This window comes from Manis javanica, chromosome 7 (genome assembly GCF_040802235.1).
Source record: "Manis javanica isolate MJ-LG chromosome 7, MJ_LKY, whole genome shotgun sequence".
Classification (NCBI taxonomy): Eukaryota; Metazoa; Chordata; class Mammalia; order Pholidota; family Manidae; genus Manis; species Manis javanica.
In genome coordinates this window covers 130,796,322-131,084,679 of record NC_133162.1, presented here as the reverse complement: position 1 = coordinate 131,084,679, position 288,358 = coordinate 130,796,322, and the positions used below count along the sequence as shown (strand labels likewise).

At 36.9% G+C, this 288,358-nt stretch overlaps 2 protein-coding genes and 1 long non-coding RNA gene across 11 annotated transcripts; 2 read left to right on the top strand and 1 right to left on the bottom strand.

Annotated features, from left to right (window-relative positions):
- The first annotated feature begins 27,316 nt into the window (after nt 1-27,316).
- On the top strand, nt 27,317-139,584 carry LOC108397612 (sodium channel protein type 3 subunit alpha). 7 transcript variants are annotated; one of them, XM_073241581.1, is made up of 28 exons: nt 27,317-27,547; nt 44,331-44,468; nt 53,566-53,879; nt 59,661-59,779; nt 61,147-61,236; nt 65,131-65,259; nt 65,950-66,041; nt 66,882-67,154; nt 67,362-67,425; nt 69,981-70,122; nt 71,233-71,439; nt 77,481-77,768; nt 83,171-83,371; nt 84,534-84,666; nt 86,002-86,240; nt 92,798-92,971; nt 93,934-94,290; nt 95,533-96,003; nt 106,434-106,554; nt 107,680-107,834; nt 108,556-108,729; nt 122,300-122,422; nt 124,604-124,876; nt 125,757-125,810; nt 133,195-133,332; nt 134,368-134,472; nt 136,012-136,282; nt 136,795-139,584. In XM_073241581.1, the coding sequence occupies exons 3-28, from the start codon at nt 53,616-53,618 to the stop codon at nt 137,988-137,990; spliced, it is 5,853 nt and encodes a 1,950-aa protein (XP_073097682.1). In that variant the 5' UTR covers nt 27,317-27,547; nt 44,331-44,468; nt 53,566-53,615; the 3' UTR covers nt 137,991-139,584. The 7 variants fall into 7 exon arrangements, with proteins under 7 accessions (XP_073097682.1, XP_073097681.1, XP_073097680.1 ...); XM_073241580.1 differs by having other exon boundaries at nt 83,171-83,380; XM_073241579.1 differs by having other exon boundaries at nt 83,171-83,467.
- A 14,657-nt stretch (nt 139,585-154,241) lies between these two features.
- LOC140850630 (uncharacterized) lies at nt 154,242-232,932 on the bottom strand. Of its 2 annotated transcripts, XR_012133579.1 has the most exons (4): nt 232,743-232,932; nt 228,823-228,940; nt 196,293-196,391; nt 154,242-156,795 (listed from the first exon to the last, which is right to left on the bottom strand). It is a non-coding gene; the product is annotated as an uncharacterized lncRNA (long non-coding RNA). The 2 variants fall into 2 exon arrangements; XR_012133580.1 differs by lacking the exon at nt 196,293-196,391.
- A 126-nt stretch (nt 232,933-233,058) lies between these two features.
- SLC38A11 (solute carrier family 38 member 11) lies at nt 233,059-287,895 on the top strand. Of its 2 annotated transcripts, XM_017655322.3 has the most exons (12): nt 233,059-233,276; nt 233,748-233,865; nt 235,611-235,685; nt 244,471-244,605; nt 246,090-246,155; nt 250,140-250,246; nt 252,420-252,499; nt 269,972-270,042; nt 270,708-270,869; nt 273,853-273,965; nt 276,796-276,927; nt 285,431-287,895. In XM_017655322.3, the coding sequence occupies exons 1-12, from the start codon at nt 233,238-233,240 to the stop codon at nt 285,722-285,724; spliced, it is 1,392 nt and encodes a 463-aa protein (XP_017510811.3). In that variant the 5' UTR covers nt 233,059-233,237; the 3' UTR covers nt 285,725-287,895. The 2 variants fall into 2 exon arrangements, with proteins under 2 accessions (XP_017510811.3, XP_017510813.3); XM_017655324.3 differs by lacking the exon at nt 233,748-233,865.
- The last annotated feature ends 463 nt before the right edge of the window (nt 287,896-288,358 follow it).

The window sequence follows — 288,358 nt, the reverse complement described above, 5'->3', positions numbered from 1 at the left end:
GAGAAGCACAGGGCCGCCCAAACGCCCCCAGAGCCCCCTCTCTTCCCCTAGGGGCTCTGAGTGGGGGGCAGCTCTTCACGACCCCCGCTCCAAGCCTCCCAGGACCCTGCTACCGACACCAGCAACACAGGAGTGCCGGCTGACGTGACTGATCAGGAAGTGTGCTTCTGTCCTAAAGCAAAAACAACGGACATAAGGAGGAGCCACCTGAGCACACTGACGCTCTGAACCCTTTGTCAAAGCACGGTCCCTTGGTGCCCCCGAGACGCCCCTGTCGGCAGAAGATTTATCATAAACTCCACATCCTTTTTTATGTTTTCTTTTGGTAGCCATCTCATAGTATTTTGTGTTTCCAAGCTTATTATCATTATTATTACAAATAATGGCAATTTTCAGCTAAATTTTTTTTTATTAAAAACTGTATTTGGTAAACTCCTAATCTTATTTTCTGACAAATTCACCTCCCAGTAGGGTAAATACCACAAGGTAGAGAATTATAACTACACTCTTAATTCAACCCAACAAAGAATTTAAGGAGAATTCTATTGGAGTGGATTATGGGATGGAATGGAGAAATCAAAGACGATTAGAATTCTGGGGATTGTACTGAGCAGAGAGCTCTGCTGCCGATTTTATGAGGTGTGAAGGCTACACTCAGGAGAAGCCTTAATCACTAGAAGCAGCCCTCTCCCTTAATAAATTTATTGCACTGTAACAAGTTCCAGGGACCAAGGTCATATGAGAAACTTCCAGCACGGCAAATGAGAAACGTGAAGTCCAAATAAAACCACAGAGTGGTGGGGCCTGAGAGATCCTGATTGCTTTAAGGATGGAGTGGGCAGAGGAAGATGCAGCCCAGAGGTATTTCTGAGTGTCTCCAGGTTCACTTTTCCACTGGGGAGAAGCACCCTCTGGTAAGTTCGGGAGGTAAGTGGCGGCACTGTACACCTTTTCACTTGACCCATGTTCATCACAATGTGCCAGTTACTTCATGTTCCCTCTGTCACATTGGAGGTCATGGGGAAGGTACCTTCTTGATCTAGGCAGATCACTGCGGATAAGGGATGTCAGAAATGGCAAGAACACCTAGCAATGAAATGTCACTGAATTACCAGCTCCGTCACCTGGGCACCAAATAGTCTTAACGTAGCATCCAGCTTCATTGGATGATGCGTTTAAACCCAGAGGAGAGCCCACCTGCTCTTGGCTTGGCTGGGGTTCCAGCGGGTATCTCCTTGTTCTAAAAATTAACTGGAAACACAGAGTTCTCTAGGTGGACACACATTATTGTAGGCATATAGTCAGTCTGAAATGTGAAAGTAGAAAGGAAGATGGAGATAAGAGTAGCAGTTTAAATGTGTCCTTTGAAGGAGTGAAACACCATCACCAGAATGGTATTATCTGAGATAAATAGTATAGGTCAATGGTGGGGGAAGGGGTACCTTGAACAGGCTAGCAAGGTCCTCGGTAACTGTGTAGGTCTAATGCCATAACTGTGACTGGCCAAGGTCAGTTAGTGAGACAGGCTGAGTTCAAGAGGATGATCCCAAAGGTAAGTGTTCAGGTTGTAAAAGAGATTTCACTGGCTGATTGATCCTCCTATTTGAGCAAGACCAGTTACCTGGGAAAAAAAACACGAATGGGATAGTTTCCCTGCAGGAGGAATATCCTCATGGCATGTTGGCTCATCTGTACTTCCAGGCCAGCTCACAGAGCAGGACTCGATGAGTCCTTGAGTGAAGAGGGCTCCAGTTTCAGTCAGAATATATCAAACTCTCTGCCTTCCTGGGATCAGTAATTTTGACAAACTGGGAATATTAGCAGTGACCCATCATCAGCACCTAGAAAACCCTAGAAATGACAAGGCATATTGATGAAACCAGGTTTGTTTGTTTGTTTGTTTGTTTTAAAGGACCAGGGCTAGGTCCCTTAATAAGTAAATGACAAGAATGCTACCCAGAATAGGGTGACCATGACCTTGGAAATAGCGTAGGAAGATGGCCAGAGTCTGGGCCTGCAGAGCAGATGGCAGCCAGGACAGGGGTGAATACTTCATCTGTCCTTGTCCATATACTTTGTGGTCATGTACACAAGAGTGTCCCATTGTACTGCTAGAGGTGGTTTGAAATCCCCATTTTAATCTTTACCTTTTTACCAGCATGAGGTCTGTGCAAGACCTAGAGGAGAGATCTCTGCATATTTGGAGACATTTAACTCAACTCTTTCTTGGATGAAAGAACAGGGGTTGAGCAAGCAGAAGTTTCCATATGTGGTTATGGAACAAGAAGAGGCAAATTCAGCAGATAAAGCAGAAGAAATCATGTTTAGAACAGGTATTGAATTCACATTATCATGGACAAAGGTTGTACATGAGGATGGTGAGCTAAGAATAAAAGATAGGAATATTGAGATACAAAGCAAACCCATATGTGACGAAAAAGATGAAGCTTTCAGAGGGTATCAGCTACTGAGGTTCCCCAGGACTGGTGGGCAGAGTTGTTGGAGTAGGAAACCAAAACAGGAGCAAACCCTTGCAGATGAGGGAGCCAAATGATGATAATACAGTGTTGGAACAATTAGGAAGACCACAGGCAGCATGATTCAGTGGAAAGGTGAATAATGCAGAGGGCCTGTCAATAGATTCACAAGAAATTCAAGTGAAAAGGAAAGACTCAAGTCTCTATAAGTTTTGCCTGCTTTTACCTTTATACTTTTACTTAATATAAGGAGAAAACTTAATGATAGCTCTAAGCTAATGGACAGAGCTGCTCTGCAGGCAGAAATTTCTCTTAGTTTCAACAGAGTTTGAACCCCTGTCAAAGTGTTGTCAAATGGATTTCTGTACTGGGGATTTTTATACTGATGAGGAAGAGCTGGGCCCTCTGATCAGCTTTGCTTCTTAAATAATAAGATGCTATGAACAGAGCAAATACCTAAACACCTGTTTAATAAATCAGGAACCTGATTTATACCTCAGAAAAGGTAGGTGACGTAACAGAGATATCACTTCAAGAGAGAGAACAAGATGTCCTGCCACCTTACCCTGAAACTAGTTTTCTTTCCAGTACACGGATAGTCCCTCACCATGGTGAAGCTCTCCAGTTCCTCAAGGGAATCATAGTACGAGTAGTCTCATTGCCCTGCCCTGCTCCGCAAGGAAGCACGTTGTGCGTTTCTGAAAGAGAAGGCAATGACAAAGGGCCGACTTGAGGAAGTGAGTTTCTGACATTTTTTAGAGTCCAGGGTAGCAGAGACAATTCTCTGTATCCATCAAACCATTTAATTTTTCTCTTTAACACACAACTAAACTACAATTCTCAGTTCCCTGGCTGTTTGTAGGGTTATGCGACTTACAGGCAAAACAATGTAAGCGAGAGTGATGCTCATCTCTGGCAGGGCTGGCCCCTCAATCTTTTCATGTGATCCTCAAGAATCTCCTTTATTCCTTGTATCCTGGCCAGGTGCCAGCAACCTGGTAGAGGATTGTGAAGAGCCATTAGATAGATGGCACTGGGTCCTGGGTCACCAGAACGAGGAGTGCCAACCAGGAGATAGGGAATGGTGAGGAAAATGATGTACCAAGTCCTGTGTCAAAGCATGTGGTGACTAACAAATCAGAATTAAAGAATCCTTTGGCATGATTCAGTGTTGCCTAAGGTGTGTTTCTTAAAAGTCTAGTTTTTCAAGATGTTAATAGATTTTCTACACAAAGAGGGAAGGTAATTGCAAGAGTCAAAAAATGTCTAAGGAATATTGAGTAAAATAAGATATAAGCTGAGATGTTATAACAAAGTTATACCCTGACTAAAACAGGCAGAAAATGATTTCTCCCATAAGAATTTAGTGTGTGAAGGCAGGCTCTGCTCCACCAGGTCATCAGGAACCCATTCTGCTGCTCTGTTCCCTCCTAGGATATCATCCTCATGTTTATATTTGAGGTTGGCTGACATTCATGTCCACATTCTGGCTCATGGGAAGAAGACAGAAAGTGGAAAACAAGCGGTTTCCTTCTAGGTAAATAATGCAGGTGTCGCACCTGTATACTCTCAGTTACGATCCATCGGTGAGAACTCAGTGCTCCGCCACTCATTTCAAGGGAAGATGTGGGATAACCATGTTCCCATCTTCAACTCCATTACTATGGAAAAAGGTGAGAACATATTTTTGGGGAAAACTAGCAGTCTTTCACATTGGATTAAAAATATTAAGCAATTACTGAAGGATTACTTACTGAAGGAATTCTCAAGATATTTAAAGCGCTCATGTATATTATGATTCCTTAATAGGGAGATTTTTTGTAGAAGAAGCACTTGCCACAGTTTTGGACTAGAGTCCCTGTTTCCTTAGAACACCTCTGGGGCTACTGTTCCGCAGAGCACACCATCAGAGACACTGGTTTATCAAGAGCCTCTGGTCATAAAAGCAGGGACCCATCTACTCCCCTGCCCCTGAAAGGATAAAAGAAACTCAAGAGGAGACCACTCTGCAGCCCCCCAACCTCACTCCTAAAGTGCTAATGGAATAAACTAATGGCGTGAAACCTAATATAGCAGTTCCTAACCATAGGTTTCAAAAGGGAAACAGCACAAATCAAAATAACTGCAGAGACCTTATCTCACTGCTCCCCAATTTGTGTATGCTCTCGGAAATTAGCATAAAAGGCTTTCTTCAATTGAACTTTTTGAAGGAGAAAAATGCTTTACCAGCACATTAAAAGACTGTCCATAAACTACAGTCAGTATTTTTAACACTTGCTAGTTACGAGCCATCCGGTCCTATAAGCTGTAACAGAGCCCCCGCACAGAAGGCTTAAAATGTACGAGTGGGAGTTTTGCTGTTGGGACAAATTTCCTGGCTGTTGTGGTTACAGCAACAAAGCTCAGGTTTTCTGCCAGGTGCCAGTAGGTCCCGATCTCTCCATCTAGGGCTCCGGTTGCTCTTTTGCCTTCCTCCTGTCTGGTCAGATGCACTGTTTTAACTGTAGATGGTATCACATTTAATTTGTTAATAAAGTGCTAATACTTGCAGAGAATTACTTTTTAAAATAATTTAAAGTATATCTCAGATTATCCCTAATAGTATGAGTCTCACTCACTTTCATCCAGAAGGGTTTCCTTAAGTGAGAAAAAAAGTTAGATTTAGATTTACAGTTAACAGGTTGGCTAATAGCACTACATCTTAGATAGAGCCATGGAACCGGATCTCAAGTATGAACAGTATAAATTTTGAAGCAGGACAATATTGCACACCTCTGTTCCAGTCATGAACAGTTGTGCTTTCTGAATAATTTTTACTAAGCACGGAATTCATTATGGCTGTCCCCTGCTATAAAATGTTCCAAACCTCACTGCTGTCCAGGGATGAAGTCCCAGTCCCTTGGGATGGCAGGCAAGATCCTTTACCATGTCATTTCTGCCTGCCTTACCTTTGCAGCTTTACCTCCACACTCTCTATTGTGCACCATTAGCTTCTTTCTTACTGGGCAGTCTCAGTCACAACACACCTTTTCATGTCTCTCTTCCCTCTTTCACATTATTATCTCCACTAAGAACCTTCTTTTTTTCCCATCATCTACCTGGTAATCTACTAGTCTTGTAAGTCTCAAGACCTGGGCAGACCTTGCCAACTATCTAAAGCAGATTCATCACTACCTTCTCCCTTATCTTGGGTACAGTATTGCAGTTCCCTCTATCACCCAAATCACAAGGTCATTATAAGGATCGATCAAACAAAGTTGTGAGGTTATTTCTGAAACAACAAACGGCAACAAAATTATTTTGAAATTATCAGTGAACAGTTCTAGATAACAGTTCCAAGAGAACCTCTGAGCTTGTTTTTCTCCCTCGGCATTGACGTAAGATGCCGTCACACTGTAATATCATATTTATTTAATTTTGTCATTACAGCCCCTCCTTCTTTTAGTCTATCTCTGGGAACACAAAGAGCAGACCGCTAATTCCCAGCTGGAATGAAACTGGCAGTGTGGGTGCTGAACAAAGTGTTATTAACACCGTGGGCAGAAGTAAAGGATCAGAAAAATGCTTTCTTCCTAGAAATAGCTCCTGGACTCTCCTCCACCTCGTTGGCACCTCTAGGTGTTAGTCATGTGGACTTAAACAGGTTGGACAAAGATTCAAACGTGTCCTGTCTCTTTAAATAGCAGTGATCCCAAATGTCTGAGCATATCCAGACCGTGGGGTAGACCCAGTCAATTGGATAAACCTGCTAGCAGGTCCTATGGTAGAGATGCAAAAACGAACAAGGCAAAATCTCAGCTTCAAGTAGTTCACCTTCTAACAGATGAGAAGTAAAATTAAACCATGATGGGCACAGAGTGGGATACATTTCAGAATACAGGCAAGTAGAGCAGATGACAAACAAATAATCAGGGACTGGAAGCAAGGAAGTGGTCGAGAGGTTTCTCAGGTGAAAAAACAACAAAAGTATAAAGTGTATTTGCCAGCGTACTTACACGACTGTTTACCAAACCTATTTTGGTTTTTTTTGCCCAGCCCTTCAGAGCATACATTCTATGAATTTATCACTTGGTCAACCATCTTCTAAATTTGGGAAAATATTATAATCAACATTTTGAATTATCAATTAAAGCCCCTCTTTTGCTTGTCTCCTACCCAGTCTGAATTTTAAGTAAGCTTAAGTATTTATTTACACATAAGTATTTATTTACACATAACCTGATGTTATATTTAAACTATTACTCTGCATATTTCTGTTCTTACCAAGGAATTTTTTATAGTCAAATATTTGTTTTATTTTATGGCACTCAGTATCACAATTTATTTATAAGTTACATTTCATTTTAAGCTGATTTCAATTTTAAGTCACATCCTATAAAGTAACCTATTACTATTACTTATAGGTTACTAATAGTTATAGTAACCTATAATCTATTACTTTCATTTCTGCAATTATGAAACTATTAAATACTTTCTAGTGGAGTCCTTTAAACAGAGTGGAGACCGAGGTATGAACAGAGATGGTCATATTAAGTCCCACTAACATATTCAATATGACTCTTCCAGACAGATGCTGCAAGGTCAAAGCCACAACCAAGCCAGCATCAGACCCTGAGCAAAAGGCTATTTTATGAGCAATTTTGACAGATTCTTAAGCTTCTGATGTATTTCAAGGAATCCTGAAGCATCCTTCTTTAGAACAGTTTCAATATAAACAATTTATCTCCACTGAAACCCCATAGTAAATGCAATGGAAATAAACCTAGTGCTTATAAAATTTTTAGAGGAAAGTTGATTAGATAAAACCCAAGTGGGAACTAAACCCCCTGAAAATCCTCAAAAAGGTGTAAGATGACCCTGTTATTGTTGCTTGCATTTGGGTGGTTATGTGTGGGCATGCATATGAGCTTGTCTGATGACAAGTTTCGTGCTTATTTTAACACTGTTTTTATTTGAGTCTGGTCATTATTGAGACAAGCAAAAGCTCTTCTCTGGGTATGCATGGCCCAGCTTCAACTACTGGGTAACAAGAAAATATAGTAAGGCAACTGCTTTTAAAGAAGAAAGCAGTAAGACTAAAAACAGAATGAAAGCCAACAATCACAGTGTGTTTCCTAGGGTGAAGAGCTAATTTAATGCTGCTCTTTCACAACATGCACAAGTAAATAGTTTTCATTCATGCTTTAATTAATCAGATTAATGTAAGCACTAGTTTGGATGGAATAAATGTTTATCTTTTCCATTCTTGTGTGTTATGATTTGCTTATTGGTATCTCAGCTCCATTTCAGATAGCTTAGAGGAATAATTCTGCTTATTCAAGCATGCTGGCAGAGCTGGTTGCCACAAGAAATATCTCTGCATCTCAGGGTATGGCTCAAAGGTATTTGTAGAGAAAATACTATTTCTACTAAATCAGGCAAGAACATTTGTCCCAAAGAGATGAATCAAAACAATCTTTTATTAGGTCCAGAGTGAGTGTTCTAAGAGACTATTTTCTTATTTCATGCTATTCTTTATGGTACAACACCTCTATCATCTCTCTCTCCTCCTAATGGTTAGCTTGAGCGTCACCTCTTTCTGAACCTGTGGTGTACATTGCCTCTCTTTTCTAAACAATACGTTTTTTTTTCATTGATTCTGACACTTAATAAGAGAATAAGTATATGGCCAATACTTTCACGTGTGCTTAGACTAGGAAAAAATGTGGACTTTGGAGCAATGCAATCCATGGGTGAAACCTGGGTTCAAATAGTTGAACAGTTCAAACAGACCTTGGACACTTTTTTTAACCTTTCTAGTATCGGTTAACTCTTCTGTGACACTCATCTTTACCTTATAAGGTTGTGAGTACTAAGCAAAGAAACAATAACAAAAATACTAGCATGCCCAGAACAGACTAGACATTCCATAAATGTTATTATGGTATTTATACAAATGATATCACAGACCATGATAAAGAAGGTTTATTCATGTTAATTCTATTCTTGGATGGAGAAAAATATATTTATATATAATTGGGATTCAAAAATCCATTCATGTCTATGAGTCTTGCAGCAAGACAATATTATATCCAAACTATTCCCAAACAGGCCCTTCTGAAATACTGAGATTTAATTACTTCCCTCTTGTTTAAAAGACTCTCTAATAATTGAAACCCCAAACAAAACACGGGAGAAGCAAAGTCTGCCATATCCTCTCTCTTCTTTGCTCCATACAGTTTCATTGTTCTGCCCCAGCCTCTCTCTTTCCCTTTAATAGGCCCACTTTCTCCATCTCAGTTACTTGGTCTTCTTATCCTTTACTTGCTTCCTAAAGTATAACTCAAAAAGGTGGTTTCTCTTTGGGACTGAAGAATTGCTCTTTAGATTATTATTATTTTTTATTTTGTTATCAATAATCTACAATTACATGCAGAACATAATGTTTACTAGGCTCCCCCCTTCACCAAGTCCCCCCCACAATCCCCATCACAGTCACTGTCCATCAGCGTAGTAAGATGCTGTAGAATCACTACTTCTCTGTGTTGTACAGCCCTCCCCGTGCCCCCCCACATTATACATGTTAATCATAATGCCCCCTTTCTTTTTCCCCACCCTTATCCCTCCATTCCCACCCATCTTCCCCAGTCCCTTTCATTTAAATCTTTGTGAAATAAAGCAGTCTGCTCATGAATAAGGAATTTAGGCATCACACACACACAAAAAAATGGTGATATATGTAGATGGGATTACACACACACATGAGCTCACACACACACACTACATATTTCTAAAATAATATATATTTGGACCTTCCTAGTTGTCATTGTGCTTTAGCATAACAAAGGCACAGGAACAGAATGGAAAGGAGAGATCAGAGAGAACTTAAAAATATATACTGTAGAGTATTTATATACAAGTTAAGATAAGGGTGCCAAGAAAATTCATTGGTCTTTTCAACAAGTGGTGCTGGGTCTATTGGATAGCCACATACCAAAGAATGAAGTTGGACCCCTTCCTTATACTATACAGAATAATTAACTCAAAATGAGTCATAAACCTAAATTTAAGAGCTAAAATTATAAGACCCTTAGAAGAAAACATACAAGTAAATCTTCATTACCTTGGTGAGGAAATGACTTCTTAGTATGATACTAAAAGCACACGTGACAAAGAAAAAACTAATAAATTAGACTTCATGAAAATTAAAAATATTTGTCCTTCAAAGAACACCATCTAGAAAATGAAAATACAAGCCACAGAATGGGAGACAATATTTGAAAATCGTGTATCTGATAAGGGACTTGTATCCAGAATATGCCAAGAACTTTTACAACTCAACATTTAAAAATTAACCCATTTTAAAAATGGTTAAAGAATTTGAATAGAAATCTGTCCAAATAAAATATACAAATGGCCAGTAAGTACAGGAAAAGACACTCAACATCATTAATTATTAGAGAAATGCAAATTGGAACCACAGGATACCCGTTCACACCCACTAAGATGGCTATAATAATTTAAAAAAAAACAGATTAAAAAGACAGGCGTTGGTGAGGGTAATGAAAAATTGAAACCTTCTACAGACTGATGGGAATGGCAAATGGTGCAGCCATTTTGGAAAACAGCAGTTTCTCAAAAAGTTAAATAGAGATTTAACATATCACCCAGCAATTCCATTTCTAGAAATAGAGCAGAAAGAATAAAAATGAAATACTTCCACGCAAAATCTTGTACAATGAATGCTTACAACAGTATTCATAATATCCAGAAAGTGGCACCAGCGCAAATATCCACCAACAGATGAATAAATAAAATGTGATATATATCTCTACAATGGAATATTATTTGATAACTTAAATGAATGAAACACTATACATGCTACATGATGGATGAATCTTGAAATCATTATGCTAAGTGAAAGAAGCCAATCAAAAAAGACCCCTAATTATGACTTCATTTATATGAAGCATTCAAAATAGGCAAATTTGCCGAGATAGAAAGTAGATTGCTAGTTGACTATGGCTGGGGATGCAGAGGCAGAGAGCTGGGGGAAAGGGAAACGGACTGCTAGTGAATATATGGTTTCTTGTTAGGGTGATAGAAATGTTCTAAAACTGATTATAGTGATGGTTGAACAATTCTGTGACTATACTAAAAACTACTGCATTTTACATTCTAAATGAGTGAACTGTATGATATGCAAATTATTTCTCAAGGCTGCTTAAAAATCATATTAAATGTGCTGAGTAAGGAATATATAAGGGGTAAGTTTAGGTTGACTCTCAGTTTCTGACTTGGATGACTGAAGACTGAAACCAAGGACTACCAAGGCACTAAGAACAATGATATTACCAAAGACATCAAGGAGCAGAATCACATGGAGAGAGAAGTCAGGAGTCCAGAGCGACACAGAAATATCAACTAATAAAATAACAGAACAGGAATATGTCCTTGCATTTGGTAACCTCAGGATATTGGTGACCCAAGGAAAACTGGTTTCTGATGAGTAGGGATAGAGACAAATTGCAGTAGTCAAGGATTGAAAAGGAATTTATCACCCCTTTTACTAACTTTGATAATATACTAAGAGAATACACATGCCAAGCACAACACCTAGATGACCCTTAATCTTTCTTTCTTACCCATGCTTAACATTTTGGTTTCCCTTCCTCTTCCACAGTGTACCCATCTATCAAGAATTTAGAGGCCTTTCTTCCTATGTTCTTTCCCAATTTGCACTCCTCGTCTTCAACTTGTAACCAGATCATAAATCCTGTCTCCAAGAATCCATGAGCGTATGCCACCCATCTGGGGATGGGTAGAAGCCCCAAGTAGAATTGACTGTGGCACAGGATGAGCAAATCACTGAAGCTTTATTCTAACCCCAGGCCATGGAAAATGGGGTGGACAGAGGGATAGAGAGAGAGAGGAGAATATAGAGATTATAAAGAGTTTGTTACATGACAAACTATACCTCAAATATCTCAATATGATGGAAAAGTGAGTTAATTCTTAAAAAAAAAACAGAATGGTCAATACAGTTAAATATAAAGCTCTGGTTTTGGATATAAAAATTGAACTTTAACTTTAGGAAAAGGTGGATCAAATTTAATAAAACTGTATCTAAAAAAGAAAAATGTAGAGTTCTGGTTTCTTAGAATAAATCGCAAGCTAAAACACTGTAGAGATTATTCTCTTTGGCTCCCTATATATCAATTTGGTATTTTCAAAGCAAATTTAATTTGGCTAATGAAACGGAAAACTCCTGGGCAATATTTCAGATGAAATGATAAATGGGGAAACACCCTAAAAAACTGCAGGTTCTACATACAAGTAAATTTTTAATACAGACATAGGAAGATACTGCCTAACAGTGCGAGTGTCTGTCTCACCTGAGGGGGACTGACCTGGGGCAAGTTCACTCTGCATTCAGTGAGACCAAGTAACAACAATGGAATGTTGTGGGTAAAAGGGCTTATACCAAGCTTTATTCTCACAGTAGCAGGTCAAGTGCTGGAATCCCGTCTGCCTCTGGAAAGTCTGCAGTCCATCTCCATCTCTGCCTCCAAGCAGAGTACTGGGCGGAGCTCTTTATATAGTAACACTGACAATAGTGGGACATTGCCAACAGGTGTGTGAGCATTAGCCTAGCAGTAGGCCAATTACATCATCAAGTAGTTTAGGGTCAGGTGAGGATCCCGGCCATAGGAACTTCCATTTTCCCTACAGTGTCTATGACAGACTTGGCCTAAAAATGTATCTGAATTTGGGCCAGGGAGAGGGGCTATCCATTTATTTGTGTGTTTACTTGCCATAAACATTCTCTACAAGACAATCTTTCAAAGAACCAATTCCAGGGAAAACAATTTTAGTGGCCTTTAGATGTCATCACAAGACATCCTACGTTTGCTTCAGCATCCTTGCTGGGATTGGCGTGCAGGAGGAAATCTGTAGTGGATATTCGCTGTGCTTGCAGTTCTGGAAATACCCCTCATCTTCTTATGCCTGTACCCCAATTCTTCTGTAAGATCTTTCCTTGACTGATTGTCCTTCCCTGTAGTCCATGTGATATTGGCACTGCTTTTGGCTTCTGGTATGGCTATGTAACACAGACCTGGTCAAGATCCTGTATTCCTTTGGACACCCAGCCTGGTTTAAGACTGGTCATGGGTCTTAATCAGCCAATGGACTGAAATATCAAAGTTTTAGAACTATTTGAAGAGAGCATACCTCTTGTCCAATTGGATTAGGGTAGTGAGGATATAAATATAGAATTCCTGAAGGCCATCTTGGCATGAGGGAGAAGACTGTATCTCTCAATAAAGCCAACTGTTGGGAAGAAAAGGAAACAGCTGGAAGAGAGAGACTAGGTCCAGAGGATTTCATTTGATCCCCTGGCTGCAGGCTTACCTGAAGCCATACCACCCTCTAGACTTACCAATTCTATAAGCCAATAAACTCTCTTTTTACTTAAGCCAGTGATGTGTGGGTATTGTCATTTGAAGCCAAATAATCCTGACTGATTTTTACATCTGTGGGGAAAATGGAAGTGCCTATGGCCAGGATCCTCACCTGACCCTAAACTACTTCATGATGTAACTGGCCTGCTGCTAGGCTGCTGCTCCCACACCCTAGGCAATAAGCTATTATTGACTGAGTCACTATAAAGATCTCTGCCCAGTGCTCTGGGAGGGGGCAAAGAAAGAGGTGAATTATGGACCTGCAGACTATTGGATGAAGACATGATTATAGTGCTCAACATACCACCGGGAGAATAAAGCCAGGTAGAAACCTTTTTACACCAAGAATGATCCAGTCATTTCTCGGTCTCACTGCATCCACAGCGAATTTGAGCAGGGCTGAAACCCTCAGACAAGACAACATCATTGCTTCTAACATGCCTGCTATTGGTCAAAGAAAACTGGGCAAACTTTTTCATAGCCAGCTAAGGCCCCTGCATAAGAATAAATCATGAATTGAGGCTGGCTTAGCAAACATCTTTTCTTTCCAAATGATGCTGATTATTAATGTGATTGATCTAGCCCTGTGTTAAACGCACAAATGGAATAGCACTGCATTAAAGAGACCTTTTCATTTGCAAGTGCTCAGGGAAAACATTATCAGATATGTGATCACTCTCAAAAAGCAGTTTTAGTTCTAGCCCTCGAAATTCTTGCATTCAATTCCAGATATGGTTTATTAAATGGCAATCTCATTTTGTTTGCTCTTACCAGGCACTGGGTTTTGCTTTTGCTAATGGTTAGGACACACCCTGTAAATTAAACCCTTAGGAAAATGCCTTCATTGCTTCCTGCAAGCAACATCCACATTTAAAATGGCATGGAGACTGTCCAAGAGATATTATTTGTTACCTAAATGCAATGCCTCCAACTTGTGAAAGAGAAATGGCAGACAACCCTTCCTACAAACATCATTAATACACTTCACAGAGACCATTTTGTGTAAGGTGACTGACCTCAGGACATTTACACATTGTAAAGCCTGCTATCTCATTTCTGAAGTTGTTTCTATAACATGTAAAAAAGTAAGACTGATTTTCCTCTAGCGGCCCTGGCAGGTGCCCCGGCACACCTGTGCATGCCCCCACCTGCGGATGGGCACCCTGCTGGGACTGCTGCATCGGCACTCTCCCCACCAGTCTGTGAGCTTCCTGAGGTCAGGCACCAGGGTTTAATTTTACTCATGTCTCACCATCCAGCGGAATAGGTGGCACATCTTAAGCTTTTAATAAATACTTGTTGAGTGAATGATTAATGCCAACTTCATTATTTTTAAAACATCAAAATTACTATCACAAATTATTCCTTGAACTTTGAGGGTGAGGTTCTCTGTCTCAAGGCATCCACTGACAGTGGCATTATATGATTTTTCATGTAAACACACTGAGCATGTCTCCGATCTATCAACAAGATTCTTACCTGGAAACTTCTACCCTTAAAAGAGAGAAAGGTAACCAAGCTGTACACTTTTATTTGTGTTTATGAACCTACCCAGACCAAGTGATCTACAGCCTTGCTTTAAATGGCTGCTACTTCCTCTGTGTTCTTGAAACCAAATAAATAAATAAATAAATAAGGGGCTAGATGGAGAAAATTAGTAGTATCTACCTGAAGGCTGGGAAACTGACACTCTTAAAACAGTGAGAATAAATCAACAACTAATATTTATCCAGGTGCTTACAATTGTCCGGCCTATGCAGAGCACCTGCCTTGGTGTTAACCAGCATTTAACTACTGTGTGAGTGGCTGCCAAGCCCTACTTAGTGCCAGGAATTATTTTAGAATCTAAAGTCTGTGTTTGCATTATCAGTCCTTCTATTTGGCTCCCTCCTGAGCCTCCCATAGCCTGTGCCCGCCTACCCACTCAGTGAGGCTGCCTGGTGCAGGGGAAAAAGCACTGTGCTGAATCCATTTATGTCCCACAGGACGGCCCACCCTCATCCCACCTGCTCCACTTGAGGCTGAACAATTGGGGCCAGGTGTGCAGTGACCCACAGCAATAGGAATCAAAGCCAGGGCCACATGTCCTCTGGGTAGCAGAATTACAGATTTTCCTAGAAGACTACACGTTGCCAGTTTGGGGCAAATAAATGTCTATAGCTGGGGGAACAGTTTGCAGAAATAAGTAAAGGTACTATTATTTCCCAGATAGAGATCTTAAACAACTACTTGTGTTGCTAGAGATAACATATTGCAAGAAAATAAACACGTAGTTGCTCTCCAAAAGATTTTAAAAGATAAAAGGAGATAAAACTTGTTGGGATTTATCCATATAATTGAGTAAGTAGATCTCTAGAAAATTTTCTCCACAGAACAAAACTTTGTATGCTTAAAAGTTACCTCTTTGTCTTTTTCTAGTCTCCAGGTTAGACACAATAAACAACTCCTAGAGGATTCGTGCTTTCTTAACAATTATGCCATTGTTACCCTTTTCATGTGGGATGATTTTGAGAATCATTACCCATAAACTCCGTAGCCTCCATTTTTGTATTGTCTTCACACTTAGCAATTAAAATTTTCTGATATGAGCACTCCTGCTGTCTGTGGTCCTTAATTTTACCAGTTTTTTTCCAAGTTGCTTAATTAGATCCCAGATTAGGAATGCTGCAGTGTTAAAAAATGCATTACCTCTTTTATTATTATTTATTATTAAAAAATCCTTTCTCTCAGAGATATTTGGTTGTAATTCATTTTATGGTTTGTCCTCATTCGTCTTTATACTTACAATGAAGACACCACCAATACTTACTTCATAGAGTGAAGATTAAATGAAAAATATCCATGTGAAACCCTTAATACAATGCCAAGCACTGTGCCCAATGAATACTAGCTATTAAATTTTCATGGCCATGCATATTTTTATCAAAGTATCAGAGAGGTGAAAGGACAGATAGACAAATCAATAGAAGTAATTTGTTTGGACTAATGACATTGGGTAAGACCATGAAGACTTCACTTCTGGTGATGGGGGAAGGAAGCAGTAAGACCTGAAAATAAGTTTGAATTTCCCGCCACTTCACTGGAATGGAGCATTGAAGTCTAAATAAAATACGTTTGCAGAATGTAAGGAAATGTGGAATTTCTTGTATGCTTATGTTGTAGGCTTTCAATTAGACTTGCTATACCTATGGTCAAGGTTGATGTCATGGAAAGCTAACCTCCTGCATTTCTGGGTTGTACCATCTAGTCACTCAGCAGCCACTCAGGGAAGTATGCTCCCCTGCTTTGAGGATTACGGTGTTTGTTTCAAGTCTAAAGGAGGGAAATCTGGTCCAGGTAGACATCAAGTAAGAGGAAGAAAGAGACATGCAATGGACTGAAAGGAAACACACAAGGCTTATAGCAAATGCCCCCCAAACTTTGTTGCAACTACTGAAGCTGGAAAACTGGGTAGAAAATAGTAAGTTATAAAAGTGCAGTGTGAAGAAACAAGAAGGAGACTATTGTTTAAAGGAATGAAGAGAAACTTAGAGAAGCAATTGATGGTGAGTGATTTCTGCAGACACCCCTTAAACTGGTGCATGGACTGAGAGCAGTAGGTGTTTCAGAAATAGAAACCTAGAGCCTCTTCCCTAGGAGCAGCCTACAGGACCAAGACTTTAAAGAGAAATGGCTGAATTTTACATCCCAAAGATGTGAACACAGGCATCAAGGTTTCCAGCCTCATAAAAGATTCTGACAAAATTTGCCAAAGACATGAGTCATTGCTTAAATGTTATCATCTTAATAAATCCTTCTATATGATCACCCAACTTAAAATTACAACCCACCATGCCATCCAGCATTCTAATTCTTTCTACTACATTTTAATTTCTATTTCTTTACTCACACTAATCATCTTCTAACATACTATATCATTTATTTTCAGTATTATTTATTGTCCAAATCTTCACCCTGAAAAATCAGCTCCATGGAAGCCGGAATTTTTTGTTTACTGACATGTTCCAAGCACCAAAAACAGTCCTTGGCAAACAGCAGGGGCTAAATATTTACTGAATAAAAAGATGAATCCTTACAACCTATGCAAATATATGACCAAAGATAGAACTCCTTACCTCTCTCTATCTTTATTACTTCTATCTTGGTCCTATGCAGCTCTGGAACTTTTATATGATGGGTGGAGGTACTCTAGTAATTACTCAGGCTGAAATTACTATTAATATTATTTTTCATATACCTGAATATAAATTGAAATACCTATATACAACATAGACTCTATAATATCTTTCAAACCCATATACTGTTATTCATCCTCACTTCCACCGATTCACGTACACCATGACGAGTCTCAGCTTTGCCACAGTAACATTCTGTGTTTCTGCCTGTCTTTCCTCTCCTCTTGGCCTCCCTCTAGTAGATGGAGTCTCTTAATGATGCAGCGCCTTGCTTCCCTTCCAGCTTTGACTCTGTTAGCTTCTCTCAATTCCTCCGAGCCACCCCCATCTTCATACTTTTCTCAACAACCCCCCTCTGCCCACAGCACACTGGAAAGTTGCATTAGTCTATTTACCTACATAAACTTAGTCATTTTCTGAAATATTAAGACATAATAATTTCAATTTTGACTAATGTGATTAAAAAATAGTTCCTTTAATTTCTTTTCTCCAATAAAGTAAATTTACAAACTGAGGGAATTTTTTGGCTAAATTCATCTTTTAAAGTTGATGATCTAAATAAAAATACATCATACATAGAGTTTCTCAGAAGGTTTCACCCTCCAGTTAAAAGATACATTGTTTAAGCATGGTTTCCTATTTTACTGTGGTAGCATTAAATAATGCTAATAAGAAAACAGAAAAATGTAATGTAGGTGCAAATAAGTATTTTCAAAAATTACAAAAGAGCATATTAAATTAAAAATTTAAGTCTTCTCATATTGACCCATGTACAGATCTGCACAGTTATCTGCATGCACCACGTTTTAAAAGATAAAATGAGATACTGTATAAGTGAATTGTCTAAGCACTTGCTTATAATTAGCACTAGATGCTAAGGACTCATGGAATAAACAACACTGTATTTTTCCCTTAAGCTTAGCTGATCTGACAGTCTGACAGTGTCACACTAACAAAGTTTGTGTAGGAAAAAAAAGACCTGTTGCCTAGTCACAAAGCCCTAGAGTGGAGAGTGTGTGTGCAAATGGGTAAACAGATTATCCATTGATCTTTTCTGAGAGGAACAGAGAAGTATAACCTTCAGTATTTGGCCTTATCTGCTTCACCTCTGCCTTTTCTTAATGAAACTCCATGGTAAATAATGGACATTTACAAGCACCTAAGAATATTTAGTTATTTGAATGAATGACACATTCTCACTTCCAACAATTTATACAGCAGTATGAATGGTAGTACTGAAAAATTATAACTAAGTTAGTGCTTTGCACTTAGGTATAGGTTACTACAAGTTGTCATACTATTGATGAAGCACCTACCTTTTAAAAATAGAGTAGAATCTTGTCCCAACTCTAGTATTAGATTACAAAGCTTTCCTCATTACTAGCTTTCTAAATGGATATATATATATATATAGTGACACCAATATGTATATATAGTGACACAATGCCATCCAACACATAACGGATATTTGTTAAGTACCTACTATATGCTAGGCATAATGTTAAGTAATGAAGAAAAATAAGTAAAAAGGTATAATACTTGCTCTCAAGGAACCCTGAGTCGAGTGTGGGAAAGTGTTGAAGAGGATGGTTGGAAACAAGTAAGCCAACATTTACAGTGTAGTTTGAAAAATGCTGCTATATAATATGATACAATGTAACTATATAATATAATGCTATATTCTGGGGAATACAGAGGAGGATGTGTACATTATTGGGGAGAACAGGACAGGGTAGCAAGTTCATTATCCTGAGTCTTCAAGAATGGCCAGGTGCTGGAAGGAAATGGGGATAAAGGCAATGACAGAAAGGGAACAGCAACTAAAAAGACACAGTGGCCGACAACGCTTTCAGAAAATTGTAATTACACAGCTGTCTGGCAACGACACTGAGGAAGATCTATACTGGAAACCACTTGGAAATGAAGTATTTTTTACTTTGTTATTCTTTCATAATAAAGGTAAAAACACTATTACTGAATTGAAACACATCTAATAAGTAATATTTTGACAGTTATTATATCTTGGATATTTGAGTTCTTGATATAAAATCATATTTTTTACTAAATATACTTTAAACTCACATTTTTCCTGTTTTTTAGACCAGTTCTTACTACCATGTAATTTTGCTTTTTTGTACCAACTTTTCCCACCTGAAAAACATGAAAAATGTCTACTCTTCTTAACTTTTAGAGATATTGTAAAGGAAAAAGATTAGGCAGATGTGAAAGTATTTCATTATCTTCTACTGGAAAAAGACCATTTATTAATTCCTTTTTATAATTTATAGAACCTTATATATTAAGCACTGGGTAAAAGTGAGTTAGTGTCAGTATTTACCAGCAGAAGATTCCATGGACTATAGTGACGTAAAGGTACAGAGAACATAGTGCAATTAATTAAATGTAAATTAATTTGTTTACTTAAATTAACAATAATTAGTAAAAATAAACTCAAGCACAGTGGTAAGTAACATTGCTACCAAGGTGACTAAGGACAGATGCATGGAAGCTGAGGATAAGCATGAATGAGGCCTTCTAGAAGACAGATTCCAGGATATCTTCGAACAGTAGAGGGGAACAAAACTGAACTTCTAGACTCAATTTAAAAAAGGAACAACTGAGGGATAAATAAGCAACACTGTATAAAGGTACACCTTTAAAGTATTTTAATATCTTAAATGTATTTTTTAGTTATAATATACACATACAACTATACAAAGTCCAAACAGAACTAGAAATATACAGAGCAAATGCTGAATTTCCATGTTTTACCCTTCATTCCCTTCCTCCCTGGAGAAGTATCAAGTGTCAAACCCTTGATATGTCACTTAGAAATAACTTCAGTGTAACCCACATACAAAAAAAGCACCCAAAACATAAATGTTTGGCTCAATGAATTGTCATGAAATGAATTCATTTTGCCACCACCCATGTGAAGAAAAAGCATCATACCAGTCCCTAGAACTGCCCCAGTCTCAACCAGTCCTTGCCAAAGACTATTTTCTCTCTAAAGGATTCACTATTCTAACTTTTAATATCAGAATTAATTTTACCTGTTCGTAAATTTAATAAGAATCATAACACTTTGTGCTGTGTTATATTTATGAAATTTATCATGTTTCAGGGAGTAGTTTTAGTCCTTTCATTTTCATCTCTGTATGATATTATGGATTAAGAATATAGCACAATTCTATTCAGGTCCTCTGTGTATTTTTTAATTGGTTTGTTTTTCCTGTGTTGAGTTGTATGAGTTCTTTATATATGTTGGGTATTAACCTCTTATCAGATATGTCATTTGCAAATACCTTCTCCCATTCAGTAGCTTGCTTTTTTGTTTTGTTGACAATTTCCTGGGCTGTGCAGAAGCTCTTTAGTTTGATGTAGTCTCACTTGTTTATTTTTGTTTTTGTTTCTCTTGTCTGGGAAGACATATCCAGAAAAGAATTACTAGTGCTGAGTTCAAGAATTTACTGCCTCTGTTTTCTTCTATGAGTTTTATGGCTTCAGGTCTTACATTTAGTCTTTAATCCATTTGAGTTTGCCTTTGTGTATGGTTTATGATCTAGTTTCATTTTTTCGCGTGTGGCTGTCCAGTTTTCCAGCACCATTTATTAAAGAGAACTTCCTTTTCCCATTGTATATTCTTGCCTCTTACGTCATTTATTAGTTGACCATATAAATGTGAGTTTATTCCTGGGCTCCCTATTCTATCCCATCAATCTATCTGTCAGTTTTTGGGCACCATACTCTTCTGATGATTACAGATCTATAGTATAGTTTGAAATCAGGAGCATGATACCTGCGGCTCTGTTCTTCTTTCTCAGGATAGATTTGAATATTCAATTTTTTTTGTAGTTCCATAGAAATTTTAGGATTAGTTGCTCTAGCTTTATAAAAAATATCATTGGTATTTTTATAGAGATTATATTGAATCTGTAGATTACTTTGGGTAGAATGGCCATTTTACAATATTAATTCTTCTTATCCATGAGCACAGAATAGCTTTCGATTTATTTGTTTTTTCATAATGGCTAATATCAACAAGACAAGAAATAACAAGTGTTGACAAGGATAAGGAGAAAAAGGAAACCCTCATACACTGTTGATGAGAATGTAAATTGTTACAGCCACTGGGAAGCAGTATCAAGGTTTCTCAAAAAAATTAAAAGTATAAATACCATATGACCCAGCAATTCCATTTCTGGGAATTTACCTGAAGAAACAAAATTATTAATTTGAAAAGATGGGCATACACCTATTTTCATTGCAGAACTATTTACAATAGCAAAGATATGGGAGCAACCTAAGTGCCCATCGATAGTCGAATGGATGAAGATGTGATATTTTTAACTGCAGTGGAATATTAGGCATAAAAAAGGAATCTTGCCATTTGTGATGATGTGGGTGGATGTAGAGGGTGTCATGCTAAGTGAATTAAGTCAGGCAGACAAAGACAAATGCCATATGATTTCACTTACATGTGGAATCTGAAAAACAAAGCAAACAAAAAGGAAATAGACCCTTAAATACTGAAAAGAGACTGTTGGTTACCTTAGGGGGTGGGACTGGGGGTGGGGATGGGTGAAACAGGTGAAGAGGATAAAGAAGTATAAACTTCAAACTATAAAATAAATTAGTCACAGGGATGGAAGCACAGCATAGAGAATATAACCAATAATATTAGAATATCTTGGCAAAGTAATGGAGGCAACTCCCCTTACTGTGGTGAGCACTAGGTTATACATCTGCTGTGTATCAACTATATTCCCATTTAAAAAGGTGGGAAAAGAGTATATCATAGTTCTTTTATCCCTTCTTCTGTCAATGGGTATTTGGGTTCTTACTCTTTTCAATAATGTTTCCATGGATATTCTTGTACACAATACTCTCAGGTGTATACCTAAGAATAGAACTCATTGGTTCACAGAGCATATTTATGTCCGGCTGTTGCTGATAATGCTAAACTGTTTTTAAAAGTGGTTAAACTAATATACATTCCTATCAGCAGTATATGACAGTTTCTATAGCTCCAGATTCTCACCAACACTAAGTATTGTCAGCCTTCTAATTTTTATTCATTCTGGTGGTTGTATAGCAGTACCTCACTAGACCAGCAGGACAATACTATTCTTATAAACACTGTTTCGAAAATGGTCTAGGAAATATGAATTTTTTATTTATGTCTGAGAATTTTTATCTTCAAGCTTATAGGTGTTATGCAAAAGCATTATTTAGCTATGAAGCTTCTGAAGTTGAAATAGAGCCAACTAGAGTTATAGGCTCTACCCACAAAATTTCTAAAAATCTCAAGGAATTAGAGGCTGAAGGAATAAAAAGACCAAATCAGCAGTCCTAACTAGAGGCTACTAGCTCGACTCTGAATTTCTATGATTTATGAAGGATATGTTGAAAAGTATGGTCAGATAACACTAAGATTCCAAAAGCCCTACTATATTTGTAGCCAGCGACTGACTATTTCACCTAAACTTCAGGTCCAGTTACTGAAGACCTAAAAATCACCTGTCATACCACCTGCAGAAGGAAAGCACAAAAGCCACAATAAAGCTCAAATCATAGCAATGATGTAGTCCTTCTGGTCACTACTACTTTTTGTTTTTTGTATTTATAATGATAAAATCTGCCTACATAAAATGGATACCTTCAGCAACAAGGAGTAAAGATCTTTTGAGGACATTTATTTATTTTTTTGCTGTTAGGTATGTTGTTGCAATAATTATCTTTGTTTTCTTGTTTTGTTCTGAACCTAGATTGGCTGCTCAGCATTCAAAAAACAATTAATGCAATCCATCACATCAACAGGCTAATAAAAAGGAATTAATCATCCCATTTATGTTTGATACTCACATCATATTTACTTTGTGGATGTCCTTTCCATCTTACAATGTGGACTAATCGCATCTTTAGCCTCCACAAAAACGCTTTCCTGGGATAGGATGTTGCTCCTCAACTAGGCAGATTCATGAATGAATCCGGATGTTTTCTGGATGTCATATCTTTGTCTTCCTTGGTTGCCTTTTCTCCTTTCCCCCCTTCCTCTCCTTTCCCCCTTTCTTTCTTTTTTCCTTTCCTTCCTCTCTCCCTCCCTCCCTCTCTTTCTCTTTTTCTTTTTCACCTTTTATATTCTTTTTGGTTGGAGTATATGTTCAAGTGACTTTTTTAAAAAGGATATAAAGGAGCTAAAATTTTAGAGTTCAGATTATCTGAACACCTTTATTTGTTTCTCATACAAGATTTACTTGATTTCTAGCTTGGCAGGGGAAAAAACTATAAAACAATGTTCCCCATATCTTTATAGCCCTTTTTCCTTTTTTCCTACCATCAGATAACTGATGGTGATGTGATTATTGTTGTTATATTTGATGTTTAAAAATTTTATAATGCATCTCCATGTGTGTTCTTTTTCATCAAGTGAACACTTGGGTGAGCCTTCTCATTTCTGGAGACTTTCCTTGTAAATCATATACTTGGTATTTTACATAGGGGATTGATGCTCTTTTTTAAAATCACATTTCCATATTATTGTGTTCTTGTTCAACTCTCTAAAAAAGTCTTCAATTTTTTTCTTCCAAACTGCTGATTTTTCCCCTGCTTTATCTATGATGTATCTAATTCATAAGCACTCTTTATTGTACTTCAGTCTCCTTCAAGGTATCCACTCTCACCTCATAGATGCAGTATACTCTTATTCCTCTAGTATTCATCTTAGCTCCATACATTGTCTTAATTCTTCATATTAATATTTGTACTATTTTTGTGTTGAACTAGGCCTATGAAACTATTATTCCAAACTGCAAGGGGAGGGAGGGGAGGTGGGAAGCAATGAAATGGAGATATTTAAGAAAATTTAAAAGATAAATCTCAAAATTATAAAATCTCTAAATTAGATATTTAGAATAATAATTGTTACTCATGACAGCTCTATGGAGCAACTAAAAATATTAGCAGTGAATATATGAATCAGATGAGGCAAGTATTTCCATAATAACATGTAAATTCTGTCAAATTTAGGATTATTTGTTTTTAATTTATATTGATAATATAATTATATAATTCTGTTAAATTTGTCATATATTTATTATGGTTATATAATTCTTTTAAATTTGTTCTGTCTATTGAATTTGTTATAAACTGCGTTGTTTTTCTTTTTCTTCCTCAAAATTTCACCCCAGGATAATTCCCCCTCATTGTTCTCAGAATAAACTTTTTATACTTTAAACAGACACACACATACACACCCTAAAATCACCGAAAAAAATCAGTTCCCCAGAAAACACTGGGAGGAAACTCTTTTGAGTATATGGGTATCCAAAAGTGGACATCAGAATGAATACACTTGTAAGTATTGTTAATAGTGGAGAAATTAGAATGGAGTGCTAGGGACTGGCAGAATTAGTAAAGCTGTGGTGAGCAAAGATAATTTGGTTGTGACTGGCGAAAAAAGGTAAAATTTCCTAGGAAAGAGAAGTATCTCATGATGGAGAACTTACACAGTGAAATGAATTCTCACTCACTGTGGGAGCAGTGGTCTAAATCAGTGGAAGCTCACGTCCATTTTGCGCCTCCTGCACTTGTGCATATTTATATCATAGCAGTTATCTTACTGGATGATAATCACTTGTGTGGGAAGATGATACGTGAAGTACTAAGTGATGTGTTGTTATGCCTTCCAGGTTTCATTGTTTCATCTGTAAAAATGTAAAATCCCTCCTATAGCAAGTGTTAAATGAATACATGTGAAGTGCTTAGAACAGTGTCTGGCACATAATAGTGAATAAATGTTAGGTTTTGTTATTGTTATTATTATTTATTCACTATTACCTCAAGTTCTTCTCTCAAACACTCTTCAAAAATTCTGGCCAGATACCAAGGCTATGATTTCATGAATGGAATTGTCATGGGAAACAGATAAAAGAATCATCAGATTCTTGTGTTAAAATGTAAAAGGTTTCAGCCTAAGTGTTATGAGTTGAATTGTCCTCCCACCCCCAAAGAAAAGATACATTAAAGTTCTAATCCTGAGTAGTTCAGAATATGTCCTTATTTGGAAACAAGGTTTTTATAGAGGTAATCAAGTTAAATTTAAATCGTTAGGGTGGCACTAATCCAAAATAACTTTTGTCCTTATAGAAGGGGGAAATTTGGACAGAGACAGGTATGCACAGAGGGAAGACAACATTAAGAGACACAGAACACCATGAATAGAAGGAGACAGAGACTGGAGTTACACCGTCGCAGCCCACAGTTTGGGCCACCAGAAGTTGAGGGGAAAAAAGAAGGACCCTTGCCTGCAGGTTTCAGAATGAGCCCGGCCCTGCGGACACCTCGAGTCAGGACTTCTAGTATCTAAGCTGAGATGATAAATTTCTGTTGGTCTGAGCCACCCAGTGTGGTGATGTGTTACAGCAGCCCTAGCAAACTAACATATTAGGTTAAGACAGAGACATCTGAGAGGAAAATGTGTGGGTCCAGTTTACAACTGGCACATGAGGATGAGTGCCAGGCAAAACTATTTGGGGCTGGAAAGGAAGTCCGTGAGGAAGCAAGGGAGCTCCACCCACCTGGGTTATAAGGGCCCCCGACATAGCCTGCCCACTGAGGAACAGCTAAAAAGCCAGAAAGATGAGAAAGTGGAATATTCTAATGCAGGAGAGATGGTGCCTCACTTGTCTGAAGGCCACAGAGCACCTCCCACTCCATGCAACGAAACAGTAGAACAGAGATGGTGAGGTGGGATGCCTGGGATATGGGACTGACTTCAGCCAGTTATAGCCCAGAAGGCTACTTGTCTTTCTTCCCCCCTTCGCCAAGGACAGGAACAAAGTTACCTGAGAGGAAATGCTGAGAAAACCTGAAACAACTAATGGTCAGGAAGAGATGCTGCCATGCAAAACTGGATGTTTGCTGCTCTGGGGGCCAAATGGGAACGGGGGTAATTCTGTGTGGAGGAATGGTGATGCCCAAGGATTCTACACCTCACCGGATGCCCACGTAAAAAAAGAGGGAGGCTGGGGCCTTACTCCGCTTTCTCCATACATGCAGGCATTCCTCGGCTTAGCCGGGTCCCCGTGAGACAGCGAGATGGACGCGGAATATTGCGCACTGGTTTAGAATGAACCTGAAATCACTGGAAAAAGCCTCAAGTGACCCAGACTACTGGACTGACTAGATATATTTTCTGCCATGAGGCAAAATGGGGGCTAAAATTCAAACTAAGTACATAACACTCCTAGAGCACATGGCTTGAAAATACAGTCTTTGCTCTATTTGTCTCTCTTCATTATACATAAGCTCCTTGATGACAGGTACTGTGAGTTTTGTCTTTTCAAAGCTAACATAGTGCCTGACATACATTAAAGTGCTCCCTCAATATGAACACATTTAATTAATGATAAAGTAATAAAATTATATTTGTTTGCTCTAAATATTAAAGACCAAAGGAAATGAATAGTCTTTGATTAGTTGAGGAATCTCTTTCAATAAACTGATAAGTCATTTTCATTTTGGTTATGTATTGTGTGATGCTTGCAATGTTTTTTTAAGTATTTTAAAGACATAGATATAATAATATATCAACACTGATTTAATTCATGAAGATGAATTTCACCTGTTCCTCTTCCCATTTACAAACCGCAGAACAATCCACAGGTCTAAATTAGTTAGGTCTCGCTTAAGTATGGAACACTTTTTCACATTCAAAGGTTATTCTTTATCAATGTTTTACCAAAAAGCTACACAAAAAGACTCTCAGTGAATGTGCGTTATTTACATTCATCTCCAAGAAGTCAGATTACTCTCTTGGAAAGAATTCATCTGATAAAAAGAAAAAGTTTTTGAAAGGTCACTACAGGCTGCAGGAAAGATTTTGCAAAATTCTACATGAAGGATATGAGCTTATCTAAAAACCTATTTTCAAACAGAATTTGTAGTTTTTTGTTATTATACTAGTTATGGGTGAAAAATTATAAAATTAAAAAAATATATTTGTGAGGTGAAAATATTGGGAATGTAAGAGAATCCCTTTGTACATACACATAGGCCAGTGGATAGGTGATGTTTTATTCCATGATAAACTATACTGGTGATGTTTTTTCTTTTGTTCAATTTTGTGTGTCTGCCAGTAGATGGCGGTACCACGTTGACTGTTGTCAGCTTTTTTTTTTTTTTTTCCTCCCCTCAAAGCTGTTTTCTGATATATGTTGGGTACCATAGAGTGAATCTCAGAACAGGAAGCGGAGGCATAAGCAGAGAGGATTCTCGAAAGGTCTCTTTGTTTTCTTATCCACAGAGAAAGCAGAGGAAAAAAAATACTGTGATTAATATGTAAACCTCTGTGGCCCAAAATCTGAACAACTGCAGAGGAAGGCACGTTACACTAACCATCTTGGATGCGGGGCTTTGTTATGCTGTGATCCATACGGCTCTGTTTTATCAGGTAAGCTGGCAAAACATTTAATTATCTGAACCATAGAATCTAGCCACAAAATCATTTTTCTTTTAAATCATCTTCACTTGCTATTTTTAATCCAATGTTGTTTTAGTGTAAATCGTAGGAACCAGAGACATCATCTGATGTGTAAACTGCTTGCTGTTTCTCTATCTCTCAAAGGAAAAGATCCTCCGTCTAGAAATGGTGACTTATAGTGCAGACTAGGCATTACTGATCTGGTGTTTTTGAAATATGCAGGTGGTTGTGATTCACTGTATTCAGAGAAAATATTTTTTATTACACAAAGATAGTCTAATGGATTTAGTAATGTGCATGATTTACATGTCTACTGTGTCCAGTATTTTTTAACATAAATGTATAGTTAAATTGGAACTATTATTCTTGTGCTTTAGTCTTTTATTTATCAGCTTTGGAGAGGCCATGTATAATAGGGAGTAATAACAATATAGAGGTGTTGGGCTGTTTGAAACACATTATCATTTTTCTCCAAAATAATCTATTCTCATGGAGGGAAAAAGATCACCAAAACTAACCATAACCTTCTAATAATAAAATAATCCCTAAATGCTCCATTATGTGTTATTTCTTTTATATTTTAATATGTTCATTTTTATATTATTTACCTTTTAATTTATTGACTTAAAGGTTATTATATCTTCTGGATGAACTGTCTCATAAGCTTGATATATTTCTGTTTAATTTTTTCTGTGTAGATTTAACAACTGGTTGCTATTACTGTTGTTACTATTATTATTAGTTACCAGGGAGAGCAATTGAACTGAAAAATAATTATTTACTTTAATCAATAATCTATATTTTCTGTAGTTAAAAAATTATAGCATAAACAAATGATTCATTCAATTAACAATCATGTTTAGAATAAGAAATTATTGGCAAAAAATTTACAGGTATTAATTGAAAGGAAGATTTTAAATATCAGAGAGGTTTTCTTTTTTCGAAAATACAACAGGTGGTATAATGTAGCAAATAAGAACAAAGATAAAGGCATAAGTGCTTGTAAGAATTTGCATGGAAATATTTCATCACAATTACTCCAAAGAGTGTGGGCCCTATGTAAAATAAAGACCTCTGACTTCAATCTGGGTGTCTAGTCTGTACTGGTCAAAAGGGTCTAAAAATAGAACTTGAGGCCACTGTTTTAAAAGCAATTGTAATTTCTAATGATATGGTAAAAATACTGATTTTTCACTTAATATTTTATATTGACTAATAATATTCCCCCTGAAAATATTATAAAATACTGGTTGCCTCAGAGAAAAGCCCTGGGTCTTGTGTATTTCAGAACTCCTACCATGAGATGTAAAGAAAACTGTTTCTTTGAAAGGGGCTCCCAGAAATGGCTGTTAATTGCCTTGAGTGTATTGTACACTCCATGTTTCCCTACAGGTGACTGAGTGAGAGTAACTTTGTTCTGAGTAAGCACAAGAGCTGGTCTTGATTGAACTCTTTACATTTATGAATGGATGCTTGTATTTTGGCCTTGAATGTGAGCTTTTTTGGTATAGCTGCAATAGTCTCTTAGTTATCTGTCTATGTATATACATAGTCACAATATGAAGAGCAAATGTACAGAGTTCTTTACAAAATGTGCTCTTTGAAAACTTTTAGAAATCAAACCTGTTTTGATTAAATGATATATCAGATAGATTTATAGTAGCTTATTCTTTAGAAGAATCCAACAGTGACTTCATTTGTAAAGTCAAAAATAATACTGTAATTTGGTGGTGTAGTAGAGACAAATAGGTTGAGCCCTGAGCTAGAAGTCTTGGGTCTCTGGCTCAAGATCTGCTATGAATGAGTTTTGTCACCTCAGTAAAGACACTATCACTGAAGTGCATTTTATTGCCTGTAAAATATGAGAATAAAAGTCAAAGGTATATAAGAACACTTTACAGTTTTAAAATTCTTTGATTCTAACTTATCTGGGTCTTTACCAATTGCCTTTTCCGTTTAACTGTAACCTGATATACTTTTGACTCTTAATGAATTTATACATTACCATTAATGATGCTCTCTAAACCTGGGAATAGAGAAATAGAGGGATACAGAAGTTTTAAAGGTCCTTGGCCAGTTCCTTCCATGTTGGAAACGACCAGGAAGCAATATGGAGAAGTGGTTAGGAGAAAGGGCTGGCAGACTGAATCCTAGCAGCACTATTAAATGAAAAAGTATTTAAACTTTCTAAGCCTCTATTACATCATCTACGCAATAGGAATGATAATGCATATGTTGAGGGATTATGTAAATAAATAATGTCTGTTTAGTGTTTATTATATATATCCTGTGACATGCTTGAGTGCCCACCCTTCCCTCTTCCCCTGTTCCCTATTATTGGTGATGGTGATAAAATATCTTCCACCACAACAGGAAGAATAGAATGAAACTGCCAAGAAATTCTGTAGTCGAAGAGTGAATAATTATTCTGGAAGAGAGCCCTCACTGAAAAACAACAACAACAAAAATGTGTTCCCTGTAATATCACTTAGTGCAAACATCCCGGGCATTTCCCAGAGAGTTTGTGGAATTGTCACATCACCTTCTGGAAGACCATTCTTTTGTCCAGTGATATCTTACCATGGACTATCATACTTCAAAGGCTTTCTTCTTTTTTTAATAAGCACACAGAGCTTTATTTCACTCATGCCTTAATAGATACACCTGTTAGACAAAAGGCCTTTGTGAGGATTCACAAAGAAAACTAGGTTTCACCAAGAACCATATTTAAATATGAAGTAATTTCTACTATGACCAATAAGTTACAGAGCATAAAAACCAGAAATGACTGCATGTTTTCACTATGTGACCAATTCACAAACTCTCTGCTGCTTTAATCAGATTCATGATCACTGAAAGGTGGAAAGTCAAGTTGTGCCTGATGAAATGGTTGACACACTGTAAAACCCCTGCTTCCGTCTAAAGGTTTTATTTACATGCAGCTTCGTGTTCTTGACAGCTGTGTGCTACTGGGATGCTCGGGAGCTAGAGCCGGCACGTCCTTCCAGCACCCCAGGCCTCCCATTCCTTCCCCTTCAGCCACCCTGGGCTTCTTTAAACTGACTCAAGTAACTGCGCTGTCAGTTTCATCTTTGTGGCAGCCAAGAGGACTGCGTGGGCTCATGATCAGACAGGTCAGAGAGGGGAGAGCTTGCGAGGCTTCAACGTATGAGGGGAAGCTTTCTCAATTAGACAAGGCTCTGCTTGGAATTTGTTGTTCGTCCCATCTTGCTTGACTCTAGTTCATTCCAGCTCTTGTGATTCCTTATTTTTAGGGTTCAAGTTAACTGAAAGCACCCATTAAGTATAAGCATTTAAGAGAAATGCTTTTTCCTCCACCAAAGAATGAACATATGACTAGACAGTGGGATTTCTTTGCATGGCTGGCTGTGCAGATTACCTTTTCTCATTATCATTCATATATAGGAACACTGGGAATTCACTGAGGATTGGGAATTAATGTTTCATTTGTCACCTAAAAATATATTATTCATTCCACCTTAATACTGATGGCTGTGTTACTAGTTTTCCAAAACTATAAGGATCAATTACCCACTACTCCTATATGTAAGCACCTTTAGGACCTATTTTTAAATTATGATTAACTTTAATTCTAAATTATCTTTGATTCCACTTGAATTTTACCCCATGAACAATTTTAATGGCAATTCAATATAGAACTTGCTATCTGAACTACGTAGTAGTTCTAACTATTTTGAGGCAGTTATAAAATTTGGGAAGGATAAAAGCCAACTATTGTTGCTTGTGTTGCAAGGTCACATATCTATCTACTATTAGGAAGTTACTTTTTACTTCAGCTTTACTTGATGATATGATATTCTTCACTCTGGGGTAAAGTTAACACATTCATTGGCTACATTTTAATGGGCTATAACAAGTGTAGATACTTATATCAGAGAAAAATAGTGCTAAGTTTTGTTCACTTGGATTATGGCAATAAAGAAAATCTTGCTCTCTTCCTACGCAAAGACATGCTTTCTTCTATGAACTGCCTGACAGGCAGTTTGAGTACCTGAACTATAAATCTACATCCAGACATAATTAGCCACTACAGAAGAATTCAACTGCAAACTAACAGGTTTGCAATATTATATGTATATATTATGTACAAATACAGTGCATATAAATATATATGCTAGCTGGTTGTGTAAGGGAATTCTCAAGGGTTATTTTAGTTCAGAAGAAACTTTTAAAGGTCTTGAGTTATTTCTGTAATAACTGAATTAGGTTTCTATCCTTTTGGAGACTGCATATAGGGAGCCCTTCATGTGATTAAGTTCTGTGCTAGGGCAAAGTGAAAGAAATGAGGCTCCTTAAATTATTAAACAGGAGTTCAATATTGTTTTATTCAATGGGTGAATTCAAAGATGGGAAGTCACTTTAAATAACTTTGGCCATTTTCTGCCAAGAAGCTCACTTTGGGGAATTTTAATCTCTTAATATTCAGAACACACTTTATTCTTAACTTGGGTTATACAGAACATTCTGTCCTTTTCCTTTCCCAAGAGCTCAAACTGGGAAGAATTCACGGAATTCCAGGCCTTACTGTTGAGTGGCATTGTACTTCGGAACTAGAACCCTAAAAATTCTTGCGTGAGATTTAACAGGACTTACCTTAGGTGCCTACGCCTGTCTTTGAGAACTGGTCACCTGTTTTAGTTTTTCTGTCTCCTTAGTGGTTTTGCTGGTGACATTTATTTTTCCCCTTTTAAGTTATTTTGGTTCTACCTAAACAAAGTATTCTGAGCATTTTCTTTTCATGGAACTAATATCATGGTTGGAAATGACCTTAAGGATAAATTTTCAAGAAAACAAACTGAAATTCCTACATGGGAAAATATGTTAAGAAAAATGAGTGAAATCAGTCAGGTTGGGACTAAGGAACTCAATAGCCCAAGCCCTTTATAAAGAGAGGAAACTCCATCGTAAGGCTAGGAGATTGTTGGAGCAAACGAGTCCTCCAAAGAAACAGAAAATCCAGATTTTTATTAAAAACCTCCAGCTTGTTAAACATTGTCATCCTTTTCAAATTATCTACAATTCTGGACAGATCCAATAAGACATACCTACTGGCAAGATGTGGCCAAGGGATGTTGGGCTAGGTTCTTTTTTCCTTTTACAATCCAACCAGTGTATTTACCAGTGAGGGAAAATAAACCTTAGAGAGAGGAAATGGCTTGTCTGTATTTAGAGGCACAGCCACGACTGGACTCAGATTCCTTGTCTATTACTCCAGGCTCAACCAACTGCCCACCATTTTCCATCTCTTTCTTTGCAAAGCTTTGAATATTACCTTCCATATTTTAGCTTTTCCTGTTCACATTTATACATTTATACACACACACACACACACACACACACACATATATATATATATTCGTATATACAGTAATATATATGTTTGTATCACTGATCCTTTTTTTTTCTTTTCTTTTGTTGCTGTTAACGCTACCCTTGCTGTGGATTACTAGTTCCTGATATATTAGTTGATGTGATACATTATATTTCCACTTTTGCCTTGTTCTGGTACAACTGAAATTTGTCTTTAAAGCTTTAAATTTAGGGAAAATATACGTCCTTTAGCTGTGGAATGGTAAAAAAAATATTATTAATAGGATATTTGTCTTTGAGTCCCATATGGTCTCAGTTTTAAAATATATTGGTATATTTTGATGACCATTTGATGATTACCATTCAAGTAAATCCATTCTTAATATTCATTTTCAACAAATGTATTGGGCTCTACTATCAATCTGTACATATTCATACCAAAATTAAAGTACAGCATTATATTACCACAGGAGGAACAGTCAAAAGTATAATTCACAGTCATATACATTCTCTTTCATTCACATAAATACTTGGTAGTATTAGATAAGAATACAAATCAAATGCATGGGCTTGGAATAAGAACTTCTTGGCCAGTACCAGTAAATGGAAAATCAGAAAGAAAAAGCAAAATTAGAAATGAAATAAATCAGATTTTTAAAGCCTCAGTAGTAAAAATGACAGGAGGAAAAAGAAGTTGAAGGGAGACAGACATGCAAATATTCTAAGAGTAAAGAGAAAGAAGTAAAGCCTATGATGAGCATATTCAGAGTGTGGTCCATAGATCTGGCTGCACCCTGGACTCACCCGGGGCGCCTCAAAAGGGCAATGCTGGCTTCACCTTAGACCAGTTCAGTTAGATTCTCTGGGGCTGAGTCTGGGGATCAGGGCTTGTTTAAAGGTTCTGCAGGTATAATTCAAATATGCAACTGGGTTTAAGAACCAATTGACTAAAGGATAGCAGAGAAAAATAAGAGAAGCCAATTAAAGCTTGGCTAGAGAAGTGAAAGAAAACTATAAATGACCTTCGAAATAATTTTGAAATTCTAATAAGTGGATGTGTTAAGAGACTACGCAAATACTTAAGAAAATAACATTCATGTCCAGTTCTAGCTTGATTGAAAAGGCTGGTATTTATTCTATATGTTTAAGCAGTTTCATATTTCAAATTGTGCTTCTGATCCTTACCTTTATTTAAAAGCTAAGCCACCTGCTGGTTATGGTATATTTTGCAAACCAACAATAAAAACAATTGTGCATATTGGGAGATAAGCATCTGTGAACTTCACTTTGTACAGCCAGAGATTCACTCTCTTTTTATTCTGTACCTGATAAATTGCTCCTTTGAATGTTAAGTCTTAAATAATCAAATAAGAGTGTCTATTGAAAGACACTCTGAATGTCCAGGTCATACGGCTGGAAACAAGACATTGATTTCTAATTTTCAAAATTGCAATTATGGCAGGTTTAGAGGAGAGGCAGATCTGTAAACCAACAAATTTTTAAAAGCCAAAATGCATTTAAAAATGTATTTTCAGAGAGTGGTATTTCTGAGAAAGAAATGAATTAACCCAAGAGCTAAGGGGAATTAATAATGAATTGCACTTCTCAAAAGGAATTCTATTAGTAAGGTGAGTCAGCTTTTTCAACTCTTTAAAGGAGACGTTTGCTGGGTTAACACCCCAACTGCTTTTCCATGTTGGTTTCCACAGTCCTTTCCACAGCTAGGAGGAAGACCGTGGCAGCCTTTAATAAAACAATCCGCTATGTCCTTCAGAACAGATAATATCCTAACTTCTTTCCTCTAGCAAAGCATCCTTTAATATTGCTATTTAAGTATGCTTTCTTCACTATCTTTCTGTCAACCGGGTCAGCAAAATTATCATCATGTAGAAAAGATCTGTTATATGTCCGGATGACAATATCCATATTTTGAAGCAGGAAGCTGGGTAAACAAAAGGAATACAATATTGTGTTCGAGGCTAGAAACAGTGCTTGGGTTCTCAAACTGCGATTGGATCATTTCCTTAAAAAAATTCCATCCTACCTTCATACAAAGAGTACTTGGATATCTACAATGAAAATATAATTGACTAACTAGTAAAATATTGAGTGAAAATCTGAACCACAGAAGGAATGTTTTTTGAAGAAGGGTCATCTTATTTAGTCAGTGCATGGAGTAAAAAATTTGTTGGTGATATGACCATTCCCTCCACTAACATAGTTAACAACTGTGAAAAATAACTTGATTATTTGGGGAAAAGCATGCCAGCTTGTCATTCAGAAGCATTTAGTATATTCTGAAAAGAGAAAGGGTAATGCTTAGGTGGAAATAAAAAGTGGCAAGGCACATAAAAATCATGATGCAGATCTCCATGCAAATGGACACAAGAGTTAAGGTACGCCTCCAAAACCACAGTAGTGAGCATTCTCTTACATGTTTGATAGATATGTTGGTTACCTGGAGTCTTAAAATTATTCTGAGTCATTATTGTAAAGCACATTTCCTTTAAATGCCCATTAAATGGACTATAGTGGTGCCAGGTTTCAGATAATACCTATGAGAACAATTTCATTGTATACTAATACATGTTTTTTTTAAAAAAAAATCCATATACCTCAAGAAAGCTAAACTTGGGGAATTTTGTGCATGACAACATGTTTTCTATTTATTCTCTTAATTTCTTCCTGAATAAAAAAAATTGAAGACTGAATATTTAAGACATAAAAAGGAACACTTGATGTGGGGAATTCCTTGTGCTTTCAAATCACTTTTTTTTGTAAACCTAGAACTGCTCTAAAAACAAGTCTTTTAAATTTTTAAGGTGAGGCAGGCACTTGAAGAATGAGTGAATTCAATGTGCAGGTTTGCACAGGTTATTTTATCAGAATCCTGAATTATCTATGTCCTTGAGGAACAAATCCAGGTGGCATGCCTGGAACGCTGTAGGAGCACCCCAGATTTGGGGTCTGTCCTTTCTCGCAACTTTTCCCTTCAGATCTTACTTACATTTTTTCTCATGACTGCTGCCCTAGCTAGCCAGGGTCTTACCTGCGAGACCCTCCATCTCGGGACGGGCCGAAACAGCAAGGCTGCCCCCGTCTCGACTCTCCTCGGGTGTGGCTGCTGTGGTGCCTGTCTGAAGTAAGATTTTGTGTCACATGTAATTTTCTCTTACCTGTGACATTCTGGCTTTTCTTTAGCCACAAAAGAATTGAGGGTGAACATCATCCCTCCCATCTTTTCATGTAGGGACTGCCCACCAGTGTTCCTGCAGCAGTAAGTGCCCTCGGCCACCCTTCACGCAGGGCAGTGACACAGGCCTTGCTCTCCTTTTAGTGCCAATAATGTGCTCAATGGCTCAAGGAAAAACACAGACCCTCTAGGTCTTGAATCCTGATCCTAGGAAAGACATTTTCACCTTTTCTTTACTTCAAAAGGCCCTATTTGGGAGGGATTTAACCAAATGACTTGTTATATTTCACTGAAAACAAGACAAAGTTTTGTCATTTTTATAAAAAACTCCTATTTGTATAGACTTTTTCTCAGATGAGATTTTTGATATTAACATTTCATGAAAAAATCATGCAAACAGAATTAACTATCTAGAGTCAGAAGGGATTTGAGGAGTAGATCTTTTCAGCAACCAACCTTCCAGCTATGCTCTACTGAAGGCATTCATAGTATCAATTCATCAAAAATCATATTTAAATTTGAGCAAGCACCTATGTCACTGAAGTACTCTGAATATGAATAGAGCCTCTAACAGACGCAGCAACAGCCTACTTCAGTTACATGATTGGTCCACTGCTCAGTGGTCCTTGCTCAGAGGGTGAGGCTGTTCATCCTCTCGCAGAAGAGATGAACGCCGGCCTATACCTAATTCAGAGTCCCAGAGTCTGCACACAGAAGCTAGAGTTTAAGAGATAAACGAGGCACTACAAGTGAATTAGTCAATTCCCCTCCGCTCCCCCCGTTACACATGTGGACACTGAACAACTGAGATGCTGAGTGTTCAGTACGTCACAGCAAGCGATGGTAAAGACGAGTCCAGAATTCAGGTCACCTGGATCGCGCTCTCCTCCCTCTCTTATCGTTTCATTACGTCTTGTTTCTAAAAAGATGGGACAGGGAACGCTTCCCCATCGGGGACCCTGTCCTGTGCAGCCCCACCTCTGGGTGATGAGATTCCACGGCATCACGGCCATCCGCTCACGGAGCGAGCTTTGGAGAGGGCGCCTCACGCGGCGAGGTTCGGACTGGGGACGAGCACGTGACGGCTGAGCTTCGGCCCCGCCTACATCAGCCTGGGCGACCAGCACGCATCTGAGGGCAGGGATTGCAGCCTCTCTGCTCCAGGCTAGAGAAACCTCCATCCTCGGTAGTTTGAACCTCAAAGAAGTGCAGGTAACATTGAGGAAGTAAGCACCACCATCTTGAAGCAAGCTGTACCTCAAGATCCCAGTTTTAAAGCTCCCTCAGGTTGCCAAGTGAAAAAGGCAATCGACTCATAACACTCAGTTGTGAAAACAGTGTGCTGTCATTTTGATTACAGTCAGTAAACAGTCTGTGGTTGCCTGGGAAGAACTGCGTAAGGCACACAGCACCAGCAAGCAGGAGGAGAAAGGAGGCCGAGGGCGACTCGGAGGGCTCTCCCCATGGCCACAGCAAAACCGGTGTTAGGGAGGCACTACGGATCAAGGATCGGCTGTTGTTCTCAGAACGCTGTTTGCTTTCTATTTGCCACGATGCCAATTTCCTTCACAATAGAGAGCTTCCCACAATTCTGTTATATTCGGATAGAAATGTGGTTTCTGCTTCGGAAACTGACGTGATCATGCTCACCTGTTTGCTTATGGACAATGTAGCTTTTTCACTATAGAGTTTCTTGTTCCAAAATCTTATAACTTAAAGACAAAAACAATAAGCTGACCAAGTAAAACAGAAAAATTACCAATCCAGAAAGAGCCCCCCTCCCTTTTAGGGCTTCTCAGAATGGGGGATTGCCCCTTTCTTAATTCATGCTTTTTTTTTTTTTTTTACGGGTGTGATCACTTGGAGGAGGATGAAGGAGGGAAGAGGTAAATACTAGATCAGTCCTGTCCAATAGAAACATACTGAGACACACATATGTACTTTGAACTTTTCCAGATGTTAACATAAAAAAGACAAAAGAAACAAGTAAAAGTAATGTTACTAATGCTATGTTTTATTTAACTTAATAGGCCCAAAATAATATCAATTCAAAACTTGGCACTAACCACATTTCAAGTGCTCAATTCCCACATGTGGCCAGTGGCTCCTGCACTGGACAGAGCATTTGATGAATTTGTTTTACATAACTGTATTCAACAGATATCTAACAATGTCCTGGTTACTGTGGTAGGTAGTCAATAATATCCTTTTCTTCAAACAATTTTATAGTAAATGTTGAAGGCATACACTCATCCTGGATCCTTAATAACAAGACAGAATATTATAATTATTATGCAAATTTTAGAACAATATGTGTGTGCTGTGGGAATTCAGAGGCAGGCAAAATCACTTGTGACTTTGGAGTGCAGGTAGGATTTAACAGGCAATGATTGGTGGTGAAAGGTATCTTAGGCAGGGGTAATGTTTTTGAAAGCCAGAGACAGAGGCTGGGGACTTTCAGGGAATGGCAAACAGATCAGTTTGATTGGAGAAGAGCATACATGTGGGAGAGTATGTAAGATGAAGCTGGAGAAGCAGATAGGTAAAATATTCTTGGAGAAACTCTGATTAGTTTTTCTGAAGAAAAAGGGATACTGGGTTTGGTGGCACCATTTGACTCGCCATATGAACACATTACACTTATTCTCTCTGAACCTTACAGTTGCCTTCTCTGCAGAACGAAGACAATAATCCCATTTATTTCAAGGGTTATAGTGAAGATTAAATAAGCTAATCAGTGTCTGGCACCTAGCAAGTGCTTAGTCTGTGTTCTTCATTATCATTATTATTATTATTATTATTATTATTATTATTATTATTATTATCATTATTATTATCATCATTATTACTTCTCTAAGACATTCCAGAGTGGGGAATTCTTTGGGTAAAGCATTAAGTCCTCAGTTTGCTTTGTTTTAGAATGTCTAGTAAATTTGGTATATTTATACACATATCTTTGAGATAAAACAGAATTTCCATGTATGTATGTTGATCTAGATTGAGTAGGACTTCACAACTAGGAAGTATAATACTTAGAGAGCATTTGGCTCTTTTTCTTTTATGTTTTATCATCCTAATGGCTGTATGATACAAAACTAAGTCACTTTATTTACTTAAACATTAACAGACATTTCAGTTTTCCTAGACTTTGCTATTATAAAATATACTGCCACAAATAGAATATAGGACTTTCTAAAGAGTACTTGTAGTTTAAATTTCTAATAATAAGTTAAACAAAAAATATTAATTTCTTGAGAAACAAAATTAAATAGTTCTTTTATCTAAAAGATGCCTGTTGAGCACCTACTATATGCCTGTATTGTTCTAAGCACTTGGCATTCACCGGTGAACAAATTATTCCATACCCTTGAGGATTATTTCTACCCAAAAGAGACAGAAAATGGATAATGAACACTATAAAAAAGTAAATTATGTAGTACATAATAAGGTGGTAAGTGTTTCGGACACAACAGAATGGGGTAAGAAGCTGGAGGGGAAGACAGCTGGTCTCTGAGTAATTAAACTTTTGGCCAAGACTTAAAGTCAGATGAAGGAATTAGGCATTCAGCCACCTAGAAAAAGAGCTTTCCTGAGAGAACAGTGTATGTGTGCCTGTAAGTGTGGGGACAGCCAGAAGCCACTCTGGCTAGAAAGGAGTGAGAGAAGAGAACAGCAGGAGATGGTTTCGCTGGGTAACTGGAAGGCCACTTCAGAAGGCCTTAGAGGTAACTGCTGGATTTAGGTAGGTAGGTAGGATTTTAGTCTTTTCTCTAGGTAGTTCCTGGAGGCTTCTGAATGATATAATTGATTCCTTTTTTCCCCAAATCACTTGGACTGATGGTGAAAATAGGTTAGACAGGAATCAGGCTGCAAACGGGGAGACAGGAAACTATTGAGGCTTCTGTGAAATACTACCATAAATCATTTCAAGATTCCAGGTTCAGGGGAATCACGCCACAGGACATTAAGTGAATGAACAAATGGGACGGAAAAGCTGTGGCTGTCATCTTTGAGAAATTACTAAAGCGAGAGCAATATGACTGGCACATATGTTTCTAGCTGCAATAAAAAGAAATTTCTGGACTCTATAAGCCAGTCGTTGTCAAAGTGTGATTCCTGGGCCAGCAGCATCAGCAGCATCTCTCTGCTTGTTAGACATACAAATGTTGCAGCCTGACCCACATCTACAGAATGAGCAGCTCTGGGGTGGGGCCCGGCAAGCTGTATTTTAACAGACAGTGATTCTGGTGCTTCCAGGTGATTTTGATGCAAAATTTTAAAGACCACGACTATCCACCCAAACAGTGACAGTAGGCACACCGAAAGGTCCTTTTTAACCCTGGGGTTCCAAGTTCAATTTTTAATATTTATCTTCATTATAAAATTAAGAATAGTCCCTTAGAAAAAATGACTTACTTTTAAGAAGCATAGACTCATGCTTAACAACAAATTAATCATTTAAGTCATGTATTTAGTGGAATTTGATTATTACTTATTATATCCCACCTTTTTATAAAAAAGTAACGTAAAACGGCATATTTTTTTAAATTCATGCACAATAGGAAGTTGAAGACAAGGAAAATGTAGAAAATGTAGATGATAAACCTGTTAAAGACTGTGGATTAAAGAAGTTACTCTTTTACAATGTACCTCTAGCTCTGAGCCTCCTAGGCTCAACATTTTAAGAGTAAAGGCAGGAATAAATTATATACAACTCCCAGAACGCAATCCTAGGTTTAAGTGAATGTGGACAATGAAGCTTTCTGATGGACAGATTTGATCCGGGAGCATCTCTTGAGCACCCAGAAAAGTGGATGTATGGTTTCTTTCCTAGACAAATTTCTAGTGTTTTCTGCATATGTTGGCAATTGGCCATTTGAAATTATTTCTGTGATAAGGGCCTCATGTCTTAAAATCCAGTGAGCAGCTGGTAGAGTATGACTATTAGAGACACTGAAGAGTCAACCAGTGTTCCCACCCAGAAAGCAGGCTGCCCCTTTCCCGTGGGGAATCCCTGCCTGGGACTTGCTGGCAAAGTCTGTGAGGTCCTTGGTGTGTAGGCTTTGGATCTACTTCGGCCTTTGCACAAAAGAGCTGAGTCCCCAGAGTTTTACAGCCTGATGCATGACAGAAATGGTTTTGATCTGGAAAAGAGGCAGGTATATCATGTTGTCAAAATAAAGGAAGATAAAATGGATTGAAATGACAGCAAATAGCATAAATGGCCAAAAATAGTTAATGGATAAACTAAAGAGGCAAAATGATGGCTAAAAACAATGAAGCTGGAATAAGACAAAAAATTTTAAAACCCTGAGGACTAGGTCTTAAATAAAGATAAATAAACTGTCAGGATAAAGTAAAGACGAAAGGGATTGTAAACAAACTCATCTCTAGAAAATTCAATTGTTGATATTAGTATTACAATTAATAATATTATAGTAAAAAGAGAAATAAAAACAATACAATTAAAGCAACTTTGTCAAAGGTTCCTCAGCAAAAGGTGGTGCTACCCACCTTTTCAGGATAAAATCTCTATCAGGCTCTTTGACATACCACTCATTCATGGCATGAAGAACTTGCCCTTAATTTCCAAAATGCTGAAATTCTATTAAGACGACTTCATAAGGGGATCTCCACATCCAATATTTGTGTTAGATAATCTAAAGGTAGTTTCTGAAGCATATTCTCACCTTCTAAATGCAATTCAATAAGTTTAGCCATTAGTAGATGTGATTTAACCTTGTATGGGTCTTTGGTGAAATTAAATTTAAGACATCTGTTAAGCATATTACCTAGTGTCCCTTATGCTGTGTCTTAAGCAATATTTTTTCTCTCATCTTAGTTCTTGGAGAAATTTTGTCTTTTTATACACAGCTTTTAGGAATTGTTTTTGTTTTGTTTTTCCTAAAATACAATAAAATCCATGTGATCCTATGTTCTTCCACTTTTTCTTACCTACTGGGAACATTAGAGCTAAATCCAGCCATGGTCATATGATCTCATAGTCCTAGTAACCTCTACTTCCCTTCAGAGCAGCCTTCTCAAATCCGTGTGCCGCCTGCACCAGATGCATTTAGGAACCTTACAGCTCCCTGGGCCTTGCTCCAGACCAGCTTTTCAGAATGTCCGAGATTGAACCCAGAAATTTGCATTTTTAACAAGTAGCCCAAGTGATTATTATGTTCCATGGGGTTCAGAACTACTTTAAAGAATCTTCATTCTGCTCTTTACTCAGTAGTTTAATTTTGTAGTATGGTTAATCTGTAAACCATGGTCTACTTTTAAGGATGACTGAGATGAAGATAGTATTAATAGTAATGCAACTTGAAGTTTGAGGCCAAAATTGGAGCATGAGGGCCTATGTAGAAATCATTAATCTTTCCCAACAGTACCTGGGTTTGGAAGAACGCTCCCTGTTGGAGCCCAGGTCATGAGATATAGTTCTCTGATTCATGAATCAGTGATTTTCACAAGGGAAGAGAGTCAAGAGAGAACTTGAGCAAATAAGAACATTCTGGAATGCCTTCTCAAACTCCATTTCTCTGCTTCCCCTGAACTTCTTAGTTCCTCTCAGATACTCAGCCATCCTTGTTCATTCCCCTCCAAGTCCCCAAAGAAAAGACTTTAAGTATTTTGGAAATATATCTCAATGGTCATTTTAGTCATTTAACATCATACTTATTATATATCAGACTAGAGAGCAAGGTATTGCAAACCCAGTTAATTGTGTGTTGTGAAGAGAGGGGAAGTAGTATTTATTAAGTTCTCAGCTATGAATTAGAGGGAATTAACACTTATTGAAGGGGATTTTAAGTTTATTTAAGAATTTAATGTTTCAAGCTCTGATGGTTGTTATTAGTATCATTATTGCCACTTTACAGAAAAATAATAACTATAATAATATTATTACCATCATTGCTACTTCTAATACTATTAAAACCTCCAGCTTTTATGGAAAGCCTACTTTATACAAACTACTGTATGAGTGACTTTACAGGGATGGATGTGTGTGTGTGTGTGTGTATAAAATCTCATTTAATTCTAACAACCCTGTTTCACTGGATATTATTATCCCCATTAACAGATGGGAAACAAAAAAGTGGATTGGCTGGGCAGTATGTTCAATGTCACATACTAGTGAATGGCTGAGCCGGCACTGTGTTACTGTAAGAGAGGAGCGGCAGAGGCCAGATCATAAAGGTACCTGTACACTTTGCTGAAGTGACTATAAGTCACAGAGCCTCTGACAAATTTTAATAAAGGTAGGATATGTATTTTAGAAAGATTATTCTGCTGACAGATTAAAGATTGGTGACTTCAGAGTTAAGTTCTCTCTCTTATGGAGACAATGATTTTAAAAGACTATGCTTAAAAGAAAAAGGTAAGATTCAATGTTTTGTTTTGTTCTGTTTTGTTTTATCAGAGTAAATAGTAAAAGGAAATTTATTGGTGACAATGCAAGACCAGTTTGGTTTATGAACATTGTGTAAGTGAACTGAACTAAGCAGTTTTAAATATCAATTGCTGATTTTGAAATTACATATATTGTCCTTTGAATTAATTATTGGTTTAACTGGCTAAGCCATTGCTAGTCGCTCAAAGGAATATGACATCAGGTTGTCATTGTCAGGGTAACAGTATGCCTTGGTTTAGCATGCTGTTGTTTTTTTTTTTTACCTCTGCTTGTCTAAAATTTACACTTAGAAGCCACTGAGTAAGGTTTATTAGTCTTATCTTAGTTGAGCCAATCAAATGGAGTTTTAGGTGGAGAGGGAAGGGAACTCAGAAAGAACTAGAAGAAGGACCCACCCCACCAAGGTGGACCCCATGCTCTGCTGATCTACCTCGGGGGAAGTAAAGAGGGAAGCGAAGGGAGGAAGCAGGAGGTGAAGAGCAGGGAGATGCTCTGAAGACCCCAGCATGCCTTCGGAAAGAGTGACTGAATGGACGCTGCCCGAGAAGGAAGGGGAGCCCCACCCCACCCAGGATCCTGGCAGCTGGTTCCTGGTCCCTTCCTTCCTCGAGCTCACCAGCGCAGGCTGCTTACAAGGCTCAGACGACCTTCTTTCCCACAACCCTGCTTTCTTGATCTAGAGCTGTATCTACATAAACCGAGTACAGAAACCCAGACCTAGAGCCGGAGCACCCACATCAACCCAGATGCCAAAGATGCTGGACTGACCTCGCCTGTGTTCCCTTTCTGTACAGGTCATGGAGCAAGAAAGCTGACACCGAGCCGCATCGGAGTTCCTCAGGGATGAGGCATCTGTCAAGAATTTGTGGCAGAGTGACTTACTGGAATAAAAACACAGACTCTCTTCTAGGGATAGTATGAGAATATCTGAGGTAATTCCCAGCAGTGGCCTGGAGCTTTTCTGGAAAAAGGTGCTGTGACTACCTGAACTACTAGCATGCATACATTTGTGTTTGTGGAAAGTAAACTAGGGTCTTTACTAGCTAACAAAAGAGGTGTATCAAGACAAAAAGAAGGCAGAGGAGTGATTTCCTCCCTCCACACTAGTTTGTTCCTGCAGAGAGGCAAACACTTAAGGACCTGGCAGGAAGGACTTCAGGGAGTGGACTGAGGCCAAAGGCTACTGATGTAGGAATGAGAGACTAACACAGCTTTTTATTTCTTTTTCTTTCAAGAGAGATATTTGTCCCATGTATTTAGTAAATCACCCAGGCCTGTATTTATACAATTAAATTTTGTTATATTTATTTGGTAATTGGATCCATAGTGCACCTATTTGCATGGGGAAAAGGACACCCAAATATGTGATTAGTATTTGGTTGTACGCGAGCTTCTGGTCTGACCAAGTTTTTGAACCAACAGAGGAGTATTTATTTGTTTAGTGTATCAGCTGAACCTAACTAGAAAAGCTGTCTAAAGTTGTCTTAGTCAAAAAGGATGGTTATTGAACCTAACAAGCCGTGCAGAGGTTGTATGGGTTCAAGAGCTGAGCGATCCATGGAGAGCCCAGGGGTAGATCTGTCTCTGTGATCTGCCACCCTCGGTGTGTCAGCCTCACCCTCAAAATGGTATCCCCTCTGGCTGTAAATTACTGAAGGAGTGCCAGGTATCAGACCCCAATGCAATAAGGTCCAGAGGACAGAGAATTGTCTCCTTCTCAGTCTCTTTTTTAGGAGTGAAGATACCTTTTATAGACACATATTTAGCTGACTTCCCCTCACCTCTTGTTGGCCAGAATTGGACTACATACCTATTTCTTAACCAGTGACTGGCAAGGGGCTTGGAGGAGTTGTCTGTAGTGGAATGGATGCTGGGCAGTGAACACACAATTTACTTCAGTTTGCGAACATACAACAGAAAAATTCGGAAACTAATAAAACAAATGATGCTGATCTACTGAAATGTTGGCTTAGTATCTGTTATTAGTTACTAGCTGTCTCTTTACGCTGATAGCTATCTGCTAAGGACAAAGTCACAGGAAACATCATTTCCTAGAAACTAATTACTATTTCCAAGATAAAAATTGTTCTGAAACAGAGATAAGCTTGTGCTTTCATACTTGGCATTTTTTTTCCAGAGGCATGACAATGAGTCCAGGTAGAGAGAGAAAGGCAGAATCTTTAAGATTCTCTCATTAAACAGTTAACAAGTCAAGAAATAATATGTATATGTAGACAGCCATTTTTAGGAAACAGGAAGGGAACAATGGTAGAGAAAGTCTAAAATTCATTTGTGTTTGGCCATGACATGGTGATATCGTTGCTAGAGTTACTTTCTTGATAGGTTTATTCAGGCCAATGGAATAATGCTAAGTTCCTTGATACCACCCTGAGGGCAAGAGGGCCATGACACAGAAGAAGCTAGCCTTGGCTTTTAGTTTACCTTTACATAACTCCAAGTGATTAATATATATGTGACTATGTATCTATTAGATGTGGGTTTTATGTTTGTTATTAACTCACTCCTGTTTATCTTCTGCATTAAAACAAAGGTAAGGACTATATTGTTACATTTCTTAGGTTGCACATCCCATTCTTACCAGGGGCCTCTATATATAGTAACTTCCCAATAAGGCTACTGATTTATCCTAATTCCATTTCAGAAAATATGAATGGAAAATCTTATTTCGTAGGGTTGGGGCTCAGTTATTTTCCAAACTACATGGGTTCAAATTCTTGCTCCGTATTACTTTTATAACTTGAGTAACTTACCCAACCTACCTGCACCCAGGGTTTTTGATCTGTAAAATGGGAATAATAATGGTACCAACCTCATAAAATTAAATGAGTTAACATACATAAAATTACATGGCGGAGTGTCTGAGACACAGTAATAATTTAGCAAGAATTTTCTATATTTTTATTATTAATTCTCAAAGCCGCCTATTTAAGTAGGTACACTACTAGATGCTAATTCAAAACTCTTTTGAAATATGGGAAATAATACTTAATTCTGCCTTGAAGAGTGTTCAGTGGTTATCACTATAACATGCTGAATGCTCCGCATATGCCTTCAGGAAAATATTGTGCTCTTAGTCACATATGCCACCTGAGAACAGAGCAAATACTGGACAATCATTAACTGAGAATGAGAATTTCTTTGGAAAAAATTAATAACTTTCTTCAGTCAGAGACAGTTAATTGGCCCATCTCATCTTTTAGATTATGCCCTTCCTATTGATAGTCTCTTTCATTGATACCAAGGAAGCATGGCATCCTATCCTCAGTAATGGGCACAGTCTTTCCCCCAAATTCGCTCTCTCATCAAGGATATGAAAGCACTGTGGATTTTTTTTCTAATCTCTCAAGTTGTATGACACAGAGCAACTTTCCATCCTTGAAGATGGCAAATTTACAACCTCTGAGATAATTTTGTTTCCATGGGAACAGACCAGAACTAATCAATTTTGTCTGTAACATAATCATAAAAATCCCAACAGAGAGACACAGAGGCTATTGATACTAACAGGTTATAGATTGATACAATTTACCAAACTGTCTGCTATTCTGGGAATTAGGCAAGATGAAAACTCATGGGCTATATAACTAATGGAAATAATAATTTTCTCTTTGCCTCATTAATGCCACAGCATATTCCAAATGTTTACTATGCCTTTTTTCTCAGATTCTGATTCATTAACAAATATTACTTCTGATTCATTAACAGAAAGGCTTTATATAGTTTCAGATAGGTGATCCTGGAAAACGGAAGTGAATTATACAAATCTATTTTTTCTGTAGTTATTTATATACATCTTAGATCTTTAAAATAAAATCACACAATAGTAAGATTCAAGATAAAAATGTCAAATATAAAAGGAAAAGTCAGTCAAGAATAGAATGTGTGGAAAATGTTTTACCTCGGGGCAACAATTTGTGTTTGTCAGAAGACATTTCAGTGAAGCTTGCTAACTTCTCTGTAGCTGTTCCTCATTTATTATAAGGCAAGGAACTGGACTAATTGTTAAATCCCATACAGACTTTTTAATCAGCATCTTCAAAATTCCCCTATTGGTCTCTATGTAACTGTTCTGACTTCAGTCCCTAATTCTCTCTCTCCTTAAAAATTGGTATTCATAGGAGTCCTACTTCTTCATCTTTTCAATTTTTTTCCTAGACAATGTAATACATATTCTTAGCTTCAGTTTCAACCTGTGACTCTTCAATCAATATTTTTTCCAGCCCAGATGGCTTTCCTGAGTCTCAGACCCATATTTTAATTACACATCCAGTTCACTCACAGACATCCCCAACTAAAGAAATCCCAAACAGAATTGACTATTATGCTCTACACACTTTCTCTACTGCTCTGCTGGGCTAATGACAACTTGTGGCTTAAACCAGAAGTCTGGGATTGAGTTTAACTCCATAACTCATTTTCATCCATCATATCAAGTCATCACAAAATCTCATTGATTTTTCTCTCTCCTAATTGTGCTTTGAGTATAGGCCTGTGGCCATGGTTTGTTTCTTCCCTAACTTACTGATTGCTTATTATCTTCCAGGCACTGTGCTCACTCTCTAGGTACATTTTCTCATTTATATGTCACATTAACTCTATGTAATATCATTGCTGTGATTATCTTCATCATAAAATAGGAAGCTGAAAATTATACAGGATTTAGGGCTTGGATACAGTTCTGACTGTCCAGTCCAGAGCCTTAATAGTAGAGCTACAGTCGAATTCTCTTGCCTTCTCCTTCAGACGAGGGGTGTCCACCTGTTTGCTTCTAGGGCAGTGTTCTCAGAGGGTAGTTTGCAGACAACTGGGGATTCCTGTGTCACTTTTTGGTGGGCTGCAAAGTCTAAACTCTTTTCCAAATAATACCAATATGTCATTTGCCTTTTTTTCCCCTGTTTTGGCATTTGAACTGATAATGTGAAAGTCACAGGGGTGCAACTGGTAATGCCTTAGCAGGAATCAAGGCAGTGGCATCAAAATGTAGGAGTTCTTGTTTTCTTCACCACCACACACTTTTGGGAGGAAAAACATGCCAGTTCACATAAGAACATCTTTGATGATGCAGTAAATTTTACAAATTTCATTACACTTGACCTTAAAGATGATATATTTTTACTATTCTATATGATGAAATGGGAAGCATAGGTCATTTCTTCTGTGTCCCGAAGTGCTATGGTTGTCTCAGGGAAAAATACTCGTGGGATTGTGTGAGTCAGGAGCTGAAAAAGTCTTTTTTTTTTAATGGAACCCCATTTTCAATTCAAAGAAGAACTGACAAGCTATGGTTATTCAGACTCGGTTATCTGGCAGATATTTTCTCAAAGATGAACAAAGAAAAAGCTTGTCACTTCAGGAAAAGAAAATGACGGCATTTGTTGTCAATGTTAAAACTGGAGCCTTCAAGTAGAAATTGGTATTTTGGAAAACTTTTCCCTGCCACTGGGAGCCTCACAGCCTTCCAATACATTCTGACTTTTTTCATGAGCTCAATGATGATATTAACAAATGCGGTTTTTAAATGTTATATAGTGAAATTTACCAAAGTTTGGAAAATCTTCATAAAATGTGCCAATGTTTTTCAAATGATCCATGCATGATGATAAAAAAAAAAACCGTCCAAAGAGCAAGACTCATTGATATGGTCTCTGATTCCAGATTCAAACTAATTTTAAAAGCTGCCATTTGTAGAGTTTTGGTGTGTATCAAAGAAGAATATTCACAATTGCCTAAAGAGACCATTAAAATACTCCTTTTTTCCAGCTGTGTGTGTTTGTATGTGTGTATGTGAGGATTTTCTTCTTGTACTTCAGTCAAAACAAAATATTTCAACCAACTGAACTTGGAAGCAGATATAAGAATCTAGTTGCATTCCATTAAAGTAAGAGAGTAAAGAGATTTGCCCACATTTAAAACAAATTCATTCTTCTCATTTAATCCTTTTTGTTTGGGAAAATAGTTTTTTCATTAAAAATCCATTATGCATGTGAACATACAGTATTTATTATTATTAAGTTAGTTAATAAAAATTTTTTAATTTTTCTATTTCAATTTTTAATATAGTAAATATCTGATAGATAACTCCCCCATAAACAAAAGCTCTTTGAGGTCATCAATAATTTTAAGAGTATAGAGGGATCTTCAAACCAAAATGTTTGAAAACCATTGCTCTACAATCACTCCCTACCTATTTACCCTTCATACTGCAACCATCTTTCTAATCTTCAAATTGACCATGTTACTCCCCATCCATGGTATACCTTCGCATGCTGTGCAAGACCTTTGGTGATCTATATCCTGCCTAACCTTTCAGTCCTTTCTCTTACCTATCATTTTGGGCAGGTTGGTCTCCACCCATAATGAAACTATTTAATTCTTCCCAAACTCTCCAGGTGTTTTTCTTATTTCGGGGCTCATGTCTATGCTGTCTCCCTCCCTAGAGTATCTCTATTAGCATGTTTTTCTACCATGACCACAACTAATTGGTCAAATCCCAACCAGTCTACAAAACTTACTCCAATATCACTTCCTGATGGAAACACTACTGAACCCCTCCCAACCCTTCTCTGGGCAGCTTCCTCGTACGGAGCACACACAATAGCCAGTTATATATAATTGTCTAATAATTATTTCTATAAACATCTCTCTCTCACACTTGACTATCAGCTCAAAGGCAGGGACCAGGGGTGCCTGGTCCAAGCACAGTATTGATACATGGTGGTCCCTCAATAAATATTTTCTAAATATATGATCCAAAGGTTTTTCCAGGTTTGATATTTTGTGGTCCATCCCTATAATAGGATATTTTGAGCCACAATATTTGTATTGGTTAATAGAGGGATACATTGGCTTTACTCACACACATTCCCAGAGACTCTTTGGTTTTTAATTGAAGAGATCATCCCTTCAGATCTTTTCTGTCCTTTAAAGGAGAGTTCTGGGGAAATTGTGGTATATTAGATTTGATATATTTTAATAAATTATAGTGCATGCATATTCATTAATAATATATATTCCACACCAAGGCATCAGTAGGAATTAATTTTTAAAAAGCCTGCTCTAATAGGAATATAAAATTATGTAAGAGTCTGTATAATAAGCTCACAAAGAACAAGAAAGAATCAGAAAGAAATTAAAATAGACTGTCAAAGAACTAAGACAGGTTTCTAAACAGCAGAGCTGCAGGTAAAGCCATGAGAAGCTCCGTTCACTGTAATTTTCAATGTCTCAGCCTATCCAAATATTGGGCAAACACTAGTTCCCCTTGCAGAGGAAAAGCTGAGAGTCTGGATTCAGAGACAATGGTGTAGGAATTTCAAAGACACTTCTTTACTTCCTCTTGACTGCGGCTCAAGTTCTCTTTCATAGCCCTTGATAAGTAAACAAGGTGAAGGACTGCTTCTTTTTAAATAAATGTTCATGATTTTGTAGTTTTGTTCATGTAAAAATCATGAACATTTAGTAAAATGATAACCTTGTTCTATGTCATCACAGAGAAATCAGAGGAATTTGTAAAGATATCCATATTGGGTATTTTTAACCTAATTTCATTTTAAAATTTATGAACCAGGAGTTTCCAATAATGAATAAAATTAGTTATTTCTTTATGGCAAAGGGTTGCAACATATATGATAAGGTACTTCAATAACATTGAGGTTGAGGAAAGTTAAATGACACAGGTAAACTGTTAGTGGCAGACTCAATACTAACCCAGATTTCTGATCTCAATTGCTGCATGTTTTTCATTTCACTGTCAATAAAGAAACTGAAATCAGTTCAACTAAATACTTAAATATGGAAATAACCTTTTTTCTCCCCTAAGAAAGCAACTGTGTTTCATAAAACTTTCTTAAGATATGTTTGTCATGCTGTTTTATTTTCATTTAGGACTTAGGAAGAACCATTCAATTCCTGACAGGTGATGTGAGGCAGGTGGATCACACATCTCTGGGTGTTTAAGGCTTGCAGTCAATGCACAAACTCATTCTACACTCAAAAGTATAAAAGCTGTGATTATTCTCACACATCCTAGAGGTCGATTGGCTATGTAGCCATCCAAATTGGCATAGAATGGCTCAAAACATTAATTCTACTTTTTGCCGTCTGCCATTAATTTATAAGGCACAAAATAAATAGCTGATTGTTTTTTTAGTAAAATAGAATAACTGTTCACAAATATGCTGATTCATATACCACTTGATGGAAGGAACGAAGGAAGGAAAGAAGGAAGGAAGGAAGCTTCACTACAAATCAGAAGTTCTTCAGAACTAGTAGGGAAAATGGCACAGCTTTTAACATCTGATATTTCATAACTTATTTAGAATATACCTTCCTAATAGTGTAAAATATAATAAAAATGTCACATACAAAAACTAATTCAGTGAAAAGGCAAAGCTATTAAAAATGCTTTCTTATCACTGGAACAGACCAAGGAACCAGAAACTCAAAAAACATATAGTAACTTATGCCATTTTTCTTATATTACTGTAAGATCTAGAATTTCTCATTGTCTGTAACCTCAGTATATCGATGCAATAAACTGCTAAGAACTAGCAGGCCATTTGGGATAAAGTACTACAGTGACTAGAGTAAGTGCAGATACAGAGGTGGGGAGGGTGGCTGGCGATAGTGGAAATGTCACAGATGACATCTGGTTACTCTGATGCCAGAGTGTTGTACACGTGACTGTTGTACACGATGACTGATGCACTCACTGTATTTTGTTGTAATTGTTCCTGTTTTCCATCTTCATCTTTTAAATGTGGTATTTCATGCAATGCATAATACATAACTGTTAACTTATGTCTCAAAGTTTATGAAGTTGATTTCCTGTATTTTTGACAGTTCCATCAGGTTTCCAGCAGATAGGACATTTTTTCCCTCCCCTGGGAAACTGATCAGGTCCACTCCACATGTTGCCCTCTCCCAGACAGGTGGCAGGCATGTGTGAATATGCCTAGCCTGTACGTTGCACTTCCCAGCCCAATTCTGGTGCTCCATGGTCAGCTGTGATTTCAGCAAGTCAAGGCCTCATTTAAAGGAGAGTGGCTTGAATTGTGAGGATGCTTGAAATCACAACAGCAGAAATGGCTGGAGGAACTGATGATAATTGGATTATGATAGTTGATACTAACATAGTGCTTACTAATTCCAGAAACCATTCTAGGCACTTAATGTAAACTAATTTATTTATTACTTACAACCTAGGGGGTCAGTTCTCATAATACCCCCGTGTTATAGATGAAGACTGAAGAACTGAGTGGTTACATTTTGCAAAATCATGCAGCTCATAAGGGGCAGAGCCAGGGCTCAGAACAGAGAGTGTCTGGCTCCACAGTCCATGCTTTTCACCACTACACCAAATGGAAGATTCAGGAAGAATATGAGAACTGTCTTGGAACAGTTGAAAAGCAGCAGATTGGAAAAGGGAGTAAATATATTCTGCTATTTCCTCAAAAGATGCCTTGGAAGGATCCAAGGTGAAAAGTAAACAAAAATAGTTTTGACTTCTCTGTTGCTGTTGCTGGTCAGACCTTATCTGGGCAATCAGTAGTAATGATGCTGACAGAACAGTGGTTGGGTTGGGTTGGGCAAAACTTCTTTCCCTATCCTGAGGCTTTGTGAGTCAGGGATGACATACCATTGCATTGTTTCCAGGATTTCTTATTTGGACAGTAAGTAAGATGTGACAAAAGGAAGGGGAGAAATAATGGTCCTTAAGTAATTTCATTGACAAGTCTCACTGGCATTTCTTGTTTTACCAAAAGTATACTGTACTGTATTTTGGCTCAAAGATCTCAGACAGACTTTTGATAGACTTACAAAGTTGGCTTATTGAAAAGTGGATGGAATGATCATGTTTCCAAGTTAAAATCTGTAGAGCAGCATGAAAAGCACTACTTACTGTTTATACTTTTAAAAGATTACCAGAACATTCAGTGGCATACGGGGTGACCGTAATCCCTCTCACTCACTTGCTTTCTTAACTCTCATTGATTTTTTTTTTGTTAGGCAATTCTTATGCAAGAAGCTAAACGTAATTAAATGTGCAGGATGAAAAGATGGCACAGGCACTGCTGGTACCCCCGGGACCCGAGAGCTTCCGCCTTTTCACTAGAGAATCTCTTGCTGCTATCGAAAAGCGTGCTGCAGAGGAGAAAGCCAAGAAGCCCAAGAGAGAACAAGACAATGATGATGAGAACAAACCAAAGCCAAATAGTGACTTGGAAGCTGGAAAGAACCTCCCGTTTATTTACGGAGACATCCCTCCGGGGATGGCGTCAGAGCCGCTGGAGGACCTGGACCCGCACTACATCAGCAAGAAAGTAAGTGTCGATTTCATACTTCCGAACGTTAAGTCACACCCCTAAAGTTAATTCTTGAAGTAAACATTTAAGCTTTTTGTTTCTACTTACGTTTAAGCACAGTATAATAAAAGAAACATTTTTTAAGGAATGAAGTCAAGATGTGGCTGAAGTGAAGAGATGAACAAGTTCTATGATTTCACAGCATTTGAGACAGTCAATTAAAACCGACATCAGCAAGGCAAAATACGTTACCGGTGACATATTCGAGCACGTGGTAGGCAGGAGGATGGCAGAAGTGCAGAAGAGCTATGGGATGGTGTGCTTCTTTCTCTTTAGTTTTTATTTGCCTGGAGGTTTCATCACAATAGATTTGTATTCTGGAGGGAAATAAATAACCTTTTACTAAGCATCCTCCTATAGGAAGATAATAACTACAGAAGCATAGTCATTCAGAGATATATTTTTTTAGGGGGGATTCACTAATTTAGGATATAATTGGGAGCTTCTCTTTATTTTACTTAATTTGTGACAGGCCAGATTCTGGAATACATACATATTGTTAAAACATCACTCTGAGCAAAAAATATCAAGAACAAAAGACAAAATACTCCAATTTTTCTTCATTTCTATAAGATTTAAATCGACAGTTATGACTGGGCCTTCCTAATGCTAGCATAACCACATAATTTTGCCAGAATTAACTAGTTTTTGAAGTTAAACTGGCTGTGCAGAATTTTATAGGTACATAAAAGAATGGATGACAGATTCTATACTTTCTAATTGGGCATTTTGGCATTTTATAACCACATTTTATGCTTCACATTAGCACGCATAAAACAGTTTCTATGTAAAAACTAAAGATAAATGAATAACCCCATGAGTTGATGGCTTATGGATTAAAGAAGATATTGAACACCAAAGAAGTGACTAATGAAACTGCGTTCTTTAGGCAGTATTCTGCTAACTTCATAAGATCAGTGCTGGCTAAAGGTACAGACAACCACTCAGACATGGAACTAGCCCGACTGCTCTGCAGAAATGCTTCTCAAATTTGTATTTACATTCACATCACTTGAGGATCTTGTTCAACTACAGATTCTGATTCCATAAATCTGGGGCGGGGACAGAGATCCTGCCATTGCTAACAAGCCCTAAAGTGAGACTCATGCCGCTAGTACATGGGCCATACTTTGAGTAGCAAGCTTTTAAATGCTTTACTTAACCTTACAAAACAAATTTAAATAAATAAGTCCTTTCTTTTCTCCTTTTAAACTGCTTTCATGAAAGGTGACATTTAATAGATATTCATGTATTTCTGAAAGTAATTTATTCTAGTACTTTACTACAGAATTGATAAAGAAAAATTTGAAGTTTAGTTACTGTATTATTACATGTTGACAGTGAGACATCCCCCAAGAAACCCGAAGAAAATTGTCCACTGAAAACTACTGATTGAAAGTATATATTTGCAAACATGCCTCCAGGGAACAGGGTTATGACTTTGACATGATTAAAAATATTTGCTTCTTAAAAGAAGTGTCTTTAAGAAAGGGAATCGGTAAGATTAAGGGGTGGGGGAAAGAATAATAAAGATAAACGGCATTTTTCCAAGGCAGACAGATGTTCAGCAGTAACCCTGAAAGCATTTCCTCCCCAAACCAAAGCCACTTCATTGCAGAGCAGCTACACTGGTCTCCCTAAAAGAGGTGTCATTAAACATGCCATATCATTTTACTAAGTTTGTTTGGACACCACCCTCAGCAAAGAACCTTCTTATTCTAATTTGTCTTACCACAGATCTGCTTAGAAGGAAAGAATGTGTTGGTAATGTCACTGCAATTACTTCAGTCCATGAGCAGTAATGTATCTCATTTAAATAAATAAACTGGCATTCTGTTTCTATGTCAGGCTTTCAAGTTTAGTTAATGTGAGTCTGCCACTAGGAAACAGGATTGTTCTCTGTGCTAAGGCAGTTTTTACAGCCTCCAAGGACCAGACTTGGACCTTGATGTCTTCATAGTAACTGTGACCCATCTTCTGAGACAGCTAGGCTTTTTACTGTTGGCTGCCCGGCTTTCCTTTATGAAGTGTATTTAAAGTTGAAGACTGAGGTGCTACTGAAGAAAAAAGTAATTTGTGATTCTTAGGACAGAAGAAGCTAATGTAAGAAGCTAATGGAGAAGTCCTGGAATTTAAAAATATGGTATGAAGCAAAGTGTCCATGAAAAGATGAATGGATAAAGAAGATGTGTACATAAACACAATGGAATGTTATTCAGCCATAAAAAAGAAAGAAATCCTCCCATTTGCAACTACATGGATGGACCTAGAAAGTTATTCATGCTCAGTGAAAGAAGGCAGGCAGAGAAAGACAAATACCATATGATTTCACTTATTTGTGGAATATAAAAAAACAGAACTAAACTAAATGAACAAAAGAGCAGTACACTCAACAGCTACTGAGAAATGACTGATAGTGACCATGGGGGAAGGGCTGGAGTGGGTGGGTGGGGTGAGGGGTATAAAAGGGCACAAAAATTCTCCATTATAATATAAGTTGGTCATGGGGGTGGTAGTACAGCATGGAGAATTATAGCCAGTGATTCTGTAACATCTTCCTACCTTGACAGATAGTAACTGCCCTAGCGGGAGTGAGGATTTAACAATATGGGTAACTGTTTACCACTGTGTTGTATACTTGTAACCAATACAACAATACTTCAGTAGAATAAATAAATGAAAATATGGTATGAAACTATCTGCATTATATGAAATAATGAAAATGAAAGGCACTTTTAAATTGTAAAGCATTATGTAACTGTCTGTTGCCATTAATTAATTATGTATTTTACATGCCTGATCTTTCAGATGAGTGAAATCATAATGTAATTTAATGGCATTTAAGTTGACCAGGTAATAACTTAAGAATCGTGACAGTGATAGTAATACCTAACATTTGCTGTGCTCACACTCTGTCAGGCACTAAGTGCTTTAGCTGGCATAACATTTAATATTCAAAGAACCAGTAAGGCAGGCAGTATGTTAGCCTCATTTTACAAATGAGTAAGTGAAACCCAGAGAGGCTAAGTAACTCACCCAAGGTCACACTCCATACATGGTGGATTCAGGATTTGCATGTAGGCAATCAGACTTCAGAGCCAGAGCAATTAACCACTTAGCAAAACTATAATTGGTGTTTATTAATATAATGAAAGAAAAATTTTAAAAATTGGTTGTATAATTTTTGAATTCTCTGATTGGTGTGGTCTTCCTCAGAGATGTAAAAGCTTATTCTTGCCTCAAACAATAAAATTTTAGTATGCTTCTAGAATGTATATTACCTGGGAAAAAGGAGCCAGTGCCGTTCCAGACTGGACAATACCCAATGTAACATTCTTTCAGCTCTACCATTCACCTTAGTAGCAATACGTTTTTCTTTAATTACATCATTACTTATCATGTGACCATGATTGAGGAAATGACACTATTTATCCTTCATCCAATTACCAGCCATTCCCTTAAGTAATTTTCAGTTTTTAGTTAAATCTTTCTATAACATCAGAACCCTAAATTTCAAATGTTTTTCTTGTAATTCTTTCCCTATACAGGATATTAGTATTGTATTCCTCAGTTTCAGGATTCAGGGTTTTCTTTGTGTCAGGTTTGCTCTCCAGAAATAAACTGGGATTGTATTTTTAAATCCTGCTCTATTCCAGAACCTGCAAATTCAGTGAAGACGCCCTTGGCATGTCATTTTTAATCCCATTAGTACCACAAGGGCTAATCTTGCAAGAGGGGCAGAAGCTTCCATGTTTAAAGAAACAGTTCATTCCTGCTCATTCTGTTTTTGGACATTTTTCAAAATAAAATCCTCTTCTAATATTACAAGTGGCAATTGGCTTTTCAGGGAAATTGTTTCAAAAAAGCATGGGTAAATTCACCTTAAATTATGGTGAACTTTACAGGATCGGCTGTAGTGTAATGCCTAATGAGATCTGTATTGTTTGTAATTTTGCATGACCTAATCCTGTGAATTCAAGAAAATTCTTTAATGCATTTATGCATCAAGGACAGTCTTCCCAATGGCCAGTCCCTTGCAGATAACCTCAGTGCTTATAACGAACAGTTTACTTACCTTCTTCATAGAATTGTTCACATTTATACATTTATAGAGTACAGTTGATGGAAAATTGCTGGTTAGGCAATGGTTGGCTCCATGATCTTGAATACAAAAGGGAAATGTACAGAGAAATTCTTTTCTCTGCCTTTTATAGTCACAATATAAATATTTTTGTCTACCTATTCAAACAGAGCACGTTGTCAGTGAACATGAATGTATGGAATACAGCCTTTAGTTAAAGGGTAAAAACATATTATTAAGTAAATGGATATATAGAATAGATGTCTTAAAGGTAAGCCCACATTTAATTAAAATATATTTATTTGCACACTATGCTATTAAATGCTGAGGGGAAAAATGGAGAAAAAGTAGATTACAGGCTCTTTATGCTCAATGGTTTATAACAATTTCTAACCTAGTCTTCAGTGGAATGAACCCTACATGTAAATTGCTGCTTGACTGTAATTACAAACAACATAGGAATATGTGCAAATTAACATACTAAAGACATACTGGTAAAGGGGAACAGTTGAAGTGATTAGAAGGCAGTGTGGTTTATCTGGAAAGACAGATGGAGGAGGTGATTTTGAGAGCTGAGGACATTCCCAGAGAATAGGAATTTTCAACCCTAGCTGCATATTAGAATCACATGAAGAAATTTTTTTTAAACTACCATGTGTGTGTCCTTCAAAAATTCTGATCAATTGGTCTTGAGTAGGACTCAAATACTGGCAATTTAAAAATTACTTCTGGGAGTCTAATATGCAGACAGTAGTAAGAAACTTTGATGTAAGAGTGGGTGATTGTAGGTGGGACCTTATTGGCAGGTCTGTTATGGACCTGAAATGGGATGGAGTGTGCATTAGAAGACCTCACAGGTGCTTCCCTCCACTAGGATTCTATGACACTCATTTCCAGAATCAAAAGTTCACAGGTTGTAGGTGGGATTGACAAGTGGACTAAATTGGCTGGAGCAGAGATGCCTTGGTGGGAACAAATAAAAGATGATCCTAGGGAGACATGGTAGGTAATCACTGGGTAGCATAACTTAAATGCTAAGTTGATGATTATAGGTTTCAGGTCATAGGACTGTAGCTATGAAATGGCCTTTGAAAAGGTGTGTTTCAGCCAAATTCTCAATGCAGCTGTTCCTTCTCAGTATTACCAGAAGATCTACAGAATCAGCAAAACCATGTTATTTAGCCTCTTTGAACATTTTAAAGTAGGGCAAATACTACTAGGAAACTAGAGAGACTTCATAAACTTTGGAGTTAAAAGACTCGATGTAATTAAAATATTAGTAAAAGGTTTTTTAAATTGCAATGTGTACAGAATAATCTGAAAAGTTACCAAAGCTGGACAGATGGTAAGCTTTAAATAGCATTAGAGTATGTAAAGTTATCTTACTACTTGGTAAAAATTTTGTGTAGGATCATCACTTTGTATCAGGAAGCTGGAACCTTAGAGACAGATTAGGAAATAGTAAATCATTTCTTCATTTGTAGCTATATGTTAAATTAGGGAAGAAACATCTAACATGTTTACAGTTATGATATGCCAACTGGTTCAAACAAACAAGTTTGAACAAACAAATCAGGTAAAAAGTTTTCATGTGTGTATGCTCTTCAAATAAGCCATGTGTCTAATCCAGTAATTTTTTCTCATATTTTCTTTTTCAGACTTTTATAGTATTGAATAAAGGGAAGGCAATTTTCCGATTCAGTGCCACCTCTGCCTTGTATATTTTAACTCCACTAAACCCTGTTAGGAAAATTGCTATTAAGATTTTGGTACATTCATATCCTTTTCATGTGAATTGTCTAAATGCTGTTTCTAGTGGTTGATTTTATAGAAAATGTCATTTAAAATATTTATTATGTTTGAAATTAATGGTAACATTTAATCAGTTGCTTTCATTGATTTTCTGCTACTTTAACAAGGTCATAGAATGACTCATAATTCTAGAAGTAAAAAGCAACTTTAACATTAGTGAAAGTATAAGTGAAACATAGTGTGTAATAGGAACAACAGCAAATCTCCTTCACACTTTTATTAACCTTAATTAGAACACACATAACCATTACTAAGGAAACATAGTCTGTTGTGGTTAGTATTATCTATATTGCTGAATGTTCCGACTTGCATGCCTTAATTGGCTCTCTATCTTCAGCAACTGGCTCTGACCTTCCTACCTTTCTTCTTTCCTTCAGTAAACATTTATTAAACTATGTGCCCATGTATATGATTGATAATATGTATTTTAAAATCACTAACTTAGAACTATTTGCTATGATAGTCAGAGATACATGTAGAAAGATAGAATAGGTGAGGATTTTAAGAAAATTCTCAAATAAGTAATGATAAAATAAGTGATCTTTAGAGGCAGTGTTTGAGAATGGGCATTTTATACAGACGGATTTGAAACATGCTTATAAAAACTAAAAGAGAGACAAAAGACTAGCTAACCCTGTAAAAGGACAAATAGGATTGATAAGCTTTTGAGGTATATTTGAATTCTGTCATTCTATGATTTGATACTGGAAAGTATTCATATTTTAAAATATAAGATTTACCTCAAAATATGTGGCAGACTAGACCCAGGATGGTAACTAGACAGCCCACTGAATTCCCTCACAGCTGAAGTACAGATGAAATGTTAGAAAATAATATTAACTTATCAGCAAATAATTGTCTTTTCCACTATTCTTATGTTGTAGATGCTAAGGGAATGAGTTACCTCACTCTAAAACTAGTAGAGTGCCTAAGGATACACGTTCTCAGGCTTTCCATATTGTGCTTATTAACTTTTTGTCAGTCAGTGGAGATTTAAAATTTTACCTAAAATACAACTTTCACACTTATAAACTTATTAAGGAATGGTCATTTCCCTTTGCAGTACAATTTCACACAACTGATCAGAATTCAAAATCTGTTTACTTCAAATAAATACCTCCATTAAATCCAGTTTTGTGAGGAAATGATGTAAAGTGAAAATAGAGTGGACCAAGAATATATGACAGGCTTTGAAGTTTCTTATTATTCTTGTCATTGTTTTAAAATAAATAAATGAGACTAATTTCATAGGTAACCTGTATTTTTTTTGTATTGGATCATTATAAATGGCCATGATAATGTACTAGCATTTATTCCTTAACTATAATCTACTTTATTCAGCATGCTTATCATGTGCACTATTCTGACCAACTGTGTATTCATGACCTTGAGTAACCCTCCAGATTGGACAAAGAATGTAGAGTAAGTAGGAATGACTTCTTGGAATGAGAAATGCATATGCAAATTCTCTAGCCATCTCCTGTGGTTATGGTCTGACTTATGGTGCCCACTTTTTGTAGTCAGACTTAATATTTCCAAGAAAAAGTTATTTCCATAATATGAAAGAAGATAAGGGAAGTTCTCTGGGGGAGTTTTGCTTCTATGAGGTAAGTATTTTTTCTACAAATCCATGGTTATAAATAGTACATACTAGCTGGTAAATTAAACTGATCATTTAGCATAAAAGCTAAGACTCATAGTTATTCATTTTAGATGAGATACAATGACCATTTGAATAATTTGATGGATAAAATTATTCTATTCTAGTACATTATTATTATTACATACAGATTAAAGAAATTTAGACATTAAGGTTATATTATAACATTCAGCATTTTGGTTACATTTTATAGTATTATATTTACAAAAATTACATCTAGGCATTTAAGTTACATAGATGTTTAGTTACATTTAGATATACAGTTTTAGATGCAGCATGGTGCTAAAACAATGTAGATGTGCTCCACAAAAGAAATAAAATGTGTCTGTAAAGCCATGGCTCAAAAAATAACTTAAGGGCTTAACGGGAAAACATGATTAAAGGAAGATCACTCAAAACTTATGAAACTTTGAAATGAGAGCACTAATAAAAACAATAAAATTCCATATTGATACTGGTCCAGTTAAAGCTCTATGGACATTTGTACCTCAGTCACAGCCATAAGGCTCCTTTGCAGCTACAAGCCCTGGGCCTCATCTTTTCTCCCTCGAGATCGAGATTCTGGGGACATTTGTATGATGTCATCAAAACAAAATATTGATACAGTATTTGAATACAGAGAGAAAGGTCAAAGTACAGTACTTCTTGGGCATGTTAAGACCACTGCTTGCACTGAAGAAGGCACTTCAGTCAATTTTCTGTGCTAATGTTAACATCTTTTATTGGTAAGGATGTTCTGTTTAAGTGTGAGGGAAAAGATGCCCCTGAATATTTTAAAACATCAATATTTTGGGAAAAACTGTATGTTAGCTAACATAATTTCTGCATTTTAACAACATTGTCTCCTAATTTTTCAGTCACATATCAAGTTATTTATGACAAAGAAACATAATAATGAAACAAGATGTTTAGGGTATAAAGGCCATTTATAGTATCACCTAGAATAATATACTATATACTATAGTATAGTTAGTATACTACTATGATCAGGTATTCGGTTTAGTAAAAAAAAAATTTTTAGTGTGTTCTTTTTATTGGTATATTTTTATCCAAAGGATATAAGTTATTAAGACAAATACTGCCACTTTTATTTGTTTTTGTAGATTTCTATGAAGATTTAATGCACTATTCTAAGCGATCATTTGTCAGTGACTTAAAACATTACAGGTTTTTTTTTTGGTAGTAGCTTGAAAATACTCTTCAGAAATCATTTTAGTTGAGAATCTAGTTGTCATGTTGAGGTGAGCCGTTTAACAGAATTCTCAGTTACCATTTATGATTTGGGAGTCAAGAAATGTATATCCTGTATGAAACTATTTTTGTACTTTTCCCAGCAGAAATTATTGAATTATTTAAATATGTATAAATTTCATGTATTTGTATAGCATTATTAAAATATAGGTGAAGGGTACACTTGAATATGCAGGTCTGTCCCCTTAAAGTCACTTTTAGAGATGACTATATCCATTACGAAAACAGTCTTAGCCTTGCAAAAGTTTTTGACGTAAGTTGGAAAAATGTGCACAGGCTGCCTGCTCAATTTGTTGCTGTCATTTGACAGCAAGATGGCATGACAACGATCAAAATATTAGTGGTTAGAGCCAACAAACAAAAAAGAGTCCAGTGGAAAAATAATTCAGGTCTGACATGGAAACAAAAGTCACTGATAGCAGAAACAGTCCTCGTACAAAGAAGTGGCATACACAGAATGGCCTGAAGACCATCCTATATAGTTAAGGTCATATTATGTAAGGCAAGGAACTTTGACAGACATCGTAATTATAGGGAAGAAAACTTGTGACATACACAGAATCAACAGCATGATTTGGGGCCTAGTGGGGGCAAACCAAGAAAGATCAAAGTCCCTTGATCCTCACTTACCTGTTCAATCTATTTTGCTAATAGGTATTTCTGAACACCTGTTCTGTGCAAAGCTCTTTATCATATCTTAAGCTCTAGGATTCTCTTCCTTACATAGCTATCAACATTCACCATGCATTTCAAATATGTGCACAAATGTTCTTACTTTTCCAAAAATAAGACTAGGATAGGGAATTTAATCTTACTCATAGTAAATTTGTAGATAACTTAGATATACTTGTAGATAACTTAGATAGTGCCTTAGATAATAGGGCACTAATCATTGATATGACAATTAAAACATACATGAGAGCTGTCTCATAGCCAGCTACAAGCTTTACAAAGCCAGCTACCTCTCCAAAAGGAAATGTCACGGTGATGATGTATAATACACAAAGATGCAAACTAAAGCACAGGTTAACAGAAGCTTGGCATTGTGAATTACATCTCTTTCTAATAAATCAGCTCCTCCATAATAAGTAAAGATAACAATTATGCTTATTTCTCATGAAACCAAATCAATTATTTTAAAAAGGAGGAAGAATGTTCTTAGGAAAAGTGGATGTGAAGCTTTCTGCATACATTTTCCTCTGATTTCTTTGTTCCCTCAGTGAGAGAAAATTCTACAGAAAACAATGCAGAAATAACTCTCCTATTTTTTTCACATATAAAATACTTGTACAGTGGAAAATATAATGAATTTTGATAAGAGTACATCAAATCTTTTGGGCTTGGGTGAAGTAATCTGAAGAATAGATTTAAAACGTACTTTTTAAAAGAATCCAATGTTGACAAGCAAGTACCCTCAACTATTTTAGGAAGAAACAGAAATAACTTAGCATTGTCAACACTCAAAGGAGGACCAGAAATGTACTATATCAAACAGCAAATGGAAAACTCGTTCACTGCTTCGGAGGCTGAAATTCAAGTTTGAGTATGTTTAAATGTTTTGGTTCAATTGCATAGAAATAGTAGCTGATGTAAGGTTCCATTCAGGAACTTTGTTTATCCCTGAATTTTGGTAAATAAGTAAACACACATACATAAAATATTAATGAACTGAAATTTGCTTACAAAAAAATATATATATGTGTATATGTATACATATATGACAGAGAAAGAAAGAAGGCAGTTTTACAACTCAATGCCCTGCTCTAAGGATAAAAAAAAGGAAGTAGATTTTCGAGTCAGGATATGTAAAATATCTCTAAAAAAAATTCTAATCATTAAGAAATGTGAATGAAATATTTTACTATAAATAAGTACCAAGAACTATTAACTCTAGAACTACTGTCCAGTGAGGGTGACACTAGCCACAAGTGGTTGTTGAAACTGGGAATTTGGCTAGTCTTAATTGTGGGAATAATAACATATTAGATAGAGTGGTTTAAATAAATATAGTAAGAAAATTAGGTTACTTGTTCCTTTTTACTTTTTTATTTGGCTACCAGAAATTCGAAAACTACACATGTAGCTTCTGTGATTATGTTCTCTTCAGACGGTGCTGCTCCAGAGGGTCCAGTTGATGATTATCCTAAAACACCTGAAACAATTATTCTAAAACTAAGTAATTAAACAAGATCAGACTCTTTGGGGAAGATATTATCTCTTCAGTTTAACCCTCTACTCAGGCTTACAGATTAATTAAACTAGTAGAGTCACTGCTAAGTAGAAGTACGGAATGGAGATTTTAGTGAATTGAAAAATCCAAAAGTGGATAGGATTTGTTTTATTTGAAAACATCTATTTTAGTTGTTCAAATGAATTGTTAATTTTTATTTGGATGCTTTTTCTAGGTACACATTCACTGGAATCTACACCTTTGAGTCACTTATAAAAATCTTGGCAAGAGGGTTTTGCTTAGAAGATTTCACATTCCTTCGTGATCCGTGGAACTGGCTGGATTTCAGCGTCATTGTGATGGCGTGAGTATTTATGAAAACTTGTTAAGCTCAAAGGAATGAAAATAGTTGCAGCATAAACCAGGTTGTTGTGATTTATTTTAAATGTAAAGTTTGTTTAGTTACCAAATTAACTATATGGCACAAATATTTCGAGAATACATACTAGAATACATATTGCAAGATAAAAACATCCAGTAAATGAGTGACGATAGGAATTACTTTCATGTCATATAATCTTCTACTTCATGTGAATGAAGTTATTCTTTTGACTATAAATTTAGTACCACCAGCTGTACTCTGGCTAGTTTTGAAAACAGACTCATTCATATTAGTGAAAATTACCCTGAAATGAAGCAACAAAATTTTATTTCTTAGAAGCAGCTTTTGGCATATGGCCCCCCGAGGTCGATAGCAATTGCACTTGTTAAACTCAAGGGGCTCTGCATGCCACACTCGGCTTTCATTCTTCATTTAGTATAAACTTCGCCCAAACTATCAGTAACTCTGATTTAATTCTACAGGTAAGTAACAGAATTTATAAGCCTAGGCAATGTTTCAGCTCTTCGCACTTTCAGAGTACTGAGAGCTCTGAAAACTATTTCTGTAATTCCAGGTATTCCAGGTAAGAATACACTGGTGTAAGATGGTAGGCTCCTTGCATCTCCAACTTTTCTTGTGTGTTGTGTTTGTGTACAAACCCCCCTATTACAGGTACGTGACAGAGTTTGTGGACCTGGGCAACGTCTCAGCGTTGAGAACATTCAGAGTTCTCCGAGCACTGAAAACAATTTCAGTCATTCCAGGTGAGAGTGGGGTTAAACACCGGGGCTGACTTTAAATTTAGTTTACTAATACTGAGGTTAAAATTGCACTTATGATCATTAGCCTTGTTCCTTACTATTCCTGTCACCTTTAAGAATGTCAAATGAGTTGAATGTCAAACAATGTTTCAATGCAGTTCATGGCCTAAAATTTTAGAAATTTCATGCTTATTAATAAAGTCAGTCTTTGAGTTTAACAGAGAATTGCATGAGGTATCTATAAAAAATACCAGTTTTACTCTGTTCCTCCCTCTCTTTTTTTTGCATTTATGATGTAAAGTTTTCTCTTTTACATTTTGAAAATGCTTTGCTGCTATGGCTTCACTAACTGATTTGGATTTTACCATTCACTGGAGCTCTATTTTGAAAATGGATTTCCTTTTAAAAAGGAGAAAAGGTTGTTATTGAATAGCACATGGCATGGGATTTTTAGTATTTTTAAATTATTGTCTCCTCTGAATCATTGCTACTTGGAGGCTCGTATAAAGAATAGGTGGAAGGGAAACATTTTCATGAAACACAAAATCTAAAATGAAAAATAACTCATTTGTCTTTACATGTTCATCGCAGTATGTAAAACTACACTTAAAAAAGCTTCCTGTCTAGATATTTATCCTTTCATTCTGAACCTCCAGAAAGTGCACTGTTCATAAACAAAAGCTGCTCTTCATCCATTTCTCAAACCACTTGGCTGTCCATAACGCTTTGGTGTCTAAACAGCTGAGCAACTGATTGTGTGCAAAGAGAATGTGAGTGACTGTTAAGAAAACATTATGGCTTATGGTACTCTTCGTCAGCTGACCTATCGTTCTCTCTCCGAAGGTTTAAAAACCATCGTGGGGGCCCTTATCCAGTCTGTGAAGAAGCTTTCTGACGTCATGATCTTGACCGTGTTCTGTCTGAGCGTATTTGCTCTAATCGGTCTGCAGCTGTTCATGGGCAACCTGCGGAATAAATGCTTGCAATGGCCCCCAAGTGATTCTGCTTTTGAAACCAACACCACTTCCTACTTTAATGGCACAGTGGATTCAAATGGGATATTTGTTAATGTAACAATGAGTACATTTAACTGGAAGGATTACATTGAAGATGACAGTAAGAAATATTGCCACATTGTTAACCTTAGTGTTGCTGAATGAGTTTTCAACTATAAATAGTTGAGGCTGTGGGCTTGAAGCCATCTTTGTAAATATACTTAACTGGTGTCCACTTTGGAAATAAGTGATACAGTCAAACTTCCATTTATGCCTAATATCAATAGGGTTTACATGAAATGAAATAGTTTATTCTTTATATTAACAGGTCACTTTTATGTTTTGGATGGACAAAAAGACCCTTTACTGTGTGGAAATGGCTCAGATGCAGGGTAAGGAACACATTTTTTTAAAGATGTAGAACACTTGGAAAAAAGCAGATAGTAAAAAACATACAAGTGTAGCCTTACATATATGTAATAAGGAGTATGCTGCCTACCTAGGAAGTACTGTCTCTGGCTTAACTGGATTGCTTTCAGTTCTAAACTCATAGCCATTAAAATAATCCCCTTGGGTGAATACCTTTTCTCCAGAATTTCAGTTAAGATGTACCTGAATTATTACTCCAAAGTGTGAAGGCCCAGAGTCTGTCTTTTCTATAAACCCACCACAGCCATTTAAAAAATATAGGGAAGGGAACACAAGATGGGCACATTTTGCTTGGTGTGGGTATGTCTTGATGGGATGAGTTTTGCTGTGGCTAGAAAAGATCCAGAATATAACATGTTCTTTATGGTGCAAGCCCAGCTGGGACACTGCTTTGAGGGACTTAAGTATTCTTGAGATAGCGTGAAACCCTGTGTACAAAGAAGTCAAGGGACGGATGTATGTCAAAGGTATGTCCAAGTCTGAGTCAGTGTATTTAACAGTTCTTTTTAGTCACATTCTACAATGAGAGACACTGTAATATCTTAGTAATCCTGTTAGTCTCTCATACTTAACATGTTTTCCCAAGAGTACTGTAAACTAACTTTAAGTCTAGATAGAGAGTGTTAATTTTTTAGAAGTCAAGGAATAGCAATAGTAATCTTAGACAACAGAAATTACACAGAATGTATTTTGAGTCACCCTAGAAAATGGAAAACTGCTGTAGCCATGAAGATCTGAGATACTGAGATTACTTAGATAGCTGATGACAGAAGCCAGGTTTCCCACTTTTGGAGTGAGAGGTTACAGATAAGCAGAGGAAAGAGTCTTGAATTGGTTTGTGGTAATGAACAAGAGTTGGAGACATGAGTTTGGAGACATGACCTCATGTTTAGCTTAATTTAGGCACGGATGGAGATAGATAGTTGAGATAGATGATAGATAGATAGATAGATAGATAGATAAACAGATATAGATAGATAAATAGTATTAGAAACCATGATTTGGGTGCAAACTGTGTTGCTAAGGCAGAGTCATTGCTTCTAAGCTCTCAGCTGACAGAACAAGGAGATACATGTGTATATACAAACACATACACACATTTATCTTGGTGTCTAATATTATTCTCCAATAAAACAAGGGTTCATTGGAGAAATGGCTGATTCTGGGATTAGGGCAGGAAATGTAAAAGATGAGCCTGGAGCATCTTGTGCCAGAAAATAAGAAAGTGCTAAACAAACAAACAAAAACAAAACACACAGCCATGGAGTTATGCCAAAGAGATATAGGAGTCAACTGAAAAAGCTCCCAATGACCAAAGTTGGAACAATTTGAGCTACAAAATAAAATAAAGTATGATTAGAATATAATCAGAGTATAAAATTATTATCTTTGAGTATATACTCATATAAATGAGTAGAGAAAGATGAACAAATAAATCTCTCATGCAGAGAATTCAAAATAACTTATGTACATACTCTGTTCTAAAGAAGATGGGTTATAACTCTCCCACTCCTTATGTGTGGGCTACACATAGTGACTTTATTCCAAAGAGAACAATATGGAAAAAAAAAGAAGAGTAAATTTACAATAGATAAATGTGACAAATATGCTAACTTTAAAGTTAGCATTAACAGTGATAAGTCCTATTGATAATACGTACCCTTGATATGATGTGAAAATAATGATAATTTACCTCTGTGGTCTTCCTCCCAAAAATCCATAACCCCAACCTAATAATGAGAAAAACATCAAACAAATCTCAAATGAAGGATTGTTCAAAATACCTGACCAGTACTTCTCAAAACTATCAAAGTAACCAAAAGGAAGGAAAGTCCAAAAAGCTGTCACAGCCAAGAGGACCCTAAAAAGACATGATGACTAAATATGATGTGGTATCCTGGGTGTGATCTTGGAACATAAAAAGTCTATTAGGAAAAAACAGGAAATCTGAATAAAGCATGGACTCTGGTTAATAACAATGTATCAGTATTGATTGAAATGTAGCATACCAATATAAGAGGTTAGTAACAGGAGAAACTGGACATGGGCTATATGAAGTCTCTGTACTCTCTTTGCAATTTTTCTGTAAATCTAAAATTGTTCTAAAATATAAGCTTTATTTTAGAAAACTCTAAAGAAGTGGCTAATGAAGTAGCTCATTAAGTGCTTCCTTACCCTTCTGCTGTTTTCTAGCTTTTCGTTTTTAATCACTGATTTCTGCAGCTTTGTAAAGAATGAGATATTGATGGTGTCAGAGGCAATGATAAGGGGTTGCTGCCTCTGTGTCATTCCAAATGTCTGTGAATCTGACTCCTTTGCACCAAAGTTTTCTACCGGTTTTCTTAATAAATTTAATCTAACAGTTTCACTGTGAGCAATTACTTAGAGTGCTCTGGAAATGAAGGCAAGAAAATCCATCACAGGCAGCAACTCTGGGTTTTGACTATTCCTATAAATCAACATAGACTGAAATAGCTATGATTGCTATGCTGACCTTAGTTCCATTTCCGTCTTATAGCCAGTGTCCAGAAGGATACATCTGTGTGAAGGCTGGTCGAAACCCCAACTATGGTTACACAAGCTTTGACACCTTTAGCTGGGCTTTCTTGTCTCTATTTCGACTCATGACACAAGATTATTGGGAGAACCTTTACCAGCTGGTAAGTATCTTAGTCCATTTGGGATGTTTTAACAAAATACCACAGACTGGCTAGCTTATAAATAACAGACATATATTGCCTACAGTTTCAGAGGCTGGGAAATCCAAGATCAAGACATCAGTACAGTCACCTTCTGGCGAAAGCCCCTTCCTAGTTCATAAGTTGACAACTTCTCACTGTAACTTCACCTGGTGGAAGGAGCTAGGGATCTCTGTGGAGGCTCTTTCTGTAAGGCACTAACACCATTCATGAGGGCTACACAATCATGACATAAGCATCTCCCAAAGGCCCTACCTTCTAATACCATCATCACATTTGGCGTTAGGATTTCAGCATATGACTTTGGGGGGGTACACAGGCATTCAAACCATAGCAGTAAGGCTCAAGTTCACATGCATGGGATTTAATTTTATGAATGTATATGAAATGACAATTATGGGAACTTGTTTATAGCACTCTAGAATACAGAGGAGGGTCCAGTATAAAGCAAGTGTGCCTAGGATCCGAACTGTTTATCCAGTCACTACATGCATACTGAAAACTTCTTATATAAAAGGCATTCTGCTAGGAGCTATGGAGGATGCAAGGAATGTTCATGACTTTGAGTTTATAATCATGGATATAAAAGAACATGTGGAAAAAATTTTTAAATAACTATATAAAAATTTCAAATTAAACCTATGACTTACTGGGGCTAGAAGGGAAGAAAGATGTTATTGCTAGATGGTGTGGAGTATAGGTTGCATGAAAGTGGAACTACATTCAAAAGAATTAGAGAAAGTGCTCTAACTTTTGATATTGACCTCCATTATGGACTCTTAAGAAAAAATTCAGTGGGGCTCAACTATATATCCAATACATTTGAAATAGATACGAATTTGAAAAGTGTTTGTTTATATCAAATGATACAAAAGTCAAGCCACAGATAATTGACTTTGTGTTTGTGGGTGGGTATGTATGTATGAGTGTGTATTTTAACACCAAAAAACTTGTTCAGATTACACTGGGTGCGAAAAAGCATTCTTTTCCTGACTATCTAAGATGCAAATCAGATCTTTATTTAATAACATCATATAAACTACTCATGAAATTATCCCTTGTTTTCCCTAGACATTGCGTGCTGCTGGAAAAACATACATGATATTTTTTGTCCTTGTGATTTTCTTGGGCTCTTTTTATTTGGTGAATTTGATCCTGGCAGTGGTGGCCATGGCCTATGAGGAGCAGAATCAGGCCACCTTGGAAGAGGCAGAACAGAAAGAGGCTGAATTTCAGCAAATGCTCGAACAGCTTAAAAAGCAACAGGAAGAAGCTCAGGTACTGAGTGATTATAAGCAAAGCTTTATTATTATGATTATTATTTAATTTTAAGTAGGGATATTGTACCACAGAAGTAAAATTAGAACTGGTTTTTCATTTGGAGTAGAGGTGGTGTCATTAGAAAAGAGAAAGCTATTCAAACTTAAAATTATTTCTAAAGTTGGAGTCAAAGGAACTTTTTATACATTATACATAAACAAATAAGCTCAGGGTGGAAAACACATTCAGGATAAGATTAACTATGCATCCGTCTCATGAAACCTGAGGGGGAAATTTGATACTCAGTTCAACAGGAAAAAAAACACATAATTGATATTTCCAATCATTCATGTTTCACCCCTAATTGTGATTTGAGGTTTTATTCTTAAATTAGTTGATCTCAAATGTTAAAAGAACACTTTAGACATACCTACCCTTAATCATACTTCTGAGTTTCTGTAAGCACAAATGGTGTTTGCTATAGCCTGTAATCAGGATATAAGGAAGGCAGCTGCTATGGAATTCCATCTCTAAATTCTCATTAACATTAAAGGCTGTTTGGACTAGGGGACATGGTAAATGGGTCATCATGTCTTGAGGAGAAAACACAGGCAAAGAGTGTTTGTTTAAAAAGAAAAAAGAAAAACTTGAAAGGTGAAAATCATGGGAAGGCATAGTGAAATCTGCTTGATATTAGTGAGAGTTACAGTTCCTCCACATCTTGGCCAGCATTTGGTATGGTCAGTATTATTAGTCATTCTACACATCTCATCTTTTTTTTATTTTGCATATTTTTAATGACTAATGATGTTGAATATCTTTTCACATTCTTATTTTCTGTCTGTATAATTTCTGTTGTGAAATCTTTTACTGTTTTCTTTAGCTGGGCTGTTTATTTTCTTATTATTGAATTTTGAGTAGAATTTATATATTCTGGGAATAAATCCTTTAGTCATTTATATACATAAACTTTACAAATATTTCCTCCCAGTCTGTAACTTATCTTTTTATTCTCCTAACAGTATCTCTTAAGATGAAAGTTTTCAATTTTGATTGAAAAGATAGTAAAGTTTATCTAGTCTTTCTGTTTGTCTGTTTGAATGTGCTTTTGGTGTTCTATGGGAAATTTCTGCCAAATCAGCATCAGTGAGATTTTTCTCTGATTCTTTTCTTCTAGCAATTTTATGTTTTACGTGTTATATTTGGGTCAATGGCTTATCCTAAATTAATCTTCATATAAGGTGTGATTTAAGACTTGAGATTTTTTTTCCATATGGGTATCTAATTATTCCAGCACCATTTGTTGAACAAAACATTCCTTTCTCCACTAAATTACCTTGAACTTTTGTCAAAAATCAGTTGTCCCTATGTGAGTGGGTCTATTTATGTATTCTATTCTATTTAATTAATCTGTTTCTTTTTACACTAATTCAATGCTCTCTTAATTACTCTAGACATTTAGTAAGTTGCAAAATCAGATAATTGTTGCTGCCAACTTTGGTCTTCCTTTTCAAAGCTGTTTTGACTGTTTCAGGTCCTTTTTAGCTTCATATGAGTTCTAGAATTAGCTTGTCAGTTTCAGTTTGGATAATTTTTATTCCCATGTCTTCAAGTTTATGTTCTTGAAGTTTATTATCTTTTCTTCTGCAATGTCTGGTCTTCCATTAATTCCATCCCATATATTTTTCATCTCAGACATTGTAGTTTTCATCTAGAAGCTTGATCTGCAGCTCTTTTATATCTTTCCTGTCTCTAACATTTTGAACATAATGTTTTTAAAAAACTGGTTAAAGTCCTTCTCTTCTAACTCTAACATGTGTGTTAGTTCTCAGTCAGTTTTAATTAACTTTTTTCTTCATTATTGCTCATATATTCCTGATATTTTTTTTGCATTCCTGACCATCTTCATTTGAATTCCAGATACTGTTAATTTTACCTGTTTGGGTGCTGGGTATTTTCCTACTCCTGTAATAATTCTTGATCCTTCTTTGAAGACATAGCTTTATTACCATAAACAGTTTGATATTTTGCATCTTCAAATGTTTGAAGATTTCTAAGGTAGAACTAGAGCATCTAGTCTAAGGCTAATTCCCTAGGTTAATTAAGTAAACATCCTTCTGGATACTCTCCCCAATGCCCCATTCAAACGGTGACTTTAAAGCCATTGTTACATGTGTTCTGTCTGTTCTAAGAGTTTTCAGGAAGGAGAGCGATCTGATTCCTGTTACTACATGCTGGCCAAAAGCAGGAGTCCAAATAATTTTTGTACATAGTGACTTTCTGATACATAGTGAATTTTTTTCAGATAGATGATTCCAGATATTTCCAGCATTATTTGAATGACAATATATTCTTATAGATTCAAAATTTAAGTTTTTAATAATTCTGAGTTACTCTGAACATACACAATATATGGCATTCGTTCCTTTTTTTGAGGCAGTTTTGGGGAGATAGGGATTTGACCAATTTTTAAGCAATTTGATGAACTGCTTAGCTTGTTACCCAGCCAAACTATATACTTAACATTTGCTGAACTTGCTGGCTTGTTATTTTCATCCTCCTGCTGCATACAGAATAGTATTAGAGTTATATTTTATTGATTTTAAAAGGAAAGCTATAAACAAATTTATTGATACTTGAAAATTTATAAAGTATATTTCATGCTTGCCAGAAAGTTCTACTGTATTTCAAGTAACAAAACAATGTGCTTGAAAATACTACACAAAACAGTACTGGAATAAAAATGTATTCTGAAATTCAGCCATTTTAGGGTAAAATATCAATCTTAAAGAGCATCAGTGAGAAGGGTACAAACTTTTTAATTTAAAAATAAAAGTGTACTATATCTAATAGAAATTTAAAGAACTAATTATCTATATCCTAATCAGGTCAACTAAATAAATGCATTTCTTTTTACTTAAAAGTCAGTTATTGGATTCCACTGATCAAATGATGATTTGCCTCACCTTTAATTTTACACATACAAATATTTAAATGGATTGCAGTGTTTTAATACTGACTAGGGTGACATAGTACCAAGCCAATTTTAGTTCCTTATTGACGACATAGGTGACATTGACCAGTAAATAGCTAATGTTGAAGCAGAAGAAGGGGCTGGAGGCAGAGAGGGAAACGTGGTCCTCCAGTATAACTTGAATCTTGCTAACCACCTGCCACTCTTCAAAAGTTACTGTCTAGCCAATGACTTCATGAAGCCTAATATCACTTCCATTTCTATTTACTATCTGTTCAGGGGCCTCCTAGTGCTAGTCAGTGTTTACACGTGAAAAAATCACATATACAGCTCAGTGGCTCACACACCAAGTGCAACTATAAAAGGTAAAGACAAAACCCGACAAAGAAACAAATGTTTTGTCCTAGAGCATCATAATTGTGTTTGGCAGTTAATTTGTGATCTTTAAATGTCTAATAGTGACCAGCATAGCATATCCCATAGCGTATCCTATATGACATGTTCTGACAGAAAAGACTGCACTTTGAATGGGATTTTTAAACTAGCTTTCATGTTTAAAATGGAAGGTCACCACTAGTAGTCATGTGGTTCCACTGTTTACAGAGGGCTATAGAGCCTATTTTGAATCACACAGAAATGTTAAAGGAAGAAATGTCACTCCCTGTGTAAATATTAAGCACATATTTGTTATGCATCACCAGAGGAATTCAGCAAGCTGGTTGTGAAGGTAACAGTATTAGTCTAAGTAAGCAGGACATTGGTCATGTCACAGAGCTGGGTATAAACAGGTACACAGACATGGGAGGTGACAGGAAACATCTGCCTTTGAGGGAATCGGCAAATCGCTGGAAGTGGAACAAGTGACAGCTTTGAGTTGATGAGTGACACAGAAAATGTGTTGTGTCGGGAGGTTACCATTGTTGCCTTTGAAATCTGTTTTGGTTTTGAGTTGTTTGAACTGTTAACCAGAATAAGTAGGGAAATCATATCTTATGCAAAACAAATTCTGGAAGAGATTTAAATGAACAAGGATTTCAGGTTACGGCAAGAGAATATGACCACCACTTCTGTTGTTTCTAATGACAAGCAAGTCAATAAATGATTCACACTGTGTATTGCATATTTCTGTCTTATAAGAGTGGAAAGGAGAATTATGAACTTTGGATAAAAAGGGATGAGTGGTTTATATATGTGCCTTCTATGTATAAAGCATTATGCAATTATATCTAACATGCTACATATAGGTGCTTCATTTGTTTACACATATTTATATTATTAAACTTACTCATATGTATAAAAGTCCTTAATATGTCTCATCTTTTGTCACTGATATTAGAAGTGATAATAATGATCAAGAATTCAGTAAAAAATGTGATTATCTGACTATATGCAATTCTATAAATATCCAAATTCTGAATTAATGCTTCATTTAATGCTAGGTATTGTCTTATATTGGTCTTAGATCTGGGTTTGCATAGTGAATGCAGTATTCAATATAAACAATGTATGTGTTACATTTTATGTGCTGCTCCACCCAACACATATTTAGTACAATGGTTCCCATCCCTGCAATCATGTTAATCCTACAGAAATTGTATCACAGCACCTTCAGTTTTAAGCCTTTTTATATATCTTTTAGTTTAGTTAAGAAGAGATTCAGAAATGGAAGCTACTTAGAACAGTTTGCTTCTCCTCAGGAAGAAACCTAAAGTGCAGTTGGCAAAGCATTATAAATGGATTTTACGTTCTTTCCTAAATTCAGGCCACTCTGGCACATAGTCTCTTATGAGATCCTGAAAAGTCAAGTCTAAATATATCTTCTTCTTCCACCCCCACCCCAGTGTCTGAGACAACTGACAGCATGATGCCTTTTAGCATCTTTATTCACCAAATATTTACTGAGCCCTTTTATATGTCAGCCAACATAGAGGCAGTATGCACAAAAACATATGAAAACATTCCTATCTAACATATAGTCTAGTGGAGAAGTTAGAACAAAATGGCAGGTAAATGAGGGTTCTTTGTATTTATAATGGCATAGGTACAGAGTTGAAATAATAACTTCATAATTCAATCATTCCCACTTTACCTATTATGTTTAAAAACAGGAATATACCTAATGAGAACTCAACTTTGATAGGCACTGTATTACTGCTTCGTATCCTCTTTAGTCATGCTTAGATCATTTCTAGTCTAAAATATTATTCATATAAATGAAAATATAAAATATTTGCTATGTTTCACCTCAGAGCTGGCTGTATTTCTTTAGTAGGTATAAAGATTCAAAATGATTAAGTCTAATTAGTACTGAAATATGGAAAGAAAATATTTGAATTAAGTTTTCATATCCTTTGAATGATTATTTCAGGTACTTATTCATATTTTAATCATTTGTTATTTTCATCATCAGAATAAATAATTTATAAACATTTAAAACTAGAAATGCTATGTAATAAATTAATCTTGTTAATATCTGAGATAACTTGACCCCAAGGATGTGAACTACAGTACTGAATGTAATTCAAATAAAGGAAGGGGATAAACTAGCCAATACATTCTAACTGCCTTCATCTAAGGTAAAATAGAAGACATTTTAAATGCTTTGCATTCACAAAAATAGGTAAGTCTTTTGTTTTAGATTTAGAAGGAAAAAAATATCCATCAGTCATTCACAAACACATGCAGGAAAAATAAGCCTATGGATTAAATTAGAATAGTAACCAGGCCAGAAACCACCACTAGAGAATATTTGTTTTTAAAGAGTAGAAAATATTTTTAAGAGAGCAATTGTCCCCTGAAATGAATCTAATCTCAACAGAGTTTTAAAAACAAAACAAAACAAACCTCTCCAGGAAATATGCCAAACCAGACTTTTCTTGCCCTAATGCACAGGCTAGCATATCGTTTTATGCTATTTAAAACTGTGTTATTTTTAAGTAAACTCTCTTGCAGTGAAACACAATGAAATGACCAGAAGGCATAATTTTCACAAATGGTTAATAATATAAAATGGCAACATTTGTATCTTAGTCAACTGTTTTCAAAATTGTACGTTCTAAATAGCACCTGGCTTTGTCTTAAATAGGCAGTCGCAGCAGCATCAGCGGCTTCAAGAGATTTCAGTGGAATAGGTGGGCTAGGAGAGCTCTTGGAGAGTTCTTCAGAAGCGTCAAAATTAAGCTCCAAAAGTGCAAAGGAGTGGAGGAACCGAAGGAAGAAGAGGAGACAGAGGGAGCATCTTGAAGGAATTAACAAAGGAGACGGAGACAGGTTTCCCAAATCTGAATCTGAGGACAGTGTCAAAAGAAGCTTCCTTTTCTCCATGGATGGAAACCGACTGACTAGCGACAAGAAATTCTACTCCCCTCATCAGGTATGGTTTTACACTAAGTGCTCCAGTTGGTTTTGTCATTTCTATTGCTTTAGAAATGCTACATTTTGTTCTGGTATATTTTTGTAGTATCTGATTTAAATGGATAGTGAACTAACATTTAACATAGTTATTTAAATTTGTATCATAAATTGTCTTTATAAGGGGCTTTAATGAAACATTAATAACTTTTAATTTAAGGCAGTTAGCTTTAAATATGGCACTATTTTGAGACCACATTTCTTAATATGTTTTTTTTTGGGTGGAGGGGAGCAAAACCTATCGAACTTTTCCCTTCAGTAAGATGGTTTTGCAATCTGTTTACCTTTTCTATTTTGAGACCTCAAATGAACTTATCTTCTTTGCACATGGGTTTCTGACTTTATTATCTGAGGTTGTGACTGCAACATATATATGAATTTTGAAAATAAATGTCTCTGGATTTTGCCTTTTTCTTTTGATAAGAGAACTATACTGTCATAAGTCTCCATTATGCTAATATGGTATCATGTTATGATACATCAGAATGAAATTATGACCTAAATGCTCTTGAAAGAGAACCAAATTGACAATCTATTTTTGCTCTGATTTAATGCCAACTACCCAATTCTTTGGTACAGTTTTAAGTCAAAGAGAGCACATAGTTCCAACTCTTTGTTAATAAGTTTTATAGGCTGCATAATGTAAAGAGTAAATAGTTATGAAATCTGTGGTAAGTACAGCTATGGCTTTGAACACTATTTGGTTCCATTGGAATTCCATGTGCTATGAATTAGTAACTCCTCTACTCATGTTAACCTGGGTCAGGATTATACTCTATAAAGATAATACTTGGAGGGACACTCTATAGAAATTTAGTTAAAGCAAAAACCTTTATGACAGCCATGGGTATGGTACCCTTCTTATAAAGAACAAAAACTTAAAAGCAAATTGTAGTGATAAGCACAGAAGTCAGTACAGTGTTTAGCTCTTGGTTGGGAGGAAGGGGCAGATGCAAGTTATCAATGAATGTTTATTTTATAATTTATATTGAATATGCAAATACAACTTCACAAAAGAAATAACCTTTATATTAACTTATAATTTGAGTTCTTATATTAGAACAAAACAGATATGCATGCACAAGAAGGTGTAAGATAAAAACCATTTTCCTATAGACAGTGCTAGTATCAAGAGATCCATCTACTATTTTGCATAATAGAAACCTAAAGTGTGGTATTAAATACGTTTAAAACATTTGGGATTAACCTGAAGCTCTACAGAGCAAGTTAATTTCTCAGACCAGATTTTTTTGGCTTAAACTGTCTCTTAATAATTTTGCATTCTTACAACTATTAGGATTAGGACTATGAGACACTATAGCATAATGATTGATGTCACAAAGTTTATGCTCGTATCTGAACTCAGAATCAGTTCCATGACCTTGGCTGAATCTCTTGTACTTTGTAAAGTTTCTGTAAAATGGGATACTGATGTCTGCTTTAAGGAGATGTGAGGGATTAAGCAATATATAGAAACCCTATGTGACAAATAGTAAAGTTCTTAGTTTTTTAAAAAGCATGAATGAATTGTAAATGAGAGAAACTAAAAACTTTCGAGCAGTATCAATGACCACAAATGTATATGCATTATAGCAATACTTACATGAATATACTTAAGTTTTTAAAAAGTGTTATTTCTATCACTGTCTCATCATCATGCTCAAAAAAAAACTTGTTCAGCCAATCAACAAATATTTATTGAATACCTACACTGCGACAGAAGTAGTTCTAGAGATGCTGAAAATACTTCAATTAACAAAAAAGATAAAATTCACTGACTCATGGAACTTTATACTAAAGGGGGAGACAGACAATAAGATAAATAAACTGTGGACTATGTTAGAAGTGATAGTGCTATGGGAGAAAACAAATAATGCAGGAAATAAAGCAGGGGCTCAGCAGTACTAAACAGAGGTAAAAATAAATCTAAATAGGGTGGTTTGGGAAGCCCCCACTGTAAAGGAGACATTTCAGCAAATATTTAGAGGAGGGGAGAGATGAGAATATCTCATCAAAAAGCATTCCAGGCTCTTAGAAAAGTAAACGTAAGGCCCTGATGTGGTAGTATGGCCAGAATGCTCAGGAACAGCTGGGAGACTTGTGTTCAGTGAACCACAGAGAGGTAATAGCAGACGGAAGTTAGCTGGCAGCCAGAGTTTTAATACTAAAACCAGAATCAATATATACATATGTTATATGAGGTTCATTTTATATTTGCAGATAGAGAGGTAGGAAGATAGGTGGGTAGACAGACAGATGGTAGATATTTTAAAAGTAAAAGAAATAGCCTATTCATGTTGATATTTACATATCCTAGTAAAGACAGGTAGGGAGCATTAATACAACTCACAAGCAAAAATATACGAGAAACAATTTACAGTTTCTGGTTGTATAAACAAAAAAGGACTCTCTAATAGGAAAGAAAACCAATGATGGAACTGGGAATAGGGAGCATAAAGACGGACTTGGCATACTGTTCCAAAAAGCCGTATCTTCTTAAAATGTCGAGGCAGAAAAGCCATAAAATACGGGTACCCTGCCCTCAACTAACAAATTTTAAATGTTATTTTACACTTATTACATTATCTTATTTTTAAATGGGTAATACATGTTCTTAGTTCAAAATGAGAACACCCTTAATGGTGTAGAATAGAAAGTGAATCTCCCCAAAGATTTTATCTGTTGTTTGGACACACTGGGACATTTTATTTTAAATCAGAAGCATTATAGCTATAACCAACTGTAGTTGTTGACTTATTGAAAACACTAATAAGGTACACACATTCAACCTGAAATGCTATTAAGTGAGTATTTCCAGCAAATACTCACTTCACACATTTCCACTAGAACATCTTCAAATTCACTGCACTGTCTTCCATGACTTTTCCCAACCCACTTAGAGTTCAGTCCTGCACGCAGGATTGCATCTTACAGACTTAATTTCTCCTCTTTTCCCTTTTGTTGTGGAAAATTGAAAGAAAGGGTTCATAATTATCTTCGGAACAAAGGGGAAAAAATGATGCCTGGGATTTATGTTTGGCATGCCTGAGTCAAAGAAAGATGGCCTCTTGGTCCTGTAAATATAAAAGCTTATTTTCCCTAGAGAAAGGGCTGCCACAGCTGTGGGTATTCCCTCCACTCTGCTGCATCTTCTAGTGTGTTATTTTTGGCTTATTTTCTCTGAATACTATTTTTGTTATCTTCTTTTTCAGTCTCTGTTGCCTTGAAAGCTGTGCTCACACCTATTATTATACTTTCCAAAGAGAGAATAGAAGTTTCAAATAACTCAAAGATCTGGAACGCCTATGAAAACACCCCAACATAAAAACACACAGATTAAAGGCATGTACCAGATACATTATGGACATAGTGTATGTCCATACACACTCCCAGCCAATACTGTGTAGACTGACTTTCAGTTTCCAAAGATAGTCTCTGAACATAAGTATATTAAGATGATTATATTGAGGCCATCCTAGGGATTAATGTAAAACAAAGGTAGTACTACAGTGAGTGTAGGGCGAGGGGACCCCATTAGAATCACCTGGAATGTGTGCTGAATACTTAGATTCCAGAGTCCTACCTGCTACTTACTGAATCCCAATTCCAAAAACCTGGGTCCTAAAAATACATACTAAGTTTTCAAAATGCAAGTCTAAACAGAACCAATATGATATTGATAATTTAAATGGAGTGTGAAGAGATGAAAAACATTAACATTCTTTACTGCTGAGGGCTGAACTCATGTCTTCACAATATCCAATTCCTTGATCACTTTGATGGCTGGGAAATCAGTCTAATTACTGACTGACACTGGGTGATGAAATGTGTTCTGCAAACTAAGTGTCACAAAGATACTCTCAGGTTGGACAAGCTGGAGAGCCGATTGTTCCTGTGGATATTCTAACCAAATACAAAGCAACAGCACGTCTCTTAATGAATAACATCTTTCCAGAACATCACTGAGACAGAGGACAACAAAGATTATTCTGGTACTTTGCAGTCTGGGAAAAGCCATAAAAATAAAGCTAAAAATGGGGCCCAAGAAAATCAACATGACCTAATTAGGCAGACGGACCAAAAATAAATTTGATGGAGTATGCCTTTACTATGTTTCTTTCCACTAAAATTATTTGATTTGATTTTACACTGAAACTTGGAGGAAGAATGGAAAGGCCCAGACATGTTTCCTCTGGCATTTGGATACGTATGCATACGTATGTGTATGCATCTCACTGTGGCTATAAGAGAGGTAGAAGAGGTCATGAGAGATGAACTGGGTTAAGCAATGGGAATGTCATTGTTGATGAGGGGAATAAACAGATTTTGCAGACTAAATAGAGATGTTTTTGAAAACTATCAGCAAGGCTAAAATAAACAGTTATTCGGTGCTGCTAGTTTAAAACTCATTCAAGAAGTGAGAAAAGGGACTTCATATTAAATCTTTATTTTCCAGTACCTGAAATCATTTACATTTAACGAAAAGGTTTTTGAATCACCTAGTTCCTTTTAATAAAATTAAAGTGAGATCAGAAGGATAAGCTGCCTCCTACATCACCCTCTTGGATAAAGTCAGGTATATGTTTTGCTTTTGTAAGTTAGTGTTAAATTTTAAATAAGAATAGTAATTTATGTAGCATTTTAGGAATTCTCTCTGTTGTGTTTTCTATGACATATATTCTCTCAAAAAAGGTCAATCATTAGTAACCATTTGGAAAACTATTAGCAAATTTGGAAGACAGCATCATAGGTAAGTTTCATGACTTTCATTCCCATGTGCATAGAGATCAACAGGTCCAAAACAAGAGTAAATTAATTTCCTTTCAGAATCCAAAAAAGGAGAACAAAAAGATAATCGTGTGTTTTTAAATCATTATCCAAAAGTGAGTATTTGGTACAAATATTTTAAATTTGAGCCAAGTTTTACTTGAGTCATAACTTATTTACCAAGTTGCATGCCCTTCAGATGATAGTATTTTGGACTGAAGGCCCAATAATTGTTTAGCCACCACTCCCACCAAAAAGAATTGTTTATCCTCTCCAGCATCAGGTACTGCACCTCTAACATTATTATTATAATAAAATCAATTCACAATACTAGAGTGAAGATCAAATGAAATGGTTGTGCACTTAGTAAATTGCAAATCAGGATTCTTAACCAGAAAAACATTTTATACTTAAATTTGCATTGTGGTCTTTAACCAGCATATCAAAACATGTCTGTTCTCTATAAACTTGATTACCTGTATTTAAGAGCAAGACTATTCCAACCCAAAAGCAAATAGAGTCTGCAGTATTAAGACTTTTATGAAATAATTGTGTTCCTCCCACCCCCGATTCCTTTCTTTCCTGCTCTCTCCTCAGTCTCTATTAAGTATCCGTGGCTCCCTGTTTTCCCCACGACGCAATAGCAAAACAAGCATTTTCAGCTTCAGAGGTCGGGTAAAGGATGTCGGTTCAGAAAATGACTTTGCCGATGATGAGCACAGTACATTTGAAGACAGCGAGAGCCGGAGAGACTCACTGTTTGTGCCGCACAGACATGGAGAGCGACGCAACAGTAACGTTAGTCAGGCCAGTATGTCATCCAGGACGGTGCCAGGGCTTCCAGCCAATGGGAAGATGCACAGCACTGTGGATTGCAATGGTGTGGTTTCCGTGGTGGGTGGACCCTCGGCTCTAACCTCACCTACTGGACAACTTCTGCCAGAGGTGATAATAGATATGTTAGCTACACTGACATTTCACAGCAATTTGAAGTAATCAAGGCCAGTGCAATTCAGTCTGTATACCATCCTGCTTTCCCAAAATGAAAATCCTTAAAAATAATATATGACTTATTGAATGGGAAATAATAGAAATTTTAGAACCAACTGAATTTCATGGGATCATCAGCTTTTAAATGCTTTTGGTTAAAAGAGCCAAGTTTTTAGAGCCTGGGATGAAACACATACCCACAAATTCAGCTGACCTACCAACACAAAATAATTGGCACTCTGACAACGAAATCATTATTATAGATGTATGTTCACACAGAATTGTATCATGACCTACTCATATTCTGAAAATTGCATATACTTAAAATTAAATGTTATAATAACCAATATATTGCTAATGGGAAGTTTTCATATACTTGCTAATATTACAGTAACTCTAAAATGTTTTGGTGTCTACTAAAATGACTCTAAAATGTTTTTATTTCTTATAAGATGGCATATAGAAATAATTAAAGAAATCTCAGGAAAGTACACACATTTCATTGTATCTCTGTGTTTGTGCATGGAAAACAAATTAGCCCATATATGTCAATACTGTCTATGCAGCATCAAAGAAAAATAATTCAACCTTGGGACCATATAGTCCTATTACTTGTTTTGGCAGACAACTGTTCTGAGTAGTAACCTTGAGACAAACTGAAAATAACTGCATCTGAATGAAATGAAACAATAGATGACTTTAGCATGCTTACGAAAATTTACCTGAAAATTCCAACAGATTTAATTAAAATATTCTTGCAATATAATTGCCCTATACAATTGCATTTGACTAGTGAATTCTTACTAAAGGAATCCTTTGTGATAATTTTTGTTTATACTTAAATATTTTATTATTCCTTGAAAATTGTTACCTGGGAAATCCGCATGTGGCATGATTATCCAAAATGCTATGTGGTATTGTATTTACTCATTGAAAAGGGTGGTTTGAGCCATCAGTATTTGGTTTGCAGGGCACCACCACTGAAACGGAAGTCAGAAAGAGAAGACTAAGTTCTTACCAGATTTCAATGGACATGCTGGAGGGTTCCTCTGGAAGACAAAGAGCCGTGAGCATAGCCAGCATCCTGACCAACACAATGGAGGGTGAGAAGCAGGCTATGAAGTAGTCAGCTTCCTATTATTATATGCTTTACAAAACTATTCCTTCTCCTCACAGAATTTCTAAAGTCACTTACCCAAGATCGAAACTATATAATAGACCTACATAGATGATGTATGGAATACAAAATTATTATGCTAATTACAAAAAACTAATGTTGTCCTTACTTCTTTCAACTCCTTGTCTGCAGAGTGACATTTCCCCACTCAATATAATACCAGTGAGGACTGAACCATACATTATCCTCAAATAATTAAAAACTCCCCTTCTTTAAGTCTTGGTATGTAGAAGCACAAAAGAACATCTTTTCCAAGCTTTAGTCTATTCTCAAGACAGGGAAGTGGGAGAAGTATATGAGTGCGTTGGACTTAATCAAAACCTGTGCTCTACCTCAAAAGGCATCCTAAAAAAAGATCTCCCCTCCATCCTCCACATTCACAGAAACCATAATATTCCTCCAAGGGAGACCTTATATAAATGCTTCCTGATACTGGCAAAGGAGCTACTTTGGTCATTCGTTAAATAAGTCCCCACTTCTTGAAGTCTGGAGGGATACTGCATAAACTGCCATTTTTTAGGTCTAAATTATGTAAGTCATATATATCTAAAATATGTTCTTTAGAAAACATCAACTACATTTTGTATTTTGCCCTATTGATATATTGGCTAATTGAACAGTAACAATAATTATTTTACTACAGGCTTCATCCATTAAAATTTCTAGCAACATTTTTATATGTTAGGCTAAAATTCTGAAATATGTGACCAAAGATGAATAACAAGTAGATTTGGGTCAATCTATACTAAAAATGAGGGCATACTACATTCTCACTGTGTGCAAGATAAATACTGATGTGGAGATAGAGAGAAGGGGTCACACATATTAGTAAGAATCACAGCTTTAGACAGTGTTCTTTAAAAGGTACTTTAAAAAGAAACAATAATTGGTATTTAACATTTATAAAAACATTTAATATTTCTATCAAGCTTATTTTAAAACTGTTTTGATAAGGAGAAGACAGTATTTAAATCAGCCATTATCTAGTTATTAGGTAATGAAATTAGTTTGAAGCAAAATAATAAATCGGAAGTATTTATATCCTGCATTTACTTAAAAGAGAAAGCCTATTTACATGACATTTTAATGAACATTTTGTAAAAATATTTAATGGGATTGTCTTCTCAAGTTTGTTAAGCTAAGCAACATGAACTTCCATCCCCAAGTAGAGCATCATTTTTATCGAATAATGTATAATCTGTAATAGCAAAAATTGATTTCTGTAGTTATTGACTACTCTTCCTTTTTATCGTTCCTCCAGAACTTGAAGAATCTAGACAGAAATGTCCACCATGCTGGTATAGATTTGCCAATGTGTTTTTGATCTGGGATTGCTGTGATGCATGGTTAAAAATAAAACACCTTGTGAACTTGATAGTTATGGATCCCTTTGTCGATCTTTCCATCACCATCTGCATTGTCTTAAATACTCTCTTTATGGCCATGGAGCACTACCCCATGACTGGTCAATTCAGCAGTGTGTTGACTGTAGGGAACCTGGTAAGTCCATTTGAAATTTATTTACTGCCTTTGGCCAGGGGTGGGGGATACAGACCAAAGGAGAAATCCATTTGTGCTATGTGGAACCCCCAAAATTAAATTATCTTTCTTTATGGAAAGAAACATCTAGAAGAATATTACAAGGAATTTCAGCAATAAGGTCTAAAATTCAACTGGTATAAATGCTGATTATTTAGGTCATTGTTCATGCTGATTGATGATGGTGTCTTACTAGCTGCAAACTCATTAAAATTTTTGCTGTCATTCTTGATGGACTGGAGGTCCAGAGAAACCATGATAACTAATTTGGTTGCCACAAATATGCAGTTTTAATATATATAGCCTCTAAAGAAACCATGTCTGTGGAAGGGAATATTCATAAAAGATTGATTTCTGTATGAAAGAGGGCATAGTTTCAAATTAAATTACCTAATAAAATGCTTCAGTAGCAGTCACACAAGAGAAGAAATAGTTGGTAAAAATTCATTTGTAATTTAGCCATACTTTTTGGGTCAAATTGCTTGAGCAAGCACCTCAGATTCAGCCCAAATGCTCACTGCATCTTTTGTCTCTAGATAAGGAAACATGCTTAGGCATGGCTCACTGGATGTGTATCTTCTAACCTCTGCACTGGAAAAAGACTGGATCTCTTTTTCAGTTCCAGTTCAGACTCCGGACAGGACACTGTCTGGTATAGTTTGGGTCAGAGGCTGACCTTTAATCAGCCTTAGGAGAGGGTGGAGTCATGTGAAAGCATGGTAGTCCTGAGGAATCATACAGGTGGAGGAGCAATTCCCAAGAGAAGGAGAAATGGGAATATTGGGCAAGCAATGACCAAAATGTCTACCCCAGTATGCAATCTCAACTTCACTGCATTATTTAACTCAGTAGAACATCCACTAGATTCTAGAGATTTTCTTCATCTTTGGCACCAGTGATATTGAATTTTTTTTCTGATGGTGCCTGGTCTTTCCAGTCACTCCATCTCAACCTCCTTTGTTGGTCTTTTTTTCTTATGCTTATTAAGGATGTCTTTCACTCATGGTTCTATGTGCTCAACAACTCAGGAATTATTTACCCTTGTGGTATAAACTCTGTTCTGGTGCTTTATTTCCAGCTGTTACAGATCATTGCTCAAGGATAACTTGAAACACAATATGTGACAGATGAAAGACCATCTTTCTCACAGCTTATTAGAAGTCCTAACAATCTCAGTTCAGTCTGTGCTACCTCTAGTAGACTTTCTAGCTTCAAACACAGAACTCTTAACAGCCATTTTAACTTACTTTTTACTTCTCATACACAACTTGACATGAAGACCCATTACCTCTTCTTTCAAGGTATTTCTTTTTTAATCCTATAACTACTCTTAAAATAGTATTTATACTACCTCAGTCAGTATGTTTTCACCTTGCTAAAGTATCTATTGTCTTTCAAGACCCCGCATCTGACCCCACTCCTCCTGTACCATTCCACTGTCCATTGTTTCCTAATCAGCCACCATCAGCCCCATCAGAGAGACTTAACAATTTATATGTTTACATAAGGGAAAATATTTCACTCTTCTCTTCATACACATTGAGAATGTTCTGACTCAAATCTCCTCATCTCAAGTATTCAAATTCATCAGGGTCCAACCGCAGCCTCATCTCCTCTAAACTGACATTCAGCCCACATTAAACACTCTTTTCTTAACTCCTAACAAATTTGTGAATAAAATGGTTGAAAAGTAAACATTCTTTTGTTGTATCATAATTACAAATCCATCAGAAATTACTAGAGGTCATATCCCATTTTTCTTTCTGTCTCCTGCAGGCTTGTAGCTTGATAAATAACCAACTGGCTGTTTTCTTACCCTAAAGGGCTGCTTCAAGCAGCATGTTTTTGTGAAAGAACACTGGCTTTGTAATCAGGCACAACTAGGTTTGACCTCACTGCCAATGCTTACTAATCTTGGAGCATCTGGTCAAATCTGATAAAAAATCTGAGTCTTTGTTTTTTATTATTGAAACAGACATAACAATACTCTTCTCCCAGTGTTGTTGTGAAGGTCAAATGAGGTAATGTGAAAGCACTTAACACTGTGCCTGGCATTTACCATGTGCTCAATAAACAATTTCCTTCCTCTTATATATACTATTAACATTTCTTTGAAATATTGATGGAAATAGTTCTGCTCTAGCTCCTGTATTTTTCCTAAGATATTGGACAATTAGGGAAGTTGAACAGTTGGGGAGAAATTTTGGAAAGCTGCCAGAGTGATGCAGGAAATTGAGGTTTTATTGGATTCTAATGTTGAAGCAATTGCGTTTGGAAGCTCAGGACAGGAGAGGTTGTATTACAGAACTATCAGCTGGAGAAGCACTGGAGTAGAGCACAAAATTTGGGTCCAAGTCCAATTGTCCATGCTGAACATCTGGGAGGTCTCGAAAAAGTCACTTCGATTTTTGGGTGTGTTTTCTCATGAGTACAATGCGTTGGACTAGATGATTTTTCATGCTCTTCCCAGTTCTAAAATTCAATAACTTTATGCGTAGGTACAGAGATAATAAGGTAGGGAAGTTTGGTGAAGACTGATGACTGGTAGATGTGGTAGAACCACTGGTAAGTTGAGGTAATGTTGGGAAAACAAAGCTCATCAAGATAGCACAGATGACAGGAAATAGACTTAACTACTTTTCATAGGTGAATGTATAAACAGACCCTATTGGCTAAAAGCCCCTTATTATTAATATCATCTATGCATTTGATAGTTTCTCATAAATTCTACACCCCTAACAAGCTTTATAAATAACATTTGCATATGAAAAATTATATATGTGTTTTATACAGAGAGAGAGAGAGAATGTATTCCTTATATCATGAGGACTTAGCTGATGCTGGAATATATTATATACTTTCGATGGTTGCATTGCATATTTTGTGGGGAGTTGATAGTGTTCTCACAAAAATAAATTTAGAATTTTTATGTTCTAATTATATTCTTAAATGATTACACCACTGTCTTGTAAATAGAGACATTGAGGTTTAAACAATATTCCATAAAAGAGTTGTGGAACTTTTAGTCTTAGATCAGTGTGCCCCTTTTGTATCCTGCTTCTGAAGCAAATAAAAATTACATCACCTCTATTAATTGAACTGATCAAGTTTGAGCGTCAAGAGACCTCAATCTCTACTGTGTTTCTCTAAGACGCTATATTTTGTTTTGTTTTTTATTTTATTTCAACCATTATAAAACTCATATGCCAACCATAGGGATTCTATAAGCAAGAGATCTTCCATCAGTCATAGTAAGTTAGACCACCCCTTCATCATGCAAACATTTCCAACTAACCTGTAGCTCCTTTTTCAGGGAATATAGATGGAGACTTGTAGCACCTACACTGATTAGGTTTCTTAACATAATTTTCATTGTAATCAGTGATTAAAGGGCCATGACCTCACTTTATTCTGCTAGACCCAGAAGGGAACTCAGAACATGGTATTTGTTCTAAAGATCTTACAGGCTATTTGAAAATGAAAACTTAAATACACACAATTAGCAAGATTATTTTAATTAAAATTGTGCTGTAGGATACAAATTTAAAATTTCAGAAAAGGTACATAATTAACTCCTTGAAGGGAGAAAAAAATGGATCTTGTTCATTGAAAGATAAAACACTTGGGGGCCAAATCCTCAAATTCACCTGGCAGGTCTCTTGTATCAATGAAGGAAGCTATTTTGGCCATTGAACTCCCTTCCTAGTATAATACAAAATTGCCTTGTCATCTCCAAACTAACAATTCTAATGAGGTTCATGTGTAATAATTGTGTGTACACTGATTTCTGAATAAAATTTGCTAAGCAATACAATAGTGATAGAAATCTAAGAACTTTTATATATTTTGCAGAAAGGATGAATTATTTCAATACGACAAATGGAGGAAAAGAAAATCATAAATGATTTCACACCATTTTCTTTAAGTGTATCTCAATTTCACCCTCTAAAAACAACAACAAATATTTAAAAATGCATAACCAAAAGGCATGGGAATAATAACAATAAAACTGTTAAAACAAGAGGCTAAGAGTATTGGAGCAAGGAGGCTACAATTACATCAAACTCACAATAAAGGAATGGAATGTCAGGCTGGGCAAATAGAGTCTGTCAAGCAAGCTGATCAATATACACTTAGCCTTTAGACTGAACATTTCTCTTTTGAATGTACAATGGAGCTTTCCTGTCTAAGTTAAATACTCAACAGGAGAACCTTCCTTGAATTGAGACCTTGATCCCTAACATTTGATCATCCCATGCCCTGTGTCCCCCCAAAAAACTCAAAATGCTCCAAATTTCTTTACTCTTGGTCCAGAATCCCAGGCTGATGCTCATCCCCATCCTTAGATCGTCCAGATCTTCCACTTTTACTAGGTATTGTGTGTCATCATGTACTATAAGTTAGGAACTTTTCACTGAATTTATCTCCCCATTAAAGAAGATGGTCTAGGAAGTCTGTAAATTTCTGTGAGAAATTTATTGGTCTAAATGAACTAGGTTTATGCCATCTTAGGTTTGTATATCTTAGTTGCTACTGTATGTTCAAAGCTAGCACAATGTCTACTGTTTAGTAGGTGCTCGACAAGTTTTTATGAATGAATGAATAAATGGCTACAAAAGCATATAATCTGAAGTTTCAAAAGACAAAAAGCTTCTGCAGAAGACAAGATATAATCCGGCTAATTCTAAACAATAAACATCTAAGATGTTGTTTATTAAGTGTCTGAGTCTCAAACTTCTTTGTGATACATAAAATTCAAAGGCAACTGAATGTATGTTTACAAATCACACATTATATATATATATGGGCATTATATATATATAGTACTACATGTATCCAGAGGTTGCCAGTTCTTTCTGTTCTTAGCATTTTTGGGTGCTATGAGTTTTAAAACTATGTAAACAATGGTATCGTAACCAGTATGCTGGCTTGACTTTACTAGAGTAAGAAAAAAAATGTTTTTAACTCTTAATTACTGACAAGGCTAACCTAGATTAAAATATACTAAATACAATACCAGTGACTTTTAGGGCCTGAATTGAAAGCATTAGAGAGACAAATAGCTACGATTTTAAATTGTAGATGTCTAATTACATTTTTTTTAAAACAAGTTCCATGTTGGGATTAAATTTTAGAGAAAGAATGTAAGTTTAAGGTTTTTATATGCAGGAGACCTTGTCATTTCAGAAGAGCTGAAAAGACCACCTTATGATTTTTTATGGAAAGAGAGATTAACCTAGACAATTTCTAAAACTCAGTTAACTAATATATTTCTACAGTTAGGGTGCATATTACAAATAGGAACTGCTCCTTAATCTTTATTTAAGAAATAACATTTGTATAAGTCAGAATTTGATTTCCATTCACCAGGGGGAAAAAAATCCCATGAAACACCATTTTCCAACATGTATCCTGCCATCATTTGGATTTTCATGTACTAGGCTTGCCTGAAATATATTTTATTTTTATTTTAGTGAATGAATGAAGAACTGAGTTAAGCTATTTTTTATCTGGGATGAGTAATAGTTCCCTTAACTCTTTCTGTGATTGGGAAAATGAGATGTTAGCTGCATTTATACATTTGTAAGAGGTTATTCAACATTTTTTAAAATTTATACAGTACTTTAAGAAACAAATAATTTTGATACTGTAATTTTAAAGTTCCTTCTAGGTAAAGGCTGATTTACCTTGTTAAATGGTAAGCTTGACCTGACAATCATAAAATGCAGCTTTTACTTTTTGATAGTTAATCAAGATAATTGCTTTAAAAGATTTTTGCAAGAATAATTTCATAACTCTTCATGTCCTTAGGTCTCTAAGCCTGTGATATTGAGTTACAAAACAAATTTTGAGTTTGTTTCATTTTCTTTCTATGGCCAAATAGACATTCATTCAACCACTCAATAACTTATTCTTAATTATGTGGATATGCATACTGAGAATAATCTCCTGCTGCTTTCAGTTAAGTCTTCAATTCCTTGCTCTATTAACCTTAATTCTCATGCATGAATCCAGAGATATTTTTATAAAATATTTGTGTCAAAATCACTCTTGTTTCAGGAATGTTGATAAGATTATTGAAATAAGATAGTGCCCCTTAAGAAAAATCAAGAACAAAATACGATTTTTAGCAAATTCAAGATAATTTTTCATATATAATTTCCAATAATATATTATTTGTTTCTAATGCAATAATACTAAAAAATGGTTGGGATTACAGTAGAACCACAGTGTACCAAAAAGAGCAATAATTCAGTAGGCATTATTTAGTATCAGATTTTAAATGTGGACCATGAAATGTTTGAAGATCAGCATTAGAAATGTAGCAAATAAGTTAGATAAAACAAATCTACTTACAATATTCCCCTAAAAAAGTGGTAAACTTGTATCAACTTGTCGCATTTCCTCCCTTTAAATTTAAGATAATTTTACTCATAATTAATATTCTTCTTTACATATTCTTGCAGTGTCAAAGTTTCCCAATGCTTGTTAAGTACTGATGTCTCATTTTACTTTAGGTCTTCACTGGGATCTTCACAGCAGAAATGGTTCTCAAGATCATTGCCATGGACCCCTATTATTATTTTCAAGAGGGCTGGAATATCTTTGATGGAATTATTGTCAGCCTTAGTTTGATGGAGCTTGGCCTAGCAAATGTGGAGGGATTATCTGTACTGAGATCATTCAGACTGGTATCTACATAAACTATGCTTACAGTCTGTCTTTCATTGGCACAACATTTATCTTGAAAATGAATCGATGTGTATTTTTATAGTTATTTACTTTGATACTTTAAATGTATTCCAACATGTGATAGTCTAAGAAAATGTATAAACATTCTCTTTAAGTGTGACTACTTTATAAGAATGATAAAAGTGGTTGGAACACTTCATGACGATTAGTTACATAGGACACATTTTAAGACACACACGTGCTTCTAAAATTATGTTTTAAATTCATTGAAAAAAACTTGGGGGCATTAAAGTCTGTAAAATGATGCAAATAAAAACTTTAGGCCCTAATTAACCTTAGTTTTTTATCAACCTTACTTACATTAGTGGGAATTACTTTAAATGAACATGTGAGGAAAGATGTGAGACCATTAGCAGCACTTTAAACAAACTTTTTTTGAAGTTAGCAAAAAATTTATTGAAAAATATATAAAATTTTATTGGAAATTAAGAAACTGCTGTTATAAATATATTATTTTTCAAATTGAAAGGAAGCGTTTTTAGAAGTTTTATATTATTTTATTTTTATTTTATAAATGTCCATTAAAATACATAACCCATATTTTTAATATTTCTTTTTACTCTAAAATATAGTCTGAGGGTGGTATTAGTTTGCTAAATTCACAAATGTCTTTAATCAAAATATTAATTTGCTTTCAAGAATATATCTGTTGATGAATCAGCAATGTTTTATTTACCACTTCTGAAATAGTTTACCTTTTTATTTTTTGCATGTAAATGATACTATGATTTAATTTACAATTCCAGTATTATTAACACTTTTTTTCTGGATTTGAATTTGTTCAGTATAGTTTGGGGTCTTAATCCCTCAGAGGTGGGTCTACAATATAGCATACTAATAAAAAATGTCTAACTTCCAAAATTATGATTACTATTAAATGTATCTTTTCACTTGATTACAGCTTCGAGTTTTCAAGTTGGCAAAATCCTGGCCCACCCTGAACATGCTGATAAAGATCATCGGCAACTCGGTGGGGGCCCTGGGCAACCTCACCTTGGTGCTGGCCATCATCGTCTTCATCTTCGCCGTGGTCGGCATGCAGCTGTTTGGGAAGAGCTACAAAGAATGTGTCTGCAAGATCTCCAGGGACTGTCAACTTCCACGCTGGCACATGCACGACTTCTTCCACTCGTTCCTGATCGTGTTCCGCGTGCTGTGCGGGGAGTGGATAGAGACCATGTGGGACTGCATGGAGGTCGCGGGCCAGACCATGTGCCTTATTGTTTTCATGTTGGTCATGGTGATCGGAAACCTGGTGGTACGTATGTATTACAAATGCTAACAGTTAAGAACAAGATCAAAGAGTAGCTATGAAGGTGGCCTGATAACAATAACATATCTCTGGCTTTATCAATGACCAGACTCAAATCCAAGCAAGTACTAGCATTCTGAGCATAGGCAAGTTACTCAACTTCTCTGAGGCACAAGTTCCCCAACTATGAAATTGGAATAACAAAGCAAAATCTTATAGTTGATATGAGAATAAAATGAGATATACCTGTTAACACTGAGGGGGCATAATATTAATTTTTTTTCTTCTCCAAAGAAATTTTTTATAAATGTAATTTTTTCATATAGTAAATTGGGAAACTCTAGGTTCTAAACAAAATCTGGTACAGAAATAAAGAAACAAATTGGAGTTCTTGCTTTGCATGTATCTTCCTACCATGTAACATTTTTTGAAACTCAGTAACTACTTTAAAAGCTAAAAATATTTCTATAAATGTTTTCTTTTATATCAGCTATAATGAATTATACCTGTATTAATCATATTTTATCAGTTAATTGAGCAATTTTCCCCCATGTATCACAATGATATTCTGAGATTTAATTCCTCATATTTTCTACAAAAGAAAAAAGGAAAGTAATTTACATTATGTAGGTCTATCCCAAACCCTGTGATAATTTTAGATTTTTTCTCTATGTTTTAAACTGTTTGGATACATAGATTTCAAGATGTATTGATGGGAAATGTGTTGAACCTTATATAATTTGCATTTTCTGCTGTTATAAAAGTTTGTGGCCATTGGACAAAGGAATTTATATTTTGAATACATTGTTTTAACACATATCATCAGGATATTAAATCAATAATTATTTATACACATGAAGCTAGACATTCCCTAGAAAAACTGGTAAAAAGTAAAATGACTAAAAAGAAAACATCTTTTTTCTCATTGTACAAAACCACAAAAATGGGATTTGTGTCTTTTCACTAGCAACCCTAAATAGACACAACTTAAATCTTAGAAGCTCTGGTTTCCTCTGGTCCTTCTTAGTATGAAAGAAAAGGCACTTGTTTTATCATCTTGTCCTTATAGCAGGTAGAAGTCATCAGGGCCTTTAAATAGTGAGTAATGAAAGACATGGTATATGAAATATAATAAGCATTCAAAGGCATTTGCTGGAGCAACTTTAGCAAAGATTACCAATTCCCTGTTTAAGCTATTATTTTAACTACACTTTCTGTTGATACAGCAAAATTTTTTTTTTCTTGTAGGTTCTTAACCTCTTTCTGGCCTTACTGTTGAGTTCATTTAGCTCAGAAAATCTTGCTGCTACTGACGACGATAATGAAATGAACAATCTCCAGATTGCAGTAGGAAGGATGCAAAAGGGAATCGATTACGTGAAAAATAAGATACATGAGTGTTTCCAAAAAACCTTTCTTAGAAAGCCAAAAGTTATAGAAATCCATGAAGGCAACAAAATAGACAGCTGCATGTCCAATAATACAGGAATTGAAATAAGCAAAGAGCTTAATTATCTTAAAGATGGGAATGGAACCACCAGTGGTGTAGGTACTGGAAGCAGTGTTGAAAAATATGTAATCGATGAAAATGATTACATGTCATTCATAAACAACCCCAGCCTCACTGTAACAGTGCCAATTGCTGTTGGAGAGTCTGACTTTGAAAACTTAAATACTGAGGAATTCAGCAGTGAGTCAGAACTAGAAGAAAGCAAAGAGGTAAGCAAGCTTTTAAAGTTTTTGTTGCATTTCCTATAATAACCATGAACCATGGTTACTTAGTATTTTTGTGTTTATATGCATTATTCAAAAGTATATGGAAAGTCATACATATGGTAATGTTGGAAAATTATGAGATACTCTTTGCTGGAAAATCCATTCATAGAAATTCCAACTTTCTATAGGAAATCATCATTTTGAATTAGTATGTTCATCTTCTTGATCGACTGAAGTCTGGTTAAAAAATGTGGCCTTCCAAAGAAAGAGATATTATTTAATAAATTGTTCTTCACTACATTATGCTCTTTAGAAAAATCAATCAAAATATTTTAATGATTTTTCTGAAAGTGTCATCTCCTTACTTTTCTGTAATATATTAGATTTGGCTGTGTTTTTTTTTAATGTGAAAGTTTTATGTAGTTTTTATTCACCTCTGAAAGTTTTATTCGCTATGATAAAGTGCTATTTATTTATGAAAGAATTACATGTATCAGAAAAGTGCAAGTAGCCCTGATCACATTTTGCCCAGTCAAGGATAAGCAAATCTATAGTCTTCCAGGTAAATTCGAAAGTACTAAGAACTACTTAGAAAAGCTCCACGGTGAAAATGTAGATGGAAAAGCTGCTCTTAATGTCGTATTACTAGTTGTTTAAAAAAAAAAAGAAATGAAACTGTTCCTAACTCATAGAATCCCATAAAAGTAGGTTCATGATATTAATTCTGTAATTCTGTGTTATAGAGAACAAGATTAATTTTTTTTACTATTATGTATTTATGGATTTCTAAAATGCCAGTAGGAGTTAAGTCTAGCACACAGTTATAAAAGATAGGTTTTAGTTTGAGGGTGTAACATTGACACCATAGGAATCAGATCAGTGATGTCTGATTTTGTGAGCATATTTGCAACATCCTTTGTAAAATAATAGTATCAATGGAATTTACCTAAGTATTAAGTAACTGATCATGTCACAACTCATAGCCTCCTGATCCTTTTTTCAGACCTTTCAGAGCTGCTGAAATTATAATAGTAAATTTGAAATATTTTGAAAAAGGTAAAAATACATAGAAAATAATATTCTGTCTCAGATTTCCACTCACAGCCTGCATAGTGAATCAAATTCTAATTTATATGTTGCTCATTCTGGTAAAATAAGAATTCAATTCTAATTTTATTTCCCATCACCTGACGTTGATTTATTTAAGAAAAACCATCAATTAATAAAGAGTATCACTGAGCACTTTTTGTGAACTCAGCACTCTGATGGATACTGGTAAGAAGAGTTCTAAGGTAACTCTCTCAGGAAATCTCAACGTCTTCGAGGAAGTTAACACTAACTCACAAAACCACCCTTAAAAAGTTTAATCCTGCAGGACTGAATATAAGGTTATAGGAATTGAGAACAGCAAGAACATGGCAAGTTGCAAAATAGGAGAGATAAGATTGAAGTAGGCCTCAAAGTTTGGGTCAAATGTATGAACAGAAAGCCAAACAGAAACCTACAAAATGAAAGCCAGAATTGAGAATTAGCTTAGTATTAAGGTACAAAAATGAGACAGTCAGCATGAACGAAGTATGGGTTGAGAAGACGGTGGAAAAACATCTTTGGTTTTACACAGGTGGCTTCAGATTGCAGTCTTGGAAATTAGTTGAAGAGTTTGAATCTGGCTGCACAATTAATAAGGAGCTATATCTTGGCTCTGAAGCAGGGGAAAGGCAATAGGAAAATTTATTTTAACATCAAAGATTAAACAGTTAAGAGTGAGGGATGAGGGCAAGTTATCTTGGGAAATGTGGTAACCATCATTTGATAGCAATAAGCTGATGAAATTCCGGGCTATGGTAATAAGAATGGGAACTGAGACTAACTGGCAATTTGACCAACCTAGTAAAGAATCCGGGAAATTGGAAAAATGGTAACGCCACTATCTGAGATGGTCTTTTTAGGAAGGCTACCAGGTTTATGTGGGAAGAGGAGTTCAACTGGGATATACTGACTTAGAAGTGACAGTGCTGGGACCCAGAGCCTAGGTGAGAGGTCAGGGTCTAAAAACAGGCAGATTTCATACATACCTGATACCTTGAAAATTAAGGAGCTCACCAAAGAAGTAATCATGAGAAAATAAGGGAACACTAGAGACAAGACTTGCTTGGAGTCAAAAGGAAGCAGAAAAGTCAGAGGTAGAGAAACATTCTTGTTACATTAATACCACAGGTTCTATCACATTGGATAAATATCTCAATTTCTTCCTACCAAACAGCTGGTTTCCAGAATAATTAAAAAACTATGTAATGTCCACAGATATTTCAAATGATTGCTTATAAGAATTCTACCTTGTTGTCATGTCTTTTTAATGGCTAAAAAATCATAAATTTGGAATGACATACAATGTTTTACTATGAAGTCCTGGAAACATTTGTTTGAATTCCTTATTAGGTGACTGTTACAGTCATTCTATTCTGTTCTAAGCTAATTTTGGATATACTGAATCCAATTCCAGAATATAGTGAAATTGTTTAAAACAAAGAGATATATTATTAAAATATATTACCTTAAGGTAAATATAAAATCAAATATTTTTAAAGCTATGATAAAATTTCAAATTATTTTCCTCAGTAAAATTAAATTTAAGAATAAATTTCATGTAGATATTTTTTAAACTAGTACCAAAAACACCTCTGAAAAAGTAATAGGGCAATAACATATGCTCACAAAGATTAGAAGTACACTGCTATTAAAAATAAAAGCAAAAAAAAAGCATGTTCTAACATTATAGAGCAGATTAGATTAATTGCAGTGAAATTCCATTTTGATCTGAAACTTCTGAGACTACTGGCATTGAACAGGTTACATTTCAGAGGCGTGTTTATGTTGTCTAGGTTATTCTTTTTTTTAACAGCTGTTGCATACTCACATGCACACACAAATTAAAAATAACGCAGTCATAAAGCGAGATTTTGGTTCACACTTAGTTTTTTTGACCACAAGTAGAAAAAGAAACGTGAGCTGTGCTTTGGAGAGCACAGAATATCCTTTTGCTTTAGTGACAAAATAAGAAATCATACAAGGTAAACCCAACAGAGCGATATATTTGTCAGTAGAAAGAAAGGACAAAGGAACAAAAGAAGGAAGGAAAGAAGGGGGGAAAATTGCAATGCTTTTCTGCTTTAAGAAGAGGCAGTAAATTTAATCTTTAATTTAGATGGTTGAAAACTCCAGCTAATCTAGTCCTTCCATTCATTTTCATAGTAAAGTATATCTGGCTAAGCGCAAAAGGGAAGAAGGGGTCCTTAAGAGTTTCTAGAGGTAAAAATATGCATAGCGTTGTTATATGAGATAGATATAATACATACATATATACACACATACATATTATAGCTATATATTTGGACCACTAACACAAACAAGCTGGTATGGAAACAAATATAAAGCTTTGTATGAAAAAATGTAAAAGAATTGAAGGTATAGATTTTAAAATAGTCATCTCTTTATTTTGGAGAAACCTAGAATTATACAGTTCTTGTTACAAGACATAATGTAGAATTCTGCTTATTTTTGAAGTTCACATAGTCATGATTTCTTGAAATTTTTAATAAGTATAGATTCTTATAATTTAGCTGTTAAAATTTTCATTGTCTTCCTAGGTGAAGGGTATAGAATAAATGCTCTTAAGAATCATATTTGAAGTTTGAATTCCAAAGCACAATCTAGCAATATCATACTATGACCTTCACTGCTTACCATTCTTACTTCTCACAGGGGTAAAACCAAGCTGGAGCCGTCAAGAGTGCCGCTCTGGTGTTTTTTAACCAGCCAGAGGCTCGTGCCACCACTTTTACCCAGGTTACCCAAGCAAGTTGTACATGTACAATCACTTTCCAAATGAATTTTGACTGGTCTGCATGCTATTCAGCTACATTCCTTCCCCTGCCGTGGCAAGGAAGCGCTAGACGTGCCCAGCTGCTCTCTGCTAAATCGTGTTGACACATCACAGCATGGTCAGGCGAGATGGACAGTCCCAACATCATACTCAATTCTGCTAATGAGTTTTCCAGTTTAGTCTTTTAGACATTTAAAAGCATAATTGCATGCTTTATAGGATTTATATTTTAACACATGATAGGAATGTTTAAAGTTCAATATAGTCAAGAACTTAAGAGAGCATGCATTCTTTTATTTCTCTGCTTTGATTTCATTAAAATAACACCACAACCTTTTGTTGTTGTTGATTCAGCCCTTATAAGTAAGTTGTTACCAAAATGAGCCTCACAGGATTCTTTTTGATAGTGCTGCCATTTTCAGATCATTATATTCAGATCTATGAATATAATTTTCAACCCGTATATTTCATTTGCTCCAGATGGAAATGTTTGTTTCCATGTTTTGGGGGAAAGGCTCTGTAAAGAGCAGACCAGGGTGATCATGGATTTTTGGATATGAAGGGCCATAGTCTGTATGCATTTGGGCACCACATATCTTGGATTTTCATGTAGTTTAGGAAAGTTGTGGAGTCGTGTATCTGCAAAACCATAAGTGATCACTGCAAAGTAATTAGAAGAAGAAAAGCATCATGATATGAAGGAAAAGTTCACTGCATCTTGACCATTAAGTAATTGGTCCAGTGCACCCATTTAAAAAAATTTCTTTGATCTATAAATTTCTCCCTACTGTACCTAAAACTGAACTGGCAAAAAAGAGACTTTGAAAGTGTCCTATTTTTTATTAATGATAGTTTCATGAGGAGTAAAGGGCATCTCCTAAGATTATTATAGTTGGTGGGTTAACTAAACCCCGAGTTTATTCTTGCAACTCAACTTTCTCCTGTTGATCTCATTGCTCACTGGAATCTCAGCCAGAGTGAGGGTTCTGGGAGGGAAATTACAAAGCCAAGTTCATGCATATTGGCAATTTCAAGGCATTTGGTGAAAACAAATACCTGGTTTGGAGTTATCTCTAGATTTATTTTTTATATAAATCTTCTTCCTTAGGGATAATTGAGGTATAGGATGCATCAAACTTAGATATAAAATTATTAATGAAAAGCAGAAAAAAAATACAGTCCCTAGTGATTCATACAAGTTTTACATAGCAATGTCTTCTGAGATTTAAGAAGTAAAACATTATTAGCCATTGAAAGAATCTGATTTTTTTCTTCTTCACAAGCAGAATAAATGGACTGGAAAGTTAGTTTTTACACCATGTTTATAAGAGGATTCCCTCCTTTTCAAAGCCTTCATGGAAACTTTGAAAACAAATGCTTGACTAAGGTCCCGAGCATGTGCCTTTCTGGAAAAGGCACTGTGCTCTGTTTTCAGAATCTGGAGAATCAGAATGGAAGAATAAAGACCTCTAGCTTTCAATTTCTTTGTTACGGTCTCAGCATCTTCCAAACACTCTGTGAAACTGAACGAGGCACCTCTTGGAGGCACAGATGTGTGTGCGAACAGTCATTGCAAACCAGCCCCAACCTTTAAGAGCTGGCTTGGTGCCGCAGTGCTCCTCTGAAATGGGGCCCAGCTAAGGCTGCTTCGCGTGGCGATTCTCTGTACCTCCTCAAAACGCACCGACTTTTTCTTCTTCATGTCCTCTTCGTGCCCTTTTACCTTACTCTTCAACTACCATATAATTATTTTCACTTTCAAATATCATGTTCTTATTAAGGCAGTTTCAACATTAAGGAGCACCAGGGCTGTTGCACATTTAAAATATGTCAAGACAAAACCCACATACCTGTGCTTTACATTTTTAACCAAGCAATAGGTGGTCCAGAAAAAAAGAGCTATTGTAGTTTTATGTTTAGTCTAATTCTTCCTGCCTTGGACAAGCAGCCCCGTGGCCTCACGGTAGGACTATCTGCTCCTCAAGCAAAATGTAAGTCAAGATATGGATATGTATATCCAAAAGTTCAGACTAAGGCCCTGATGGGACGCGTGACCAAAAGATTTTCTTCTTCTACTTTTAAGACAAGGCCCAGAAGTTTTGAGAGAAATGGCTAGATTTTAAAGGCAATCTGTAATGGCTGAATCTTTTATTTTTGACTCTTGAATCATACAGCAGTTTGTGAGATTCAAACATTTGATAGCTGATTGAAAATAAATGAAATGTGAGCGCATTTCAGTGGAAGTAGGCCAGTTGCTGACATTCTCTCCTATCTGAAAGTTCTACTTCATTATTTAATTGGATAAAAAAATCAAGAGCAATATTCACCATAAGGGGGAATTTCTATATATGTTCATGTCATTATGGGGGGAAAATGGTCTCATGGCCTGTTTGGGTGCTGATTCTGTCAGTTCTTATGAGTGTTATTTGCAGATAACCTCCTTGGGAACTTCACATTCAGGTACCATGTCTTTGAGAACATGGTTCTTGGACCCGCGTGCGGCTTCCACAGCATTGCGCCAGGCTTCCGCTACAGCCACGCATGTTTTCTGCGGCTGAATTAGGCCTGGAGAATGTTGCCTCTTAAAACCTGCTTTCCAGTGTGCGTCTGTAGAGCGTGAGCCATCATCCCTCTGTAGACTCAGCAGTTTCTACAAGGGATGGAAGAATCTAACCTTAAGTGCCATAAAATTTTAAAGGAATAGGGAGGAAATAGTACAAGAAAACAAGTTTCAACTTGTACTATATGGTTTTATGGAAGCTTTCTATTGTTATGCCTATATACCTACTTATATTTTTCTAATAACTTCTGAACTAGTATTAATTTATTTATTTAGTAGAGTCATTGCATTCCATCATATGGAAAATTTCATTTCAGGTGTCTTTGCTTTTTTTTTTTATATCACTGTAGTATCACAGCAATGGCAATATAAAGAAAGTAAGTTATTCTTCGTATTTGTCACCAGTCACTTGCTTTTAAATCAGTTACATGCCTTTAAATAAATTTGGAAGTCATTTTGTTATAGCTATGATAAAATGTATCACAAACTACCCTTTTATCAGAATGCCACAGTGTTGAACTTAATGAGAAAAAGTTTAGATTATGTAGATAGTATTGTATCAGTGCATAGAATTTTAAATGCTTAAGTAATTTTCTAGAGTACAGATAATGATTTAAAAATAGAACAGTAAAATTCTTTATGTATACCTTGACTAAAGCATGTCATTATTGATAAATTGTAACTAAGTAAGAACATAGTCTAAATTTTAATTTATAAAAGAAGGTGAAATTACAACTTTTGAAATTTTACATACATGATTCAATATCTCTGTAATTTCACAGAATAAAATATATGTAATTTCCTATGACAAAAATGTGACCTATGAGGATTATAACATGAATAAGCCTAATCCCCCGAGTTAGGAAAAGTTGACTTTATATCAACCTCCACAGGGAAAGAAACCTCTCACAAAACAATATTTAGTAAAGTGAACACTAGCCTACTAACTATCACAAACTTTGGTGCATGAGGGTCTACAAGTTTCTGTCTAAACAGTCCTTAAGGAACTTTGGAAAACTTAAGTTTAAAGAGCTTATTTTATAATCAGAAAAACTCCTGGATAACAGTGAAACCCATAGGGGTTCTGCCTGTTTGAGAAGAGCAGAATATATGCAGTTTCTTCCCTGAAAACAGGGTTTCTGATTTTAAAACACGTTCTGCATCATAATGCCAGGCAGATAGAGGTAAACTCACTCACTACTGAGGCTCCCTACTTTATAATGTATGAATGCATAACCTCCACAACCATTCAGGAAATTTAAATTATTTATATTCAAACATGTTAACCACATTCACAGACGTTAACAATCTAAAGATAGCACCAATAGCAAAAATACATCCAGAGGTCAATAGTTGATAAACAGTGGATTCAACTGTCATTCAGATTAGTGGCTGCTATTACTTGTGCCTGTGAAGGGTCTGCCATCAATTAATAATTGTATTTAAATATAACACACCTGTAGAGTGTATGGCAGACAATTATAATGTGAAAAACTGAATGTCTCACAATTAACAGTGGTAAAATGAGAAGTGAAGGGTGAGTATATTCTCTAAAATTTTCAAATGGAAAAGTATGTGTGTGTTTGTATGTACATACATATATACTTACTACTTTCTTCCCTCAGATTTCTTTATTGAATGTCTGCCAATATTTTATGGAAACAGTTTGGAAATACATGTGTTTTTAACTGCTAAAATATTATTTATAAAAAATTCCTATCAATAAAGAAAAAATGCATTTTCTAATACAATTAAATAGACTTCTGTCAAGACATGATTAAGTTATATATCAAAGTAGATGAAATCATCTAACCACAATAGTTCTCTCTATAAAAACTAATACAAAGATGCATTCAACCGTTCATTTATTCACTCTTTATAAACTCAGCATAACTATTTAGTGTCTATTCTGTGCTTGGATCTTTTGGTATATATGTATGTGTGTGTGTGTGTGTGTTTTTGGTATATATGTACATAAATATGTATTTGTACATATATGTTTTATATACATTATATATACATATATTTATAAAGATATTTGACATTGAAACCAATATAAAAATGTATATCAATGACACTTCAATTTAAAAAACAGATACTTGATCAAAGCAAACAAGTAATGGACTAAGCATGCTATGAAATTCAGTGTGGTGAAATCATGCAAGAAAGACTTTGTGGAGGAGGACCATGACCAGGCTCAGAAGAAATTACTGAGCTTGGACTGGCCAAGAGAAAGACGAAACAGGAAACTTTTTATAACTAATCTCAAAATAATTAGGTTTCTTCCTGGTTTTATTTATGCAATGGGTATTACTGCTGCCTGTCATCAAACACCGTATGTCCAACCCCTAAACCACAAGTGAAATAGCAAGGAAGAGTTAGTTGCTGAGTCCAAACAATTATCCAGTACTTTCTTCATTATATCAGAAGCTGCTGCAGTTCTATTCAGAGGTAGCTTTCGTGAGATTTTCTTTAAAGAATTAAGATATTGTGGCTGTAACAAGCAGAAAAATCCTGGGAGAAGAAAATAGTCTTGGCCTTCCACTTCTCCAAAAAGTAGGGAAATTTAAAGATAAATATTCTTGTGCTATAATGATTCTAAGAACCATCAGCCAAAAAGGAGAGCCTAACTTCTCTCTTCGGCATACTCCATACTAGGAGGTATTTAATCATAGAATTATATTTTGAGTTAAAGTAATTGCATAATGTATTTAGTTGGACATGGTTAAATTAACCTCACCCTCAAATTAACACCACAGGAAGTACCACCTTGATATTGGTTTTCAATTAGTTCACACTGTAAAATACTAAACTATATTTTTGTTATGATTTCAATAAATCAAGTATTCTCAGCCAAATTTCGTCCAGTATGACCTATGTTTAGAGGGTCATTAGGTATTTTTCAATAAAACATTAACTCTTTCTGAAAGCGACAGCAGAGTGACCCTACCCCTTAGCTACTAAAGTCAATGGAGGCTTTGAAGCCATTAACATATCCATGAGCTGTTTCTTTCATTCTAAAAGCTTACATTACATTGCCTACGTTGTGTTGTATGTCATGTCTTTGCATCAGTTTCCATAAAACGTTGGACATCCAAAAGTCTTCTCAAGTGGTCTCAGAGTATTTATTAGGTATTAATTCTTGTGACAGTAAAGTGGCTCTTTCTAGCCATGCAGCATATCACATTGATTTATTTCAAGGAAAAATTCCCAGCCTGATCAAATGTTGAACTCAGACCATGCTCTTAATGAAAGTCTATGCAGATTCTAGACTACACCACTTTTGAAGAAATTTTCACTTCATTTAGAATACTTTGGCAAGTATTGAATTCATTTAAACAGCTCAAAGAGAGAGGAAGAGAGCAAAGAGAGGAGAGAGAAAGAGATCCATCATTTTTCTGCTAGTAAAGTGAGAAAATTATGTAAGTCAGAGAAAAATATAGCTCAAAGTTGAAATATAATGACTGTGACTAATGTTAATGTGCCGTTCTTCCTCTCTAAAATTACAGAAACATGGACAGTAGTTAGAAACTACTGGTAATGTTCTTTGCCCTCTGAAAATTTCCATCGGAAGAGGTGGAAATTACAATTAGATTTGATGCATTTTTATTAATATAATCAGTAGTGGATATCAGCATACCAAACTTTGATCAAATGAGTCTTGATTTGGCTTGAGTATGCATGTATTAAATGATTTTCATATGGCATCCATTAACAAATGGAGATTATAAAACAAGTTAATCAGTATAATCCATCCTTTCCAAATCACCCACAATAAATGCTGTCTAGCCTTTTTTGTCTGAATTAGGTTAGTAGTCACATTACAGCAAGACTTTAACTATGCTAAATTATTAGTATATAATTATCAGTAATGTTTAAATAGAGTCATATGCCATCACTATCATTTTTCATACTATGACAGAGTGTTTCCAAATTAGCTGAATACAAGGAGAGAAAAATCACATCTTTGCAATGGGGTTTGGTTTTCAGAAATTAAATGCAACCAGCTCATCTGAAGGAAGCACAGTTGACATTGCTCCACCCCGAGAAGGTGAACAAGCCGAAATGGAACCCGAGGAGGACCTTAAGCCAGAAGCTTGTTTTACTGAAGGTAAACAAGCTCTAATATGACTAAATGCAGTCTCCCATCTTTCTTTACATAGACTGAATATGCTTCAGTTGAAGGAAATATTTCAAAGAAATGGTGAAGACATGGTTATCTTTGTTTCCCTCTTTTCTTCCAAAAAGTTAATTTATCTATACTTGCAGATCCATACTACAGCAGCCTGGACATTAGGATGATGTGACATGTCTTTTTTTCATGCTCTAGAATGTGGAGAAGCTAATCCTATGAGATAAATAGAACTCTGGAATGCCATCTCATTGATACAGCAGTCCCTTTAGATTTTACTGGCAATGTTGTGATTTGACTGATGTTGATGCAATAATTACACCCCATCCATTACAGTTTCAAATGTAGCTAATTCGCACAGTGACCAGAGCTGTTTGGGGAAGCTGACACTGTGAAGCCTTGATAGGAGGAAGAGTAGTTGTTCTCACAGTGACCACTGCAGTGTGTTGCACACAAATTAATAAAGATTTGCCGATTCAGTTTGATTGGACTGCATCTGATGTGTAGTAAGTAGTTCAGAGAGTTAGAGCAGAAGAGTGGATGGAAGTTAGAAATAACATGAAAACTAAGAGGGGGAGGACACTGGAACAGAGATACTGACTGACAAGATGAGTCATAGGTGTGACTAAGAAAAGCACTGAAGCTGAAAATAAATTAGCTTGGGAAAACTGATAGCGGCTGATACCTAGGAGGTTTTCTGTGCATGAAAAGGAGTAAAATCCCAGGATCACATCAAAAAATGAATAAACAATCTAAGCAGGTAGTTTCTCCTAAACTTGAAGGTGTCTTCGGACCCTATTTCTTTCAGTGGCCTTGAGGCAAAGAGAGATCCTAACTAGTGTTAAAGAATGAAATCATTTATACTCAAGCAACTCTTGGTAAACGAATTCCTTGAATTCCAGGTAGCTAGCTTTAATATATAAGCCTGAGAATGATTCATTATACAAAAGGGATGCTGAAGACAACTAGGGAATGAAGTAGCCAGATACTTAGCCTTTAAAGTGACAGTCTGAGACTGGGACGGAGAGAGAGCAACACGATTTCTTTCCTATTTATGATTAAAATTTATTTTTCTAATTTATTACATTTAACGTTATCTTTTAGGATGTATCAAAAAGTTTCCATTCTGTCAAGTAAGTATAGAAGAAGGTAAAGGAAAGACCTGGTGGAATCTTCGGAAAACCTGCTACAGTATTGTTGAACACAACTGGTTTGAGACTTTCATTGTCTTCATGATCCTTCTCAGTAGTGGTGCTCTGGTAAGTGAAATTCAGGTTGGCATGAATCAGGTTCTAGTAAAATAGCTTATTCTCTGAAAATAACACAAGCATACACTGAGCTTAGGAAGCCAAAGAGGAGGTATATCTGCGCCATGCAGCGCAGAGCACGCAGGGTTTAACTACGCCAAATTGAGTACATAATTCATCAGAACCACAAACAGTCAGATGAAATCTCTCAGCTGGTCTTTATCTAACAGATGTTTTCCTTACTGAGATGACCATTTACAGAGACATTCCATAACTTTGTTACCTTCCATGTTAAATACCATCCAGTTCTAATAATCATATTAATCATTTATATGTCCATAATAATCATTTGTGGACTTAAAGTGTCCTTTGTTTTCTTTAGGTCTAATCAATTCTTTCAAAATAAGGGAGATCATTCAGGGAATCATTACTATAACTTCTAGTTACTTTCTGAGTTCATATTCTCTAAAAACATGTCTTTGTAGCAGTAATTGAGCTGGAGGTTTTGGAGTGGCAGGCAAAGAAGAAAGCGTGTACTAAATCAGTAGACTGACATTTCCTGGCCAGCATTTTGTTAGTTTAGTCTTTAGATTTTTGTCTCACGTCCAGTGTTTATGTTATTAGCCAATAATTGTCAAATTATTGCTTTGTGCCCAATATATACTAAACATTTTATCAAGTATTTGGGGGAGGAAAGCCATTCAAGTAAAATAAAATTATTCTTGATTCACAGGCTTTTGAAGATATATATATTGAACAGCGAAAGACTATCAAAACCATGCTAGAATATGCTGACAAGGTCTTCACTTATATATTCATTCTGGAAATGCTTCTCAAATGGGTAGCTTATGGATTTCAAACATATTTCACTAATGCTTGGTGCTGGCTTGATTTCCTGATTGTTGATGTAAGTATCCTGAGTGCTTGTTACGAAATCCTCTTTTAAAGAGGCGAGTTTGACATTTCATATATTTCTGTGATTAAAACCTTGACTTTTGAGAACCTAGTTTCACTAATGCTGATACAATTATGCAGTTATTTTTTAAAAAACAATAACACAGAAATTATAAAAGTTTCATGGAAAAGAGCAGAAGGGGTCCTAAAAATGTGAACATTAGCAAAACAAAACACAGAGAAAGTATTCTATGCCATAAGCAGCCAGCATTTCTTTTTCTGAAAGTTAAGGTAAGGAACAGCTAAAAATCTCCTAGAAAGATCTAAGCACTTAGCTTATTAGCAGTTAAAAAAAAATCTCCAGGAGGTAAAATCAAGATGGATTTGGGGCCAGGAATTGTGAGAATTGCACTTTAATCCCTTGCTAGAGTATATGTTACTACGTAATGTGTGAAAACGACCCATTCATTATATTCATTTATCCACATACCCACAGAGACAATAAAATGTATTTACATTCTTAAATCAGTAATTAGATATCCCAGTAGTTAATCGTATTTACCATGCAAAGAGTTAGCCCTGCTCTGAATCTGATTACCCTAAGGTGAGTAGTCAAAGGAACTTTGCCAGTTACGAGATCTGTCTGGTTTGCAACCTTTTTTTAATTCCAAGCAATGGAGAGGCACTGGGGCAAAATGACAGTCATCTGGTTCTTTGTAGTCTGTGATATAGCAGTACACAAGGCTTCACAGCCTCCCAACAAAACAAGGCAATTGACGCATTATCTCCAGCTGTTCCCTAGCCATCATAAAGCACTTTATTTTTAACTCTAACACTTGCCAATATGAATCAATGATTGCTGTATGTGTGCATTCATTCTTTTATCATTTTTGACAAGTGTGAGCCTATCTAAATTCTACTCTTCTTTCTCCCATACATACATATAATTCTAAAACCAAAATGTGTTTTAACCCTTTTAGTGGATAAGAAGTCTGCTGCCAAATCACTTTTAGAGACCAGAAATGACTTCCATTTTCCAATTCCAATCTCTGCTCTTTAATGAATAATAAGAGATGAATCTCAGTATTATCCTGAAAAGCTATCCATAAAGGGAAGTTTGACATTGGCATATTCTGCAGCTGGAATGGATACATCTAGCCTTTATTTTCAGACATTAGGAAACTGAAGCCTCAGTTCAAATAATTTTCCTAAGGTAGCACAACTACTTAGTAACAAAGATTACTATCCAAATTTCCTAATTCCCAATTCAGTGGTCCTTTATCCCAAAGGTTTCCTATCTAACTGTTATAAATCTAATATTATTACATTTTCAGACTAGTTTTGGGATTTAGCTCTGATAATCTCTGGCTTCTTCCAGAAGTGATAAAACAGTAAATACATTTAAGAATCCTCTCTTGGTTCAAAATGATTTTGTCATATACAAAGATCATTTACAAATGTGATAGAACTTTTCCAGAAAATTCTGAAATTTACTGAAATATCCACATTTACTGAAAAATTTACATTTACTGAAACACTATATTGTACTTTAATATATTTGTACATCCATAAATTTGTCCCATATAGAAAATATGAATATAGTGCAAAAATCTCTTAAGAGCAGAGGTTTTGTGTCATGTTTGTATGTTTAGACACAGAGACACTTAGGTATCTACTTACCAATGTACAAATGAATAAATTTAATGACACAGAACGGTGCCAAAAAAATTATTCCCTTTTAGTGAGTCTAAATTAGCAGATTAGAATTGGGTACTAAAGCTTTCTACCTTTGGGCAACTTAAGTTATCTTAAATGGGTCTATTTTCTTCTTTTTCCCAAAGCAGGGGCTGAAATATGTAAATCAATGTAACCTCATGTAACAACTTGTTCTCAGATCACTGGATCCATTATGTTAAAGTAAACACAGAGATAAAACAGTTTTTGAAAGTACAAAACATACTTAAATGGGCTTCACAGTCCATAAGGTATATTGTAATAATATATAAAAATTATATTGCTATCAGCCACAGAAAGTAAAAAAACAAAACGCATATCTGAAATGTAAGTTAAGTACTTCAAATCAGAAGAAATATGCTTTCAAACCTTGAGAAATTTATCTATGTAAAAAAATGTAATCTCTTCAGATCCCTAGCTGTAAGTGAAAAGTAGTACATTGTAGTGGGCTATCTATCCAACCTCCTAACATTCATTCATTTATTCAATAAAGATTCGTAGTACCTAAGAAGGAGCACATGCTATTCTAGACAAAGGAAGTATGAACAAGACAGATCAAGTCCTGTTAGAGCTCAAACTCTATAGGAGAGGGTAACAGATAAGAAAAATGTAAAATAAAATCTAAAAATAAGACCAAGGCAGATGGTAATCAATGCTGTGAAATAAAACAGGGTAATGGGATAGGGATTACTGCAGGGTGGGCAGCAGGTGGACAGTGTTAGCTAGAGTATCAAGGGAAGGTGTTTTGGGGAGGATAATGATGAGAAGGTGTCTTATACCATTCAGGCTGCTAAAACAGAATACCACAGGCTAGGTGGCTTATAATCAACAGAAATTTCTCTCTTCTGGAGGCTGGGAAGTCCCAGGTCAAAGTGCTAGCAGATTAAGTATCTGGTGAGAGTCCACTTTCTGGTTCCCAGCGTGCTCTGTGGGTTACCTTTTAAAGGCATTAATACCATCCATGAGGGGTCCTTCATCATGACCTAACTGCTTCCTAAAGGCTGCACTTCCAAATACCACCACACTGGGGATTAGGGTTCAATGTATGAATTTGGAGAGACATAAAAATTCAGTCTATGACAAGGTACCAGTCATTCCCAGACCTGAGGGAAGAGAGAAGGCCCTGAGGGGAAGATGAGCCAAGGACACTCAGGAGACAGAAGGAAAACTATTATGTCTGTGTGTGAGGAAACATAGGCAAGAGTGGCAGAAACTTAATTCAAAAAGGTACCAAGAGACCATAGTAAGAAGTTCATGTTTTATTGTATTTGATCATATATTGTATGTGTTATGTAATTTATTATATATTAATAATATTTACAAAGGGAAGCTCAGGGAGGGGCTGGTGAGCAGGGATATGATCTGTTTTAAAAAGATCACATCAGGTGATGGAGAAAGAACAGCAAAAGAGTTGAAGCAGGGAGATGAATTAGGGAGCCATGTTAATGAGGGAGCCATCTTCTAGCAAACATATTATGTCTTAGACTAAGGTGATGAGACTTACTGAGGGATAAGATATGTCATATGAAGAAAAGGAAGAGTCCAACAAATAGGTTTTCTTTCGAGCTGAACAAATAGGTAGAGGATGAAGCCATTAACTGGAATGGCAAAGATCAAAAGAACAGGTTTGACAGGTCAAGCGGATGGTAGGTAGGAAAAGGTTATATTAAGTGTGAGATGCCTATGAGACATTCAAGGGTAGATGTTGAATTTTATATAAATTCAAGCTCTGGAGAGAAGCCAGGACCTGATTATGAACTTAGAGGTCATCAGTATACAGATGGTCTTTGAAGTCATGAGCTTGGATTAGCTCCCCTAGTCAGGGAACATAAGTTGACAAGGAAGCCTAGACCAAACTTTTGGGACATTTCAAAAATTAGAGTTTGTGCAAGAGATGTAGCCAGTAACCTAGACTGAGAAGTAACAGTAAGTAGAAAAAGAAAAACAGAATATGCATGGGTTCATAAAAGCCCAGAGAAGATCAATGTCAAAAGCTGCATAGAAAGACAAGTGACATGAGTACTGAGAATTAACACTGAAGATTTGGCAAAATGTAGGCCATTGGTGTCATGGATAAGAGATATTTCATGGAAGTGATGGGGATAAAGTACTGATTGGAAAGGTTAAGGAAAGAATGGGGATGAAGCGATAGAGACAGCAAGTATGCTAATTCAGGTTGGAATCAATCAGACAACTTAAACTATGCCTTTGTCTACCAGAACACTGCATGAGATTAGCCACTTTTTCTGATGCTGTATGATATTTTTTTTCCTATCTAAAGGTAAAAAAAATACTATCTTTATATAAAATACAAGCTATCCTACACTATAACTATATAAGCTATACTACAGATGCTGTTATTGGCCACACAATGAACTAAAAATTTGATCAAAATTTGCTGAAAATAAATTCAGACTTCCGGTCCTTAAGGATTTTGCATAAATGTCATCCCTGAAAAAATTCATCTGAGCACCTATCATAACAACTTCAAATTAGGTTCTAAATTACCCTAAGGTGCTGATATGTCCAAAACACACTCTTAGTAAAAGATTAAACCCATCATGAAATATTTGTTGCCCACAGATGATTTCTCCTTTATAGACAGCACAGGTTGCTGATGTGGTTGAAAAGAAATGCTTGATATTTGCTGCTCAGAAACTCTTTTCCTGATTGCTCAAAGTCCCCTTAGAATCCTCATTATGCTCTTTTGAAGTAAACAAAAGCAGAATAAGGACACCTTCTGATCCTAATATATTTCCAATTGCCAGAAACATCTAGAATCTAGTGTCCCTGCCTTAGTTCTTGACATTTATCCTTAACATACTAGCATCTTCAATAATGAAGCTATAATTGTTACTGGTAGTAGCACAGTAATATACTTAGCACTTCCTAAGCACTTACTGTAGGAATAGCACCAATTAAGAGCCTTACTTAGTAATAATGAAAATTGATAGCCCTGGTTTAATGCTTACTGTATACCATTGCTGCTGAAAGCACTTTATACATGTTAATTTAATCTTCAAAACCCTGTGAGTTAGAAACCATAATTATCCTCATTTTACAGATGGGGAAACTAAGGCAAAGAAAGTAAGCTACTTGCTCAAGTCAACATAGCTAGTAAGTTGCTAAACTGGATTTTGTACCCAAATCATTTGGCTCTAATGACTGTTCTCTTAACCCCTACTTTACAAACCTCATTATCTATGCATCTGTTTAATTATAAATTATTTGTCAATCCTCTTAACAATCCTGTGATATGTCTTATTACTGCATCTATTTTGCTACAGAGAAAATGTGGTTTAAAGATGTCATATGTAAAGTAGGTGGCAGAGATGCCTCTTTCTAGCACTGTGCTCTCTGCCCCATATTTTGCAGTAGGGCACAGATCTATTTAAAATACTGTGTCACACTTGTCAGTTTCCACATTGCACTCTGAAGATGGTTGCCTACAAATGCTGGTGAATAACAATGCAATGTCTTGCTAATATGAACATACCTGCCCTGAATTGCAGCTGGAGCTCTTGTGTAGAAAATTGATTAAATTAAAAGAACTTTCAGGTAAAGGGACTGAATGACTACAAATTTCTGTCATTTCCTATCAGTCTCTCATCTCTCTCTAGACATATTTATATATGAACAGTCTGGTATGTGTATTGGCTTCTCCTATAATTGTCTCCTAGTAGGAAGGACCCACTTTGTACCTCTTTTAGGAGGATTTAATTCTCTTAGCATTATCAAGTTATTAATAAGATAAATTTCTCACTGGCCAGGTTTATAAAGATAGTCCTATTAATTCATAAAGCTTATCAAATACTATCTTTCATTCTTAAAAATATTATGACTTTAAGCACATAGAGAGATGTTTAGCCTTTAATTCTGGATTTTCCTTAAACCCAAACCCATATTTCTAATTGCTTTTGGATGTAGACTTCTATAGATGTCTATTAGGTCCATCTGTTCTAGTGTGTTGTTCAGTGCCTCTGTGTCCTTACTTATTTTCTGTCTGGTGGATCTGTCCTTTGGAGTAAATGGTGTGTTGAAGTCTCCTAAAATGAATGCATTGCATTATATTTCCTCCTTTAGTTCTGTTAGTATTTGTTTCACATATGCTGGTGCTCCTGTGTTGGGTGTATATATACTTATAATGGTTATATCCTATTGTTGTACTGAGCCCTTTATCATTATGTAATGTCCTTCTTTATCTCTTGTTACTTTCTTTGTTTTGAAGTCTATTTTGTCTGATATTAGTACTGCAACACCTGCTTTTTTCTCCCTATTGTTTGCATGAAATACGTTTTTCCATCCCTTGACTTTTAGTCTGTGCATGTCTTTGGGTTTGAGGCGAGTCTCTTGTAAACAGCATATAGACGGGTCTTATTTTTTATCCATTCAGTGACTCTATGTCTTTTGATTGGTGCATTCAGTCCATTTACATTTAGGGTGATTATCGATAGGTATTTACTTATTGCCATTGCAGGCTTTAGATTCATGGTTACCAAAGTTCAAGGTTATTTTCCTTACTATCTAAGAGTCTAAGTTAACTCACTTAGTATGCTGTTACAAACACAATCTAAAGGTTCTTTTCTGTTTCTCCTCCTTTTTCTTCCTCCTCCATTCTTTATATATTAGGTATCATATTCTGTACTTTTTGTCTATCCCTTGATTGACTCTGGGGATAGTTAATTTAATTTTGCATTTGCTTAGTAATTAACTGTTGTACTTTCTTTACTGTGGTTTTATTATCTCTGGTGACAGCTATTCAACCTTAGGAACACTTCCATCTATAGCAGTCCCTCCAAAATAGACTGTAGAGATGGTTTTGGGGAGGTAAATTATCTCAGCTTTTGCTTATCTAGAAATTGTTTAATCCCTCCTTCAAACTTAAATGATAATCTTGCCAGAAAAAGTAATCTTGGTTCCAGGCCCATCTGCTTCATGGCATTAAATACATCATGCCACTCCCTTCTGACCTGTAAGGTTTCTGCTGAGAAGTCTGATGGTAGCCTGATGGGCTTTCCTTTGTATGTGATCTTATTTCTGTCTCTGGTTGCTTTTAACAGTCTGTCCCTATCCTTGATCATTTCCATTTTAATTACTATGTGTCTTGGTGTTGTCTTCCTTGGGTCCCTTGTGTTGGGAAATCTGTGGATCTCCATGGCCTGAGAGACTATGTCCTTGCCCAGATTGGGGAATTTTTCAGCAACTACCTCCTCAAAGACACTTTCTATCCCTTTCTCTCTCTCTTCTTCTTCTGGTATCCCTATAATGCGAATATTGTTCTGCTTGGATTGGTCACACAGTTCTCTCAATATTCTTTCATTCTTAGAGATCCTTTTTTCTCTCTGTGCCTCAGCTTCTTTGTATTCCTCTTCTCTAGTTTCTATTTCATTTATTGTCTCCTCCACTGTATCCAACCTGCTTTTAATACCCTCCATCTTGCTCTTCAATGATTGGATCTCCAACCTGAATTAATTCCTGAGTTCTTGGATGTCTTTCCGTACCTCCATTAGCATGTTGATGATTTTGATTTTGAACTCCCTTTCAGGAAGAGTCATGAGGTCCATATCATTTAAATCTTTCTCGGGAGTTGTATTAACAATTGTACTCTGGACAAGGTTCCTTTGGCAGTTCATGTTGTATATGGCGCCCTCTAGTGTCCAGAAGCTCTATTCTGGAGCTGCTGAGTCCCTGAAGCAATGTTGGGGGTCACAGGGGAGCGGTACTGGGGGTAGGAAAGAGCTGTTCCCCGCCTCCTGGCTGCTGTGCCTGTCTCCACTGCCTGAGCCAGTGGGCTGGGCACACAGGTATAAGTTTTTGTCCCAGAGCAGGCAGATATGGATCCCTGCTTTCCACAAGCAGCCAGAATCCCAGTGTCCCCAGGAACTCTGCCTGTATTAACTTTCCAACCCAGTAGTCATGCGAGTCTCATGAAAGCACCATGAAATGTAGGTTTGTGCTCCCAGCGCAGACCTCCGGAGGTAGGTATTCAGCAGTCCCAAGCCTCCCACTCCCTCCCTGCTCCATTTTTCTTCCTCCCGCTGCTGAGCTGGGGTGGGGGAGGGGCTCAGGTCCCACAGAGCCACAGCTCCAGTATATTACCCCGTTGGCTGAGGTCTGCTCTTTTCTCCAGGTGTGTGCAGTCTGACGCGTCCTTTCCTGTTGCTCTCTCAGGGTTAGTTGCGCCCACTATATTTTCTAATTGTATTCAGTTTTAGGAGGAAGCCTCTGTCTCTCCTCTCACACCACCATCTTTAATCCTCCCCCTGTATTTCTAATTGCTTCCTCAGCAATACTCAGTATTCACTCCTCAGTATATTCACTATCTTTCTCTTCCAATCATGTATTTCTTCCTGAACTCTGGTGGTGACATATCTATGAAGTCAAGTAGTCAAATGACATCTTCAACCTCTCCCACTTTTCCACCCCTCAGAACCAATCAATCAGCAAATTCTCCTCCATGTTATCAATTAACAAACTAATTGGGGGTCTTGATATTCCTCTTCAGCACCATACCAACACCACTATGACTAACTGAGCTCAGCAATAACTTACGAAATGTTCTTTCTGCCTCCATTCATGACCTCATGAAATGCCTCCTTTTGGAAGATCCATACAGCCCTTGCTCTTCTCACAGGCCTTCCTATGGGATATCACACCAGTTCATCAGCCAGGATTCTATAGTGTGGCAGTAAAGACAGATAAGAGTTCTTATGTATATTAATAACAACTAACCTTTGTTTTAATTCATTTAATCTGCACAACAACCACTGAGGCATCTACTGTTATGATCCTAATTTTGTAGAAGAGGAAACTGAGGCATAGAGTTCCTAATAGTTACTTAGCTATTAAATGACTAAATAACATATTGATTATGTAAAATACCAAAAACAATTCCTATCTTCCTAGAAAAAAATAATTAAACCTAAAGATAGAGTCTAAATTAAATACCCCATAAGAGAAGTTATCGTGCTCACTATCAATCAGACCAACACATCATGTGTTTTTCCAGTCATACACTGATTAAAGATGATGCATGCATTAATAAAAATACTGTGATTTGGCTTTTCAGCATGAATAATACATAGTGTTATTTCACTTTAAGTCATCTTGAAATTACCAAACTATAGAATTCTAGACAAGGAAGTAAACTTAGAAATCACTTGATTCAAAGTCTTCACTAGAAAAAAAAAAAGGTATTCTGGAATATTTGAGTGCAATTCCTGTGGAACACACAGCCTCTCAGTGCCACACGGCAGTCCACAGTGATTCCCCAGTCCCCAGTCCCCATTCCCCAGGGATGAGTACTTCGATTATCTCCAGCTTCCTGCTGCACAAACAAGACTATAATGATCTCTGACATAATGACAGAAATGTTTGCTCTTACATAGCTTGTGAACATTTTCAATTTTCTAATTATGTACAAAGTTAAGGACAAAAAAATAAACTATAAACGTTTAACATAGAAGTGATGTCAAAGGCAAGAGGCGGCCTGAGTTACAAACTTTCCTTACATAAAAATGGACTTTGATTGCTGACTGACATGCAGCAAAGGAACTGCCCTTCACTTCCCCAGACATGGGCAGTCCTTCACTCTATCCCTGCCATAAACCTTACCCCTCCCACTGACCAAGTCCCACCTTGTCCAGTGTCCCCACTCTCCCTTCTTCACCAAGAGCCCTCTGCCACCCGTCCCATCGCAGTTTGGGGTCTGGCCCTCACCACTACCTGAGCTCCATCTCCTTTTTAGAAGCTGCAGAGCAAATAGGAAATAAGACTGTTCTGGGGTAGAAAGGGAGGAGTGCACCTAGCAACTGAAGTTCCAGGCGCCCTTGATCTAGCAAATATTGAGTCGGTCCATATTCAACCCTATGGTACTATGGAAAACCCACGACTGCATTATGTATTGAAGGGGCTTCTGTGGCCTCACAGGGAAACCCAAGCACAGTGTGGATTACTGCTCCTATGTTCTGACCTCTGCAGCAGATACAAATCTTACTCTGTAAGCTGTGAAGCTGTATTCCACTCTGCTGTCCTGCGTGCTGGTGGGCAGATGAGGGGACTCAAGAGTGTCCAGCTTTTCTGGATACAGATGCTCAATCAATTGTTTTCAGCACCATCTGTCATACCCGTTTTAGAGGAACTTGTTGCTTCAGGTCCAGAGCCTTTTAAGAATTCATTGGAACAATGTTTTAAGTTGCCTCCACAGACATAGGTTTCTGCTGTCTCTGCTCTGCTGAGAAAGTAATCTCCCTATACTCTCTATAGTCCAGAATTTGCTAAAACTCTCCTCCTTGACTCTTCTGAAATTCTCTTTGTATTACTTTGCTTTCCTCCTAGTTGAATTTTTAGGGAGTGTATATAAATACATTTTTTTTTGACAGATTAAAATGAAAGTTTAGAGAGACTCTGTATGTTTTACTATTTGGCTAATGATGTTTTTTGTTGATTTGTAGGAGCTCTTTTTATATTAAGGAAATTTAATATTTTGTCACATGTGGTGCAACTGTTCTTCCTATTTGGATTTTTGTTTCTTGCCTTTTTTTGTCATGTAGAAATTTTTCATATTGATTGAGTCAAATTTATCAGTACTTTTTTCTTGTTTTTTTTCACATTTATGAAGACCCTCTAACTTCAAGATTATTAAAACATTTTATGTTTTTTTCTGGTTTTATAGTTGGAATTTTATTTATTCATTTTTATTTAATGTTTTAATTTTTATCAATCTGGAACTTAGTTCAGGATAAGGTATGAGGTTAGAATCCAATTATTATTTTCCTCAAAATGGTTTCTCATTTAAGCTATTTGTCACCCTCATTTAAAACATTACCCTTATCTACATGCTAAATCTCAGTATGTCTTGGGTCTAATTTGAACCTTATTTTGTTTCATTTATTTGTCTACTAAGGTAATAGCTTTAATTATTGTAGATTTATCATTGGTTTTAATATCTGGTAGGATCTGACTGTTCTTAAAACTATAATATTTTAGATCATTCTTATACTTTAATTTTTACATGTTAATAAAGTGTATGTAGTTCCAAAGGATTCTTGCACATTTTAAAAAAATTAATATGAAAAATATATTAGCACCTAAAATAACTGTATTATTGCTTATAAAAATTTTTCACTTTCTTGTCTTTTTGGGTCAGCAATAATATATATACAAATAACGACTTCTCCCACTTTTCTAATTTTTATAATTTGCATTTCCTTTTCCAGAAAGTGCTAAATAATAATCTTGGTAGTGGGCATATTCTTTTAGTTCTGATTTTAATGGGAATGCTTCTAGATTTCATCATCAAAAAGTATGCAAGCTTTTGTAGTAAAATGTATCATGTGACTACATGGAGGTGATCATCACATAAGCTTTCATTTTTGAACTGCTCATATTGAACTTAAAAATTATCTTTAGCCATTTTTAAGGGAAATAAATTTATATCACTTGTTTCATTAACTACCCACAGAACTTCCAGGGTGAAACATCAACTCTCTCCCACATTATTCCTTTCCTTTTGTCTCAGTTGCCATAGGAATATTCTAAACCCCTCTAAACCCCTCTAACCTCCAGCACAGACAGCTTAATATATTTGCTGTGTAGAGAGGTACCTAGACTCATGTAAATTTGTACTAACAGTTCTGTTTTTGTCAGAACAGCTTCTGTTACACTTTATACACATTAGCAAGAGTGCCTCTTGTATTTAGCACAAAAGAAATCAGGATGTGTCCTGAAAGGTTGTGGACAAATTTGCTTAAGAGAAAATACACTGGCCTTGAAAACAGAAGACTTAAATTCCAGTTATGTACTTGCCTCTTTCTATATTCTCTTGGTCTAGTCATCTGATCACTCTGAGATAGCATTAAGGAGTTGTAAATTATAAAGCAGAATACCAATAGAAAACATTATCTTCAAATTTTAAGTATACTTACAAACCTTTAAAATTATTTTTTTCAAAAACACCTTTAAAGCAAAGTAAGTTTTTCACATTAGTCAACTCAATACATGAGGTTTTGCCTTACACAAAATGGCATGAAGTCCAGTAAAAAAAAAAAGAGCAGTTCACTAAGGCCCAGCCTCTCGAGCAACATGGAGCCACCGCAGCGTGGGGAAGTCATATGTAAGTGTTGTTTCTGAGCCTCTGAACTCACAACTTCCTATCTTTTCAATACTCTCTGGTTCCGGCCATTACCTTTCTTTTTCTTTTAAATCATGAGCTTCTTTACTTCAGAGTCTTGAGGAATTTGTAGCCACTTCCCTTTAAATGCCCAGGTCTCAAATAAAGGACTTGGTTGGGAAGATGAAGGAAGCTTTTGGAAAGCAGATCCAAAAACGTAAAGGCGCTGTAATGCCTCCTGAGGCAAGAAGCCCAGAACACAGAAGCCTGCACATTCCCAAATAACCTTTCCTTTATTTCCAGTGTTCTGTAGCAGTGGACACTAGACAGAAATGAATAGGTCAATAAATTATCTTGTCACTAGTCATTTATTTTTCTGTTCAATTCTGTGAGACATATGCTAAATTAATCAATGAGGGGACAGTGGCTCCATGTGCCTTTGAAGCCTCAGTTCTGCTTTGGATGTTATTCGTCACACCATGTGTTCCTGGGCAGCTCACTGGTTTCATCCTACCTCACTAGATTGTTGTCAGGATTCGTTTAGACCCATTTTCAACAGGCCTTTTCACAAGAAATTAATGCTCTTAAGCCACCGAGTGGATGTAATGAATTACCAATTTATCTCCTATGCAGGAAGAAAAGCACTAGTTACATACAATCCTTCTAAGAGCTAAGAAGATGGTTACTCAAATCATTTTGTTTGTGGCTCAGATGAGGAATGAATTTTTGATAATGGATACATGAGGTTAACATATAGTTTTGAAGTCAGATCACTTGAGTTTATGCTCCAATTCCATCTCTTATTACTTAGGCATCCTTTTTTGAGTGGGGGGCTTAACTTCCTCACCAGTGAAAAAGCAATAGTGACCTACTTCTTCAGGTTTATATGCATAGACACTTAGAACAGAACCTAGCATATAGTGAATGTTCAATGTATGTTATATTGAAAGAAAATCACAGCAAATGAAGTCTCTTTACCTCCCAAATGGGACATGTCTTCTTTAATCTTTCATGTGTTTAAGTTAAATTTAATTTATGAATAAATATCAGAAAGATGTACTATCTTAATGAGGTACTATATTCTAAATCATAAGTCCAGTAGTTAGAATAAAAATTTCTTCATTATTATGATTATGAAACTATACGGTCTGATAAAATGTTTTTCCAGGTAAAATTATTCCATTATTATCTATCTAACACACTGACTAAAGCATACACAACCAAATGTTAAGCACATTCAGAGAAGAATACTTCAACCCAAACCCTGAGAAGTTTATGTGACCTGGAAGAGAGGAGAAGATATCTAATCAAGGGACTCTACTACATGGTAAATGCCTCTAGAACATAAAGCCATGATAGTACATAAATTTAGGAGAGAAACATGGTTTTCAATCAATATTAAACACAGGTCTATGGAAGATCTGATCTGGCTTTTGAGCCAAATCCTGAATCATCATTGATAATATGCACAGGTTGATAAGGGCTCCATGGGGTGAAATATCTAACTGGAGGGGTTTACAGATGTTTATACAAATAGGCAAGCACCAGTTTCACTGGTAAGAAAAGCAATAGTATGAGATAAAGCTGCCAATATGGCCCCACTATGTGGGAGATAAATGTTGCCAAGCTAGGTCCAAAATTGTATTTGGTTAGTGCTAAAGAATAAGCACCACATCCTATGCATTTAGTTGACAGTTTGTTTCTTGGTGGATTGATGAATGTTTCTTTCCTTTTGTAGGTTTCTTTGGTTAGCTTGGTAGCCAATGCTCTTGGCTATTCTGAACTTGGTGCCATCAAATCCCTACGGACACTAAGAGCCTTAAGGCCTCTAAGAGCCTTATCCCGGTTTGAAGGCATGAGGGTAAGAACAGTAAGAGCTCTCTGATGATTCATTCAAATTAAATATAGGTAGTTATTTAAATTTAGAGGGGTACCATACTCTTATTTATTTCATACAATCATAGAATTTCAGAGACAGAATCAGAGATCACCAAGGCTGGCCTCCTGAAACTGAGGTTTATTAAACAGGCCCTCAGAAACTGCTGGTAGCAGAACTAGGACTACAGTTCAGGTCTCCTGATGACAGTTCCAAGATATTTCTGTATGCTATTTATTTCATTTGATTGCTTATACATTTTTTAAAAACTATTTCTTACTGACATTCATCCCAGGAGGGATGAACTTCCTCTCAATAAGTTTGCATCCTCAAAAATCACTGGTAATGAAATGGTGTTTATGTACTTTACTTCCTAATTAATATGAGTAATAATAATAATAATAGTTGTACAAGAAAACAATACTAAATTATAGTCTGACAAAATCTATATACCCTAAGAATCCAAGGTAGGGGTTAGGATAATTAATTATTCATTTAGGCAATCCCTCAGGTTTGTTTTATATATATCTCCTTTAACTGAGCATTCTGAATGAGCTTCACTTTTTCCATAGCACTTGTATTTTCCTTTCTAGCTCTCTTCCTTAGCATATATTTTATGTGTCTAAACATAAAGTACACATTTATATAGACACACACCCACTTTCCACACCCCTCAAAATACTATTTAGTACAAAGGCCAGTTTTGTTTAATCCAGCTTCCATATGCACGTGGATACTGAGTTTCTTCTAGGCCAAAGGGCTTCTATGTTATTAGATGGATTGTTTGAAGCAATAAAAACATTTCAGCCTTAACTTTGAGATTCATTCACAATGGAGAATGAAACCATACTCCAGATATTCCAAAAGTATTATAAGCAAAGAAATACCTGGTTTTACATTATAATTTCATTTCACTGCTACTTGATAAATTCACAAGATAAAATTCATAAGAATTTTTGAGTTTTTTCACACTAACTTTTTATCATTAAGCTCACATCTGTTGCATGGTTTCACATTAATAATTCATTTTTGAGGAAATATAGCAATAAAATAAAAAATTTATACATTTGTTCCAGTCTGTCAACTAATCTAAATTTGATATTTTTAATTCAGTCATATGACAGGACTAACATTCCAGCTATAAAGTATGGTTAAATGTTATCATTCATTTATTTGATGAGAAACATGGGAAAATCATTTTACACAAATTTTAGTAGCAAACAAATCTGGCAAGTACAATATATATAACTTGATTTCTAAAAGAAACAAAATTTGAGTAGCATATGAAATGTCTACAGTTTTGGATTTCAGGTTTTGAAGTCTATTTAAAAGTCTTTAGTGTGATTTCTAAAATAATATAGTATTTTAAAATAAAATAATAGTTTCACTTAATATAAACGTTTAATAGAACGGTTCTGTTGACCTCCCTGGGGATTTCAGAATATACCTTAATCTCTTCTGAATTCAATGAGAAGAAAGGTGACTCAGTTTCTCCTTCAGGAAATAGGTCAGTTTGGGTTGATGAAGTAACATGTACCCCAAAATGAGCATTTAAGAGATTTGAAATAATAATATGGATATATTCAATACTTTTATGTCCAGAGATAAATTCTATCTAGTCTCCTAATTTAATGAACTTTTTTTAAATTGGGATTTAACAATAGAGAAAAAAAGGCCCTTGTAAATTCTTAATCTGTCTTCATAAAAAGTTAACTTGATCTGAGGATACAGATGTAAGGCAATATTAATATTTTGTCATTTGTAAAGGGTTTGTTTAAACATGTTCTCAAATTATCAATCATTCATTAATGCTCTTGAAAATTAAAATGCACTACTGAATAATGATTATTCTGTTGGTATTTAATACATTTTTTTCCTTTTTTCTCCAGCATACATTTTCTGACTCCATCTTACTGTATCAGGTTTTTGTTTCTTTTCACACTTTGGCATATTGTGCTTTCCTTAAATCCTTTAGCTTTTTAGTTATGTCATTGTTTGCTTCCCTTAACAAATATGTTCTGGAAAACATCTGAAGAAACAACTTGTCCACCTAGATTTTTATTTAGATCTTTTCACATGCACTTTAGCATTAAATAAATTAATGAGAAGTATGGTTTCCATTATCACAATATGTTAAGCTGGCTTTTTTCTCATTTCCTCTTTTAGGTAGTTGTGAATGCTCTTATTGGAGCAATTCCCTCTATCATGAACGTGCTGTTGGTTTGTCTCATCTTCTGGCTGATTTTTAGCATCATGGGTGTGAATTTGTTTGCTGGCAAATTCTACCACTGTGTTAACGTGACAACGGGTAACATGTTTGAAGTTAGTGAAGTCAACAATCTGAGTGATTGTCAGGCTCTTGGCAAGCAAGCTCGGTGGAAAAACGTGAAAGTAAACTTTGATAATGTTGGTGCTGGCTATCTTGCATTGCTTCAAGTGGTAAGTCACTACTGTCTGAGTTTTGAAAATGTTATGAAAATGTTTCAAGAAAACCATTTCACCAATGTTCTTTCTTTGAATCATTAATATCTGAGTACAAAAGTAGTTGTTTAACACCTATACTATTAGCTTCACTTGACTGTGAAGATGTTTTGCAGTTATTTACAATATGTTTTCCCCAGAGTACAGCTTTTAGTATGTTTAGATGTGATTTTACATTTCTGATTCCTGTTTTTTCATTATATGATCAAGCACTATTGTGCTATTACCATTTACAGTTTTCTTTAGCAATCATTGTGAAAGCAGCAATTTTATATATTAAAATGGCAATGTATATACATATTTTAGTGATGAATGAAATGTTATGAATTATTAGCCTGATAACCTATTGTAAAAACTTCTAAGGAGTATGGTTTACTATTTGTGGAAATGCAAATCTTATAGAGTGTATTTCAAAATGCATAATGTTTAATAATTTTTACTTAATTAAGAGTATATTAACTAATCAATAATCAATTAATGAAAATGATTAAGTTGGGTTTAAACACATGATAGGTTTGAATCATAGAGCTTATCTTTTGGCATGAAAGGGATTTAAGACTCCAATGGGAGTTTCATATGTCAAGCCTCTCATTAAAATTTAGTGTAGAAAAAAGTTGAGTATCTTCCAAGAGAAACAAAGAAAATGAGGTCCAGTCTCTTAATAAAATCTTAATCTATTTCACTTCTTCACTCATGTCAGTCTCTTTATAGAAAATTTCATAATATGGTACAAAATTTGTACAGTATTTATTATAACACTATCAAGTTTTCATATGGCAAAATGCCAATATTCTTGGATTAGCTTTTTGTGCATAATTCAAATATATGTTGTTTACAGGCCACATTTAAAGGCTGGATGGATATCATGTATGCAGCTGTTGATTCACGGGATGTAAGTTATCACTCAAATACTATTTATAGCTACTAGATTTTCTGTAGTGAGTATCTGTGAGGCTGAATAATATATTAGATGCAATCAGAACATTTACAATTGCATACAGAAATAATCTTTTTAAGCTAATATACTTCAATATGATGGCATTTCGGTTAATATATGTCTAATATATAATATATATCTAATATGAAAGGATATCTAACTGCATAGATCAGAAAACACCAGATTGGTTCAGTAAATTGAAACTCTCAAGATTGAGAAAGTTGCTCACTGGGCAAGTAACTTGTCTCTTCCTATCCCTGGAGAGTAGGATAAACCACAGTCTGTCAAACAGCTTCCAAAAATACAATAAAAGCAAACAAGTTTCAGGGAAACTCAACTTTAAAAACAGGAATAAAAATAATTCCTCATAATTTATCTGTTTTTGCTGAATTTTCCTCTTAAAAGACAATGTTTTGTTATTAAAGCCTAATCTCCAAAAGTTGGAATTTCCAAACCCAAACAGAAAATATTGCAAAAAAAAAAGAATTATCCTAAGACTAGTAGTAGGCTCAAAACATTTGTCTTGTTTATATCACTGATATTTACCCTAAAGAGTATATGCAGTCACAATAGCAAAATAGGTTCATGGACAATCATAAAAATTGCAAACTGGGAGGAGAAGCCAAGATGGCGGCATGAGTAGTTCAGCGGAAATCTCCTCCCAAAAACATATATGCTTTTGAAAATACAACAAATACAACTATTTCTAAAAGAGACACCAGTAAATATAGTACAACAGCCAGGCTATATCTACATCTGTGAGAACTCAGCATCACATGAAGGGAGTAAGATATAAGCTGCGGCCCAGCGGGACCTGAATGCCCCCCTATCCAGACCCTGGTGGGAAGAAAGGGGTCAGAGCAGGGAGTGAGTGAAAGCCCAGGGCTGCTAAACAACCAGCTCTAGAAATCCGCACCAGGAGTGCAGACACACGGTGCATGGGGTGCTGGATATTACAGAAACAGAAAAGCAAAACCTACGAGCAGGTCCCCGCAACCAGCGACCCTGAGACAAAAGAAAAGCGAGTGCTTTTTGCAAGTTTTAAAGGGACAGGAACCCCACAGCTGGATGAAGTCGTCCTGACACATGCACCCCAGCACCTGCTAATCTGGGGAACTCTAGGCGGCCTAATCCCCTGGGTGGCAGCAAAACTCTGAAGCCCCTCACAGCGATAAGCAGCCTGCCAGTCATTCCCCCAACCGGCGAGGACCCCAACACACTGGCCCAGTAGTGGGAGAGTGACAGTGCATGCCGGGGGAGGCGGCGCCAGAGGGGCCCAGGAACAGCCTGCACGAGCCTGCGGTGGAGGCAGCTGAGCGGCCTGGTGCTGGCCCGCATGGGCTGGCAGCGGTGGTGACAGAGTGGCCAGCACAAGCCCGTGGCAGTGGCGCCAGAGGGTACTGGGAGTGGCCCGTCGAGCCCGCGGCAGCAGTGACTGAGCGGCCTGGGAGCAGCCTGTGTGCGCCGGCGGTGGCGGCACCGGAGGGGCCCGGGAGAGGTCTGCAGGAACTGGCAGTGGTGGCAGTGGAGCAGCCCAGGAACAGCCACGACCCCAGCAGCCACCCAGACAGCCTGGCACACAGCTGCCCGGGTCAGATCCAAAGGCCACTGATGGTACACAGCTGCCTGGCAGGGGTGGCGCTTTCATGGGAGAGTGCACGCGGCATGCCTGCCACTCCCTGCAGGGCTCTGCACTACACTGATGGCGACCCCCTGCACAGCAGCTTAGGGGATTAACCCGGAGGCTGCTCCAGGTGTGCGGGTAACTGACACAGGCAGCGAAGGGCAAGGCATCCAGCAAGCAGGAAAGGACTTTGTTCTCCCAGCTGACACACATGATACCTGCCTACAGCAACCTCTATCACCATTAAAAGGCAGAAGAATTCAGTCCAGTCCAAAATAGTCCAGACAACCACTGAGAGAGGGCTGGGGGAGACAGACCTAGCCAATCTCCCCAGAAAAGAATTCAAAATAAAGTTCATAACCATGATGATGGATCTTCAGAGAAATATACAAGAGCTAAAGGATGAAGTCCAGAAGGAGATTACAGAAATGAAACAATCTCTGGAAGGACTTCAGAGCAGACTGGATGAAGTGCAAGAGGCCATTAATGGAATAGAAATCAGAGAACAGGAACACAGAGAAGCTGATGCAGAGAGAGATAAAAGGATCTCGAGGAATGAAAAAATATTAAGAAAACTGTGTGACCAATCCAAATGGAACAATATTCACATTATAAGGGTACCAGAAGGAGAGAGAGAAAAAGGGATAGAAAGTGTCTTTGAAGAAATAATGACTGAAAACTTCCCCAAACTGGGGGAGGAAATAGTTGCTCAGACCATAAAGCACACAGAACTCCCAACAGAAGGGACACAAAGAGGACAACACCAAGACACATAATAATTAAAATTGCAAAGATCAAGGACAAGGACAGAGTTTTAAAGGCAGCTAGAGAGAGGAAAAAGGTCACCTACAAAGGAAAACCCATCAGGCTGTCATCAGACTTCTCAACAGAAACCTTACAGGCCAGAAGAGAATGGCATGATATATTTAATGCAATGAAACAGACGGGCCTTGAACCAAGAATACTGTATACTGTATCCAGCATGATTATCATTTAAATATGAAGGAAGGATTAAACAATTCCCAGACAAGCAAAAGTTGAGGGTATTTGCCTCCCACAAACCACCTCTATGGGGTATTTTAGAGGGACTGCTCTAGATGGGAGCACTCCTAAGGCTAAATAGATGTCATCAGAGAATATAAAATCACAGCAAAGAAAGCAGACCAACCAAATACTAACTAACGACAAAAATAAAATCAACTACCCACAAAAGCAGTCAAAGGAAACACAAAAGAGCACAGAACAAAACACCCAACATATGAAGAATGGAGGAGGAGAAATAAGAAGGGAGAGAAATAAAGACTCACCATACAGTGTTTATAATAGTTCAATAAGTGAGATAAGTTAGACAGCAAGATAATAAAGAAGCTAACCTTGAACCTTTGGTAACCACGAACCTAAAGCCTGCAATGGCAACAAGTACCTATCTTTCAATAATCACCCTAAATGTAACTGGACTGAATGCACCAATCAAAAGACACAGAGTAATAGAATGGATAAAAAAGCAAAACCCATCTATATGCTGCTTAGAAGAAACTCACCTCAAACCCAAAGATAAGCACAGACTAAAAGTCAAAGGATGGAAAAACATATTTCAGGCAAACAACAGTGAGAAGAAAGCAGGGGTTGCAGTACTAATAGCAGACAAAATAGACTTCAAAACAAAGAAAGTAACAAGAGATAAAGAAGGACATTATATAATGATTAAGAGCTCAGTCCAACAAGAGGATATAACCATTATAAACATATAAGCACCCAATACAGGAGCACCAACATATGTGAAACAAATACTAACAATTAAAGGAGGAAATAGAATGCAATGCATTCATTCTGGGAGACTTCAACACACCACTCACCCCAAAGGATAGATCCACCAGATCGCAAATAAGTAAGGACACAGAGGCACTGAACAACACACTAGAACAGATGGAACTAATACACATCTATAGAACTCTACATCCAAAAGCAACAGGATACACATTCTTCTCAAGTGCACATGGAACATTCTCCAAAATAGACCACATACTAGGCCACAAAAAGAGCCTCAGTAAATTTAAAAAGATTGAAATCCTACCAACCAACTTTTCAGACCACAGAGGTATAAAACTAGAAATAAACTGTACAAAGAAAGCAAAAAGGCTCACAAACACATGGAGGCTTAACAACATGCTCCTAAATAATCAATGGATCAATGGCCAAATTAAAATAGAGATCAAGCAATATATGGAAACAAATGACAACAACAACACAAAGCCCCAACTTCTGTGGGACGCAGCAAAAACAGTCTTAAGAGGAAAGTATATAGCAATCCAGGCATATTTAAAGAAGGAAGAACAATCCCAAATGAACAGTCTAACGTCCCAATTATCGAAATTGGAAAAAGAAGAACAAATGAGGCCTAAAGTCAGCAGAAGGAGGGACATAATAAAGATCAGAGAAGAAATAAATAAAATTGAGAAGAATAAAACAATAGGAAAAAAAAATCAATGAAACCAAGAGCTGGTTCTTTGAGAAAATAAACAAAATAGATAAGCCTCTAGCCAGACTTATTAAGAGAAAAAGAGAATCAGCACACATCAACAGAATCAGAAACGAGAAAGGAAACATCACAAGGGACATAGTATTAGAGAATACTATGAAAACCTATATGCTAACAAGCTGGAAAACCTAGAAGAAATGGACAACTTCCTAGAAAAATAAAACCTTCCAAGACTGACCAAGGAAGAAACAGAAAATCTAAACAAACCATTTACCAGCAACGAAATTGAAGCGGTAATCAAAAAACTACCCAAGAACAAAACCCCCGGGCCAGATGGATGTACCTCAGAATTTTATCAGACATACAGAAGACATAATACCCATTCTCCTTAAAGTTTTTCAAAAAATACAAGAGGAGGGAATGCTCCCAAACTCATTCTATGAAGCCAACATCACCCTAATACCAAAACCAGACAAAGACCCCACCAAAAAAGAAAACTACAGACCAATATCCCTGATGAACATAGATGTAAAAATACTCAGTAAAATATTAGCAAACCGAATTCAAAAATACATCAAAAGGATCATACACCATGAACAAGTGGGATTCATCCCAGGGATGCAAGGATGGTACAACGTTCGAAAATCCATCAACATCATCCACCACATCAACAAAAAGAATGACAAAAACCACATGATCATCTCCATAGATGCTGAAAAAGCATTCAACAAAATTCAACATCCATTCATGATAAAAACACTCAACACAATGGGTATAGAGGGCAAGTACCTCAACATAATAAAGGCCATATATGATAAACCCACAGCCAACATCATACTGAACAGCAAGAAACTGAAAGCTTTTCCTCTGAGATCAGGAACAAGACAGGGATGCCCACTCTCCCCACTGTTATTCAACATAATACTGGAGGTTCTACCATGGCAATTAGACAAAACAAAGAAATACAAGGAATCCAGATTGGTAAAGAAGTCAAACTGTCACTATTTGCAGATGACATGATATTGTACATAAAAAACCCTAAAGACTCCACTCTAAAACTACTAGAACTGATATTGGAATACAGCAAAGTTGCAGGATACAAAATTAACACACAGCAATCTGTGGCTTTCCTATACACTAACAATGAACTAATAGAAAGAGAAATCAGGAAAACAACTCCATTCACAATAGCATCAAAAAGAATAAAATACCTAGGAATAAACCTAACCAAGGAAGTGAAAGACCTATACCCTGAAAACTACAAGACACCTTTAAGAGAAATTAAAGAGGACATTAACAAATGGAAACTCATCCCATACTCCTGGCTAGGAAGAATTAATATTATCAAAATGGCCATCCTGCCCAAAGCAATATACAGATTTAATGCAATCCCTATCAAATTACCAACAGCATTCTTCAATGAACTGGAACAAATAGTTCAAAATTTGATATGGAAACACCAAAGACCCTGAATAGCCAAAGCAATCTGGAGAAGGAAGAATAAAGTGGGGGGAATCTCGCTCCCCAACTTCAAGCTCTACTACAAAGCCACAGTAATCAAGACAATTTGATACTGGCACAAGAACAGAGCCACAGACCAGTGGAACAGAATAGAGACTCCAGACATTAACCCAAACATATATGGTCAATTAATATTCAATAAAGGAGACACGGACATACAATGAGGAAATGAGAGTCTCTTCAACAGATGGTGCTGGCAAAACTGGACAGTTACATGTAAGAGAATGAAACTGGATCACTGTCTAACCCCATACACAAAAGTAAATTCAAAATGGATCAAAGACCTGAATGTAAGTCATGAAACCATAAAACTCTTAGAAAAAAACATAGGCAAAAATCTCTTAGACATAAACATGAGTGACTTCTTCATGAACATATCTCCCCAGGCAAGGGAAACAAAAGCAAAAATGAACAAGTGGAACTATATAAAGCTGAAAAGCTTCTGTACAGCAAAGGACACCATCAACAGAACAAAAAGGTATCCTACAATATGGGAGAATATATTCATAAATGAAAGATTCAATAAAGGGCTGACATCCAAAATATACAAAGAGCTCATGCACCTCAACAAACAAAAAGCAAAGAATCCAATTAAAAAATGGGCAAAGGAGCTGAATAGACAGTTCTCTAAAGAAGAAATTCAGATGGCCAACAGGCACATGAAAAAATGCTCCACATCGTTCGTCATCAGAGAAATGCAAATTAAAACCACAATGAGATATCACCTCACACCAGTAAGGATTGTCACCATCCAAAAGACAAACAACAACAAATGTTCGCGAGGTTGTGGAGAAAGGGGAACCCTCCTACACTGCTGGTGGGATTGTAAATTAGTTCAACCATTGTGGAAAGCAGTATGGAGACTCATCAAAATGCTCAAATTAGAAATACCATTTGACCCAGGAATTCCACTTCTAGGAATTTACCCTAAGAATGCAGCAGCCCAGTTTGAGAAAGATAGATGCACCCTTATGTTTATCGCAGCACCATTTACAATAGCCAAGAAATGGAAGCAACCTAAGTGTCCGTCAGTAGATGAATGGATAAAGAAGATGTGGTACATATACACAATGGAATATTATTCAGCCATAAGAAGAAGACAAATCCTACCATTTGCAACAACATGGATGGAGCTGGACGGTATTATGCTCAATTAAATAAGCCAGGCAGAGAGAGACAAGTACCAAATGATTTCACTCATCTGTGGAGTATAAGAACAAAGCAAAACTGAAGGAACAAAACAGCAGCAGACTCTCAGAACCCAAGAATGGACTAACAGTTACCAAAGGGAAAGGGACTGGGGAGGATGGGTGGGAAGGGAGGGAGAAGGGTGGGGAAAAAGAAGGGGGAATTACAATTAGCATGTGTTATGGGGGCACCATAGGGAGGGCTGTGCAACACAGAGAAGACGAGTAGGGTTTCTGCAGCATCTTACTACGCTGATGGACAGTGACTGTGATGGGATTTTTGGGGGTACTTGGTGAAGGGGGAAGCCTAGTAAACATAATGTTCTTCATGTAATTGTAGATTAATGATACCAAAAAAAATTGCAAACTTCCATTATATTAGATCATACTGGTTTAGAAAAAAAAATTTTTTTGCATAAAATATCTTAGGGCAAGGCAAAAAAAGCTCTATATTAAGGGACAACAGTAATTTAGTTTAAGTATTTATTGTTTACTTACATATTATTTTATATTTTCAATATCATTTAGGTTAAACTTCAGCCTGTATATGAAGAAAATCTATATATGTACTTGTATTTTGTCATCTTTATCATCTTTGGGTCGTTCTTCACTCTGAATCTATTCATTGGTGTCATCATAGATAACTTCAACCAGCAGAAAAAGAAGATAAGTACTACTCAGCTCTCACCTTTCTCCATTCTGAGCTTCTGTCTGTTGGACATCCACATAACCATGATAGTCGTAGTCAGGACAGACTTGGATCATTTTTATAACCTTTACAGTTCACTACACAGCCAGTTCAGCTGCAGAGAAGCCCAGACTCTAGCTGGTGGCTCTTCTCCAGGTTCCTCTGCAGAGCTGCTGTAATGTCTTTCTGACACAAAAATATGACCAAAACCTCCAGTGCTTTACCCTTGCTTACAGAGAGTTTCAGGAATTATCCCCACCGTTTTCCAGCCTCACCTCCTGCCATACCACACTGTCTGTGTATCTTCTTCCCTACTCCTCAGCCACCGCCCACCCACCATCACCACTATGATGTGCTACACACATAACTACACAGATTCTCTGCCCTTCTCTGAACACTCCGTGCTCTTGTAGCTCTGCCACTTTACATAGGGTATTTTCTCTCCCTGGAATGCTTTGCCTAGCAAACCCTTAACCATCCTTTAAGAGCCAGCTTAAGGGTACCCTCCTACATAAAGCCTGTTTTATTTATGAGTCTTGGGGTTTATTTTTATCTATGCAGTGCTTTTTTTTTCTGGCATATCCTTATGCATTTTCCTACCCCACATGGGAATGACTGTCTCATATTTTTATGCAATTCTGATACCAAGTGCATTGTCTAGCACACAGGGAGAGTTGAAAAATTATTGAATAAAGCAGTAAAACTATCAACAATGAAATAAGAAAACATTTTCTCCTTTACAAAAATATACTTGACACACCTGACCCACCTTCCAAACATAATACAATCAAATTAGGATCTTGTGCTAATCAATTTTATGTGATTATGGATTTTGCATAATATCAAAGTACTCAGAATTTCACATAAATAGGAAGAGCAGAATATATCTGTATGAAAAGGATAATATCCATTTAAAAATTGAGAAAAGATTATAGGAAAAACTCAAATATTTTTGTGAAAGTGCTCTTATAACACATGTTGGGATTGTAACCAGTTTTATACCATGTCTTTACTTTGGAGGTCAAGACATCTTTATGACAGAGGAACAGAAAAAATATTACAATGCAATGAAGAAACTTGGATCCAAGAAACCTCAGAAGCCCATACCTCGGCCATCAGTAAGAATTTCTCATCCTCTTTAACATTCCAAGGCCCTACTTCCGTATGATGAAATCGGACAGTGCTCTGGATGGGAACATATTGGGTGGATGTAATATGCCCTTATTGTGAAGCTCATATTCACAATTATACACTCAATAAGAATTATTAAATTCTTAAAGAAGAGGTAGTGTTCTTTATAGTATGTCAGCTGAAAACCTCCAACTCAAGAGCTCCCAGTAACTGCTTCCAAAACAAGCATCATGCCCCTGCTGCCACCTACTGCTGCCAAACAATGTGCCCAGCTCCTCTCCTCTGTTACAAGGCACCCTCTTGTCCTTTTAAGTGGATGGAATTTTCCAGACTTCCCATCCTATCCCTATGGTCCCTCTAATATTTGTTCTCTCCATTCTATGACTAGAAATATGATTAACCTTTTTAGAAAGCAAAAGGGTGTTGTTAAATTAGTTTGTTTCACCAAAATAAAGAAAAAAGAAAAAGACTTATTCAGGATGCATACTGTTTAGAGCATCATAATAACAGAAAGACATAACAATGATGGATTATGTTCACAAAGCTGTCCTCTTTACTTAGATGGACATGATTAAAGAAACTAAGGCCCAAGAAAGGTAAAGTAGTGCACCCAAAGTCACAGAGCCTATATATACATGCCAGAACTTGGATTTGACAAGGTCTCATGAACCGTATAAATGACTTCACTTTACCATATTTTTAACAGTTGTTGGAGCTGGGTTAGGGGAGTAGGCAATGGAAGGGGAAAGACAGGAAATGGTCACAGAAGGGTATGAACTTGCTTTTCTAATGGTCATTTAAATATTATAGTTAACCTTGGTCAGTTCATGAACTTGATTTTTGGTTACATGAAATTTTCTTTTAAATTTGTATTCTCAATTGTTAAAAATTTATTTCCCTAATAAAAATGTGCTTCACAGCCACATGAGTACAGAAATTTTTAAAAGCATGTGGCCTCTAAGATGATAGGAAAAAAATAGGTCATGCATTTTTGTTGAAGCAAAGGTAAAAGGACAGATGAAGAGAGAAATTAACAAACACAGTTAGCAAAGGTACAATTAATGAGAAAATAACTGACATTTTGAGGGTGCAAGAGATGGAAATAAGATACAACCCAAAATTTCTAAAATATTGATAAATGGATTAGGGTATTCATCCATCAAAAAATGTCTTTATTAACCTACATTGTAACTCCTCATTATCAGCTGTCATTATTTTAATTAATCAGTTATTTAAATCAAGCAAAGCCCATGCACACTAACAGTCAATTTTCACCAATTTATGTCTTATTCAGTTTTGTCTTTCCAGCGGCCCTAAATAAAACAAGTACATTTTGTTCTCGTCATATGACTTTTTACATTTTTCTCTTTTGTTTTAATGTATAGAAACATAAGAAATTATTTGGGATAATGCGAGAGGGGTGTACATCTCACAGCCATTTCTAGAAGGACTTCATCTGCAACTTTACTGGATCATTATCTATGAAATATGCATATTAATCTTCTCTCTCCTCTCTCTCTTTCCAGAACAAGTTCCAAGGCATGGTCTTTGACTTCGTGACCAGGCAGGCCTTCGACATCAGCATCATGATCCTCATCTGCCTGAACATGGTCACCATGATGGTGGAGACCGACGACCAGAGCAAATACATGACACTCGTTTTATCCAGGATCAACCTCGTGTTTATTATCCTGTTCACTGGGGAATCTGTGCTGAAGCTTATATCCCTCAGATACTACTACTTCACCATAGGCTGGAACATCTTTGATTTTGTGGTGGTGATTCTCTCCATTGTAGGTAAGAATGGTTTAATTACAAAGATTGCAGCTGTAGGAAAAGCCCCCTCAGTGCCTGACAGCTGCGTAATGTGGAAATCAGGTCTGAGCGTCATCATGTGTGTAATTCTAAAGTTCACCACTATTGTCATTTTCCTCCAACACAAGAATGTCAGTATGCAAAAATAGAAAACAATGTATTTGGAGATTTCAGAAAGAATCTTTGTAATCACCACATTTCATGTATGGAGGTAACTCTAAATAGTAATCGGGTATATATTCTTAAATTGCCATGCCACAATCTGAGATTATTTAATTTGTTGGGCTTTGCAAAAGTCCATATTGGTTTATGACATAGAACCATTGAATAAAACTCTGTAACCTTTAATTGCTAATTTAGAGAGCAGATCCAAATTCTTAGTAAAGGTTTATACTTAAAACAAATTTGTTTTCATAGACCTTGCAAAGATCAAGCACTCATATATATAAGCATAAAATACTCACCATTTAGCTGTTGTCTGTATTTTTCCACAGGCATGTTTCTGGCCGAGCTGATCGAGAAGTATTTCGTGTCCCCTACCCTGTTCCGAGTGATCCGTCTCGCCAGGATTGGCCGGATCCTGCGTCTGATCAAAGGGGCGAAGGGGATCCGCACGCTGCTCTTCGCCCTGATGATGTCCCTCCCCGCGCTGTTCAACATCGGCCTCCTGCTCTTCCTGGTCATGTTCATCTACGCCATCTTTGGAATGTCCAACTTCGCCTACGTTAAGAGGGAAGCTGGAATCGATGACATGTTCAACTTCGAGACCTTTGGCAACAGCATGATCTGCCTGTTCCAGATCACCACCTCGGCCGGCTGGGACGGGCTGCTAGCCCCTATTCTCAACAGCGCGCCACCCGACTGCGACCCTGACACAATTCACCCTGGAAGCTCAGTTAAGGGGGACTGTGGGAACCCATCTGTGGGGATTTTCTTCTTCGTCAGTTACATCATCATATCCTTTCTGGTTGTGGTGAACATGTACATCGCCGTCATCCTGGAGAACTTCAGCGTTGCTACCGAAGAAAGTGCAGAGCCCCTGAGCGAGGATGACTTTGAGATGTTCTACGAGGTCTGGGAGAAGTTCGACCCCGACGCCACCCAGTTCATGGAATACAGCAAACTCTCCGATTTTGCAGCTGCCCTGGATCCTCCTCTGCTCATCGCAAAGCCAAACAAAGTCCAGCTCATCGCCATGGACCTGCCCATGGTCAGCGGGGACCGGATCCACTGCCTGGACATCTTATTTGCCTTTACCAAGCGGGTTCTGGGTGAAAGCGGAGAGATGGATGCTCTCCGAGTACAGATGGAAGACAGGTTCATGGCATCAAACCCCTCCAAAGTCTCCTATGAGCCCATTACAACCACTTTGAAACGCAAACAAGAGGAGGTGTCTGCTGCTATCATTCAGCGTAATTTCAGGTGTTATCTTTTAAGACAAAGGTTAAAAAAGGTATCATCTGAATATAACAAAGAGGCAATCAAAGGGAGGATTGATTTACCTCTAAAAGAAGACATGATTATTGACAAATTAAATGGGAACTCCACCCCAGAAAAAACAGATGGAAGTTCCTCTACCACCTCTCCTCCTTCCTATGATAGTGTGACCAAGCCAGACAAAGAGAAGTTTGAGAAAGACAAACCAGAAAAAGAATACAAAGGGAAAGAAGTCAGGGAAAATCAAAAGTAAAAAGAAACAAAGACTTGTCTTTGTGATCAATTGTTTACAGCCCATGAAGGTAAAGTCGATGTGTCAACTGGACTCCCAGAGGTCTATGCCAAACTGACTGTTTTAACAAATACTCATGGTCAGTGCCTATTACAAGACAGTGACTTCTCCATCACCACAACTCTGTCAATCAGGGTATCAACACTGACAAGAGGTTGCTGCTTTCATTACCAGCTGACACTGCTAAGAAGAAACTCAACGGCTACTTAGACTGTAAAGATAGTTGTGCAAAGTGATTATTGTAACTACACCAAACACCTTTAGTACAGTACTTGCATCCACGCTATTTTTAACTTCCATATCTGCCATATTTTTACAGAATTTGTTCTAGATTTCCCTGGTTCCTAATTCACAGTCTATTCACAATACTGTCACTATTTTTGTAAATGAGGTTTAAGTTTAAAAAAAAGTATCTGAGAGCCCCATGTTTTGACTCCACAACTCTCTCAAACAATCAGACAAGTGTTTTGCCCTAGACATAAAATTCTTGCTCAAAACCAGAAAAAAATTCTAATGATAAAAATTTCAGGTACTTTCATTTTCTAGATGGCTTTAATTTTGAAAGTATTTTAACCTGTTGTTTGTTTATATCTCAACAGTTATGTGCCTGTAAAGTGTCCTCTAATTTTTAAAGGATTATTTTTATGCAAAGCATTCTTTTTCAGCAAGTGCAAATTTTATTCTAAGTTCCAAAGCTCTATATTTAATTTTGGTTAAATGCTTCCCAAAAAAGTAATCTCATAAATCTGTTCTAGAAAAGTATATCTAGAATATGGCTTTAGAATAGTTGTTCCACTTTCTGCTGCAGTACTGCTTTGCCATCTTCTGCTCTCAGCAAAGCTGACATTTATGTCAATTCAACACCCCCTGTTATGTAAATAGTTATTTTATCCTGTGGTGCATTTATATATTTTGGGCAAATATATATATATATATTTACTTATATATATAGAGCCTGACAAACAACTTCTATTAAATCAAATATGTACCACAGTATATGTGTTTCTTCCAAGCTTCCAACAGGGACGTATACTGTACCGTTCACTAAACATAAATAGCTTGAAGACTATCACTAATGCATGTTAATATTGCCTATGCTGCTCTATTTTACTCAATCCATTCTTCACAAGCCTTGGTTAGAAGAAGTCACATGGTGGTGGTAGACTGAATTCAAACAGCTCTCTGTCCTTTTTGTCAAGCAGAATAACTTGCAGTTATTTAAAAGCACCTTTACTTTTGCGTTTTTAAATCAACTTCAGTGTCATACAGTGTCTCTCTAGATTTCAAGGATACATACTGTGTATTGACTATTGTCAAAACTTATACTTCATATTTTGCTAAAAATATATCCAAAAATTGTTTAAATATAAATAATGTAAAAATATTATCAATTTTATTTGTTGCACTTTGTACATAAGAAAATTATTTTCAGGTTGATGACATGGCAATTTATTTTACTTTATGCTTTTGCTTTTTATTTTTAATCACAATTCCAAACTTTTCAATCCATATAACTTTTCAATGGATAATTTCCTAAAATAAAAGTTAGACCATGGGTTTTCTGCATTTCTTTGCTGTAATATATTTTCTATCATTCCAATAGGAGATATATTGGTCAAAAATTCAACTGTACATCATTTTCTACCAACTAAATTGCCTCAATATAACCCTTTAGTCATAGGTTTTTTTTTTTTACTCAACTTTTGTAGTACTTGCTTATGCAAAGTAGTCTTATTTTTTTAATTCTTGCTACTAACGCTATTAGAGAAATAACGGGCTCTGTCCTTTTTAGCCATGAACAAGGTGGCAAAGCTGTGCAATTATCTAACATGATATAAATTTTTGTTTTTTGCACAAACCAAAAGTTTAGTGTTCCTACTACAGACATATTTACTTGTAGTGTGTTCAGCTGCATGCAGGGAATTGCTATTACTGAAAAGAATGGTGAGCTATATCATTATTGAGCCAAAAGAATAAATATTTCTTTTTCTTTTTAGATTTAATTTCTTGGCCTCTGCTTTTTCTTTATTGTTCAAATTTTAAAATATAATTAATGAAAACTGTACTTGATCTGACATTTGTATACATAAAAGTTTACATAAATTACAGCATACTGCATGACCCACCAAGAAGTACTACAGAATAAAGGCTATTAAAAGCAGCTCTTGTGAACTTTTGTGTGTGCAAAGGATCAAAGCCACATGTCCCAACTTGTGGTTTTGGTAACAACAGTAGCCATCTAAATGGTTGTCAATTCCAATTAATTCCCTTAGCTATAAGATTTTAATCTCAACTCCTTTCAATGTAATTGATACCATCTCTAAATTCTTGGTAGTTAAAAATGTTATACACTTTGATATTTAAATGTATTATATCAGCTCCTATTTATACATAAAGTATTGATGCAGTGACTGAGAATTTATATTAACTATCTTTTTCAGGGTCCTTTATGTCAGGTCTAAACCAAATGTTTATTCTCAATGGAAAACTCCACTTGTAATGCATATTTTTTTTGAAGATGAATTGGATCTAAATATGGATTTCATAATTTCCCCAATAGAAATGATATATGGTGACTTAACTGGAATTCACTGGCTTCTTTCTGCTTAAGTCAATTTTCAGACCTTGCCAACACCACAGAGAAGTCAAATATTATTTTGTAAAATCCCTAGACTTTTTATGTAACCTATTATATAATCATTAACCAAGCATTCTATTAATTGATATGCATTATATCTAAATGATTGTCTTCCAAAATAGAAGAGTTTTAATTGGAAAAAAAAGAGCACTTTGAAAAATATACATATTTAGCTAACATATTCTGAAAATACTGCTCAGAATCTAGAGCTGCTAATGCAATAGATACTTTTTAAATAGCTCCACACAAAAAAATTATTCTATTATTAAACTTCATGATAGAATTCTGTTTTTAAAAATAGAAAATTAACCAAGTTGGAAACAGAAATAGCCATAACATGAAATTAAATAGTATGAAACTTAAGTTCACCAAAAAGTAATACTAAATGGCTGCCATTAGTAAATAAAAACTATCTATATGGAGAGAAAATGGGTATTCTGGTTTTCAAATACTGTGGCCAAAGATAATGGCTATATAATGTGTCTTACTCATTTTCAAATAACTAGGATACAATACAATAACATGAATATCACTCTTGTGCATTTCAAACCACTTAGTAGTAACTGTAAAGATCTTGCTGACCATTCTTGTGGAAATGGAAAATACAAAAAGAATTGGAACAAGTGTTTCAACACTTGGCTTTTACTATTATCTGGCATTAAATTAGCAGGCAAATTCTGGCCCCGCATATTCCTCTTCCACTGAATGAGATGCTGAATTGGGGACGCTGTGTCACTAGTAGGCCTTTAATTTTAAAATGCTATGTTCAAAATCAAATTGTCTATTCAAACTAAGTAATTTCTCTATGTGGGCAATACTTAAATAAGAAAGATGTGTATTGCTAATAAACCTTTTATAACCTTACCCAGACAACTTTAAATAGAAATACAACATTTGGCCTTGACTTTAGCATCATTAAGAAAAAACTCTGTATGTCCTCAAAGATTTTACACCAAAAAATTGAAGGATACTTTAAATAATTGGAAGGGTGGCTATTATTTCTTATGTTACATATTTCCAAAAATAACACCTGATACATAACAGAAGAGATTAAAACAAGAATCACTAGTCACATGTAAAACTGTCCAGAACCACAAATGTACTTAACTTCTTTGTCACTAGTTAACATTTGTCACAAAACTTCAAGTTGGGCTTAAGTCTTGTATTCTCTGGGGTACTTTTTCTTATTACACAAGAATAAAAGAAGCATATGATTCCCTTATAACATCATCTAAGGCATTATATTGTTTTCACAGAGAAAGGAATTAATGATTCAATGCATCCATGCTGCTACTGACTGCTGTGTGTTTTTTCACAGGCAGTACTTCTCTCTTCTCTCCAGAATCTCTCTGTTCGTCAATAATTCTGGTAGTTGACATATTAGTTTAGAATGTATTTGTTAATTCTAAATAGAAAATTACTTATGACAGGAATATCATAAAATCTTCCAAATCTCCCACATATTCCCAAATCTCCCACACATTAAAATATGAAATGTCTAAGAACAGAGGATTTTCAAAAGACCATTTTAATGTATGCCAGGAAATGTAATGCGTACAAGAAAGCAAGGGAAGCCCCCTGGAGCTGACAGAGAAAGGTAAGCAAGCACTCAAGCCAGAAGCTATTCTGTGGGCTTCTAAATATTGCTTTTAATTTAATACTAATTTAATGCCATATGCTAGTACATATCTGAAACCTTCAAACCTGTCACTATTCCATTGCTCAGAGAATCAATTTTCCCTTCTCATTATGAATTTTTAAAAAATCCCTGCATAATCTGCCCCTCATATATCCCACTGCTAGAGGCTGTCCTTGGCCACCACTCCACAATGCATGCCCCTTCCCTGGTGGAATCATGTAATCTCCAATTATACAATGTTTCGACATCTCTCTTTTCTTGACACACGTTACTGTCTTTGCCAATTATCTCTTCTAATCGATTGTAGTATGTCCAAGGTATAGGACACATGTCATTAATTTTCTCTCCCTTTATCAGCAATGACTTGCAGAGTACATAACTATCAGTATTCTGATATGTTGGAAGCAGAATTGATTCTTTCAGGAACACACAAAAATATTTGTGTCAAGCAGTATTTTACCAGTAAATTTACCAGTAAATTTTATTTCAGTCCTTACTAAGGACAACTCTCAGATGTATTAGCTTCTAAATTCAGATAATACATTTTTACAAATAGCTGAAAGACAAACACATTGGAAATACTACATACTTTGTAACTATGGTTTACAACTAATGTGTTACCTAAAAAAAAACTATTTACCTATAGCTTTTCTTCTTCCTTTCTAATTACAACCCTTAAATAGAATTCATGCCTCATATCGAATATACCGAGTATCATAATTTTTCCAAGTGGTAAAGATACCTCAAGACAAATACTGGGCATAAAACCCACAGGGCATAAATCTGCAAAGAAGTAAAAAGCTAACCTTTGCAAACAATATGGCTTCTCTCTCACTTACCAACTTTACATTTCCCTGTATGGCCCCGGAAAATGACTGGTTAGCCAGAGACGGGTAAGATTCCTCAAGGGAGGAACAACCTAAGACAGGCACAGTCGCAGGGGGGCCATCAGGTGAGAAATTGGGGATCAACAGAGGTGAGGCTTAGAACCTCACCCCCCTCTGTTTTGAGAGAAATCTTCTGCATCCGTGGATGTATTATTGCCCTTGTCTAGCTTGGATTAATACTTAGTCTAGAGGCACAGACCTGATCATCTACATTTCCCCTCTTAGAGCACTAAACTATGTTTTCTACCTTTATCTTGCATCTACCTACCACTTCAGCATTTTATTAAAAATAATAATAATAATAATAATAAGGGAGAAATGTGGGATTCACATATAAATCAAGTATAAAAATCAAACGAATATTCGTATTTGACCTGATTGTTTATAGTTCATAATGTGTGATCAAAACCGAAAGTTTCTGTGATGACTGCCCTTGTACTGTTCACCATGTAAGAACTTATTCACTATGTAAGAACTTGTTCACCATGTAAGAACTTGTTCGCTATGCTTCAGAAGATTGGAGACTGATGAGAATTAGGCTTGGGGTGGATTAATGATTGTACATTGATCATTGAGTCCCCTATACAGAATTTTATTGTTGTTAACAACCATTTGATCAATAAATATGAGAGATGCCCTCTCAAAAAAAAACTATTTAAACAAAAAAACTTCATTAATTCTGTCAGTGAAACAATAATTTTATTTAGTTGTCCTCAATTAGAAATATGTTGCACTGATAAAAACCTACGTTTTATCTCAGTATCTTAATCATGTAGAATTCTTCATCTTCATGAGTACAATGGTAATACACAGATAACTTTAAGATTTTCCTTGATAAATATATATTCCCATTATATAATGGGACAACTCTCCCCAAAACTTCCTATCAAAAAATATACAGAAACAGAGATAAAATATTTGTAAAAGACAATTGTAATGTATGGCCGGGCTTACAAGAAAGCAAGGGAAGTTCCTGGAGCTGATGGAGAGAGGTAAACAAGCCCTGCAGTCCAAAGCTACTCTGCGGGCTTCTACTGATCCCTGTCACCTACGGATCAGTTTTCATTCCCTGCATAAAGGGAATAGAAGACAAAGATTTGAATCCAATATGGCTTAAACATACTGAATAAATTCAGGACCCACAAAAAGCTACACACTTAAATTATTTTTAAAAATCAATATTGCAAAAGCAGAGAGAAAGACAACTTAGCAAGCAAATTTTTCTGTCTTGGCTTACCTCCAGGTTTGTGGAGAAATGTCTCTCTTGAGATTTAAGTCATAGGTCCAGAATTCACCTGGATTTAAGGCTCAAGTTTATACTATCTGCCTAGTACAAAATACTACAAGGCAAAAATTCAACTGAAAGTAGACCCACATTGGTAGTGGTTCCAGGCTCTGGTTAGAAGGTAACAAATCCCTTTTGAAAGACCATACCTCAGTCCAGGCCTCAAAGAGTTCCCACAAATGAAGTGCAAGAAACATGAACTCACAATAAGAGAAATAACAAAACAAAAACAAAGCTGCAGAGTGAGAGGAGAAAATATTCACTAATTCTTCAGATAAAGTACATAAATATGTTAAGTTGTATTAAAAAGTAAGAGGAATTAAAATATGAATAAGAGATAAAAAATTATAAGGCATACTTGAAGAACATTATGCCATTTCTAGAAATAAATGATATAATAATTGAAATTAAAACAAAATAGAAGACTTAAACTGAAGAAAGAAATAGTGAATACGAATCTGAAAATCTTACAGGCAAAATAGTAGAGATAAAGATATGAAATACATGAGGAACCTTAAGAGAATTTGAGCAAGTGTGAGAAGATGTAACATAACTGTAATTCCAAAAGGAGAATTAACAAATTAAGGGGATCCAATATATGATTACATAATGACTAAGAATTTTCTATTATTGATAATGGACACAAATCTTAAGCAGGAAATCATAAAAATTCCTAAATAAGATAAAAGAAAGCTATACCCAGGCACATCTTAATAAGATTCAGAACAACAAAGCCCAAGAGAAAAATCTCAGAAGTAAATCTTAGAAGGAAAAAAGGCAAACAGTACAGAATAATTAAAGTGTAATAGCAATAACAAAAATGTTGCAAGAAAATATCTGTTATACTAGTATTTAATATCTGGAAAAAGATTTTTAAGAATAAAAAAGAAATTAAAACATTTTCAGATAAATATAAAAGGAGACATTTTATTACCAATGTAGTACAAAAGAAATGTGTACCAAAGAAATGTCTGAAAGATAAATTTGAAGAATAAAAAATATTTTTCATCAGAAAATTCTAAGATGCAGAAAGGAACGTTGAGAGAAACAAATTATTGCAAACTTGTGACTAACACGATGTTATAAACAGTGATAGCAAAAGCAATAATAAATTTTACCTATGTGTTAAACTATAAGAGCTATGCAGTGAAACACTTTCATTGTAAGTTGGGAGGGATGTTGACAGAGCTCAAGAATTCTAAGGTCTTTGTGTTGTTCAAGACGATGAGGAAGATAACTTTAAACTCTGCTTAAAATGCACACTGAAATTTCAAGGGTATACATGGAAAGACAAGAAAGAGAATAAAAATGTTAAAATTGTATAAGAGGAAAATGAAATAACTTGGTATTCAGTAAAATCAAGAGCACAAGAAGGATGAGAAAAAAGACAAATATAGGGGAAAAAAACAAAGTATAGAATAACCTGATGTAACTGAACAAAAGTCTGTAATAAGTACTTACTATATTCTAAACATTTTTTTCAAATACTTTACATGGTAATTCTCACATTTTCCCTACGAAGATATGAACTATAAAGAAACTGAAACACAGAATGTTCTTAACTTTCCCAAGGATGTGATGCTAGGAAGAATCACAGTCGGGATCATCAATCCAAGAAACCTGGCTCCAGAGATCATCTTTTAATCACTACATCACACTGCCTGATATCCAGAATGACTGTGTTACACAAATCTAGAGGAAAATCACGCTGTATTCTACACGAGAATGGAGAATTCCAATATAGATCATAATGTAACACCAAGGCAATGGTGGTGGTATCTATAAATATGTCAGTAATTTGCAGTAATTACCAGTAAATACATTGAACTGCCCAAGTAAAAAGTAAAAAATATCATGTTTTTTTACAATCTATCTACTTAAAATAAATAAACTCAAAACATAAAAAATACAGAAAAGTTAAATGCAACAGCATTAGAAAAAGAGCAGGCAAATACTATGAAAATGAACACCTACATATTTATATTATTAGTCAAAATAGGTTCTAAACCCCAAGATATAACTATTTTAAACTGGATACACCTATTAAAATTCTACTTAAAACATGTAAAGGAAAAATCTATTCACACCCAAGGAGAAACACAAATATATTACACAATGAAACTTTTAAGATACTTCCTTGAGTAACTATCAGCTCAAGTGGTCAGAAAAACCTAAAAGGATATGTAATCTTTGATTGTAATTAAAACTTCACCTATAAGACACATAAAGAACTTTACATTTTTAAAAGCCTCATTTTTTTCAAATGCATGTCACAATTATTAAAATGCATTAAATAGACCAAAAAGCAAGCATCAAAAAATGTCAAAGAATGCCTATCATACAGAGCACACCATGCTCTCTGATTTGAATGCAACTAAATTAGAAATTTTACTTCTTGGAATATTTAGGGACTTAAAAATGCACTTCTAGTTCCCTGTCCTAGAAATTGTGAGGTAGCTAATACCGGAGCAATGCTCTGATAGGTAACAACTATAAAGCCTGAACAAAATACAATTATCGTTAGGTAATACGGAATGACCCCAAAAGCCTGAAAACTGGAAAAAGGAAATGACACTGGATGAGTTTCCTGTTTATTATGGTTTTGTCTGAGGTCAAAACTCAGTCAGCACCAAGCTGAAATTCAAATAGAAATCTACACAGTCTTACTTGCTAAAAAAATCAGAGGACCAAGCTTGAGAAACAACTAGAGCAGCTGGAGAGTGACAGAACTACAGAAAGGAAGACCCAGATTCAACATATACTGCATTTTCTGGCTGGTCCCTGAACTGGGCATGTGCGGGACAGATTTACAGCAACTAATACTCTTCAGAGGAACAGATGAGAAGCCAGAGAATATGTAAGGTGTTTTTCAAATGCTTAAAAGAAAAGGCAAACAGTGGAGGCCCAGGTGTTGGATTTAATAGACAACAATTCCAAAGCAGTGATTTAATTATGTTCAAGGATTATGAAAGAATATAGGCTCATAATGAATCATCAGATAGGAACTATGAGAAGAAAAACAAACTATAAAATGAACCAAAAGAAAATATAAAAATTGAAAAATACAGTATATGACATCAAAATCTAATCTAGCATTTTAGAAATGATAAAAATAAATGTCAAGGAACTTTACAACAAAGTTGTAAAGAAAATACACTTCTTTACAACTGAGAGAAATAAAAAATAAAATTACAGGTAGTGCTAAGATAACAATAGTAATAGAACAGAATTCAATAAACTGCTTTATTTCAAAAGTTTTGAAAAATAGACAAAATTAATACATTCTAAGAAAAATAGCACACCAACAGCAAAAGTAAAATAGTAACAAAATGTCTGAAAAATGTATAAGATAAGAAATTTAATCAGTGGTTAAAATCATTGATTGCCTCCCTCCCAACATACTAAGACAGAGTAGACACATGTTTGCAAATTTCAAGGAAAAGCTAATTATATCAAACCCTTCCACAGATTAGAAAAAGAAGAGACACTCCAAAACTCATCCTAGAAGGTAGACTAAATTAAACCTTGATACCAAACCTAGATATGGACAATAACAGAAAGAAAAGTTTACTGGCCAATTCTACTCTTAATACAAACAAAATATATATATATATAGTAGAATAGAATAAAGAGTAGAATACATATATATATGTGTATATATATATATATATACCATATATATATATATATACACCATGGTGTATATATATATATATACACCATCCCCCACACACACACACATCCAGTGGCAAAGAGAAATATATATATATATATATATACACACACACACATATTTTATGTACACATACACACACATATGTTAACCAAATCCAGTAACATAGTAAAAATGTAAAATAGATGAATCTTCTATAAAGGCACAGCATGAAACTCAAGAGGACTCTCAACAGCAAAACAACTATTTAAGTGGGGAAAATTAAGAACAATTACTTAAGGTCTCTTGAAATGTCCTAAGAACACAAGCAAATGGAGAAACATTCACTCAAGAAAATTAAATATCACTAAGAACAGGGAGGATCTGTGACAATGAGCCACAACTCACTCCCTTCCCCTGTCCCCAGGTCCATGTTACCAAAGTTTTATCCTGGGCACTCCAATACACAGGACTCCCTCTGCCTCTAGTGCCCAATCCGAGGAGAAAACAAGCTGCCTTAATTTCTCATCCTCATTCTCATCCCCACCCCACAGCTACGCACTGCAGAAATTCTATTCCAAACAAGCTTGATTGAGAAGACTGGGTGTTTCCTCCCCACCTGCTCCCCATTTGCAGAGTAGAAGTACTACCCCAGGCATGGCCGACCAAAGATACTGGGGCCCCAACTGCTCCCATCACAACACACTCATAAGGCAGAGTTTCTACTTCAGAAGGGCCAAGTCTACACCAGGAGTGACCACTCACCATCAAGTGCCCACTCCTAAAGAGGGGTGTCACTGTGGGAAAAGCAGGACCCTGCTTCAATTCCTTGCAGTGGTGTAGAAGGACTGATTTTACTTGGAACAGAAATTGCAGCACTCCATGTCTAAGGGATGCTGAAAGCAACAGAGATCTTGGTAGACATTAATTAAGGGGAGGCTAGTAGTTCCATAATACTAACAAAACAGCAGAGCAGCCAGAAGTTTAATAGAGTGAACCGTGAAAATAAAAAGCCACTAAGAGCCTTCTTGAGGTCACACGAATTCTGTGGGTTAATAAAACTAGAGACAGGCACCAGGCTTCAGCCATTCAGTAGAAACCACAACAAAAAATGGGAGACATGAAAGCACTCTGTCAACTGCACACAAACCCATCAACGGAGGATAGAAATCTCACTTGCATGAGGGGCTTAAATACAACCTCTAACCAAATACTAACTGAACATAGCCTAGTCTAACCAAGGGGTGATGCTTACAATCCAGGATTCAAAATAAATTCAGACTCACCCTAGAGGTCTAAAAGACAAAAGACTTAGCATGTCCAAGGTTGTACTCCTTCAGGAGCAGAGGAGAAAGCCAAGCTACTGACCCCTGCCTGAATTTGGAGCCAAAAACAGGGATAACTACCTCCAATACCCACCCTCCCCCAACACACACACACATCCAGTGGCAAAGGGTAAAAATCGAATTGGATAAGGGGACTTAAGCACAGCCTTTGACCCATAAATGGCTAACACTGACTCAAGGGCAACATCAAAGTATCCAGGCTAAGACAGAAAAATAGGGGGAAACAATCTGAGCAGAGAAATCAGAGGCTGCACACAGTAGATGAAAGACTACAAAATTAGTTCCACCAAATCAATAAACAAATTTTAAAAAAATTAAATGAGAACAAACAATAACAAGCTTGGCAGATGAGGAATCAGAAATTCCAGAATTGAAAAACATAGTGACTACAGAAAAATGTATTAGAGATTTTCAACAGTAAATTTGAGCTGACAAAACTAAAAGTTAGCAAAGCTGAGGATGGACCAATAGAGATTACATAATCCGAAGCACAGAAAGAGAAAAAAGTGAAGAAAAATAAACAGCCTCAGAGAAACGTGAGACAAAATTAAGCATACCAACATAGGTATAATTACAGTGCCAAAAGGAAAGGAGAGAAAAAGAAAAAGTCTTTGAAGTAATAGTGGTGTAAAACTTCCCAAATTTGAGGGAAAACATTAATCTACACATCCAAGAAGATAAGCATTGGCAAGCATGTGGAGAAATTGGAATTCTTGGACAATGTTGGTGGGAATGCAAAATGATACAGCTGCTGTAGAAAACAGTTTGAAGGTTCCTCAAAAAATTAAAAATACAACTACCATATGATCCATCAATCCCACTTGCGGTTACTTACCCAAAAGAATTTAAATCAGGATCTCAAAGAGACATTAGAACTCCCATTTTCATTGCAGCACTGTTTAACATAGTCAAGATAGGGAAAAACCTTAGTATGCATTGATAGATGAATGGATAAAGAAATGTGGTATATATATATATATACAATGGAATGCTGTTCAGGAAAGAAGTTCTACAATATGAGGCAACTTAGATGAACCTTGAGGACATTATACCAATTGAATTTAGCCAGTCACAGAAGGAAAAATGCTGCATAATTCCACTTACATGACGTATCTAAAATAGTCAAATTCCTAGATTTCAAGATTGGAATGGTGGCTGCCAGTGAGGCAGGCTAGAATAGGGACCAGAACCCAGGGTCCAAATCAAAAGGTATAAAATAACAGGATGCTTAAAAGGTACAAAATGATAGGATGCTAGGGGCTCAAATCAGAAAGTAAAGAATAACAAGGTGCTTAAACTATAATATATAAAAAATAGTCGTGTGGTCTGCCTACCAAGTCAATTTCCTCGTAAGAGATAACATTTCCTCTCCCTCTGCCAGGCCTGCAGCAACCATTAGGCAAATTACTGATCTCACCATCCATGAATATTCAAAGAAGACTTCACCCCATTGCACAGCTAGATCCCTTATAAAGACTCAGCTCACATACTCCAGGGCTGCCTACCTCTCTGAGCATACCCGCACTTCCTCCTTTAAGCAAGTACTTTTACTTTTTTAACCTTCTCTTTGTTGCACCTGCCCAGCCTGCTCCTGAATTCTTTCTCCATGAGAATCAAGAACCCTCTCCTGGGTTGAGGTCTCCCAGATTGGATTTCCCAGTAGCACTGAGGGAGGGCAAATTGGTAAATTATTAATCAATGGGGCCTAAAGTTTCAGTGAAGGGCGATAAGTAAGTCTAGAGATCTGTACGTTTGGTCGACAATATATCCTACACTTAAAAATTTGTTGAGAGGATAAATCGTGCTAAGTGTTATTACCAGGATAAAATTTGAAAATAAACTAAAACTTGAGACTCACATCATATATGGCATGTATGTTCTGTAATCAATAAATGTTCAATAAATATTCTGTATTTGAAAACGATGTTCTACAATGGTGAGGTACAGCGGGCGACATATTTACAGTTTAATCATCTCTGTACTTACTGAGTTGTTGCTCATTCTATTAGTTCCAGAGGAAAAAAACGTTAAAATTTCTTATGTTATCGTGGATTTTCTACTCCTTTACATTTAGTCACGTTTCTCCTGTGCACGCACCTGGCCAAGGATTCAGAGAAGCCAAAGGAGAAGATGTAGGTGGGTGACCTGCCCAGGAAAGCTGGCATCACGCAGCTGCACACCCGCCCAGACCAGGACCCCGGGAAGGTGAAGAAGGAGATGTGGGGGGAGCTAGAAAAGCCACAGGCCCCAGTGCTGCCCTGTCCCACAAAATGAGCAACAACAGGTACCACCTGGCATATTGCTTACACCCATGCGCCTCTCTGAGAGCAAAGGAATATGGCGGCCGCTTCCGCTGTGCGTAGCCCAAAGCCACGCCGCGAAGGGAATGCTGGGAAACGTAGTTCCCGCTGACCTACCGCTCGTTCCACCTGGAGCCGCCCCGCCAGGTGAGGACCACGTAAAAGCCGCATGAAGGGTCCGGGGTCCAAGGCACTCATGATACAACTGTAATTCACTGGATTCAGGATGCTAGTTGAAGTCTCCAGACTGGACGGGATCGCCTTGAGAGAAAGTATGAAGGACAGAGGGAAGATCACTGCAGCAGCCCGCTGCCGCTGCGGGCCACAGCTACAGGGCAAAATGGAAAAAATGTTCATTGGTAACAGAGTTTTTTCAAGGAATAAGTATATATGTAAAATGTTACTGAAAACTTTTGAAAGTGTAAAATGAATGCTCACCTCTAATGAATTAACTTGTTAATTTCAGATTGTATAATGTATATGGCATACATCTATGTTGTCTAAAGGAAAAATACTTTTTTCTGGCGGGCGGGGACTGCTGTTTTAAATTATGCTGGTAAGTCTGTTTAACAAAAAGCAAAGAAGGAAACCTTTTTTTGCCTTTCAAATATTCATAATGTATAGCAAAAGTATTCCCAGGCTAAGGCAGTGTTTGGCTCTCCAAGGATCATTAATATTTAAATCATTCCAGGGAATAAAACTAGAGACAAAGTTACACAAAGGGGGAAAAGCACGACGTGAAACTGTGCCCCAGATGCTAGAAACGTCCTTGTGGTGTGACGCTTTTGTTTATGAAATAAGATTTTTGGTGTGTGGCTTTTGGGTCACAGCATTATGTGGAAACACAGTAAAAGAGACACACAGTTACGCAAAATACCCTAGAAAAAGGGGAAATGAGGTGAGATTTTCTTCAAAAACGGCTCCTTCCTGGGTTCTCAGATCTCTAACGGGAGCGGCGTCCCGGAGGACCGCGGTTGTCATGGAGACAGGAGAGGCCTCCTCCTCTGCCTTGGAGCAGAAACTGCAAGCCTGGGAGCAACGATGCACCCGAAGCTTTGCTGTTTGCAGTGGACATCCAAGCAGTGACTTGGTACACGAACGACGAAAAGGAAAAACAAACAAGTACCCCTCCCTCCCCACCCCACACACACCCAAAACAATGATATTAGGGACAATAAGGATATTCTTTGATCACCTATTTACTTAGCCAAAATTTAAATACGTGAAAGAGCTGTATTTAGAAAAGCCATTAATTTCTTCTAATGCTCAATGAAGGCAAAGCTCTTACTACTCCAATACAATTAAATCTTTCCGTGTAATAGAAACAGTTACTATGTAATAATAACAGTTATAACTGGGAATAAACAAATCATAACAATATGTAAATTATTTTAGGTTACATTGCAGTTTAGTTACAGGAATCTTCTATTGAAGATTGTACAGAAAGCACAGGTAACGGATGTCTTAAAATTAAAAATGACCAAAATAAATACAGAAAGAACTGATTAGTACTTACAAAGAGCTTCCTCCTATTTTATAAAAATTCCCTATTTATATTATCGAACAACAATTAATTCAACTAGAGTTTTAAAAATAATTAAAAGTGAAAATCTGAGTCAGAGATATTTACAGTATTCTTTATATTCAATTGTCTGTATAAATAACATTTCTTCCATTATTCTGTAGTCTTATTAAATTCAAAGCATAGCTACTTTGTCTAGAAAAATCTATGGTCACATCTTCAATTTATGTTAACATCCTGTATCCTTTAGCAGAAAATATAAGCAGTCAAAAGGATTCTGTAAATGAAAAAAGTTAATAAGCAGTATTTACATGTAAACTATTTTTATTATTTAATTACTACAAGCTACTTCCCTTGAAAAGAATTCCAAAGGGAAATTAATGTAATCATATTCTTGGATTGTTTTAAGTCCTTATATAAAAATGCTATGAATGTCTTGGTTTATGTATTATTTATGAACTATATACAACAATAAAGTTACCAATGTGTTTTTTTTAAACTTGTATGATGGATAATATGGATTGAATTTTTGACCTTTATAAGGAAACATATTTATTCACTGAAGACTTTATATTTCTAGATTCTGAGAACACAATCAAGCATATAAATATAAGAATTTGTAACATAATGCCACCTTGTTATTGGAGAAAACATGGAAAAATATCCAGAAATGAATAAATGTTTTATAAAAATGTATCTTAAGCTATGCAAAAACACAAAATGTATTTCTTAGGGAATACCCATACTTATTTAACATTCTAAAAATTGATGTCATGATCAATATTTAAGTTCTTCCTGACTTTGGTGACACAATATATCATGACAATAATTTTAACCATAATAAAAGATCAAAGAAAAGTTGATGGTGATTTTTCCTTTTTATTGCAGCACATATAATAAATGTGTACAACTCAATGAATTTTGACATGTGTATACACTCATGTAAACATCACACAGATCAAGATACCAAACATTCTATATTTTCCCCCTTCACCTATTTCACCATCCCCTCACCTCCTTACCCTATGGCAGCCACCAAGTCTGTTCTCCGTATTTATGAGTCTATTTAAATTTTATTTGTTTTGTTTTTTAGATTCCACATATAAATGAAATCATGTGGTATTTGTCTTTTGCTGTCTTATTTTACTTGGCATAACACCCTTTAGGTCCATCCTTGTTCTTGAAAAAGGCAAGATGTCATTATTCTTCATAGCTGAGTAATATTCATTGTATGAAGGTACCTCATCTTCTTTATCCATTTATCTATTAATGGACACTTAAGTTGCTTCCATATCCTGGCTGTTGTAAAAATGTGGCAATGAACATAGGGGTGCATCTATCACTTTGAATTAGTGATTGTTTTCTTTGTGTAAATTCCCAGAAGTGAAATTACTGGTTATATAATATTTCCATTTTTAGTTTTTTGAGAAATCTCTATTCTGTTTTTGATAGTGGCTGCACCAATTTACATTCCCACTAACAGTGTACAGGATTCCCATTTCTCCACATCCTCACCTACATGTGTTATTTATTGTTTTTTTTGACACTAGCCATTCTGACTGGTGTGAGTTGATATCTCATTGTGATTTTGATGACAGTCCCTGGTGATTAGTGATGTGGAGCATCTTTCCATGTGCCTGTTTCCATCTGTATGTATTCTTTGGGAAAAAAGTCTATTCAGGTCCTCCCCCCATTTCTTAATAGGATTTTCTTTTTTTGCTGTTGAGTTGTATGAGTTCTTTATATTTAGCTATAAGTCCCTTATAATATATATAATATGCAAATATCTTCTCCCACTCAATAGACTACCTTTTCATTTTCTTGATGGTTTCCTTTGCTGTGCAGAAACATTTTAGTTTGATGTAGTCCCACTTGTTTATTTTTGCTTTTTTTCTCCCCTTGCCAGGGAGACTCATCCAGAAAAAAAATTACTAATGCTGATGTTTAAGTGTTTATTGTTTTTTTTCTAGGATATTTTTATGAATTCAGGAGGTCTTATATTTAGGTCTTTAATCCATGTTGAGGTTATTGCATACAGTGTAAGACAGTAATCCAGTCTACCTATTGAAGAGACTGTCTTTTCCCCATTATATATTTTTGCCTCCTTTGTCATATATTAATTGACCATATAAGTGTGGGTTTATTTCTATGTTTTCTCTTCTGTTCCATTGATCCACATGTCTATTTTTGTGTCAGTACCATACTGTTTTAATCACTGTCACTTTGTAGTATAGCTTGAAATAAGGGAGCATGACACCTCCAACTTTGTCCCTTTTTTCTCAAGATTGCTTTGACTATTCAGGGTCTTTTGTGGTTCCATACAAATTTTAGGTCTATTTACTCTAGCTCTGTGAAAAATGCCATTGGTATTTTGATAGGGATTGCATTGAATCTGTGATGATGGCATTTATCTTCAGAAAATTAACTGATGTACTTATCTTTATGACTATTCTAACTTTTCCTTTCAAAGCTTGAAACAATTGAAAGTTTCTTTCTATTTTCTGTTTATTCCTTTCTCCTTTCTCATAAGGAGTATGTATGTGGGGGGGTATATATACAAAGATGTTTATATAAATATTAAAAAGAAAATATATGTGCATATAAACATATATAGAGAGACAGAGATTTTTAAAAATGTATTATATGATAGTGTCAGACAATATAACACACACAGACACACACACAAGCTGCCCGTGTTTTCATAGAGGAAATTTCCAACCCATTTTCCTGGAGGAAAAAAGTGTGGAAAGTACATTTCCATGCTCTTTTCACCTCCAGAGGAGGAGGAGGACGGGTGTAGAGGGGTTTTAGTAGAAGGAACCATGAACCTTGGATTCCATCTTCCATCGTTCTACTTCTCATCTTCCCCACATTCAGATTTGCTGTGAGCTGCAGGAACACTTGTGGGCCAACTTTGCTCCTGAAAAGAAGACTTGCAACTCTGCAACTGTGTCTGAGGGGAGTAAATCTGACCTTCCCAAAATCTGAAATACATATGTTTGTATGACTGTATGTAACTTTCCCTTTCTTCATTTTCAAATTTTACTCCAAGTTATACCAGTTTCAAATGATGATTTCCAATATATAGCTATCATACAGGGAATAAAATAATGGAACCTAATCAACTCTCCCAGATGCTAATTCATTCTGAAACAGAAAAGTGCCATAAAAATCTGAACACTAGAATTAGGCTATATATTTTTAGATATATATAGTATGTGCAAGATCATACTGCCTTCAGAAAAACAAAAACACATATTTTAAAAGATTTCAACTTTAAACATTGTGTTTTGAAGAGCGATTATTTTCTTTAAAATGAGGTGTCCTGCATTCCAGTTTAAAGCAAGCCATTGAATCTCCTTTAATTAAATGGTACTTTCTGCCACTCATTTTGGAACTGGAGCTTCTTCATGGCTTATTTCTTGAAAGCAGGCTCTGCAGAGCTGCGTCCTCCTGACCCCTCTGGTCCTGTACCCAGATTTCTCCATCTCTGGAAGCTGCAACATAAAATTTACTCGTTTACTGCACGCACTCCTAGGTACCCAGAATTATGAAGGCCCAAAGGCTTTTGCATTTATTTCCATTTATTTAATATCTCTTTTATTGTAGAAGAAAATAAGCCAAAAAATATGTAGGCACAGTATACAAACATAAAGTATCTCTTATTTATCTTAATAAAGATGATAAACTGGTCAAAAAGAAAATGGTGAAAAAACAACTTTTACTGATCACTATACTATGTGTTGGGGTCCATAAAATTTTATCTTATATATTCAGCATAAGACCCCAGTGAAGCAGCCTTTATTAATCCCATTTTAAAGATAAAGTAACTGAGGCTCGGGACCACAAAGTCTGTGGCAAAGCCAACTTCCAAATCCAGATCTGGCTGGTGCCAAACCTGCCAGAATTCAAGCCCTATTTAGTATATTACTTCTCTAAAACTATCAGACCCATGAGTTCTTCCACTCCTACCTTTACTCAGTATTTCCTCTGAAATCACATTTTTGTATTACTTAATAGTTATTGAATATCCTTTTATGTAGAGAATCAGAAGAGATCAAAGAATAAAAAAGAAAACCCTGTAATTCCTGACCTTGAGCTTAAAATAATTTGTTTCAGTACAAGTTGTTCTGAGTTTCAAGGCTTAGTCACATAAACTATTCTGTTCTGGACACGGGAGAAGATTGATTAAATAGACAATGTCTTACCTAATTAGGGTCATACAGCACCGACACACACACAGAAGAAATAATTAAACACAGGCACTAAAAAATGAAGCAGAGAATAAAAATAGGGACAGTGGAAGCGGTCAAAGCAAAATTCAGGGAGGATGATCATGATTTAGTGAACTGATTCACTGAGCACGTATAGAGCCTGGCACTGGACTACATGCTGGGGAAACACTGGTCAAGAATGTACACTCTCTGCTTTCATGAATTACTGACAAGTAGGAGGCACAGAGAAGCAAACAAGCCATGTCAATGCTGTGTGATAAGGCTAGGAAAAGCGAGACATATGGGGTGCTATAGGAACAGGGAAGGAGGCACTTAGCCCAGTCTTCACTAGTTCTCTATGCAAAGGGACATCTAAGTCAACCTGAGGGATAAAAAGGAGTTAGCTGTGTGGTAAAGCTATTAGCCACTTGAGGGAACAGACCGTATCATACCACAGGGCCTTGGATTTCTCCAAGACCACACTGTTAGTGGCAGATTCCTTTCCCTCCTCCCATTGAGAAGTGGATCTGTGTTCCAAGCCCTTGAGTCTGGATGGGTGCTGTGATGGCTCTGACTGATCGATGACAGCAGTGCTGACACTGTACCCGTTCCTGAACTGCGAGTCTCATTCCTGTCTCTTAGAAGACTCTCTCTGGAGAAAGCCAGCCAGGAGTAAGAATACCCCAAGACCAGCACGCTGTGAGGAAGCCCAAGCTAGCCGAGTGGAAAGGCCACACGGAGAGGGAGATTCTCAGCCATCTCGGTTGTTCCAGTCCTATCACCCCAGGCAGACAGGTGAGGGAGTGTGATGGTTAATTTAATGTGTCAACTTGACCAGGCTAAGGGATGCTCAAATAGCTGGTGAAACAATGTTTCTCAGTGTGTGTGTGAGAGTGTGTCTGGAAGAGATTAGCATTTGAATCATTACATTGAGTAATGAAGATGCCCTCACCATTGTGGGTGGGCATGGTGCAATCCATTTAGAGCTTGAATAAAGCCAAACAGGCAGAGGAGAGACAAATTCTCTCTCTGCTTGAGCTGAGACATCCATTTTCTCTTGCCCTCCAACACAGGGGCTCCGGGTTCTCAGCCTTTTGAACTTAGACCAGGGTTTATCCATCAGACCTTGATTTTCACAGACTTATACTGAATTACAGCACTGACTTTCCTGGCTCGCCAGTTTGCAGATGGCCAGTCATGGGACTTCTCAGCGTTCATAACTACAGGAGCCAATTCCTAAAACAAATCTCCTCTCCTCTTATTTGTATCTATACATACTCTATTAGTTCTGTTTCTCTGGAGAACCCTGATACAGGGAGGGAGCCTTAGATAACTGTATGCCCGCTGTTGACCTCAAGTATATTAGAAACTTAAGTAAATACTGCCTTTCTGAACTGACCGAATTCACAGAATTATGAGAGGAAATATTAAATTGTTTTAAGCCACTCATTTTCAAGGTGGTTAGTTACATGATAATACATAACTAGAACACTGTTATTAAGTGGTAGGGCCAGGATTTACACAGTAGCACACTGTCTAAAGGCCTCCGCAGGGGGTCTGCTAGATTCAGAATAATACTAAGTCACCCAATAATACAAGATCATATTTGCCTTTTTCATTATGTTTTAATTTGCACTAATGGTGCAAAAGCATTGATAGATAAAATTGGGATGTCTTAGTCTGAATCAAGGCAGTGACACTAAATGGTATGAGTAGACATTATATTCTTACTGCTGCACACAATTTTTTAAAATCCAGTTTTAGTTGAAAATGTGCTAGATGAAACAGTAAAAGCTGTTAATTTTATAAAATTCTCACCATTGTGCATTTCAGTATTGTATGGCAAAATGAGTTTACTCAAAAATGTTCATTTATGCGTGCCATTCTGAGGAAAAATAATTGACGATTGAGCTTGGAGATAAGATAGCTGCGTTTTTCATGGAACACCATTTTTCTTTGAACTGACAGGGAAGGTATGGTTATTCAGACTTGAGTATTTGACAGGCATTTTCTTGGAAATGAATGAAGTAAGCCTGGCACTTCAAGAAAAAAATACCACTATTTTTGCCAGTGATAAAACTCAAGCTCTCAAGCAAAAATAAAAATTTTGGAAAACCTATGCCTGCCACAGTGAACTTGACAGCTTTACAATACTTAAAAACTGTTCTATGAGGTCAGCGATGCTTTAACAAATGTACATTTTTGTATCGTATAACAAACTGTGTTAACATTGGGAAAACCTGCATAACTCAGCAAAGCTAAGTTATGTGTATATGTATATATGGACAAATCCATGATGATAAAAAATCACTTAGGGTTAAGATCCATTCAAAGTGCAAGATAGATCAATAGATTTTAAATGTCACAGAATATTCAAAGTTTCTTGATTTCGTTTCAGATTCTACATTGCAACTTTTAAGAAATACCCACCTGTTTCATTTTAGTGTAGTGTCAAAGAACAATATCCACAAGTATCTGAAAAGCCATTAAAATGCTCCTCCCTTTTCCAATTACATATCTATCTGAGGGCTGTTTTTTACACACTTCAACTGAAACCACATACTGCTAGAGATTGAATATAGACGTGGATATCAGAATCTAGCTGTCTTCTATTAAGTCTGGCATTAAAAAGATTTGAAAAATTTTAAAACATTTCCACTCTTCTAAATTTCTTCCATTTTTGAAAAATAAAGTTGTTTTTCACACATGCACAAATGTTATTTATGTTCTATGTGATGGTTTTGATTATTGTTATTTTAAAATAACTTAGCAAATATATTTTTTTAAAAATTTCATAGTTTTAACTTCCAATACAGTATATAGCAATACATATAGCTCCCATAAACAAAACACACTGAGGTTCTCAATCATTTTTAAGAGTATAAAGGAGTCCTGAGATAAAAAAGTTTGAGAGCTGCAACTGTAAAATAAAATACCACTTCACAGGCCACACACATAAACATTGATCTGATTACACATTCATTATGAGGTAAGAGATCATATGGCTCAGGTGGCAAAGATGTATACTCAGAATCGTAAACAGGCCTATTGAATATGGATCTAGAGGGTATTATGCTCAGTAAAATAAGCCAGGTGGAGAAAGACAAATACCACATGATTCCACTTATTTGTGGAGCATAAAAACAAAGCAAAATAGAAGGAACAAAATAGCAGTAGATTCATATACACCAAGAAGGGACTATTGGTTACCAAGGTGAGGGATTGGGGAGGGTAGGGGGAAGGGGGGAGGGGATAAAGGGGCAGAACAATTCACAATCACAATATCAGTTGGTCACTGGGATTGCAGTACAGCATGGAGAATATAGTCAATGATTCTGTAAAATCTTTGTACATTGATAGATAGTAACTGTACTAGAGGAGGTAAGGATTTAATAATATGGGTAGCTGTTGAACCACTGTCTCGTATATTTGAAACCAACATAAGATTATATATCAATGATATTTTAATTTGAGAAAAAAAGCATTGTTGAAGAAAAATGAATAGGCCTATTAAAAATATATGCAGATGCATCATTAGAGAAATGACAAGTGTATTCAGTGTAGAATGGTCTGATGGTCATATATCAGAGGCATACCCAGTAGTGTTTTTTACTGCTGCATTTTACAATGTATTTATGGGTGACAAACTCTTCATACTAATTACACACAATTTATATGTATGCCCAGAGACAGTATTATGTCATGGAGTTGTTATCAGATGTTAACTTAGAAATTTTGTCTTTTGCTGTGCCCTACTGTCAATAAGCAAGAAAGCTAGGTAATAAACCCTTCCTTCCCATCTATAACAATGTTATTCTTGGATTAGCAGCATATTTCCTTAAAAAGTGTCACTGTTAGTTCCTGGCTGGGGGGTGAATTTACTATTCCCTGAATTCAGACATTCAGTGCTCTGTACCAACACCCTTAGGACATTTTTATGTATCTACATTTATGTAATAACATATAATATTATTACATGAGTGGCAAGAATAAGTATACCAGTAATAGGCAATAAGGGGAAAAAACTCGTCTTCAGGAAAATTTCAAACACAAATTTTTCATCTGAAGCTTTTCTGGAGCAGGGCCCTTGGTAAGACTAGTGTTGCTAACTCTTAAGATTTATTTTTAGTCTGAATCACAGATAACCCTTTGTTCTGTTTACAGCCCACACACTCATGAAACATTCCCTCTTTTCCTACCACCAGAATCAGTTGCTACAGTGCTCAGGGAAGAGAATTACACGGTCACTACCACAGGCGTGACTCATGTCATCAAGATAGTGTTGCCATGGCAAATAGATACAGTTTCTAGTTCTGAGTGAATCAGGGGGAATAGAATTAACACCTCCAGTGTAAGTGCTGTTACATTAATATAAATGCGTGCATGCATGCCGATTCAAAACTGAGTTATGTCTCCCTTCTCCAAAGGGCTTAGAGGAAATGCTGTCAAACCATTTTATTTCTTAGTTGTAGGAAGAGTGTCAAATGGTCTCCAAAAAAGAAAAAATATTATTTTAAACGTATGTTTTCCTAACTATTCTGGCAAGTAAAGAGTACTTCTTACTAATGGTACTTTCACAGATGTGAAGGATGATATACCTTTAAATATTTTACGTTCCATAAAAATGCCCATGTCTATATTATCAACTCTGTTTCAAATACGTACTTACTTAAAGAATCTAAGGCTTTAGGCCAAAGGCTGTACTAATTTAAAAAGTGTTTTCCATTTTTTTCATGCACAGAAGCATACTGTTTAGGAGAGAGTACTAAATAGATTTGTGTTTAAGAAGAACTGGATATTAATTACAAATAATGTTACTGTGCATAACCCTAACATGTGTTTGAGCTCATTGTCTTAAGCCCCCCTCCCTTCATCTCTACTCCCCCACATATAATAGACACTTGAAATTAAATTTGTCCCCTTGAAATGTTCAGTAGCTCCTACAACAGCATGGCTCAGATTATCTAAGGAAGGAATATCTAAAATAATAAAACCCAAAATTGTAACATTCCCTGTTCAAAATATTAATTTGAACGTAAATAAAATAGGCAGATTATAAAGCTTATTTAAAAAGCTAATATAGTCAGCTCTTGATTCACTGGGATAATGGCTCTAAGAGAGGGTGGAGTAAGAAGGTATAATAAGACTATGTGGAAGCAACCAAAGTGTCCATCAGTAAAGGAATGGATAAAGAGGTGGTACGTATACACAATGGAATGCTATTCAGACATAAGAAAAGAAAGAAATCCTGCCATTTGCAACAACAGGGATGAACCTAGAGGGTATTAAGCTAAGTGAAATAGGCAAGGCAGAGAAAGATAAATACCATATGATTTCACTTATTTGTGGAATATAAATACAAAATAAAACAAAACAAAATGAACAAATTATCAGTAGACTTACAGACACTGAGAAGTGACTGGTGGTTACCATGTGGGAGGGGGTTGGGGTAGGTGAGTGAGGAACGTGAAGGGGATAAAAGGGCACAAAAATTTTCAATCATAATATAAGTTGGTCTCAGGAATGATAGAACAGCATGGAGAATTAAGTCAAAGATTCTCTAACACTTCCCTATGTTGACAGATAGTAACCACACAATGGGGTTGAGGACTTAAAAGTATGAGTAACTGTTGAACCACAGTGTCATAAACTTGAAACCAATGTAAGATTGTATTTCAACTATACTTCAGTAAAAACAAAGACTATATGTGATAAGGTATGTATAAATTGGAGCTAAAATAAAATAGATTTAATGTAAATGTGTTTGGTTAAAATGGTATACATTTCACAATCTTTTTACATGTCTATAAACATCACACCAAAAAGTAAAAGCAACGTGATAGTTTAAATACACTGACTATAACATATATTACTTCAAAACTGGCCAAAAGCTGATTATCTGCAAAAAATATTATGTCACTATTTTTTACTTTTTAGTTTATTTATTTATTTATTTATTTTTATGGGTCCCACCTTGATCCCAGATGATTTCTCTTTCTTTAACCCTTTCTCCAGAACCTAATTCTCCACCACAACTCTGCAGTGCTTGTATCCACAGTAACACAAGCTTTCCTTTGCCCTCACCATGCAGTTAGTCTAAGGCCCTTTCAAGGAGAATGCTGGCAGAGAACAGGAGCTCATCAGCTGCTACTAATTTGACTGACCAGAGAATGACAAGTCCATGTTGCAGTGGATATAACACGGCATCTGTTGACTGCTCTATGGTTCTAAGTATTAGATACGTGATAACTCATAGATGATTTTGGTTCTTAATTTTCAATAATATGTCCCCAGATAATTGGAGTTGAACTCTAAATAGTGCATTCCATTAATTTATTCATTTATTCATTCAGCATTTATTGAGGGCCTATTACCCGTCAATCATTGGCTTCAGTGAATTCATAGTTGCCTGAGGGACCCACACAAGAAAATCAATGATTTTTACATAGAATAGTTTGAATGTCATATTTAAGGGTTTTTCTATTTGTTTTGTGTTTCAAGTTGCACATAACGGCAATCAAATTCAGATTGCTTACGCAAAAAAGGGAAACTGATTGGAAGTATAGTGAAGTAGCTCATAAAATTCAACAGTGTTGAACAAGCAAGCTTCAGAAAGGAGAGAAACCAGAACATGCTAGCAATCAGCAGAAGTCTGTTCACCTCCCTTTGAGTTGGCTGCCTCTGCCTCTCACAGTTCAAAATACCTCATTTCCAAGAGAGGTGCCAATTATCTTATCTGACCACTCTTTGTTGGGTTGTACACGCATAACTGATGGATGCTAATCTGGAAGACCTGGATGTGAAGCAGTACTTATGATGCTAAGATCAGGACAAAATCAATCCACAGAGAGGAAACACAGAAACAACTGAGCCTTGGAGTAGGGGCTGGAGAGGAAGTGGTTACATAAATTGAATGAGTTAAGAAATACTCCTGGTTGAGCAGCAGTTAGCTAAGTGGTTATCACGTGGGGCAAAAGCATTGAGAAAGTGGAAAATACAGCATGTCCAGGAAAACTTTGTTCATTCTGTCTACATAGAAGGATATTTGTTGAATAAAATGGGACATCATTAAAGGCAAGGATTCTGAATGCTATGAAGGGAGTCTACATTTACTTACACATCCTAATGCATTTGCCTGGAATATACTTGAAAGAGCCCCCCAAACCCACCCTCCTGGCAAACTCCAGCTGATCTCTGGATCAAAATCCTCCCACAGTGTAATGTCTTCACAGGTAAGCAATACGCTTCCTGTATATATAATTCATACCTCTTATTGCTCTTACCACATTATATTATTATAATTTGTTTACATGTCTATCATAGTAAACTGAATGTGTGAATGGACCAAAATCTAACTTAATCTCTGGTATACAGAGGTACTCACACAAAGTTTTCTATAAATAATTGAAGGCAAGGATGAAATCAAAGGATTTTGAGCTGGGTCTGACATAGTCAGAATTGTGGGATGGCTCTGTGGTCAGAAATTGGCACAGGAAATGACTGAAGACAACAGGAGAGGTTAGCAGAAGGGCCAGCATGAAATGCTGCAAGCTATTATGAATGCAATGGCAAGAGGGTTGGAAGATGGAGAATGATGAATTATGAAAAAATAGTATTAGAAATTAGGAAATAAAGCAATGGAGGCTTAAGGTGAGATTTCATATTTCAGAGTTTGTGATTGGATAAAAATGGCAACACCAATGTTTAAGATAGCAGACATAGGTAAGGGGCATATTGGTGGGTGAAAACAATAGATTCCATTTAGAAAGTGCTGTATATGGGCTATCCTGGGAGATTCAAACCCAGACCAACCAGCTCCAGAGGGTGTACTCAAAACCCCTAAACTGTGCCTCCCACCTAGAGATAATGTGAAGATTAATGAACTAATGGTTGTAAAGGACATAGTATAGTGCTAAGGAAGTATTGTTGAAATTTGCTCATTGTTCTGAAGACTCTAAATCTTTGGAAGTTCCGCTAAAAGTTAATCTTAAAAAATATTAAAAGTTATATAACACTGTAAATCTTTGAAAATATCAAAATTGTGTTCCCATTGTTCAAAGTCAGCTTTTGATAGCTTTGAACAACAAAGGTGTGCTGGACCTTCTTTAAAATCTGTCTTTAACATAGCTCAAAAATGCTTTCACTTATACCTTAAGACAGGTCCAGTTTCAAGGACAATGACAACTTTATCAGATCAGAAGCTATGACCAGAAGAGAAACTCTAGAAATGGTGAAAATATTTTTATAAAACTTTTCTCTGAATCTTTCCTACATATTTGGTAAATGTATAAACATTCAAATATAAGATTCACGAATGTGGCTCAACTGAAATTTTCAGACTTTTACGATCACTGGCTTTTATTGAGCTTATATTTCACATTTATAAAATTCAATAAGTAAAAATAAAATGAATGACTCAGACAATCTTTCCTTGAAAGCAGGCTTATATGTTATTTATATTAGTAGCCCTAGAGTTGTCACATGGCTGTGACATAGTAGGTGCTCAGCATTATTTTTGAATTAAAATACTAGTATAAACTAGAAAAGTTTTTGAAGAATCCTTTATAAAAAATACATTTAGCTAGGCAATTTGCTATGCCATGCTTCCTACTCTGAAAAAAAGTGTAATACAAAAGTTCACTCCAGCTGACCGAGTCCTGGACCAATTAAACAAAGCCTTTTCCTTCAGGAAGTCCTCCAACAGCTGGTCCCTGGTAGATGGCACTGTTAACATCTGTTGATGCTGTAACAAGGGTAACTGTGGCATTCCAGGCTGTTCCCGGAGGTGTCCTGCCTACTGAGACAGTAGCACAAGTCTGCTTCCCATTAGCAGGCATGTGACAGAAGCAAACATTGCCACTGATCTTCCTGAGAAAGGCTGGTGACCACGGTGTCAAGGGGTTGATCTCTTGTCACACCCACGTGACATTTGGCTCAGGCCTGGCCTCACTGGTATCCTGACTGTGGCTGCTATTACCCTGGGCCTTGCCAGGCGGCATCATGCTGTTTCCTACCCTGTGATGTAGCTGTGTCTGCTTCCCAATAAAAGATGAAGGTTAAAAAATATGTATATACATAATATTAATGTAATATATTATAGTAAATACTACAACAAATATTCAAAAATAAACAAATAATAAATGACAGTGCAACTTTATCTAGCCACATGCTAAAAATGATCTTCTCCAGTAAGCAGGGACTCAGGCAAATTCACCTCCTCCTGCCATTGCTGTGACACTCCTGAGAATAAATAAAAACAAGCTCAGAAACATTTAAAACTAACAAATGATAAAAACAGGCCATGTAGTTTGGTCTAACATATGCCACAAAGAGAAAGAAATGTCCTTGATTTTGTTCTCTTGCCCCATAGATATTCATGAAAGAAAAAAGATGGCCAAATTGGGTTGGCTTGATAAAAAGCAGGAAGCTGGAAGCTGTAGCTTTCTGCAGGGTAATATAAGGGAAATGAGTCCAAAGTCTACATGTTCAGTTAATAGCTCAAGCAATTATTCCTGAAACGTGCTTTTTAAACCACCTGGACCAAAGCAGGCAACGAAAAGAAGTAATCCATAGAATGTGATAAACAGGATTAATCCATTTTCTCTAGAGTAATAATTCTCTAAAATATTTTTATTGACTTGTCAAGCAATAGGAAAGAAATGATTTAAATCATTTCTTGTAAACACAGTGATACAGTCCTAGAGAGAGTTTGTGCACTACTGTGATGACCTAGATTCTCATATCTGCAAATGTTGGCAACAAGCTTCTAGGTTTCTTCAAAATATGCAATTAAAATTTAAACAAACATGTGGGAATATGCCATTTTGCTTTTCACTTTCTGCAAAAGACTGTGGTATGAACAATCTAATATCCAGTGTGTATTCATTTCACAATCTAAAATAGCTAAATGCAATTAACTCTAGGATGCTTAGTGAAGTGTTCTCCCATGAGAGGCATATCTCATCCTACAGATCAAGGGACGTAAAATGAACCACCAACTCTACACAGAAACATTTGATTTTTAAAGAGTTTAATGGCATTTTATTGCAATACGAATCCTTGCTCCTTTTATTACCTTTAAATATTTAACTGTCTCCCATCATGATCTTTCTGAGTTCTTTGAGCTCGGCCTCAGCACAGCTGGGCCGCTCTCACTGTCAGCTCCCAGCCGTATAACTAATGAATAAAGACCATGGGAACAATAATCTGGGGATTACAGTGGGTTGATGAACAACCAAAATGCAATCAGAAGGTAGTCTCAGCCTTTTAAAGTGCCTATTTCAGTCTGATAGTCCTTGCTGAGCTATGAGATGAAGAAGACATTTGGGTCTAGGACATAGATTTTAGAGCAATCCAAGACAGGTCACTGTCTTCAAAAACCCTACACTGTCATCATCTAGTGCAATAGTGGAGTCATGTCACTATTCTACCACCAGAGTTTCAATATTTACCGCACTCACATTTCTCACCAACTATATATATAACCAGTATTGAGCAGATACTAAGGTAAATAAAGTGATCTCTGCCATACATGGCCTGTGTCTAATGTGGAAAATTCGTGTCAAAGACAAATCATGATACAATGAGGAAGTACTTTAGAAGATGTAAATAGAACCTTGACTGTGCCCAGAAGGTATCCATTTCTTTCTTCTCATGCCGAATGAAACAATACAAGAGAATCTATGAAGGCTTCCTTGTAAAAGGAAAAAAGAAAGGAAAAGTTCTCCCTAGTTTAACGACTCTTCCAAGTCTCCCTATGATCGTGATCACTGAATTAAATATATTTATACACATGGCTGTATTAATTCAGCTCTTGGTTGTTCGGTTCTGTGTGTACTTTCATTATCCAGGTTTTTTTTTTTTTGTACCTTATTTGGTAGTTGCTCACTATGTACAGAGGAAGGGTAGGTGGCAGTTACAGACTGAGTCTCTAGAGCTGTACTATCCGGTTTGAATCTCACCTTGACCATGTACTAGCTGTGTTCCCTTGGGAAGGTTTCTCAGCCTCTCTGTGCCTCCATGCTCATCTGAAAGTTTGCATAACAATAATTCCAACAATAATAACAACATGAGTTTGTGTATTCATTGTGGTTTTTAGTAAATTTTCTGTATTTTATGATACTTTGACATCTTGGGCCCTTGTGGACCTGGGAAGGGATTGACTCTCCGAGTTTAGTTTATTCCTAGAGATAGCAAACAACTTGTCAGCAAGCACAACTTTGAAATGTAAACCAGCCAATTCCAAATCCAGACCCCACCCACCTCCTTTTCTCAGACTCCTGCAGTCCCAGATGCCATCTCCCTGCCCTAAATCACCACAGGGCCAGGAAGTGAAACACCAGGGACCACCCCTAGCCTAGAGCCAACTGAAATTATTCATACTATCCCATCCTCAGCCTGCTGGGTCTTACCCTGCCTCACTCTACTTCCTATACAGTGTCCACGCTCCCCTGCCCCCCTCCCGGCTGCTGTCTCCTGTGGCCCTGAGTGGCAAGTATGCCCTTTCCTCTTGGTAACTGTGGGTAACAAGCTATCTTGCCAAGGGGAGTCATCTCCAGGGTTATTGGCTTCACCATACCAGAGTAATAATAAATCCACATTTTCAGTGGGTTGTTATAAATATTGTTATTTTATGCATGTTTGAGTAGTGCATCTTAGGACAGTGCTTCACATTATAAACACTTAAATATCAGCTGTTTTGCTTGGTAACATTTTCACAGAAGTACATGTACATGGGCACTAAATAACCAACACTCCCATTCATTCATTCATTCATCCAACTTACATTAATTCAATATTTTCTATTTGCCAAAAACTGTTTGGCATCAAAGTAATAATAGTGAATGCACCATATGGTCCTTATCCATATGCTTATAATCTTGTTAATAATTATAATGATTTAACCCTATGCCCTCTTGATCCTTAGTAGTAATCACAACTGCTGGGCTGATTTGCTATGCATAATAACATTTTTAAATCAGGGAAGGATTACACCTTTCCTCAATATTCTGCTCTTTGGGTTATTCTTATAAGTCTAATTTTCACAGTATTAATTTCTGTTCTTCATCTCTATACCAATCTTTTTCTCTTCTACCATTTGAAGGTAAAGGAGAGAAGCCTAGAACAGGTGCATTATGGTAAATGACAATTATGCAAAGTAGTTAAATAACGTACTTCTATTAATGGATTCCAGTCACTGTAATTTCAAATGGCACCATTGTAGTACCGACACACAGCTCGGCACTGAATAGTATCCAAGTAATTTTGAGACCATATTTTTGCCTGGTCAGTCATTCTCCATCTGTATAAGTTTTCTTTTCGTTCTTCGATGTCTTCTGCATATCTATGCATTTTTGTTAGCTCCTCTTATCTGGTTCCTAACATTTCATTACACTTTGGGGTATCTGCCATGCCACCCCCAGGGTCGCGAACTCTGCTGAGTGACAGAGCGTCAGTCCTGCTGAGTGAGCATCACACCCAGGAACTCCACTACCTCCATCCTCAGATAAGCAAAACATGATGTGACGGGAACCAAGTCAGTTGGAACCTTTCTCTTCTCTCCGCCTCTGCCACACAGATACAAAGACTACTTGGTGCTGGGCACCAATGTCATATGGTGCTGGGCAATAATGTCATATGGCCCCTAGATTAGGAAACATGCTCATTCACCAAAAATGTTTACTGAGCAAATAAAGCAGTACGCAACTCAGGCACAGTCCCAGACCTTTTCTGGTAAAGCAAAGTGATAATAAGCAAGCAATTGCATGAGTAGTTATTTTAAAGTCAAGGCTAGGCTTTCCTTTTTTTTTTTGAGAGGCATCTCTCATATTTATTGATCAAATGGTTGTTAATAACAATAAAATTCTGTATAGGGGAGTCAATGTTCAATGCACAATCATTAATCCACCCCATAGGCTTTCTTTTTTTATGATGCTGCAGCAAAGGAGAGGACCAAGAAGGGACATAAAGGACTGGAGGTGTTACAGGTTTGTGAATACCTTACTGTGTGTTTTGAGGGAAGGGAATATAGGGAAGAGATTCTTCAAAGAAGTAACTCCAAATTGAAACTTAAAAAATAATTAGTTGGCCATGCAAAGGTAGATGAAAACAAATGGTTTAGGCAGGAGACACTAGATGTGTGAAAAGAGCTCTGAGATAGGAAAAAGTTTGCAACGTAAGAAACATGGAAGGAAGAACAGCATGCTGTATTTGGGGAGGAGGGAGAAGGGGCCAAGCCTTGTAGACTGTCTCAAGGAGCTGGACGGATGCATAAGTAAAGTGAATCAGTAGGAAGAGAACATGAAAGACTGAAGCGAATATGAAAGACCACAGAGCCCCTGAGCGATGCCTCACTCCTTAAATCTCCCAGCTTCAGGTCCCTGCAGCCTGTAGCCTGCCCCCCCTCTTATCTACCCTCCATGATGCCACAAGGGTTCTTTGTAAATACAGATCCTATTATACTACTTCCCTGATTAAAAAACTTTGATGACTTAAAGATACAGTCCCAGAAGACAGTACACTTTTCTAGAATCATCTTCATCCCATACATCCTGCACTTTAGCCATATCAGGCCACTTACTGTTCCTTAAAAATGGCACATAGCATTGTATCTCCTTATTTTTGATGACACCTCTCTCTCCTTATCTTGTCTGCCTTGGAAATTCTACAAGCCTCAATGTCATCTCATCCATGAAGTCTTCCCAGACTGTATTTTCTGTATTCCTGTGGCATTTTATCCAAGTTATTTATATGAAATATACTACTTTTATGTTTTATTTTTGCATTTCCACCCTCAAAATATGAGTATTTTATGTTCAATTTTTCACTGTACCTAGTACATGGTACTAAAAATGCTTAATGAATGAATAAATATCTTTTGGCTATGATCAAAACATTTTATTGTACTCCCAAAACTAAGTTTTACATGCAATTATAATTAATATTATTTTCCATTGAGTCATCCAGTCACTAGACTTGTTAAAATACAAATAGAGTAAAGAGAGCTTTAAATTATGTCTACAAATAGATAATTTTTACTAGTTATGAATTTTTCTTGCCTAAAATATGACTTTATTGAAATACATATTTTAAAAGATGAGGTAATTTATGACAAATGTTCATGGATCTCCTTCTCTAAAAAAAAAGAGTAATTCAAGGAAAGAAAATTAATACACTTTTATATTTAAGCGATAGAAACAACAGAATATCCTAGGGCTCATTAAAGATAGTGAAAAGGTATCTGTCTAAAATAATTTTAGGAAACTTCTACTGATGGAAAGTAAAGTGAAATAAATAACTTTTAAGGGGTCCTAGCAAGCCTCTGGTATTCAGATCCTTCTCCCTTACAGAAATCAAATTCCCCATTAGAACCGGGAACCTTGTTCTGGGCAGACCTAATACACACAAACTCTTAGACCTTGGAGTTCACCCATATTCCTTGAACCATTTGTCCATTTGTTAAGTAATGATTAAGTAAAATTATTTCTAGTTCTTAGAGCCAATAATTCTACATTTCAAAGATTGTCTTATATAAATATGAACTATAAACTACTCTCTGTTAAAATGCTGATAAAACTGATTTTAGAATATTTTTATTTTTATTATACTTCAGCATGGTATTTTAAGACACTTACTTTAATTGATTTTCTTTGGCACCATCATTCCAGTGTGCTAATGCCCACTGGTTATAACATAACCAAACCTGCTGGCACTTACAGCAATGCTCAGTCAAGCTGCCTCCCTAGGGATGGCCCCCGCAAGCATTTGTGCCAGGATTCTACTCCTTTTTGCAGAATTCCAACAGCAACATTTTCCTTTAGGCTTAGCATCCTGCTGACCTAGTTTTTCATGCAGTACTGCCTGCAGCTCCAGACAGCCTGCTGAAATAATGATTGTACCTCCATTACCTTTCCCCTACTAGGCAAGGAGCTCCCTCTCTGGGAGGATCCCTGCTAATGAGAGGTAAGGAGGTGCATATGGGCTCCCACTTCCCACAGCTGCTGCCCACACCTCTAGTGTATCTTTTACAGAGAACTGCACCAGGCTTCCCAGTTCTCCTTATGAGCCTTAGATGCAGCTACTTAAAATCAATTAGGGTTGGCATCGGAGATGGAGCTTGCAACCCTGCGCCAGATGGTCTAGTTTTTATCTAAAATAATCATAGAATAGATGGTGGATTGTCATCTAGCATTGTTTTTCACTGAACAAATCCAGAAATATTATGTAGAAAAGACTAAATTAGTTTGGGCTAGTTGTCCTGGTTTCATGAAATGGTATACATATAATTAGAGTATAGGATATTAAGAAAGAAAAAAAAACTGTCTTCATTTTCTAACCAGGACTCGAAGGTAAGATCCCATTGCTTTCACTGCATTCCTTAATTATAATAAAATTGGTCATATAATAATCTATGTGGGGTCCATAAGTCTAAGGTAGAATGTCTAAAACATAGCAATGGCTAAGAAAAAGCTTCACAAATTTCTGATATCCATCAGGATCACAAAACAAAGATCATTATGAGGTAGTCATAGTCATCTTGGGTGTAGACAACTGTTATAAAAGTGCAGAATCATTCATTTTAGCTACCACCATTTTGTATTTTGGGTTATGATCAATAATCTCATGGGCAAACATGACTGTCAGACACAAAAAGAATAACCAAAGACTCAAAGTTGCTTTCTAGCCCAGAATAATCTGTAAATATAGGCTAAGTTTAAACCATTCAAAAATAAGTAAGCAATAAAATGGAATAAACCACAGACTTTCCTAGTTCTCTGCATTTTGACCTGGTTTCTCTCAGGGAAGTGGTTGAATACAACCCTACATAGATATCAAGTTTTGATCAATGTTTTGGATAGGTACAAATATGGAGTAAACTAACGTCTTTTTATTTCATCTTCTAACTACAATATCTGACTTCACAAAAGAACACATAAGTTTGGAAATTTTGAGTGAGTATGTGAAATAAGAAAGATGAAAACTATCATCTTCTTGGTAGAGAGACCAGTTTGGAGAGTTACCTATGTCTTCTCTAGCTTATTGGGGCATCAGTCTAAAGCTCTGCTGTCCAGCATGGCAACCACCAGGCATTTGTGGCTACGGAGTTCTCAAAATGTGGGGAGTACAAATTATGAGCTATAAGATACACACTGGAGTTTGAAGACTTATTGCAAAACCAAATGTAAATAATGTAAAACATTTACTGAACATTTATGTTTTAACGTCATATGCTATGCACATGTGAGATCTTAACAACCCAATACTGGAAAAACCAAAGGTCCCAGTTTATCTGGACTGAGGGGTTTTTCGAATGTGGAACTTTTGGTACAAAACCCAGCAACACTGAGAGCACACCAGGATGAGCTGGTCACCCTACTATACTCATAGTTAATTCTTGTTTACCCCACTGTACAGAGGTAAAAAATTGAAGCTCAGAGAGATTCAGTAACTTGTGCAAATTCACACTACTGAAAAGTAGCAGAGAAGGATTCATATGTGCCTGGTCTGTATTACATAGCATAAATAGTATATTATATTACCTTCCCATCAAAGAAAGTTGTTCTGTTGTTATTTATTCATTTCTCCAATTTTCACATGTAAAATCTATAATATGAAGTGCTATTTCAAAGTCTGAAATAGCAATAGCTAACATCAATGTATGCTGATTTATTTAATTATTGTAACTCTGAGAGAGGTCTATCATTACTCCCTTTTTACAGATTAGGAAACTAAGGCACAGATAGGTTAAGTAACTTTCTCATGGAAACAAATTTTCAGCAACTGGACTTAACCAAGACAGTCTCAGTTCAGTGTTACTAAATGGCATTAAAAAGTCCTGCTGAGATGATTTGTCAATGAATATTGCAGGCAATTCAGATTTTCTGGTAGTGTGAAGGGTTTAGGAAGAGCCAGAGATAGTATAGAAAAGGTTAAAGTGGGATTACTAAATTTGGGGTGCACCAAAAGTAAGAACAGGAGTCAAAATACTTTTTATATGACATTGTTATTTTTGAATTCTTAATTTTGATGTCTTTTGATTCACTGATGTATATTTTCATATTACTTTAAAAAATATATGAGTGAGATATTTTCAGAAAATTTGTCTATGTAAAAAATAGTTTTTGCTATTTTAATCCATGAAAGAATTGATCTTATATAAAATCCTTGAATTACAACTTTTTTCCCTCTAAATTTTATAGAGAATTAGTAAAATTTGGTTGTTTCGTTATCCTCCTTCCTATATAGAGTAGAGGAGTCATCTAATGTCATCATTTTTATTCTGTTACAAAGAAGCCGCTTTTTATGACCTCAGTGCTTATGAAATACTTTGTAACTACTAGAAATTTTTTTAAAATTACCAAGACAGTCCTACCTTTAGATTTCTTTGTATTGATTTTTGCCTGGAACACAGAGAATCCTTTCCACCAGCATTACCAATCCAGGACATTTTCTGTAATTTGTCTTTCATTGGTGCTTCTGACCCAATTATTCTAGTTCTCAGAATATGTGTAATTTTGAGATTGACTTTCCATTTTTGGCTTTTCATATCTATGATTGTTCTCCTCACCTTTTTCATTATTTTGCCGTTTTCTCTACATTCTGAGAGGGCTACTCATTGTTGTTCATGTTACTAATTCAATTTCTGCAGTGTCAAATCTGTCTGTTGATTGTCTCCAATGTGAATTTCAATCCAGACATTGAATTATCATCTCAGCTTCTAGAAATCATATATGTGCACACATATATGCATATACGTATGTATGTATGCCTTTTGGTATCATATCAGGGATATCAATCATTTTTAAAATCTAATTCTTAGGCCTACTTTTCTTCCCCCTAAGTTTTTCTTTCCCAGGTAATTTCTTATACTCTTTGAGGTAGATTTTATTTTTTCAGTTACTCAACACTGAGAAATTCATGGTTGTCTAGACTCAACATTTAATGAGAGAAAATATATTGATAGCAAATGAGTAAATTAACCTTTGCCACCTCTGCCCCAGCTGGTCCTAATCCAGCCTGCATCATCTGCAATTATGACAAGTAAATAAACATGTTCTTATCCCCACTCTCAATATACTAGCAGTTTTTAATCTAGTAAGGCTCCTCTGCACCGACGTAGGGCCTCCTACTACCTGCCATGTTCACTGGCTCTCGGATCCTCTTCCTAGTGGAGTTGGGAACACCAGTCCCAGAAGGGGCTTACACCATGGCCCTGGGCATCCTCTCCACAGCACCTGACTTGTGTGGAGCACCGTTGCCAGAATGCAGCATGTGACTGGCAGTAAATCCACCACCACCCTCCTTCTGCCTAATATCCCTTCACCAGTCTTTACCATATTTATGAGGTATATATGAGAGCTGGGAGGGACACCAAAATAGCAGTTTAGTTTTGCCCCAGGTTTTCGCTGGTTCAGAGCCTCTGAAGTGTATGTGTGCCTGCAGGGAAAGAAAGGGTGACAAGATGACCTGAAATAGAAAAAAATATATAATTTTTCTAAGTTTAATGAGATAAAAATCATAACAAAACAACTATAACTCCAGGGGAAAATATGTTTCCACCCTGGAGCAAATAACCTTTGAAGCTGAAATCAGTCAAAGGGAGAAATAAAGTGGGAGAGACCCTTTTATTCCTTACAAGCAGTCATCTACTTCCACTCGTCCATGTCTCTTACAACTGCAAAAGACTCCAAAAATACCTCTCCAGTCCAAATGCCCACTCGCTCTCCACCCCTGCTGTAATCACCTAAGGCCAGGCAGAAATTCTGGAAATATTGCAATTTTACCCACAACAACATAAGATTAGGAGTCTATTTTCTGTACTTTCAAATCCCCTTTCATGGTACCAAAAACTCCTCGCAGATTTTCCCTGTAGGCGAAGTTTCTGTTTCATATTGTGATTGCCTTGTTAGAATTCCTCTGTATCTCCATCTTCCTAGGTACTGAGAAGTCATGAGAGGCTGCAGTGAGAACTCTCTAGAGAACTTTTAAAACAAGGATCCATTAGAGTATCTTCAGTTCAGCCAAGACTTTATGACATATTTTTCAAGAGTTTCTGGTATTAAATATAAAATGCTTTTCATTTAACTTTTTTCATGATTTCTTATTAGTCTTTGAAGTTCAATCAAATAAAAACTCACATTGGTTTTGATCTTTGGTGTTGCCGTATAGGAGGACTCTTTGAACATGCTGTACTAGATAATTTACATATCAACCTGAACAGCATCAAAGATTCGTGAAGCACTTTTAAGTGTCATACAGGCAGTTTATCAGACATAGCAGGGCTACTTTGACTCATCTGCTGTTTTTAATAGGACAGTCCCATCAGAATAATGACCTTCTACATTAAAATACATTTTTTCCAACACTATGAAGTTTGACTCAATATTAAAGCAGTGTGAGCAAAACCATCATAAGCAGACTCAGGAGTCTATTTTGCATCGTCAGATGATCTAACAGGACATTTCCATCTCTGCCATTGCAATAAAAGATTTGCATTAGCAGCATGATACATGCAGACTCCAAAACAAAGTCAATTTAAAGGTTCATCATACTTCAAGGTACTGTGTTATTAACTACTGTAATTTCCTTTACATTCTCTACAATTCAGCCAAAATGCTGCTTCTAAAATTGTATTTTTCTCTACTTCAATTGCACCCTATACCACTATCATCCTAATGACGTCTTGATAAAATCTCTTCTTGAAAATCATGTTCAAACAACTAACTGTGGGCATCCAGGTACCATATTTGAAGATCTTTATTTCCTAACACCCTTCTTATGTAGTAATCCACTCGTAAGAACAGCCAGTGTTTTTTCCAACTTTTCATTTCACTAACATAAAGTTTCCATTACTTGAGTTCCCAGTACCTCACCATGAATACAAAATAAATCATGATAGGAAGTCTATGTTAAAGGCTTTAATTTTCTTTTCTCCTAATTAAATTGATTGGCATATAAGTACATTTTTTAAAAACAGAAAAAGAGCACAGAGAAAGGCTCATAGGTTAATTGTGGTCAGTAGAGCTATAACATTTTAAATAATAAATGGAACAAAAATTCAAATGGTTTTTGTATTATACTTTCTGGTGTGTATCTATTGCCAGTAAAAATATTATGAACATTACAAATTCAGAATTTTTCTAGCTATACTTTAGAAAACTGACAAATTTCATATGAGAACCACTCTATTAAACAGCCCAGGAGAATGAATAAATGAATTTTAAACAGTACAGTCAATGCAAATGTCTGGGTTTAGTTCAACGACCTACTTCTTTGCAGCATTTCTCTGATCATATGTCCATTTGATATATGGAATGTGTATACTATTTAGAAAATCTGAATAATCATGGCAAGATGAAAAATAAAATCACTAATTACCGTACATACTTCAACTAGGAATTATAATAGGTAAGACTATATAACAAGTTCCCATTACATTAATGCATTTCTCTTATATTTACTTCATATATTTATGCACACACACATCTGTCTTTGAAATGTTTTGTGAGGATGAACTAATAATTTATGTAGAGGTGAAAGGGATAGTGCCATGTGCATTTGCAGATCGCAGACAAGCTTCCCGTTCCTTCCCAATATGCTCCTTGCTTACTACCCATATAGCCCAGCTGGTGGGTACTCAGGAAATAAAAGTTAACTTTATTTATCCTGCCTCACCTTTTCCCTCCCAGAGAAACTATAAGGCTCTTGCCCATTTTTCTCTCCACTCTGTCTGCCTTCTGACTGACCATGTTCTGTCCCATGTGCCCCCTCATTTTGGGAACTTGTAACTATTATTACAGTGGTAATTGTCACCTTATCTGTTGGCTTCACCATAACAATACAAAGTACATTATAAAACACATTTCACCTATGTGTAAGAAGTGTTTTTTTATAAAATTCCCTATTTGTTAAGAAGCACATATGTGAGATCTTGGAAGATCTTCAAAGGGTCAGACGTTTCCCACCTTAATTCACTGCCGTCAAACAGCTCTAACATTATTTGTACAGCCTGTCAAAATAAGCGATTACGCCTATGCAGACAGCTATGCCATGTCCCCACTTTAATTCATATCTGTACACTAGAGTTTCTCAACTAATATGCGGCAAATGGGCCACTGTTTGAGAGATGGGATCCACCTCTTCAGCCTCACAGTGAGTGGGTGGGATCTGGAGCAGCCAGGACTCCTGTGCTGATAACCTCTGGCTGTAAACCCTCTCCTCCAGCTACTGCAGTTTGCTGTCTAAATACCATCACTTATCTATGTATACAGAATCTTGAAAAGACTGGAAGCACTACTTTAAACTGATAAGTTTTATTATATACACAAATGCCCTACCAGGTATTTTATACTCAATTTAAAATCTCTCAGGACTCCTTTTCACATACAAGATAAATTGCAGCTCCTTCTCATGGCCTGAAAAGTCTGCTTCCTCCAGAAAGCCCCAGCAGGTACCCTTTGCTGACCTATATTGAGCTACTAATGTTTATGAAACATTCTTTTTGTCTTTGCTGCTCCATTTGCCTAAATGTCCTGCCTCCTTTGTTTCTCTGTCATTTTCCTACATATTTTGCAAGATTCATTGTAAACTTAAGTATCACTCAAAGGTTTCCTGGCAATAAGCATGCCCTTAGCTCACCATGCATATGTCCTCTCTTATCTCCATGTCCTAGGAAAGTTGGTTAGCCTTCTCTAAGATCCCAGAAAACCCTGTGAAAACTTTTACTGTTGCCCAAATAACACTGTATTAAAAGTATAAGTTTATACACCTGCTCTCCCATGTTGAGCTCTTTATGGGCCTGCATTATGTCTAACTCATCTTTTTTTCAAAGTACCCAGCATATAATGGGTTACTGGTTATTTTTAATTTGTTTAGAACTCCTCTCCTTGAAATCAACAGCACCGCCATTCTCATTCCCCAACGCTCCTCTTTGAACATTTGAAGCTGTTATTTTCTTTCATTTCTCTGCTTTCATGGCCACAGGATTTGGTTTTTGAGTAAGCACCTTAAGATTACCTGGAGTCTTTTCCTAGAATATAAGTATTGGTAAATTGGAAATCTTTCCTTTCTGTTTAAACTAAGAAGATATGGGTTGGGAAGCAACTAGAAGCCAGGGGTACAGAAACAGAGATAAAGATGGTTTAAACGAATGAAGCATGACTAGAGAAGCAGAAACGTGAGGGAGGAAAGGCATCCTGGTGGCACCACAGACGCTGGTTTGGGGTGATTCAGCTCTATCATAGAGAAACCTTTTTTTGCTTAATCTGGTTCAACTGGAGTTCTATCACGAACAAAAAATGCTAACTAATAGAGAAAAAAAATCAATAAACCTAACTTGAGTGACAGGTAGAGTGAAGGAGGGGAGGAAGGAAAGAAAATTGAAATGGTTCAAGGCATCTTTTCAACCTCACTAAGTTCGCTCAAGGATTCAAAAGTTTTTGAACTTCTGATCAGAATTACTAAAGTTGGGTAGCAGTCGTCTAAAATTAAAAAAAAATCTTTGTAATGAACACATAGATCTACTATGTAAATCACAGAACAACAATTAGAAGAAAATTTCAAAATTCCTTGGTTTTAAGTTAGAAACTTAGAAATCTTCCAGAATTTTTTTTTAATGGCTATCTTAGTTTTGGCCACTAGTATCCAAAAATGTATGACATTATTATGACATGAGAATAAAAGCAAACTGCAAATTTTGCACTCTAAATTGACCAGCAATTTAAATATTGAAAGGTTGAAACAAAAGGCTCTGAGAGTGTGACATATATTTGACAGTGCTGAGAAGGATAATCATTCTACACTGATTTTTGAATTTTTAGAGTCTAACAAACCATGTGTTGGTTTTTCAGATGCATACAAATAACACTGAACTGTCTATACTTCCTTTAGAAAAAATGATTATATTCTTTAAATATTGGTCCTTCAAATTGACAATCCATTATATTCTGTCATTATTGCACTAAGAGCAAGATGTTAGGTGCTCGGTAGAAACTGCAGAGACAAAGCAATCTTTCAAATGGAAATTAATTCAGCAGTCTAGGGAAATACTATCACAAAACAATGCCCTGCTGAATCTCATTAAATCAATTTGGAAAGGCATATGGGTGGAAAGTAAAAATAAATCAATAAGATTAAAAAGGAAGTATATTGCTTGCGTAAAAAGAGAGGAGTTATGGTGTCTGGTTGCTAAGTAACGGGATTTTAGGTAGGAATTATTTGTCTTCCTTATAGGGTAAGGCAATTTTGAGGATTAGAGCGAAATACTGTTTGCATATGGCCCCATTTACACAAACTGCATTTCCCTCAACAAGACCTACTCCATCTTTAAAGCGGGAGATGAGCTTTCACCAGAGGAGCCACTGCCTAGCAACGAGATGCTAAGCAGGCAAGCTGAGTCCTCTCAGAAGGAGCTCCCTCCCTCTCTCTCCCCCCACTGCACCGCAATGACCTCCAGCACAGACTGGTGCCCTTGAGAGAACCACCTGAACAGCTAGAAAGCTGCAGGGGAAAGGTTTTGCTAAGATCACTCCAAAGTCTGAGCTGCTGCTTTTGTTTTTAAACAAAAAAACACCGTGCTCAGTCCTCTGGGCTTGGCACTGCAGAAAGCGCTTTCACAGACTTGCTTTTCTTTCTTTCCAGCCCCTGGCTCTTGTCAGTCTGAAGTCGCATTAGCTACAAGCCTGCCTAGCTACAGCTCTCAGGTCTGTCTGGTCTCACTTGACGACCAACTGTTTGCTGAAAAGAACTGATCTCCGTCCTCTTTGCTGTGGTCTCACATGTGACACCGCCCTCCCCACCTTACAACAGGCGGGGCAGCAAATCCTCCTGCAGCCTCCTCCCCGCAGTGGGAATACATGTTCTGCTCCTGGTATCCGTCACTTCGCCTCCTGGATAACGATTCTAAGTATTCTTTTCTTTCTTTTAATTGGGCTTCTACTAAGCACACAGTGCTAAGTGCTGGAGATAAACTTAGGAACAAGACATGGTGGTTCCCACAGGAGCTTCTAGGGCTCCATGGGAGGAAATACGAGAGGCACAGAGAGGCCAAGGAGATCAAGACGCAGTGGGACCAGCTGCCTGGAAAGAACGTGCAGAAGGCAGTCGGGCCGAAGAGTGGGAGTGGCTGGAAAGTGAGGTGGAATGCAGGTGGGGAAGAGACAGCTGGCTGGGAGAACAAAGGTATTCCTCAGATGTAGGGGCCCTGAAGCTGGGAGCGTGTGACTCTCTGTCCATATAGTTTACCATCTGTTACTTTGCAGTTATGAGTCCAATTGCCTCAGTACTCTTTATTGCAACCTAAGATACAGCCTAAGACACAAGTCTAAAGTAGAAAAGTAGCTGCATTTCACCAATCTTTTATTCAAATTATAATCAAAACGTGTTTCCCTAGGTATCCAGACAGAGGACAGGGCTTGCGCTATGCTCCCAAAATTACTCTTAAGGATAATACAGGACAGTATATTAGAGTATTTCCTAAGTAAATCTTTTGTCAAATTAGAACCACCCATGAAAAATGAGGCAATGTATTCTGAGCAAACCTGATAAAACCCTCGTGAATGTCTGTATTCACATGTCTGATCTTTCTTTGACAAGGAGAAGAGTAGGAAAGTCAATTGACTACGATTGTTGGGAAAGACAAAACGTGTGACTTAATTTTTGAAGGGGTGTTTCTTAAAACACTACGCCCCAAATTAGAGCTTCCGGCTTCTCTGGTCTGCTTTGCAAGGCCAGGCGTCTCCTCTGCCTCTCTGCTGCCCTCAAGCGAGTTGAAAGAGCACAGCAGCACAAAAAGTCCTGTCTGGAGCAACAAAGCTGCCCCGTCTCCCCTGGAACCAGGATTTGTTGTGACTTAATCACTGTGCAGATGGGTTTCTGTTAAATACGGAGAGTTTTTCCTACATTTGAAGAGAGCTCAAAATATATATTTAGATAATAGGGAGAGTGAGAAAGCAAGATTTAATTGGCTAATTAAAGCTCCAACTTGTACAATTACAGAACAATTATTGCTCAGCCAAGAACTCAACCTGTTTTTTTTCCCCCCCGCCTAACAAGCGTTACACCCTTCTTTGCTAGTGGAATGGATATACTGGGGACTCCATCTAACCTTCTGAGTTTACTGAACCTCAATATACTTTCTTCCTTAAAAATATACTTTTATCAAGTTGTATTGCACACATAAAATTTCTATTTTTAAGCTAATTTTTAAGTGCCCTTTAAATATGCCAATCTTTTCTTTTTTGTTTCCATTCTGTGCCTTAGACATTTGAAGTATTCTCATGGCTTCATGTATCATTCCTCTGAAGATGATTTGCAAATGCTTCTCCACCTTCTCTTGGATACTTGAAACTAAATGTTCAATGTGTTACCACGATCTCTAAATAAAAGGATATTTCTTTCTGTTTCCAAACCTGCTTCATACTGATTCGCCTATATTCTTGGGTATTACTATTTTTCCAGGCTTTCATTCAAAAGTTATTTTTTAATTCCTTTTCCCCTTTTTCTCTCTGTATTTCCTTTCCAACCAAGTGCTAGGAACCCTGCCATCAGCTTTCTTACAACTGAAGATTCCTGATGAAAAGCAAATGCTTAATAAAGATTTACAGATGGATGGATGGATGGATGGGAGAAAAAGGTAGATATAAGACAGTCATACTTTTGAAAAAAGGCCAAGGAGATAAGTGTGCTAGAAGAGGGAAATGGAATTGAATTCAGCACAAGAATACAAAAAGGCATAGGCTTTCATGATGTGATTTTTAAGCTAATGTATAGAAGAAAAGAAATTGTTGATCAAGTTCAGAGCGTAGGAAATGATCTGTTCTTATATTCTGAGGTGGAAAAGAGCTCAACATCTTCATGAAACTGCAATATGGACAGGGCAGAGAGGAAGGCGGGATGAGGAGGAAATACCCAGAGTGCAGTGCTAATTTTGGGTCCTGTTTGGCATATTTATAGTTTGTTGTTTTATTTTTACTTGAATGTGAATACCTTCAGATAGGAAATGCAGGCACAGACACCACACTCTACTGCCTTAAAGGCAGATGCATAGTATGTTCATGCCCACTGCCTGTTCCCCGTAAGTATATGAGATTAAAATTGGGCCTTAGAGCCCATGTCATGAGAGATTTTATCCTAAGAGCAAAGAAAGCGGGGAAGTGATGCATTCTGATTGGAGTTTTTAAAACACACTAAGCGCTTTCCATAACACAGTAAGTGTGGTCCAAAATTATTCACTGCCATTAAATGTGGTGTTTTGTTATGGTGAGGTTAATGAGGGGACCCCCATGAGCCTATAGGACAATAGGCTGGGAGTCCAGTCATGGGAGTCCAGAAGAGCCGTCCAAATTCTCCCAAGTTAGGGCCTGGGTCCCAGTTTCCGTTTGGCACCGCCTTGTGACACATGTCCACGCGTTAAACATTGGTAGGGATGATTCTAAGAGCTCTGGCTGGAATTTCCAAAGCAGAAGGAGCAATATCAAGAATTTATTGTATTGCTGATACCATTTAGGGAAATTGAATTGGGAGAAAACTGGGGAAGTAAAAGTTTCTCATTCACTTTCCAAGATAGGAGTTCCTGAAATTCCCTTAATAGGTAGTGCTTTCTCCTCTTTGAATCCCTCCAACAAAAGATGGGAACTTTAGCCCACATGTATTTGAGAATAGGGGCAGGACAGAGAAAGATACTGAAGAAAAGTCTGGATACTAAAGATGAGAACCCGGTCAGGACGGAGGCCTTGACCTTAACTAGCTGTGTATTTGTCTAAATCTCTTCACTCTTCTGTCCGTTTGCTAAATTCCTTCATACATCCTGGCTTCCCTGAGCTTTTGCCACTTAGGTCATGACACACCACCAATCATCAAGGTCCAGTTCATTCCTTATTTCCTAATTGATAAATCATTGTGAATTTCTTAATTCATAGTCCTCTCTTTGCATTTACTGCAGAAGGAAAAAGGGGCCAAATGCTGCCTTCATTACTTTTCTCTGAGCCACATTGTCCTTCCTGGGGAAAGCCTTTAAAATATTGGACATGAAGTGGTGAAACTGCTTGCTGGAAGGTGATGATCACATAGATAGTCACACAACTATCTACTATGAAAAATCTGCCTTTAATCAGACTCTGAGCATCAAACGTTTCCCATTTAAAAAAAATTCATGAAGGAGCAAAACAGCAGCAGACTCACAGAACCCAAGAATGGACTAACAGGTACCAAAGGAAAAGGGACTTGGAGGGTGGGTGGGAAGGGAGGGATAAGGGGTGGGGGAAGAAAGGGGCATTATGATTAGCATGTATAATGTGGGGTGGGGGCATGGGGAGGGCTGTATAACACAGGGAAGACAAGTAGTGATTCTATAGCATCTTACTATGCAGATGGACAGTGACTATAATGGGGTTTGTTGGGGGGACTTGGTGATGGGAGTCTAGTAAACATAATGTTCCTCATGTAATTGTAGATTAATGATACCAAAAGAAAAGAAAAAAAATTCAGTGCCCCTATCATTAGACAGCAAATAACAACTCTAGTAACAATCATTACTTCACTCTTGCAACTTGCAACAATTTCCATCTTTGTAAAATAACCAGCTAACATATTACAGAGTTTCTTGGAAAGAAGTAACACCTTTAATAAAGCAGTTATTTAAGACTCAGTTTATTGATTACATGAAGGAATGAACTCATGAATAAATGAAAAGAGCTAAACCTTATTCATTAATAAATATTTAAGCAAAGGGTAGGATTAGTAATTCTATGGTTAGAAATTAAAGCCCAGGACCAAAGTAGCTACATCCCAGTTCAAAGAACAGAAGGAGCTGAAGGGGGAAAAGCATTCTGAGAGTGTGGTGGGCAAAAGAAAGGCCTCCCAAGTTTCCCACATCCTAGTTCCTGGAATCTGTGACTGTATCACCTTACAAAAGGGATTTTACGGTTGGGATTCAATTAAAGATTTTGAGGTTTTGAGATGGAAAGATTGTCCCGGTGAGTCCAGTATATTCTCCAGGGCCCTGTAAGAGCAAGGTAGGGGGGGCTGCAGTCGGAGCAGGCAATGGGGACAAGGAGCCCGCGGTCAGAGTACGTGGGCTCATGAGACATTTACATTATTCACTACAAATGGTTTTATTCTCCTTCTTCTGTGTCAGTTCTACACACAACTCAAAAAAAACAGGTGAAAGGTCAAATGCAGAAATATATGAATATATTTCTTACTCTTAAAATGGCTCTGGGAAGTCTTCATTATTTATTTTTAGGTAAATGTATTCATTTCCGATTGTTGCAATAACAAATTACCACAAATTGAGCAGATTATAAACACTGTTAAAGATTCTCATACAAGGAGTCATGGCATTTCATACGGTGTGTGTGTGTGTGTGTGCACATGTGTGTGTGCATGTGTGTGCATGCACACGTCTCAATTAACTGTATAGAAAATACCTAGAGTTCTTATAAGTGTGGGTTCAGTCTATCTGAACAAATTTTTTAATTACCCTTAAAATATACTGGATTAAAGATCTCCTCTGATGTCATTAAATATAGGAACATGAGCTGTTCATATCCACTTATCATCAATAAATGTGATTTTTTTTCTGAACAGAAATAATTCACAGCTCTCAATATTTGATGGAATCCTACATTGTAGCTGGTGCCATGCTTAGCACTAGAAATTCAGAGACAGAAAAGATGAAAAGATGGGGTCAGTATGCCCAAGGGACTCAGGTCTCCTTCAGTGGGGGGTGATTTAAACTGTTTTACTATCTTTTACTGGGCTTTGCATCAGAGCCATATTTTAAGTTATTTCTACCCAACAAGTAGCATTTTATCTGCCTCAAAATATTCTATGTGCCATCATTTCAATAATACTTGTCCATTTATTATTTGTACACACATTGTGTTTTTGAATAAAAGATTATATAGTGCCTAATAAGTATGTTCCGTCGGTACAGAGCATTTATTTTGAAAATGCTTCCTGACAGTGCACAGCTTTACTGGCATGGCTAGATATGAACTCAAGTTAAAGCCTCAATTAGTCTCCAAATTCAGTGGAAGTATTTACCTCTTTCACTGAAACCACAAAATTAAGCATTGTTAGGGGTTAGTTGCTGAGAGATTCCATGTAACAAATCACTTGAAGATAGGAGGCCTCTCTCATTTCCATGGAGCCAACGGTCTTACTCTGGAACCATGAATCAGTAGCAGAGAGCTTCAAAGAGGTTGTTCACTCCTTGAAACTGCCAGCAAATTGTGTGTGTGTGTGTATGTGCGTGTGCGTGAGCACATGCACACGTGGGTGCCTATGCTCCCAGATTCTTTCAGCTAAAGGGTCAGTAAATGTCGGCAGTACTTAAAGTGGTCTGTAAAGAGAGATTCTGTCTCTCCATAGGCTAATTTCAGTAAGTAAATGGTCAAATAATTGGAGTGAGATTCCATTCTTATCATGATTATACCAACCCAGTTTTACCATGATCAAATCATTGCATCTTTTAATGCTTCACATCTTTACTTACTAAAACAGGATTCATGGTGATTCTCTCTTCAGGGCTCCACTCGGAGACAGATGGAGAGAGTAAATACCCAGACCTCACTCTGCCCTCTCTGATTTCATGCCAGAGTTCCCATCAGCTAAACCTGTCAGTCAAAAAGCAAAGTCGCCAGTTGGTATGTTCCATACAGCCTAGCCTTGCATGGCAGAAAGAAGGGTAGAGAAGGATGGGGAATGGATCCTGGGGAACAAGGGATGGTGATTTAAAGGAAGCTACCTGGCATATGCCCTCAGGTAGGAAGTTTTTAGAGCTCAATGTACTAGGACAGGGTCTTTATACTTCTCTCTTCCACCTCCTTCTATTCTAGCTCAACTGTCACCTCTTTGATGGGACCTTCTCTCATCACCCTGTTTGAAGTAGCAAGTGGCCTCCCACCTGCCCCTGACTCTCCAGTCCCTTCCCCTGCTTGGAGCTTGATGGTAGCACTGTCATCATTAGACAGGCTGCATACCTCACTTGTGTAGTTTTTTTCTTATTGTCAGTCTCTCCCCACTAGATCACAGGCTTCAGGAGAGCAGGAAATGTTTAGTCACCTGGAATCTGGTCATATTCTAATGCCTACATCAGCAATATCTGATACCCAACAGATGCTCAATATATACTTAGTAAATAATGATGAAAAGACTAAATCAACCTTGGAAAGAAAATTTCTGTATTGTTTTTAAAACAGAAACCTTTTTTTTCCCCCCAAAAGCACTACAAATTCTTACTGGTAGTTTTACTACCTGACTTATACCTCCTAAATCTCTCCATTTCTAAATTTCACTTTCTCACTATATTCAGTTCAAATATCCTTTTCAATTTAGTCTTCCCTGTTTTGTTAAAAGCAACCACTCTCTCTGATGAACTTCATAACACATTATCTGTATCCCTAGTAGCAGTTCACTCCACCCATATGTCTCAGCTATGTGTGTCCATACCTTACCCAACACTGCACTCCAAGTTTCCTGAAGGAAGGGTTGTGATTTATGCAACATCCATATTCTACAGCCCTGAGCACAACCCACGCCTGTAATGAGGTGCTGAAGACCGTCAGCCCTGGAGTCAGGAGACCTGCGCCAACTCCTGCCTCTGCACTCGCTGTTAGGCACTGACATTTAAGATCTAAAAACTATGCCATGGGGTTGCTGCAAGGGGTAAACAAGGTGCAATGTTAAAACATCAATAAATGCTCAATAATGTTTATCTATCATTAGCCTAGTGTTCGTTAAACAAAAAATGGCTAAAGTAGGATCCAAAAGAATGAAATCCATTTAAGATGTGATCTTCCCATGTCCTTGTTTGGCGATGTGTGATGGGTCTTTAATGTGAGCCAGAAGAGAAATCAGTATGAAGAATAGAGGCTGTTGAGTCAGACCTGCTCAGGATCAAACCCATCCTTACGACCTGTACGACCTTGACCGGGGATTTAACTTTTTGGCCCTGAGTTTTCTCATCTATCCAAACAGTAGAGAATAGAACTTGGACGTAGTAAATAATCAATATCACTAATTACTATAGACACTAAAAACCAAACTGGAAAAAAAAAAAGTTTGCTTATAATCAGACAGGCTGTTAAACATTCACAAATTTTAGGAATTTAGTTTGCCTGCTAATAAATAAACAGCTATAATTAATCTTTTTAGAGCTTCTCATTGCCAAGATCTTTTCAGCATAGGACAAACCATAGGCACGTAGGAAAATCATTATTTCAAAATAAGCAGTGTTCCAAAGAGGTATGATATAACTTCAAAGATCCTTTTATGTGTTTGTTAAAAGTAATCCTTAAAGGAGCTGTTATTAAAACTTTCTACATTCTGTCATCCTGCAGTGTTATTTCACAATCATTAATAATTAATCATAGGTCTCTGATTCATTCTTATACAGTCTAAAAATAAGATACTGTGAATAGGCCTAGATCCTTAGCAACAGAATATTGAGTACTCTATTAACCCAACCCAAACCCTACTTTGCAGAAAGATCTGTCTCAGGATTGCTAAACTAGAAGGCATTTCATGGCAAAGTCAGACAACATGTTTTTTCGTATTTGCAGTTATTTCAAACTCATCTCACTAGAAGTTTCAGCATTTCTCCTGTTCTCTGTTTGCCTCGGGGTGGAAAGCAACAAAGCCTATGTTACCGTTTTGAGAACCTGAACCTACAGACCATCAGATCTGAAGCCTGCCAACCTGGCCAGCTGTCTGATGGGAGCTTCTGATGTCTACCAGGTGGCAGATATTTGAAGGAGCTCTGATGAATAAGAAAATGTCATTGATATAGGTAGCAGCTATTTAAATTCAAATTTACTTTGTTCAATCAGCAGTGCAAGGTAGTATTTTATACACTTTATAAATATGAGTTCATTTTAATCTTCATAACAACCTCATGGGAAACTGACACAACTATGTCTCCATGAGTCACAACCTAATAAATGGAGGATCCGGGACTGAACCCAGGCAGCTTGGGTCCTGAGTCTGAGAGCCCAAGCCTTAGGCAGGCCAACAAACCAGGAAAGTGCAAATCTGGTTAACAAATGTCCATATAGCTCTCAGCTTAACAGCAAGGTAAACGTAGCGATGGTTTTGGTGTGTGTGTATATGTGTTCCTCAGCTTAGTATCCAAGTGATATTCTGTAAAGATTTCATTAATATGAAATAGTCATTCGGGAACAGTAGAGCTGAGCAGGAAGCCGTGTCCTGTGGCCCCTTATGGAACAGCAGGTCCAACACCTCAATCGCCTCACACTCTGCAGCAGGTGGTTCTGGGTTCTCCCAAGCATGGAAAACAACATTTCCTTTTCTTCCCCCATGAAATGTAATCACTCTCAGATAGACAGACAGACAGATCAATAGATAGATGATGCATATAGATCATCCCCACTTCCTCACGCCACCCAAGTTCCCCTTCTGTTCTTCTTCCCCGCAAATGCGATAACTTCAAGCCTGTGCTCAGGAATGTCTCTCTGTACCCCTGAAGTGTGCGATGCAGGAGGCATGAACCGCAAGCGGCTACATAAATTCGTTAAAATAAGCGATTAGAAATTAGTTCCTCAGCCCCTACACCACGTGTGGCTAGCAGCTGTCGCTGAACAGCACAGATATGGAGCATGTTCCTCAGCCCAGGAAGCTCTACTCTGAGGAAGGTGGGAGCCACTGCTCGTCCTGTCCCCTTCGAGGGCTCCTGGTTCCCCTTTTCTGAGTTACTCTATTTTTGTATCACCGCAGAACTACATGATTAAGGTTAAGAAAACCATCTACTATAAATATTGAAATCATTTGGCAACATTTGCTTTACCAGACACTTCCTTCAGTCTGCCAACATCCCCTGATCAATATTATTGGCAAGAGTCCATGGTTTTTCAAGTTTTTTTTTTTTCTTACAGGACATTCTTCCTGGTAGCTAGAAGTATACGGCTCAGTATAATGTGACTTTTTCTTAATCAAAGAAAACACAAGTTCATAGCTTATTATTGTCTTGACCTACAAGTTTCATCTAACTTTAATTATTATTAGGAAGAAATCATCTTTACTACATTGTTTTCTATACTGATAGGGACTCACCTCCCTTCATTTCTCAGAATTGTATCCAAATTGTTTCCAGTGAAACAATTTTGGTATTTAATTTTTATAGCATTGTATCACTGGTAGACTGGCAACAATTGAACCACTGAGTCAGCAACTAATAAAATTTAGATAAGAAAACATGATTATTCTACCCTACACATTAGAATAATTCTACCACAATCTCCTTTGGTAAAGTGAATTATAATATTTACTAAGGCATTTATCCATCAGATGCTTAGTTATCCCTTACTATGTGCCTTAAGACTATATGATTTCATGTATGTATTAGGTGCGCCCTCAAAGCTCTTACAGTATAATTGGGCTCAGAATACTGAAATTAGAAAGTGGTATCTGTTGCCCTTTGAGTTTCCAAAGGGAGATGGTGGCTGTCTAACTTCACATTTCTGCTCACATTCTCCAAAAACTACTCGGATCCAAACAGGGAGCAAAGAAAACCATCCATAACCCATGTCTACAGCCTAACTGGCACAGACACTGTGACAAACTTCAACTTACATATAAGTAGGGAACAAGCCTCTAGAGCTGTAGAGCCACTTCAGGGCCCAAGCCAGGGCAGAAACCCAGAAAGGGGAGGGGGTGCTTCAGCAGCAGAACCTGAAAAGGTATAAAATCACCCCCAGAAATACTGAGAACAGGAAGACATGGTGGAGCAGAGTACTGGCGCCTGGAGAACTGAAGGGAAGGGACAGAGCAGAAGCAGCCATCGTGGGGACAGGTGGCCTCTGGGTAGAGGGAGGGCGCTTCATGAGGGCATCCCCTTGGGGGTTGGTGGTCAAGGGAAAGTAGGAGCAGGTGTTAGAAATTAAGGAAAACTAAGAAACCAAAGGGAATCAGAACCAGAAGACCCAACAGGGTGCCTCTCCAAAAGGTGCTGTTAAAGAAATTTTCCTTCTCTGTCCAATAGGCTAAGGCACTCTTGAACCAGAGACCTCAGTAAACCACTCAAATCTCCGACCTCGAGAATCACTATTATAAATAACGATAAACATGTAGCAATCCAGAGCATCCCGTACTCAGGAGACGTCCTGAAGAATATACTAGAGGGGTAGCTTCATTCAGCCAGTTGTGAATCGGGAAACTACAGCAAGAGGACTTAAGGAGATCACTGAATATAGTAAATATGTATATTTAATTGCAGATTAGGACTCCAATAAAGGTAGGGAACAAAAATGAAAGAATATTAGGTAACATACATTCTGACAATATTTTTAAATATAACTAAAGAAAGGGGAGGGAAATAAAGAAAAAGAAAGGAAAAATTGAATTCATTTACTTAATACCATATAGTGAAAAAAAGAATAGCCCTTTAAGCTGACAAATCAAATAGTAGAAGGCTAGATAAGGAAAAAAGTGACTAAGGGCATTATAAAGGTATTAGTATAAAATTAATCACAAGAAAAAATACCAACTTTCCTAAATCAAATTCAGTACTCTGCCCACTCCAGTGTTCCAACACCCTCAAAAAAAAAGGGCATGAAAACAGGCAACACGGTGAAACATAGTAAGTATAACAATATATACCATAAATATAAAAATAATAACAGAGCTGATTATTGATATGACCAAACATATCGGTCATATCAATGTATATAAATGAGCTTAGTTTACTTCTTAAAGAGATTTTTTCAGACTGGCTCACAAAGTAGAACTCAACTCTACACTACATACTATAGACATATTTAAAGAGATTCAAGAATGCTAAAAATAAAGGATGGACAAAATTACATCAGGCAAATATAAATAATAAAAAGGCAGGCTTGGCAATCTTGATACTGGACAAGGCATAAATCAGCCCAAAAAGCATTAAATGAGACAAGGAAGGACATGCTAAAATGATACAGGTCATAATTCATAATGAAGATGATATTTTTAAATGGCCATGAACATAACCACCACTTTTATAAAGCATAAACTCCAGGAAATGCTAGAGAAATGGTCAAAAACACAATAATAATATGACACTTTAATGTATCACTCCTCAACCAAGAAAATCAAGTAGACAAAAACAAGGAAGGATATAAAACAGTTATTACATCATGAATAAACTAGATTTTATGAATCTGTACTGAATTTTACAACCAATGATAATTTAGAAATGCTCTTTTCAAGGGCATATGGACAGTCACGTAAGTTGACCAGATATCATACCACATAGAAATCCTCAATCATTTGCTTAAAGTAGAGATAGTGGAAACAATATTCTCTGAGCAGAGTACAGTATAAGTAGAAATTAGTAGGGACTTTTTAAAAATGTTTCTTCCAGAGGAAAATGCAAAAACTTTCTACTAAATACCTCTGGTGAAAAGAGAAATGCTAAGTTAAATTTCAGAATTTCTTTTAAAAAGAGTATCACAAAAATAATGGTAATAAAACAGAATATATGGAATATAATTAAAGCTGTGGTCACAGGGAAATGCATAGCCTAGCACTGTAACAACACAAAAAGAAAGGATAAAAGTAAGTGAATTAAAATCCCAACTTAAAATCCCAGGAAAAAACAAACAAACATTGTGAACAATAAGAAAGGACAAGAAGGGAAATGGTAAAAATAAAGCAGAAATTATTAAAAAAACAGAATTAATAAATTAAAATAGTGGCTTTTGGGGGAGAAAAATCACTTGGAAACTCATTTGGAGATAAAAGGGGAAGCATAAGAAATAACCATTGAAGGGGAGGGAATTAAAATATTTGAGACACTATGCACAGAGATAGTAATTTCCTAATAAATTTAATTTTATCAAAATTGATACCATTAATAATATAGGTAGCTTAAGTAGACTAATTGCCATAGGAAAAACATTTAGAAAAATAAGCCAAACCTACTCCATTAAAAAGTCAACAGGCTCATAGGGTTTCGCAAAATTTTTTTAGCAAACTTTCAAACACCAGATAATTCTAATTATGCTTAAATTATTCCAGAACATAAAAAAAGAAGGAACACTTCTAAACTTTAAGTGCATTTTTTATTGAAATAAAGTTGATACACAATGCCAGATTGGTTCCAAGTGAGAAAGTCATTTTAGAATTATGAAGGTTGGCAAATGACTCGGTTTCGGCTTCGACAAACCCAAAACTCTGGAGACCAAGAAATCACTGAAATAACAGGTTTATTGAGCTGATGCTGGGCAGGTAAGGACTGAGTCCTGGGACTGGAAGTTTCTGCTTCACCAGCAGCAAGGCCAGTTCACAGAAGCAACTTGTCCACCAAACTCAAGAAACAAGGTACATCTATGAGGGGCCTCAAGGAAAGAAAGTTCTATAAATTCATATTGGCTACAGATAAGGAAGGTGGGCTAACACAAAGCGGGGAAAGCCCTGGGATAGTGGTTGGTCCCTAAAGAAGGCCTGTGGCTTAGCTGCTGATAGTGGTCGGACCCTGGTCATGCACAAGGGGACTGTCACGGTCCTGGGACCTTCCAGATGCTTGTTGAAATGACTTCATCCAGGAACTTGGAACTTCTGGTTAGCTATAGCCCACTGCTATTGATAGATGACTTTCCTTTGTCTCTCTCCCTCATTCTCTGGCCCTTCTGTCACTTAATTTAGGATATTACATTTCAGAATTTTTCCTTAACAGCTTTAAGTGACTAAATTTGGTAGATCTCTGAATAATTTCCAGCAAATCAAGATTTTTATTAAAAGGCTACAGGAAGATTCGCCTTGAGAGAATTATGAGGAAGCTGCCACAGCACTCTAGAGACCCTCCTACGGACCACGGACCGGGTGCAACAGCTTCATTTGGGAACTTGTTAAAATGCAAACTTCTAGAATTACAGAATCAGAATCTGCATTTTACTCAAATCTTCAGGGTCTTTATGCATAAAGTATGAGAAGCAATGCTCTAGGCATCATAAAGTACTGCCTGAAGGAAGGGATGGATGCCAGAGAAACTGTACTTCAAAGAAATGGCAAAGGTGAGAGAAGACAAAAATTTCAAGATTGGGTTATGGGGAGTATGTGAAGACTGGCCCCAAAAGCAAATTCATAATGAGTATGAATGTAGTTAATGGCTTACAGCTGCTTTGCTGGTTATTGTCAAAGTAATTCAAATTGTTAAATCACAGAAATATTTCCATCTGGAAAAAAATCAATAGAAATCCTGCTATTTTTCCTTCAGCTCTCGAAGATTTTACATGGCTTATGTTTTTAGTGAAGTTATCCATCTGATTTTCCATTTTCTCTCTTACAATTCGGTAGATTTAGAATCTTCCCCCAAGATTCCCTTTGTCACTAACCTGGGCATTTCTCCAAGCCCAAAGATAGTAGTGAAAATTATCCACTCTTCCTACAGACTTTTCTTTTTTAAGCAACTAGATCTGGGTTCCATATTAGCAAGCCTCAATCTTTCCCTATTTGCAGAGTTTTCTTTTAAACATCTCCTTTTTGATGCACCTCTAAAGTCCTGATCAGAATAGAAAGACTTCAAAAGAAGCTCCAGTTCATTAGCATGCAAATAAGGGTGCTGGTTTATTTAGTTCATATCCTTCATTACTGAAAATACATGGAGCTTTATAAACATCCTGATAGAAGTATAGAAATGTGAAAGCATCTTAAACAGTCAAGTGCTCAAAAAGCTGGTCCTTTATATAGAATGTTGTCAGTTTGATTAACATGACATAAATAATACATAAATAATAGAAATAGAAATAGGAAGTGTAATGACAATGAATGGCGAGCCCCTCTGAGTAACACAGATATGCCGACACTCCTCTCAGGATGTTTTATCTTCATGCTCAAGTTACAACTAAGAAAAACTAGTTGACCTCAGCAATATCCTGGTTCACTTTCAACAGATAAATGTAGAAAATTTATCTACAGTCATGGTGAACAACTAAACATATGATCACAAACTGAATAGTAATAGAAAAAAATCAGAGTTTAGAAGTATCTCAGCATTATTTTTTAAATGTGCCTCAGAATGAGCAAATTTCTTCTGAATATGTCTCCTGGGTCAAGGGAAACAAAGCCAAAAATAAACAAGAGGAACTACATGAAACTATAAAGCTTCTGGACAGCCAAGGAAATCATCAATAAAATAAAAAGGCAACCTATGGTATTGGAGAATATATTTGCAAATGATACATTCAATAAAGGGCTGATATCCAAAATATATTAAGAACTCATATGACTCAATACCAAAAAAAAAACAACCAAAAATAAAGCAATGCAATGAAAACTGGGCAGAGGACCCAAATAGACAGTTTTCCAAAAAAGACATACAGATGGTGAACAGGCACATGAAAAGATGCTCCACATAGCTAATCATGAGGGAAATGCAAATCAAAACTATGAGATACCACCTCACATTAGTCAGAATGGCCACTATCCAAAAGACAAGAAATAACAAGAGTTGTCAAGGATATAGAGAAAAGGGGACCCTCCTACACTGTTGGTGATAATGTAAATTGGTGCAGCCAGTATGGAAACAGTATGGAAGTTCCTCAAAAATCTAAAAATACAAAATACCCTTATACCCAGTATTTCTACTTCTAGGAATTTTTTTTCTAAGAAAACAAAATCATTGATTCAGAAGGATATATGCACCCCTATGTTTATTTCAGCAGTATTTACAATAGCCAAGATATGGAAGCAACCAAAGTGTCCATCAGTAGATGAACGGGTAAAGAAGAGGTGGTGCATATACACAATGGAATATTATTCAGTCATAAAAAAGAAAGAAATCTTACCATTTGCAGCAATATTAATGGTCCTAGATGGTATTATGCCAACTGAATAATCCAGGCAGAGGAAGACAAATGCCATATGATTTTATTTACATGTGAAATCTACACAAAACAGAAAAAAAAATGGCCCTCAGAAGGCAGAAAAAATATTTTTTACAACCTGGTAATTTTTAATGTTTCAATAATTACATATTCTCTTCCTTTGGTAACTTAGTCTCACTTTTTAAATTTCTATTTTTTTTTCTCTGAAACTTGCCTATCACTTCCACACTCTTCTTAAGCTACCCATGGCTGCATCTGCTTTTTCTCATTCTATGTTCATGATCCACAACAAACCGACTTTCATATATCTCTCTGATTAAAAACTTGGTTTCCAAAACTCAAAAGTAGATCCATAAAGGATGCTCAGGAACTCTTCTGGTCTCTGTAATTCCTCTATATAGTTACTTTTATTACATCCCTAAGCCAAACAGGACACATGATTTTTTTTCCCTGTGGCACTGACATGCACAAATTCTTTCTTCACTGTTTGCTCATAAATTTTTCTCAAAAGTGTATGTGTACACATTCCTTTGGGATATATTGCTTCAGAGAAATTATGAATACTCTACATGGAATATCTCACTTTCCCTTATGTTGACTGTTTGCTTTTTGGGCTATGTTACTGTCTCTACTTCACAAAATTCTTTGTTTTATGACATGAAAGAGATGGACACTATCAATTCAAACATTTGTTATTAGAACTACAGTGTTTTTACAGAATGATTGTGACTATTCAGAAAATAGTTTTGAAATCACAGTTAAACAATTGTTGCCAGAACAGACTTTGCTCCCAGATTATGCAAAATAATTAATTTCATCATATAAAAATCTCAGTGGGATTTTAGGAGTTTTAATTGGTTAAGGCAAAGAAAAAATAAATAAGGCAGCATTTCCTGGATGGGAGTTCTGGGATTTGCCTGTAGGATAATTAATTTTCAATTAAACAAAAGGCAAAAGAAATGCTATTGAAATCAAACTGAGTAAATAGGGAAAGGGATTCAGAGTGTATGTTTGTGCCAATGTGTGTTAGGGTCTTGGAGAATGGGCCAATTATCAGCAGATCATTTGTTATGGTCAATAATGTAGATTTTTCATAAGTAAATAACTTTTCACTAGTCTCAGGGGAATGGACCTAATAGAAGTCATTTTTATTCCTTATTCATTTCAAACGAAGTATTACACTCTGCAATTCTGTGTTTATAGTGAAATATACATGGATTTACTCCCATATTCAAACAACTGAAAACCTCTCCCTATAGGTTTAATTCCCTTGGGTCCTCATTTTAATGTTTTTGTTTCAGTAAAAAAATAAGACAGTATAATTGTCTTCATTTGGGTCATTCTTACTTAGTTTTCCTACAAAATTGCTTTGTGAAATCTGGTGCTTAGAACTTCCTCAGAGGAAATAAACATGTCCCTTTCTCATTCTCCCTACATGCTTTTTAGGGCAGAAATAAAATTTGAAAAGAATTTTCGATTTTAGCCAATGTTGTACCCCTCCACATTCTTTTCAGGACACTGAAACAATTATATTCAAATAAAGCACGTTTTAAAATCTTAAAGATTAGGCAATCTATTATTTAAACTATACCATATAACAGAAAAAGAAAGTTCCCCAGTGTATTTTCTAAAGATATAATCCAAATTTTAAAATCCTGACAAAATAGTTTTTAAATGTGTAGAAGAGTATCTGTTATGAACATGGATGAAAATCATAAATGAAACAAAAGCAAGTCAATTCAGCAGTATGTTAAAAATATTAATATGATGATAAAGCAGAATTTCTATCAAGAATAAAAATATTATTCATAATTAGAATATATAAATCACATACACAAATAGAGGCAAAAAAGTATATGACTGACAAAAAATCAATTGAGAAAATCCCAGTTATTCCATTATAAAGTGAAATATGATTAGGAGAAAACTAAATATGCTAAAGACTATCTAACAACACAAACAAAGAGAAAAAGGTAAAATACTAAGACCATTTTTATTAAAGTCCAGAACAATGTAGGAATACCCACTAAGACTATGATAATTTAACTTCCTTTGGAATTTCTAGCAACTGCAGTAGTGTAAGAAAGTAAAATGTTTGGTATGAATTTTGGAAAAGAAGAAACAAAATCACTTATATTTGCAGATGAGGTTATTATGTAACTAGAAAAATCTAAAAAAGTCTATTGTAAGACAATGAGAATCAATAAGAAAATTCTATTATGGGCATAGAAGCTAAATATGATTCAATCAGTAATCCTACTTTTTGTCATCAATACAGGTAGAAATGAAATCAAAACATTTTCATAATTTGAAATTATTAGGAAGGCACAGGGATTATATAAAGAAAACAAAAATATATTATTAAATGGAAAGGCGTAAAATGATACTGTATTGGAATCCATCATATTATAGCCATATTATAACCATTCCAAATTAATATATGAATTTAACATAATTCCACAGACATCTAAACTTACTATGAAATTAGTATAATTGGAAGAGCACAGTACTGGCAATGGAATAAACAAATCGGAGAATGGATCAGAGAATCTAGAATTATATGCAAATACACATAAAAACTTTACATATGATAAAATTGGCAATTCAGTACTAATTAAAAACCCGTATGTGAAAACAATAATTTAGACTTTTCATGCAATGTATTTTTAAAATTCTAGTTGGATTAAATATTTTAATATAACAATGAAAATAATACCAGAAGAAAAGCCTTGGCAAAGATCTTAAGGAAGACAGAAAACCAAACATCCATTAAAAAAAGAAAAAGATATGTATATCTGGCTAAATATACCATAAGCAGAATCTATAGATAAACTAAAAAACTGGGGAGAATATGAAAAGGGTTCAAAAGTTGATAAGAACTCAAAAATGGACAAAGACAAAAGCCATAAATTCATAACATAGGAAATAAGATCAATTATTTGAAAAGATGTCAATAGAAGTTTTTTATTGTGGTAAAAAACATATAACATGAAATTTTTCTTAACAAAAACAAGTGTAGAGCATTGTTCATTTAATGCAGTTATAAGCAGCTCTCTGGAACTTTTTCATCTTCCATGACAGAAACTCTATACCCATTGAACGACAACTCCCCAATTCCCCCTCAGTAGAATTCTTTGTTGTTATGTAATGTCAGTAGAATTTAAAAAATCATATTAAACAAAAGTGGCATCATATTTCAGCCTTCAGATTAACAATAATAAAAAACACATAACCCCCGTGCTGGCAAGGATGTAGGGAAATAGACACTCTACATCAATGCTGGGAATCTAAAGCACCTCAAACATTTTAGAAAGAAATCAAGAATTAGGTGTTAAAATTAAAATTTCACATACTTTTGACCCAGAAATCTTATTTTTTTAAAATGTATCTGACAGAAAAATACAACAGCATCATTGTAATACTATTTCTAAAATGATGCTTATTGAAGTAGTATTTATAGTGATATATAAAAATGGAATATTCAGCCCTAGTCACTAGCCCTGTCAAAACAGATACCAGCCATCCAGGTGTAAGCATCTGTTGGAAACTGGGAAATATCAGTCTTTCCTATAGCTTAAATATGCTTAGATTTTTTTTATGTGTGTATATATGAAGATATATTTAGTTTATGATAAAGACGGCATTTTCAAATCAGTGATTAGGAATGAGTATTCAGTGCATGGTATGGGCAACTGAATATTTAGAAATCAAGTTATATTCTACACCATACCATATACAATTAAAGATTCTAGACAGATTTGAGAGTTCAATATAAAAACCCATAAAAATATCAGAGGATAGAGGAAAATATCATAAACTCAGTTTATAATGGAAAGTTTTCCTAAGTATGAGATGAAACCCAGAAACCATCTATGAAAAACTTGACAGTTTTGATTGAACAAATTTTTTTAATTGAAGTATCCTTGATATATATTCAATCTTACATTAGGATCAAGTATACAACACAGTGGTTCAACCGTTACCCATATTATTAAATCCTCACCCCCATTAGTACAGTTACTATCTGTCAACATAGGAAGATATTACAGAATCATTGGCTATATTCTCCATGCTCTACTAAAATCTCCATGACCAACTTATATTATGATTGAGAATTTTTGTGCCCCTTTATCACCCTTACCCTCCCCACCTCCCTGCCCCAACCTCTCCCCATGGTAACCACCAGTCACTTCTCAGTGTCTGTAAGTCTACTGATGTTTTGTTCATTCTGTTTTGTTTTGTATTTATATTCCACAAATAAGTGAAATCATTCAGTATTTGTCTTCCTCAGCCTGGTTTATTTCACTGAGCATAACACCCTCTAGATACATCCATGTTGTTGATAATAGCAGGACTTGTTTTTTATGGCTGAGTAATATTCCACAATGTATATGCACCATGTCAGCTTTATCCAATCATCTACTGATGGACACTTAGGTTGCTTCCATATCTTGGCTATTGTAAATAATGCAGCAATAAACACAGGGGTGCATATATCTTTTTGAATCAGGGATTTTGTTTTCTTTGGGTAAATTCCTAGAAGTGGAATTACTGGGTTGAATTGTATTTCTACTTTTAGTTTTTTGAAGAACCTCCATATTGCTTTCCACAGTGGCTGCATCAATTGACATTCCCACCAACAGTGTAGGAGGGTTCCCATTTCCCCACATCCCCACCAACGCTTGCTATTTCTTGTCTTTTGATAGTGGCCATTCTGACTGGCACGAGGTGATATCATCACACTGTGGTTGTGATTTGCATTTCCCTGCTGGTTAGCGACGTGGAGCATCTTTTCATGCTGTTGGTCATCTGTATTTCTTCTTTGGAGAAATGTCTGTTCAGGTCCTCCACCAATTTTTTAATCACTCCATTTTTTTTTTTTAGGGTTGAGGTGTATGAGCTCTTTATATATTTTGGATGTTAACCCATTATTGAACAAATCATTTATGAATATATTCTCTTAGACTATAGGTTGCCTTTTTATTCTGCTGATGGTGTCCTTTGCTGTACAGAAGCCTTTTAGTTTGATGTAGCCCTACGTTTTCATTTCTTATTTTGTTTCTCTTACCTGAGGAGATGTGCCCAGGAAAAAATTGTTCATGCTTATATTCAAGAGATTTTTGCCTATATTGTCTTCAAAGAGTTGTATGGTTTCATGTCTTACATTCAGGTCTTTGACCCATTTTGAGTTTACGTTTGTGTATGGAGTTAGGCAGGAATCCAAGTCCCTTCTGTAGATAAGGTAGTCAGTCAGGAATGGCCTCTCTGAGCAAATAGCATTTCAACTCTTAGGGCTGAGAAGTCACCTTTATGAAGGTAGGGAATGAGTTTTCCAGCTAAGGCAAGTAGCCTATTTTTTTATATGAGACTGGCTTCTATTTTTTAAAATGAATCACATTGCCTAATTAGTACTCCATTAGTGCCCAGTAAATATTTACTTACTGAATGTAACCATTAGATTCTGTCTGTTATTCCATGTCTCTTAGCAAAGGGCCATGTATTAAACTATGGTACAATGGGGCAATTTAAGAAACAATAAAATATTTTGAAAATAAGTTCCACATATTTATTTGCCACCAACACACCAATTGTAAAAGACTTAGAACATAAATACAAAAATTAACATAATGAAACCTATACAATGAAGCCTTTGTATGGCTGTACCTTTGGGGTTCCCTTCTTTTTTTTACCCTAAGTCCATAATATTCACAGTTCAAAACCTCCCCCTCAGTATCATTTCTGATTACACAGAATGATTCCCACCAGGGAGAAGGTGTGGTGAGGGGCAAAGAGGTCCGACTCAGCATGAGTGAGGGTTCTGTGCAGTTTGAGAAGTACTCCCAGATATGGCACTATGCTCTCCTCTCGGGATCAAACCCTCCTGCCCCTACCCATGTAGGAATAACTGTGGTGTTTTATGATCACTGTTGTCCAACTCAGTTCAACAAGTAGGGCATTTATTGCATTCCTATTACACGCTTGCTTGGCACGGTGCTCCCTCTGTGGGGAATCCCTAAGCATGCGCATTCCCGGCTGGCGACAGGCTATGTTCTATTGCTCGTTTGAAGCTGGCCTTCCAGTTGCATAATTCAAGTCTTACCCAACTTCTCAGACATCCTATTAACTGAGCTTTTTAACTTTTTAAAATCATTTTTTAATTGAAATACAGTTTATATGCAATATTATATTGGTTTCAGATGAGCAACTTAGTGATTTGTCATTTATATACATTATTTCATGTTCACCATGATACATGTATTAACTGAGCTCTGTGGGCCACACTCTCCTCCTAAGCTTACCTTCTCCCTTGACGTCGAGGACAGCCACCCTGGACACTGCTTTCCTGGCTCATCTTCCTCTCCTTACCCCATAAGTGGTTTTCCCCAAGGTTTCTTAACTGGTCCCTCGAAGCGGGCCAACTCATACCCACCTGGGGCTTCTATCATCAAACACTGTGTCTCTGGCCCAGATCTCCCTCCACACTCCAGTGCTCACTGCCTACCCCCTCCTGACACTTCCACGTGGATGTCTCACAGATGGTAATTTGCCACTAACTGTGTTTGTCCTGCTGGTATTACCTCCCACTTCGAGTCAGGACGTTTTTGTCGAACATCTCTCCTATGCCCTGTCTTGAACACTGTACGTTAGGGAATAGAAACGTAGAGTCCCTGTCCTCAAGGCATTCTCAATCTAATTGAAGAGATAACACATACAAAGTAAACACTCATGCAAATACACTAAAGGAGGAGCCTACACAAATAAATAGTAACAGAAGATGGACAGGTGCAGTAAGGAGGGGGAGGGAGGAGCTGGACTAAGCTGAGTCCATGGGCAAGTCACAGCGAAAGGGAAACAGACCCTGCCTCGCAGTCCCTGCCGAGGGATTTTGTGGCATGTACATACTTCTGTGCGCAGCATGTTTGAAGGGGACCGTTTAGAAATGCTTCCACTCCGCAGGGTGGTAATAGGGTGGCAGACTAGGAAAAAAGTGCATCAAAAAGGAACTTAAAAAAAGCAAATCTTCGTGAGGGGCTCTGTAATGACGAATTTAAACATCAAATGTTCTGATAAGTTCTCAACCATGAAGACTTACTAGCTTGATCAAATTCTCTGCTTAAGGATTGATAAGAATCCCGTGGAATCATTTCTTCTGCTCTTTGAAGATCAGCCAGGGAATGGTGGGTTTCACTGCGAGCAGCTGAAGACTTTTCACACCGTAAAGCCCTGTTGGTACAGTTCAGCATTTTGCAGGAGCTGCACAGTACATCTTAAAAGAAGTGGAACACTGCCCTCTAGTGGTCAATATGCAAAACTGGTGAAAACTTAACCATTTCTTCGTCTTACTCAACAGGCAGCAGCGAAGGCCCAGGCAGAGGGCAGTATACAGGTTTTAAACGGGTTTGCAATTAAAAGGACCCTGACACCTTCACAGGACACAAGCAAACACTTCTCGAAGTGAAATCTGAATCAGATCAAAGTGTTTCAAAATGGGGCCTGACACTCTACTACCGTGACTGCATATATGTGGATTTTTCCTCCAAGACATGGAAAATTTGACTTAAAATTCAGTGATCTTGATTCTTGGTCCCATCTTCAACATCAAGAGGACGCACACTCGTTTATACTAACTGTTCAATAGAAAACTTATCAGAACCTCCCTCTTCTTGCCCCTGGCCAGATGTGTCCTTTTCCTGCTCTGAATTCCAGTAAGACTTGATTCTACATTTGTTCTGAGCTGGTTTCCCGTTAGCAAGGAATATTTTAGTCTTTCTGTGGCCCCTAGGATAGGCATGTATGTGGGGTGTGCTTTATGAATGTTTGAATGAACGAATAAGTGAATGGAAACTGAATGGACATACAAATATGTTAGGTGGTAAAAGAATCACTTACTTTAGAGCAAAAAATGCCCTTCTTTATGCAATACAAATACATGCAGCACTCCCTGCACTGGCTCAGAGGCCACAGCACACAGCTACTTAAAAAATCAGAAAGTCAGGAATGGCACCAAGCCAAGCCTGGGAGAACTTACTGGACTGGACTGACTGTATTGACCAGGACAGACACTGCTTCTATCTGCCCCCTGTGGAGGCCCTACAGGGGTTACACAGATGTTTGAGCACAAAGCAGAGGAGACGAACACTTGGTAAGAGCGGGTTCCTCACACCACTACCTTCAGGAATTGTTCTTCTCTGGGCCACAGAACTAAGCGGACAAGTCAGTGCTTCCTTGTAGCTTGGTAGAAATATCAGCAACAATGGCTGTGTAGGCACCACAGCATCAGTCAATATTGGAGTTTCTAGTTTGGTTCAGGCAGTTTCCGACTCAGGTGCTCTGTGAGTGCTGGCCGAGAATGGCTGTGATGGTGGCTGGGATGCACTAACCCTAGTCGCCTACCCTGTTCAGACTCTTCACATGGCCCCTTGCCCTTGAGGGAGCAAGCCGGGCAAGCTTAAACATCTACAGCAGGTATTCACACTTGGGTCCAGATTTCTCCAAACAAGCTCCCACTTGCTCCCTCCACTGTGGGTTGCTGGAAGCTTCCTGCTCCTCCGTCCCATTCCTTAAAACCATGTACCTCAACTCCTGGTTTCTGAAGAGCTCTTTTATGGATAATAGGACTCAGTCATAATATGATACACTGCAAGGCAATTTTTGTATCTACCTCAAGCTCTGGCACCACCAGTGTGAAAAAAATTCACTCTTGTGTTGTGCTTGAGCACTGTGATTAGATGACGGGCCTGCGTGTGGCCAGGATTCCCTTCCCCTAGAGGGCAGGAGGGACGGGAAGAGCAGGACATAAGGGGCAAAAATGAACAAACAGAACACATTCCACACACACACAACCTACACAAAACAAGATGCACACAGACGCGCGCACACAGCCACGCGTAGCACACACACGTGGCTCTACCTGCCCGACTCTCCTCTAAAGGCTGTCTGAGGCCAGCACCATTTTCTTACCACGTGCTAATCCCTTGCCCCCTTCTTACCAGGCCCCTGCCTCCTCTCTTAGGGAACCGCACGGTGCCCTCAGGGCCAGCATCATCTTTTCTCAGTTCCTATTCCCTGTGACCTCTTTTTAACACCTGATACTTCTGATGCCCTGGCTACCCATTCCTACAACAGTCTTCCGATATTCCTCCCAAGATTCTCATTACAAGGAATCCAAGCCACTCCCAATTGTTTTAAGAACCCAAACATTTTGGTGTGTTTTAAATGTGTCCTTTGATTAAATTAAAAGTGTACTACATGCTCACAGAATTAAGTGGTGTGATCTCGCTTGGACAGCATGTCCAAAATCCCAACCTGAAGGCCGCTGTGACTGTGAAGGCTCCGGTGGCAGGAGCACGAGAGGCTTCTCCTTCCTCTCGACCTGCCTTCCCCTCTCCTTCATTAGCTCTCTTTGCTCTCCCTGCTGCAAGGCTCAGTTCTCCATCCCCATACCAGTTACTTTCCCTTAGCCCGTTTATCGTGCCTTCTGGTGTCAATTACTATCTGATGCTAATGACTACCTGACTGATTTCCCAAGCCTACCCTTTTACCCAAGCCTGGATGCTAATACCTCCAGTTGCCTACAGGACATCGAAGTCTTTCCACCTGCACACTGAGCACATCACCCTTCTGCTGAGCAGCTGAGCAGCATTCCTGTCTCTCTGGCCTTGAATCTCATTTCAGCAGACCTACAGGGCTGCATGCAGAGAAGGACGTGGCCATCCTACTTGAGATTTCAGAACAGGAGTGAGGTCTAAGATGGGGAAATCAATCTGAAGGAACTTGGCAGATAACCAAACATAGTTACAGTGTGACAGATAGTCGCGGTTATTCCATTCCAGAACAAGGAAAGTCCTCAAGGTAAAAGGCACAACTCTGAGCTTTTATCTAACTGCACCATAGGTTATGGGTAGACAGGGAATTTTTAACGTTGTTCAAACAGTTTAGATATCTCTTTGCAAACTAGGAAATTATATCCTTCATGCCAGAGCCCCAAGCCCTGATCATTGGTTTATTAGTTCTATTCATGAATATCACCTTTGACCTGCCCCAAATGAGGGAAGATAATCATGATTAGACATTATCATCGGGCCACACTTTATGTCCAAAGTAAAGCAATAAAATAGGTCAGAACTTCTGCCCCAACTTACTAAAGAGTCACCTGGTCTTACTGTCAGAAACCCAGCTGTTGGAAGTGGGTGCCCTCTGCCATCGGCCTCAAAGATGGAGTGTCCCAGGCCACTGATCTGATTCTAGGAATCCAGACTATTCAGATCACTGATAAGGCCTGTCACCACACAGAAGACAGGGGCAGTGCATGAAACATCTGAGTACAACATGACATTGCATTTGACAGGAGATAAGGGGAGATTGGAACCCTTTCATAAAGTATCTCTTAGAGTACTGGGATTTCTCTTTCATTGTAAGGAGAAAGGTCTGGCCTGCAGAAAAATGTCATCCCAAATTTTGACATTTCCTAAGGCAGCTGGCCTGATAATCCATAGCCATCTAGAGCTCTTTGTCACCATCAGTTGTTCTAGAATTAAAAGCACTATAAACTTTAAGTATGAGCAAGATGTAATTATGAAGAATTTCTTTTTGTACATGACAGATCAGTATGAATATATTTCAACACTAAAGATATTTTTAAACTATCCATTTTTAAATGCTCTGCATAAATATTCTCACAGAATAGGATTTTTAAAAATAAATGCTATTCACAAAGCAAAAAATGAAACTGTATTAAACAAATGTGTTTAATATGCAGAAATATGAACTGAATGAAGATCAAATTTTCTTTTGGACAACAGATATTTTTCTAGGAGACTCATTGGGAAAGCTCTGTGTGGGTTGGATTCCTTCAGAAAATGGTGGTCTACTCCCCAAAACTTTCATCAAGAAATTTTTGCTTTGTCCTTATTCTAACCTGAGCAAATTGATAATTGAATTTCTATTACAAATAAATCAGAAGAAAGTTTTGGTGAATTTACCTTACAAAAGGAAAGCTGGGGGGGGGAAGAAAAATAGCACAATACTATATAATGCATAACACATTTGCAAGGAAACTTCTATAAATAATATAAGCCAAACATATTTAGTAAAACGATAGCTTATTGTTCACTGCTGAGCTAGCAGTTCGAATATATTTTTCTTTACCTTTCTACATCTTCGGTTCCCAATATAACCTATTACAAACATGCACAAGTCTCCTCTAGCCAACTTAAATGGTTTCTTGACACTGTCTCAATTATAAGTTTTTGCGTACCAATCTCATCACATGCAAACTTTTGAAAAGATGCTAACACATCCCATGTCCTTCCTCAATTTCCATAGCTCCCTTAGTCCCTGGTTTCCACCCTTTTGAAACTTGTTTATGTAACAGTGAAGATTGTTACTAATATCCTAATTCCAGAGTCTGGCAACTTTTTCTCCACTGTCATCTCACCAATTTTGATCAGTATTTCACCTTACGAATGCCCCCCTTCTCCTTGAATCTTACTTTTGGAAGTTTTGTTCTGGCTGGTCTCCCATTTTTTTCTGATAGTTCTTCTTTTCAGTCCCTACTCTTCTCTCACTAAGAGTTTTTCTTGGCCCTCACTTCGCCTCTCATATACAACCAAGTAATTCACATGGCCCCATTTTGTATCTCCCCTCTCTCATTTTCTTAGGCTTAAACACTTGTAGAAACTTTCTCTTCCCACTCCCCTAAAAATACGAATTTATCTAAAGGAGATTTAATAGAGTCAATGCTTTCTCCACAAAGAGGTATCTTGGGGCCTCTAAAAATTCAGCACTGTTCTCATTTGAATTTTTCCCATTTGTATTATTAATGGAGATTCAACCTACAGTTATTCACAGTGAGTTCCCTTCACAGAATTGCTTAAGAAAATCAGCCCACATAGTCCTCTAAGATCTAAGGGATGTTTACTAACACAAACATCAGTGCATCTCTTTGTTCCTTTAGGATACTGATAGCAACTTGCCTTTGGAGTCAGGGCAGTTGCTTAAAACATTGCAGCAAGATTATTCTCCCATTGTCCAGAGCAGATACAGACTCAATTCACTTTTCCCCCAAATTAGCCCATAAAATACAGAAGTAACATCATGTTAAAGCAGCAATATGAGAGGGCATACCTAATGACTAAAGTCTCTGCTTAGTCTTGTATTATTATTTGAAGAGACACCCAGGCATTCAATTAAAGGGGAAAAGAGTGCATGAAACAAAGCCAACCATGGATGTAGCCTCAGTTTCAGTTCTGTGTCACCAACAGTCCTGCAATACAGAAGCAAAGGTTCCCTGACTGACTGCTGGAGAACCTCAGCGCAGCCTCGTCTTGATGCAGTCTTGAACTCATCCAAGATTGTCGGCAATGGTTTCCTTACCTATTGGCTATAACTGTCATTGTCATTTCCCCTAAAGCCATTGCCTTTTCCCATTGGATATTTCATTTGGGGAGTCCTTGCTTGAACCATGAATCTCTTTCCTTATGCCTGGTAGGTTTTTTTTTTCAGACCTCAAGTGTTGAGTGACCTCTTATTTAGGATATGTACAAGATGACGGTGACTTCTGGACAAAGGACTGGCTTCAGGAATCCTGAAAGTCTGTGGGACACATTACTGAAGTATTACTCTTGCAAGTTGTGATGACTGTACATTTTATAGCTAAACAATTGGTATCCCTACACCATAAGATCACTTTCTCCTCATAATACTCTGACCAGAGTAGGTTATAATTTAATTCTGTGAGCTTATACAGCGCATGATTTCAGTTCAGTCCTTCAGGTCTGGCTCACTCTTAGGCATTCATGGTTTTTGCTCTTTTGTGATGGTTATTTTTAGGATATCTCAAAAAATGCTCGAAACCTACATTTTTTTTAAACCTACATTTTAAAATGCTTCTGTCATAGTAGCATTATTCACAATAAAGTGGAAGCAACTTTTAAGCAAATATCGATCAGTGGCTGAATGGATAAACAAAACGTGGTATACACATAAAATGGAAAATTATTCACCTTTAAAAAGTAAGGAAATTCTGGCACATAGTGCGACATGGATCAACCTTGAGGACATGTGCTAAGGGAAATAATCCAGTCACAAAAAGAAAAATACTGTATGATTCCACTTACATGAGTTACCCAGAATAATCAAACTCACAGAGAAAGAAAGTAAGAGTCTCTCTGTCAGGGGCTAGAGGGAGCGAGAACTGGGGAATTATTTTTTAAAGGGTATTGAGTTTCAGTTTCGCAAAGTGAAAAGAGTTCTGGGGTCAGATTGTGGTGAAGGTTGCATGACACGAATATACTTAATACAACTAAACTGTACATTTAAAAACAGCGAAGATGTGTATTTTACCACAATAAAAGAATTCAGAAAAAAATTACTCTGGTACTATATCATTCATCCTAGGATAAGTGTGTATCTTTCTTTCCCAATACGTCTCCTCATGATAATACAAATACTCATCTTCTCCAACATCCCATTCATACTGTATAATCCCAGTTCATATTTCAAATATGATGCTTTCAGTAGTGGTTGAGCGCTTCAGTTAAATCCACATGGTACAGATTGAAGGCTGTCTTACCAAACCTTCAAATAGCATAAGAAAAGCAATAGAATCCTAAATAACCTAGCTGGTGATCCCTTGCCCACCTGGTGTTCATGTTTACTCACCTCACTGACTAGCCATCTGTCTTCTGCCTAGTGAATCCCCATCTCATTAATCCGCCTAGCAGCAAAAATGATCACAGCCAGCTCTGGTCAGAAGGCACTCCGACTTTAACAAGGCAGTTTGCATTTGCATAGAGCAGTCTGAGTCCAGACCTGTGCCTTTAAGCCCCTCTACTGTACTGCCTCCGTGGACTGAAAATAAAACCCTTAAAAACATAATTTATATTATGAACAGTGTATTACTTATAATTGGTATATTGCAAAGACTTGGGAGTTATTTGAAGAGAAAAATCTTAAATTTCTAAGATTAGGTTCATAAGGGCAAAAATGTACATATCAAATTTAGAAAGCCAATAAAAAAATGATTAAGTTGACCCCTTAAAAGAAAGAAAGAAGTAACTTATAAAATCAACTTGAGAAATGCTTTCAGAACTAAAAGGAAAAGAAAATGTAGTTGAAGATAATAAGGAAGTTAAGAGACTTGCTAAACAAACTGTAGTACATGTGTTCTTTGGAATACTACACAGCAATACAAAAGAATGAACTGTTGCTGCATCCAACAATTTAGACAGCTCTCAAGGGCAATACAATAAGTGAAGTAAACCCATCTCAAAAAGTCACAAACTATTTAATTCCACTTAAATAACATTCTCAAATTATGAAATTATAGCAACTGAGAACAGGTGAGTAGTTGCCAGGAGCTTCAGTGGGAAGGGGTAAAGGATGGGACTATAAAGTGAGGGAGATGTTTGTTAAGATGGAATACTTCTATATCTTTATTGTGATGCTGATTACACAAATCTGTGCATGTGATAAAATGGCATGGAACTATACATACATGCTGTAACAAATTCCTGGTTTGATATGGTAATATAGTTCTGTAAGGTATAAACATTAGGTGAATATGGATAAAGCATGTAGGAGGTTTCTCTGTACTGTTCTTGCAATACACTGTGAATCTATAATTATTTAAAAATAAAGTTAAAAAAAAGATAAACATGTTTACTAAATGGAAGAGATCCCACATGCATATATAGAAGGAAGAAGGGGAAGAACATGATAATCAAGAAAAAAATAGATAAAAATTATGCTAAGTCAAAGAAATACTTGTTTCTATTTCAAAAGGCCAATCAGGAAAAATCAATGTAATATAACCCACAGCTATAATTATCTTTGAAATTTAAGATTTCCAAGGATAAAGATAAGCCTTATTGGCAGAAACTACAAATAATATACAAAGTTAAAATCATACTTCTTTTCTATAATACTAAACTTTAATAGTGACAAGAATAATTTCTATTCAAATAGTACTTAAACTTTAAAATTACTTCAAAATCTTGTTTAAAATGCAGATTCCTGCTGGACCTCATCTTTATAGATTCTGAGGTAGAATCCCAAGGATCACATTATTTGAGTTAAGAGTGGTCCACTGAGTTTTGCAGAGAAATAATTTATAGTAAGAAAATCTGAAGCTAGCCAAGCTTTTATTAAAGTGAGAAGGAATCAGGAAGTGAAGGACCCATGGACCCTTCTTGGAAGAAAAAAGTAAACAATATTATCCAAACCTGAGAAGCTCTTAGTCCTGAACAAGGAGTTAGCCCTGATTTAGCTACTGTCTCATAAGACTCAGAGAAATGCAAATAAAACCCACACCAGCCTCTCGACACACTTTTCCTGACTGTATTAGGTGGAGTAAGAGCTTCTCAATATGTCCCAGTCCTAATTCCCTAAACCTGTGATTGTTACCTTATATGACAAAATAGACCATGTAGATGTGATAAAAGATCTTGAGGTGAGATCATCCCAAATTATCCAGGGGGTGCCTATGTGCAATCACAAGTGTTTTTCCTAAAAGAGGGAAGCAGGAGATTTCACCACAGAATTGGAGAAACTGATGTTACCGTAGACGCAGAGACTGAAGTGGTGTGGCCACAAGCTAAAGAACGCCGGCAGCCACCGGGAAGCTAGAGGCCACAAAGCCCAGACTCTGCCGCACAGCCTCCAGAGGGGGACTGGACCTGCTGAGACCTTGATTCCAGTCTAGTCATACTGACTTCAGACTTCTGGCCCCCAGAATTGTGAGTGAATAAATTTGTGTTGTTATAAGCCACCAAGCATGTATCCTAAGCCTCTTGCCACAGGAAACTACTATACTGATATTCTTAATGGGTATCCCATGTTCCTCTCTTTGGGACTCTCGATGTATTAGCAGCAGTACGTTATTTTCCTTGTCACCTAATCACCATGATTTCTCCCCTTCTTACCTGTACATACAAGGTGGAGCAGAGGGAGAAAATTGAGGGACTGTCCATCCCATCTCCTCTTTTGAGGAATAAATTACAGAATATTTTCACAAGAGAGGTGTAAGTATACACTATTTAAAGCCACATCCCCTCAGCTTGCATTCGCGTTCAGTCCTGGTGGAACTGCTAGAAATGAAGAAAGTATCTTAGCAACCTAAAGGCAATGGAGATAAAAGAGATGTAAGAAAAGCACAATGCCTAAGACAAGTTTAAAAAAGAGTTTCATACACCTCTTTTTCTTACCAGAAATTTCAGTTGCTAATACATTTATCCCTGTAACTTTTTTTTAATTAAAACTCTTGGTGGAAAAAAAACCACATTTGATAGATGTAGAAGCTATCATAAAGCCAATTGTCCTAAGAACAACGAAGCACGCAGACTAATGGAACTCTTCGTTAAAGATTTTCCTCACCTTGATTTACGTGGACCCCAAGTTTCAAGAGATTCAACTTTTTAGTTTCAATAAAAAGTGGATCCTGTATATCCCTTGATATTTGACTGAAAGGGACATAAGACAAACATTTATTTTGATGTTTGTTCCTCCATACAGTGGAGGAACCAGTTTGGGTCAGCTCGGTTAACGTATCCATGCTTATGCTTTTCTTCCTCGATTGTTTAAAGCACTTTAGTGCTCTTGAGTAAACAGGAAGTAAACACTGTGTCTTTTCTTAGTCTAACCAGAAAAACAGAAACCATCTCCAACGTTCACAGTGAAAGGAATGGAAAGCATGGGCGGTTCCATGGAGAATGGAGAGGCAGAGAGTTAAACAGGGTGCTGCAAAATAACCCTGGACATTGGTGATAGCAGGAAGTCTTTATCATCCTTAAACTGGAAGGATAATGGGAAAATATTCAATTACCAGAACCAGAATGTCAAAAGGACCCTGTGGAAACTGAAAACTCTGGTGGGTCTGGGTGCAGTGGAGGCTGGAGCCACCAGAGAAACCATCCTAGGCTGAGAGGTGCAGGGGATGTCCTGGTTTCCTCCTTCTCCAACATCAATCCCGTCCCCCAGTCTCTGACTTAAGTCAACCATTGACCTAACTCTGCCTCCCTTTGACTTAATCCTGGCAGAAATCAGCTGACACTGGAGCCTGGCAAAGTTAGCCTGGAGGGCAACATCTGCACACGGACAGGACCGAGCAGAGCAGGAAAGGAGCAAAGGGTACATCTGGGAGGAAGCGGGCTCAGGACAACACCCCATTGGATAAGATGATTTTACAGTGTTAGATAATGTGAAGTATCACTAATTCAATATTTCCATTTTATAGAGAGGCAATGAGGTCCAGAGAGACTAAACCATTTACTTAAATGCACACACACAGCAAACTTTTAGATCCCGGCACACAGTGTGCTTTTATTAGGATCTACTATTTATTGTGAAACTGTTTTCTGTTTGATTTAAGCCACATTATTAGCTGAGTCTATTTCATATTCATCTCCAGTATGTGATTCAGCACTGGTGCCTAGGAAACACACAAGAAAATATTTATGGAACTAAATACAAATTGAAAAAGAAAACATAGTCTCACTAATTTGAGGTAGCTTTAAACAATTTCCAGTCAACTATGAGTTACTGAGCAAGTTAAACAAAGGAGACAACCAAAACTGTGTCTCTTAAATGTTTTAAAGGGAAGCATGTATCTCATTGGCCTGTGATGGTTGAAGCTCTCTACCACTGAGAACAGGGACAAAAGATACGATCTTCTTTTAACTATTGTCCTAACTTTTTCATTTGAAATAATCGGTAAACAAGGATGTCAGCAATGAAAAACTGTTATATAGAACAGAGATATGCAAATAAAAAACTAGTCGATATTTGAGTGGCCATGTATGGGAGGCGTTTCTTACAGTCTTTCCTCCACAGTCACGGCTATGGAGCAGAAAAGGGAATGTAAGGAATAAAAAATACCTGAAGAGGGATATTTAATTAGCAGGGTGGGCAGCAGTTGGGGAGCAGTAAGTCAGTGACTAAAACTTCCACCAGTAGTGGTTTAGAATCAAAAGAGACATGAGTCTGCTAAGGATCTTATGTTTTCTTCTTTTTCTTCTGTTACTGTTATTCTAAAGCTAATGCTGGGAAGGAGGGAGGGGATGAAAGAGAAAAGAAGAGACGGAGGAAGGGGGAAACCAAGAAGGGGTAGACATCAGCTCGAAGGCTAACTGAAAACCCATTTCCTGCCTTTGGCCAAACTGCAGCATACATGTTTAAAAGCTCATTTTGGTGCTAACCCAACTGAAATTGAATTAATGAAACTCCTCCATCACTTAAAATTTGAACATTAGTTGACTTCCTTTATCCATAAAAATCTCAACATGCTTTGAATTACTGTAGTAACACTTGATGGAAGCCAAAGAAACAGTTCAAAATTTAGGGGAAAAGAAAATGTCCTGTAATTTGAAATGAAGAGAACTTGAAAGATTAGAAGAGAATAGTTAAATGAATATAAAGGATTGCCTTTGAAATTTATAATCTTTGGGGTGTTTTTTTCTGAATGCTGCCTAGGGGTCAGGAGTGAAGTTCTGATCCTCAGATAGGTCATTATTCACCAAACCACTGCTTGCTAACTTAGGGGTGAGTGGAAAAAAGATAAAAAGTATAAGAAAGAAAATGCAGAAGAGAGATAGGCACTAGTCTGTTCCAACACGACTGTGCAAGGTGAGATGCTGTTCAGAGCTTTCTGAAAGAAGCTGGGGCCCCATGTGATGGTGGTTTTGACCCTTCAATAAAGAGTCTGAGAAAAACACTATTTTTTTTTAACTTAGGATTTTTCTAGGATTTAATTTATTCTGAAATAAAATGAAATTTTAAGTAGTTGGCATGTTAAGCAAGTTTGTGTTGAACCATTTGTTAGTGGATTTATGTTAGAAGAATACACATAATGGGATTAAGCAGAAAAAAATTAATATTAGACCTCCAAGCAAGTGTAGTATAGGAGATGAGTTAATTAGGGCAATTTCAGCTATTTCAGGGTTTTCCCTTTCTTTTCTTATAAGAATATAATTGTATAACTCTGAAGACAAGTAATTAAACTAGGAAAAGTCAGGAGAGGAATTTCAAACTTGCATAAAATAGGTTAAATGCAATTAAAAAGGTATTTTCATGTTTCATTTCAGGGCACCCCTAAAAGATAATGGCATTTCATAGAAGAAAGGTAATATTAGAATTTTAAAATTTAGAAGTTTGTTTTAGAAAGACAAATCATCCTTTATATGCCAAAAATATTTTGTCTAAATGTAATCATGAAGAAATAATCAGACAAATCCAAATTAAGAGTGTGTAAAAGAAATAAGATGGACTCTTTGTTGATATAAAAACATAAATTAAAAAGGCAGAAAACCTGTTCTTCCCTGCTTTGCACCCATATGGTAAGACTGCACTTCCTGGCCCTGTTCTGGTAGGTGGGGTTAGGTGACTAGTCCTGGCCAATCAGTGATAAGGAGAGTGACAAGCCACTTCTGGGTCAGAGTATTTGTTTATGAGAAATCTATCATTCTGGCTTTTGTCTCCAGCACAGTAAACCAGCAATTTTCTGCCTAGTGGCTGCCCTACCAGATGAGGTCCTGCACGACTGCCAAGAGCAGAGGTCTCCTACCTAACCTTGATGGGTGGGGTGAGCAGAAAAGAGACATTTGCAGTGTAAGCACTGAGATCTAGTGACAGTGTGTTACCAGAGAATTACCTAACCTCTCCAGACTGAGGAGTTAATCAAATTTAGGAGTATACCTGTGAAAGTTATGTGGTTTAATAGCTGGGCCTAACACACAGCAGGGGAACAACTGTTGTATAATATAGTGCTTAAAGGTTTAACACAAAACTTGGTTCAAATAAACTCCTGAGTTCTTTATTAAAGACATCATAAGATGCACAATATTTGTAGAATTGACTTCTGTAAACAAAATATTCCCATAGTACTTTGTAGAGCTATACAAACATTAGACAGCTCATTCTTCATTAATCTTTATTGGTTCTGAGCAACTGGAAGAAGAAAAATTTACTAGAACATATAAATACAGTAATTTGAAAGGAAAAAAGGTTCTATTTTGTAGAAGGCATTAGTTCCTTTGTCAATCAAATGAAGATGAATTATCAATTAGAACTTACCCATAGGGAATCAAAGAACTGGAAGATAATAGACAACATGTGACTAAGGAATAAATGAACTGACCCTTAATCCAAGAGTTATCACCATGAGCTCTGTAATTTTAACCAGATCATTCAAATGCTTTGAATTTTTTTCATGTGTAGTTAAGATTACTTCAGGTCAGCCAGGTCTTAAAGGAGGATCAAACTCTTGCCAGTCCTTTTCCCCAGTGTGCATCTTGTCTCTAAAACATTTAAAGTAGATTTCATGTTATTTTAGTAATAGGTTAAAAAACCTCAAGTAAACCCATGAGGATTATAAATTTTCTCCTATCATACTTCTCAGAGTATTTTAAGCCTATGTAGAATTACTCGCCCATGAATTTTATGCAAACTGAAGTGACTATCTCTTCTCTAGAAACTCATAATACTTGGAAAGCATAGCAACAAAGAGGAAAACTGTAGTTAGAGGAAGCATGTGTTTGACTTTCTACATGATAAGTTTTCTGATGCCCTGACAGAGATATCAAAATAACTGTACTTGCTAAATGTAAAATACTTAATCTCCATAAATTAAGGATTATGCTTTGATTATGTATGTGTGTGTGTGTGTGTGTGTGTATTTTAGATTTTATGGAGTATGTATAAATTAATGATATCTTTTTCACCAACTAGTAGAAAACATTCAGCACAATGTTATGGTCTTAATCTTCCAATATATATGTATATGATCTAAAATATCAAGGTATCACTGACCTGACATTATTATTAAATATAAAAGGTGATTAACTTTATTTATATAAGTAAGTTTTAACAGCCTAATTTTAACTCTTCAAAAACTAGGTAACTATTTGAAAATTATTCCTTTTGTAACATGATTTTATAGGGTATCACTAAAACTCTACTATATTTATGGATTTTTCAGAGGTCTTCATAAATTCTTGTGGATTTCTCAGTTGTTAAATGTCTCTTTTTATGAGACATTTTGTAAATTTTTGCAATGACTTATTCGATAGAGCGTGAGCTTTGGAATTAACCAACCCTGGGTTTATCAGTGATAGGGTTCAGGACACACTACTCCAAAATATGGCATCTTGGTATAGTGAATATATTAAAATCAGGGAGGCTGAAAAAATGGTGGAAGCAGGAAGTTCACTCAAACATCACCTACCCCCTCCTGCTTCGTCCCCAAACAGGTCATCAAAAACCTATGGTAAATGTACCCTCCCTGTACCAGGAGGACGGAAGACATTCTTATCACCAGAGATGCGTAATTTGGGGCTAAGAAATCTGTACAAAGAAACCTTATTAAACTAACCCTTATCTTTCTAATTACTTCTTCACCATTCATTACCCTTAACCCACATCTCTCTGTCTTGTCAATTCTTCACAAACATATTGTTTCTTTGTCTAAAAGGAATAAAGTCTTTCTACTCTGGTCATTTCTCCAGGTCTTTATAGTCTTACAAAGGCTCCCATGTGCATGGAAAAATTCAGTAATATTTGTATGCTTTTTTCCTGATAATCTGTTGTTGTCAGTTTAATTTTCATGCTCAGCCAGGGACCCTAAGAGTGTTGAGGAAATCTTCCCTCCCTTACACCAGCTTAACTAAACATATATTGTATAATCTTGGATGATTAATGTTCTCAAGTTGAAGAACTTCATCAAAATTTCCAAATTGGGGATAATATTAGCTATCTTTTAGAGATATTGTGAACAATAAATGAGGCTATTCGATTCATTCAATTAGTTAACAACTCACACTGTGAAAAGTGTCCATGATGTAACAGTGAAGTCAAATGGGTAAAGTGCCTACTAGAAATCAGGTGTCCGTTAATTAATCCTTACTTTCCCATTTCCTCAACCCAAATTCCTGATGAATGTAAGGAGAAACAGGCACATTTTAAGAAATGTTCTTCAACTGATATAAAATAGGATACCTGAGGACTCACCCATTTATCTTAGTCTACAGTTTGTTCCAGAACTATTTTTGTGACTAAGGATGCCAAAACTAGACATTATTTTTATCTCTAAAATTCAAGTTAGTTATGAGTTGTGATTAAGTACTAACATAAAGAAGCTTGGAGGAATAATGAATATTTACTACAAATGAAACTAATTGTCACATATCCTAGCTGGTGATTTGAGAGGCTACTTCTCCTTATATACTATAAGTCAATGAAAAAAGGAGTATACACAAGACAAGTACTTAAGAATAAGAAAAATTCAGACTTAAAATAAGCTGTTAGCACTATTTACAATAGCCAAGAAATGGAAGCAACCTAAGTGTCCATCATAGATGAATTGATAAAGAAGATGTGGTACATATACACAATGGAATATTATTCAGCCATAAGAAGAAAACAAATCCTACCATTTGCAACAACATGGATGGAGCTAGAGGGTATTATGCTCAGTGAAATAAGCCAGGCGGAGAGAGACAAGTACCAAATGATTTCACTCATCTGTGGAGTATAAGAACAAAGAACAACTGTAGGAACAAAACAGCAGCAGAATCACAGAACCCAAGAATGGACTAACAGTGACCAAAGGGAAAGTGACTGGGGAGGATGGGAGGGAAGGGAGGAATAAAGGTGGGGAAGAAGAGAGGGGGTATTACGATTAGCATGTATAATCTGGGGGGGTGGGGCACGGAGAGGGCTGTGCAACACAGAGAAGACAAGTAGTGATTCTACAACATCTTACTACACTGATGGGCAGTGACTGTAATGGGGTTTGTCGGGGAGACTTGGTGAAGGGAGGACCCTAGTAAACAGAATGTTCTTCATGTAATTATAGATTAATGATAAAAAAAAAAGCTGTTAATGTAATATGCCATGTTAGTGTCACTCAAGAAAAGGAGATAGGATGGAGAAAGAACAAAAACCTTTTATCTGGGGTCTCAGAATGGCAATTTGGGGAGCACAGATTCAGTTGGCTACTTAGATAGTGTCCTACTTGTAGGGTGAATGCAAGGGGTTTTTAAGAAAAGGAGGGAAGGGGCCCATAACTCCGAATCTGAATAGGAGGGTGAATGGAGGGAAATTCTCTCCCTACCCAGGGTAAATTACCTTTGAAACCAAAATCAGTCAAAGGAAGAAATTAAGTGGGAGAAAGCTATTTATTGTTTACAAGCAGCCATCCACTTCTGCTCACCCATGTCTCTCACGACCTGGCTACAAAAAGGGACCCCACCCAACCTCTGTGGTCCAGATACACCCTTGCTCCCCCATGTAATTACCTATTGATATGAAGAGGGACTACTTCTCTCCACCCCTTGGAAACACCTACTGATATAGAGATCATTAAGGCCAGGCTAGAGATTCCAGAAATATTGCAATTTTCCCCACAGGGGAAGTTACTTGGGTAAAGAAAAGAAAAAAAAATTTTTCTATGAGTGTTTTTAACAAACTAAGATACTCTGGGTTATATACATTGATTGACTACTGATTTTATTTTCAGAAAGTTCACAACTATCAGGTTTGTGATCAGGATGTTCATTCTCTTGCTGGACACTCAAACAACTGCTTAAAAAAGTAGTCATTTGGCACAATTCAAAGGTTTTAGCCCAGTTCAGATAAAGGCAAGTAAGGCAGTTTCTCTACAGCAGCCTCTCTGACTCCATTTAAAAATGGCTCCAATTTTTCACAATAGAGATGAATAATAATTTAAATGTATTTCAAAGGCTTAGTAAGGTCATTTCCCCTCTTCTCTGTTAAAGAATACTACAGAGGAGGGGTTTTTTGGGGGGTGGGGATGGGCGGGGGTAAACAATTCAATCAAAATGTCCAACCAATGATGTCTACAGGAGTTTCCTGTTCTTGCCTTATCAGAATGCTCTGTTTCCTGTATTTCCTTGCCTAAATAGAATCTTGCTTCAGGCAACTTTCTGTCTGAACTTCTGTGGCAACCAGGGACCCTTTGAATTGTTTCTCACTGGCCACTTAAACTTAACAAAGCATTGCAATGGTACTGATACCCTGGGTTCTGCAATGGAGTGTCCCAGCCAATCAGTTAGCTGTGCGTGTGCACACACACACACACACACACACACACGCAGCTCATTTGAGTCAGGGCTAAATGCAATTGCAGGACTCAGAGCTAATACACAGAGAACTTTTTGTTTAGGCAATTCACCTCTGAACTGGTTAATTCTTCATTGCTTATACAGTAACAGTAAGGTAAGAAACAAAGATACCACCTTTGGAGGTACAGACCAATTTGTAGGTCTCCCAAAACAAACACTTGCTTAAAGGTTCACTTTTAAAGAAGTTATCTGAAATTTAGAATACATTCTCGTAAAGGCAAATAAATTTTGAGTGAAAATTAGGTTTTCATCATAGAGCTAAAATTGCCAATGATAAACAGGAAGAAATAACTGACAAAACCATAATTGAATAAAACATAAATTCAGTAAAATGATTTGGAAAAATCAGTGTTTTAAATGTATCCAGATTTAAATATAAAGAGAATTAAATTGAGAATGAGAAATGTGGTTTCCAATCTTTGTTCTGCCTCTACCAACCTACATGACCTTGGGCAAATTGCCTGGGATCACATTTGGTACACATGAGAACGAACAATTTTTTTAAAATTTCTGTGAATTAGTTTTAGTTCTCTCTTTTGTTTGCTTGCTCAGTAACTCATAAATACCAGGATATGACTTAAACTTAAACAAACTCAAGTTAAATAAGCTCAACTCCTTCAACAATCTGTGTTTTCTGTGCTTAAGTTGTATAAATCCAGCAAATATTTACTGACATTCATTGATGTAAATCATAAGTTATTGTGGACTTCTGAATTTTTAAATGTCTCTTTCATGAGAAATTTTGTAAATTTTTACACTCATGTATTGGATAGAGAATGAGGTTTGGAATTAGCCAAACCTGGGGTCACCAGCTTAGTGAAGTATTTATTGTATAATTTTGGATGACTTACTTACTTAAACTGAAATAGGCTTTATTTTTCCTTTTGTTTTGGGATCTGGGTCTTTTATGTTCTAGATAAATCTTGGAAAAATATATTAAAAGATACTCTATAAAAGAAGATATATGGTGCTCAATATCATAAGTCATGCAGCAAAATACAAATTAAAATCAAAATGAGGTATCACTGTATATGCACTCAGTTGTCCAGTATTTAAAAGCTATCACTATCAAATATTGGGAAGGATGTGGAACTGGAACACTCACACATTGCTGATGGGAGAGTAAAATGGTGCAGCACTTTATAAGGCTAAAAATACATTTACCTATTACCCCAAATCACTACTATGTCCATCAAGAAAAAACAATTGTCTACACTAAGACTTGTCCATGAATGTTCAAAATATGTTCACAGCTATTCATAATAGCTGAAAATTGGAAAAAACTCAAATATACAAGTAAATTGATCAATTGTGCCACATCAATTTAATGGAATACTCTTCAATAACAAGCATGAATTAATAATATACATTCATTGACATGGATGTATCTCACAATCACTATCCTAAGTTAATGAAGCCAGACACAAATGCATACAAACTTCATGATTTCATTTGCATGAAATTTTACAACAGGAAAATCTAGTCTGTATGGACAGAAAGCAGACAAGCTGCTTGGTAGGGCTGGAGGAGGACTGGCTAAAGTCCCAGGGGATCTCACTGGGGTGATGGTAACAGTCTCTTTCCTAATTGGTGAGATGGTTATAGGGATATCTATCTTTTCAAAACTCACGGTGTACACTGAAAATGCAGACCTCCAGATTGCCAAGAGCTTCTGAGGAACAGACAACCTTTGGGGTAAAATGATGGGAACTTGCATTAAGTGACCATCAGTGATATCGGCCCAGTTTTCGCAACCCATAAAATCAACTCAGGAGACAAAGAAAGCTTTCATCTTTTAAGCCCAGCGAGCAGAAGAGTGTTCACAATGACAGCGGTCATGTGCAAGCTTGAAGGAAGCTTTTCCCAGACTCTCGAATGACAGAGCTGCTGAATTCCGAGTCTGGCAAAATGAAGAGGGTCGCGGGGGGTGGGGGTGGGTCAGGGAAAAGAGAAGCCTCCCAGATCACAGGTGCTCACCTGCTTCCCTGCAAAGCTTAACTACTGAACCAGAACCCTAAGAGTCTACTACCTAATTGTTGGGGGGCTGGTGAACACGTCAGTCAGTAACAAGGGAATATTTTTCCAATGAACAAATTTTAAGGGGAGAAATGAGCAACAAAAGTGAAGTGGGGTTTTGATAATGGTGTGTTTGCTACATCAATGCAACTGCAGGAGCAGTGAAGTGATACCATCAACCATCCCCAGCCCCTCAACCTCCTCATCACTGCTTTGAATCAGATTGCCTTGAACATCTTGAGGCTTCTATCATCTCCATCAGTCGAGCCTGGGAACAGAGTCATTTTGTGAAAATTGTTCGTACCATCCTCTGGACCCCAAATGCAACTCTCCCAAGATACTGTGTAGCCAAACTGAGCACCTGGAAGATCTGAGATTCCCAAAATAGTGATCCCAGGATGTGGGCTTCCTACATTTTTAAGGACCAGATCACTGGATCTTGCAAAATGAATTATGAAATCATTTAACTATTAAAGATCATGTTTCTCTGACAGTGAATATTTTTATTACCACTGAAATCATTGGAATTAAACTGCCTCCCTTGAATCTTGTCAGCTGATAAAAAAACCTCAGTTAACTGCTTACCAGAAAAATGGCTAGAGATCATTTGAACCAACATAGAACCTATTGCAAATAGCTGATGGGATAATGATTGCCAATTCTGTTGTGTTTTGTCTCATGTTTTTACAGGATTTCTAATCTTACCTTTAAATATTTGGAGAGTAAATAACAAAAAAGACTTGTATAAAACAAGTATGTATAGTCACATAAAACTTAAAATAGAAAATGATTTCAAAAGGAATTTCTAAAGGGGAAATATTTCTTCTAACGTGAGTACAGAAAAATGTACAAAATGAAAAAAAATGTAGTTGCTTTTCCCCTTGCTAGCTGAATTTGTGAAGAGCTATGGGGCCCTGATAACCACTGGCTTTAACTTAAAGGGAAAAAGTGTACATAATTTACTTTTACTCCCCCACAGCTTTTAGTGTGTGTGTGTGTGTGTGTGTGTGTGTGTGTGTGTGTGTGTGTGTGTGGTAGGAGGTTTCTATTAAACTTATTAGATTGCTCTTATTTTTCCCCAAAAGTTACTATGAAGAAAATTTTCAGGCTTTTAAGTAGAATATACTTCACATCAGAAAGTTCTCTGATTTTCACAATTAAATGTTAATACACACACACACACACACCCATCTGGTGTCTTCTTACGGTTTATTTATTCTGGTTATTGCTAATGCTCTACATTTCTGGTCTTTAAATTCATGGTTTCTTCCCTTTAGATAATTCACATTTTAATTGGAATGTGTTCACATTATTTAGTTACCATTTTTCTGTCTCTTGAAATGGGGACATTTAAGGTCAAACCACCAACACATACAAAGGCTCAGGAAGGCTCTGGTCTCCTGGGCTTCCCACCACATCTGGGTCGGATCCCTGCGCAGCGAGGCCGTGAGAAGGCGGCCGCTGTCTGCAGGGCTCCTCCTCTAGCCCTTAGGGAGATGCAGGTCCTTTCGGACATGATGCTGAAGAAGGTAGTCGTATTTAGAACAAATATGCATGGATTCTTGCCCTTGCTATTTTAAAACTTCTTTCTATAATCAGGCTGAGTTCCCAACTGGCTGTGTGGCAAGAGACCACTTTGTTCATAGTGACATTTTTCTAGAAAACCTCTTAGATATGGAGTGTCACGTTGAGAAGGAGGTAGGTTGTAATATCAGGGAGAAAGGAAGGGGAATGTGGGTAAAATTGTAATATTCCCAGAATCTCTTGCCCGGCTTTAATGCATCTCCATACAACAGGTGTTTCCAGGGGGTGGAGAGGAGTCCTCCGCCTCCATGTGAACAGGTGATTGTGAGGGCTTCCCTGGAGGCCCGGAGAGGTCGGGTGGAGGGGCTATTCTGCAGCCTGATGGCGAGAGACACAGGGGCGCCCAAGTGGATGACTGCTTATAAGAAAGAAACTTTATTTCTCCCTTTGACTGATTTTGGTTTCAAATTTATTTGCCAGTATTTCCCCCCCGGAGTTATAGGAAAATTAAAGCAAACTGAACTGAAATTAAAAACAAAGGCCTTAAAAGTAAAGAAAAAAGAATCAAGTAAAAAAAAATGCCTTTCTTCATTCTGCTTTCACTTCCTGTTCCCACGCGGCTCTACAGAGAGAAATCCCCGCGGACGAGAATGAAGCCGGGACTGCAACATAGAGTTCTGAACTTCACAAAACACTTACGTTGCTTCATATATTTAAAAAATATTTTACATCTTTGCAAACTAAGCAAGCACCTCTTCTACTTTTTGTCTATTAATATGCCCATGGTACCTGCTCATCTAATAGGAGAAAGTACACAATAAAAGGCTATATTACAAACTGAAAAGTAATGAGAAATAATACTAAAACTAACTGGAATCTACCTTTATCTATTTCCAAACACCCCTTTCTCTTTCTTATTTTATTTATCCTACTAATACATGTTTCCGCTTTATTTCCCATACTAGGAATTGCCATAATCTTCCTTAATCTTACTTTTTATGATCAAAGCCCAACTCAAATCCTACCTGGCATCACATAATTGGGGAATCACGCATTCTAGAGGAAACTTAAAACTACTTAGTGTTTCCACTAATACTGGTCATGGTTCAGGCCGATGCCCAGGCTCACCTTTAGCTCAAACTGTTTTCCTTAACCCTATTACCCAGTGCTTGGCAGGGTAGCCATCGTAGCTGGTCCAGTGGTCTGGCCATGGACTGGATGAAGGACTGGAACCTAACGTAAGAAGAACCCATCCCTACACTGGCAGCCACCTGGGAGGAGGTTTGGTTCAAAAGGCTGTGCTTCACAGAGAAGGCATTTAGCTGAGCGTGTCAGACTCACTTCCTCCAGAATTTGCCCAGGAGAACGGAACCAATGGCTGGACAGCTGCCAAAGAAGAGTGGATAGATCCACAGAGGGAAACCAGAATTCCATGAGATAAACAGGCCACGAAAGACAGAGAAAGCAAATTCCCAGGGCAAGTTGAACCCTGCCAAAATTTCTAGTTCTAGATCAGATCTGGTATGTAAATTCTACTAATAACTTCCCCTGTCAATTCCTAAGAGGCTCACAGAAGTTTCTGGTATGGCAAACAAAGAATGCCCAGCACCATTCCTATCCTTCAGCATAACCTGCGACATCCCTGCCCAGTGGTCATGCCTATGTTTAAATAGCTCCAGTAGGAATTCACCATTCAAGTTATCCCAGTATATCGCCAGGTTATTAGACTATAAAACCATTTCTTGCATTGAGTAAACCTTCAATCCCCTGAATCTTACATTCTCCAGCTACATAAAGCTTCATGAGAGTGTTCATCATTCTGATTCCTCTCTTTGGAAAATGTCCCAGTTTATCTGATATTTTCTAAATTGTGTCTTCCATAGCTGAAAATAATAGTCCATGTGTGGTGTAGCCAACAGAGATGGCCTGGACTACCACGTCCCTTGTTCTGTATAATATGTTCCGAGTACTGCTGCCTACCATATTAGGCTTTTTACAATGACATTGTTGAACCATTTAAACTCATTGTTAATTAAAAGTACTAACTCGTTCTGAAATGAGGTTCAGACAGTCCACATGCTGCTACCTTGTACCTATGCAGTTTGTTTTTTAGATCTAAGGTTAGGATGTTATGTTTACAAGTCAAATTTCATCTTTGCTAGGCTGAACTTTATCAGTGTCCAGTCTCTCATCAATTGATTCCATCCTTTTATGACCACTTGAGCCTCTGAATTGCCAGAATATCTATTTCACTCTGTCACTTACACCACTTCATCAAGTTTTTCATCTTTGAGTGAAGACTGGCTCCAAAGTACAGGCTGGAGTTCTGTATTTCCTAAGTGTGCTATACACAAAAGCATTACTTGTAACTAGTAAAGATCAAAAGATGAACTGTGTGAGCATATCCAGTGGGTCACACATTGTTTTTTGGTCAGAACCTCTGAGTTTCCAGATATGTGACTGTGTGGGCTGTGCAATGGAGCCTAGAATATTCTTTCTCCTCCTCACAGAGGATGAGTGGACAATCCTTTTAAATCATGAGTGACTAATTTTACCTTTAACTATTATTATTTGGGGTATTCTTGGCATCTTTTTTTATATGTTCCTAGTAAACATTTGTAAGACAGTGCCTGTCACAGGTGGTTGAAAGGGTCAGTTAGTTTCAAGAGTCTCAGGTTTAGACCTTAACTGAATGAAATTATGCATACAGCTACAGAGATACACTAAAGAGATTAAATTATGTCAGTCATATTCCATTTTAAACTCATATCCCATTAAAACACCACCCATTGTTATGCATTATGAATAAATATATTTTAATACATCCTGTAATTATTGTGTGAATAACAGAATAATATTACACTGTATTTTGGGGTTAAAAGCAAATCATTAATTTGTTAAATGGAATATTTAAAACTGTGTTGCAACCATGTGTCACCCTTTTCTATAATTTCTTTATTGTTTTCAATAGTCTGGTTGCATTAATAAATGGAGATAAGCCAGGCCTTTCTCAGTCTCTAAAAGGCCCTAAAGGCAAAAAAGCATCATAATCTCATTACTGAAATGTTCATTTGACCACCCTTAATTCAGGCCACATTAAATTTATTCTTACTTAACAATAAGACTTTTTACTAGCTGATTCCTCTTGAGATTATTTCTTCTATGTGGTACATTTTTAATGCACAGCAGTAATTGTATGAAACACTATGCTACGTTCAGTGAGGGAAAAAAACACATTATCAACAAGAACAATATAAATGTGATCCTTTCCCTCAAGGATTTACCATTCCCACAGACAGTCCACAGTTACCTACAGCACAACATAAAGGATTGGGTATTGCATTCTAGAAATAAGCAAAATTACTGAAGACCAGAAAGAAAGAGACACAGTTAGATTAGGAGATTTGGAAGAAGATGGCCATCCCTGTATTTTTACGCTATGGGCAATCCTGGCTCTAGTCACTGATTTCTCTGTGGCCCCTTTACTGCTACTTTCCACTTGCCATTTTTTGTGAGAAGGTGCATTTTGGCACACGTTGTACATGAGAAGGCAATGCTCCAGCCAGGGGAGGACACACGGTCGCTGTCGTTGCTCACACTTCCGCTGCCAGGGTTCCACCGTTCTCTCTTCTAGTTCTGCAAGTTCATGAGCTGATAAGAGTCAAGGATATTATTGTGCCGAGACTCTGATCTTCCTAGCTGGCCCATCTGAAGGGTACAAAATGATCTTTCCTCCCAGTTTAATTCAACTGAAACAGGGCTAAAATATTGTACCTGGACCTTTATTTTAAAAAATGGTGAAGAAAATAATCAAAATAGGTCAATGAGCTCTTACTTATTCTAGCATAACTTCCATAAATTACCTTGACTAAAAGGTACTAAAGGGCACAGAGCACCCAATTTCATTTCTTCATCCCTATCACTTTAAGTGTGGTTGGGCACATTTGTTAATAAGTGATGAAAACTGACACCATTAGAGGAAAAAATCTCAGCTTGCTCACCTACTGTCCTGCATCACGTTCTTCACATTAGAGTGGATGTGAAGTGACTGAGCTTGTAACTGCCACTCCCCTCCATCTTCCGGAGCTTGGGAAATGGTTCTGATCTTACAAAGTAAATATTGTAAATTGCAAAACATGAAGAGTCAAATTTAGGTTTGTATTTCCAGGAGAAAGACTTTTCTCCATGAAGACTTAACATCGCATTCTCTATCACACATGCAGAGAAGACGGGCAGTAGAGCAGAAGAAACTAAGAGTCCACTCAAGCCAGACTCAGAGCTGAAGGTTTGCTGGGTTGGTCCTCAGTCCTCAGGGTAATGCTCAAAGACTGACACTTTGCTGTGATACGTGATGCGGCTTCCGAAGCCAGACATGGACAAACAGTGCTGACCAGACCCCTAAGGACAGGCCGACGTGGGACACGCAGAAGGGGACCCACATCATACTGACAGAGAGAGTATTCCCCTGACCCTACTAGCCTAGGTTTCTTACCAGTTCATCAGTGAGGCAAAACTAAAATATCAGGTGATTTACAGTTTGTTGCATATGTATGTGATAATCACCTGTATATATTTATTGATACCTAAGTAAATTATAGACAATAAGCTCTCATATTATTTGCACAAGGAAGTGAAAGAACCTCTCTAGGTGCTATTACATAGAAATATCTGGATTGGAGGAATCCTATTTGACTAATACCACGATCCTAGTACCTAGACGAGGTGTGTTAACAAGGGTTAGATTTGTGTCTAAATGATGGAAAAATCCGAATAACAGTTGTTTAAATAAGATGGAAGTTCTTTCCTTCTCACATTACCTGAACACTCCAGACTGGCTGATCCACCAGGGATCCTTCTATCTTGTTACATCTTCAGTATGAAGTTTCCAACAGGTGACTGGGCCAGGATAGAGCTCCGTCTTCAGCCACTCTGCCCCTACTCTCCAGCCAACAGGAAGGAGCAGAAGAGAAATAAGGTATTAGTCTTCTCCTCAAGGATATACATTCCACCTGCATCCACTTAGAACTTAGCCACAACCAGCTGAAAGTGAAGATGCAAACTTTATTTCTCCTAGTAGGTGGGCTTGGCAGGCACAAAAATCAGAGGCTCTATTACGGTGAAAGAAGGGAGAACAGCTGTGTGTAGCCAATAGCACTTGCTGCTACTGTAACCAAAACTCCCTCTACAGCATACAGTTTTGGCCTAACAAAGTAATTTTCTGGTTTGATAGAGCGGAAGCAACTAAGCAGAGCAGAAGAGCAGAAGAAACTAAGAGTCCATTCAAGCCAGACTCAGAGCTGAAGGTTTGCTGGGTCGGTTTATTGAGAGTAAATTATACAGCAAACAACAAAATCCTTTTAAAATAGTGTTATAGGTTCAATGTGTCCCCCAAATAAGATATGTTGAAATCTTAACCCCCAGAAACTCCAACTATGAGTTTATTTGGAAATCGGGTCTTTGCAGGTATGGTTCAGTTACGGTGAGGTCCTTAGGGTGGGCCCTAATCCACTATGACTGGTGTCCCCTAGGAAAGGGGGGAACTGTGACACAGACACAGACGTTCATGCACAAAGGGAAGAGGATGCGAAGAGACAGTGCCACAGAGAGTGTGCCAAGGGAAGATGCAATAGTGGGGTGATGCATCTACAAGCCAGTGAACATCAGAGATTGCTGGCAGACCCCCAGAGGCTAGGAAGAAGCAAGAAGGAGTCTCCCCCAGAGGTTATAGAAGGAGCATGGCCCTGTTGACCCCTTGATTTCAGACTTCTAGCCCACAGAACTGTGAGAATAAATTTCTGTTGTTTTACATCACCCAGTTCAAGGTGCTTTGTTACAGCAGCCATGGGAAACTAATACAAATAGATTGTCCCATTTAATTCCCACAACTACTGTTTTGAAAGAGGTACTGTTATTCTTCCCTTTTGACAAATGACAAAATGAAGGCTCAAAAAGTTAAGCAACTTGCCAAGGTCCCTTGAGCTTTTACTCAAATGTAGGTTTTTTCTGATTCCAGAGCCTAAACTAACCCAGCATACTAACTGGAGAATAAACAAAAAGTCCACACTTTTTAGCTCTTCCATCCCATCTCAACTTGGATGCCGCTAGAGAAAACCATGAAGTGCTATGCAGATAGTAGGTGGTATTATTATCCTCCAAGTACCTTTGTAACATGATTTTGTAAGGTGTCATCCAAACTGGGAAACTTTTGAAAATGAAAAAGATGCTATTCATAATTACACAAGAAGCCTAAACCAAGCCTTTCTTGGGCAAACCAGTGCTTACAGCCACAGTAATTTTAACTAATTCCTCAGTGTCCCTCTCGCCCTGACTCCTAACCAGAAATGACATTACAGTGCCTTTACATAATTCTAATAATAACAGTTAGAAACATCAAAAATGCTATGCAATAATAATGACATAGTACCACAAGAAGGAGATATTCCTTGACAATAAGCAGTATGTAGATCATAGAATATAGTTCCAAGAATAATTTTGTATGATGATTAATCCATAAAAAGAAATAGTACATTTTGATGATTTAGTTGAAAGTGTCTGAGCTGTCCTTCCAGAGCTCTTAAGACTGAGGCCCCCCACTTCTGGAAGGTTAAAAGATAAAGAAAGGTTTACTTTATTTGAGACTTTGCATATAATATCTCTACTTATTACAGCAACTAAGCCAATAACCTAATAATGTGAAGAATATCAAACACACATTTTTACAAAAAACAAAATTACCCCTCTTCCAGACTCCTTTTCAAGAGAAAAAAGTAACTTCCCCAGGGATGTGGATTAAAAGTTGTTGTCTCTAGTCTAACCCAAACTTGGACCTTAACAATATCAGAAAGGGGTCAGGTTAGCTGTGGGGAAGAGCTTTGCAATTTCAGACTTCTGATGAGATAGAGCTTTCTCTGAATATTTCTAAACCAGCTAGGTGCTCTGAGAAGTCATCTCATCTGGACTGCAACCAAGTATAGAGGAAAAGTAATAATCCTACATAAGCATAGTATATATCTACATATTTATACAATCTGATAAAAAGCTCAAATCAAGGCTTTCTGCATGCCTAAAAGTCTGGCTCTCATGGTCTTTATCTGGGGCTAAGACAAGACACAGTAAAACTGTTTATGTGAAAGTGAATATGTGCTTATCCTCCACATCAAACAATAAATCCAAGTAAACTGTAGGGTTCTAGAATGTTTACCGTATTTACCTCTGCATGGGAGAATTTCTAGCTATTTGTCATTGCTATAGAAAAATTAATATGTTTTCAGGAAAATCTTGTATTTAGTTAGTTCTTTAGACTTTCTTACTTATTACTTCTAATATTTTTCCTTAAATTATTTAAAATTTTTCTACATATGTAATCTTATAATGACAGTTTCATTTCTACCTTTCCACTTCTCATTACCCCTAATTTCTTTTTCCTTTCTTATTGCTAGGGATTTTAGGCTAGGGACTCCAACTTCATGTTAAATAAAAGTCATGATCATGGGCATTTTTATTTCATTTCTTAATTAAATGGAAATGCTTCTAAAATTTCACCATTAATAATGACATCTACTGTAGCTTATCAGTTCAAGGAAGTTGTCTTCTATTTCTCATTTACAAAGAGCTTTTTCAGTCATGAATCCAACATTGTCAATTTTTTTTCTGTATACAGTAATATAATTACACAGTTTTCTCTTATAATCTATCAATGTGGGAAGTCATGTACATATATACATATAGATTTTTTTAGTTAAACTATCCTTTCATATTTGATGTATACTCAACTGGTCATGATACAATTAACTTTTTAACTGTTGGATTCAATTAGCTAGTATTTTATTTAAGTATGTTTAAATCTATTTTTTAGTGAAGTAGGGCTCTAATTTTCTTTCTTTTAATGTATCAAGATTAAGACTGTTAATTTTAGTATATCAAAATTATAAACTTTGCATGATTAAAAAAAGCCACAAATAATTTTAAAACAATGGGGCTGGGAGAAGATATGTGCAAAATACATAACTGACCTAGTGTTGGCACCCTAAATATATAAATAACTGTTACAAATCAATAAAGAAAAGACTAACAACCCAAATCAAAAGGGCAAAGGATATAAAATGAAATTCATAAAGAGGGCAACCTAAAAATTTAACTATATTCATTACACATTATAAAAAGATCCTCAACCTCACGACGAATTATGATAATACAAATTTATACAATAATTATATACCATTTTCAAAGCCATCAGAGCAACAAAAACTAAAAACAAACTAAGTCCTGGTATTGTTAACAATGCACAAAACAGGAATTCCACATCTGCTGGTAGAAGTGTAGTTGGTATGATCGATTTGTAGAGCAATTTGGAAAGATTTAGTGAAGTTGGAAATAGGCATGAGCTGCTTCCTAACTATTCTTCTAGAGAAACTGTCACTTAATATTCTCCAGAAGACTGTAAAATTAGAAACAATCTTAACGTCTAAGTACGATAATTGAACTGTGAGATAGGTGAGATGCATAATTTCAAACAAATGTCTGTGAAAAAGAACCTCTTTAATTAAGTATTTGATAAGTACTGATGTTACATTATTCCTGAAACTGTTCCTCTGTATTCTTTTTGTGATTGAATATTCTCTGGGCCTGTTTCCTCATCTGTAATATGGTCATTGAAGATTCTCTCTAGCTGATACTCGGGTGCCTTCCCTTCCCATCTCCTTACACCCCACCCCCACCCTCTTGTGAGCTTCATTACCTGAATCCGTTATCAATCCATCTTCTTTCCTTCAGTCTCCTTTCTGAAACGTCCACAGAAAACATTTGCATAAAGTATGCTCGGTCATCAAGTTTGCTGGAACTCTAGAAAAAATTTTTCGTGCTAGGAAGTTCTTACTGGGCAGCAGACTCCAGTCGGAGCCCCTAACTTGGGAATGGACTGAAAGAGGCCATCGGGACTCTGTACCAACTGGGCAGCGTGGGCAGAACAAGCTGTACTCTGCAGCTGGAGGTGGGGTGAGGTGGGGTAATAAAAGGCGGGGCTGGGGGAGAGAGGGCTGCCCAGATCAGAAACATTCTGCATCCTCTCCGCGGGAGGAAGGAGGTGCATTCGGCCGGGCAGGCTCCGCGGGGGAGGCCCAGCGAGCTGGGGGCTGCACCCGCGGGGCTGGGCGAGGTCGCGGAGGAGGCTGCTCGCTGCGGCGGGTGCCCGGGCCGAGAACAGTCCACCTGCCGAGGAGGGCTCCGTGCAGCCATGGGCTACCAGGGGCAGCGACCTGCCATCCCGCCGCAGGTAAACCCGGGCTCAGGGGCGAGGCCTGAAGCGAGCCCCCTTTAAGCTTCATTCACTCTGCAGCGGACGTCGGCCGCCTCCACCTGGGCTTCGGGTTGAGCACCGTGGGAAGTTAGTCCTCCGAGAGAAGTTGTTTCCATCTGGCTTTTCTTTTCCCTTGGCAGGTGCTTTGCAACGTAACCCCTTTCGTTTCCCGGTCACATCATTAGCTCCCTGGCGGACCCTGTGCTCTGGGAGTTCACGCAGGCGGCGGACCTCGCGCAGGTGTCAGAACAGTTTAGGATGGAGCTTGTTTACAGACCTCTGTTGAACTACTAGCCCTTTTTTCTCTTTATTATTACCCTTATCATTATTGACATTACTTATTACTACTGACATCGTGTTAGTCTCCTACACTGTGTATTTCTCGGACACTTTTCTAATTTGCTGAGCTATTAAGTATTGAATTGCCGCTTTATATATTAAAAACAGAGTGATCTAGATGACAAAGAAACCCTCGTTTCTGAACAGAGGCGCGGAGGGAAAACCTGGCGTCTGTCTGCCGCCGTTTTTAATGTTGTCAACTCGATTATAGGGTCTGGTATAATAGGTAAGTGTTCTTTTGTTTTAAATTTTAAATGAAAAGGCCAAATTGAAGAGATCATTATATTGCTAGCTAACGTTCATTGGTTACTTTTAAAGGGAAAAAAATCTGAAATAAAATTAGTAATTTCCTTTTTTCCCAATGTAACAATGTGCTTCACATCAGTTTCTTTTACGCTGAGGAGCGGGTAGTGAGGGATTCACCTTCTTTCCACATCTGAGAGCAGCCTCCCCTGCCTGTGGAAGATTAAGTGGAAGGTATACAGGAGATGATTTTTTTTTTTCCATTGGCTTCCTGGTCAATTGATCCTGTTACCTTATTTAGTTTTTTCCTTCTTCCTGAAGCGCCCACCATTACTTGCTCACCTTTCTGTGGCCTTCCAGAGATATAAAACCTCCAAATATTTGGAAGTATTGGAGGTATGGAAGTTTAAGGTGAAAACATAACCATCTTGTGAAAAATTAAATCCATCTGATATTTCCTTAGCCATCTATATAGTGTTAACTTTAAAGTAAAGCTGATTCTATTAATTTTAACTATTAGTCCATAAATAGATATTGGTATAATGAAAATGCATGTTACTTTTGTAAACAAAGGAGCCAAATAATCAGAACTGAAAGAACAGCTGGCATTTTCCCAATTAGAAGCAAAAGGGAAGTTCTGATGACATTAAATGTATAGCATTATAGTAATGAAAGCAGTTATGTTTTCAGTACTCATTCTTTTTGTTATTTAGAAACATCCAGTTTACGAAAAGCAGCCAAAACAAAGTCCTGCAATACTCATTAAGAGAATTACTTTTTCTTACAAAGTTTTGACATCTTAGCCCCAGTCATCAATGAACTTTACTCAGGATTGAGTTACTTTTCTTACCTTTCACAAGTTGATGTGTTTCTTGATTTTACTAGTTTCCATAGATATATATTTTTTTCAAATGGTACATAAAATGGAGGTATCTGAGGCGAAGTAGCACCAAGCAGGGGCATCAGCTTCCATGTGCCACAGAGATGTGGGCAGTCAGCTTGGCAAAATCCCAGAGTGAACCGCTGACGTGAGCTCTCTAAGCCGACTTATGTCAGCAACACTGAAAAGCACCTCTTAATCACACTCGGCCAATTTGTTTTTAAGGAAACATTTTCATAGAATAAAAATTTTGGGTGGAAACATTTTAAATATGGTTTCTTTCTAAATTTTTATTGTCCATAATCTAAAATTGCTCATTTCCAAAGAAATCATTAAGAAATAATTTTACACACGCCCTTCAGCTTTATAAGAAATACTTTTGCCCCCTCATTTTTCTCTCCTTTTGCTACCCGGGTGCCCAGATTTTGACTGCAGAGTCAGTCTTTCCTCAAATCCCATTACCCTTCTGTGATCTTATCATCCGCTGCTTTCTCAGCTGCCACATAAAGAAAGCATTGTGTCCTTCCTCACCCCAAGCTCCAGGTCATATTCCCCTTCACCCCGATGTGAACATTATTTATGTAAATTGGCATCTATTTTTCATTTACTGTTTTCTTATTCCAACACCTCATAAAGTCACCCTCTGGACACATCCTTCGCTTACAACATTTTATCCTGAAGTAACTACTAATATGCTAACATTTCATTTCAGTAGTGATACATGCAGTTTACGATTGTGTCATAAAATATGTTAATTTACTTAGCTTATATGTAAGGATTGGGGGAACACTTCTGTATTTCTATGTGTTTTGTTAATACGACAGGTGGAACATTTGATGTGTTTTCAGGATTGCCGTATTCGATGAAGCAAGCTGGCTTTCCTCTGGGAATACTGCTTCTATGCTGGGTTTCATACGTTACAGGTAAAATGCTATATAATTGCTTATTCCTGCAACTTAAATTGTGCAGTACCTATTTTGCACACACATACCCTATAATTGAATTTCCTATTAAAAAGTTAATCAGAGAATCCTAAAGAATTTAGACATTTGTGTCTGAGGAGATTTACTTTTCGTGCTAATCCTCTGAACAGATTAGAGAAGCATTCTATACTTCCAAGCCTAGATCCTTTTCACGTGCCTTTTTCACTGTATGCAGAAAGTGGTAGATGGGGGAGTCATTTTAAAGGCTGATTAAGAGGGAGTGTGTTCTGAACGTGTAGATGTGAGGGCTTCCTTTCCCACAAAAGCCATGGGCAGGTGCATATGAATGAGCAACCGTTTCCAACCATGTTTGTGCAGGTGGAACTAAAAGCCTGCTGCCCAAGCAGGGAGGGTTCACAACCTGCTCCCTACTTCCCCATGCCAGCCCCAGCACCCAGCCTGCCACAGCCTTAAAGCACAACGTTAAGGTGCTTGTGTGTCTGTTCTATTCTGCTTCCCCCTTTTCATGTAACATTTTCATTCACACCCATGTCCTGCCACTCCCCCATCTAAGTGCCGGCTTTACAACTCAGAATCGTCCCCTCTTCTTGCTGTCCTCATTCATCCCTGCCCTGTCAGGCCACCTCAGGACACATCCAGTACCTTTCCCCTAGCTTAGGATCACTGGGAAAGAGGCGGCAGTCACAGTCACCCCCTGCAGGGGGCCCAGCTATGGTGGCCACTATGGGCGGTCACCTAGATGCCCTTTCACCAGGTAATGCAAGATACCTTGGCTTCCTCTTCTCCAGAGCGTTGACCTGGGCCACCAAGGTGACACTTCCTGTGAGGTCATGACCCCCAGTTACCTTTCCCCCACAGCCTTCAGCCAGTGACTGTCTGGCAGAAACCCAGAAGACGGTCTCCTTGCCTCCAGTGTGTTGTGTGGTTGGAACTCGAGTGGCACCACTGCAGGGGGAGGCCACCGCTGGGCTCCACCCAAGGCCACATCCGCGCTGAGCTCTTTCCCGGTCCTCTCATCCCCCCTTCTCCTGAAAATACTCACTCAGATCCCCTTGCCCAGGAATCTCGGTCTCAGCTCTGCCTCCAGAGACCCTGACCAAGACACGATCCCTCATAAAAAGACCAGCCTGCAACTCTGCTCTGGTTCGCCCAGGCCGAGGAGGAGAGTCAATTACACAGCCAATACCAGAAACAAAGCTGCAGGGGCCCTGGACTCCCTTCCCCCCTCCTTTTTCCTCAGCACCCCACTCCCAAATCCTAAACTGCTTTGAGCTGCTATAGCTCTTAGAGACCTGTAACTTAGTACCTGTGGGACCCGTAACTTAGCCTTATCCAGAGTTGCTGGTGTTTAAACATTGCATTCATGAGAGCAATTATCATACTAAAAAATCCCATTCAAGGATTTTGTCATTTTTAATTTCCTGTTTCCCAGTCAATCACTACTGATCAATAATTAATTTCTACCCATGGCTAATAACCATAACCATAGCTGGTTTAAGCACACTGTAAACATTTACACATATTGTAAACCAGTAGATAGAAAAATTAACATATATATATCACCTCAGAATTCAGTACTTGAAGAGAATGAACAGCTTACTAAAGCCAAATGATATTCTACATAAATAAATCATAATGTGAATAACTTTCTCACCTGATGCCATACAGTATCCTCGAGCAATGACTGTGAGCAGTCCTTTGCCAAGTCATATATTGCAGAGTTACTGATGAGTGCAAATTAGTACTTTTATTAAATTAGCTGCATGATCAAAATCCTTAAAAATTTTGATAAAGGATGGCTACACAGAAGCAATAAATATTTATAGACTGTGATTCATTTTGTATCTTGATTGGGCTTTTAACAGCAAACTGTACAAGTAGGATATACTACTGAATTTTTCTTGAAGTTGACACTGACAGTTACCCAATGGTTTGTGCCCATATTTATTCTTCTGTCTTTTTAAGGCCTCTAATGAGATATGTCCAGTTCAACAGGGAGTTTTTTCTGTTTTCATGTTCTGTTTTCATGTTTTTGAAATGTTGGCAAACAAGAAAAAATTATAAGTATTTATGACAAATAGTTTTATTTTCATTTTCTTTAAGATGTTCGTGTTTGTTGGTAAGAGTAAACTAATCTTTATTGTCCAAGCTTACAAAATGATTTAAAAGAAAAATTTCCTGTTGAATAACATAGACTCATTACTTAAAACTTGCATGAAGTATATTTAAAGTGAGATGAAAATGGCTACAGTGATGGATGAGATTCCTAAAACTTTTAAGAGAGATGTATAGCCTGTGTTTTACAAGTAGATGAAAGCACTTGTTATTGGCTAAATTCTTAGCGAACTAGTAAATTTATGCAATACATTTGAATTTTTATAGAACTTAGCATTCTCATTCCAAGCATATAGTTCTTCTCCAAAAGTTCACATCTATGAAACTGATTGCCTCAAGTCCTCACTGATTCTGTCCATTGACCAACAAGTTGCTGTTCACTTTTCCTGTCTTTCACATCTGTCCATTTTCTGATCAGCTCTCCAGATTGCTGCAAGAGTCATCTTCATAAAACCTGGGCCTGATCTCTATACTCTCTCCATCAAAACATTCCAAGACTATAATGGCAACAGAAAAAACTACTGCATCCAAATTCCTTCATATCTGCATGTTTCAGCTCATCTCCCACTAATCTAACTTCTCTTTCACTCTGTCACCAACACTGCCAGGTATGGAACTTATGTTTCGGTCATTCTGGAGTATTCTATTCCCCACCTGTAGAATACAGTCATACTTCAGAGACATTGTGGGCTCAGTTCGAGGCCACTGCAATAAAATTAATATTGCAATAAAGTAAGTCAAATGAATTTTTTTATTTCTCTGGGCATATAAAAGTTTGATTATACAATAGGTAGTCTATTAAATGTGCAGTAGTATTGTGCATGAAAAAAATGTGTATATCTTAATTAAAAAATAATTTTTTGCTAAAAAATGCTAGCCATTGTTTAAGTTTTCAGTGAGTCTTAATCTTTTTGCTGGTGGAAGGTCTTGACTCAATATTTACAGCTACTGTGGTGGCTGCTGAAGGCTGGGGTACCTGTGGCAATTTTTTTGCTTTTTAAGTTTTACAAGATAACCTGTCAGATACTTTTTTTGGAGTATCATTGAATATACAATCTTACATTCATTTCAAATATACAACAGAGTGGTTCAACAGTGATCCATCTTATTAAATCCTCACCCCCTCTTACTGCAGTTAATATCTGTCACATAGAAAGATGTTACAGAATCACTGACTATATTCTCCATGCTGTACTACTAGTCCTGTGACCAACTTATATTATGACTGAGAATTTGTGTGCCTCTTTATCCCCCTCACCATCTCCACATTGTAACCATTAGTCACTTCTCAGTGTCTGTGAGTCTACTGCTGTTTTCTTCAATCTATTTTGCTTTGGTTTTATATTCCACAAATAAGTAACATCATATGGTATGTGTCTTTCTCCACCTGGGCAGTTTCTTAAAATAAGACAACAGTGAAGTTTACCACAACCATTGACTCTTTCTCTCATGAGTGATTTCTCTGTAGCATGAGATGCTGTTTGATAGTAGTTTATCCACAGTAGAACTTCCTTCCAAATTGGAGTCAATTTTCTCAAACCCTGCAGAGCTTTATCAAATTAGTTTATGTAATGTTCTAAATCCTTTGTTGTCATTTCAACAATCATCACAGCATCTTCACCAGGAGCAGATTTCATCTCAAGAAACCACTTTCTTTGCTGGTGCATAAGAAGCAACTCCTCATCCATTGAAAGTTTATCATGAGATTGCAGCGATCTAGTTGTCTCTTCAGGCCTCTCTTGCTGTTTCTACCACATCTACAGTTACTTCCCCACTGAAGTCTTGAACCCCTCAAAGTCATCCATGAGGGTTGGAATCAACTTCTTCCAAATGCCTATTAATTTTGATATTTTAGCCTCTTTCCATGAATCACTGATGTTCTTAATGGCATCTAGAATGGTGAATCCTTTCTAGGTTTTCAGTTTACTTTAGCCAGATACATGAAAGGAAACAATTTATGGCAGCTATAGCCTTACAAAATGTGTTTCTTCAATAATAAGGTTTGAAAGCCTAATTTACTCCTTAATCCATGGGCTACCAAAGGGATGTTGTATTAGCAGGCATGAGAACAACATTATTCTTGCTGTCCATCTCCACCAGAGCTCTTGGGTGACCAGGCACATCGTCAGTGAGAAGTCATATTTTGAAAGGTATCTTTTTTTCTGAATAATAAGCCTCAAGAACAAGCTTGAAATATTTAGTAAACCATGTTGTAAACAGACATGCTGTCATCCTGGCTTTGTTGTTCCACTGGCAGAGCACAAGCCGAGTAGCTTTAGCATAATTCTTCAGTGCCCAGCATTTTCAGAATGGTCAGTGGGCACTGGCTTCAACTTAAAGTCACCAGCTGCATGAACCCCTAACAAGAGAGCCAGCCCGTCTTTTGAAGCTTTGAAGCTGGGCATTGGCTTCCCCTCTCTAGCTATGCCAGTCTTAGATGGCATCTTCTTCCAATAGAAGGCTGTTTCATCTACATTAAAAAGTCTGTTGTTTAGTGTCGTCACCTTCATGAATGACCTGAGCTGGATCTTCTGGGTAACTCGCTGCAGCTTCTCCATCAGCACTTGCTGCTCCACCTTCTAGTTTGATGTTACGGAGATGCTTCTTTCCTTAAGGCTCAATATCCAGCTTCCAAGATTTCTTCTGCAGCTTCCTCACCCCGCTCAGCCTTCATAGAAGTGAAGAGAGTCAGGGCCTTGCTCTGGATTAGGTTTTGGCTTAAGGGGATGTTACGGCTGTTTTAATATTCTGTCCAGAACACTCAGACCTTCTCCACACAATTAGAGTGTTTCACTTCCGTATCATTCATGTGTTCACTGGCACAGCAGTTTTAATTTACTTCAAGGATTTTTCCTTTGCATTCATGACTTGGCTAACTGTTCGGCACAGAAAGCCTAGCTTTTGGCCTGTTTTGGCTTTCGACATGCCTTCCTCAGGAAGCTTAATCACTTCCAGATTTTTACTTAAAATGGGATACTTGTGGCTCTTCCTTTCACTTGAACACTTAGGGGCTACCAGACGGTTATTAATTGGCTCAATCTCAATATTGCTGTGTCTCAGAGAACACGGAGGATGGGGAAGGAGATGGGAATCAGCGGCTGTTGGGGCAGATAGAACACAAACCACATTTATCTGTTAAGTTTGCCACCTTATATGGGCATGGTTCGTGGTGCCTCCCCAAAGTTAAAACAGTCACATCAAAGATCACTGTCCACATATCACATTATTATTACATAACAAATATTATTACATAACAAACATTCTTATTACATAACAAATTGTTATTACATAACAAATATAATAATAAAGTTGGAATATTGTAAGAGTTACCGAGCTGTGACATGTGAGCAATGCTATTGCAAAAAAGACACCAATAGACTTGTTTGACATTGCATTGCCACAAACCTTCAATTTGTAAAAAAAAAATGCAAAATCTGTGAAACACAATGGAGTGAAACACAATAAGAGGAGGTATGCCCGTGTGCTTTCACACCACCTTTCCATGGATGTTTCCCACCTTCCTTTTCTACCTGGTGAAATTCTCTTTATCTTTCAAAGCCCTGCTCAACTCTTCAGTGAAGCTTTTCCTGGTCTCAAACAAAGGAAGTAGACTTAATTGCTGCATCCTTTGTGCTTGCAGAATATTTTAAGATATATTTGTTACTTCACTTCTCACATTAAATTTGAATCAGATGTGTAAACATCTAGCTCTCCTGCTATATTGATCATTGGCTAATGCAACAAATATTTACAGACGCTGCTCGCATTATAGCAGTGAAGAACATTATTCCTGCCTGTGTGAAGTTCACAATGTAGTGTGTCGAGCAGACAAAAACACATAATTATAATACTTCATGAAAAACACCGTAATAAACACATGTGCATGATGATAGGGATACCGGCATTTAATCCAGCCTCAAAGGAGCAGGCATGTGTGGGGAAGGAGGACCCCACTGACCGTCTATGAGAAAACGTGACCGAGCAAAGAAAATGGAAGGGCAGTCTAAGTAGACGGAAGCGCGAAACTGCCAAAGGGCGCTGCGGAAGTGATTCAGTCTAGCTAAAGTGTAGGGTTGATGTTTTTAAGTAGAGAAAGACAAAGCTAGACATTTGCAGACGCCTTTCATGTAATGATAATAATTACCATTTCCTGAGGACTGGCTACATTCTGAGCATGATGCAGCCGCTATACTTAACCCCTCCTCATCCATGAAGTAGGTTTTCATGTTCTACTTTTATGGAGGAAGAAATTAAGACTTTAATAGGTTAAAATTACTTGTCCAAGGTTAGCAGCTACAGGCAAAAGAATTGAGATTTTGTGCGGGTTCTAGGGCCAGACTACCAGGGTCTGAGTCTCGACTCTTCCTTACTAGTGGTGTGAAGTTTGGGCAATTGACTTACATTCTGCGTCTCACTTTTCTCATCTCTTAAATGGGGGATGATAACACCGACTTAGGGTTGTTGTGAAAATTAAACAACTTAATATACTTAAAGCGTTTAGAAAAGGGCCTGGGATATGAAAGGTGTTGTGAAAGTATTTGCTAGTGTTCTTGCAGTTGCTATCATTAGTATTATTATCATTTTTATTGGACTCTAAATACGATACTTTTTCCTATGTATATATAGGAAATATAGTTTACTGTACATATATACTATATACTATATGTATATACTATATAAAAATACTATACATGTATAGTTTCCTATACAGCCTATGAAAATAACAAAGAAAAGCCCCAATTCTCATTCATTTAGCTTCTATTAACATGTCAGACATTGTGGCAGACATTTAAGCATCACAATCCTCACAACTCCTCAAGGTTGTTATATTGCCTTACTTTACAGGTGAGACTCAGGAAAATTAAGTTCTTCATCCAAGATCATATAACTAGTAAATATCTTTTTCTTCCTCCTTAAAAGAGCTGATTTTTATCAAAAGGCATTAGAGAATTCCCTTGGAGGATTTTACACAGAAATCATGATCAGATTTATGCTGTGGTCAGATCTGTCTGGTAGAGGTGGGGCGTCAAAATAGTCTTGGCAGAGAGGGGATAGAGAGGCAGAAAGTGTCTTGATGGGGGGCCAAATCGGTGGATGAAAGAACTATTAGGAATTTTTGCAGTAATACAGGTGGAAAATGATCAAAGCCTAATCCCTAACATAAAGCAGGTTAGATATCAGGAATGAGGGGATACAGTTGAATGATTTATGATGTAGTAGTGAATGGACTTGGCAACCAAAGAAATAGAGAAGGTGATGGATAATGAGAAGTCCAGAGTGATTCACAGTTTGGAGAAATCCTTATAGAGAAGTAGGTTACAGAAAAATATATAAATTAGAATTTGGACCTTTAAAATTAAAATGCCTAGGAGACCTCGAAGGTAAAATGTTTATTGACAACTACATGTGGAAATACAGCATTTTAAAAGAGTCTGGGCTGAATATACAAATTTGGCAGTTACTAACATCCGTGTGAAAGTTGAAACCATGGGCATGAATACGATCACAGTAGGACATCTTGAAGAGTGAGAAAAAGTCCAAGAATCCAGGGTTTGAATGGAGGAAAACAATATGAATGGACAAGAAGGCAAGAGGAAATCCAAGAGAAAGTGATGTAACAAACGGGCCAAAGGAGAATGGTTGACAAAGAGGAAATGGTAAACAGGAAGAAAAAGTGCTACTGAGAAAGCAAGCAAGATTAAGATTTAGGAAGTGTCAACCGGATTTATCAGCTTAGTCAACCGGATACCGCCCGTGAAACCGGATGTATCACCGTTTTTCATTGGTGAACTTGTTTAAACATGTTTCAGTGACATGGGAGGGAGCCAAGGTGGAGGCCATATTGCAACGATGTATATTTTTTTCTATGTATTTTAATGCATTTCCAAATTACTTAAAGGATAGAACTAAATCACCAGTGATGGAAATATGAACAAGAGACAAGAGAAAGCAAGAATCATGCCCTATGCATAGCTGTATACCACATACAACTGCAACGTGTTCAAAACACATTGAGTTACATGAAAAGAGAGAGAGAGAGAAACTAACTTTTAATGATTTAATTTCTATGTAACTGTATCTTCATTTTCAACTTTGCTATTGGAACTTAAATCTCTAACATGTAAATTTCAAAAAAAAGAAAACATTCTTAGTGTTCTCTTAACCATAAAACTATATAACAAAGTTAGTTGTACTTTGCTATAGAACAAATTGATTCTCTTGAACTATTTTTTTCTAAATGATTCGAGCATTTTTCATTCTCAGTCTTCAGACACTGAATGATGCATGTAGTTATCTACATTCTGCTGCTTGAATGACTGAGCCACATGCTGTTAATATCTGTTCCGTTGGTTAAGTCAGGAAAGTAAAATGGTAAACTGACACTTCCACACTAGTCTGCATACCTTCTCTGTCCAGTTTATTGCACGGATATGTTAAGCATATTCCATTTTGATTGAAAAACGTAAGACTGGAAACAGTACTGTTTCATGAAAGAATGTTTTATGGAAAGACAATATGCCTTGCTATGTTAATTTACTGTAGGTTTAAATTAAACTCTAAAGTTACTCTTTTTCTTTAAGTCAAAACATGGAAAACCTTTGCTTTAAATATGATCTGACATCTGCTTAATTGTTATTTTTTGCCGCAGACTTTTCCCTTGTTTTATTGATAAAAGGAGCAGCCCTCTCTGGAACAGATACTTACCAGTCTTTGGTCAATAAAACCTTCGGCTTTCCAGGCTACTGCATCCTCTCTGTTCTACAGTTTTTTTATCCTTTTATAGGTAAGATGAATGTAAAAATGAGTATTGTAATGATTTGCATAAAAATACAGCCATTTTGAATAAGGTAGTTGTAGTAATTATTTTAAAATATTAGCAGTTGAAAATATTTTCCACATTGTTCACATTTTTAACCATTTTTCCCTTACTTTCTGTCCTTTTGGTTGGTTTTCTGGGTATTGCATTGAAATGAGATTGGTTCTCATTAGGTTAATGCTTGTGCTCTCCTATTTTGCTGAAAAATAGAATAATATGGGATTAAATATAAATGAGAGAAGTAATAGATTTAAGGATAAAATGGGTTTTTGAAAACCTAAGGATTTGTGGAATCCATGTACAAGGCCAACATGCTATTTAAAGTTTGTATTATAATGGTGACAATGTCATCTAGTGCTGCTTATATAAGTAAAATGTTAACATTCACCAATGGCCAAATTTACTTCATGTTTAAAATTGGTAATACAGAAGCTGTTGTTCAAACCTCTAGTTCCTAATATATCTCCATAGATGACTAAGAATATATTTCCCCAAAATCTTACTGTTTTTCTAATGAGGAGATATTTTAGAGCCTTCACAATTTTCTCTTAGTGTCTTCACTTTGAGCAATACATGTATGTGTTCATGAAAAAGTACTTGGAAACTAGATATGGAAGCAACCTAAGAGTCCATCCACAGATGAATAGATAAAGAAGATGATATGGTATATATATATATATATATATTCTCCCATTTGCAGCAACTTGAGGGTTTTATGCTCAGTGAAATAAGCCAGGTGGAGAAAGACAAGTACCAAATGATTTCACTTATTTGTGGAGCATAACAACAAAGCAAAACTGAAGGAACAAAATAGCAGTAGACGCACAGACACCAAGAAGGGACTAGTGGTTACCATAGGGGAGGTGTGGGGGAGAATGAAGGCGGATGCAGAAGGGGACAAAGGGGCACAATAATTTGCAATCACAATATAGGTTGGTCATGGGGATGGTGGTACAGCATGGATGGAGAATACAGTTAATGATTTTGTAACATCTTACTACATTGATAGATAGCGACTGACTAGAGGGGGTGAGGATTTGATAATACAGGTAACTGTTGAACCATGGTGTTTTGTATTTGAAACCAACATAAGACTGTATAGCAATGATAATGATACCTTAATAAAATTTTAAAAAGTACTTGGAAACTGAACTTAATAACTTTAAAACAAAGTGAATTTTAAGTGACCACCCAAACTCACTATTATTTAAAGATATTCTGGAAAGAATCAATTTGTAAAGTGAAGATCTTTTTGTAATACAAATTGATATCCTCCTTTAAATCTGCTGTCTAGTTATTTTTTAACTTGTACATTTTTGTAATCAATCTGTATTAGAAAGTTGTAGAATTATGTCAATACTTGCAAAGTAATAACTGATTACTTTCAAAATATTCAAGATGAAATCTGCAATGGTTTGTTGGTGACTGTATTTTGTTAATTATGTTTTCAGCTATGATAAGTTACAACATAATAACTGGAGATACTTTGAGCAAAGTTTTCCAAAGAATCCCAGGAGGTAAATCAATATATTTATTTTATATAATTATTCAGAGTTAATGTGGTTCATAATAATATATGAGTGAAATATTTGCACATGGAGGAGGCAGATGACTGAATATCTGGCGATATCCACAATCCAGTCTATCCTAAAGTATCAACCTACTTTTCTGTATAGTTCAGTTCTTATATATCTGGTCAAAGCACATATTCATATAACCAAGAATCGTTTATAATTTAAGTATTTTACACTACATATAACCAACACTGTGTAATAACATTTTTTCATGTATGATTTTTATTGCACTATTCTTAAATAAGCGTTTAACTTATTTAAGCAGACACTATTTCTTAGTGACCTTTCCCCCCTTATTTGTATTAAAATTTAATTTCATATAGTAAAATTAACGCTTTAATGGCTAATCCTGTGAGTTTTGACAAGTGCAAATAGTCACATAACCACAGCCATAATTATAATAATAATACAGAGAAATCCCATCAACCCCCACAAAACTTTCCCTGTTCCCGTTGTAGTCAAACCCTCCCTCTAGAAACCTCTGACTTGATTTGTTTCCCTAGTTGGGCTTTTCCCAGAATGCCAAATAAACGGCCTCGTACACAGCCTTTTGAATCCAGCTTCTTTCACTTGGTATAGTGCATTTGAGAGTCATCTACATTTTTGGGTTTCCCAATAGTTTGCTCCCTCCCTTTATTTTGCACAGCAGCTTCTCTACTGCCCAGTTAAGGGACATTGGTTGTTTCTAATTTGCGATTATGAAAAAGCCGCTATGACATTTCAAGCAGACCTTTCCAAGTGTGCCACAACCCCATTCCCTGTTTGACTCGCCATGTCATGGCTATTGGAATAATTCCAAGATCATGAGGCTTTTTGCCTTGAAGAGCTTCTCATCCAAACCATTTCATAGTGATCTAACACTATGGTTGTTATTATAGTTAAAGCCGACACAAAAACACCTTTCCTCTAAGTGCTTGAATCCCTCATTCTAGAGACACATGCAAAACAAAATAAAACAAAACATGAAACTAGAAATTGCACCTATTCTTTTCACAGGGATTAGAGGAAACTGAAGTCAGAGAGGCTTGACCTTCAAATCGCAGACCCACTGCTGGAGAAGATTAATGCCCTCTCTGAGTTCTAGTCTCTTTAGCTCTAAATTATGAATTAGAGTATCACCTTTGTAGAATTATCATGTGAAAATAAAAGTGATAATGCAGACAGTACCTAAGATACAGTAGACTTCCCCAGCTCTGTTAGCTGTTAACTGCAACTTCTGTCCTGGCCCCAAAGTCCAATTCATGTTTCATAAACTGGGATCATGTAAATAGATATAGTGCTAAGGAAAGATAAGGAGACCAAAAGACCATGTTTGCAATATGATTGAAATTATGTGTTTCCATTTCCATAAGTAAGGAAGGAAGACATAGGAAAAAACATATTCACATGTAAACTGCGGTTATCTTTGAATTGTGGGATACATAGGACTTTTGTTTCCTTGAATATTTTTTAGTTTGTCAAAGGAGCATGTATTAATTTAGAAAAAGAAACTCTTTATCACTTTATTGTCTTGTTTGAGAAGTAATACATATTTATTTATTAGGAAAATATTAGAAAACACAGACAAGCAAAATAAAGAAGATAGATCATACTCGTAATCTCTTTCTCTTGGGACAACCAAGTAGGGACAATCTTTCCATCAGCTTCCTTCCTTTTGTCCTTTTTCATGTATACTTTCAGAGTTTTAAGAATGCATGTAACTTCAGATATTCACGTGAATAAGATAACACTATGCATCTTGTTCTATTAGTGCTGCTTTCTCACAGTAATGTATTAGGGACACTCTCATATTAAAACATTGACATCTATCCTACTTGCTTGAATTGCACTTCAGTCCTGGATAATATCTACTGTAGAGTGAAATTATACCACAGTTAATTAAATTTTCCCCCAAAGAAACATTGTAATCATTAATTTTTATTGATTTTTAAATTTACAAATAAAATATGAATATATATATATATATATACATATATATATATATACTCACAGAAATAAAGCATCATAGCTAAGGCTAAAGGATTATTTGAAACCTCTTTCCTTTTTGCTAATTTATAATCATCAAAAGTAACTTTAAAAAAGTAGGTCACAGAGCAAAAAACAGTTTATTCTTGTTATAGTTTCTTTGTCATTGTTGAATGTGATATTTTTGTAATATATGTTTTGTTTTTTTATTTCATAAAAAATAATATGATGCCGAAGTATTTTTGGAAGTAGATGAAATCCTTATCAAAGCTGTATTTTTTCCCTCTGAAATACATCACCAATGTCTTAGACTAGCAAGTGGGCAAAGGCTTTTATTTTGCTCAGATAACCAAATCCATGGTTCTTGACACAAATCAAAGTAATGAGAAATATTGGCATAAGTAGTATGTTTACATGATTTTGAAATTTTTCAAAAGTTTCACAGTTCAATTTTTTGTTCTATTGTTCAAATATTTTTAAAAATTCAGGTGCATTTTTGTTAGCCGATTAGTCGGAACATTAACAAAAAATGTCCTTCATGTTAATGAAGAGCCTGTTACTAGGCTCCTCCTCCATGCTATTCACAAGATTCTAGTTCAGTGTTTTTCTAGGACTTGCAATTTTCCCAGTAAAGGAAATATATTTTCTACCAAACATATTTGTAGAGCACACGGTTTCAAGAGGTAAAAAGAAACAGATATACAAATCATTTAATTCACTGGAAATATGTAAATAGTTCAAGGTTTTTGGAACTTGAACTTCCTGTTTTACTGTTTTGAGTCACAGTTTTGTGATGATTGTTTTGTTATGACTGAGTTAAACAAATATTCATGATTAATTATTCCATTTTGGTGTATCTGTGTGTGTGTGTGTGTGTGTGTGTGTGTGTGTGTGTGTGTGTGTGTGTGTGTGTGTGTGTGTGTGTGTGTATAACATGCCATTTTGAAATTCCTCTCTTGGAACTTCCTTGTAAGTTAATTAGTCTCACTTTTCAGAATAATAGCTCTTTGCTTTAGCCACACTCACTCCTTTATTTGACAAACTTAGCTTCTGCAATCTTTAGACTTTGCAGAAATTAATGCACAAAGACTTGATACTGCTGAGGACATTTCAAAAATAGAATGACAATCTCTGAAGGACTTAAATATGAACTAAAAATTTAAACAATGGTGTCTCCATTGGAACAGATACATAGCTCTTGAAGGGAATACTGTGATTAGGACAGCTTTCAATATATAAATCCTTGTAAGTGTGTTTTATTTTATGTTTACAACCTTTGTATTTGATGACACACATACACATACACACACACTTATTCACTCTTTAAGAACAGCCAAGTGTGTGTCGTGTATACCAAGTCTTGGCAGCTTTCTTATGACCTCTCTAACCAATAAGTTGCTTCTGTCTACTCTCCTTCAGAGAAATAACTTATTTCTTAACAAAAGGATAAAATAGAGAGAATACTTTTATCTAAATCTTCATTTCTGAAATTTTATATTTTACTTTTCAAGTCTTCCTGGGATACAGAAGTTTTAAAAAAAAATGCCTTAGAACATGCCTGTCTTTGTACAACTCACTTTCTAAATGAAGGGTTTTGACATTTGACAGTTTTGGACAAGGAATGACATAATGTTTTTGCTTTTGAAAAGGATCTCTCTAGTTCGTAAGGGGACAAAGGAAAGCAGAAGCAGGAAAACTGGTTAGGAGACTATTAACATAATTTGAATGCAAAATGTTATAATATTATTTGAAACTATGAATTCACCTTTAACTTATTGAATGTATTTGTATTTGCATTTTTGTGAATTATTTCCATTTTTACATGATTTTATGGAATTTAAATCTTCATCATTTAGGTAACATTCAATGATTCTTAAGTCATTTTTATAATGAAATGTTTGGTTATTTACTTGTGTCACTAGTGTGTTATTCATACCTATAAATATATTTATTGTGTTTCAGTTGATCCTGAAAATTTATTTATTGGCCGTCACTTCATTATTATACTCGCTACAGTTGCCTTTACTCTGCCTTTGTCTTTGTATCGAGATATAGCAAAGCTTGGAAAGGTAATTTTTACATTTTAAATAGGCACAGAAATGCACATGTTTACCTGCATTAATGTTGTTAAGCTACTGTCTATATAGCCAATTTCTTTATAGTTAAGTCCTTAATTTCAGTATTCATCTGTTGTTTCTTCTAGTTTACTTACAATTATACTAGAGTAAACTGTACTTGACTTCTTATCTTATTTTGGGGAACTGATGGTTAAATAGCTGATGACCGTGAAATAAATACATCCTTTCTTTTCCTTTTTAAAGTAGATAACTTTGACATCAGACAGCACACCTTAAATTTTAAATATATAAAGAGCTATACACCAAGTCTAGTTTCATCAATGTTCTATCATTTTTATAGTCTAAACCATTTAAAATTGAACTAACTTTAAGAAGGAAGGATGAATCATTCATTGGCTTAAAATGTTTTGTAAATTACATTGTTTGTTGTTTAATTAAACAATTACAATTACATTGTTTAAATTCAACCAGTGAATTTAAATGCCAATGTATTGATTGATTAATTGTTGAAACTTGGGCCAATATTTATGACTCATATTGCTGAAGTGAAATGATGGTTTATTCTTCACAAAACCACCCAAATAATCACTCAGCTCATCATATATGCTCATCAGCATAGATTAACCTCTGCCTCTATTTTAGTTACTCCCTCTCAAGGAATGTTTGTATTTTACCCAAAACATTACTGGTATTGTATCTACATTATGCAGAGCATTCTGAAAAAAAATTTTTTTAAAGAGCTGTTCATATACTTTTAATTTGAAAATCCAACAGTTGATTGAATTTTGTCCCTCCGTGTGGTGTTTGGGGTGTATCCTGTTCTTAAGCCCCTCTGTCCAGCTAGAGCTGAGAATGGAGATGATACTCCTGACCACTCTGCCGTCCTTCTCTCACAGGCATCCAGAAAGAAACAAGAGTGTCTCAAAAGGGTTTTATGGGTGTGTGTATGTGAATTATCTGAAATGGCCGAACTATTTCTCATTTTACATGTTCAGAGCAGACATAAATGTTACCTTCAGAGAGCAGAACGCAAAACATTAATGAAAAGAAAGCAAACATTCTGTTATATTATTAATACCTGAACATTTTTTCCCTAAATGTCCTTTAAAAGTGTCATATGGAAATACCTGAATAGTTTTTCAGTGAGCAAAGCAGAGGTATCAGGGGGCCTTGAGGTGGAGTCAGGCTGCTTGTATTTGAGTTCCGCCCCTCCCCCGCCACTTTCTAGCTGTATGACCTTGGGAATTTTACTTAATACCTCTGTTCCTCAGTTGATTAGAGGACTCATAGTAGAACCTTCTTTCTAGTTAAGAACTAACAATCCAGAAAACAATGTTAATGACAAGCAAAAGAAAACAAAAGCAACTTGATATATATTCCATTTATATGTATATATGTTGTTTATATATATTTATGTATTTCTAGAATCAGAGAAAAATGTCTAAATTGTGCTTATCTGTTACAAAATTAAGAGCAGCAGCACAGCTCTAATGTAATGAGTGCCCAGAACCCATTACACTCACAGACTGGTTTATATTTTAACCAGTTGAAATAGTGACAGAAGAGAAAGGAAGGTGCAAAGAAGATGAGAAGTCCAGACCAAAGGGCAAAACCACATAGGAAAAAAATGAACTAATGGAGCTAGACAGCAGAAAGGAAAAGGCAGAGGTGCCCCAAAAATGTGTGTGAGTGGGCGGGTGTGCCGGTGTTGCATTGGAAGGGAGACGAAAAGATATAGAAGCAGAAGAAGCAATTATAGATAGAAGAAAAAAGCACCAGTCAACACCAAGTCAACACCAGTCAGCACTATGGTATTTGAAAACAGAGAAGAAAACATACCATCACTTTTACTTTCATGAACTGAAATCACCAGCTCTGTCTTCTACACAGGAAGACACTAGAAATACTTAAAGCCATGTTGCAAGATTACAATAGTCATGCATGACACATGTTCTCCTGTGGGGAAAGGGGGGAAGCTAAAACGATGGTTGGGTGAAAAGTTTCATGCTTCATTTGATCAACACCAATCGATAAGAATGAAGTAGTAAGAGATCACGTTTAAAAACTGTGCAGAAGTTCCCTCAAATAAAAAGAGAAACACCTAATATTTGCAAAAAATAATCTCTGTTCTAAATTGACAATATCTTTACTTTTTCTTTTGTAGATCTCTCTTATTTCTACAGTTTTAACAACTGTGATTCTTGGAATTGTAATGGCAAGAGTCGTTTCCTTGGGTCCATACATGTAAGCTTTGTTATTGTATTGGTTGGTCTTCATTTTATAGCCTTCACATAGATACTTTACATGACATACATGCTGAAGTATAAGGTAGTCATGGTACCAGAAGCATCATTTATCTTCAGTTTTTGACAAAATGAGGGAAAAGAATTCTATCTAAGCAGATATGCACTTTCTTTCCAGTTGGACCCTGTGTAGCGATGAGATTAAACTGAGTTTACTTACTAATATTATACTGTCCAGCCCTAAGAATTAGAATAAGGAAGGAATTTGGAATAGTGAAAAACAGGAACAAAATAGAGCTCTCAAGACGAAAAGTCATAATTGGCAGAAATTTCTATGTCTACACTAGACATTGATTTGTTCTTAACAAAGGTTCACCAGTCTAGGCTGAAATGAAGAGAATAAATGAAGATAGTGGATGTTTTTCTCCATGAAATGAAGTATAGTCACTTTGAAACCACCCTTTCTTCTCTGCTAAGATTATATGATTACTTTGTGTTAAAATGCTGCGTCATTGGTGAATGACGGTGATAGCTGTAGTGGTATTTTTGTTTGTTTTTAATGTCATTATTTGGCCAAATAAAAAAGTTGGCAACCTGGTATTGGTTCCTCAAATTTTAAAAATGTTACTTATGCATCATTCAGACTATGAGTATTGCTGGTCGAAGCTACACGATTGTTGGTGCTTTGATTGCAGAACAGTTTCGCCAGAGAAGGACTGGGTAGTTTATATCTTTGGTTCCAAGAGAAGGCTGGAAAGGAACTAGCTTAAATCGGCTTTAAACACAAAATTGGATTCCCACAATATACAATAAATATTTGTTGAATAAACAAATACATAAATAATACATTATGGAATTCCCATGAGACCTTAGACATTTTCTCCATCGTAAATAAGACAAAATAAAATTAAGATATGTCTAGCACAATTCAAGGAATACACTGGGTGTTTGATGAATGTTATCTGTGAGGGATAAAAAGGAAACCTGATAAATAGCTGTCATTGATAATGCATTCCCCAGAGTGACTTCTTTTTTTTCTGTTGATTAATTACCGTCCCGCCAAATCACTTCATTTTCAACGGCAGATGTTTATGTCAGGCTTTTAGTCTCTCGGGAAAATAGCAAAAATAGTGCCTCAAATTTATTTGTAAGGAAGTATGAAGAAGCTAGTCTCTCTGTATTTGATACAGCCTTTACTTTGATAAAACTCCTATTTCTTAAATAATTTAGGTGAAAGGAAAAAGCATACATATCTCTATGTTTATATTAATGTTCTCTTCAGATAATCCCAGCTCATAATTGTATTAGTCAGCTTGGGCTGCTGGAATAAAATGCTATAGACTGGGTGGCTTAAACAACAGGAATTTTATTTTTATCTCCTTCTGCAGATACCAGCATGGTTGGGTTCTGGTGAGGGATATGTTGCTGGCTTTCAGAAAGCTGCCCTCCTGCTGTGTCCTCTAGGCAGGGAAAGACAGCAAGCTCTCTAGTGTCTCTCCTAACAAGGGCACTAATCCCATCAAGAATGACCTGCCCTCATGACCGCCTCTAAACCTAATTATCTCCCTAAGTCCCCATCTCCAGATACCATCACACTGGGGGTTAGGGATTCAACATACGAATTTTGTGGAGGGACACAATTCAGTCCATGGCAATAGTGTTCTGGAAATGCACTTGGCTCTTTCCACTGTGGCCATTATCCTTTCATTTACTGAACACTTATTGAATGCCTATTATTTGTAAGCAATGCCCAGTTCCTATTGCTGGGCCCTGGGAGGGAAAGCGCAGAGACGGAAATCAGCACCTATGCAAGCTGTTCACAGTCAAGTATGGAGATGGGACTTATTTAAAAACAAAAAAGAGAAAAAGGAAGTGACAGTACAGTGTGAGGAGTGCAAAACAGAAGCATAAACAAGTGGCAGTGGCAGTGCCAAATCACGGAGTGCTTAATGTCTGAATCAGGGAGGGCTTCCTGGAGGAAGAGAGACATGATCTGGATGTTTTGAAAGATGAGTCTGAATTTTTCCAGATAGATAAGGGTGTAAAAGGCATGATAGGCCTGGGGAAGGTAAGCATAAAAGCACAAAAGCAATTGTTAACTTCTACTAACATTAATTTGTTATCTATTATCTTGATACTATATTCAGTTCTAATTTTAAAAAGCTGAATTCACAGCAAACATAAAGCTAGTAAGTATATTGAACAGAATACAGTAAATAACTCTTGGTTAAATATTTTAATAATATAAGACAACTATTTTAATTGAATATTTTATTATAAAAAGTGCTTTTAGAGATTAAATCACTTGATTTTAATAAAAGGCCTTGTGGATTTGGTAAATATAGTACCAGGAGACAATATTGAGGGAAAAAAAATAAGTCCTTAAAGTTGGCGGTAAATAAATTGATCATTAATTAAGCCCCAGGAGAACAATTTAAAGCAATGATTTTCAACTCTGGCTTCACATTAGAGTTAACTGGGTAGCTTTAAGAAAAGCTGACGCCAATGCCCCACCTGCAGAGATTCTGAAGGAATTGGTATAGGAGCCAGACAACTGATTCATTATTTGGCAGTTGTGACTATATGAACGAAGATCCAGAATCTCTTTGTTTTAAACAGATTAAAATCATGGGTACACATTTTAACTGACAGGTCATTCTAAAAATAGACCAGAGATTTTGTGTTATTTTGGTTACTGTTGTATCATTATTTTTCATGATTCATTCTCCACTTATCTTTCTTAGTATCTTTTATATACAAAATGTATGTAAGATACTATTGTGAATTCAAAGAGAAAAATATCTCGGCTCTCAGGCTCATGGTTTAATGGGGAAGAAAAGGCAATAGAAATGACTGCCATGGAAGCAGTGTCTCTTGATAGAAAGGAAAGAGGAAGGAGGGGCCACTTCCTGGTGGCACTAAATGAATTGATTTTATGGCCAAAGAGCTATTTATTTCTGTTATAAACAAAATGTGGCCTGTATCTTTCTAGCCTTCCCCTAGTGGCTTTAGATTTCTCTAAAATCATATTTTATCTGAGTCTTTGCAGTTTTTCTAATAACAGGGATTATTTACTTAACTCTTTCAATATTTAGATGTTAAAGAAGTGTGTCTTTTAATACTGTGCTGCCTTTAATTTTGTTTGAGTAAGACTGCAAACAACTTCTGTTTGTCCAGACTTACGATCAGGCTAATCAAATCCCATGTTCAGGGGTTGGCATCGTAGTTGGGCAGGCAGGCTTCTTTCTGAAAATATGACAGCCACAAGTGCTTATAATCCATAAAACATGAGAAATTCAATACTCTGTGTGTGTTTGTCCTCATTTTTGATTCAGATGAACGATCAGAAAAGCTGTACTTTTTCACAGCACTTTTAAAGTGGTATTTGAAAAAGATCTTTAAACCCACTATCAGAAAAGAGGAAGGTGCCGAATGGCTACTGGTATTGACCTTGTTACTATGGAAACACCTTTTTAGTGCTTGTGTTTTAAAAATAAAACACACAATTCAATTTCCTTTTCCATAACTCATAGGGCCATAAATTCTGCTTTTTGATATGATTTCAAATATCTCCCAGTCCAATGACTTTCAGTTCTTTTTTGGAAATAATGTTCAGTTTTATTGTATTTTCTAACCTTTTGCTTTCTAAAAACTGCAGTGGCAAGGCAATTTAATTGCTTTTCAGAAAGTGTGCTAGTATAAAAATGCAATAACACAGTTCTCCCAGTTTTTTCAGATTACATTCAAAGACATTATTACTGTGAAAACCTTTATTCTATGCCTCATTAATATTCAATTCTTTACATTCAGGATGGAAATGATAGCTTGCTGTCTAAAATTACAATGTTTTATCTTTATATAACATCTCTTTACAGCATTTTAGTCAACAGTGTAGTGTTCAATACTTGCAAAAAATATATGTATCATTCAAAAACTATTTATGCATATAAAATGTGCTTTCCTTAAGGATCTCAATACATATTAGTTTCTTTACTCCTTATCCATTCTAATCCTGCAATTCTACAATTTTTTGCTACACATGAAAAGGAATCAGAGGGGATTAAAGAAAGAATCAGGAAAATATGGGGAAACAGACAGGAAGATTGTGTATTTGAAAAATATAATAATAAGTTCTCTCAATTACTAGCTACTGATTTTTGTTGATGATTTATAAATTACTGCCCTTTTTGTTGCAAATTACAACCACTGAACCCTAACTGTTTAAAGCAAAAGGGACTTTATTGACTGACACAACTTTAAAGGTCAAGGTTGATTTTATTATTAAATTTGGTTGGGTTTAGGAGCACTGTCAACCATCAGACATAGTTTCTCTTTTTTCATTTCTTGGCTTTGCTTCCTGTTTTGGCTCTAGTTTGAAAGGCTTCACCTCTTTGTGACAATATAGCTGCAGCGGTCCCAGCCTACATCCATTCAAGTCCAGCTCCATAAAAAAATAAAGAGCTTTCTCTTTCAAGTTTACTCCAGCTTCACCTCCAGTGTTAGTTCTGGCTGGGTCTCCTGGGGACCCATGATGGTCACAAACCCTGTCATCCTGGCTTGGGTTGAGTTGTTGTGTGTAGGTTATAGGCCTACCCTTGATGCTAAGGACAGGGTCAGCCCAACCAAAGCGCACAGCCTGAGAGTAAAGGAAAGTTTGGTTCCAAAGGAAACTGAGGCAATGGTGCCAGGAGAGGAGGGAGTAGCCATTGCATGGTGCAGAGTACAGACGTTCACTCAGAGAGGAAACTAATGATACTGAGGAGTTTCAATCAAACCAGGGCAGAGAGAATTGAGATGTAAGTTAACTGCAGGAAGGTGAGTTTAGTAAATCACCCCTCCTTTTTTTTTTTTGAGAGCATCACATGATGAAGCAGTGGCTTAAGGCAGTTGAGAGCTAAAAACAAAACAAAACAACAAAAGAACCTTTTCTAGCATGGAAGATATTGAACATGTTACAGGCCAAGCCAAAGATGGAGCCATTAGTCCCCCAGGAGATCTTGAAAAGTTGGAATTTACAATGCAGAGTAATCCTGGGAGAGGAACTGGGATACTTCTTCCTCTTGAAACAATAGGAAAATATGGATACATTGTGAAAAACAGTGAAGGGGATTAGAGGGGTCATGCCCAGGGGCCCTTATTCATTTCAGAGATGAGATTATTATCTGGGAATGTAGTAGACAAAAGTATGTTTAGAGCCTAAATATTTTAATTGGTTAAATTTGGAACTGTCACCCTGGGAAGTAAGAAGGGATCTGCACATAGGTATAAAACAATCGTGCTAGATGTTAGATTATCTATTTTCATCTTTTATGTGTTTTCTTGTGTGTTTTAAGTCTTCTGCACCTTGTGGTAAGCTCCATGAGGACAGGATCACACTTCTTTTTCCACTCCATGTCTTATCCATCACTCAGCACAGTGCCTAATGCAGAATGAGAATTCAGCAAAGAACTATCGAGTGACCAGTTGAATAAATAAATGAGTCTATGTGTGTTCTGACCTTAGCTGATTTAACCTGAGGACTAACTGACCCAAATTCTAAAGCAATGAAACAATAAAAATTATCTTGGGACAATAAAAATGTCATGCAAAAACATCTCCTGTCAAAGAAAATTTCCCTAAGGCTGCTTCCATGCTAGCAAAATTGGCTGACTCATTTGCTAAAATGCCATCTGATTCCATGTTCCACAGCATTATTAGTGCTGGTCAGTGTTACCAGACAGATTGCCTCTATGTGAAGCATCAGATAAAACCATCATTTAACTGGAGCCTACATGAAAATACAAAAAACAACTGCAAGACAATATATTCTCAGAGAAGATCAGCCCAGTCCCTGTGAGTATAAGTGTAGCTGGAGAAACTCCTTCCACTCATCAACAATTATTTTTATAAATGTCCGCCATAGTGTGGTTTACCCCTGTCTGTTATTTCCAATTAGAAGCCAGACTGGTTTCTGGTTCAGACTCACAACCAAACAGCAAATACGGAGTAGCCTGTTCTCCCAGCCAGCAAGCAATTTATTCAGTGTCTGGCAGTGTCTGCCAGTCATGTTGGCAGAAGTGTGTGAGGCCTAGAGATGTGATGTGTATCATGGCCAAAGCAGCTCAAAGTTCTAACATTAGGAGTGATGGGGAGAGGGGGGACCCTGTCATTGGGGAGGAGAACTATCAAACAAAAATGCAATTGCCTCCATTGGACATTTTCTCAAAATTCTATCTTGCTTTTATGTCGCTCCTCATATATTTCATCACAGTTTAACAATGGTCATATCTCTATAATATCTCTTCCACAAAACTGCTGAAGACGGTGCTTTCCTAATCCACTCTCCCCTCACCAACACCCATCTGGCTTCTGTGTTTAGGAAGTAAGTAGAGTTTTGGGGATTCTGAGCTGAAAGTGTGACTAGAATGGGCAAAGAAATGATTAGAGAGAGGTTGGCAGAGACCACCAAGAAAGGAGAGCTTTATGTGTGGAGCTGAGAAACCCGGATGTGCTCTTTAGTCTGATGGCCGTTGGAGGCTCTTAGGCAGGGGAGTAGCCAGGGCAAGGCTCCCTTTTGGTGGGAGTTCTCTTGCAGCAGGGCTGAGGGTGGTTTGGGGGTGTGAAGAACTGAAAGAAGGCTCTCCGGAACAAGCACCCAGGCAAAGGACACCTGGAGCAGTATAAGGGCAGGGCTCAAAATGAAGAGCAAGAGAAAAAAAGAGGGCGATGCTCGCTTTTCCAACTTGGATAACTAGTCTGGTAGATGGTTCAGAATTTACCACCCCAAGGAGAAAATGGAAGCATCTGTTCAGTCAATGGACCCGTCACATTTTTAGGGACAAGGACTGTGAAGATCAATATAGCACAATTCCTTTCTGCAGGTCTAACTTACTGGGGGTGAGGTGGGGTGGATGAACACATAAAAGATAATAACCTCAATAGACTATTTAATAGAATTATGAGCAGGGTGCTACGGAAACAGAGAAGGACCCTAGCTTCTTTTAAGTTGTTAACCAGGATAAGAGAGAAAGCAGGTCTGGGGAAAACATATTAGGTCTTTAATATTTTAAAACCTTGATTTTGAGTAACTCTTTGGGTGGGAAAGAGGAAAAAGGAGAAATCACTCAGAGTTTTGGAAATGCGAAGTCTGGAGTTGAGAGAGAGGCTGATATGAACAAGATTTACAGGGACAGTGCGTACGGCGAGGGGAGGCACACTGCAAGGAGACCCCGGATGGAAAGCAATGGTTTGGGGCTCACATCTGAAACTATATTTATTTTAATATAAACTCACATTATATCTTAATTGTTTTGTGAAAAAACACAGTGCAGAACAAAAACACATAATTCTAACAAGTTTTTATTATGCTAAAAACTGAAATCTTGCCTCTTCCTCCTCACTCTCTGCTCTTTTTAACCCTAACTCACAAAAGCAAAAGCAGTTAACATCCAATTTTTTAAAAGTTGACAGAAGAATTGGAGCCAATCATAAGAAAAAAAGGAAAGAAATTGGTGATAGAACAGGAATCAAAAGTGGCTGGTGTTACAAATGGGAAAAAGTATTTGTGATGTTCATGGCGCCAAGCTGTGCAAGCTTTTTATACGATTCATATAAAAAACAAAAGTGTATTTTGGCAAAAATAAATCAGCATGATATTTTATGTAAATTTTAACTCAAGATTAGCTTTATAGAAAACTTGTGTTTAAAAAAAAAAAAGGGTCAGTTGTGATGTTTAGAGTGATTCCCAAGAATTTTCCTGAACAGTTTGGTGTGTTCACGTAAACTGCAGCTGTCGATAAAATAAGGTCAGAAAAAAAGTGTGGCGGGAGCGAGGAAGTGGCAGAAGGCTGCCAGCTGATGCCCGAGCTGGGGACACGGGCAGCAGATCTGCGTGTGCCATTAATAGCTTGTGGTGTGACAGGAAACGGGCCGCCTCTGTTTGGGTGCCGGCCAGAGCACTTGGCTCTCAGCTGTGTCTGGTTGAAGAGGTTAACATGTAAGGCTCCCTTAACAAAACACAGGCTCCGCTGAGACTGTGTGATGCGCAAGGTGCCTGTGTTTAGCTGCAAAGCGTTTGGGCAGGTACCACAGGGAGGTGCGATGTGCGATCCTCCTCCTCGGAGGTCTGATGTTCTGGGGATCAGACGCCATCTCCCTGAAGCTTGTTTTCCTCAGTCTGTGAAGACTGAGGTGTATTTAGCAGGACTTGCTTCCCATTGCTTCGCCTTATTACTACACAGCTGTTGGAAAGGTAAGGTGGAGTTTGGCTTTCAAAATTGGATAAATGCCTGAATCTAAGCATACAAACTAAAATAATTTTGCAAAATAAATGTTAACTCCCCCAAACATCCCCACTTCCAGGCTGCTAACACACACATAAAACATTTCTAAAAAGAAGATAAAGCAGCCGACTAGATTTTTTCTCAGAGTAAGGGAAACAGTCTTTAGGAAATATTTGCCATACCAAGACTGCAGTCCGCTGTCAGTCAGTCACTATCTATGTTAATAATAAAATATATTAAAACACTTGAAGCATTGTACCTTAAATGATCTGAACTTTACTAAGGCTCCATTATCTTTCCATGATCTATTTGAGGCTTTGTAAGTCATTTTAAAGGATCCTCCTTTGTCCCTATACTTCTTTCATTTGGATTATACTTTATATGGTTGAATTGAAAAGAATACATCCACATGTTTTTACAAAATCTAATATTACAAATGGCTTCTAATGAAATGGAGCAGGCTCCTATCAGTCCTTTCCTATTTCAGCTGTATCTTTTGGTATTTCTATCTTTACTTCTACATAGTAGGTGTATAACTGCTATTTCTATATTCTCAGTGTTTTCTTATCATAAAGTAGACGAGGATTTAGCTTTTCGATTATCTTTCCTCTTCTACCATAGTATGTGGAGCTATAAACAGAACATTCAAAATCAAATAATTATATTTTTTTTCTTCTTTAACAGTTTTTTTCTAGAATTAACATTTGCTTTTGTTTTTGTTTTTAGCCATATTTAGCTGGATGTCCAGTATAGGTTTTTATTTGAAAACTTTATTTTTTTAGGGCAGTTTTAGGTTCACAGCAAAATTCAAAGGTACAGAGATCTTTCCATATACCCCTTTCCCACACACATGCATAGCCTCCTCCATTATCAACCTCCTTATTAGTGTGGTGCATTAGTTACAATTGATGATCCTAGATTAGTGGATCATAATCACCCAAGGTCCACAGTTGACATTAGAGGTCACTTTTGGCATTGTACATTCTGAGGAATTGTATATTCTGAGTGGTTGTTGAACAATGGTTCAACAGTTACCCATATTATTAGATCCTGAGGCCCACTGCAGAGGTATTACAGAACTACTGACTGTACTCTCCATGATGTCCTACTAACTCCATGACCAACTTATATTATGCCTGAGAAGCTTTGTGCCCCTTTCTCCCCCTCACTCTCCATACTGATCCACCCCAACCCCTCCCCTACTTCTCAGTGCCTGTGAGTCTGCTGCTGTTTTGTTCATTCTGCTTTGCTTTGTTCTTATATTCCACAAATAAGTGAAATCATACAGTATTTGTCTTTCTTCACCTGGCTTATTTCAGTGAGCATAATACCCTTTAGATCCATCCATGTTGTTGCAAATGGCAGGATTTCTTTTCTCTTTGTGGTTGTATAATATTCCATTGTGCATCCGTACCACCTTTTCATTATCCATTCATCTATTAATGGACACTTAGGTTGTTTCCATATCTTGGCTATTGTAAATAATGTAACAATAAACATAAGGGTGCATCTATCTTTTTGATTCAGGGATTTTGTTTTCTTTGGGTAAGTTCTTGGAAGGGGAATTACTGGGTAGAACAGTATTTCTATTTTTAACTTTTTGAGGAACCTCCATACTGCTTTCCACAGCGCTTGCACCAATTTACATTCCCACCAACGGTGTAGGAGGGCTCCCATTTCATGGAACATCTTTTTATAGACTTATTTGCCATCTCTCTTTATTCTTTGGTGAGGTGTCTGTTAAAGCCTTTGGCCCATTTTTAATTGGGTTGTTTGTATACTTACTATTGAGTTCTGAGTATTCTTTATATATTTGGGATAACAGTCCTTCATGAGATGTATCTTTTGCAAATATTTTCTCCTAGTTTAGCCTTTGATTTTGATAATGTTTTGTTACTCCTCTCCAAATGCTCAAACATATAAGATAACCTACCAATTGTATCATTTCTCTGGGAAACCTCCCTCCCAGGGCCTCTGTCCTCTTGCTCTTTTCTCGACAGACTGATTTCTGTCTGCAATCGCACTGTCATTCTAGGACTTACTTTTACCTTTTTTGTGTTAGTTACCCTATATCCAAGATCTCAGATCTTTCCTTTTTATTTTCTTCTTTTTCTGAAACATCCCACATGCCTCTCTGCTGTCCCCGAGAACTGCACACACAGGGGTTTTACAGAGTGAATCAGCTCTTTCTCACCATTGGCTCCTACCTGCTTGTTAATTTCTTGCATTCTCAGCACTTACCACGTAAGCATCTGCTTTCCTTTCCCAAAATGTCTTCTCCACTGATGCCTCTTTTCCATGATCCACTCTCCCATGGGTTTATCCCCCTTTTAAGTTCCTTTAGTAGCATTTTAGTGAGACCTAAGGAGAGAAATAAGATACATTTATGTGGCTCCATCCATCACATTTAATTAGCTGTCCAAATTTAACTTTTGATTATTAATTTGCCTGAAGATTTAAGTAAAAAATCCAATGTCTTCTTCAAAGTATATTTTCCTATGTATTTTATATATAGGGATATATAGGATGGTTCAAAAATTCTGTCTCAAAATTTATCCAATTACTGGGTTAGCTAATCCTTTCTCTACCTCAGTTTACAGTACTCTTGTGCTATTACTTGGCAGAGAAATTAGGAAAGAAAAGGAATAAGTGACATTTGTATCAGCACTTAGTTGAAAGCTTTGGGAAGAGATATATGTGAAAAACAATAATTCAATGAAGATTTTATTTCCTTATGCTGAATATTTCTTTAGCATACCAAATTGCGAATTGATTACTCCTGCCTTTATTTCTGACTTCAGTAAAAGTTACTGTGTCTTCAATTTGGTAAAAATCATGAGAGGTATATTTTTCATTGCTTGCAAAGACCATTAAACACATACACACACACACCCATCAATAATTCATATGTGCAAGGAAATCTGACCTTATTAAAATAAAATTCAGGAACTCCAAGTAATTCCTGAAAGTAAAACTAAGTTTCCTGCTCAAGTAAGTACTCTATGTCTCTCTATAAAAAGGTAGTGCTAAGTGTTCAAGAAGTTAACTTAAATGTCGCTGTATGTATATTTTATCAATGTCAATAATGAAATATTAATTTCATAAGCTTTCCCTATAGAAAAATACAAAAGAAATTGTCATTGCAATACTGACAGAATAAAACCTTTTCTATAATTGAAAACATATACAAATACAACAAAAAAACTTAATTCGTGCATGTGTGTATGTGTGTGTAGAAACTTACAGATATAAAAGGTTAATTTTACAATTTTTCTTTCAAGTGATTAGTTTAAGATGTTATCCAGCGATTAAATAATCAGGCAATTTGCCTCTCTATTCATTTTAGATGTCAAATATCTTAAGGTTTAATAAGTGCCTCTTTTATTCAAATGTTTAATTATCTTCCACTGATGATAGTTTCCACGCTGCATAGAAAAACTGATCATATTGCCCACAGAGTGACAGCTTAGCTGGGGAGACTGACCCTGGACCAAGATAGATACCCGGGAGTGAGGTGAGCAGCTCCAAATAACCTGAAATTGTCTAAAACCATTTTATGCAGCTGGAAGTTGCACCAATTTGGCAGACCCAGTGGTGTAGAAAATTGGTGTATAATATAGAATACTGAATATTTACTGTTCTTAGAATCAAAAGTCTAAATGAACCATTTCATGTGCCCATTTGGTCACATGTATACTTTATCAAGATTAGTCACTCATTTATTTTAAATAAGATGATTGGCCTTCCCCGTGGTCCTTTCATTCTCTAGAATAAGAATGCCATGAAAATTGTGTTTCATGTTCTTGCAGGTCCTGACACCCAGACGGAGACATATATTGATACTTTAATGATAACACAAAGAAAGGGAGAAGGAGTAGAAAGAGGTCTCGTGTAACATTGAATGCCCACTATATACAATGCTCTTTCATTCATTTTCTCATTTCACCCTTATGTCAGGTATTGAAAATAGAATTATTATTATTGTTTCTGTTCTACAGCAGAGAAAACTTGAGATCAGTGTCATTAAGTAATCTGCCCAACGTCACCCTACTAGTACATCATAAAGTAAACATTTAAATCCAAGTCTGACTTCAAAGCCCATTTTTTTTCCCATTACCGATTGCTGTATTCCATGTGGGTTTTCTTAGTCTTGAGAAAGTCTGTCCATCACAATGGAAATTAAGTTCATTATTGCTTTAGTTGTGCTTTATTGATACTAACCACAGTTGGCCAATAGCCAGCAAATGATCATATTAAATGAAAGGTAGGAGCCAAATGGGAATAAAGGGCTGGTCCATTCATCGGCAGGTAACATTAACACCTACTGAAGAGACACTGTTGACTGCAGTGGGCTAATTACAGAACTACTCGCTTCCAGGGCAAACTACACACACACATATACCGATTTTGGTTCCTTGGGGAAATGAACTTCAAGAGTAGCAACAGAAAAGTTTAAAACACGGAGAAATTGGAGAGTAGTTCTTACACTGGAGTTTCTTTAGAAGAAAACGTGCCTTGCTTTGTACAAAAGAAATACTCCTGAAGAGGTTTATGTTAATTAATGTTTCAATTTGAATAATCACATGAAAGCTATTCCGTTTACAGGTAATGTACTGTGAATTATTCTCTAAAGTTGGGGGGGAAAGAAAGCACTCATCCCATAATTCAATCACTTTGTATAACAAATTAAATTTAGTGGATTTACATTTTATAGTATTTCAATATGATGATTATGTAATATCTATTTTTCCCCATGTCTCTATTAATAAGGACAATTTCAGTTCATTTCTCCCAATTTGTTATTTTAGGCTTTTTTTGTTTTGAAAATCCTCTGGTATCTGATTCTTTGTAAGTTAACAAGGTATGTCGCTCATTGTTTTACTCAATTCCTCCATTCCACTTGCCTCTCAGAAAATACAAATGGAAATAGTAGTTGATATTTATAGCAGAAGCTACATTATAGAAAAAACTAAACCTCTGAAGATGATTTCTTTAACTCTTAGACTATTGGAAGATAATTACCATTAAATAAATAAACCATTTGGTTTTTCGAAACAAAGATTACCTGCATGATATCTTCTAGATCTGAGTTGTCCAATAAATAGCAAATAGCCTCCTATGGCTATTTAAATTTAAGTTAGATAAAATTAAATAAAAGTAAGTAATGCCTTGGTTTCACTAGCCATAATTTCAAATGCTCAATAGCCACATGTGGCTAGGAATAACCATATGGACAGCACAGATACAGAACATTTTCAGCATTACATAGTGCTGTGCTAGAGTATGATACAGAATACAGATGATGATTTAGAATACACACCAAAATAGTTGACCTCTTCATTTTCTTTTTTTTCTGCAGTATGCCCAGTGATTATAATTGTGGTAGCACTCACATGTATTTGTTAAAAATTGAATAAACTGAGTAAGTAACTGGAAAGCAGTAAGAATGTAGTTTTAGTTATAGAATATTTATGGAAATTTAAGGTTAAAAATTAGGTTCAGATCCAGAGAGGTTTTATGTAGAAAATATTGTATAACTATATAAAGTTGAGGAAGCAGGAGATTAAGCAAGATACTTTTGAAATAATTTTCAATATTTGCTCCCAAACTTTATCAGCAATAGACAGTCATATTCAAAAATCAATTCATTTCTTTTTCCCAGAGGTAATTATTATAAAGTTGGTTTAAATCATTCCTGTTCATACTTTTATACTTACACTATGCATTTATGTATTAACAACAATTACAGTATAGATTAGTATGCTTGTAAAATATAGATAAATAACCATTATGGTAAAAAAAATGCACATTCCCTTCTATAATTCACTATTTTTCCATCAATACTGTATTCCATATATTTCCATTTTAATACTTAACACTGAGTAATTTTTTAATTGCTTTATAGCACACAATTTTATGTTGATGTCATATTTTACTAATGGATTTGTTTATCAATTCTATTGCTGGCATTGAGATCGTTTCCAAAGTTTAGCTAATATAAACAATGCAGCAGTGAACATCCTTGCCCATATGTCCATGGGCACATGTGCACCTCTCCAGGCTAGGGTATAAACCTATAAATGTAATCATTTGCTTAAAAGCTTTGAGTACCTTCAGCTTTACTAGAAGTTGCCAAATTCTTCCCCAAGTATTTTACGATTTACAGTTCCCTCCATAATAATTGCATGTTGTCCTTTCCCAATAATTTATCAACATTGCTATTGTTGAATTAGGTGTAAAATGTTCTTTTTGTGGATTTAATTTGATTTCTCTAATTATCTAGGAGGGTGAGCAACTTGTAGCTTATTTATCGGCCATTCTCTTTTTCTCCTCTATCAGTTGATTATTGTTGATTGCTCATTGGGTATTTTTCTTATTGATTTGCAGGAGTGTTTAATATACACTTGATACTAACCCCTTCTTGATTACATGCATGACAAATCTCATCTCCCAGCTTTTAGCTTATTTTTATATTTTTAATTTTGTATGCAGATTTATTTTATATTTACCTTCCAACAATGTTATCAGGTTTATCAATCTTTACCTTTATGGTTTTTCTTTTACACATTAAAAAAAAATTCTTTTCTCCCTAAATATATTTTATTCTTTGAATTTAAATATTAATTTGGGAAGAACTGGCATGATATAGTCTTATTCACATATAGGTAAATATGGTATCTCTCTCCATTTACTTGTCTTTCAATAAAATTTTATCATTCCTTTAAGATTTTGCATATCTTTTAAACTATTTTGGATTTTTTTCTGCTACTGCTATTTTAAAAACATTTTAACTGGTTGTTATTTATGTTCGTCAACCCTATTGATTTTTGTGTATTGAACTTATGTCCAGTAATCTTGCTGGCTACTCTTATTAATTCCACTAGCTGTTCAGTTAATTCTCCTGAATATTCTATGTACACAGTTCTATTGTATATAAATAATTTATCCCTTTCCAATGATTATTTTATTACATTAGCTTAGAATCCCGTAATATATCCTAGAAGCAACGATAGTGAACATCCTTGTCTGGTTTCTGCCTTTAATTGTAATATTGCTAAGTTTTCACTTTTAAATATGCCATTTCCTATGAGTTTTTAGTAGATATTCCTAGCAGGTTAAGGAAATAACTTCATTTTCTCAACTATATTGGGTGTCATGATCTCAGCAACCTCATAAAATATGCCAAGGAACTTTCTTTTTTTTCTAAGGTACTGATTGTTTCTGGAACTCAATCCCAGGCTATTTTATAAAAGTTTGGAAAACTATATTCAATATCTCTTTCCTTCTCTTTATCTAGATGAACACACCTGTTTCCCTATCTGTAACATCTTCTTTGGTAGTTTCCACCTAGAAATATACTCAAGGAATCATAGGGATCAGGAAAAATTGTAAGAACTTAAAAGAAAGAAGAGAAATGAAAATCAAACTCCTACCTTTTCATTACTCATGTAAGTGTTAAAAAGTAGGACACCATCCCAATCTGTACTGAAGGGGAAAGATGAGTGTTATTTCTGTGCAAACACCCTAACAGACAGTAGGTAAATTAAAGCATATTAGAAAGTTAACAGTCTCCAAGTTTCTATTATTGTTAGTGCTGCCTTTTCGAAGTCAATTTTTTTAAGGACCAGAGACAATACAGCTATTTTTCCACACTAGCGTTGGAATTTGACGGCTCATCGGCTAACGTTACATTGCAGGGAGGGTGCGAGAGGCAGCAGGTGGCAGCAGCCTCCACTCAAACAACGATGGGCATCAGCCCAAGCCTTGAACAGCCGGAGGCTTCTGCTGAGTCCTATTAGGTCTGTAACTGCTATTTTCAAATATGGAAAGAAATGATATATTACATAAATCCCACTAACTTTGACCAAACAAATGGGACATTTTTGTATCTGTTTTATGTAGAGAATGAATAACAAACTCAGGAAATAGGTGGGCTTATGCCTCACCTACTGCCTTTATGCTTTCTAGGACCCTTCTTCCCTGTCCCCTCTTCTCTCTTTATGCATTCCTTTGGGTCTTACTCAAGCCTTTGGGAAGCTGGCCATCTTTTAGATGTTTTGTTATCTTTTATTAAATGACAGTGGATAATAATAATATTAATACATAAACTGATAATACTAGTGACTGTTTATTGAGCACTGACTACATGCAAGGCTCTCTTTCAAAAGTTTTGCATATTTTATCTCATTTAAATCACACAATATCACAGTGAAGTAGGTACTATTATTATCCCCATTTTACAGATATCAAAACTAAAGCACAGAATGGTTAATAACTTGCCTAAGATCACACAGCTAATAAGTGGAAAGGGCCAAAGACTAATACAGGCTGTCTGACAGTGGATCCTCTGCTCTTCATCATTACTCAGGGAGGCGTTAATCAGGGATCCTAATCCCTGTCAATAGACAGACAGTAAAATATTTTAATTCCACTAAGAAATAGGTTTCTTCAGGTAAGTTTAAAGTTCATATGCTCCCCAAATGTCTTTGAGAAGTGTATCCACAGGCGGGAATCTGAGACCACGGACAGTTCAGTATGGGAGAGGTTTGGGGATGTAAAGACCAAGGGGACAAATCTCAACTTACTGTTTGTGGAAGCTTAAGTTATGTCACCACCCAGTGCCTAACTTTCCTAACATATTAAATGATGATGATAATACTTAAATGTTATTGAGAAGATTGAAGTAACATAGGATAGTCCCCAGAACATAACAAAGTACATCCTCAATTAATAGTAGTTCATGTCCACCTGCCTCAATAAATAACGGCAGTGCCAACTATGGATTCCCTGGGGCAGGAGGAGCCCAGATGAATGAGTCAGAGGGGCATAAAGGGTTGTACTGATTAACTGAGGAAGAGCATTGCATTATTAATTTTGGTATCTCCCTCAATGAGTATCTCAAATGATAAGGGCCTGACAAATGTTTGTTGTGAAATTGATGACTAAAATAAAGTCACAGAATTGAGTGAATATTTTCAATATGTGAAAAGGTCATCTTTGCAAGGATTTGACATGCATTTTAGAGGGCTGAGGTTAATAAAACATTGATCTTCCTGGGAAATTATTTACAGTCAAATAAGGTTAATGGGACCGCTCCTTCATTTCTCATGTAAAGTTCCTCAGACTGTCCTGTGGCACCATTACCTGCACTATGATTTGCTTAGGCTTGCATTTGTTTAACCATTCATCAAATTAACTGATTTCTCTTCTAGACCGAAAACAGATGATGCCTGGGTATTTGCAAAGCCCAATGCCGTTCAGGCTGTCGGTGTGATGTCGTTTGGTGAGTGTATGTATGGTCCCAAAGGTCCTTTCTCACTAGGGAGTCTTCTGTGTTTCATATTTGTGTCTGGAGAGCAGATGTCCTAAGTTTTAGATTTCCTATTCAGAGCGTATGATCTGGTTTATGCCAACATAAAATTAGGCCCAAACTTTTCACACTCATCACTAAAATTTGCTTCAGTTTGGACAAGTCTCTTTCTCATGCAGAAAACTCATTAAAGTCATCTTGTTTCTTAACTTGAAAATCTAGCAAGTGTTACGGGCCTCTTCAAAACCTCACACACTAAGTATTACAAGTTGGCTGGGTGTCTAAAGCTACTCTGTTATATCCCAGATCAGAAAGGAAGCCATGGACTTAAAATATGGTGTTGTTTAGATTTCCCCGTAGGAATGGAAAGGCCACTAGGAAATGGAAAATGAGAAAGTTGAATAGGCCTGGTTTATATCCAGAGTGACATAAAAAGAACACATAAGCCTAATGTGAATGAAATTCCTCATTACTAAAGCTGTTAGAAAGATTATTTTCTGACATATCTAGTAAATGAGTAAATTTGAACTTCAGCTCATTAGCATTCCAAAGCAGCATACATCTCTGAATTTTGGAAGTAAAAAGAAGATCCCAGTGCTTGCTTTAATAATGCCTTTACTTTTTCTTTTTAATCACAGCCTTTATTTGCCACCATAACTCCTTCTTAGTTTATGGTTCTTTGGAAGACCCCACAGTAGCTGAGTGGTCCCGGGTCATCCACATGTCCATGCTGGCTTCTGTGTTCGTCAGTCTTCTCTTTGCTGCATGTGGCTACTTGACATTTACTGGCTTCACCCAAGGTAAAATGAGAGACTCAGGCTTACTGTGTTTTGGTATTCACTTGGAGTGGTGCTATCGCTTCTAATTTTGGGTAAGATTACACCCAATTTCTACTGCATGGTGTCACTGTCTGATCTCACCCATTCTTTCCTCTACCTTCCTGTCTTTCTGCACTGTTCGTTTCCTAATTTTCTCCTTTTTAAACTGCTAAACTTATTTCTATAGTCCATTCTCTCTCCTTCTATGCTCTCACTTCAAGGCACACGATCTCTGGCTTCTCTGTCTAGTACTCCACTGCAAGTTCACTTTCAAAAACACCAATATTTCACCACTCTTCAAAGCTAACAATCTTTTGGGCTGTGAGTCTCACGAATGCCTGTGAGTCACTCGCCAGTCTGACCATTCTTACTCCCACGAAAGAAAGAGCGCTACCATTCCCTCGGTCACTCTGCTAACACGTTTTTCTTCTCCGAGGGATTCATCCTTGTTCTTCCCACCTCTCTCTCCTTTGCCCCAGCATCTCCCATTGGTGGGCACAGGCAAGAGACTATCCTTTTTGCAACAAATTCTCTGAACATGTCATTATGTTAAACTCTAGTCAAGATCTTTAAGTTGTCTTCAGCCTCTTGCCTGAACGATATTCCTGTTTAGTTGTCCCATTCTCTCCTTAAATGTAAAACATCATCTTCCCCACAAAACTAGCCCTTTCCTTCCCTCCTCCCTCACCCCACAACCCCTGCACACTTCCTCTTAGCCTGTTCACTCGGGCCCAGCCCAGTGCCCGTCTGGCCTGCTTTCTTCAACCCTTGCATCCCTCGTTGCATCCTGTGCTCCTCGGGGTATTCTGACAGCCTGCTGAGTGCCGTGGCTCATATATTTCATGGCTTTTACAGGTCTATTATCTCATTTGACCTTTAAACAACCCTGTGAAGGTAAGTGGAATAACTAGTTTTACCCCCTGCTTAAAACACAAAGAGGTGAGGTAACTTGCCCAAGCTGGCTGGGGACAAAGTAGAAAACAAGTCTCCTGATTTCCAGTCCAATTTTCTCTCCATTCTGTCTTGTTGCCTATCCCTTTTTGGTCAAGTATGACACATCAAGAGCTGTCTCTCAGCCTCCAGCTCCTCTTAGCTTGGTTTTTTTCAGATGACACTGAGGTATTCAGGTGAATAATGCATTGTTTCCAATAAAGGTTCCAGCTGACTATGATTATAGGCAGAGATTTCTCAAGAAATAAAGACGTCTTCAAAGAAGTGATTCACATAATCCCAAGGTGATCAAAAGTATAACCTGGGTGTGCCATTAGAGTGCAGCAATGAAATGACATTGAAAGTCTTGATAAAAATTGTGTTTCAAAACACAGCCATGTATCATTATTGCTACACAGTTTGCCAAGATGAATGGCCTACAGGCTCCAGTCTGTACAAAACCATGGTCTTAAATGCCTTCTTGGTAAGACATAAATCTTCTTAGTCACAACTTCCTGGTGTTTTAATCAGTGGTAATTGCTCAGATATAATTAAATCTTCATATAACAAAGCTGACAGGTTGGTTTTGGTTTCTTGGGTTTTTTTTTTTTTTCCTAGCTATAATAGCCTAAAATGTACTTAGACTCAAGCTGGAAGAAGCTGACATTGTTTCCTCAAGCCATTTCACTTTAGGCATATCTGGTCTTTTGTGCCAACCACTTACTGCTTTTCTCTTCCCTTTTAGAAGGTAAAATCCAGCTTGCGAAGCAGTGAGAACTCTAGATTATTCTTGACATTCAGTCAAGAATAGGTGTGGGGCCCATTTTTTAGTGGAGGTTAACAGGAAGCTTCAGTCCTCTTTCTCAAAGTGCTGGGACCTTTTTAATCAACCTCGTAGCAGATTCCTACCACTACTGCCGTGTGATGTAACCCCCTTGTGCCTGAAAGAGAGCAATGTATATTTGTTCTGATTGAGAGGGGGAGGGGAGAACAGTCACCTAAAGTATGTCTTGGGAAGAGACAGGACCTTTAGCTTTTTAATTTAAAAAAAAATACAAAAGTATCAGTTCATTTTGATTAAACAGCATAGTAGTCTATGACTTTGATCTAATTTCTATTTTGTCTAAATAAAAAGATGTAACCAAAATTTTAAAATGCAAGCATGGTCTATTTAGGAAATAAACAGGCCCAAATGTTCTTTGTTTTAATAGTGAGAAACTTTTTACTGACTTGACTTATGTGCCCTCATTAGATCCCTGTATTTCTTTCTAAGTGTCTGGGAAAACACAGTCTTTAAATAAGAATTGATTCAAAGTCTATATGGTCCATCATTTAGTTTGGAATTTATTAAATATAAAGGTCTATCTTGGAAATAACCATGTTTTCAGTTTTGAATCAGTGCATTTATACTTGGGTTCATCAGACACCATGAAAAATAATGTGCGTTTGGAATTCCTCACCATGATCCTGAGTTTGTGATTAAACCCTATAGCATGATATACAGGAAATTCAGCTCCCCAGATGTACTGGTCTGCTCTTCCTTGCAGGATTGTCCCTGTTCTAAGAATAACATTTCAAAGGAGATTTGTTTATTTTAACAGCCTTTTTTTTTTTTTTAATAATGAAGTCACTTACTCACCAGAAACAAAGACCAGAAGCATGCTCATAAAACCAGTGGACAAGAATTTAGGGAGTTGATTTCAATGTGAATAAGACAATGGGATAAAAGTATTTTTCAGGAGTTGATACAAATTTAAGGCAAATCTACTGAAAACAAACAATGAAAATATGAGAAAAATTATTAGCGGTGAATTCATCTTCAGGTGTAATGTGCTAGTTTTAATATCAGTCAACAATTACATGGTTATTGAATGCAAAAACTTAAATTTAGACTCAGCAATCTGTTCTACTAATTAAATTAAGCCAAGTTTATGTAGCTTCACTTATATAATAAGCATCTAATATCTCATTTATTAGATACTTATCTCAAATATCCAGTATCTGTTAAATATATCTATTTTATATTATTGTCTAGGAGACTTATTTGAAAATTACTGCAGAAATGATGACCTGGTAACATTTGGAAGATTTTGTTATGGAGTCACTGTCATTTTGACATATCCAATTGAATGTTTTGTAACAAGAGATGTAAGTACAATTCCTTTCTGACACTTTACATAGGTGATCTCTCTACTACATTTAATTTAGGAAGATATGTAAATCATTCAATTCTGCAAATTTCCAAGTGCATAACAATATAAGTTACAAAATTTTCTTTTCCACCAGTTTAAAGATAAATTTATATTCAAATGCTTACAAGATATTTTTCAGAAGTTGGATTTGAAATCATATTTGGTGGTCTAGTTTATATTAGAAGTATAAATATTTACACAACTGCATTCCACAATGAATGCCAGCCTTTAATAGAGTCAAACTAAGTTTTTAAAAAGTATTCTTACCAAGAAATTAAGTACTTCTTAAAATATGTTTTACAAAATTATCTTTTTGCTAAGATATTTTATAAATCAACATGTATTAAAGGCACCGTAGAACAGATTCTGATCAGTTGTTCTTTGTAGAAAACTGAAATATCTTATTTTCTATAGAAAACCAAAATTCAACTTTAACAATGTTTTACAGATAAATTTCATTTATATATTTATATAAACATATTTATTTATATTTATATACTATATAAGATAACATAGATACTATATAATTTGTGTATTTATTTACATTATATATATATATATTTCCCTTATAAAGTCAGCTCCAAGTTATTTTATATAGTCCATCTGGATTTGTGGAGGAAGACTAAGTGAAAGAGAACTAATTCTTGGGTAAAATTGGATAATATGGTTTGTCAGAAATCCTGTATGTACTGTACCACTTGGCAGAAAAACATGATCCTCTTTCACAGTGGTTCTTTCAAGAATCACACTGAGAAGGGCTTACTCTCAGGATCTATTCCTAGAGGCTGTTTACCCAGTGCGCGTGTGAATGGGTCTAATGTGTGAAGTGAAACTCCTGCAGAGCTTGAAATACACCACCTTACAGGCAGGCTTCTAGGGGCAGACCAGGGCTTACCTTATGCCAGTTCTGGGGATCAGGAGCTGCATGGGGAAATGGAAGAAGGAAATGCTCAGCACTGTGTGTATCCTTTACAATTAGCACTTACTCCCCCTTAGAAATGTGTAACTCACAGGCCAGGTCTCCACCCTGAACACAAGGCAGAAAGAAATTGAACTTCACTGTATGAGATTTTTAAAATATAAAACCTTTAAATATTTTGCTAACTATTGCTAGATGCAGGAAATGGGTTTCTTTTTGCTTCAGCCCAGGACTTTAGGTTCAAATCTGATTTCTAGATCAGCAATAACAGATGGTATGTTCGCATGTGGTTTCTGGTGCATGGCTTGCGGACGATCTGAGTCACTCAGCTGCAGAGCTTATGTGTTCAGTAGTTGGAACTTGAGTTTCCTTTCTAGCTGCCCTGACAGGAAGACAGAACTAAAGCAAGATCTCTGCCATGGCAGCAAATACTGGGCAGAGAAACCCCACATATCCCTCATCTATTCACTTCCTTTCTCCTTCCCTCATTCTACACACACACATTGTTAGCATAAATATAATCAAAGCCATTTCTATTCATACGTAAAAGTAGCCAAGTGCATACAAGGGTTCCACAAGCCTATTTATACCCCTAAGAAATATCTCTCCCTACCTTACCCCCCCGATTGTCCACAATTACAGTCATCTTAGCAGCATCTATAAGAGTGAATTTTAATATATAATATTTGGAAAAACATTGCCAACTGTAAAATTATAAATGCATAAAAGTTATTAGTATCTGCATCAAACTATTAGTGAAGTTATGGCTGTATCCAGTTCATAGAGAATGTTACTTGTCTAGGAATGTTACTCATCACGGTTTGGAGAGTTGCTTCATAAGATACCCTGGCGCCTGACCTCTCCGACCATTTCCAGCTTTGGCCTTATGGTTCCTTTGCACAGTCTCCACGCTGTCGGACTGTCTCCCTCTTGTCCTCCATGGATGTCTCTCCTGTTCTTACCTCTTTGTTCTTTTCATACTGTTTTCTCAATCTGCTGTAAACCCTATCCCTGTTTCAAGCCCCACCTCAAGCCGAGGCTGAACAAGCATGTTTCAGGAACGCTGGCAAGATGATCACTCTAAGGGAGGCAGATCTAGATAGCTAAAGCTCCTTCTACTTCTAAATTCTACTTGCTACTTTTTTTATCCTATTATAAATTAAACACTGTTTCTTTAAATTGGTTGGATCTCTCCAAATAAAATGTTAATTCCTGAGAATACGAATCATCTCAGCAAAGAGAAAAAACATTTTCTCTTTGCCAATAATATCACAGTATGGGACACATTAAATAGGTAACTAGTGATTGATTTCCTAACCTAAGTATCAGTGGAAAATGGTGATCAATTCTTCTCCATTTTTGTTGAGGACAGGCAAGATAAAATACAGTATCAAATAGGGTTTTTGATTATATAAAATTAGTTTCCTATTAATAAGGGATACTACACCTTCATAATTATTAAAGGAAATTGCGGGAACTCCTTCCTTCAAGGTCATTCAAACAATCTAAATAGTATCATAGTTTGTGTTGGTGATAGCCTGTTGGCCTGAAGGAAGAAGGATCAGGTGACTTCCCAAGGTCTCTCTTGCACTTGAGATATCTATTTGTTCACACAGTAGTATGCCATGTTCTGGGCCAGCAATATAATCCACTGCCTAATAAGTCAACCAAGAACACTTGCTATTGATATGTGTGAGTGTCTATGTTTAAGTACTTTGGAAAAGATAGAACATTCATATGGCCAATGATTTGATTGATTGGTTTATCGGTACTATTTTATACTGTCTTAAGTGCTATAATATGATATATTCTCTTCATGCTACATGCCTCTGAGAATCCCTCTCTAAACCATCTGTTTGTTGGGTAGGTAATCGCCAACGTCTTTTTTGGTGGGACACTTTCCTCAGTTTTCCACATTATCATGACAGTGGCCATCATCACTGCAGCCACGCTTGTGTCACTGCTGACTGACTGCCTTGGAATCGTTTTAGAACTCAATGTGAGTAAAAAGATTTATTCCTTCCATTCTAAAAACCCCTTTAAAGTTAATGTTTACCTTTAACGTAAGATGTATTTCCCTTAACAAGGTATCACTTTGGAAGTAGAATGAAAATACGTTTTGTGTATTACAGTAAATATTTATGATGACGATACTGTGTACTTTATAGCACTGTCTACTTGCAGAGCAGTGCTTCTCCAATGAGGAATTTTGCCCCAAGGGACATTTAGCAATATCTAGAGACATTTTTCGTTGTCACAGCTGGTAAGCGAGTGCTCCTGGCGACTGGTGGGTAGAGGCGGGGGGTGCTGCTAAGCTGCCACAGTGAACAGGACAGCCTGCACCACAAGAAATTATCCAACCCAAAAAGTCAGTCGCGCTGAGGTTGGAACACCCTGGTTTAGAGCATTTTTTTATATATATTTTATTTTTCTATAATACCTACATATCCCTAAAAATAACTACAAATTAAATGGATCTGAAATTTCCTTTGTCAAACAAAAATAAGTTTGGAGAGATGCATTAAGAACATGTGAATGAAGAGAGTTGTAGCCGCACACCAAATTCACTTACCATGGCCCAAGTCTTTTTTCCTTAAAATAAATTTTTTTTTCTCCTTAGACCTTTCCCTTGTAATTTCTACTGCTACCCCAAAATCTCATACTTCATTATATCACATCTGAATTAATACTGGCTTTTTGTTTCAACTAGCACATATTTTAAGTTATGTTTCTAATTTATCATCATCCCGCTTAAAAATCTCAGCTTCCCAACCAGAGTAAGCATAAACTTTGATGCCTTTAAAATCTGACCCCATGTCTTTTTTGGAAAGTTATTTACCACTTACTGTATCAAATCTACTCTCAGATCTAGTCAATCTTATTTTGGGCCTATCAGCAAGCTATAATATTTCTTTTATCTTATGATTCTTCTTTTCTGTAATTATTATTTTCCTTTCATTTCTGTCCAAATCTTACAAAGATTTGAGGTTTAGTGGCACTTCTACTTCATTTATTTGATCAAATATATACCGAGTAATCGCTAGTACCTCACAACAGAGATACAGTGATGGGAGGAAATCAGAAAGGATCCACACTTTCTTGGAGCTGTTCTCACAAATATAAAAGTTCAGCTGCTACATAAGTGATGAAGAAGAGAAAGGAAAGTAGATGGACTCCCAAAAGACATTTTTGAGAAAAGATTGATGGGATTTGGTGACAGATTCAATTCGAGGATCGTAGATAGAAGAACACATCCAGAATGACTTGTTGGTCATACTTTGTGGAGCTAGGATAGTGATGCCACTTGGAGAGACATGAATGAGACTTACAGGTGGGATGCCACATCATCGTTTACTCACTCCATTGAGGGTGGAGGGATATGAAGGTATTACTGTCAGTGCCTGAGGCACTGTTCTCTCCAGACGCCATTTGGATCTCCAGTTCCAGACAAAGGCAGTGAAACATTCAGGCAGGAACACACTATTGGGGATTTTCATGTAGCAGGTTTATGTGAAAAGCTGGGAGTAGGCAGCTTCTCAAAACCACAGGGGACTGGGGAATCATCGCCCCTACCAGAAACAGAAAGGTGGACAGACACTGAAGGTAATTTTTGCCTACTCCCCAATTTTGCAGAGGCGGAAAAAAAACCAGTAGGTTCACTCAAAATAATTTCACATTCCAAACCTGATTTATGCAAATGGTGACTGTTCCTAAAATGCACTAAGCTGATGATGTATTATCTTGTATCATCTACTGTTCAGACTGTCCGTAACCTTCCCTTCCCTACCAAAGTATAAGTTCTTTGAAGACAAGAATGACATCTAGCTGCCTTCATTGTCCCCAGTTAAGGGCACAGTTTTAAGAACATAGGGCTCGAATTACTGCATGGGAAATTACCCCGTGGGAGCACAAGTTCAGGAACTATTTCTACAAATGCTCCTGGACATAAGAGATATTCTTTAGTGTAGCAACAGGAAACTAAGTTGATGTTAACAGTAATAGTAACCCCCCAACTATGCTTAGAAAATTACCAGCATAGTGATTCCAAGCCTCTGTCGTTTCTCGTTTTGTGAATTCTCATTTGACTTCACCTGTTGTTTGTTGTTTAATATTGTAGGATGATGATATGAGAGAAAATAGTTTATCAGATCCCTGACCACTCACCATGTCTTGATAGCCTAACAATTTTTTTTGATTCCTTTAAGTTAACCAAGCATACACAAATTGCTTAGTTTTCAAGAATGATGTACTTTTGTAAATTTGGCCATGACTTTCTGTTAATTGCTAACCTCCCTCACACTTTCACAACAATATTCTCAGCACATTATCACATTAAACATTCCCTATTGCACTTCTGTTGAAATTTGTCTGGGGTTCAGACAGAATTCTGGTAATGTAATCAGAGAAGGATATTTGGTGAATACCTGTTACAGAGTCAAGACGTGAGCTGGCTGTAGAGGATTATTTTTAAAATTAAAACATGATTCTAGATCCTTAGATTTTTAAAAACCTGGTTGTATAGACATTCATTAAAAAAGAAGAAACAGCACAGGAGTGTGCTAAATTGTCTGTTATGATCAAATAACCCAAGACAATTACACGAGTTTGAAAGCATTTTGTGGAATTAATGAGGTCTAGGATAGCCCTTCTTTTTCAGACCACCTGAGCCTGTTTTTCCAATCGACAAAAGTCCTTTTTGATATTCACAATAACGTATTCAGGTCTTTACTCAACTCCTTTTTGTGTGGGCATTTGTCATGTTTAGTAGAGCTAGACTGAGTGTCATTTGTGACAGCAATTAATGCAGGTTGGATCATCTAACTAAAGCATGCTAGGTTCCACTTCAGAATGACAATGTGAGCTAACATGTAATGTGTACTCTGTGCCAGGTATTTGCATGCATTATCTCCTTAACCAGCATTAATTTTACAGGTGAAGAAACTGAGGTACAGAGTGATTCAATAGGTCACACTAGCTGTTAAGTGGCAGAATCAAGATTCGAATGCAGGCATTTGGATCCTATAGCCCCTTTGTTAATCATTGTGCTAGTCTGAGGTTCCCTAAGTATAAGAGAGGCAAGCTGCTCTCTGCCTCTGGGCCTCTCTATCCCCACAGCCGTCTCAGTCTGTCCTCAGCGCTGCCACCACTACAGCCTCTGCTCTCTGCTCTCCTGCAGCCTTGCAGCCCTGCCACCGTGTCACCAGAGCACTGGGCAGAGCTCTTTATATAGAGTCAATAACGACGCATTGCCCACACCTGTGTAGTGAGTGAGCCAAAGGAGATCAGTAAAATAAGCAAGTTCATTTCTCCACCATTTTTTAAGTCAAAAATCTATGCATGGAGTTTACCTGTGAGGTTGAGAGTAATCCATAATATATATGGATAGACTTTAATAATGGGTTAAGATAAATACCAGCAAATTAAGATGACATGAAAAGTTTTTCACCTAGATTAATTATCTTTAGCTAATAGCTTTTATCTTAGTTAATAATTGTAGTACTTTAGGAGTTCTTTTCTATGTAGCTTCTGAATCATCACTAAGTAAAATAATGTTTATCACAGATGAGATGTGTAATGAGAGAATTAGACTGTCCATTTGCAAAGTTAGGGAAATGTTTTTACTTGGTACAACTAAAATAATATAGGATAAATTATATGAAGTTAATGTCTTGCCAATGGGTTTCAGCCCTGGACAAGTTCACTATGGATTCAATGAGACCAAAGAAATGGCAGTGGAACGTTCTTGGGTTGAAAGCATTTATACCCAACTTTATTTCCACGGTGGCAGGTCAATCACTAGAATCCTGTCCACTCAGAGCGAGTCTGCACTGAGCAAGCTGCTCTGTGCTTCTGGGCCTCTCTGCCTGCACAGCCGTCTCAGTCTCTGTCCTTGGCGCTGCCGCCACCCCAGCCTCTGCTCTCCGCTTTCCTGTAGCCTTGCAGCCGTGCCACCATGTCACCCAGAGCACTGGGCAGAGCTCTTTATATACAGTCAATAGTAACACATTGCCCACACACGTGTAGTGAGCTAGCCAACCAGTGCCGGGTGAGAATCCTGGCCACAGGAACCTTCACTTTATCCACACTCCGCCCCTCCAGGATTCTTGCCTCTCAATCTATGTGCCCTTAGTCCTCTGCAGTGGTTCCTGTGCAAGGAAGCTGGAACATTGTAACCAAATTCCATAATCTACGACAATATACAAATAACAAAAAGTACAACAAATTATAACCCTCAAGCCCGAGGAGGTCTATTGCCACCAAGTGGTCACCCTGGCTGTATTCACACCGGTTCTACTCAAAGGAGTTAACCCGAAGGACCACGGGTGGGCCTTGCAATACCCACCTTCTCCAGCCTCTCCAGCCAACAGTCGTGCAGACACACAGGCCGATCTTGTTGCTTTATCTGCCTCTGCTTTGCCCTCAGTTCCCGGAACCGCCGCTTGGGTCCCAGTCGCAGCCACAGCTCCAGCCATCCAATGTCCTTCCGTCTGCGCCTGCCTTTTCAGGCCAACCCACACCTGGGTCCTCGCCACCTTCACGGGGCCCTTTAAATTCTCCCTTCGAGAAGCAGACCGCGTCCCTTCTGTGCGTGAGCCTGAGGGCAGAAGCAGGGCCTGGAGGGCGCCACACCCGAGGGGGGCTGCCCCTCCCCTGGAGGAACCCGCAGTCCCTGAGTCCTCCTGGCTCTCGGTGGGCTCTCAGCCGGGTGGGGTCGCCACCCAGGAGGGGCCGATGCCTCCGGCACGGGCAGGGCCTCCACCCCCACCTGCTCCTCAGACCTCCGCTCCTCCATTCCGGGGGCGACCGCTGCACTACACCCTCCACCTGCCCTGCGGCCCCTGGCTGCCCGCGGGCTGCTTCCTCTTGGGCCTTTACTATTTCCACAGCCCTTCGTGGTGACGCCACTTCAGTCAGCAGCAAATTTTCTTTCTCTTGGGATGGACCCCAGTCCTCCACCCCTTCCCAATACCACATGTCCACAGGGGGACACTTGAGTGTCTCCCCATCCATACGGGCAGCCGCTGAAACACCGCTTCCAGGAGGGCACCTTTTCCTTGGTCAATAGTGAACCCTGCTGACTGTCACCAATTGTCTTGCCAAAGGGTTTCAGCCCCTGGCAAGTTCATTATGGATTCAATGTGACCAAAGAAATGACAGTGGAATGTTCTTGGGGGGGAAGGGTTATACCCAACTTTATTCCCATGGTGGCAGGTCAGTCACTAGAATTCCATCCACTCAGAGCGAGTCTGCATGCAGAAAGCTGGTCTCTGCCTCTGGGCCCCTCTGCCTGCACAGCTGTCCCTGGGCCCCTCTGTCCCCACAGCCGTGTCAGTCTCTGTCCTCAGCACTGCCACCACTACAGCCTCTGCTCTCTGCTCTCCTGCAGCCTTACAACCATACCACCTTGTTACCCAGAGCACTGGGCAGCGCTCTTCATATAGAGTCAATAATGACGCATTACCCACACATGTGTAGTGAGCTAGCCAACAAGGGCCAGGTGAGAATTCTAGTCACAGGAACCTTCATTTTATCCACAACTAATTACTTAATAACAAGCAAAACCCCATTTAATAAAAAGCAAGAACTTAGGTCCCCTTTTATTTCATTGTTTTGATGCCACTAGACAACAATAACATATTTTTCCAAAGCAAACACACCCTTGATTTTAAAAGATTCATTTTAGAGGCAAACAAAATTAATGTAAGTCCCGTTCCTGGTCATAAGGACCCAGCTGCTCAGCCCTGCTGTTGCTGTTAGAGAAGAAGTGTCTGCAGTAATTGGGCCCTTTGGGTTTCTGCTCACAGTAGTACAAGGAGAAAAGATGAAGCAGCCGGTGCCTGTGGCTGCGGTAACCAGCCCAGCAAGCACTGTGTGCAGCTCACAGTGGAAGGAAGAGACAAGCCAGCAAGAGCCCACATACAGAGGGATACAATCATGAGGGTGAGCATGTGCTGGTCCAAGCTGCCACATCTCCTATGCTAGAGAGAGTTTCCTTTCAAGGTATAGGATTACATGTCGAGTCTAAATTGATTACAAAGTGGAAAACTTTTAAATGTATAATTTACTTTGAGCTGCCTTGCATCATCTGAGAGATTTCTATTCAAGTGGGAGAATTCAGATACTTACCCAATTTATGCTGCCAGTAAAAATCTTCAACACCTTCTGTAATTTCCCTACAGCAAACTGCAAAAGGCACTGACATCAATAGTGTTACTATCAAAGGACACTGTTATCCTGTCTTTAAAAGTAAGGCCATATTTTCTGTCTATTTAAGAAACAGGGTATTTATATCCTGTCAAACAATTTCAAAAATTATTCCAGTGCCAGTGGTGTATTCTCAAGCAAGCCTAGACGAAATAGCTCAGATAAGCCGGACTGATTCATAGGGAACAGAGTAGGTGGAACTGCTCTATTATTTTAATGATGATCTTGGGTCCCTCTCATAAGAACTGAGCTTTCAAATACTAAGAAAGTAACTGCTATCAGACAAGATACCCAAATGGACTTCAAACATTTGTTACATAGTTTTCCCACTGATTGCTACTTTCTCAACTCTTAAGAATTAGAGCATAAACAGAACACCCATTGCTTTGCACTGCCCAGAAAGTTAGGCTTGGAAGAGTCCCCACACGCTGACTGATGACAACATCTTAGCAGCAGCTGGTGGCAGTTTTCTTTCTGAGAGCCTCTGCCGCTGAGCAGTTCCAGAGGAATTAGCTTCACATGTTTGTTCCGATAAAGAGAAGACTCTTACACTCACACATGTACATATATATATATATGTATTTTAACTAATTTATTATTGTTTTCAAAAATTATTTCCAAGAAATCAAAGGGTAATTATTATAAACACAGTATGAGTTCTACAGTATATTTTATGACTTAAAAAACATTGTCAGTTTCAAGTGTCATGATAGATCCTAAAGTACTCTTAATTCATTTCATTCTAGCCATGCGAAAATGAATCCTTTATACACTCTATCTTTACAGGTATGCATTTGTATTCCAGTGCTGTGAACTGCAAAATTATATTATCCGTATATTTTAAATCAGAATACATTTTGGTACATCTTAGTATTTTTCTCATTCTTGTATCTCCAGTCGTAGAAGTATTTTCCTCAAGTGGGGTCCCTCCTATTCTTGCCTTAGAAGCTGCCTTGCTTTCATGGGTTCCCCTTCATTGCAATTTCTCTGGACTTTTGCTGTTTTTGTAAAAAATAAAATACATATTTTTGGAATTGTAGTTGTAATATTTCTGGTATGAAGATGGCACTTAGTATAAAATAATTTTAGTACATAGTGATATTGAGAAAATAGTTCCTTGAAAACTTTCCTAAAAAAAATTTGTTCTTTTATATCATCCAGGTTTAAAATCAGTTTCCTATGATTTTCTCTGGAGAAAATCTACCAAAATAATGTGTCAAAAAACTTTCAAGCCAGAAGTAACAGATGTATAGGACTTCATCGTACTACACTTTCTACTCTTCTGTGTATTTACAGATTTTCATAACTTTTTCAAATGTAGCAAAACATATATTTTTATGGAAAACTTCCTTTTAATTCTAAACCAGAGTCACATTTGCTATTGGCTGTTTTTCAAGAACTTGTGTTTTATGGTTCAAGAGAACATTATCACATGATTATGTTTAATATATTATATCGATATGTTATATTTTGTTTAATAATGAACATTTTATACAATTAGAAAACTATATTGCCAAAAGAGCATTCAATTTTTAACATTTCATTTGAGAAGTTTCTAGTGAAATTTGGCCTCCTCAAAGGGAAAGTCTCTTTCCTTTGAAATCAACACGTCAGTATTTTTATAATTGACAACAGTACTCCCCATAATTTTCTATCTGATGTTCCCCCTCAGGTTGGACTTATCCACCATAAGCTAATGTGGAAGAGGGTGACTGAGTCGTAGTCATTTAGTTCTGCTCTCAATTTTCTGGGGTGATTAATGTGCTTAATGAGTTGCCCATAGGGTTATAATTTTCCTTTCTCATACAGATAGGTGCCTGCTTTCCTACAAACTCAATAATGAGGAAAGGTAATATGACCTGTGAGTCCCAACAGTCCCCTCCTCAACACAAATAACAAATAGACCTCTCGGATTTAAACAGCATAGTAGATATACAATAACTGAAATGAAGAATAGAGGGAAATATGATGTCACTGAAAATATGGGAAATTTCAAGAGTTTGCCAGCAGTCAGTCTCACCGTTTGCTTTATTTCTCTATTATGTTTTGATCACTCTTTTATAGTCTGATACACCATGCATTTACCTCTTCTCATTTGTATATATACCACCAGAAGGGGAAAACCTATCCCTAAGTCTTTCTTGGATTGTTTTTTCTTTCCTTTGTTTGGTTCCACAGAACCGACCATACTTTTAACATGGGCAGTGACAAACACATTTTGTAAAGGTTTTTTTAAAAACTGCCGAAGGAATGGTCCATTCAGTAACCTTATCTGGTCTCTTGCTTTCAATACACAGGGCGCGCTGTGTGCGGCTCCCCTCATATTTATCGTGCCATCAGCGTGCTATCTGAAACTGTCTGAAGAACCGAGGACTCACTCAGATAAGATGATGTCCTGCGTCATGCTTCCCATCGGCGCCATCGTGATGGCGGCTGGATTCGTCATGGCTGTCACCGACCCTCAAGACTGTACCCACGGGCAGGAAATGTTCTACTGCTTTCCTGGCAATGCCTCCGTCACTAACAGCTCAGTTTCTCATTTTCAACTGACAACACAACTTTCAATTTTGAACATCAGTAACTTTGAATGAGTTGCCTGCTTTAAAAACTATGTATGTTTTCATAGACTTCTCTAGTGTATGACATTCACACATGTTTTAGTCTGCATATCATGAAATTATTAGTTTGGCATTTAATTAGACTTGGTTTTCTTTATTCTTTAGTCCAGTATAAAAGATAAAGGGGGAAAAAATTACGTGTGTTTCATTTTAAACTGGGACAAAATACATGTTTCGTTTTAATGATGGCACTGCAGTAATCTTAACTTGCAGAAGGAAAAGTGAAGGCTCTGGCATTTGCTGCCATCCTCTCAAAGCAATATTCTTTTCTCTAATGTGTGAGCTGATATATTGCACTCCAAAATAAGTAAGTGATTGTGGGTTGGAATTTTGCGGATGTGTCCTTTATGAGAAAGAAATGATTTTTCTCAAAGTTTATGGCATCTAAGGGAGGGAGAAGGAAACTCATATTCCAGGAGCAAAGTGAAGGTTTTATGTAATTATAATTTTAGCCACATCCCTTGTTTAGAGGGTAGTGAACCCCTGGAGAAATAAGTAAAATCCTTCTCATGTTAAGAAGGTGAATAATAGGATCTACAGAGCAAGGTGGGTGAGGAACCGAAACTACCTCTCAAGTTTTGATCCTATGGGAATATGACGGTAGTGCTGTTAAAGGAATTATAAAGCAGGGAAAGCCGCAAGCTGTTCTGAGGCACAAGCCCAGGAGATCAGTTATGTAGCAGCTTTGGACCTGTTGAATTGAACCTACTGGTAGGACGATGCCCTGGAAACTGAACCTTCAGATTAGACGTTTGCAAGAGAATCAGGGGTACAGACAAGGCATTCTAACTCCTCCGGGGCTCCACAGATACATACTTAGGAGCTCTGTTGACAGGATTAACCAGAAGCAGACACTCAGGTGGAGTTTGGTATGCAGAGTATTTATTAGGGATCATAACTAATGGGACTAGGGGGAAAGGAAGATGGGGAGGGTGAACTGGAACAGGCCCACGAAGCCTCCGTGAGGTCCACAGGGTGTCTGGAGCATACATGGTCCATGTGACTTGTCCCTGCTGAGGTGAAATAGCCAAGTTCTGATACCATTGCCTCCACCAGTTCTTGAATGTGGGCACCTGTAGAGGATATGCCCCTGGGAGAAGCAGCCCTCTGCAGCTGAGAAAACCCTAAAGGAACTCAGTTTTTTATGAGTTTTTATATGTTTTGCTGAGGATTTCATGTCTTCCTATCTATGGCAACCTTTCAAAAGTAGCAAGAAAATTTGGGACCCTCTGGGCGGCTATCTTATATCAAGGATCACCTAGGATTTGATTTCTCACCTTTTCAATTGTATTTCAATCAAGCTGACAATCCACAGTACTCTATTAACTGTTGCCAAATAGGAAATATCATAAGCAGAGTTAATATCCACATGATGTGTTTGTACAAATCCCAGTCCAAAAAAGAAAAAAAGAAATCACACAAAAATGTGTATAAAGGATCGTTTCACTGTAGCTGGAGTGAAAAAGTGGTGAGAGCTGAGTCATCGTGTGACTCAGAGTGAGAAAGGCCTATTGAAAGTGTAGGAGGCTGCACCTTACCAGGCAGAACTGGGCTCAGACATCGGGTGCTGATTTCTGCTTCAATAAAGCTGCATCGTGCCACTAAATTCATTTAAATTCTGCTGGCTGCATAAATTTTCAGTATTTAATTTACAGATTTGTTTTCTGTAACTGAGAATCACAAGGTTAAATGGTTTGTGCCTGTTTTTAGACTGATGCATGTTCTAATAAAATAATAATTAAAATGCTTGCATTCTGTACTGAGGGAATGTAAGGAAATTTTGCAGCAGCCCATCCCTACATTACTCAAGACTGAAAAACACTGACCTACATAGTTATTAGATAAAGTCATGAAAGATGAGATTTCCAAGAGTGTACAAAGAGAAATGCGTCAAGGATAATGTAATTCAGCACGCAGCCCTCTATTATCTCGTACTTTGGGTATTGCTTCAGATAGGTGGACCTTGGCTTTCAAGAAGGTAAAAAACTTCTGGTCGGAACTGAGTTTTGCATTAATGCCTAATAAATATTTGTTATCCTCCCAACCCCCATCAACTGTAGAATAAGACTGCCTTTGACCCAGTTATTAGCTGCGTGAATTTTCAACGTCTTTCAAATTATGACAGAATAAATCTTAGAAATTCACATGTTTTGCAAGAATACTTGTCTTTTTATTTTGCCGCCACACAGAACTTCTAGACGCAGCTCCCATCTATTTTTTGCCTCAATTTAATAAGAGATTTCACCTGAAATTCACTGCCTCCCAGCTACTTCTTGGCCCTAGCAAAGCAAGAAGATTTTAAGCTAGTTTTTGAAGTTACTACTACATTTGAACTTATAAAGCGCTTCTTCACTTAAAAGGGGAGGGGAGGGAACAGTATGTTTACACACTAATGCGAACATCTAACAATATGTTTCCTGTAAGGGTATAGACTGGATGGCATCTGCATAATTTATGGATTGGGTTCTTGTCCAGGTCACTTATAATAGGATCTTTAATCTCAACCCTACCTTGAGCCACCTTCAAATGCCAGAACAAGTAGATGTCTTACCTCTGACTGTTTCCAATGGTGTCAAGAAATAACTGTGGCATCTTGTCTTTCTGAGA

Coding starts and splice junctions, on each gene's coding strand:
- LOC108397612 (XM_073241578.1), top strand. CDS start 53,616: ATGGCACAGGCACTGCTGGTACCCCCGGGACCCGAGAGCTTCCGCCTT. Junction 70,123..71,232: donor GGGAGAACCTTTACCAGCTG/GTAAGTATCTTA, acceptor TGTTTTCCCTAG/ACATTGCGTGCTGCTGGAAA. Junction 133,333..134,367: donor TCAACCAGCAGAAAAAGAAG/ATAAGTACTACT, acceptor CCATGTCTTTAC/TTTGGAGGTCAAGACATCTT.
- SLC38A11 (XM_017655322.3), top strand. CDS start 233,238: ATGGGCTACCAGGGGCAGCGACCTGCCATCCCGCCGCAG. Junction 233,866..235,610: donor TATAGGGTCTGGTATAATAG/GTAAGTGTTCTT, acceptor ATGTGTTTTCAG/GATTGCCGTATTCGATGAAG. Junction 276,928..285,430: donor GAATCGTTTTAGAACTCAAT/GTGAGTAAAAAG, acceptor TTCAATACACAG/GGCGCGCTGTGTGCGGCTCC.